General features: G+C 36.5%; 5 protein-coding genes across 6 annotated transcripts in view; 3 read left to right on the forward strand and 2 right to left on the reverse strand.

The window, feature by feature from the left end:
- Positions 1–5,631, forward strand: part of LOC121738367 (locomotion-related protein Hikaru genki-like) — a 9,655-nt gene extending 4,024 nt beyond the window's left edge. The window contains exons 6-10 of the mRNA XM_042130360.1: positions 933–1,103; positions 1,591–1,725; positions 2,855–2,998; positions 3,230–3,439; positions 4,999–5,631. Coding sequence (XP_041986294.1) covers positions 933–1,103; positions 1,591–1,725; positions 2,855–2,998; positions 3,230–3,439; positions 4,999–5,261 — 923 coding nt within the window. The 3' untranslated portion in view covers positions 5,262–5,631. The remainder of the gene's footprint in view (positions 1–932; positions 1,104–1,590; positions 1,726–2,854; positions 2,999–3,229; positions 3,440–4,998) is intronic.
- A 4,591-nt stretch (positions 5,632–10,222) lies between these two features.
- On the forward strand, positions 10,223–15,358 carry LOC121738352 (glycosyltransferase 25 family member). 2 transcript variants are annotated; one of them, XM_042130339.1, is made up of 11 exons: positions 10,223–10,359; positions 10,438–10,716; positions 11,157–11,382; positions 11,526–11,641; positions 12,063–12,289; positions 12,661–12,958; positions 13,369–13,443; positions 13,655–13,712; positions 14,004–14,125; positions 14,288–14,485; positions 14,837–15,358. In XM_042130339.1, the coding sequence occupies exons 2-11, from the start codon at positions 10,526–10,528 to the stop codon at positions 15,009–15,011; spliced, it is 1,686 nt and encodes a 561-aa protein (XP_041986273.1). In that variant the 5' UTR covers positions 10,223–10,359; positions 10,438–10,525; the 3' UTR covers positions 15,012–15,358. The 2 variants fall into 2 exon arrangements, with proteins under 2 accessions (XP_041986273.1, XP_041986272.1); XM_042130338.1 differs by having other exon boundaries at positions 10,525–10,716.
- Positions 15,359–15,853: 495 nt separating this feature from the next.
- Positions 15,854–22,362, reverse strand: LOC121738353 (muscle M-line assembly protein unc-89-like). The gene is made up of 4 exons (XM_042130340.1): positions 22,169–22,362; positions 20,448–21,893; positions 17,949–19,433; positions 15,854–17,543 (listed from the first exon to the last, which is right to left on the reverse strand). Exons 1-4 carry the CDS (start codon positions 22,233–22,235, stop codon positions 15,925–15,927), a joined length of 4,617 nt encoding a protein of 1,538 aa, XP_041986274.1. The 5' UTR covers positions 22,236–22,362; the 3' UTR covers positions 15,854–15,924.
- A 33,330-nt stretch (positions 22,363–55,692) lies between these two features.
- LOC121738440 (titin) lies at positions 55,693–186,140 on the forward strand. The gene is made up of 57 exons (XM_042130481.1): positions 55,693–56,072; positions 73,210–74,863; positions 74,954–75,183; positions 75,380–76,744; positions 76,932–78,788; positions 78,867–79,010; positions 79,359–79,760; positions 79,882–80,280; positions 80,592–80,987; positions 81,073–81,873; positions 82,055–82,306; positions 82,394–84,897; positions 84,982–85,176; positions 85,268–86,675; positions 86,753–87,040; positions 87,273–87,504; positions 88,266–88,437; positions 88,692–88,878; positions 89,220–89,550; positions 89,711–91,034; positions 91,247–91,376; positions 103,712–104,563; positions 105,991–109,656; positions 109,900–110,073; positions 110,259–111,170; positions 112,103–112,152; positions 112,403–112,488; positions 112,775–112,995; positions 113,726–113,800; positions 117,009–117,113; positions 117,232–118,037; positions 118,581–118,641; positions 119,201–125,509; positions 126,732–127,552; positions 131,057–135,653; positions 135,879–156,686; positions 156,900–161,597; positions 161,811–162,049; positions 162,266–163,595; positions 165,048–165,281; positions 167,676–168,122; positions 173,472–175,565; positions 176,366–176,410; positions 176,637–176,747; positions 176,937–177,089; positions 177,694–178,665; positions 178,762–180,138; positions 180,420–180,707; positions 180,788–180,929; positions 181,020–181,732; positions 181,943–181,993; positions 182,799–183,101; positions 183,298–183,594; positions 183,704–183,808; positions 183,923–184,117; positions 184,526–184,831; positions 185,527–186,140. The coding sequence occupies exons 1-57, from the start codon at positions 55,910–55,912 to the stop codon at positions 185,718–185,720; spliced, it is 68,271 nt and encodes a 22,756-aa protein (XP_041986415.1). The 5' UTR covers positions 55,693–55,909; the 3' UTR covers positions 185,721–186,140.
- A 2,154-nt stretch (positions 186,141–188,294) lies between these two features.
- On the reverse strand, positions 188,295–215,121 carry LOC121738555. The gene is made up of 5 exons (XM_042130698.1): positions 215,029–215,121; positions 202,439–202,562; positions 191,287–191,424; positions 190,366–190,527; positions 188,295–188,588 (listed from the first exon to the last, which is right to left on the reverse strand). The coding sequence occupies exons 1-5, from the start codon at positions 215,032–215,034 to the stop codon at positions 188,569–188,571; spliced, it is 450 nt and encodes a 149-aa protein (XP_041986632.1). The 5' UTR covers positions 215,035–215,121; the 3' UTR covers positions 188,295–188,568.
- Positions 215,122–288,358: the final 73,237 nt, after the last annotated feature.

Below are 288,358 nucleotides of genomic sequence, written 5' to 3' on the forward strand. Positions count from 1 at the left end.
GCTTCGGCCTGACCGAGCATGCTATGTTTGTCTGTCACCCTTTCTTTCTTCAAACGGTTTTGATGTATCTAAGTATGGAGCTACTTTTACCTTCTGGGAAGGATATACAACAGTTTTTACAGGAAAAAATTACGGTAAATTTCGTGGGCAATATTTTGTAGGTTCTTATGTAATATTGATTCAGTATTTGTCTAAAATATGTTTGTTGATTTTGCCTATCACGAATCACGATTCACGTACCTAAGTACCATCATAAATATTGATTCACAGGCACTTAGCGGACCGACGTCATTTGGTTGGGTTATATCAAGTCCATATCGGCAGATCACGACTAATAATGACTTCACATAATTCGGCCAAATAAAGTAGGTCCGCCTACGAACTTGATCTGCCGATTGGACTACGAACCAATTTCTATGACGGTACATATTAAAAATGCAAGCTATGATTGCATAGTTCATTTTTCCTGTCATTCTCATAGAAAAATTAAATATTATACTGGGCTAGAGAGACCTTCGTTCACATATTGTCATCCGTTTAACTGGTAAAGAATTGGCGGATGCAATCACGTAGGTATCTATGGTCGTTCTATTTATATCATCTTCTAACGTTAGCGCGTGACTTCGTTCCCGTGTTTTTAAGGGATTCCGTACCTAAACGTAAAAACGGGATGTTATTTTTAAGACTTCGCTGTCTGTCTGTCATCAGGCTGTCGCAAATCGCGATAGCTAGCAACGAATTTTGATGCGTTTTTTTTTTGCAGTATTTTTCCACAAAAAATCCTGTATCCTCTCCCGTTGTCTATACTCTATATCTATGTCAAATTATACAAAAATCGATCCAATAGTTCTCGAGATAAGAGCGTTATGAGTGAGAGACAAACGCTTCAGCTTTATTAACATTATTCTAATAGATGATAACGATTGTTTCAGCCGGAGCCCCTCCTACTATACAATATATTGCTGTAACGGGGTCAGCTATCGTGGAATCGACGGGTGAGCTGTATGTGTACCCTGGGAGCACCGTGTGGTTGGACTGCCTCTGGCCGAGGGCTTTGGGCGAACCAGACTGGAGTTGGACCCAATCTTCTAACCATATCTCTGGTAAATCTACTAATAGTTATAGCACGTTATAGTGAGTGTGACAGAACGCGCCTACCCGGTAAGTGCGCCATATAGCTATTTTTCCATACTGCTGCTGCTGATTGGAGATTTATAATCAGCAGTATGGAAAAATAGCTATGTAGCACATTTGCCGGGTAGGCGCACTTTGCCACACTCACTTTTTCTAACCTTGCTAGAGCGCTTCAGACTGCCATTGGTGAAACACCCGTATTCCTTGTTGTGTCCTTGAGATTTTCTCCACTCGACTCAACCTCAATCCTTAAAAATTATGTCATTTGTTCACGACGGACGCTATTACTGTCATGCGTGTCATTGCCCGCGCGCGGATTTGGTCCACATGCAATTTGCTCGCATCCTATCATTTCAGTGTTGAACGGGAATCGTGAATCGCCCTTCAGGTCCGCACGTGGGTGACATCTCGATATGACTGGAAAAGGGCCTTCATAAAGATTATAATTTTTTTCAGACTGGGCCACCGACGCTGGGGAGGTGGACCTACACTACCGACTGACACTGACCAAGGTGTCAGCCCGCCATAACGACAATTTCACGTGCACCTCTCCTACCGGACACACTAATACTATCACTATTAAAGTTGTTAGTGAGTTGTATAACATTTATAGATTCTAGCATGTACTATAGTTTGTGCGTTTTATGATTATATGCGTGACACATTATAATTGACAATAGTAGGGAAGTTACCTAACAAAAATTAATCGATAGTTTAAAAATATCGAATCACATCGTAAAGGAATTGCAATCGAAATTATCGATTTCGTACTGACATTTCAGTGGTGCCGGCGATTTAAGATGGCCGCCCTTTTTTATCGATTTGATTTCGATTCAACAGAGTCAATCTCTATTGACATAAGTTCCGTTTCATGCATATGACATTTTTCAAATGTTTTCGTAACAATAATTTTATACTCCTATTTCACAGTTAATATTTATAATTTTTATTAATAAGTTAGCATTTAGCATCTTTTCATTTTGATTCATTTACAATTATAGGAAACATTTGTTTTTGTAGTCTATGGAATATAATTTATTACATTTAGATTTTTTTTTGTTTTCTTGTAAAAAAAAACCCGTAGCAAGGAACATGAAAACTGTCACCCATATCATCTTAGAACGCACAAACTATAGCACCTCAAAATTCTATAAGGTGCCAATAGAAGGATATCGATAGTCACCAACGGGTACATCTTATATGTATACAGTGTGTTAGTGTAAATACCGTTATCCTTGAAAGTTGAAACCATCAAATGAGCCCGTCAAAATTAACAACGTTTTCTATGAGAACAATGCTGGGAAATAAAAATATCCGTCTTCATACCCATACAAATTGCCGATCCGGGCATCCGTATGGGTATGAAGACGGCTTTTTTCGGGTTCCCAGCATTGTTCTCATAGAAAACGTTGTTCATTTTGGCGGGCTCATTTGATGGTTTCAACTTTCAAGGATAACGGTGTTTACACTAACCACTTGTATATAATATATTGGCATAGATTGTGGTATTAAAATTGTATGAATGCCAATAGTAGGACTTTCAGGAGTATGCTTATGATTAGGAGTTTTACGTTACAGTTAATCTTTTTAATAACTATATATTTTTTTAACTGTTACTGACTCTTATAAACCTTACTACCTTATTAACATTATCAACGTAAAAGTTTTTCTGTTTTATCTCTTCACACGCTGTAATCTGTACGCACAATGTTGTTCACAGATATAGTGTGTCCTGTGCTAAACGTGTCTTCGTCGCACGTACACCAGTTTGCTCAGGGCACTCGGCTCGGCAACGCGGTGCATTTTAGCTGCCAGCCGGGCTACCATCTGAACGGATCCTCGGTGGTCTACTGTATGGGCGACGGTAAGTACAAACAGGCGAAAATGTTGACCGAGGTGATTAGGCTTCGGACAGACTAACCTTACATACATGCAACCTCGCTCTTTAAAAATACTTTTTTGTTTGTTCGCGAACAACTTCGTTGTTTGTGAGCCGATTTTGATTATTCTTTTTTGTTGGAAAGAGGATACTTCACAGGTGGTCCCATGATGAGGAAATACTGTTGAAGTAGGGTTTTTGTTAAATTCTTCCCAGGTCGGTGGTCGTCGTATCCGCCGACGTGCGTGGAGACGTTCTGTCCGACGCTCCGCTCGCTCGGGCCGCAGCTAAGCGTCGTCGAGTACAACTCGTCGTTCGGCGGGCGAGCGGTGTTCGCGTGCGCGTGGGGCTACCGCCTCGTGGGGACGCCGGGGCTCGAGTGCGAGAACGACGGACGATGGTCTGGCGAGATACCGCATTGTATACGTGAGTATAGCCGAAATTGGTTTGTCGCGCGGGACCTGTAATTTTTTCCGGGATGGAGACTATCTTTTATCTTTTCCCGTCTCAAAGTCCAAAAGTCAAAACTAGCGAATGCATTTTGACTAAGCAATATGGTTTTATTGCAGTCTCTTTGAGAATAAGTGCTATAAGTTATAATTTACCGGGAAGCCATCGCGGCGTCGCCAGTGACGTTACCATGGCATCGTCCAAGCAACGTCTGGCGTTTCTACGTCGCTGTTTTTCTTAAAGTTAACTTTAAAAACACCGCTTTTCGGCGACATAGAGGTGACATGGTAACGTCACTGGTCACGTCGCGATGGCTTCCCGGTGAGTTATAGCACTAGTTGCCAGTGGCGAAGGGTGAATATTTTCGGAAGGGAAGCCGAAGTAAAAAATCTACTTACCAAAACGCTCAGCACTGATGTTTAACAATGTTCGAATTTAAAGTTTAATAATGATGCCTTTGAAAAATGCCTTCTGAGTTAAGTTGTATGCGTGACGGCACATACAGTCATTCAAAACTAAGTTTGGAAAACGAAGTTTCCTTCGACAGCAAATAATCTGTCAGACAACAGTCTCAGCTGTACGAGTCACAATTAACAAATCACAATAAATATAAATCTCATATCTTTAAACGAGCAATTCTTGTATATATATATATATATATATATATATATATATATATATATATATATATATATATATATATATAGGGGGTTTCGGGGGCGATAAATCGATCTAGCTCGGTCAAACAGCTAGTTAATTTAAATTCGCGACACTGCACTCTTCTAACGCTAAAACAAATAACATTCGACATTTAAACACACAACAAACTAGTCCGCCATTTGACTCATAACAATTTTACTTCATGAAGTTCATCTTTCTCGCACGCACTTGTGCGTTGCTAATTAACCTTTCTCCGTAATAACTCGCCGAGTATCGGCTTATTTCAGAGTATATTGGCGCGTGGTAGAACGAGACAGAACATGACGATCAGTTCACAGGAATGAAAAGGACAGAATATGCTTACTATGAAATATCGTTGTATGAAGAAATAACCCGCTAATTTATCGGCTTCTATCGGAGACGGCCTGCACGTTGCATTGCCTATATAAATTTGTAGGCGATTAATTATTAATTCAAATTATTTCAAGTGAGAGAAAAAAAATTTGCATATAAAATTTTGTAGGCGTTTAGTGAATTCAAAGTTTTTTAAGTATGTAAAATATTTATTAGATAGAAATGTATTTGGCCCATAGATTCGATTTTCCAAAAGGGAAGCCGACGGGAATCGGGTTATATGGACTCTTCGCCACTGCTAATTGCCAGTTAATATTGCAATGTTTCACGCTATAGGCAGCACCAGTAGATACAGACAGTAAGCAAAAAGTTTTCTTCGGCGTTCGACAACGTTTTTGTCAATATTCTGATATATGACATATCAACATGTCCGTTTAGGTCGGATTATTTATGTATGTGCTAGGAGCGCCATCTGCACCTTTGCAAAATATTACCTATTGTAAAATGTGTAAATTTTTCAGCGATATACTGTCCGGATCCGCTGATACCAGACAACGGGAGGATTCTGACTCACGCAGCGTCCAAGGACGGGAAATATCCTGTGGGCTTCCTGATTATATACACCTGCGATGAGGGGTACGAAATTAATGGAGAGGCGTCCATCGTGTGCACCGAAAACGGCTTCTGGTCTCATCCACCACCGTTTTGTTTACTGCCGTCTGACATCAAAGAAACTGACATGATATACGTAGACAATACTACCATGGTACATGCTGATGAGTAGATTAATGCTGAAATTGTCTAAATTTTCGTTAATCACGTGTGACTACAGCTAAGTAATTTTGCCGGGTTATCACAAGCTTTTCGACTACCATTAACTTGACGTATCCCGACCGAATAATGTTGGTCCATCATCTGCTTCTGAATCAATTTCTCAGATGGTACAATAACATTGTTATGTGTCTCATTCACTTTATAGTACCTGTGTGGAGTTTTATACAACAAATTGTAACGTGCGCACCTTTGCCATACTAGTAGGGGAGGCCAGGGTACTATTCGAGCGTCATGGAGACCTACTAGGTTTTTTACATTAGGTAAAATATAAAATAAAAATAATAAGAGTGTTTTTTATATTAGCGGTGACTTCAGAAACTGCAGCCATTTTAAAGTTATGAAAAAGAAAATATATTATTCAGAAAATTGCTTATTTAGGTAAATTGAAACAAGATTTTAGACAAGGACTAAATCATTTAGTTTAGTACAACATAAAATATCTGCAAATCTTAGTTAGGAAATATGAAGCTTTATTTTTTTAATTTTAAAATGTCCCTACAGGCTTACCTTACCTTTGAATCGTCAGTGCTTTAGATGGAAGCCTCTTTGGGGTATACTAAACATCCCCTATCTTAATCTGACAGATCCGATGTCTGACACGCTTGAGCATGTCGCGAAATCCCCTCTTGGGCTCCCCAATTATATCTAGTGTTTTCAAACAGTATAATCTAATTTTGGCAATAATGGATGACAATTGACAGATAACAATGGGGTAGTATTCCTGGCTTTTCAAAAATAGTAGTTACAATGAGTACAGTTAGATCTCAAAGCTGCTTCGGGAGGAAAGAGCCTAGATTCTTTGCTTACAACGTAAAAGTAACAAGCACGGTCCGGCGTGGTCGGAATTCGCCTAATAATTATTTAAAGAAACTGTTTTTCCTCTATAAAAACAATCACGGTTCTTGAGAGCCTGGAGACATACAGACGGACAGACAGATATCGAAGTCTTAGTAATAGGATCCCGTTTTTACCCTTTGGGTACGTGACCCTAAAAATTACGTTTGTTGTATGAGAGCCCCCTTAAATATTTGATTTTTTTTTAGTATTTGTTGTTATAGAATATAGCGGAAACAGAAATACATAATCTGTGAAAATTTTAAGTCTCTAGCTTTTACTGTTTTTGAGATATAGCTTGGAGACAGACAGACATCGAAGTCCCGTTTTTACCTTTTGAGTACGGAACCCTAAAAATATGTAAGTTCACTTTTCTTTCAAAGTCGTTCCTCAATCCTCTCCCTTTGAACGCACAACTTTCTCTTTAGAGCCAGTCCACACGGCGCGTTGCGTTGGGTTGTCTTGACGCATAGCCGGCCACACAGGCGCTGCGTCAACGCTGCGTTATTACGAAGGAGTCTTAAAGTCAATAGCCCCACTTCGTTTCGTGGGCTGCTGTCCGTCATGTGTGCGTTGTGACGACACAGCGCGCCGTGTAAACACCTTGGTTATTTGTATGTAAAATAACGCAACGGAAGCGCTGCGTCGACGCAACGCTGACGCAACGCGCTGTGTGGACTGACTCTGACGCACAATTATTGTTAGAAATCTGTCCACGTAACCAAAATTTATGCTTAGTTAAAAAAAATATTACTAGAGATGTGCCGACTAGTCGGATTCTTTGCAACCGACTAATCGGCTTGTCGGCTTGTCGGCCAAATTCATGATCGGCACATCTCTAATTAATATTATTACATGTTATTGTTATTATTGATGTGATCTTTGACTGTTATAATAAGATTTAAAGTATGTATATTATGTACGCGTAGTTTTTAAAATAGTGCTTCCTGTTACAAGTGTAATATTCTTAAATCATGAATGTTATTCCTACTGCCTAGATTCTAGAACATAGTTGCCAATTTTTGTAATGAGTTATGTTCCGAACATAACTTTATACTTACCAAAAATACTTCAGTATGTCCATTAAAGTATTAGGTATTAGATATTCCTATAAAAATACATATTATTTATATTTAATTTATATCTTGAAACCATGAAATGAGCCCGTTAAAATGAACAACTTTTTCTATGAGAACAATGCTAAAGAACAGATTCATCTGCTTATGAATCAATATTATTTTGTTTTGTTACTAAGTAAATACTCATTGTTATAGTAGTTAATGCTATTTTATATAAATAAAATGTGTTAAATGTTCCACTGTTTTTTAAACTACCGCACGTAGAAACCTTTACAGATTAATTAAAATTAAATATACGTAAATTCAAAGTAAATTACATAAAGAACAAGGGGCATTTTTGTATGGAAGCCGTACCCAAGCTGTAGCGTATCCACACATGTCAAATGAAATAGCTTGAAAAACTGAACATTTTATTGTATGACGTTAAATCCCTAAACCGTGGAAGAAAAAAGTTAACGAGGGTAAAAGGTAAAAAAAAAACACAAAAAAACACCCTGTATGATTGCATCAATTTATATTGTTTCTGATAAGAAATCACTTCTGTTAGGTAATAATTGTTTATTGTATACGGCAAACTTGAGGAAAGTGTTATATACATAATATTATATTCTTTCATATTTTAAAGAAATGTATGAGAAAACAATAAGATGTTAAAAGTCGAACCTTTCCTTTATTTTATCGTAATATATTATCACTTTGGAGAAATTGTTTATAATTAGCAATACCATTATTACTCTATGGCAATACTAACGAATCGTGCATTAATACAGAATGTTTTATTTTTCACAAAAAAAATCCTGATTGATAATGTTGCAAGTAAGGAATAACTTCTGGAAAGTAATCGTATATGGCAAACTTAAGGAAAGTGATTTATTTTTTAAATTGTTTCTTAATTAAAAGAAATGTCATGAGAAAACAACAAAATACTGAAAATCGAGCCTTTCCTTGATTTTATCAAATGCTACCTCTTTGGAGATATTGTTAAATACCTATTACCTACACTAGCGAATGGTGCAATAATTAAATACAGGATATTTTTTTTTGTAAAAATAAAACACCTGTATTATTGCGCCATGCACTGGTGTTGCTTATTATAAATAATTTCTACAAGGTAACAACATACGGTAAAATCCAGGAAAGGTTAGATTTTAAGGTTTTATTATTTTCCCATACATTTCTTAAAAATATTAAACTTACTAAAATACAACACTTTCCTCAGATTTGCCTACGATTACTTTCCACAAATGATTCCTTACCAGCAACACTTTAAATTGATGCAATAATACAGGATGTTTTTTGTGATTTTTCTTACCTTCTACCCTCGGTAACTTTTTTCTCCCGTGGTTTAGAGATTTTTCGTCATACAATAAAATCTTTTCAAGCCCTTTCATTTGGTACATGCCTCAAAGTAGTACATTAGTGGGTACGAACTTTCGTTTTGGCGCATTCAATAATTGAATGCGTCAACGAACGCAACGTGCTCCGTGTATTCTAATTATATCCCTCTATGACGCAAAAACAAAAATGGCAAACATTGCCATTTTTGTTTTTTTGGATACGGTCAGAGCCCAGACCCGCCGCGGGCATGCCTCCCGTGCACTGTTTACTGCGCTATGACGCATGCCCTTGATGAACAAAAAAAGGCACATTGTGGACATAACTATTAGATATTCGTTATCGTGCACAAGTGTATGTAGGTAAATGCTGCAACTTGCAGAAACGTGCTTTTTGTGTTCCCTCCAAAACTCCGTCGAAAGTTTTAAGTAAGTACCTATGGTAGGTACAGCGTCTACCACTTCACTGAATTAATTACTTCTAAAATCCGTGGAATTTAGAAGTAATTTACTAAGACTTTGACTAAACTTTAAGGGGATATTAGATTATTATATCATATATATTGGATCCGATATCATGATATTGGATAATGTAATATAGACATAATATGATTCATTTCCATGGAATTAATATGTACTACGTAGTACATATTAATTCCATGTTCATTTCTTCCTTGATCATAGATTTTTGACATTTGCTGAGAGATTGGATCCAATACGGTCATAGAAATAGGTGTTGCCAGTTATTTAATATAAAAAAGAGTTTTTAATTTCTTGTCCGTTAATATGTTTCAAATAATGTAATGTAATTATTTTTCTAATTATATACTTGGATAATCTTGCTGAAATAACAAAAAACAAGCCAGATTAAAAATGACGATGTCTTTTGACAAATCGAATTCTCTGAGATCTAGTAACCCTGACGTACCACCAACCACATATGACGTAAAATAAGATCAATGAAATATGATAATGTAATACGCAGATATGATCAAATGATCATATATATTGGATCCTATATATGATCATAGAAATGATCCAATATATATGATAATGTAATACCCCCCTTAGACTTGAGAATAGTTTTCCAGCCATATTTTAGTTGACACTGGCCAGTGGCCATTTGCCATGTTTAGAAATAAGAAGAAGAAGAAGATTATTATTATTTCTTAAGAGTTTTGCCGGGAATGTGAAAAAGTGAATGTTGTGTTTTTGTATTATTTTCCTAAAATTGTGTTAGATGAGTTTTTAATGTGTAATATTGGTAGAATATTAACCATTAAATATTCGTTATCGTGTACAAGTGATGTAATGTCCAGAAAAGTTCTATTTTGTGTTCCCTCCAAAACTCCATCGGAAGTTTCAGTAAAGCGACCACTTTACTGAATCGACTGACTTGACTTCTTGACTGTATGTTTTGACTTTTACTTGGAGTTATCTAGACTTTAGAACTGACAAGATAGAAAAACAATGCTAAAAATTTTATTAAATAATATTATTTTCCCGCCATATATTTTATACTCGACACTGGCCATGGTTATATAGCCGAAGTGCCATAAGAAAGAAAAAAATATATTGTTATGACAGATGACTTAAGCACAAGAATTTTCAATAAATTTGTATAATTATTTAAATTATTTTATACATTGTTGTATATATATATTACAACGAATAACAAACCTAAAAATTACCTTTTTTCGCAGAAAAGATTGTGCCATTTTTTTTTTTGCCCTAGGAAAACATTACGTTCTAATTAATGGTTCTAACAGAGGTTAACAATCAACAATAATTTATCGATAATGTAAGTACCTAAAATTTGTTATCTTATTAGAAAAACGTGTTTTATTACAGTATGTACAGTACATTATATTCTTTCTAGAATGTCAGATGTCTAACGTGCTGGTATCCATTGGAACATTTAAACTTTAAAGAGAGCAAACTACATTAGTTACTTTCGACTTTTTAGGATGGTGCGGTGGCATTCTTCTTTATTTTTGTGTTTAATTGTGTGCGGGGTACATTCAACGATAAGAGATAAAAAATTGAAATGGCCCACTGTTGGTATCTCTGTGCTTGTCCGTAATAAAGCCCATACACTACCATACTTCTTATCTTGCTTGTGGAATCTGGATTATCCTAAAAATCGTATGTATATATGGTAAGTAAAATTACTTTAAATTGACTCATATATTCTGAACTAAGGCCCTGTAGCTTTCATAATTTTAATCTTATCTCAAGGTATTGAGACAATTTGGATACAAGAATGGGGTAAGTTCAAAATTATTTTAAAATAATGCATGCCACATCAAATCTGAAAAATAATTAATGTGACTAGACATTACTAGTAATAATGTAGTATGTATGCCACCCTCCATTGTGGACATTCTATTTAATATCTCTCTTCTGAGCTGTGGTAAGAAGACAATTTTGTATTTCTCCATGTGTGATAGAAATTATGTGACCAAGTAAAGCTTTATCACAGTTTTTTTGTCATGTATGTTCCAATTTTTATAGCTATATGTAACATAATTTGTAACTGCTGAAATATTAATGATATAATAATTAAAAATATTAATAAACATGACACCTTCATTTCAGGATCTATAGTGATTTAAATGAAGATGATAGTAATGACATTATAGAAGAGTGGACAAAGAATTATGCATCAGAGTACAATAATGTTTTTGCCACTACCAACAACACTAGAGACGAAACTCAAATGGAAAAACTTTCCGATTGGAGCTTAGAACATTTTCAACATGTTATTCAACTAAGAGAAAAAGCTCTTGAATTAGGAAGAAACATGTGGGCTGATTATCTTTTTGTAAGTTGTCATATTTCTTACAAACTAAGTATAATAGCTATTAACTATAATTCAACTGCAATATCAATTCTCCCCAGAGTACCAAGTTATGTTTTTCATATATCAACATTATCAAGATACTAAAATGAAATCATTGTTTACAGATGATAGATGCAGATGTTTTCTTATTAGAGCCATCAACATTAAAAATTTTAGTAAACAAGAATGAGGCCATAGTGGCACCAATGCTGTTTTCCGATGGCCTCTACTCAAACTTCTGGTTAGCATTTGAGGGCATGAGCATGACATTAACAGATAAATCTTTTAATGATGCGAAATATCAGGTGCTTAATAATAATAATAATGCTTTATAATTATTATTAATTAAATTCTTAAGAAAATTATGCCAGAACTAGAATAATGTTTAGTCCTACAATAATGTTTAGTGCTGCCATCTTCCTTAAATGTTATAAATTATAATATTTAGTTTTTCCCACCTTTGCATTTTAACATTATCATAATATCATTTTGGTATTATTTGCATGCATTTTTACAAAGTAAATAATCAGGTATTATTGCTACAATTTTTAAAAATGGTAAATCATTATGCCACCTTCGAACATGCATGCTGTTGAAATACATATATTTATCATAAAAGCTGATGCCGCATACAATTTTGTTATAAAAAAATTTCATTTTAGGTGCGGCATGACAGACTCATATTACTACAAAAGGACAGATGACTACAAGCCAATTCTCGAGCGTAAAAACATTGGGTGCCATGAAGTACCCATGGTACATACCGCAGTACTGATATCAATGAGAGATACTACATCTGATTTACTGACTTATGTTCCACAAAAAATAGACAATTACGACGGACCTGAGGATGACATTATAGCTTTTGCTATGAATGCTAAATATCATGGTAACAACTTTAAGTACATAGTAGTTAACCAAATGACAAGGCACATTATGTATTTCATAGAATATGCCACATATTAGAGCCATTTCTAACATAAAATATCTGAGGATTGTTTATATAAAATACTTATACAATATAATATGAGCACTATTTTTTTTTCTTTAAAATTTTTGGTGCTTTAATAGGGATAGGGATGTTATCTGCTAGTTTTGAGGATGTCCCAACATCTTTGGTTTCTACTATAATGACATGCTATTGAAAAGTAGTTTTGAGGATGTCCCAACATCTTTGGTTTCTACTATAATGACATGCTATTGAAAAGTGGTTGTGCCATGACTATACCAAGTTTATAACCTTGAAATTGTCTTTACCAGGTATCCCTCTGAAAATATGCAATGATCATGTGTATGGATACGTACCTGTACCAGCTGATTTTAAGAGTGATCCTGAACAGATGATCAATATCAAGTTAGAAGCTTTGAGTCATCACACACCAATACCACTCAGTGATGACTTAGAGAAATACATTAACTACCCAATGCCATGGAAGTATGGATGTGACGAAATATTCATGATCAACCTAGAAAGGAGGGCCGAGAGAAGGAAATTAATGGAAATGAGTTTTAAAGAGATTGGGATGGAGGCTACACTCTTCAACGCCGTTGATGGCAGGTAGGCATGTTTTTCTCTTCTTGTTTTACTCCACACTGTGGTATTAAAATGCCTCATCTCTGGCAATAATAGTTATGGTTTACCATTTTGTATAAATTGTTTAGGAAAACAGGTCTCTTTCAGAAAACAAGTCTAAGTATTGTATTTTTTTCTTAGTGTGCACTTATTTTTTGCCGTAATGTTTTTACCAATTTTTCTCACTTCCCTCCCACAAAATATTACTGTGCAACTGAGACAAATAGCGTTAAACACCTTTTTATGGTTTCTATGTAGTTTTATATGGTTTAACCCGTCTATCGTGGAAAAACGAGACACAATAGAATTTCTATTGTCAACGGTGACCATATGGGGCTTGATGAATTAAAACTTATTTTTGCACTCCTTATTTCAGACACAATGTCTTTTTTCAGAAAGCTCGACATGAATGATTTGAGTGAATATTCGATAACACTAATGCCTAATTATGAAGACCCTTATCACAAAAGGTATGTTTTTGAGTGAAGATTTTGCAAACTTTAACCTAAAATTCAAAGAATAAAAACCACTTTTGAAATGTGTTAATAGGATGTATCACGATAGACGGCAGCACCAGCACAGGCAGTAAACAAAAATCTTTATTTTCTGTTTGATAACATTTCTTTGCTGTATGTCCTAGACTCCTAGTACCTGACCTTATATATTTTTTTTTATTTTCAGGCCGATGAAAGCTGGGGAAGTAGGCTGCTTTTTGAGTCACTATTTTATATGGAAAAAGGTATTTTTATTTCATTTTTATTACAATATTAAAATAGAAGTGTGGGTGTTATAAGTTTCACAAGTCTGGCTGTTTGTTTGTAGGTCTGTGGCATCATTGCATTGCCCATTTTGATCTAGTTTTATTTTGTTTAAAAGCTGTCATTATAGAGAGTGTCTTAGCTATTTAGTGCTAAAAAATTTGGATTTGATCTATTTAAATTTTTGAATTGAGAGTTGTTTTTAAATTCCATAATTTATTAATATTAAATTTATTTAACGTAAGTCGAGTTAATAAAGATATTTTTTTCAGATAGTGGAAAATAAATATGCAATCACATTAGTCTTAGAAGATGACATACATTTTGTGCCACACTTTAGATACAAGTTTCATCAGCTTATGGAAGAAATTAAAGAATTAGACTGGGATCTTGTGTAAGTTAGATTTTGTGTAAATTTAAACAACTTGCATAACAAATCAGTTGAAAATAGTAGTCTGTCACCCATATTTATACTAGGACGCATGTTGCATACCTATAACTGCTAACCTAACTTTTTCTTGTATCAACCGTATCCTAACTATTCCAATTTTTTCAGATACATCGGTAGAAAGATTCTACAAAACGACGAGGAGGTATACGCGACTGCTCACACAACTAAACCTCTATATTCCTACTGGACTCTGGGGTATTTGCTGAGCGAAGCCGGAGCGAGGAAACTCCTAGCCATGGAACCCTTGAACAAGATGCTCCCAGTGGACGAATTTCTACCCATCATGTTTGATCAGCATCCCAAGTATGTTTTGTTCATTTCTAATACTTAATGCAGCTCCGTTCCTAGTTGGACCTCGTCAAATTGGACCTATATAATGCAGGGTGTAACAAAACAAAGTAATAATACTTGGGTATGTGTCTCTAGTAAAAGTAGCAGCACTAAAAGAGTTTCTCTTGACTTCTATGTTTCTATGAAAAATGCTCCAACATCATTAATTTACCCGTACAATAAAATTTTAAGTTTTCTGTGAGTGAAGCACCTTTCACAGTAAACTCTATACATGGGATACATAGAAACCCTAAAGTTATCACATTGTCTTGTGACACCCTAGCTTGTGGGACGAACAATATAGCAAACGATTTTTTTTCGCAGTGAAACATGGAAGGCGCATTTTCCCTTGCGCAATTTAAAAGCATACTCGGCGGCACCACTTTTAGTCCATCCGACTCACTATACAGGACAAGAAGGATACATAAGCGATACAGAGGATTCTCAAATACTACAACCCGAAGAAATTGAAGATAATGAAATACGAAATGAACTATAAACTGTAAGTTTAAAGAACAAATTAAGTAGTTAAGTAGATCAAATAGTCAATCAAGTATATAATTGTAATTTAGCATTGTGATAGTCGAAAATTAAACCAAAAATGTTTTAATGCTATAGATGTAATCCTAAAAAATAATTGCATTTACTAAAATTATTACTTATGTACCTATTAAGTTTGTATTAAGATATTGTAGCTTTAGATTGGCCAAATTTTGATTAGCAGGACTAGTATCTAAGACAATTTAGACATTTTCCGTCGAAAAAAAAGAATATGGTTTGGACTAAAGTCCTTTATTTAACTATTTTTTTCTTTCCTCGATAAAAAGAAACATTTTCCAAATTGCCATGCTAAGCCTATTGTAGTCTTTTTTTTATTTTTCTTTTTTAAAATCTTTACTTACTGGATAGCTAATAAAATATAAACACACAAAATTTTGTCCTTGTTTACCATTAAAATTTCTAAAGGTTCTAAGCTAAGCGCAAGACATACTGTAATCTATCCAGTGTGTAAATATTTTTACTACTGAGGAGTAAGTATTTTAACATAATAATGTATCTTAAAAGTACAAAGTAGTATAACTACTATTACAAGTACATGTGTCATTATTTACTCACATAACACGTTCCTAATAAAATATATTATATTAATATATAAAAACTTGTATTATTAGTACCAAATTTTATGGGGTAGCAAATAATTTTCTATCTTTTCTATTTTATCTTATACACTTATTTAGTCAGATTATAAAAATATGCTTGTGATCTGCAGCATAAGCGACAATATATTGTGCAAATGAATAAAAAATCGAGTGTTCAAATGGTGCATAAAAATAAGAGTAGTCATTTTTAAAATGTTTATTTAAATTTATTGTTACATGTTACTGACAGACAAAAATGTACATAATGTGGTTCTAACATTTCTTGGCTTCATTTTGTTCTTTAGGCAGTATATTGTGTAAAAGTTCAATGAGTGACCTAGTGGGGCGGCCGGTCATGCCCCTGCGTAAGTACGCAAAATCTCTGCCCGTAGTATAGGCGACGTTGTATGTGTCCAAATGTAACCATTTACTGTCGCATACGAACTGCTTGAGGAACGCTGCACCGTTCGGGGAATCCCCGAAGTTGTCAACAGCAGTGTTTGCTATATCTGCCGTGTCGGTGTCCTTTATGCGGTCCTCATACTGCCTCCAGAGCGGCAGAGGCCACACTCTGTCCCCCGTCTTGTGACTCGCCTTAAACATGTGATACGCCAGCTCCTTTGAGTTGCTGTAGCAAGCGCAAGCCGCTTCGCCGAACGAGTGACACAGCTCCTTCGATATGGTACCCACGTCGATGATATATTTGGGCCAGTAGCTCCTAGCGTATATCAAACTGTCCGCAATCAGCAATCTACCTTCTCGCGAGGGGTATCTTATCAGAACTGTCTTCCCACCGGCGCTCGGGACCACATCACCGACCTTGGGACTCTTGCCGCTCGGCATCAGCTCGCAAAGTGGGAGGATGCCTCGTATGTTTATGGGCAATTTCATATTAGCCGCTGCCCGTATCGTCGCCAATACGCACGCCGCCCCGGCCATGTCGCCTTTCATGAACCGCAATTCCTCGGGTGGTTTCAAATCTATACTCCCGCTGTTGAATGTCACGCCTTTTCCGATTAGAACCACTGGCCTATCAGAGGCGGATGCTCCGTAGTAGCTCACTTCCACGTACAGCGGTTGTTGTATAGATGACTGCCCGATAGCAACGAACCCACCCATGCCGCGACTCGCTGCCCAGCCCCGCGTTCTAACCTCTACGTTGATGTCGAGTTCGCATAACAAATCGACGGCTATCTTTGCGAAAGCCGTCGGAGTTAATATGTTAGCCGGCATTTCTTGCAAGTATCGAGCTAGATTTTGAGACTCTGCTTTAAGTTGACCCTTTTTCCAGCCGTCGAAATTGCAGTCGTCGTATAGTTCGAGTTTAGGCGCGGGAATGACTTCGCTGGACGAAGCTCGTCTGTATTCTCGAAATTTCCATATAGAGAGTTGGGCACCCTCAGCTGAAACCTCAGCGTCCCCAAACGACTCCAGGTGTATAGTGGAAGGCTTAAATTTTTGCAAAGCCGCCGCTCCTACTGCAGCTGCGGTACGTATCGCTTCTTTCATTTCGTTCATTTGCTCCAACTCGTTACATATGCCCTGCGATCCGAGCCCTGCGACTGCTACGTAAGCAAACGATTCTTCTAAGTCGTAGAAAACTCTATACTTTCCCAATTTAGGTATAGGAGTTAAACTTAACTGCTTCCATAGTTTACCATTACATAGCTTGTCATACTTTTGGGCACTCCGAGTAAGCAGGGGTTTTTCATTATGCAAATCCTCGTTGTCGTATACTCCAAGAACGAGACCTTTATCACGAGATGTGCATGCCGCTGGATCAATTATTTTACGAGGTGCTATAAAGGGTATGCAATCAGTAGGTTGTGCTCTAAATTGTGATATAAATCGAATGCACCTGAATCCTTGTCTAGATTGCAACATATTATTATCTTTTTACACAAATAATTTTCTCATAAATATTTCATTACAAATACATAAGTCTTCAGTAAGTCATTGCCACCTAGTTTAACTTTCTTAACGTCTAAATTTTAAAGTAATGTCATTAAACGAATAAATAATTATGGTTATGTAATATATTTTATATAAAATTAGTCACAAAATCACAATACCATTTAACACAATATTCACATTATAAATAAATTGTCCCAAAATGTCTTTTTATTTTAGTCAAGAACTTTTCTTCTTCAGCCATTGAGGAGTGTAACGGTTCATCCAGTCTGGGACACTTGTTACGATCGTTTCTTGTAATTGACGATATATTATAAGAATTAAAAAAGGGATCGCCAATCGTTCGTCCTTAAATAAATACACCCAAAATGCTAACAACAGTAAACAAACATCCACCGTATAATCTATTGCAGTTCGGACATTCATTTTGGCCTTTTGTTCTAGTTTCTTGTAGTCAATAGGTATTACTATTGTAGCCCTCTCTGTCGTTGTAAGAACAACCTGTGTTTTCTCAGCTAGTTTTAAATCGATAGTATTATTGGCTTTTGGTCTATCTTCTTTTTTAGTTATTTTTGGTTTAGGATTTGTAGTAATTTTATTGTTATCTTTCACATTTACCACCTTTTTAACGTTAGACTTAATGGGTTTGTTTAACGATTGTTTTGAGTCTTCCTTTGAACTGTTTTCTTTTTGTTTTTTGACGACTTTTTTCGGTGACGCTTTGTTCACAACTTTATCATTTCTTTCTTTCACTATATTCATAGTGCTTTCTAGTTCTTGATTTTCAGCTACCTTCTTCAAATCCTCAGTATTTAAATAAAGTGGAGTATTTTGCTTTCTTTGGCCTCCGTATTCCTTAACTATATTACCGTAATAATCAATTACTGTCTTGCCTTCATCATTAATATCTTCCTTTTTGATAATATTTTCTTTAACTACCTTTTTATCGTCTACTTGTTGATTATTGTTTTCTTGACTTTTATTTGATTCTTTCTTTCGTAGTTTTGGCAAGCTAAATGGTTTTTGAACTGGCATCTTAGTAAATTTCTTAAAGAGTGTTAATTTTTCGTCCTTCTTTCCTTTATCGCCTAATCTTTCATTCCTATCGTCTGACGTATTTTTGGACATACTATTTTGCAGTTTTACGTCTATAATGTCTGTTCCTTTCTTCTTTAATATCGGCTTTGGTACGAAATTTGGATCTGGTAATGGTAGAGGCTTTAAAGGTTCTGTTTCTATCTCTTGTTCCTTTTCTAACGACGTCGCAGAAATAGACGTAGGTACTTTGTTTCGTGGGTTATAAGTTTCTTCCTCATCAGCATAGTAGTTCGCTCTTTCTTCGTCTTCGTTTAAGCTGCCTTCTTCTTCTTCTTCAGAGTAATCACCATCAGTTGATACGGTACTTGCTGTATAGTCTTCATCAAATGACATACTCTGCCATCTTGGTCCCAATTTTTGTGGTATGTCTGTATTACTAGTTTTGACTTCAGACGATTTTTGAGAATTGCTGTCTTTGCTTTCAACAGATTCGGTTTTTACAAATATCTCCGGTACTTTTTTCTGTATAACACTGGTCGGTTTTGGAGTTTCTATTTTAGTTTTATTATTTAGGTCGTTGGTATGATTAGGAATGTGATTTTCTTTATTAATTATTACTTTACTGTCTTTGACTTTTGATCTTTCTTCTCTCATTGCGGCGACTTTGTAAAATCGAGCCATTGCCCGCTCGTGGAGCAGCTCGGTGGAACTGACGGCATGTCGCAGTGGTCTGAATGAACCAACTTGTCGGGAACTAAGCTCGGGTGCTGATAATGAAATCGGTGGCGGCGACAGAGCGTCTTCCAAGTCCAGTTGGAAAGATTTTCGTTTTTCTGAAAAAAGAAATAACGACATAAATATTTTTGCAAATATAAATATTTAGCATTTATTACGAATTTAGTTAAAAAATTGATATTTAATCGCCTCGCAAGTAAGTGTAATTTTCGCAATATCATAGGCCTTAAGAAGTAAGAATAAATTAAAAGAATCAGAATAATAATTATGAAAATAATGATGAAATCGTAGAGCGTATTCATAACTTGATATAAACTATAAACCTAATCTAAATAAAAGTCTAAAAAGCGTTACATAATAATAATTAATAAAAATATTAAAATATGTTTTTACGCAGATTACTTCATATAATAAATAGGAAACTTAGTAAAGAGAGGATGAGCATCGCTGTGCTGGACAAACATATACTGGTTTTGAAAATTAATAATAAGTATCACAAGTAAATAGCTATAATAATAAATACCTGAGTAACATAAATACTCACTGATCACTTACTATCAGTTTTTAAAATAATTAATTATTTATAACTAACTACAATTTATTTACCTACATTATAACAAGTCTCACAAACACTGCACAAAGTACTCAGTCTGAAGTCACACTGATCAAAATATTCGTTCTAGTTTTTTGTGTCATGACATTGCATATAACATTAACAAAAGGTCGCAAATTCGCATTCGATCGCATCAATCGTCAAACACATTAGTGATACCCAATTATTACATTACATATAATATACGTCGTTATATTATGTACCTGTGTTTATGTAATGCTACCTGTGACACAGATGCCAATTGTCAACTCAAACGCTTCTAAGAAATCTTCACTCGTCAAGCCAAAAGTACATGTGGATTTTATGTAATAGTTTTAAAATTCGCCGAGCACCCCTGAGATACAAAAGATTCATACTGATGATAAGAAAATCAAGAAAAGACATTCGCGCTGCAGTGGATGTCATTTGAAACTCCCACTAAAAAGGATTGCTACTTAGTACTTACACTCTGGCTCTACTGTACTTAAACCTATGAATATATACTGGATACTCGACTTACCAGCCTTTTCTGCTGCTTTGTTGTTTTCGGGGTAGAGTACCAGCATAAACTCGTTGTTCTCAGATTCCCTCGACGGAGATGAACGCGGTTGTTTACGTGGCACGGGAGAGACAGGGGCCGACTCTAGAGCAGGGGTACTCGAGGCCGATGCCCGCTTCCGTCTCGGCACCGGAGACACGGGCAACTCTTCGCCGTCCTCTCTAGTCAACACGTCGTTGATTATCCTCGACTCGACCTCCAGAAACTCCATGTTCACAGACCGACCGGGGATCTTGATAGGCGCCGACTCGGCACTCGGCGCACTCATACCGTACGGGCTTTCTGCTTTAACTCGAAATCTATATTCACTACCCTCTATCAGATCGAATAGCGTCACGTTTGTTTTTCGGCTCGTCGTAGCCTTGAGCCACACGTTCCAGCCGCTGCGGTAGTACTCGACGATGTAGTTTCCGATTCGACAGCCGCCGTCGTCCTCCGGGGTTTCCCAGTCTAGAGTTACAGATTTGTCTACCTGACGTGTCACGGAGACGTTTCTGGGTGGATCCGGCGGGGCCGTTATAGTGACGAGGAAGGAGGCAGTGTCCTCTCCGATATTATTCTTCGCCAGTATTTGATACTCCCCTCGATCGCTTCTACGAGCCGAATGAATCTTCAGCATCGAGAATTTGCTAGTGTTAGTTACTTGAACTCGTTCATTGACCGTAATCGGTTGACCGTCGTGCCGCCATTCTATAGTCGGAGTGGGTTTGCCGACTATCGAAGTCTTCAGGAATACAGTTTCGTTTATTTCGTATAGCAACCCGTCCTCATACTGTCGCGGGTAGCGGAGTTTCGGGGCCGCCTCCAGAGACAGGCGCGCCTTCGTGACGGCGTGACCCATTCGGTTGGTCGCCGTACATTTTATTTCTCCCTCGTCACTCGGCAGGGTCTGGTGGAAGACGAGTACACTCGTGGATTCGGTCGTCGAAATGGCCGTTCTTCTGCTGCTAAATATTTCGTAGTCGTCTTTGAACCAGGAGATCGTGGGAGTCGGGGAGCCGGTGAAGGTCGCGCGAAATTCAGTTTTATCGTTCTCCAACGTTACGACATCCTCGAGGTGCTGGAGGAAAACCGGGGGCTCGTACGACGAGGGGCGATCGGAGTTGACGGTGAGGACGTCGGAGAGGTCGCTGTACTCGGACCGGCCGACGGCGTTGACGGCGGCGACACGGAACTGATAGCGGTGGGGCGGGTCCAGGCCGCTGAGGACGAGCTCCGGCCGCAGGACTACGGGGGGCGCGGTCCGGACCCACTCCGTCGACCCCAGGCGGTTGCACTCCACCTGGTATCCCCGCAGCGGCGCGCCCCCGTCGTGGGCCGCCGGCGCCCAGCGAAGAGTCACGGCATTGGGCTCGTCGTCGGACAGGATCGGAATTATATCCGGTTTGCCGGGGGGCGACGGCCGGCCTGAAACACGGGACGATTACATCAGTGCGACGACTCCAGTTTGTGTTGTATTTATTTTCAAATAAACACTAGCGAGGATAGTGAGTAGTTTAATCGTGTGTATAAATGTGGCTCGTGCAGTCCGTCTCAATTTGTTTTGGTGTGCCACGCTTAAGAAATCATAGCGAGCGGTCTTTTTATAAATAGACGCGCGGATTGGGGCTTTGGCTAGCGTTTGTGTCCGTGTCCGTTGGTGATCGTGTGTGCGTCGTATGTAGGTCGGGTGTGATATTTACCTGCCGATTTCCAGTGGACATTCTTCCTGGTTCTGCTTGCGTTAGCGGCGGAATGGTGGTTGCCCATGGCGGCGGCGGCGCGCGCCGACACACTGAACTCGGGCGAGCCGCCCCCGCTCCGCCCCGCGCCCGCAGACTCCGCGCTGGGAATAACTCGTCGCTAACGCCCGGCTCAGATCTTGATCTATCTTATTGACGAATATCCAATATTGACATTGAATCGGAACGATCTATAATTAATCGATAAACATTACGAGTAAACATCAATAAAAATAGACCTTTTAGATTCGCAGATTCGTAGCTCTATTCACTTGGTGTTAAGTATCATTATATTTATTATATAATTAGTTCATCCGACCACAATGTAAATTCGTTTCGTCGACTTCAGCGACATCTTTTGAGATTCGCAAATTTAACTTCATACGCCTCTGCCTGAAATAAATCTTGGCGTTAGAATCTCGCGCACTAAATGGTACACATAATACCTCGATAGTTCACAACAAACACAGAAGATGGCGTTGGGTAATTTTTAATATAATTAAAATTTTACCCAAATATTATGTCGGCATGATAATTATTGTGCGAACTTTTGATGATACTGTTGGAGAAAGTGATCATATGCATTGCGTATCATTGATACAATCAAATAAAATGTAAGTATGTACAGAAGGTGCTGCAGTAGTAGGTATATTAAAAGCAAACAATATCGGTAGCATAAGAAATGCTAGCTCAATGGATAGGTACTACCCGGAAAATCACCATTGCTGGTACCAACCAAAATGATGCATTGTAGTAAAAAACATCGTTCGATCCTTGCCAATTTATTCGTGTACCTACTGTCAGAGAAATTGGTTCATAGGCAGATTGTCGACCTACGTTATTTGGTCGGATTGTATCAATTCAATATTAGTCGTGATCTATCGGCCGGGTTTGACATAACGCGACCAAATTACTTAGCTCCGCCAGCTGCCTTTCAATCAACTGTCCATCCGCTATGGGCAAGTTCTTTTGACGTGGTTCTCCATTTTACTGTAAATGTATCTTCATTAGTAGGATCGACCTACATCATCCTGGATCAGCGCCAAAACAGCTCAGATATGAGTCGCATCTCGCCAAGGTGACACCGCATCCGATTTTATTGCATCTACAGGAAATAATAGTATTTTTATGACACTGCATAATCATTAGTAATTCCTATTTACGACGGCTGGGAATATTTTTGACTATGAATCAGGCAATGCGATCATCCTGAGAATCATCATTAGTGATATTCAAAGTGATAATGGATTATGCAGCACCAGGCTCAGCATGTCCACAGGCCACAATAGAAATGCGAAAGAATAGAAACGCTGTCAGTTTTTGCAGACAAACTCTCAGATTTCCTTTTCTATTCCATCACTTTGTCTACTTCACCATAAGAAATAACCTTTCCATGGTGGCTGTGCTAAGTCGTGTCATATTACAGAATGCTGTACCATAGAAAGCAACGGGATGCGAGTTGATACGCGAGTGTTGACTGTTGACGGACACGTCTTGTTGTTGTACGTAGGTTTAATTGTAAAAATCGCGGTAAAAGATATATAAATATATTTTATAAGATACATAATCTACCGCTATGGTAACCATACCTTTTACCACAGCCACAGAACATATAATAGTCACAGCTCCTGTTTATGCCGAAGCGAAGGCAGCGTTTACTTTTAGATCCAGCGAAGTTGTGTATTTTGTAGTTATGTTTAGTAAGTTATGTAGTTTTGTATTTCCAGCTCTTTGCCGATGAATACCTAAGAGATGATAATGCAATATTGTAGAGGCTTAATTGTATATTATGTTACAGTCAAAACTCTTAACCAGTCAAAAGTACTAACAAAATCAGTCAAAACTAATTTTGTCTAAACAGGTTGGTCAAAAGTGATTTTGACTGAAAATTATTGGTCATTAGTACTTTTAACTGAAAATTTGCGGTGAAAAGTACTTTTGACTGACGCTCTTAGACAAAAGTAGTTTTAACTGCAATAAAGCATTAAGTATTCAAAAGCGCTATATTTTTTAACATTAGTGTACTTTTGACATTTCATTCTTACGAGGGCTGTTTGTAAAGTTCTCGGCCTAACATATTTCTGCGTGGCTTAAAAGCGCGCTCGTAAGCCACATAGGGCCCCGTTTTTACTCTTTACTCTACAGAACTTTAAAACTGTCCTTAGAGAAACCAGTGCCATGTTTTCCGACTAAATGAATCCACTCTTCGCTTTTTCGCCCTTTTTAGGAGTTTTGACTGATACAACCAGTCAAAACCGGTTTTGCCTGAATCACTTAGTCAAAAGTACTTTTAACTGTTATTTTAGTCACAAGTATTATTGACTAAAGCATACGGTCAAAAGTAGTTTTGACTGATTTTTCTAGTCAATACTACTTTTGACTGGTTAAAAGTTTTGACTTTTATTTTCAAAAACGTGTTTGTTTTATATTATATACATGACCCTAAAATAACGCTAGGGAGCACTAGCGTTATGGGGTGGTATTAGGTTAGGAGGTGGTTGGTGATAACAGGATTTTGAAACAACTCAACTGATGAATTGAAAGGGAAGCTAACTCTATAAGCATTATTTTAGTGATCGTGGTATACGCTGGCGAAGCGGCGCAGGTCGGTTAGTTTTATCATAAACTATTGATGACTTGGTCGCACCAAGTCATCAATAGTTTATGATAAATTGAGTCAAAAACTAGTTGCAAGTTGCAAGTTGCAACACAATTACCGTCACGCGATTTTTTTATCCAACCAATTATGTAGTGGTGACGTTTCGTGTCGATGAATTAGTATTCGCGTCGTGTAATGAAAATAGCAGATTAAAAAAATATGGAAATCATTAGTGAAAGCCATATAAAAAGCTAGCGAGAGTACGGGCGGTAATAATCGTGCCGTTCTGCATATGCGTGATATTAACCGTACTGGCGTACACTGTGTTTTATCTATGGCAGCCACTTAACTATGTCAGTAATAGGCATGTTAACAAATTACACTAATCTGTATTTTTTATAATTTTTTACCGACTTCCAAAAAGGAGGCGGTTATACGTTCGGCTGTATGTATCTTTTTTTTTTTTTTTTTTTTTTTTTTTATGTTCAACGAAAACTCAGCCGCTTGTGATCCGATTTTCAAAATTATTTTTGTGTTGTATAGGGTTTAACTCGAATTTGGTACCATGTGCACAAAAGTGGTGATCTGATGATGGGATCCTGGAGGAATCGAGGGGACTCCTTGAAATTTGTATGGAAACATATAGTGATTTCAATTTTTTCTGAAGTATTCTAGGTAAATGCTACCAAAAAGTAAGATTTGGCACCAGGTTATACCCTGGATCCGAAGGTACCCAACAGAACTTTTGAATCCTTATAGATACAGGTTCGGGGATTTCGGCGTTGTTTAAACAACTGAAAGCATAAGCCAACACATACATTTATTTGACCATCATCATCAAAATCATAATTATGCCATGGGTCATCACATTATGATCCAATTATTAATGCTTTTCGTGATATTTTGCATCGAAGCAGATGTTTTTGATGATAATTCGCTGTTTGTGGACCGATTTTCAAAATTCTTGTGTTGTTGTATAGGGTATAATCTTTATTTTGTATAATAATTACGAAAGTGGTGAGCTGATGATGGGATCTATGAGCAATCCAGGGAAATCCTTGAAATTTATCAAAAGACTCATAGTGGTTAAAATGTTGTTTCTAGTAACTTAAACATAATATGTTACGAATAAGAGAAAGTTCATACGAAGGTGTCTGCGTATAGTAGCTGCGTAGTGCGTACACGCGTAAACAAAACAACGCTTGCTATATTATGTCAATAAAATTAAAACAAACAAGCAAGGAACAGCGCGGGTGGCGAGAGAGACAAGGAACAAGGAACAGCAGCGCCCGTTCGGTCCGGCATCGCGCTCTGGCGTGTGCGTTGCCATGATTGGACACGCGACGCGCATGCGCAGTGAAATTCCTCATAAATTCCTCCTAAATTTTGAGGAAGCGATAGCGGAAGAGGATTTTTGTATTTTTATTTATGAGGATGCGGTAACGGCTGAGGAACCCAAATTATTGCGGAACTTCCTCATTATGAGGAAGAGGAAGAGGAATCCTCAGCAACCCTAATATGTAATAATTATGAACAAACCTTGTATGACTCGGGCGAATCTAAAACTGTCCGAGCACCTAGAGAAGACGTTTTCAGATTACAAAAATCTATGTCCTAAATTATTACAGAATTGAAATTAAAAACTTACGTTTGTACTTATAACTCACAATTAATATAATATTTTAATAACAGTTAGCACTTTTTATTTTTGTTCATTTACAATATTAAAAAGAAATACTTATTATTTGTTTTTGTCGATTAAACGTAATTTATTTCATTATGTTTTTTTTTGTTTTGTTTTAAAAAAATCCGTAGCAAGAAATATGAGAATACCCATATCATCTTATATCGCATTTAGTATAATGTCAGCCAGACCCTAAAATTTCGTTTATGATTAAATTGTTACATCTTGCATAAATAACACTGTCCATGGCGACTTTGTAAAAATTTTGTAATTATATTATTTTTTGATTATTGCACTTTTAGGATAACATGTAAATTTAATAAGACAAATACAAAGAGACCAGCTTAATTTTATGCAAATACCCTAGCATCCAACTTAAATAAACCATCTTTTTGGGTCGACAAGAATACAAGAAATTTAAGCATAATTTTAAACAATTCACTTACAAATGAAGGGTTATTCCTGTATTAAAAGTCGTATCTGTATGACTTCTACACCACTTCACAGGGCATTTAGGCATATTAATAACAAAAATATTGTAAAAAGCTACGTAAAAAGTAAGTAAACAAACCTATGTAAACAAATTGTAAAATGAGTTTGACAAAATTGTCATGTCAACCTGGTTGAATGTCACTCGAGTGCATGCCCGAATACATGCATATTTATGCACACATTTTTCGTGTAAATATATACACGAAAAATGTGTACCAAACATGCATAAATATGCATGTATTCGGGTCACATTTTGTAGCCTTTTGGTGCACTTTTTTGACGGAGTTACTCTTCCTTAGTTTTTATTATTCGTAGTCTAAATCTCAACTATTTCTGTACATACTACAGTCTTCATTACTTTGAAGTCGGTACCAGTCCCAAAAGCTTCAGATATTCTGACATTGACTGAACTCACGATAAAATTAGTGTAGTATATACAGAAATACTTAGTTGAGATTTAGACGAATTCTGAAAAAGGCACTATTATAGAGTAAGAGTTATTTAATACTTTTTAGTTCATATTATTATTGTTTTTACCTTGGAAGTCGGTTTTAATTTTTTGTTAAAAATAATAATTTCATCAAATCACGATCTTTTTGATATAAAAAAAAATATCGCGATCAAAGCCGTTGCTTTTATTTTATCAATTGAACGGGACACACGCGTCGTAAAGTATCATCACTTTGAGTTTGTTTTGTTACGAGTATACCTTGTTTACCAGAAGAGGAATCGATTCAAAGGCAGATGGCGCACGTAAGAACGAGTTATGGACATAATGCCAATGTTAGGCGTGATCTGTTAGCTAAAAAAAAAAGGCTTGACATTACCCAACCAAATACGTAGCTGTCCACCATGCATATGATTTTTTTTTATAGTATACTAAATACTTTCATTGATACAATTGCATTTGTACTGAAGTAGTAAAACCTAATAGGAGCTTGGCTAGACCAAAGAGGATTTCCGATCGCCTAGGGGGTTGCGAACTCGACACTTGGTTAAAAATCACCGGTTTACAGAACATTCTATGTGCATTAGATACCTATATTGCAATGAATATCTTTATTGTATTCTAGAATAGTCAGTGCAGGCGGAGTACCTGTGATTCCACTTCCCTGCACTGGGATTTTAGACTTAGAGATTAAGAGATTAAACAGCTCCGCAGTTCAGGGTTTCAGATACATCAGGAACCGAGCTTTAGAGACTCGTGCATATTGATTTTAAGGTGTTGGTCCTATTTCATAAATTGAAATGATTTCGTATAAATCTTTTTGAAGTCAATCAAGAATTTTTAAATACTTTTTTTATGTGTGATTACTCATAATTTTAGAATTTCATAGGAATACAGAAACAACGCAAAATAGTTTGAACAATTGCCAAGTGAGAGGGGCAGTATTCCAATAGTGAGGACGATTGTAATCTACAACGAAAAAAATAGACTCCAGCTGCATTAGATATTTTTATTGAGCAATAATAACAAATATTGTGCAATACATGTTTGTTTATAGGGATAGGTACTAAGTAGGGTAGACTGGTTGACAGACGAGAGCCTTGGATCACCGAGTGATCTGATAAAAATAAGGTATATTCCGATTGCCACAAAGTGCCGCTATGCAGCATTAGGGTCTATCGTGTCAACCCGCTGTCATATGTCACGGTATAGCTGTCATAATATGTATATTTGACGCGAAAGACCCTACATAGCTCCATCTAGTTGAAAATGAAATATTGAAAACCCTGATTGGCCAAAACTCATCAACACATCAGAACAAGACAAAACTCATCAGTCATTGGGCAAAGTTATATCAAGTAAACAGCGGAAGAGGCATGTTTGATATCCACGACCAGAAAAATACGGCCTCATAGAAAACTGGCGCAAATAACGCTTTGTGCTTAGCCATAGCCGTTTCCGTTAATTTCACAAATTTGATTTGACATATACCTACAGGCTGTAACAAAAATAAGTGATAATACTTTAGGGTGTGTACGTGTTCCTTGTAGAGAGTTCACTGTGAAACTAGCAGCGCTGAAAGACCAATTTTTTTTTCACTTTTATATGGGGAAACTCGTGACGCTCGAGCCCTTGCCCATACAAAAGTGAAAAAAATATCGTCTTTCAGCGCTGCTACTTTCACAGTGAACTCTCTACAAGGAACACGTACACACCCTAAAGTATTATCACTTATTTTTGTTACACACTGTATATAGGGCCTGGACAATCACTTAGCTATGACGTGCAAGAGAATAGAAATGCAGTTTTGGATAAAACTTTACTTTGACGATGACTTCGCTTATCGTTGGCCCAAGAGCCAGCGGTAGCCAGACTTTTGTCATTTTATAAAAGCTGAAAGCTTTCCTGTATGGACCCCTAGGTACAGAGGTAAGAACGACCAGCAACTATGGAGTTTCGGTCGCGGTTACTTTAGGAGGTATCCAGTTCTGAAGGTCTACCTAACCTAACGTTCGATAAAGTGTAAGGCCCAATTTTATTATCTTATTAACCGACTGACCGAGAACTGTTCAGTATTCGAATATGTTTAGTCTATATTATTAACAGCGTCTGATCACAAAAGTGTATGTATATTGCATATTATGTATGTTTTTATGTTTGTGTTCGCATAATATCTCCGGAACTACAACTACGATTTAAATCGGACTTGTAGTTCCGGAATCACTTAAGTGATAATTTTTTGTTGTACTAAGTATAATGTATTGTTCAACTTAGGTGATGCCGCAAGTTTCATTAAAATCAGTTCAGTAGTTTTTGAGATAGGGCATTTTATTCTCAATTACGTAAAACCTAAGTATGCATTTTTTGATATTAATTATTCCTTGACTCAGTTACTCTTCTGTAGTCTTCGTTATGTAGATGAAGTATATTAACGCGTAAACCTTGTATCTGCAGCTGTGATCAGTTAACACGTACGTTGTCCGCTATGATTGGAATCGCTCCACTTCCAGCCTCGTGATGCTCGAGGAAGTTTCATCCGAATACTAGTTGCTTAGGGCGGCCGAGATTGTGATCGTTTCGATCTATCGCAAATAAACTAGCGTAGTAACAAATAAAAAGATCAGGGTGAGCCAAATCTTTTCGTTATCGCTTCGTTATAGAATCGCCGATCAAAATGTATGGAATTGACATAAGCGTTCGTTAATATGACGTTGACGTTCGACTCGTCTTATGTCAATTCCATACATTTTGATCGGCTCTTCTATAACGAAGCGAAAATAAAAAAGTTTCGGCTAAATGGCCAGAGGCCGTAGCCAAAGTCCCTTTCGTTAAAAACGATGACGAAATTTGTTATCAAAAAGTATGAGATTTGACATTAGTCTTCGCAAGCGAAATGTCATTTAGCGATGACTTTCATGTCAAACTGCATACATTTTGATAACGAAATTCTTCATGGTTTTTAACGAAACATACTTTGTCTAAGGGGGCTGACTTGGTTATGGAAAGCATAGTTTTGCGTTGGGATTAACCCATCAATCCCCTGGCGGCACCCGGCTGTCGCATAACAATTGAAAATCTATTGTGTCTGCGATTCTCACGATCGAGGTATTACGAAGAAAAGAAACTATATCAAAATCAGACCACCCGTTTAGATGTTACGATGCCACGGACAAGCATACTCAATACTCATATAGAGACACACGTACAAGTTATAACGCCTTTTTTTGGTCGGGAAGTTAAAAATGAAAATTCCGCCGCTTAATCTCCGACTGACGTGTTTACTGATATCGAATTATTCACTAGCAAAATAATATTATATTCTCTTTGTAGATTTTATATCCCCCATGTCAAAGCTACAGTTGTTTTTGTCTGCCTCCCGTAATTTTAATGTGCTAGTTAATTTTGAGACACTTGCCAATTGCAATCGTAAACATGCCTGAGAGATGTGAAAACGGCGCGTTTACTAATAAAATGTATAAAAATGTGTGACACTGACGCTGGGTTATTTCGTTAAAGACGGATGCCGCCAAATGAGTGTAAATTACAAAATTGGACCGCCTTGGGGACGGCAGATTAGTCAGAGGTTCATTCATTGTAAATCAAACGTTTAAGCACATATAAAATTAAAGAAAATAATACTTTATAAATTATAATTAAAATTACAAAACCCTTAGAACTCCTAACGAATCGAGGCATAAAACTCCATATAAAATATCTTTTGTATGAAATTCTGCTAATAAAAATCTACAATATAAAAGACAAGCGTTTTCGTTACATTTGATTACTACATTTTGTGTGATATGTTAAGATCGCTTGACAGACAACGAGCAAAACTTTGAATAACTATTACGACTGTGAAAAAGTATAATTTTATTAATTACATTAAATAATGTTTATTTTACTTTGACTGCTACCGCAATTTAAAATAAAGAGACAAGAGTAATTTCAATAGACGCAGACAACATAATAAATAAGTACTTACTTAGCTAAAATGCTAAATTAAAACTTAAAAGTTAAAAGATAATCAAAACCGATCATGTTAACAGATATAATCTAGGCTATATCTCATGATACGATTCCAGAATTTTCAGTGAACCATTTTCAGGGAGCACTGAAAATTTTTCATTATATTAGTCAGCGTAAAAAATACTCTGTCGTCAGACTTAACATTGGGGTGACCTGCATTACTTCACAGCTGAAAACAGATTTATTTCATGTTTAATGAAACATTATATCTGCAGAAGCAGCAAGCAGGACTATTTTCGTCCAGTCCGCAAGGAATTTGCGTGGAATAAGGTTATTCGAGCATTATTTCAGACTTGAATTAATGGTTTCGTCATGAATCATGATTCATGTCTTGGTGCACAATTTTTCACTGCCGCTAAAAGATGGCAAAAAAGAAAACTTCATAGTTCTGCTTAAAAACTTTTTATTCTTTTGCTGTATGCAACAAAAAAATCAATAAGATTATGCCTTTACTATGCACTGCTTAAAACAGTTAATTATGAGTTATCAAAGTTCCATTTATAAAGACTAAAGCATACATTATCTAAAGCATTCTCATATTTTTCATAAATTCCGTTTCAAAAAACGACATAAAAATGCACTCTTGTGCTAGAGGGCAAAAGTTTAAAATTTTGTATTATTTTGGGTAATTTTCTTTAAATTAATTCCATCATCCAATTATCTTATTATGAATTGCACGGTGAAACATTGTAGAATGCAGAATCTGACACAGTACGGGTGCCAGTCTGTAGGTGGCAGGTATTTTGGTCGAAAGACAGAAAAACAAGCATAAGTATCGCCCACCGAGTGAGTAAGAACTTTGCGCAACGCAGGTGTAGTATTTCGGGATTTTTAGTCACACCTGTTTTTCTATTCGAGTTCAAAATGATTTTTACGAGCATTTGGCTCATACATTCCCACAACTGCAATTCCTATGTGATCAACAGTGGTATGTACTTGACGGTGGTCATTTTCAGCTTTGCGTTGAATACATGGCTCCGCTGATTTGGGATGAAATGCAGTTGTAAAACATTGCACGTAACTTAGATCAGTGTAATTTTTTAAGTTTCTATCTATAAGGATTTGCTTTGTGCGTTGATCTAACTGTCAATCAGCATTGCCTTAATATCAAAGGTCTTTTCCGTTGGTTTAGGCCGCGCAAAAAATAAGATCGTCCCGCAAAGAAGGAGGTGGCATAGAGGTGTCAGCTTTGCCTTTATATTAAAGGATTTTTTCGTTGATTATAATAGGCTGGTGCATTCTAAGATCGCTCACTAAAGGTGGAAGGATATGGCACAGTGTTCGTTTTTCAGGTCTCTCTTGTATGCTGAGGTGTAAGTGGCGGGTACGCACACGGAATAATCTGTCAATGGTGAAACTAGGATTAGACGGATCGTTAATAGTTAATACTTTACACATGGGCCAACTGGCCACTCTATTTGTGCAGCGATCTTAAATACGTACGCGGCTTATAACCAACGCAAAAATCCTTTGATATAAGACGTGCTTTGATGAATGTATTAATTACTAATTATGCGGAAAATACCCTTGAATATTTTTACGGCATACATTTTAATAATATACTGTACGATGAGAGGGAAAATATTCTCTCAATATGGTTCTTTTCAGTTGGAAAAATACCTATACTGAGTAGCCGAATTATAGCAATACATGAGGTGAAATAATTGGTATTCATACAATTCAGTTCACCTGAATGATCTCTAAGAGAAGTACTTTCTTCAATTTAGCTTATTTTTATAGAATGTTTGGTATTAAAACATTTGTTGGACATAAACGAGGATATTTTTTTGGTGTTAGTTAGACGCGGACTAGATCAAACAGTAGGAAGCTGCATTCATTTTAACCCGAATAGTAGAATGGAGGTATAAAATACCTAGTTATAATATAAAGCGAGAAAGTAAATGTAATACGATGCTTCGAGTGGTTTTAATATAGACACTTTATTAATACACGCTGGTCGAGTCTACCTGTACTATACAGTACACCCACATCCAGCGAAATATATCTCCACTCTCCAGCAATTTCGCATACCGAACGTTTTAACGATGGTAAACTAGAATGTAAAACTGGTGGTACCAATTAATTGTTATATTTTATTACTAGACGTTCCTGTTCTCCGTCCGCGTAAATTAGGTATTTTAACGGGAGCCGTACTTTTTCCCGCAAAATTAGCTTCCTGTCTCTCAAAGTATTTCTATAGCAAATTTCATCTAAATCGGTTTAGCTGTTGAGGCACAGAAGACAGCAAACCTTAAATAATATGTTGCGTAAATATTGAGGTTTTGCTCGTAGAATCATCGGCGTGCTATTTATTGCATTTCTGGGGATTTCTGTTTCTTTTAAACCGTGTGCGAATTTACAAGCTTCTTTATCTAAATATTGCACCTGTGCAATTTCCTTATTCGTGGGCTTGTTGCGACCTGTGGCACAAAATATATCTTAGTAATTCATAAAAAAATGTGTTTAATTTTTGATGGATTCCTAATTATTGTAAAGCGCAATAAGAATAACTGACCTTCTAACCGCAAGCTTTTATTACTCATACCTATTCATAAGATTGAGATCACTGCTGTAGAAATTAAAGAACACACCTGGCGCGCCAAAGCAAAAATAAACGATGTAATACTTAGTAATAAATATTCGTTTACATGTCAACAGTAATAATTCCAAGTAAAAATTGGTAACAAAATCGTATCATACGACAGGGGTCATTTTGGGACAGAGATTCTATTGGAACAGGGATCCTGTTGGCACAGGACTGCTTTGGATCAGGGCTCCTTTTGGAACAGGGCTCCTTTGGGACAGGGCTCCTTTTATGACAGGGTTCCTTTTGGGACAGGGCTTCTGGACAGAGCTCATGTTGGGACAGGGCTCCTTTGGGACAGGGTGCATTTTGGAACAGGGTTCCTTTTGGGACAGGGGTCCTTTTTGGGCAGACATGGTATCACGGCCTAGACTTGGTTGACGGTTTGGACCATTGCTTATGGGCTCTACCAGCATGTCATAGATATTTTCCGAGTCCAAAGTATTTACCCGGTCAGAGTTATGAAACATGGCTTTGCCACATTTAGTTTGCCATTTGCCATATATCGAACTGATTTTGATCATGAAGAAACAGATCTAGATTCTGCTTATGAGTTATGAGTGATTAATATTATTATAAGATATTATATTTCTCATCAGCCACCTGTTATCGGTCAGGCAGGCGTTGATAATTTGAGTGTAATTGAACTTTATATATAGATCGCCTGTGCCGTTAACAAGTCAGCGCTGAGAATATTATTATTTAATGGAAGTGATGCGAATATTTAGTTTCTGATCTGAAGTTAGTGACGAAACAGCCGAGCCATACATATTTACTGATAAGTATGTAGAATTTATTGGAGTTAGGGTCAGTAGAGTTAGGCCGTGTAGATTCAGAAACTTGGCTCTACGACGACCACATAAGGTTTACCCCGTGAAAAAGACATCAGATCTCATATCTGATGTCTTTTTCACGGGGTAAACCTTATGTGGTCGTCTCGGCAACATTTTACAAGAAATGGTTTTGGTGGGATTTCAATTATTTTTGTAAGTTGGTGTTTGTTAGTTCTTATTAATATGCTTTTTAGTAACTGTCTACAGTTCCGCGTAAACTCTTATGTCCTAATTCATAAAATTGGCGAAAGTCTCATATAAACCTCCACCCCCTGGGGGATGGGGGGCGAACGTTATAAGTTTATGATTTTTTTTGTTGTCTATATACTAAACTTAGATCACATATCGAATTTCAGCTTTCTAGCACTTCAGGAAGTAGCCAAACATTTCGATGATCATCAGTTTGTCAGTGACGAAATTTTTGTATTTTAGATATCAATAAAATCTAAAGTATAAGAGCTAGTCAATTGAGACTTTATATGTTTAATTAGTCTATTATTGACATCATATCCTGAGATTATGAACTATCTGCTGGTACATCGGAAAACAACTCTACTATGTGGTTTCAAAAAAAACAACGAAACACTTTAAGAAAAGGTAGGTAGTGCCCTTGCGCTTCGCTTGGCTCGTCTCGGCGGTGACACTGCCGTGCCCCCAGATTGTATGATAATCGTTACATACATTTGCAGCCGCCGCAAAGTAGCCGCAAATCCGTGCATTTGAGCGGACGCATATAAATCTAGTGTGATGATGATCCATCCGATAGAGAGCATAAAACGCGGTAGTTATTACATAACCGATAAACTAGATTTGTGCCCAATTAGCGTACATTTGCTAAGCTTAATTAGATCTGTTTGGCCGGTTAGCCAAATTGCTGCAATATTTCGGCGATTATTTGATTGGGATCTACATATCGTGCCAATCAACGATTGTAGAGTAGTAGTGCCCAAACGATTATCTTCTTAACTTCCCTTGCACGAAAAAATGATGTTGTACTCTATCAGGGAAATTGATTCAAGGGCAGTTGAACCTACGTTATTTGGATTATGTCAATTCAATATTAGTACGCAACCAAATTATTTAGGGAATCAATTTCTCTGATAGTACTTACATTAAGGTAGAGTTGACACCTCCTGGTTCAGTGGCTCTGCTTTGCGACTCCGGAGGCTGTAAGTTCGATTTCCGAAGCAAGAATAAAATGTGTCGGTTGGTTGGTTTGGTAAAAAAGTTGGTATTTCGCCAGGTTTCAGTGGCATCCGGTACTGAAATTATAAGCGTTACACAGCGCACACACCTAGGCACTTCAAAACACTTTATACGTGGGAGAGCCATGCTTCGGCACGAATGGGCCGGCTCGACCGGAGAAATACCACGTTCTCTCAGAAAACCGGCGTGAAACAGCGCTTGCGCTGTGTTTCGCCGAGTGAGTGAGTTTACCGGAGGCCCAATTCCCTTCCCTATCCTCCCCTATTCCCTTCCCTTCCCATCCCTACCCTCCCCTATTACCCTATTCCCTCTTAAAAGGCCGGCAACGCACCTGCAGCTCTTCTGATGCTGCGAGTGTCCATGGGCGACGGAATTTGCTTTCCATCAGGTGACCCGTTTGCTCGTTTGCCCCTTCTTTCATAAAAAAAAACTACATAGCTTGTCGTTTTATTATCGCCGATATCCATATACCATATCCATTCTTCCATACTGATGAAAGACCGGAAAAGGTCATATTATAATACTTTTTATCCCCGAAAAATGGGCGGTTCCTGCGCGATAGCATAATTTTGGCGCAAGTGATTTGCGGGCGTTATCTAGTAAAGTAATCTAATATATAAAAATAAGTCGGGTTTTCCTTCCTGACGCTATAACTCCTGAACGCGCGAACCAATTTCCACGGTTTTGCATTCATTGGAAAGGTCTCGGGCTCCGTGAGGTCTATAGAAAAAAAAATTCAGAAAAAATTTCAAGAGAAAAGCAAAACAGGGAAAATCATTTTATGGCAAAACAATGTTTGCCAGGACAGCTAGTTAATTATTATAGAACAACTAGCTGTCCCGGGAAACGTTGTTTTGCCATATAATTTTTTTTTGTATGAAAAATAGATGTTGGCCGATTCTCAGACCTACTCAACATGCTCACAAAATTTCATGAGAATCGGTCAAGCCGTTTCGGAGGAGTATGGCAACGAAAACTGTGACACGAGAATTTTATATCCTACTAGTCCTACTAATATTATAAAGGCGAAAGTTTGTTTGGATGTATGGATGTATGGATGTGTGGATGTATGGATGTTTGTTACTCTTTCACGCAAAAACTACTGAACGGATTTTAATGAAACTTTACAATAATATAGCTTATACATCAGAATAACACATAGGCTACAATTTTAACCGACTTTCAAAATGGGGGAGGTGTTATGTTCGTTTGTTAACCGATTTTCAAAATTTTTCTTTTGGTATATAGGGTATCATCCCAATTTGGTATTATATTCACAAAAGTGGTGATCTGTTGAAGGATCCATAAGTAATCGAGGGAACTCCTCAAAACTTATAGGGAAACATGTGGTGACTTCGGTTTCGTGAGAAGTATTCTAAGCAAGCTACCAACAAGTAAGATTTTGCACCGAGTTATACCTGGTATACCGTGGTTCGGAAGGTGCTGAGAGAACTCCTGATTCTTTATAGATACAAGTTTGGGAGTTTCGGCGTTGTTTTAAGAACAGAAAGCATATGCTTCTATGCAAATTACATTCATCATCATCACTACCATATTATACCATTTCATAGTCTTTTAGATCGAGACTCGAGTTTGTCAAGCGATAATTAAAAAAAATCTATACCTACCTAATATTATAAACCTGAAGAGTATGTTTGCTTGAACGCGTCAATCTCAGGAACTACAGGTCCGATTTAAAAACTTATCTCAGTGTTAGATAGATCATTTATACAGTAAGACTAAAGGCTATATTATATTATCACGCTAAGACTAATACGACCGAAGAAACTCAGGAAAATGTGGGAAAAACGGGGGAAATATTTTTTATGAGAAAATGTACGGTTTCTGTAAAATTCCTAATTTACGCGGGCGAAGCCGCGCGGGACATCTAGTATTAGATAAGACAGACAACTGTCAGTAAGTCCGTTCTGTATGTATTGTCTTCACTCACCTATATTTCTCCATAAAAAGATGATCCGTGTGGTATACATTTGAAGCGATATTCCTAACAATTAATGTCTAGTGTGTGCGCGCAATTTATTATCGTGGCTTTCTGTGAACTACTTACTATTTATGTGTACTACATGAAAGATGTTTATCTCGTAGTCGGTATGTGGTACAAATAGTTTTATCCTGTAAAAGTGCTATTGACATCTTTACTAACATACCTAATATAAAATTTCGGGTGGTTTGTTGGCAAATCTTCTATGTAACGTCTGGACAGATTTTGATGAAATTTTGTGTGGATATATTTGAGTTCAAACAAAGGATATAGGATACTTTTTGTCTCGAATGTAGGATTGCCGCGCGATAAACGGATTTTGGCGCAATGGAGTTGCGTGTGTCATCTAGTAATCTTATAAATGCGAAAGTGTGTCTGTCTGTCTGTGCGTCTGTCTGTTACCTCTTCACGTCCAAATCCCTGAACCGATTTTGCTGGGTATGACGTGATACTTTGAGTCCCGGGAAAGGATATATCTTTTTATAAAGTAACCTATAATAGGTTACTTTTCGTCCTGGAAAAATATTGAGTTCCCGCGTGATTAACAGATTTTGGCGCAACGGAGTCGCGGGCATCTAGTAGTGAATAAGCCAGATTCACGCATAGAACTGTATTTTTCGAAACGAAAACAGTTTCATTCCGGAAAATGTACGGCGAAACAAACTGCAGAATCAAAGGAAATGACAGCATTTTCCGAGATTCTAGTGTCTAAAGATCAACGTTCCTATTTTAAGTTTTTTAATAAGCACAACTTTATAGTTTTAGCAATAAATGATTATTCCATTCTAATTACTTCCATTTTCCTTTTCAGCTTCCACTGGCGCCAGTCAGTATCCAAGTATTAGGCAACAGCTAGTTAATAGTTATGCAATGAAATAGCTAATCAATTATTATTGGCGCTTGTCTGTAACCGCTCTATCATGTTGGCCGACGTACAAAATACAGACGGACACGACAATGATTTATATGTAACAAATTACAATAGACTGTTAATTTAACCGACTTATATTAAACCTAGTTTAGCAGTCCTCTTGTTGGCTTTGTTATTATTTAGAACTAGTTAGCACAACTCCGTTACGCAGAAATCTTTTATCGTGCGGATCTTTCTGAGATAAAAACTATAATATTATGACTATTCCCTGGACTCAAAGTACCTACTTTACCAAGCTCGACTTTGACGACCTCTGTGGTTCAGTGGTGGGCTGTTGGTGGCTAAAACCGGGGGTCGCGGGTTCGAATCCCGCCGACGGAATAAAAGTTTTCAAAGTTCCTGGGTCGTGGATGTGTAGGTATTAAATATGTGTATCATAAAATAAAAATCTTAAATATATGTATGGTATAAAAGTATTAAATATATTTCCGTGGTGTGGTACCCTTAACACAAGTGACAAGTCCTTCAGGTACTTAGCGAGGGGTCAGACTGACGTGGTGTGAAGCGTCCATAGATAAAAAAACTTTGTCAAAATCTTTTGAGTTTATATTTATTATGACAAAAGCACTTGCAATTTTTGTGATGTTGGGTCAAGGGTCCATGGGCGACGGTAGTTACTTTCCATCAGGTTACTCGTGTATTCGTTTGCCCCCTAATTTTATAAAAAAAACAATAGGAAATAGTAAGTAGTCTTGGAGCTGCACACTAAGGCACGACAGTCAGAATCTTTTTATTTCTTATTATAAGGTTAACGTTACGTAAATAAAAGGTCTTTAGGTTACCTACGTTAGTTTATACAGGGTATAACAAAAAGTGATAATATTTTAGCGTTCACTGTGAGAGTAGCAGTTTATTATCAGTATCACAGTGAAGTCTATAATATACACACATGCAAACTGTAAAGTATTATCACTTACTACTTTGGTTACATGTACTGTACATTCAGAAACCGTACTTCACGAGATCAATCAATCATTGATAAACAAACAAATGTACCTGGAGCTCGGAATATTTTTACACAGACCGTTTTAACCGACCTTACATAACACTCAAATGTTTCAGAAATAAACTTAGTTAAAAAAAATTATAAATGGATTATAGATCAGATCGTGTCATGTAAGAATTAAAGCAACAATGTTTTATCTGTCTGTGTCTAAAAGTCGTTTTACAAAACATATACTCGTAACTTACTAGATGACGCCCGCAACTCCGTTGCGCCAAAATTCCTTTATCGCGCGGGAACCGTACATTTTTGCGGGATAAAAAGTATCCTATGTATTTTCTAGGGTCTCAACGCAATACCATACCAACAATCCCAGCAAAATCGGTTTAGCGGATCAACAGACAGACAGGCAGACAGACAGACACACTTTCGTATTTAAGTGTAATAATAAGTATGGATTTATTTAAATATGGATACACTATAACGTATGTCAGGACTATTTTATTAGTAAGAGATAAATAATTTCTGTAGCTCCGTACGCGTTTTTAATCTTGCGGGAACCGTACAAAACCGTACATTTCTCCTCAATAAAAAGTTGTCTTCGTCATGTAAGTATTCAATGTTTATATTATATTTCATCAAAATCGTTGTAGTAGTTTTAGTCAATCAAGTAACGTGTTTCTAGTGGTAACCAAAGTTTACTTTGATAAAATAATTTATTTTTAAATATAAATTGTAGTTAACTTTTTATATAAGTAGGCACAAGAACTCGCACTGAGCCCACAGATTAATCAGTAAAAAGTACTATACCTATGCATGTAACAGTAAAGTTAGTCAATCGAAGATATGCTGTGCATGGTTACAATATAAATAAGATAATATTGTAGTAGACCGTCTTAAAACACTATAATTATTATGCAATTAATTTATATACTGTAGGTTCCTGGTTAAAATTATCGTTTGACAATGAAAAACAAAGGTGTTTTGATAACATACCTTGCTTAATCCCTCTATATTATATTAGATTTATCGATAATTATTATTATAATTTAAAGCGTTTACTTGAGAAACGTCAGTCTCAAGACTATTGCTATACAAAAAAACATAATGCACACTTGTTCATTTTGTATTGCTAACATCTAGACTGGAAAAATAAATTTATATCTAGACACGCGGTAGCGTGTCAAGCCAAGTTCAAGTAAAACAGAACTGGCGAGCAGCGCCGTGTGTACACGAACCATTTGGAGCCACTTTTGACCCGCTCATAATTTAAAAATCTATTTAACATAAACGTGTCTAATTTGGCTCATGTAATGAGACTTGCGAGGTAAACATAATATGTACTAATAAACACATCTCAAACTGTTATTTAGATAATCACTTCCGAAAATCGTCATTTTTATCACTGACTTACTGACCTATAGATCAAATTTGAACACACTTCCAAATGACCTAGAAGGATGAAATTTGGAAACCACCGTCGTAATTGTGTGTAAGCTCAGGTAAAAATAAACAAATAAAGAAAATCGGCCAAGTGTGAGTCGGACAGAGTGAAAGTAGGCAAAAATTGTGTTTTTGTATGGGAGCCCCCCTTAAATATTTATTTAATTTTAATTTTATTATAAATTATGGAAGTAAAAATATAATTAAAGATTTTGGGAACATTTTTAGTGTCTACCGGCTGCCATTATTGATTATGAACAAAAAAGACCAAAAAAATTATGTTTGTTGTATGGGAGCCCTCATTAAATATTAATTTCATTTTATTTTTAGTATAATAATATGTTGTTAAAGCGGCAATACAAATACACAATCTGTAAAAGATTTAGAGCTCTAGCTACAGCGGGTATTGATCCATACTATAGTTTGTGCGTTCTAAGATAATATGGGTGACAGTTTTCATGTTCCTTGCTACGGGTTTTTTTACAAGAAAACAAAAAAAAAACAAAATGTAATAAATTATATTCCATCTACAAAAACAAATGTTTCCTATAATTGTAAATGAATAAAAACGAAAAGATGCTAAATGCTAACTTATTAATAAAAATTATAAATATTAACTGTGAAATCTATATTACTAATATTATAATTGGGAAGAGTTTGTTTATTTGTTTGTTTGAACGCGCTAATCTCAGGAACTACTGGTCCGATTTGAAAAATTCTTTTACTGTTGGATAGCCCATTTATCGAGGAAGGCTATAGGCTATATTTTATCACGCTAAGTATAATAGGAGCGAAGAAATAGAGGAAAATGTGGAAAAAACGGGGGGAAATTATTTGAAAGGGCTTATTTGAACGCGCTAATCTCAGGAACTACTGGTCCGATTTGAAAAATTTTTTCAGTGTTAGATATCCCATTGATCGAGAAAGGTTATAAGCTATATTTTATCACGCTAAGACTAATAGGAGCGAAGAAATAGAGGAAAATGTGTAAAAAACGGGGGAAATTATATAAAAGGGCCTATTGGAACGCGCTAATCTCAGGAACTGCTTATCCGATTTGAAAAATTCTATTAATTTTAGATAGCCCATTCCTCGAGGTAGGCTGTAGGCTATATTTTATCACGCTAAGACTAATAGGAGCGAAGAAATAGAAGAAAATGTGGAAAAAACGGGGGAAATTATATGGAATTGCTTATTATATTATTATGAACTACTGGAGCAATTTTTATGTTATTTGACAAACATGAAGAATAGACCACGTGAAGGGACATAGGATATTTTTTGCTGCAAAATGTACGGTTGCGTGAAATTCCTAAATTACGCAAGCGAAGCCGCACGGAACATCTATATATTATAATAAAATCGTAGGAAAGCCAATTATGTATATTGAATATTTTTGTACAATAAATAATTATTAGGGATGTGATCTACTATGCTAACGCGGACGAAGTCGCGCGCACCAGCTAGTAGGAGTATAAAATTATTGTTACGAAAACATTTGAAAAATGTCATTTGCTTGAAACGGAACTTATGTCAATAGAGATTGACTCTGTTGAATCGAAATCAAATCGATAAAAAAGGGTGGCCATCTTAAATCGGCGGCACCACTGAAATGTCAGTACGAAATCGATAATTTCGATTGCGATTCCTTTACGAAGTGATTCGATATTTTTAAACTATCAATTAATTTGTGTTAGGTAACTTCCCTACTATTGTCAATATATAATGTGTCACGCATATAATCATAAAACGCACAAACTATAATTTATGCCGCGCCACGTCGCGTTGCCGTCTGAATTGACCCTTAGTTGTACCGTAGAGTTAATAGTTGGAAATACACTTGTGTTACATCCTATTATTCCAATGCCTCATGAAGGCAGCTGCATATTTCATTCGCTTGGATTTTCTTTGTTTAATTCCACTGATACTCAACAAGCCTTGGGGCTACTTCTCTACATCCTGATACGTTTCGGACAGGCTATCCACAACTTATCTGACAGATGAAGTATGGAGTATCTGCCAGATAAGTTGTGGATAGCATATCCGACACTTATCAGGAAGAGGTGAAATAGAATATCTATAACAATTGCTGTTATTTAAATAATATGAGAGCTTAAAGGAGATTCGATTTGACTTGGCCAGTTTTTATCATTAAACATTTTAGAATTAAAATGTTAAAGACATATACTTTATTATTTGTTCATAATGTTATTACTTATTTGGTTCCTACAAATACATATTTTGATTTTCTATAGAACTTGGCACTAATTTAAATCTCCATTCAGAACTTGGCACTAATTTAGATCTCCATTCTTTATACGGCGAAGTCCGTAGACAAGCATAATGTTTGTATTGAACTTGGCTCTCCTTCTTTTCATTTATGTTTTTGGTGGGATATTATATCTTAAGTGAGCCCTTAAACATGTTTCTGTGTTGCACGAGGAGTGAGGACGGAGATTCGTTTGAAACGGTCGAGTTACTCTACTGTAGTTATACTGTGACTCGGTCGTGCGTAATGGACTACTGTAAGCAAGTATTCCGTTTAATTTATAACTATTCATAGCGTATAAAAACATCATCGATTTAGCATTCATGCTGTAATGTGAGTAATTATAATGTACGATGCCCGCACGCGATTTTGTCTGCGTCTTCATCATCGCTGATGAGGGCTTAGTTAACACTTTTTCTCCTTCTCTTCTTTATAGAAGCGCCAACCAAGATGTATATAATTGACATGACATATTAAGAAATAAGATGAATGTCGACTTCATACTAGCAAACATTAACACATATTTTTGAGAGCCGGTTCGCACTGGGTTTATGTATAGTCAGTCTCGGCCATGGGCCATGGTCCTTGGACGGCAGCGTCCTATGGCGTCCTAGGACTCCTAGGGGAGGCGGCAGCGTCCTAGGATGGCGGCAAAGTTGGTAGGGGCGGTAAAATTAAAGTGGCCTAACTATACTCATAAAAAATATAAATCCGGACCTAGCTGTGGGTATCTTTTGTGTCAAAACTCAAAATACAATCCATAGGCTTTATATCAACCATGTGTCATAATATCCCACTTATCCCTCCTTTCTTTCGGCGGAATATAAAAATCTTAATTTTACAAATCTAATAGTCTCCGTGGCAGTCGCTTACAATCAGGTTAACGCGTGCTCATTTAAACATAACAAGCTGGAACCAAATATGAATCTCTTTGGTCCCTTGGGTACGTAGAGTTATTATTAGCTATCAGCTCCATCTTGCCACCCAAGGTGCCTTGTGTGGTATAATAATACACAAGTTATAAATGCGAATGTTTGTTTGCAACTGTTGGGCCAGTGTTTTCAACCTTTTTTATGACGCGACCCCGGCGTTGATATGAAAAAAAAATTCGCGACCCTCCAGCATTGATTTGTACATTATTTAGATTTGTACCGAGTATTTTAATGAATATATTATTATCCTTCCATCGCGAGTCCAACTCGCACTTGGCCGATTATATGCTTTATCTTTATAGTATTTTTACTTATTGTTTTCTCTACCTACAGAAGCTTCGCGACTTCCCAGGAGGTTGAAAACCACAGGTTGAAAAACTCTGTTAAGCCCAATGACGCAGATCTGGGTTAAAGTTAACCCTGGGCTAGTCAAGCTTTCATGTGTATGAGGTTACGTTTATAGGTGGGACAGAGAAACACACAAAGATTTGTACCTATTTAATTTTATAAAGCGCGGTGCCAACACAAAATTTCCATGAGATTTTATTTGTTACGGATTGTATTAATTACTAGCTGTCCCGACAAACGTTGTTATGCCATATAAAGTACATATTTCGCCCATATTATTTTATTGAAGTTACTAATTACTAAATAAGTATATGGCACCATGGTAACGTCCATCGCTATCCCGTCGCACAAACAATGGTCGCCGCCAGTCTCGAGTTGTAATAATTTACTATTATTATAATATAAAAAAGTAGCCAGTAGCCGATTCTCAGACCTACTGAATATAATTATGTATTATGCTGTATGCATATAAATGGTAAAAATCAGTAATGCCGTTTCGGAGGAGTACGGTAACTAACATTATGACATGAGAATTTTATATATAAGATTATTCATACTATTATCCATACTAATATTATAAACGCGAAAGGGTGTCTATCTGTCTTTCTGTCTGTTACCTCTTCACGCCCAAACCGCTGAACCGATTTTGCTGAAATTTGGCATGGAGATATTTTGAGTCCCGGGAAAGGACATAGGATACTTTTGGTCTCACGATATTTTCCTTCACCCTATGAGTGTCCGTATTATGTACTTGAGATCAGAACAATATGTCTCATTGGTATACGCTTCCACCCGGGGGCCGGGATCGAACCTGCACCCTCTAGGAGTGCGAATCAAAGGTGTAGCCATTAGGCCCCGAACGCTCAGAACAACGCCTCCGTAGTACAGTAGTTTAGAGCGTGGCTCTTGACTTGAAGGTCGTGGGTTCGATTCCCGCGTTTAGGGTATGTTATTCGAATATTCGAATATTCATTTTATTCGAATATTCGACGATTTTATTATTCGAATATTCGCCAAATTATTTTTCGAATAATTCGAATACTAAAAATATTTTTTATTTTTGTTTAAAATGCTATTAAACATAAAATTTATATGGAATAAGAACATAGTTAAGTTTATTTTAGAAAAATAATATTATTTATGAATATTCTACATCTTTAATGATATATACAAATCTGTTTTTAGTCTAACAAATGAGTATACGACCATTCATCATCGCCGTTGACCATGTTTTAGACGTTATTTTACCTAAAGACATGCAAATGAAGATTGATATAAACTCCTTTCAGTCATAATATCATTCAGTATTACGCCATAAGGGTGTATATGTCGTAGGATGATTTGATAAATCCGTGTTTTTGCGAAATCCCTAGAATTTTCGCGAAAATTCGATTTATCAAATCATCCTACGATGTCGTAGGATGATTTGATAAATCGAATTTTCGCGAAAATTCTAGGGATTTCGCGAAAACACGGATTTATCAAATCATCCTACGACATATATAAAACAAACTCGTTTTATAAGAAGGTAATAGATGTAAGTGCATTGCAATGTTGAGAGTTTTAAAATATGTAGTTAAATAAAAACTTCTGGCTTAAAGCTCACGATATGTGATCTATGATTCGACAAGTTGATAAAAATTTGCTATTCAATAGCTTTACTGCAGCAGTCCTCGACTGATAATTGAAACAGTTAGTACAGTATCAAAAAATGTCGATGGCTCCTTAATGAGTAATTCTCCGAGGCCCCTCAAAGTGTGGTGGACCAAACACACGTTATTCCTCATTTATTTAAGTATCTGATTTCAATAAAAAACATCTATAATTATTTATAGTTTTTGTTTAATGGTTAATTCAATGTCGGAATCGGGGGCAAAATCGGTGTTCTCCGCGTGTCACACTCTGTTCGCGCTTACGGAAAGCTTTAATAACTTTTGTATTCTATTCATTAGCATAGAGTATGATACATCAAAATAATGTAGATTAACTGGGCTACCTAATTCCTAAAATAAAATAATGTTATACCTTAAGTTAAAAAAAGTTAATAGGCATAACGTCTGTGTCACACGATTTTGCTAGTTTCACGAGCGCGACGCCGTTCCGACGTTCCAAACGCGACGATTTGTGGTTACACGTTTTAGCTGCACCAACGTTCAGTGTCTTTCCAGCATCAGTACAGGGGACTCAAACCCTCGTTGCTTCAAAACAAAGAAAATATAAGATAAGATATTCCTTAAAAATTATGTGGTCGCTGTAGTCACGTAACTTTTGCGAGCATGTTTTGAATAATAATAATTTATAATTATGACACTCATATCAAATTAAGGAATAAAGTATATGATCGAGATTATTTCCTAGTACTTTGTTTGTTTATTTACCTATTACTTTAATCATGGCACAATTTTCGTGGATTTTCACCAATGAAAGTTACCTAGTGACCTACGAAAGCTACGTAGGCTGTTTTGTACACCATTTACCTATGTGAATTGGCTATAGTATAGTATTTCCAGCTATGGTTTTGGTACCCAGAACGAATTTTTCACTCTAAAAGCTTTTTTTGAAAAACAAAACATATGTGGCTTTATACATCAATCTACCTTCTGATCTTTTCCCCAAATATCGAATCTGCTTCTAATCTAGTGGATTTACCTGAATATCAGTATTTTACATGACCAACTGATATTACATCCTCAATCCGAATGCAATGCGATACGATACTCAGATGAGGGCGAGCGAAGCGAGCCCTCGTATATATCCCACAAACTGAATCGAAGAAAATATTATGATCTTGAGTCCTAAATCTCCATATTTAGTTGAAAACCCCCTTATATGACCTCCTAAATCACTTAAACTTCACGAAATTCAAATAAAATCACCTGAACCTCGAAAAAATCACAGCATTTCAGGACCGATTACTTGACAGATTAAGCAACAAATTAAAGCTCCATGCTCTTTAGTATCGTCGATCTTAATAAAAACTGATTAAATAAATAATAATTTATTTTATTTTTTAAGGAAAAAAAGATTTCAATCCATATTTTGTTCCTAGAAAATTCAATCGTAACTTTCGTGGAGTTTGTCGCAACTTTCGTGGGGACCGAAATTTCAAATTTGATTATCTCAGTAGTTTATGGACCGATTTACATGCCTTTAAGATCGTATTTATTACCTTTAGAGCACCTTAAAGGTATTTGCATTTATTTAAAGATAACTCGAAAATAAAAAATTCCCACGAAAGTGACGCGGAGAATCATTTTTGAAGAATCACTCTAATATTATCATGTTATTGGTGTTACCAAACTTCAAGTTACTAAAGTCACCAGCTTTAGGATTGTTTCACCCTCCCCCAGGGCTTCGTTGCAATTTTTTTCTTGGTTGTGGTGTTTGTTTTCTAGCGGCCCTTTTTTATAATTTCGAACCACGTTGACACAAATGAAGCCAACTAGGTGAACGTAGATCGAAAATATAAAAAGAGACGGGTGAGCTGGCTTAGTGTTAAGGAATAGATATCATAACGTCGAATATAATATTATTATTAAATCTCAACTGCTTAAGAGTTAAGAGTTAAGGCTAAGCATAATCACATGAGAAAAGTAAAAAGTGCTACGATCGAAAACGATTTACACTTTACAGCCTTTCTTTTATTGCCCAGCTGTAACCTTAAAATATACATTTTTAAAGTGTTTAACAATAAAAACTAACTATGTAAGTTTTTTACACAGATTTATGTTGATAAAAGTAAAAATAAGAATTGCTCACTTCATAGTATTAACAAAATAGGTTGTACATGGTTGTAGGAAGCTTCTTGTTACTTTTCGAAGGAGTTTTCAGCATTTTTCAAAATTTTTGAATTATTCGAATAATATTCGAATTATTCGAAAACTTTTGTAAAATATTCGAATTATTCGAATAGTAAATTTGTCGAATAATAACATTCCCTACCCGCGTTGGAAAAATGCTATTTCCAAGTTTGGTTAGTACTCTGGTTCACTAGTGTCATTTTCCTCAAAACCTGAACAAAAACAGCGGGCGTGCATTTCGCAAAAAAGAGATATGATTTTATCTTCTACGCCACGCCGGGTTCTACTCTCCCTCCATCTTACGACTTTTCGATCAGGTCACGTGTCAAGTCCTGACACATGTGACAACTGACACACCGCGAGTATACTATCTTCCCATACCAAACAACGTCGCGTCGTTAAAGTGATTTGTACTTTAAAAACAAGTCCCGAAAGACATTAAGATCGTAGTGTCATGTCATCTTTTTCAGTGTCCCAACATGCGTCAGCTTGATTCATCGTTGAGTCGCGCTGAAATTATAGTCATAAGTAATTCGTTCGGGGTGACGCATTTTCTTGCTATTTTAGACCACAGCCGAGATTAATCCATACTCATAATGCGAAAGCGTTTCTGTCTGTTTTTACGCTTGAACTGCTGAACCGATTTTGATGAAATTTGGTATGGAGATACTTTGAGTCCCGGGATTTTTGATTATAAATGCCGTGTTAAATTTATAATAATTAATATGCTTATTTTAATGATATTTCGATGTATGTGTGGGAATATGTGCGTGGAGGCCAAAGGAAGATCTTCCGACCGAGCGAGGTGTTATGCTCGGTCAGGCCGGAGCCCACGTGATACATTTCAGCTGTCGTATATATACCGACGCGCTCAGAAAACTTCGATAGCGCGATGCAGGAATGTTAGGTGAATTGTGGGTACCGCCACATATGTGCTGTTTGGTGTCCTGATTAAATAAATAAATAAATAAATAAATAAATACGGACATAGGATTCTTTTTAATTTTTATCCCGGAAAAATGTTCGGTTCCCGCGCGATATACTAATGTCTGCACAACGGACATTACGGGCATCAACTAGTACCTACTTTATACAAGTTTTTCACACTAAGGGCCTGTCTCACCATTTCCTGATAAGTGCCGAATAGGCTATCCACCACTTAACTTTACAGATGAAGTATCAGGAGAATCTGTCAAAAAAGTTGTGAATAGCCTATTCGGCACTTTATCTGAAAGCGGTGAAACAGGCCCTAACTTTTGCTTTTAATATAGACCAGGGATTCTCAAACTTTCGGCTCCACGAACCACTATTAAATTTCCAGGTGACAGCGAACCCCTTACTTATACTGAAGTCCCTCCTCCCTTTCCCCTTTAGGAAGGGGAATTCACCGCTTTGCGTGAGAGTTCGAAATACTATGCCTGTCTAGCTGCCCAAAAATTTATCAAAGACATCCGTTTGAAATCAGCTCGAAGAGTTTCATTTATGTCTGTTGCCACAATTACGTAAATCTTGTCGCAAACCCCCTACCGTCGAATGGCGAACCCCTACGGGTTCGCGTACCCCACTTTGAGAAACCCTGATATAGCCTACACAGTGTATGATAAAATATGAGAGTGGTAATACATTAGGGTGTGTACTGTGTAATGTGCATGTGTCCCCTGTGTAGAGTTCGCTGGTGCTGAAAGAGTTACTTTTGACTTTTATGTTTCTATGAAAAACACTCCAATGTCATAAACTAGCGCATACACGAATCTATCTGTCTGTTTCCTCTTCATGATTAAATTACTCAATGATTTAAATTGGTAGACTTAAATTTTGTATGCAGATAATATGAAAACCAGGAAAGGACAAGGGACTTTTGCAGAGTTTACTGTTTCTGAGGGAGAAACGAATTTAAGGAGTTGCGGATTCCGGTTGTTACCTCATACAGAGACATTTAATGATGATTAAACTTCAATTTAATTAAGAGTTTGACAGAAAATGTATGGGCCTTATGTCAAATACTTAATTTTATTACAGCTAATGGGGGGCTTACTCGTACACGGGTGACTGAAGCCCACAACTTTGGCCTCACGGCGCAATGTAATAAATGGCAATAATCGGCATTTTGGTCCGGGTTCTATGAACATTTTTTTTTGAATTAGTAACAAAAAAATTGTTCTTGCTAATTTTTCGTGATCAGCTTCACTATCAAAAACAAAAATTTCGAAAGTGGTAGCTAACAGAGATCTAGAAAGGATTTAATATTTCGATTTGATGGTCCTAAAAATATGGATTGTTCTATTTGGATCTAGGACAATGTTACTCTTAAATTATATAACTATTAAACTATCAATATACAAAAAATCAGCTGGTTAGGGTTTCGTTTTAGGGTTCCGTAGTGAACGAGGACTTATTGATTGCTAGCTATCTCTGTTACCTACCATTTTCGAGAATTATCTTCGCAAGGAAATTGTTTTTCGTCTTATCAAAATGAAGCTACTAACGAAAAATTAGCTTGATAGTAATAAAAAAATGTCCTAGGGAACCTGTACTATTTATACGGCCGATTTTTGTTGTGCGCGGCCAAGTTATGCGGCTTTAGTCACCCGTGTAAACCCCCTCTAAGTAAAATATATTCGTCTGCACTAAATCAAACCAACTCTGATAGCGGATTTATTGATACAGTACCGCTGGATCCCACCGTTGGAACAGTAAACACGGCTGTGGTTTTGCCGTATGTTATGAAGGTCGAATTAAAAACGTGTCTCAAAACATTGATGGCATTTCAAACTGGCTTGATGCCTGAATAATAGTTTTCTTAAATCATGTGAAGAATTAAAAATGTTTTAAATATCTAGAAAGTTCGGCAGATGGTGAACCCGTACGCAGTGGCGGCCGTTGCGAGGCCCCGGGCGGAAGGTCTTTTCGAGGCCCGGGCGGAAGGTCTTTTCGAGGCCCTTTATGTTCACAAAAGAACACTTTGCAAGAGCAAGGCCCCGGGCGATTGCTTTGTTTGACACCCCCTAGGGCCGCCACTACTCGTATAGTAGTTATGCATAAAGAAGTAATAAACTTTTGCCCTTTATTAGTGTGATTATTTCGTGATTTACAATTAATTATGATCCGAACCACTTGAGAGCTGAGTCTCTTAAATTCATATTGAATAATTACCTAAAAAAAACAAAAAATAGCATCAAGTTATTAAAAATAACGTTTGTTGTTTGTGTGAAACGCAGCGCAAATCAAACTAAATGATGTCTACCACTCCATACATGAATAATATGTAGTGTATTTGGCAAAAATACAAAAATAAATTCTGGAATGTATGAAGATTAAACGAATTAATTGAGACAATCATTTGGCACAATCTGAGAATGCGTCATATGTAAGCTCGAAGTGACTGTTATTTCAGTGGTTATTTCACACTTTGTTAGCACGAGGACTTACTCAGAGATATTTAACGGTTACTTAATTTTAATTTAATGAAGATTTTGACATACTTAATATGTTTCATACGTTTTCTAGATAAAGGAGGGTATAAAATGTGTAGGTACTAAGTATCAACTTTAAGAGTGAACTCGGGGAAAATAAATGTTTAAGCATTTTTTTTTTGTTATTAAGGGTGCTCCCATACAAAATACACAATTTTTTGCCAATTTTCGCTTTACAACGGTACGGAACTTCGCTTTACAACGGTGCGCGAGTCCGACTCGCACTTAACCGATTATTTATTTATTAGTAAATTTAGAAAAAATCGAACGTGGGCTATCTCTTAGGGCCGGGACACATTAACACGATACGACGTCGTGTCGTACCACGATACGGCGTCGTTTCACGATGCGACGTCGCGTCGTGGTAATCTACGACGAGTATCGTAAAAAACTACGTCGCGACATCGTAACATGCCGCGATACACGGCTCGACGTCGCGTCGTGGAAACTCACGATGCGTTCCTGTGTATTCAAAATTCAAAGATGACGTACGCTATTGAGGTTGATCATTTAAGTTTCTGTCTTTTCTTTATCCGTCTTCTTAACAAGAGCGGGAGCAGAACGCGTCTAGTGCGGTCCATTTCTCGAAATTATCTGCAACACTTCACCCTGCATTGGATCGACGGCGCGCGGCGTCGTGCCGTGTATCGTGGCACGTTACGATGTTGCGACGTAGTTTTTTACGATGCTCATCGTAGATTCCCGCGACGCGACGTTGCATCGTGAAACGACGCCGCATCGTGGTTTGACACGACGTCGTATCATGTTTATGTGTTCTGGCCCTAACAGATCTCAATATTGTATAAAAAATCATTTTTTGATCGACTATTACTCATTAACTTGTGAAGTCTTCTTAGCCGTGATAGTTTTCCTTTTAAATTCAGCATACTCCCGTAAATTGTCCAGGGAGTAAATTGGGGAATACGTTTGTATGGGAAAACAGTGTTAGCGTACCCTCTTAATTAAATTTCTGAGTGTGGCCGCTAAATATATATACCAACTTTCATAGGAATGTACTTACTCGTAAATTCTTATGATAAACTGTACTCCACTCGGGCTAACTTGTCGCTAGCAGTCATTGTCATTTTCCATATAAACCATGATTGACAATGAAGTGTCAGATATTGTCAATCGTGGTTTTATATGGAAAATGACAAGTTTTTGACAGGGAATCAATGATCGCTAGCGACACGTTAGCCCGAGTGGAGTATAGAGTCCGGTAAATTCGTTGCTCTCAAAATTGTGAAGGTACCGTACCGGTATAACCGTACATTTTTCCGTGATAAAATATTGTATGTCCTTTCCCAGGACTTAAGTATATTTATAGCAAACAGATTTAGATAGAGATACTTTAAGTTCTGGATGTATAATCTACTAATATATATTCTGTGGTATAATATATATGACGTGTTCAGTGGCTTAAACAAACTACAGACAGACACAGAAGCATTTATGAAACTAGTATGGAATGTGATGATCGCACATTATCGGTAAAAAGTCAGGAGGACATTATAAATTGCGTTCAATTAAACTAATATGTTATAAAACTTGGGCCTAACACAAATACTTGGTCTAGATAAGACTGAGACAAGGTTAGTGTTAGACTTCAATTAAATCTAGTACCTTTTTATTATTAATTAGTCAATGGCTCGCTTATTTAAGATATTGATTTAAATTTTATGAAACACTATAGAGACGCCCGCAACTCAGGGCCGTAGCTAGGGGGGGGCATAGTGGGGCAATGCCCTACCTTAAAATCACAATGCCCTACCTTAAAAATACCAATAATCGGCCAAGTGCGAGTCGGACCCGCGCACGAAGGGTTATACCGCGCACGCAACCGACGCTGCCCTACCTTAAATTTGACTCTAGCTACAGCCCTGCCGCAACTCCCTTGCGTCATGATTCGTTTATCGCGCGGGTACCGTACATTTTTTCCGGGTCAAAAAGTATCCTAAGTGTCCCGGGACTCAAAGTCTATCCACACCAAAATTCAGCAAAATCGGTTTTGCATTTATAATATTATGAGTGTGGATAAATATGGAAATGAGAATGAAATACAATACAATGTACTATCAGAGAAGTTGATTCCTAGGCAGATGGGGGACCTACGTAATTTGGTCGCGTTACGTCAAACCCAACCGACTGATCACAATTAATTAACTTTTCTCTATGGTAATTTCCTCTATGGTACATAATTTTTTTAAAGCAAATACAGCAAAGGGCTTACTAATACAATATATAATATAATAAAAAACTCGGTGATAAACACTAACTCTCATGTTAACCCCCCCAAAAATTTGTTTTGTTGTAGCCAATTTTATGATAACCAATTATTTTTATTTCATTTGTTAGGAAGACTTACAGTTCATTAAAATTAAGTAATATTGAGATAAAGTTACAATTTAGAACCAATTACAAGTCTTCACATGTGAATTACAATTTTGAAAAGGAAATATACTCACTTAAGGCTACTTATTAATCTAAAGATTATGCGAACAACAAGATGTAAATTTACAACGGTGGTACTAAGGTGACATTAATTTGGGAAAGATTTGAAATAAATATTCGTAAGATGTTTTCTTGTATTTTTAGCATTGGTGCAAAATATGTTTATTATCGTTATTATTTTTAGTTATTTCATTGAGGGACGCACACGATCTGGGAAAGAAAGAGTTAGCACGGAATCTAGTATGAGATAGTGGGACGTGAAGGGTATATTAACTTTAATTAACAGTAAACGTAAATATTATTTCAACGTATTTTTGTATTTTCAACAATGAAAAATTCTGTTGTTCGACACAGGACTGTCGGCACAACAAACTTTCGCTAATATTTTTTATTATAGTTTTTTGTTCAGTTTTATTTTACCAATTAATTTTCATAGGTATATTAAGTGGGTTGTTTGAGTAATTGAGTAAATTGACTAATTTTAATAAGGTTTTTTATAGAATTTTTGGAGGAATTTGAGGAATATTAAGGAAAATTGTAAAATTGTTGAGGTCATGTATCTTAGTAGTTTTAACTTTTTTCCAAAAAATATCTGAATTAGGTATTGAAGTTGCGTGTAGGCATCGATTCAGAAAAAATGTAATAAAAGATATAAATTTAAATCGCCTGTAATATTATACCAAGAAAAAGGTGATTCCAGCATCGTGAGATCGTACTGAAATAGTTAATAAGACTTTAGAATTTTCACCATGATACTTGAAAAGTAGAGCAGTTTTTTAAATCTTGTAATTGTGACATCTGGTACCGTATTCCTTTGATTCGTAATTGGATTAATGGTCAATGAAATCGATATCGTGGATTTTGGAAAAACATTGTGTATCGACGGTGGGGGCGCGCGCGGCGGGTGGGGTAGAGGCACGCGGGAGTGCGCGCTCGTCTCAAAATAACCCGTCGTATTTCGGTCGCGCTCGACGCCTCTCCGCTCGCCCCCCCGGCGCCCCCCCGCGTGCGCCGGCGCAAACCACCCGCTCTCTCGGCTCGCACTATCCGCTAACTATTCGCAATCGACCGACGTCTTGGTTGTTGGACTTGGGTTATAATGACTTAACTTCTGCTAAATGAACCCGTGCACTAGTATAAGTTTCTCGCAGTGGCGTTATTTTGTTTCGGGCGAGCGCCTCTACAGGACTAGTATTGAGTGAGAGTTTTTTCGTGCGTAGTGCTGCGACAGCGGCAGGATGGAGAAGCAGTCGAGGTGGTCGGAGCAGCGCTCGGAGCAGCGCGTGCAGACGCAGCAGCAGCAGCACTCGGAGCGACGCGAGGTCATGCAGCAGCAGCAGGTGGTGCAGCAGCAGCAGCGAGTGCAGCGCACCGAGCACCACTACACACAGATCTCCCAAGGTCAGTCCGCACCCCGCATTAACTGCACCTAACCCTGCCATCGCGATGTTATTTACTGTTGTCGGAAGTCGATTTTCCATTCGCCTGAAAGAAATGTTCGGTGGGGGGGGGGGGCGATCCGTCCAGGCTGTGCGAGCGGCGATCGGCCGGCGAGTGTCTTGGGTTTCTTTATTTAAACGTGGAAAGGGAACACGATAGGCACTGTGCATTTTCCACCGGGCGGGTTTCTATTCTGGGGAGTGCGTAGGCGCTGCGCCGGGCTCGGGGCGCCTGCCATATTTCCCCGCTTGTTTTTAAGATATGATCTCACTGTCTCCTGCGAATGTAACCATGACTGCGTGTTCCGATGAGCGCGGTGTCGGCGCAGATGTGGTCCCGTTATTGCAGCGTTAGATTATGGAACCAGACTCGCGCTAGCGCTCAGCCCTGCGAATTCATGCGTTAAAACTTGTTTACTTTTATGGCGAGTTCATGCCCTTATACGGCCCATGACAAATATGTTTCTATCCAAGGATTCGTTTACCTTAACTGCACCGAGTGCGTTCCGAATGAGATTTTTTGTTTTGACCTGACACAGAAAAGTAAACAATTTTTACGTGTTCTTACAACTTTAAGTTGTTACATAGTAATTCATATGCATTAAGATTTTGTTATTCAGCTTTGAAGTAGTTGATGACTTTTGTTTTATACACACTAACCATAGGTACACATGACAACATTCGAGACATTAGAAGATGTGCTTCTGCTGATTGAGTACCTCTAACTCAGACGTTTCTCCAGCTAATATTTTGAGTAAAATCATCATTATTTGTAGTCAGTTACAAGCGTACAATTATAACATTATTACAGCTAAGTTATTACACTGCAGCAAAAACGATACATCAGTTAAGTGGAAGATACGCATAAATGAATTTTCAAATTATGTAAGGGCGAGGATACAATACAGGCGTCAACACATACACGATTATTATTTAAAATATACACAAGCTAAATTAACTTAATGACTATTAAATCCAAGTTTATAAATATTCTATTAAAAGTTAATATTACCATTTAAAGTATGTTTTTATACAAAAACATACTTTATAATAATATTATTATGCAAATACCGGCCGATAAAAACTAAAATTATATTTAATTCTATGTTCTACATAAAGTAAACAGTTGCATTGTTATTATTAAAATGTTATTATTCTATTTCATTGTAAATAAAAAAAAACTGTACCTACTTACTTTGTAATCTTTAAAATTTGTTTAAAGTTAACTTACTTTTTTTACAAATAAATAAATAAACCTTGTTTCTTTAATTATTATACCAATGTAATATTAAAAATACATTTTTAGTGACCTACCAAATCTGTATTCTGTTTGCCCGTGGTTTGGACCGTAATAGCATTAGGTAATTTCTTAAAAGTAGGTTATGTTAGAAATTGTATATCAACACAAAAAACTAATTATATTTTTATGCTACATAAATTTGTAATCATTAAAAAGGTCTAAAATTTTGCAACTTTATAAATATAATTTATGCATCTTAAATTTATGGCTAAACAAAACATCAAAATATAGTAAAATCTTGCAATATATACTAGGTGATTAAAAAAATCAACAGTAATTATTAACGGGACATAAACCTATTCCGGGTCTCAAAGAATCTCCATGCCCCTAAAAATCGGCTGGGCGGATCAAGAGAAGAGCAAGTACAAGTAATAGGCAGACAAACTCTACATCTTAAAAATTGAGATAAATGCAGTATGCACCAAGCTTTACTGGAATGCAAAACCAGGTTGCGTGCATTGCCCATCAGGTACAGTCAACAAAAAAACATAAACAGTGGCCTGACATAGAGAAAACTTGCTATTTAATTGGGTGGCCTCCTTGGGGCCATTACTGTCAATAATTTATGTCCAGACCCGGACCGTGAGATTAGGGAGTGGAGAAATTAATATTCTGGCTGTTAATGCCAAATTAATTAAATGAAATGAATGAGTTTGAATGATTGCAGGATTCGAAAGGCTGCAAACCACACGTACTTAAAAAAAAAAAAACCACACGAACTGATTAATTATTTAGTGAAATTGTATGGATTTTTTTGCATTATTGCCTATTTTGGACTTGACTGAGCTGGGGCCCCTTGAACTCACGGTGCCCTGGTCTTAAGCCATATTATGGTAGATTCGGCCCTGCTTATGCTAGACCAGTAGCGTGATTGAATTGACAGCACAATGTAATAAAAAATGACAGTACGTTGATCTTCACTAAAAGTTAAAACAATGAATGAAAAAAGAATGCGTGCTTTTGGAATGCGAATGTCCATTTTCTCTTGAATCTTAAGTAAGTATATGAGAAAGACTCAATATTCAATATCTTATATATAAAATTCTCGTGTCAAAATGTTAGGCCGCGTACTTCTCCGAAACGGCTTTACTGATTTTTACCAAATTTTATAATTTATATGCATATTCAGTAGGTCTGAGAATCGGCTATTTGCTACTTTTTATATTGATATTTGTTGAATAAATAATAGTAAATTATTACAACTCGAGACTGACGGCGACCATTGTTTATGTGACGGGATAGCGTTGGACGTTGCCATTCCTATTCAATAAAATAATATGGGCGAAATACATTATATGGCAAAACAACGTTTGCCGGGTCAGCTAGTTATTTATAATATAAAACTCAAAGGTGACCGACTGACATGGTGATCTATCAACGCACAGCCCAAACCACTGGACGGATCGAGCTGAAAGTTGGTATGCAGGTAGATGTTATGACGTTGACATCTGCTAAGAAAGGATTTTGATCAAGGGAATAAAATAGGGGATGAAAGTTTGTATGAAACTTTATCAATAATTTTAAGGCTGAGACTTTGCACGCATAAAGCTGCTATGACGTAGGTATCTCCTAAGACAGGAATTTAATAAACTCCACCCTGAAGGGGATAAAATAGGGGATGAAAGTTTTCATGAAACTTTGTCAATTTTAAACCAATATTTTTTTTAATAAATCTAGTATGACGTAGGCATCCCCTAAAAGGATATTAATAAATTCCACTCCTAAAAGCATAAATTTGGGAATTAAAGTTTTTATACATTTTCTTCTACTTTCGACTGATCGAACAGAAATTAAAGATTGGAGCTACTATGATGAAGATGTTCGCTTAAATAGGATTTTGATAAATTCAACCCCCATGGGGATAAAATGATCAATGATAGATGATGTAAATGTATTAGTTTGAATCTATTAGTACCTAATGGAACGAATAAATTCAGACGAAGAAAAAATAACTAATTATTTTGTGGTCATAATATTGTCAAGTGCCTACCTGTTGCCATTGTTTATGTCGAGCAAAAAAGGCCAAAGTGGCCTTTGTTGTGTGAGAGCTTCCCTTAAATATTTGCTTTATTTTGTTTTTTGTATATTTTGTTGTTATAGCGACAACAGAAATACATAATTTGTAAAAAAATCAACTATTTAGCTAGCGAAGTCATTGAAATAGGGTCATGTTTTTACCCTTTGTTTTGGAACCACAAAAAGGGGTAAACTATTCATCTTTGTTATTATACTATGTTAACGCGGACGAGGTCGCGGGCAACAGCTATTTATAGTACAAAGCTACTGTATGATAAAAATCTTATAAAATAACAAACATCCTCCTTTTTTTGGAGTCGGTAATAATTTTCGTGTCGCAGTTTTTGTCGCAAATCCTTCGAAGTGGTCTGATAGTGTTGAAATTTGTATTTTTATTTAGATATATTACTAGACGTTCCGCGCGGCTTCGCCCGTGTAATTTAGATATTTCACAGACAAATTATAGTTTGTTGCGTTTTAAGATGATATGGGTGACAGTTTTCATATTCCTTGCGGGTTTTTCGATCGATCGATTTTATCGATTTGATCGAATCGATCGATTCGATCAAATCGATAAAAAAGGGCGGCCATCTTAAATCGCCGGCATCACTGAAATGTCAGTACGAAATCGATAATTTCGATTGCAATTCCTTTACGAAGTGATTCGATATTTTTAAATTATCGATTAATTTTTGTTAGGTTACTTAGGTACGTAGTGTAGGTACTTCCCTACTATTGTCAATTATAATGTGTCACGCATATCATCATAAAACGCACAAACTATAGTCCATAAAAATAGCCTATGATCCTTCACGTGGTCTACTTCTTATTTGTGCCAAATAACAAAAAAATTACTCCAGTAGTCCATGTGATAAGCCGTTTCAAATAATTTCCCTCGTTTTTTCCACATTTTTCTCTATTTCTTCGCTCCTATTAGTTTTAGCTTGATAAAATATAGCTTATAGCCTTCCTCGATAAATGGGCTATCTAACACTGAAATACTTTTTCAAATAGGACCAGTAGTTCCTGAGATTAGCGCGTTCAAACAAACAAACTAACAAACTCTTCTGCTTTATAATATTAGTATAGATTCCGCTTTATAATATTAGTATAGATTAAGTATAAATCCTTTATCGAGGAAGGCTATAAGCTATAGGTATTTTATCACGCTAAGACCTTGTACTATTTGTGTGAAGAAATAGAGGAAAATGTGGAAAAAACGGGGGAAATTATTTGAAGGGCTGATCTCACGAACTTACGGCAGCAATTTTTTTTGTTATTTGGCACAGATAAAAAGTAGATCACGTGAAGGATTCATAGCTTACTTTTAATTCGTCCGTAAAAGAATTACATACATTGAATCTTTGACACGATCCACCTTTTCAATTTTCTCTACCTCCTTATTTTTCCCTTTTCTCCGTACGTTTACCCATTGTAAGTAAGTTTTATATGAGTATCGCGAGACGAGTTCGTACAATGTAAGCTCGTGAGACGTCGTCACCTCAAAGGCAAATATAATCCCGTCTCAGTACCCGGGGATACAGTTTTACACGTAATGACTGAAGAAAAAACGGGGGAAATTATTTGAAAGGGCTTATCTCATAGACTACTGGAGTATTTTATTTGTTATTTGGCACAAATAAGAAGTAGACCATGTGAAGGATCATGGGCTATTTTTTGTAAAATAATTTATCTGTGAAATCTAAAATCTAATTTTCGCGGGCGAAGCCGCGCGAAACGTCTAGTTAGGCATACAAGCATAGTACACAGGAAATAAAATACTTACAATTGATACACTTCACGCTTCAAACCAAATTGTTACTGTTCACAGTTGTTTTGTTATGACCCTAATGCCTACAACATAAGGACCATTTTACCGAAATTCAGAGGTACTGTATTGATTAGGTAACCGAATATCGTTTCCACATTTCGTATGACTCATGCCACAAGTGTTTATTACAATTTCATACAAAAGTTTGTACCACTGGCGCCTGATTCTCATACCTAGAATATCAGCAGGCTATCTTAGTCGCGCACACGTATGAGAGCTCGTAAGGGCCAACCCACATGCACCACAACCGCACGACAACCACAACCACACTACGCGGTCGGGCGTATATTTCGTACTGTAAATGAACTAGACTATGGACACGTACCACATTTTGCAGTCGTTGTCGACCACTTGTGTGATACGGACTACATCGCAACCACAAGCGAACTAGTGGCCGACTACATCGCAACCACAAGCGAACTAGTGGCCGCCCACATCGCAACCCCCCCTGTTTCATTGACTTTCGTACGTAACCACATCGCAACTACTGGCGACAACGCAACCACGTCGACATTTTGTCAGTACCACATCGCAACCACAAAAAGCTGCAGTGACACCATTCACACATAACATTTTGTTGTTGCGACGTGGTGTGGTTGTGGACCGTACGTGTGAGAGCTCGTAAAATTGAAGCGACACTCGAAATATGAGAATCGGACCCCTGGTCTAAAAAATTTTAGGAATCTTAAAAGCTTTTTACTCCACTGAGGTGAAACCAAAAAGGCTGTAGATTTTGGCATATTATAATATGTATAAAAGAGGTTTTACCCATCAATCCCCAAGCGGCAACCGGCTGTCGCATAACAATTGAAAATCTATTGTGTCTGCGATACCCACGATGGAGGTGTTAAAATTATATGACGAGCTGGAGGCATACCAGCCAGGCTGGCTATCGGTGGCGCAGGAGCGAGAACAGTGGAAGATCCTGGCGGAGGCCTTTGCCCAGCAGTGGGACACTATAGGCTAATAAAAAAATTTGAAAAGTAACTGCGATCCATAGACATGGCATATTCATGTCTTAGATAGACAGTCTAAAAGTAACGGTTAATTTTTGACCGATTTAGAAATAAAAATATTCTACATTTTCATTTTAATTTAGCTTAAATTATGTTTCTAAACATAATATTACTTAATAAAAAATCGGCCAAGTGCGAGTCGGGCTCGCTCACGAAGGGATCCGTACCATTACAGAGAGATCAGAAAGTATGCAAAAAATTGTGTTTTTTGTATGGGAAAATATAAATATTTATTTTATTAAAATTTTATTAATTATAAATAATTAAATTACAAATATAATTCAGGGTTTTGTAAAAATTAAAAGCGTTTAACTGTTGCCATGAAAGTAATCAATAATTACGAGCAAAAATAGACAATAAAATCACGTTTGTTGCATGGAAGCCCTCCTTGAATATTAATTTTATTTTGATTTTAGTATTTGTTGTTATAGCGGCACCGGAAATACACAATAGACAGACGGACAGACAGACATCGAAGTCTCATGAATAGGGTCCCGTTTTTACCCTTTGGGTACGGATCCCTAAAAAGTAATTTTTGTTTCGTTTGATAATATCTGGCTGATTAAAATCTGGTTACTTGGCTGTAGATATTACGATAACTCTCTACCTCGTAAAACATTAAATTCCCTCTCTATTAAGTTTAAAAAAATCAATATCATCAAAAACAAAACAAGAAATTTTTTGTCTCTATAGAAAGACATAAACGCGCGTAACTGCATCAAAAAAATAAGATAAAAATATTTTTCTGTTTTATGAATTGTCACACATTTTGCAATTACTTTTCAACAATAATAAATGTTTATCGCAATAAAAATATAAAAAAGTAAATAAAACTTGCTAGTTTTACTGAAATGTGTAACAATTTGAAGCTATAAATTATTTTTTAGGTGATGCCTAGTTTATTCTTAGTTTACAATAATATTATTTCCTTAAAATTGATGTATTAGGGTGATAAATGCTTACTATGCCAGTTAGTTTAAACGCTTTATTAAAATCATGTTTTTGTGTGACTATTATTATAGATACTGTGACTATTATTATGAGTTTTCTACTTTGATTTGCGAATGGGAACCAGATAATAATAGACGCGACAAAAACTTTGAGAAATGCGCATTCAATTTTCACTATCGATCGATTTAACCGATTGCCGAAGGAGGGTTAGGTGACTAACGTCTACATCCAGATTTTTAAATTAACAAAGGGGGTAAAAATATTTTACAATGGATTAATATTTATTATGAGTATACCTTTTGTCTTGACTTGCTATGTCTATAAACTATAAAGTGAATCCTTATTGTCCGTCTGCCTGTTTAGCGTTTGTCACGCCTTACAGCTGAACCGATTTAATTGACATTTGATATAAGTCCCGCGTAGTTTCGTATTATAAATAATAAAAGAAACGGCGATATTATAAACGCATCTTTAGCAATCATTAATTGTTCTTGGAAATGCATCGCGATGCAACTCAAAACGAAAGTGCAACTAAAAACTTTCGACCGCTCTCACAATTTTAATTAAGATTAAATACTTACTTGATTTTACGACAACTTGTTACGCCTGTATGACTGTTAAGCTTAACAGAAAAGAAACAACAGATTAAAAAAAGTAGGTAGTAAGTAGTAGCACCTGCATGTGGTCGAAAAATATTTTTTTCGAGCTTTGAAATAGGGAATATTACGCAAAGTGAGGAGCAGAGGGTGTTTCTAGCACATCTATATATTAATACGTGAGCCAAAAACTTTGTATCCCTTCTGACGAAAAACGGGAAAACGTAGGTGAATAAAATTTTGCACAGTTATATTTTACATGGTGAAGGAGTGCATCGAGCTAATATTATTTTGAAATTATGCTTTTATCATACACTTTTTTAACAAATAAAACATTACACACACTACAACACACACTAGGAAAAATGACAGATTTTTGAGTGACAAGCCTATACATACGAATTATACTCTTTTATTTATGGTTGTACTCTGTTGACAAGGTGACAAATTGAAAATGGATTATAGTTTTTTTTATTAAATCTTAGCTACTATAGACAATGCGTACACGGCTATAGAGCTTAAAGAATACGAATTCTACAGCCGTTGGTACAGCGAACGATGTGACGGCTGCGACATCCATGATAACAGCACAGCCTTAACGTGTTCCTTAGAGAGTAGCCTAGCAGTTGAGTCCCAGAGACAAGAGTTGAAAAAATATGATAAAGTCAATATTTTTTTTACAAAATATAGATAGTAGTTCTAATGTCGTTGAAACTAAGGTCGAATTTCGACCATTGGGCGATCTCTAGTACAGTAAATAATACAACCAAAAACCGACATGTTGTTCATGTCATATCAGAATATTGACAGAAACGTTGTCAAACTTTTGTTCACTGTCTGTCCAGCCCTACTAGACAAGTGACAGGCGATTAGGTATCGTAAACGCCAACAAAATGCATGCGATTTGAAATAAGTCATCGGCTTCGCTAGCAAATACTAATGTCAAATCCCATATATTTTGTTGGCGTTTACGATAATCGCTTGACACTTGTCTTTAGGCCCTGGTGCTGCTTCTAGCGTGAAAACATTGCAGTAATAAATTCTAGTAAAACTTGTTCTTTTGAATCTAAAATACAAAAAATAAAAATGTCGAACGTCGTAACCGAGTGACAAATCCATAGAGCAAAATAATACAGTACCGGACAAATCGTATAAAACGCACGTTAGTGTGAGTAAATCTTTGTTAGTGCGCTATGTTGTAGTTTACATAATTTTATATATTTCCACGCATTATTAAAAAAATATTACGTATATCAGTAAATGTATTAACTCTCCATGAATTAAGTGATCCTTAAAAGTCTTGAGTGCGGTCTCAAGTCAAAATAAACGTTTTTATACTAGTGTGAATCTGTGCCAGACCGCAGACGCCGTTGCTAGATAACATCTTATCAAATGATCAGCTGCCTTTGTTATATCAAATTAAATCTTCATATTCTCATTTCCTATTCATCATGACTATTCCCTTGGGAATATAATGCAGAATCATAATTACAAACACTCATCTTTGTCAGATGTTTCGTGCTAAGAAATTTTTTATATTGGCTGCTTTGTGATTGCAATTATTACGTTATCTGAGTTTCAATTATAAAATGTAAAAATGTATTTATATTTCCCTTGGTCACGCCATCACCACGAACGGCTGGACCGATTTTGATAAGAGGGGCAGACCATAAAGTTAATATACCTAGCCCTAGGTATATTAACTTTATGGGGCATACATAGACCAGACCACTAATAAGGCTACATTTTGATGGTTACAGCGAAAATGCTATTTAAGTGAGTTTTTTTTTTAATTATTGTAACTGTGCTTATAACTTTGCAAATGATGAAACAACTATCTTTGATATATTTGTATATAGAAACATTTTGGTAATTTTAAAGTCTGAACCATTCTAAACTCCACCTAGAGCCTCCAGACATTAGCGATAATATTTTAATCGACGTGCACAAAACACAGAGAAATGATCTTGGTACATACTCTATAGAGTTTTCTTATAGCGTGGTGTTTAGTTAACTTCTGAGTATTACTTATTTGATTATTCTATACTGTACTCGTCGAAACGAGGCGGTAGCGATCATTGACCTTTTCAGTCTAGGTGCTAAATGAAAAATGCTCGCACTGTATTTAAAATATTTAAGATAAGTGACCTCTTATAAAGACACAGATTATTACAGATTCATCGGAAAACCTCTTGGTAACTCTTATCATGATAAACTCCAAGTTTTTTTGAGTTAGAATCCTTTTCTATACAAACCGGTGATTGACAATGAAGTGACAGACCTTTCTAGTCGAAAGCCGATATATCGTACTATTTTTCATAATATTATTAATTTCTTTATTTGCACATACACAAAAAACATAAAATCACATGAAAAAACACAACTCGTTTAGAACTCAGTATGCAATAAAACGCTTTGAACTCATAAAAAGTTAAAGATCATTATCATTCTAAGATTTACCTAGTGGTATTTCGATGTATCATATTTTGTGTCTTTAAGGGAATTTTATTATTGTTTTTAAGTTAACAGTGTGACTGTGAGCATTTTGCACATAGCTCCTAGTCTAGTAAGGTCAACGGCCGCTGGTGCCAACTTAATTCATTTTGGCTTCAGTAAAGTGTAAGCGAGCTTTAAGCGGTATGCTATTGTCATGATGATGTTGATTGAAAACGAGTAACGACGCATTGCACAAGTACTGTTGTGCGACACTCGGCTTTCACCGTTATCCGATTGTGCTGTATCACACCATCTCAGCCACTATGGTAAACAACCCGCCGCTTTCAATATTAGCAACACTAAATACTCATATTATTATAATAATAATTATTTATACACATTGTTTTAAGAACCTAGCTGTTCTCCGCGACCGATCTGTACTTTTTCGCGCGATAGTCTTTGTCTTCACTCGTAGTTTATATCTGCGCCCAATTTCACAAAAATCGGTCAAGTCGTTCACGCGTGATACCGTGACCGATGCAAAAAGGTTTTTTATTTAATAAGACTAGATGTTGCCCGTTAAAGTTTGCATAACGTACGAAAACGGTATATTTGCTGTTGGAATAACAAATTCTGTTCATTTAAAAATGAGATACTTTGAGTCCCAGGAAACCTAATTTCCTGGGACTCAAAGTATCTCATTTTTAAATTTTGTTAAAATTCGTTAAGGCGGGGATCAATCTCAATCCAAAACTATAACTTTGCACACAACCAAAGACCAAGCGTATACGCATCGCAATAAGATTCATTTTAGCTTAGCATAAAACTGAAGTCACTCAAACGGATTTTCTCTATTTTTCATGTTTTTTTTAAATATCTTAGGAAATAAACATTAAGAAACAAAATTGTTCGGTTAAAGAATTCTTAATATAGATTTACTAACAATTTATTCAAATAAAATGTATAATTATCCTAGTTAATACTTATATTTCGATGAAATAGATTTTTATCGGAGGTGAGTTTGTAAATTAATTACAGCCAAAGTATTAAGTTTTATTAAAATGTTTATGGTTTAAGGTATTTTAAATATTGTGCTTTATACCTCATATTTTTTAAAACTTCGTTATTATATTGGAACTAGGTAAACCGGAAGTCGCGGAATAACAAATTGAGGTTTATCCTCGCCTTAAGCGGTTTTAGCATGAAAAGCTAACGGACTCTCAGACACACCCACTTCTGCGTTTTTATTAGTATAAAATAGTGTGATTACCTCGGCCTCCTCACTTCAGGATTCAGTTTTTAAAAAGGATTTACCGAGCCTATACCCCAGTATACATACATACTTTTCATACAAAATAATAATACAGTGTCTAACGTATAAATTATTAATATTATTAAGATTTTTCAAAGTCTCTTGCTGATTTCACATTTAGTGTAATACGTTCCTAGTTAAACATTACACAGTTATCTAGTACTATATACTATATATACTGTGTAAGTGTGTCTGTCTCTTCACGCCCAAACCGCTGAACTGATTTTGCTGAAAATTGGCATCGAGATACTTTGGGTTCCGAGAGACGACATAGGATACTTTTTATGCCTGAAAAATGTACAGTTCCTGCGTCATGAATGAATTTTGGAACAGCGGAGTTGCGGGCGTCATCTAGCAACAGCTTATTTAAACTTAACATACAGTTTTTAAATGTATATTTAATAAAGTTAAGATAACTAAATGTTAACAACCTTTGAATTTAGTTATCGCGTCGAATGGATTTTATCTTACAATTCTATTGTTCGCTTCCATTGATTGTTGCGTCAATGAAATGTTAAATAATCAGTTTAGCCACGATTGTAAAGAATCAAAAAGTTTAAATCACTCTCACTTAGACACGACAGCTTTAAGGCAGTATCTATTGCTATACAAAATACGTCATATACATACACAAAATACGAAATATTACGCTTAGGAGTTAGTTCGAAGCAGAGTTGTGCTCATACAGTAAATAATCCGACCAAAATCCGACGTAGCACACGTCACATCAGAATATAGAGTTCGACAAGGCTGTTTATGAACCTACGAATAATAAAAACTAAGGAAAAGTAACTCCGTCAAAAACCATGCTCCACAATACTTGTCAAAAAAGTGTACCTTAGGTACACATTTCAATACATTTGCAATATTTAGGTGACCTTGAGCGGTACTAGGCTGACGTTACATGACAGATCAAAAGGAACCAAATTTAAAACGGTAATAGTATGGGAGTTACGATTCCTTAGTTTTTATTATTCGTAGTTATGAACGTTAAATTTAGAAAGGAAACTAACGCTTCTATCATACAAAAACGTCATTTTTGACAGTTCTCCTTTACCAGCAGCGCACATTGACTGACATTGACACATTCAATTAAAGCCTTGTCGAACTGTAGACAAAAACGTTGTCAAACGTCGAACATAACTTTTCTTTACTGTCTGTGCTGGTGCTGTCTCTAGCGTGAAAACATTGCAATAATATCATCAATCTTTGGAGTTCTAAGGTCGTTGACCTTACACTGCTACGTAAATAAACAATGTTTTACCAGCTGTTTTTTCGATAATACAAGGTTTTCAGCATTTTGCTTTTAAGATTTAATGCTATTTCATATTTCCATGTCTCCCTACTTACTTTATAATGGTTCCATAGCAGCTACAAGTAATAAGGCACTCTTATAATTTTGTTCTGATCTATCGTCCGTATGTCTGTTCTCCCGAAATAATTTTGGTAATAAATACGCAAAATTTTACACATTTATAAATTAAACAGAGATTTTTTTTTTGTCTTAACTTCATGTGCAAGGAATATGTAAAGGAAATGAAGGAAGAATGTGTAAAGAAAAGCAAGACGCTTACATAAATCGCTACTCTTTTCTTGTTCACTAATCACTAGTGGACAAAATATATTGGGAGACAATATAACTACCCTAATACCACTATTTTAATGAAACATTCACGCTGCTTTGTTTTTTTTCATTGAATACATTTTGAACTACAAAATTGTATTTTCATATTATATAAACTTAAATATCATGGTTGATCAAGAAGCTGTATAAAAGCTGCATTATGATTTACATCAATGCTGATTTTAACCTAGTTACCTTCGCGAAAAAACTCGCACAACAAGCACTGCACCGTTTTAAGTGTATTAAAAGTATAGTCCGTTATGAATCACGTTGAGGCTAAACGTACTACTGACCATATGGTGCTCAATGTTCACTGGGTCAAGCCTGTCAGAGTTGCCACGGTCTAGACTCTAGAAGGTATCATGCGCCACAACAGAATTTTAAATTTTAAACTTTACCTCGATGGTAATAAAGACTTAAAAAAAATTAAAGCAACATTCTGTATAATTCATTGAACATAATATAAATTATGAAAAATCATACAAAATAATCGCTGCTTGTAAATTTTTAATTTCGCCGTCATTCAAAGAGCAATCGTAAAGAGAGCCTATGACCTACGCCTTAAAGAGTGTCTTACGGCGGTTCCCAATATTAGATCTATCTCTGGTTTTGCCCTACTAGAGATAGGAATAGCTCACATTAGACATTAGAGACATATATTTTATGTCAATTGTGAGCTATTACTATCTCTGGTAGGGAAAAACCAGAGATAGATCAAATATTGGGAACCGCCGTTAGCCGTTTTGGTTCTCACACAGATTGTGAAATTGGTGTAAAGCTAAGAATAATAAATACTAGTGAAACCTCTAGTCTAATATCTGTATCTCGTAATAAGCTAAAAACTGAAAATTCAAACAACAATGTTTTGCATAAATTGGAGAGTTTATAAAGTTAGAGTCGACAGTTGGTAGAGCGAAGCTTGGCAGTGCCTAATATACATATATACCATAGGTATATATTTATTTAAATACTGGATAAATAAAAGTATACTAAAATATACTTTTATTTATCCAGATATCCATATCTGCATAAATAAAAGTATATTTTAGTCTGCGCTTCAACTCACTTATTTATTTCATCAGTTAGAAGTTAGATGTTTTTAGCTTTCTTTGCATGAAAACGTAAACTATCAGACTATTTTATAAGAACTAGAGATCGCCCAATGCAATGGTCGAAATTCGACCTTAAACTTAAAAATTATCTTCTTCTTTTGGTTCCCGTTTAAAGTATTGGCTATTTCAGATTGAATAAAAAAACAACAATCTATTTTTAATTTGACAACAGACTTTAACCATGAACAAAGGAGTATAATTCGTGTGTATAGGCTATTGCCAGTAAAAACGTCATGGTAGTGTGTGCGTTGTAGTGTGTGTAATGTTATATTTATTAAAATAATGTATGAGAAAAGCATAATTTTAAAACAATATTAGCTCGATGCGCTCCTTCTCCATATAAATTACAATTGTGCGAAATTTCATGCACCTACGTTTTCGAATTTTTCGTAAAAAGGGTTCCACAGTTTTTCGCTCGCGTATTAAGATGCCAATTCAAAGTAATTTTATCTTGATTCCTAAGTGTTTAAAAATTTAACATTTTCCTTTCATAGTTGGAATAAAGTTCCTAACTTTACACGTATTTTAGATCTGTTAAGTTTCAGTAACACGTAAAAGTAATTATGCACGGTCGTTTAACGCAACGGAACTGAAGAATTCTAATTATTTTAAAATAGACACGGTTTCGTCACCCACGGATCCCGACTGGCCTACTGCTGCTTGGAACGACGCCAGAACATGGGTGCGTTACGATTTTAATATCAAGTGTTTTTTTTATTTTACAAAAATAGGTTTCAACGTTTTTAGCATTTGAAGATTGTGCGATTTTGTCTTTCTGTCCTCTGTCTTTTTTACGTTGTGATTCATTTTATCTAGATCAAAAATGAAATCTTAGTAGTACCTATTTAACTATTCAACTGTTATTTGGTATGTAACAGTAAACAACATTTAGGATGGGTTGCACCAGAAGCGTCGTTACTATAACAACCTTAACTATAATTAAGGTGGTTAATATCGTCAAAATACAGGGTGTAACAAAAATAAGTGATTATACTTTAGGGTGTGTACGTATTCCTTGTAGAGAGTTCACTGTGAAAGTAGCAGCGCTGAAAGACGAAAATTTTTTTTCACTTTTGTATGGGCAAGCGCCCGAGCGTCACGAGATTCCCCATACAAAAGTGAAAAAAAAATTTGGTCTTTCAGCGCTGCTATTTTCACGGTGAATCTGGTACAGATACCAGAAGCACGTACACACCCTAAAGTATTATCACTTATTTTTGTTACACCCTGTATATGGCGACTTTTACTAGAGATTTGACGGTTCGTTTGATTTTGTTATACCACTTATACCTAGTTAAAGCTTAAACTAAGTCGGTGCAACCCACCACAATATGTCAAAATTTTTGTTTACTATTACTATTTTGAAAAAAAATGATTGCAAAGGCCAAAGCGAAAATATTTTATTATTAAAATATTATTTGAATGTCAGCAACAAAAAGTAATTTACGCGAATATTTAATAGTCATATTATTGTAACATTATTGCTAGATAATGTGCAGTTTATTGTTATTAATAATAAAATATAAGATTATTGTACATTATCAATGTAGTCGAAAATTAAATTTTGAACATCTAACGGGTTCTAAAATTATCCAAACTTTTGATATGACAAAGATTGTTACAGAGATCATTCTAGTTGCAAAATAAACGCAAATTAAAATATATTGTGATCAATGGAATGACCTTGCTGTATGGAGTTTTGTGGGAATCATGACTTTGACCTTGACCTAAATAATGATGTAATAGACTGGACATATGGCGTCTGAAGGTGCTCTTATTTTGTATTATGCAACACGTTACACAAATGTTTTTGCCGAGAGTTACAATATAGTTTTCTTCGATTTCTATTGAACAAAAATAGCCTTAGATATTTTTGGTTTTTTTTATGCAGCATGATGTTTAGTATCAACAGCAACTTATGGGTCCCTAAGGTGGTGTTAATAGCGTCTAAAGCAACCTTTGGATATAGATTAAAGCTCGGTAGATATACCACGGTTAAACCTACACCAGTAGATAGGTATTCTTTATTTTTAGAGCAATGTCCTTTGAATTTTCCACCTCATATCGGTGCCTATTTCATGTTTCTCTACATTATAAAGTAAATATTGAGTTATTTATATTTGAGTAGTGGTATTTTGAAAACAACAAGCTACTTCAACGAAAATGGCCGCTGTAATCAGATCTCTGCGCGCGTACCCAAAATAGACTACGAAAGAGCTTGCTATCGTCATGTAGTGACTCATAACACTAAAGAAAATTATAATTCCGAGTGAACCACTTTTCCAGAAACACATTATTTTAATTCCAAAATAAATTTTGAGGTTGTTTGCTAAAACCATCTTGCGGATTTTTGCAAATTCGTCTTTGATTACTTATCACCCTATATTCATTTTGAGTCTGAAATTGCTCTAAATGTTTCTTGTAACTAGAATACCGATCCAATTTTCTTCTATTATATAAGATACTGATATTATTAGACAACATTATTAAAAATATTTGTATTGTACCATCGAGGAAGTTGATTCCTATGCAATTGACATACTAACGTTATTTGGTCGAATATGTCAATTCAATGTTAATTGTGATCTGTCAGCTGGGTTTGACGTAACGCAACCAAACTACTTAGGTCCCCGATTTGCATAGGAATCAACTTCTCTGATAGTACATTGCAACAATATCATTGTGCACTGCGATTGCTGCGAATCTTCTTTATTACAATTCATGCATTGTATTCCATATTTAATGGTACGAAAACCTAATTTAAAAAAATCATGGCATAGTTGCCTTACGATAGTAAAATAGTTTCTTATTAATTGGTAACTATATTATGTTTATTAATTTTACATATATTTTTAACTTTACATAATAAACAACGTATTTATGTATTCTCTTTCTGTTGTTACAGTTGGGGGCGCCGGTGGAGATCGTTTACCTATCACCGCTGGCAGGCCTGGTGACCCATCTCCACCCATATTCGAACAAATATTTAAAAATGCGAGATTCGCCCAAGGAGGCAATGCGAAATTCGAGGGTAAGCTAAGAGGCAATCCCACACCCGTGGTTTCTTGGACCAGAAAGAAGGCACCGCTAGTAGAATGTAATAAATATAGTATGAGTTATAACGAACAGACCGGCGACGTGTCGCTTCTCATCAAGCAAATCGGCCCCGGTGATGAAGGTGAATACACGTGTACGGCGCGCAACCAGTACGGCGAAGCTATCTGCTCAGTGTACATACAACCCGAGGGTGTTCCCGTGCCCGCGCACCAGGCATCCCAGCAGCAGAGCTATAGACATGTCAGCGAAAGCGTCGAACACAAGTCCTACGGAACACAGGAGTTCTCCGACAAATCTAAACAGTCACAAAAATATGTCTACACGAACGGATCCGAGGTTTCCACTGAAGATTTCAAGGTAGACACGTTCGAATATAGATTGCTCCGAGAGGTGTCGTTCAGAGAAACGATCACGAAGAGATATGTTGGAGAGACTGATGTACATATAAACACTGAAATAGATAAATCACTGGGACCAATATCACCGCCGAAAATATCACAGAAACCTAGAAACTCAAAACTTCAGGAGGGCACCGATGCCCAGTTTCAAGTTCAGCTGTCTGGAAATCCAAGACCGCGGGTCACTTGGTTCAAAAACGGCCAAAGGATAGTTAATTCGAACAAACACAACATCATCACTACAAATAATCAAACTATCCTAAGAATAAGAAATACACAAAAATCGGATTCTGCTCACTACACTCTACTGGCAGAAAATCCTAATGGCTGTATCGTTACCTCGGCATATCTCGCTGTGGAATCTCCTCACGAGACGTATGTTCAAGAACAGAAATCACAGCATATCCTAGAATCTCAACAAATAGAGACTGAAAAAGTAGAAATAAGTGAAAAAGCTCTTGCCCCACAATTCGTAAAAGTCTGCCAAGACCGTGATGTTACAGAAGGTAAAATGACGCGATTCGATTGCCGCGTCACCGGCAGACCTTACCCCGAAGTCACGTGGTTCATTAATGATAGACAAATACGAGACGATTATAATCATAAAATTTTAGTTAACGAATCAGGTAATCATGCTCTTATGATTACAAACGTCGATAGACGTGATAGTGGTGTAGTTACTTGCATTGCACGAAACAAGAGTGGTGAAACATCTTTCCAATGCAGATTGAATGTGATAGAGAAGGAGCAAGTCGTCGCTCCAAAGTTTGTCGAACGTTTTAGTACGATAAGTGTAAGAGAGGGTGAACCGGTAGTGTTGAACGCACGAGCGGTCGGTACCCCTACACCACGTATCACATGGCAGAAGGACGGCGTTCCGATTATACCCAATCCAGAACTACGAATTAGTTCCGATGGTGGGGCCTCGACATTAGATATACCGAGAGCCAAGGCGTCGGATGCGGCATGGTACCAGTGTACAGCACAGAATGTCGCAGGCTCCACCGCAACTCGGGCAAGGCTCTATGTGGAAGTTCCCAAAGAGCCTCCGCCCGAGCAGAAGCGTCTGCACTTACCTCGGCCAACTAAAATTATCGAGCCAGAGTAAGTATTACTTCGACTTTATTAAACCACGTCCAAACACTGTTGTAGATTTTTTGAGTAATGAGTTTTCCTTTCTTGCAATTTTTACAGGCCTGCCCCTGGTCCGGAAATTATTTATTTAAGGCACGTGGAAAGAGCACGACCGTATATTCCTCCGGGTGAGGAAGACCGTGTCTATCCTCCACCACAGTTTATTGTGCCACTCAAAAGTGTTACACAGATGGAGGGTGGCAAAATTCACTTTGAAACGAGGATAGAGCCGGTTGGCGACCCATCGATGAGAATCGAATGGTTGAAAAATGGACAAAGTATAGAAGCTAGTAAGTAGTGCTTCTTTAAACATTTTAGGCTTGATTTGTTTTTGCAGTATAATACTACATTCATACTTAACTTGAAAACATGACTTTTGAAGACAGCTTAATTTTGAATTACAAGAAGTATAATATTAAAGATTAAAAAAAATAAGGTATAAATGTGAACATTGGATCTGCGTGATAATACAAATATTTGTTTCAGGTTCTAGATTTACTTCAGTGTTCCGGTTCGGTTACATATCTCTAGACATGCTCAGTCTGAATATGCAAGACAGCGGCGAATACACATGTCGTGCCATCAGCGCGACAGGTGCCGCCGAAACCAAAGCAATGTTGCACGTAACACCGCGAGCAACAATCGAAAGAAGTAGTCAACATCCAGAGAGCTTACAATACATCCAGCAATTGGAAGATTACTCTAAATATCAACATCAGGAATCAGTTGAGGAGCAAGTTTCACAGAAACCTCAATTCATCAGACCACTACAAGATCTCGGTGAACTTCAGGAAGGCAGGAATGCCCACTTTGAAGCACAATTGACTCCAGTCAGCGATCCTACAATGAGAGTGGAATGGTACAAGGATGGCCGACCGATCACAGCCAGCTCGCGAATCACAGCAATCTTCAACTTCGGCTACGTCTCCCTTAACATCATGCACCTACGGGCTGAAGATGCAGGTTCGTACACAGTGAGGGCTATGAACAAACTCGGTGAAGCCATCAGTACTGCCACCATCAGAGTAGCAGCCAGGAGCACCGTCACCGCAGATCTTGGTATTCCTGAACAAAGACGATACATCGAAAAGACTGAGCAGCTAGAGGCTTACCAGCAGCAGCAGCATCAAAAATATTATCAGGAAGTACCTGAAAGTACGCAGAAACCTGAATTCAAAACACCAATCAAAGATCAAATTAATATTAAGGAAGGTGGATTCGCACATTTCGAAGCTCGTTTAGAGCCTATCGGCGACTCTACTCTAAAGGTAGAATGGTTGAAAAATGGCAAGCCCGTTGAGGCAAGCTCAAGAATCACAACATTCTTCAATTTCGGTTATGTAGCACTTACTATCAAATCAGTGACCGTGCACGATGCTGGTCACTACACATGTCGTGCTTATAACAAAGTTGGTCAAGCGACGACAAACGCCAACTTAACTATAGTAACTAAAAAAGACATAATAGCAGAATCGCAACACCCTGGTGGATTAGAAAAGATCCAATTCTTGGAAGATTCAAGCAAATATTCAAAGAGGTCAGACGAAGAAGTCAGAGTTACTCAGAAGCCAAGATTCTTAGGACCATTAAAGGGTACAAATAAAATCGTTGAAGGCCAAAGTGCCCACTTTGAAGCTCGCGTCGAACCGCAGAGTGATTTGACCTTGAACATAGAATGGTATTTCAACGGAAAGCAGATAAAGTCAGCTAACCGTATTCAAACTTACCATGACTTTGGATATGTGGCTCTAGACATATCTAGTGTAAGAGCTGAAGATGCTGGAGTGTACACAGTTGTAGCGCGTAATGCTGCAGGAGAAGCGCAGCTTAGTGCTTCAATGGTCGTTGAAAGTAAGTTAACCTTTTTTAAAATAATCATGATTATTTCAACTGTTTCGAGATAACTGGTTTTGAGCGTTTTTTTTTTCTAGATTTACATTAATTTTCATAAGCAATATGAGCCACTTATAAAGGTCAAGATTTATTACAGTAATTAATTTATTTAACAGTATCTAATTTTCCTATAATTTTATTGCAGCAAGGTCCAGCATAGACACATCAAGCATACACCATGGCTTATATGAGAAGACCAGACAGATGGAAGAATCTAAATTTGTTGAGCCAATGTACCACATTGAAGAGATCTCAAAGTCTAAGCCTGTATTCGTACAGCCACTGTCGGATCCTCAGCCTATTTCAGAAGGCAAAAATATTCATCTCGAATGTCGTCTAGAACCTATGGGAGATCCTACCATGAGGGTCGAATGGTTCCATAATGGACGTGCTGTTACTGTAGGCTCGAGATTCAAAACTTACTACGACTTTGGATTTGTAGCATTGGATATCATTCATGCTACTTCAGCTGATTCTGGTGAGTATACTGTTAGGGCAGTGAATCATCTGGGCAGTGCTCACACGTCAGCTATGGTAAGAGTAATCGAACGATCTGACATTTTAACTGAAACACAAAACGAACAAGCCGTTGAACAAATCCAAATGCTAGAAGACGCGTCTCGTCGCAGCCGACAGGTTCAAGAAGATATAACAGTAATGCAGGCGCCACACTTTTCTCGCGCCTTACATAATATAGAAACTGTCGAAGGAACGAATGTTCACCTCGAATGTCGCTTACAACCTGTAGGCGATCCGACAATGAGAGTAGAGTGGTTCTGCAATGGACGACCAATAAAAACAGGACACAGATTCAGACCTGCGTATGAATTTGACTACGTTGCTTTAGATCTCCTAAGTGTATATCCCGAGGATTCCGGAGTTTACACTTGCCAAGCTACCAATCAGCTGGGTGAAGCCGTGACATCGTGCGCTCTGCGCGTAATGGCCAAGAAAGATTTGATATTGGAATCACAGCACCCAGGGGGCTTAGAGAAGATCCAATATTTAGAAGATGCATCGAGGTACAAGAAGACTGATATAATTGACGAATCTATTAACATTAAACCACGATTCGTGACTAAGCCTAAATCAATTGAAAATGTCAAAGAAGGACAGCACGTTCATTTCGAATGCAAACTGGAACCAGTGACCGATTCAAACCTGAAAGTTGAATGGTTCAAAAACGGAAAACCTGTTACTATTGGACATAGGTTCCGCCCAATCCATGATTTCGGCTACGTAGCCCTTGACATCATTGACTTGATTGCCGAAGATTCCGGAATATACACATGCAGAGCGGTTAACTTGGTTGGAACTGACGAAGTTAGCTGCAGGTTGACTTGCCGAGAAACGGCTGATATTATAAGGGCCACTCAAAACGAGGCCGGCTTAGAACAGATTCATGTCTTGGAAGACAGATCGAGATATCACAGAACAGATTACTCAGATGAAGTGACCACACAGGCACCTATTTTCACGACATCACTGAAGAACGTGGAAATTAAGGAGGGCCAACGAGCTCACTTCGAATGTAGATTGATCCCGGTTTCTGACCCTACGATGAAAGTAGAATGGTATCACAACAACAAACCACTGAAGAGTGGTTCCAGATTCACAGAAACCAATAACTTCGGTTTCGTGGCCCTCGACATTATGTCTTGCCTACCCGAGGATTCGGGCACTTACACTTGCAGAGCAATCAACGCATTGGGTGAAGCGGTAACATCAGGAATTGCTATCGTACACTCCAAGAAATCGATTTACTTGGAATCGCAACACGAGGAAGCGTTGCCAAGATTGAACCAGTTGGAAGATGGTTCAAGGCATCACAAGCCGACTTCTCAAGAGGAAGTAACTACTCAAGCTCCAGTATTTACTATGCCACTGAAAGACATGAGAGTAGCTGAAAATCAAGCTGTTCATTTCGAAGCTAGACTTATTCCCGTTGGGGATCCTAAATTGAAAGTACAGTGGCTGCGCAATGGAGTACCCATTGAAGCTTGTAAGTATTTGTATTTATATCAAACGCTTATATTTTTCAAGGTAATAAATTGGTAAATTGACTCAAAACTTTTTTTAGCCAACCGCATTACCACAATGCATGACTTCGGATACGTTGCTCTCAACATGAAGTATGTAAATCCTGAAGACTCGGGAACTTACACATGCTATGCCATCAATGAGTTAGGCGAGGCAGTAACATCATCTACTCTATTTGTGCAATGTAAGTATCTTGTATACGATACAATATTATTTTGTATTAGTTTCTGATAAAGCAGCACAACTCGTAAAGGGAATGTAAATTATTGTTAATGTTATGTTAAAACAATGTGCAAATAAATAGGTATTAGACACAAATACGTACGAAGTTAGATGTTAATTCATAGGAATAATGCGGACTGACTGAATGCGTTATGTCAAACCCCGACCCAGATCATGATTAACACTGAATTGACATAGCTTGACCTAATGACGTAGGTGCGCCACTTGCCTGTACAGTATACAGCAATTTCTTCGATGACACGTATTTTTGATATAAAGTGCAATAAGTTAAAATAATCCCATATTTCAGCTAAAGCATCACTTCAACTAGAATCTCAGCATGAAACTGCTCTACAAAAGATTCAACAATTGGAGGACACCTCCCGCTATCAACGTAAGGAGGACGTTGAAATTGCTGTCACTCAAGCTCCACGCTTCGTGACACATCTGAATGGACCCACAAAACTGATTGAAGGACAGAGCGCTCACTACGAATGTCGCATTGAGCCCTACCCTGACCCCAACATGAGAGTCGAATGGTACTTCAACGGAAAAGTCCTCCAAAGCGGTCACCGCTACAGAACAGCATTTGACTTTGGCTTCGCAGCTCTCGATATCCTTACCGTATATGGTGAAGATTCGGGAGAATATACCTGCAAGGTTATTAATAACTTGGGACAAGCGACATCATCTATCAAATTAAATGTCCAATGTAAGTTAAAATAACTACCAAACATTTCTGTTACTTTAGGATAATTTAATTTGGAAGAATTTTCTTTTAAATGCTTTTACATTTAGTAGCAGAAAATTTCATGTTACTTTAAACATTTTAGCCAAGGAATCCATCATTCGTGACAGCCAACACGAAAGTGCCCTAGAGAAGATCCAATATCTCGAAGATGACAGCAGATACAAGCGCGTTGTGCGTGATGAAGCATTCATTGCCGAAAAACCACAATTTGGCAAACCTATCAAGAACGCCCATGTTCCTGAAGGCCAACCCGTGCATTTAGAAGCTACGTTAACACCAGTAAATGATCCCACAATGCGAGTCGAATGGTATTGTAACGGTAGACCGATCCAACAAGGCCATCGATTCAAAACTACATACGATTTCGGATATGTCGCGTTAGACGTTTTATACGCGTACGCCGAAGACTCCGGCACTTATATGTGTAAAGCTACTAATGCAGTTGGTGAGGCTGTCACAACAAGCTCAGTCAATGTTGATGGTAAGTGTATAGTGTTATAGTTGGTATTAATGTTGCTTATATCTTAAATTTTATATTGAGTATTTCACAGAAGACGTATTTTAGCAGGATCACTTTGTTTGGACTTTGGTATAATTTGTCAGCTGATTATGACAAAATGTTTTCAATGCTTCTAAGTTATAGCACTACTATTTTTTATATTTCTATCTTCAAATTTCGAAAGGACAAAATGTCGCGCAAACATGCAGCATAAATCTTTATTAGTTTTGTCAAGTATGTACTAATGTTTTAAGCACTCTCCTCTATTTTCTATTTCTTGTTTGTTTTTATAGCTAAAGCTTCACTATACCTAGACACGCTTGATGAACAGCGTCTCAAAAAGATCCAAGAACTTGAACATTACGAAAGACCCAGAGCGGTCGAAGAAGAAAAACCTGGACAACGACCTGTTTTCCTTACGGCTTTAACTAGCCTCGAAAACCTCAAAGAAGGAGACCGGGCTCATTTCGAGTGCAGGGTAGAACCCATCAATGATCCCGACCTTAAAATTGAGTGGTTCCTCAATGGTCAAAAAATTAAGACAGGTCATAGATTCCGTACCACACATGATTTCGGCTACGTCGCTTTAGATATTTTATACACATACACAGAAGATTCTGGAACATACATGTGCAAAGCTACAAACAAATTGGGTGAAGCTGTTAATACATGCACGTTGAAGGTTGCAGGTATGTATTTTGATTATTTTTTACTTTTTTAAACTTTTTAATACAGTCTTTGAAAACTTTGATAACAATTTTATTTCCTTTTAAGGGCACAAGAGTATTATATTAGATACACAACATCCAAATGGTCTCGAAAAAATTAGACAATTAGAAGCTCAAGGACATACCACACGTATGGAGGTCGAAGAACCTAAAATTTCGCCTCCGAGATTTGTTACCGAACTCAGAGGTACAACTCACGTATTCGAAGGAAAAACCGCCCACTTTGAATGCCAAGTGGAGCCCGTACAGGATCCGAACTTACGCATAGAATTTTACCATAACGGTAAAGCCCTGCAATCTGCGTCACGATTCCATATCACTTTTGATTTTGGTTACGTGTCACTGGATATATCACACTGCGTACCTGAGGATGCTGGCGAATACTCCGTTAAGGCAATCAATGCGCTCGGCCAATGCACATCCGCCATATCCATGACAGTAACCGCAAAAGGAAGTATTATTTCGGAATCTCAACGTCCAGAAGGTCTCGAAAAGATTCGCGAACTGGAATCAGCTGAACCATTTAAGCGCCCAGAAATACCAGAACCGGTGACGAGACAACGCCCCGTGTTCACTCAACCTCTTCAAAACATTGACAACATACAAGAAGGCCAGACTGCTCACTTCGATTGCCGACTTATTCCTGTCGGCGATCCGACACTCAAGGTAGAATGGTTCAGAAATGAAAAACTTATAGAAGATAGTTCCAGAATTACCAAGACTCATGACTTTGGTTACGTCTCTATGACTATTACTCACGTCAGAGATGAAGATGAAGGAGTTTACATGTGCCGAGCCTCCAACTTGCTCGGAGAAGCTGTAACAACAGCTGCAATGAAGATAAAAAGTAAGGAAGTTTATCTGTTGACACATTTATCTCATACCTTATATATAATATTTATTAGTATGTTTAAAGAGCATTAATTTATTCCACTGAAGTAGCTGTTGAAACATTCAAGGGTTAGATTAATGAGCAATCGAACTTTCATCAGTACACCACCATAATAATATTATGTTACTTTTTTTAGCCAAAGCTGCAATCCAAATGGAAACTCAGCACCCAGAAGGAATGAAGAAGATTCAGAGGCTAGAAGAGCCACAACAGAGGCGTGCTGATGAACCAGAACGTGAATTTGAGAAACCCATTTTCACTCAAGTATTAACAGGACCATCAGAGTTATGGGAAGGACAACATGCGCATTACGAAGCTCGTGTTGTGCCCGTCGGTGATCCTAGTTTAAGATTTGAATGGTATATCAACGGAGTGGAACTTAAAATGGGTAAGTTTGTTTAGATTTTGTCTTATTAGGAAAACCATTTTAATCTAGTCCTGAACACAGTATTTCACCGATCTATTATAATTCCAGGTTCCAGGTTCCGTACTACACATGACTTTGGTTTTGTAACTTTGGACATTAACTCCGTCGTTGCAAACGATGCTGGCTTATACATGTGTAAAGCTATTAACAAAGCAGGCAGCACTGTCTCATCCACATCCCTCAAGGTGAAGACAAAGTCTACGGTCGTAGATCAAGCTATGAGACCAGAATCATGGGAACAAATACAGCTCAAAGAAGCAGCGATGAACAAAGTTCCTGAAATGTTCGTAGACTCCGGAGTGCAACAAGCTCCCATCTTCACAACACATCTAAAGAGTTACGACAAACTTGTTGAAGGACAACATGTTTACTTAGAGGCTCAAGTGGAGCCTCGCGCTGATCCTAACTTACGCATTGAATGGTTCAAGAACGGAGTCTCTTTAACTACTGGATCGAGAATAAAGAGCACATTCGATTTCGGACTTGTCACCTTGTCCATTAATAGTCTTCGTAACGATGACTCCGGTATATACACTTGCAAAGCCACGAACTTGATGGGTGAAGCAGTTTCTACTGCATCGATCAAGATTGAAGACCGCCACTGGCTACTTGGAGAATCATTACATCCTGAATCTTTGGATCGTATTGGTGCGCTTGAACAACCAAAGCCATCCAAACCAGAATCGCCTGAGGTTGTTTACGAAACACCTGTATTCATTTCACATCTTAACAACATCGTGTGCAAGGAAGGCGATAACATTCATTTCGAATGCAATGTCGAACCGTCACGTGATCCAACTCTAAAGATTGAGTGGTTCTTCAATAACAAGCCACTGCCATCCGGCACTCGCTACAAGAGCATTCATGACTTCAACTACGTATCTCTTGATATCACACATACATACGAAGAGGATTCAGGAATTTATACCTGCAAAGCTACCAACAGCAAAGGATCAGCTACAACTTCCGGCTCTTTAAGATGTACTGGAGACAAAAACATTTACTTAGATACTCAACATCCTCAAGGCAAGGCTGGCTTAGAAGCCGTCGAGCAAGCTGAGGAAGCTCGACTTTCTAAGGGAAGGAGACCTTCAGTTCCTGATGCGGAATATCCCAAGCCCGAATGGGTTGTACCCATCGCGGCAGAACACCAACTGATCGAAGGCCAAGCACTTCACTTAGAAGGTCAAGTAGAACCTAAGAACGACCCTGATCTAAAGATCGAGTGGTATTTCAACGGTAAAGTTTTAGAACAGGGATCGCGGTTCAAGCTTAACAACGATTTTGGTTTCGTAACTTTGGACTTATTCGATGTGTATGAGCGCGACAGCGGTATTTACACATGCAAAGCATGGAACAAACGAGGTGAAGCTTTCACTTCGTCGACCGTTTACTGCACCAGCAAGGAGAACCTCATTGAAAGAACTCAGCATCCTAAAGGTACAGAAGGTTTGGAGAAAATTCAAAACCTTGAAGATTCGCTTCGTAAAGAACCTAGCCAAAGGCCAGATGATGATACTGGCCGTGCTCCTGAATTTGTCACTGTATTCGAAGATATCACTGACATCAGTGAAGGACAAATTGCGCATTATGAAGCTTCATTGATACCAACCGGTGATCAAACTATGGTCATTGAATGGTTCTATAACGGCAAAACAATCGAAGCTAGTCATAGAATCCGTACAGTCTACGCTTTTGGAATGGTCGTACTCGAAATTTTGGGAACCAAGACTACAGATTCTGGTACATACACCTGTAGAGCAACCAACAAGTGGGGACAAGCTGAAATCAGCTGCAGGCTCGGATGTGTCGATAGGAGCAAAGGACAGAAACCGAAGTTCACAACGCACATTCAGAGTATTGAAGGCCTCAAGGACGGACAATCAGCTCACTTTGAATGTACCGTTATACCTGTTGATGACCCTGACATGAAGATAGAATGGTACCACAATGGACAACCGATGCGCCATTCGACAAGAATTAAGACAGTGTCTGACTTCGGTTTTGTTGTGCTCGATATCGCGTACACTCAGAACCATGATACCGGTGAATACGTTTGCCGAGCCTACAATAAATATGGAGAAGATTTCACTAAAGCGACCATTTCTTGTTATGGAAGAAGTGGTGTGTATTCGGACAGCTTGCAGCCTGATTCTCTTGCCAAAATCAGGGAGCTCGAAAGCTTACATGGAGTTCAGAAACAAGCTCCGGCTGCAGCTTCTGCAGAGCCACCCAAGTTCATTACGCAAATACAGGATGTGACCAAACTAGTAGAAGGACAAAGTGCTCATTTCGAAGCTAGACTTATACCGGTAGATGACTCAGATCTCACAGTCGAATGGTTCTATAATGGCAAGAAATTGCCCCATGGACACAGGTACAGAACATTCCACGATTTCGGAATTGTTATCCTCGACATTCTTTACTGCTATGAAGAAAACTCAGGAGAATATGAGTGTGTGGCAACGAATAAGTTAGGTCGTGACTCGACGAAGGCAACATTGAAGTGTACTTCGAAAGAGAATTTGATCCTGGACTCGCAACTACCGCGGGTATGTATTTATTACTATATCCTTTAACACTATACGTATAAATATGTTTATAGCCTTTAAACTTAATTTGGTATAAAATTTCAGGGCATGGAAGGTGGGTTGGAGAAATTGCAGACACTCGAAGATTCTATGGTACGAAGGAAAGATACTGACGTTGAAGAAAAGCGCGGTAAAGCTCCGGTCTTCACAGTTCCTTTGTCTAACATTGACAACCTAAGAGAAGGAGAGAACTCCCACTTTGAGGCTCGTTTGACACCGACTGACGATCCTAACCTCAAGGTACAGTATTATATTTTGTTATATGAATAAATTTTGTTGAATATTCAATTAGAAATATATCTTATTTATGTATATTGTTCTTTTATTTTAGGTGGAATGGTATTGGAACGGAAAGTCATTGAAGACAGGATCAAGATTCAGGACTTTCTGTGACTTCGGATTTGTAATACTTGAAATATCTCCTACTTACCCAGAGGACTCTGGTGAATATTTATGTAGAGCTTACAACGATTACGGCGAAGCTGTCACAACCGCTACAATGAAAGTACAAGGTAAAAGGAATATCATTCTGGAATCACAGTTACCAAAGGGTATGGAAGGTACCATAGATAAAATCGCTGCTCTCGAAGGATACACGGGAACTGTGGACTCGTTAACACCTGAAGCAGAAAGTGGTAACCCACCAGAATTTATTACGACACCATCCGACCTTATTCTCACTGAGAATTCCTCAGCACACTTCGAGTGTCGACTTATACCAATTAACGACTCGAGTATGCGAGTTGAATGGTTCCACAATGGCAAAGCACTCCTTACGGGATCTAGAGTTAAGACCATTAATGACTTTGGCTTTGTCATACTTGAAATTGGAGGAGTATACCAAAGAGATGCAGGTCTCTACACTTGCAAGGCGACCAACCGCCACGGTGAAGCCACAGTGTCATGCAAGCTTCAAGTCAAAGGTAGACAGGGTATCGTTCTCGAACCCCAACTACCTTCACATTTCAAGTCAGGAACCGAAAGCATCCAAAAACTTGAAGAAACTCTTCACAAACGTGAGGAGATAGCTATTGAAGACGAGACACCCAACCCACCGAAGTTTATCGTAGAAATTAAAGATAATATTGATGTACCTGAAGGAGGACCTATTCATTTCGACTGTCGCGTCGAGCCTGTGGGTGATCCGACGATGAGAATCGATTGGTTCCAGAATGGAAGACCGTTCGCGACTGGTTCACGCGTTCATATGCTCAATGACTTCGGATTCATAGCTTTGGATGTGGACTACATCTACGCTCGTGATTCTGGTGAATACGTCTGTCGTGCCACTAACAAATGGGGCTCGGCAACGACCAAAGCTAAAGTGACCTGTAGTGCAAAACGTGACATTGTTTTCGAATCTCAGTTACCGCAAGGCATGAGTGGAGAAAAGATCAAGGAACTAGAAAGAGGTCGTGTGAGCGACGCACCGAAAGAAGAACCAGTGGTTAGCACACCACCAAAGTTCATCACTCAAATCCAATCCCACACTGTGGAAGAATCAGAATCTGTTAGGTTCGAATGCCGTGTGGAGCCCAAGGAAGATCCCAGGCTCAGAATCGAGTGGTACAGAAACGGAAAATTACTTCCATCCGGCCACAGATACAGAACAGTGTATGACATGGGATTCGTTTCTCTGGATATACTTTACGTATATGCTGAGGACTCTGGTGAATATGTTTGCCGTGCTGTCAACGACTTTGGCGAAGACTTCACCAAGGCTACAGTGTCATGTAAAAGTATGTATCTTTTAGATAAAGTTTATAAATTCTGAAACACACGTTACAGCACTAATCAAATGTATATCTTTTTACAGAACTGCCTGATATCATACTCCAGAATCAAGTACCAAAGGGAATGAAGAAATCGGAGGCTCTGATGCAAATGGAGGCTACCATCAAGAAATACACTTCTGAAGTGCATCTGACAGAGGATGATTTGTATGATGCCGACAAAAAGCAACCTCCTCGATTCGTCACACAAATTCAAAGCCAAACCAGCTTAGTCGAAATGGAAACGACTAAATTCGAATGCCAATTGGCTCCTGTTGGAGATCCTAACATGAAAGTGGAATGGTTCTTCAATGGAAAACCATTGTTGCACAGTAAGTATATTTCATAACATAAAAAAAAACTTACAACTTGGCCAAAAAGAGTTGACAATAACGACGTCGCTAGTTTCTTCGTAGCTGTCACATTTTTAACGTAAAATACTTAAGTATGGCAATTTCTAGTTTTATTTAATTTCTACTGTTAATGGTAAATACCATAATTTTTAAGAGCCTATATTGTTTCATTTCTGGGTTAAGGCCCTAACATTTATCCTTTATTTTTTAGAAAATCGTTTCACCCCTATCTATGACTTTGGTTACGTCGCAATGAACTTCGGTTGGGTATACCCCGAAGATAGCGGCGAATATCTATGCCGTGCTACTAACCTCTACGGTATGGATGAAACAAGAGCTGTAATCAAAACGGCCGGCAAACCAGGAATCGTATATGACTCACAACTGCCCAAGCACATGAAGAGTATTGAGAAAATCAGAGAAATGGAAGCTTCATGGCAGGTGTAAGTAGATGATTTTCGTTGATAGATTATTTATTTATTTATTTAGTTACTAGCTGTTGCCCGTGACTTCGTCCGCGTCCACGCCAAATTTCTTAATTTTTTTTTAATAAAATGTATCCTATGTTACTTCTGATACCTCCAAGAGAATGTGTATGTACAAAGTTTCATGATGATTCGTCAAGTAGTTTTTGCGTGAAAGCGTAACAAACATCTACGCTTTCACTTTTATAATTTTATAATAAGGATTGAACACACATAATATATCTATTATCACAGGACAACCTAATAGATAGGAACTTAAATATTCTTTGGTTTGGTTTATTAGATGTGAAATATTATGATGAATTATTATTGCATAAATCAAATAGGTAGCATGTAAAACAAATTCGGAACTGGGTTTTATCATTCAAATAATTTAAATTTTCTTAATATGTGTTTGGCAAAAACAATATTGAAATTAGGATAGGGTATACGAATTTCAATATTGTTTTCTATTTCATGATTAAGTACCGTTTTTCGTACAGCTCTTATGTGACGTATAGCTTATTCGGAAGTTTCTCTGTTGTTCAGTATAAAATATGCATTACAAAAACTTCAGGATTAGCTAAATTTATCAAATCGAAGTCATTTCAAGTGGCTAAATTGAAGTTTAATAAATTTACTTTCTTAATATACAAAAGTAGTATTAACTTACTTCCTTGGTATAATAGTATACTTACAGTCGCTCAAGCACTTTATATTCACACTATAATTTTCTATAGAGCTCCTGAACGACCAGTGGACGAAGCTAAACCAAGGTCAGCACCAGTCTTCGTAAGTCGTCCCGAGCCTGTAACAGTGGAAGAGGGAGAATGGGCCAGATTCTGCTGTCGTGTAACTGGACATCCGAAACCACGAGTCATGTGGATTATGAATGGAAATACCATTGTTAATGTGAGTATTATTATTGCTATGACGTTGGCTACAATTTCACCCAAGTATAATTTAACCTATCATAACGCTCAAACGTTGTAACCATACAGTGTGACAGTGGCTCAATGGTTGAGTTTGTGATACTCAAGCGGGAGCACGGGATCCAATCCCACTGACTTTACAAAAGTTTTTGAAGTTCCTTAGTCATGGATGTGTATTAAAATAATATTATGTATATGTATGATATTAAAATCTTAAATATAAATTTCATACAGGGCTCAAGATATAAGTTAATATACGACGGCATGTACCACTTTGATATTCCGAAAACTAGACAATATGACACTGGAAAGATCGAAGTCATTGCCAGGAGTTCTGTCGGCGAGGCTATGGCAACTACAGAATTGAAGGTTATACCCAGACATGACGATTACAGAGGTGTATTGAAAAATGCACCAAGACGTAAGTATATCACACTATACATTGCACTTACATTTGAATTTTTTGAAATAATGCTTTATAATACATTAATCATAATACGCTGATAAAGTTTTTAAAGTTTGGCAAGGTTATTCAGCTACTTTAACACACACACCTCAGCACATACCAAACAACTGCTTAAGCACACGACCCCTTTTGCTTTCCTGAATCCTTATTCTGAGTCCATGCGATGCAGTGCCGCTAAATACCCCGCTTCTATCGGCTTATCACCGGATGCAATGCAGAGGTATGTTTGAATATTGCATTCATAATGATAGATTTACACAAGATAACTTATATTAACTGTAATTTTTCTCGCGCAGCTTGGTATGACGAAACAAGTCAATATCAACGTTCGGAAACTGAATTAGAAAAGACTTTCGAAGAGAGACAGACTATGCAACGACAAGGTGGAATCGACTACAGGCCCGAGCTTAAGTCTAAAGTTGTCAAGGAAGCGGAAACCGAATGGCAACAAACCGTTAAGAAGAAGAAGAACGAGGAATATTATAACAAACTACAAGAGCTAGAAAACGAGCAAGTTGTGAAAGAGAGTCGTATTAGAGAATCTTCACATCAATATGCGATTCCTGGAGAAAAAGTCACGAGTAGCTCCGTCGCAAGAAGCATGGCGCAAAAATATGAAGACAGTCTGTAAGTTGAAATATAATGAATAATAATATTCTAATATATATAAATGTTATGTAACTATTATATTAAAAATCATACTTGCTAATGACAAGTTAGAATCTGACTTTACGAGTCTTTAAGTCTTAACTCTTAAACTATAATTTTAAATCGTCTATTATTTCAGAGACCAAACTGAGGAAACAATTGAAAAAACAACCCAGGGCAAGATAGTGAAGCCAAGAATACCAGGACCTTCTGAATCTACGGTGCACGGAAAAGAGGTGCATGTAGCCAAACAGAAGCAAACACAGAAGGAGGTGGTGGGTGACACAGAAATAACTCGCAAGATAACTTCAACGGAAACAACTGAAGTAGAACACAAAGCCCAAACTCAAGAAAGGGTTGTAGAAGGACCAGTTAAACCGAGCAACCCACCAGTATTCACAAAGAAAATGCAACCTTGCCGTGTATTAGAACACGAGCAAGCGCGATTCGAGGTAGAATTTGACGGCGATCCGTTGCCCACCATTAAATGGTACCGCGAGAATTTCCCGATCAAGAATTCCGCAGATTTCCAGATTCATACGTTTAGTACCAAGTCAATTCTTATAATAAGACAAGTATTCGTGGAAGATTCAGCTGTATTTGCAGCGGTTGCTGAAAACAGAGGAGGTACTGCCAAATGTAGTGCTAACTTAGTCGTCGAAGAGCGTAGACGCCAAGGCAGAGGTGGTGTCATTCCACCTAGCTTTACACTGACCGCCCAGAATGTCAATGTAACAGCTGGTCAACTAGTGAGATTCGATACTAAAGTGACTGGTACTAAACCCATCGACGTATACTGGTTGAAGAACGGAAAGAAAGTACAACCAGATATCAAGAACAAGATCTTGGAAGAAGACGGTACGTACACGCTTCTTATCTTAGAAGCGTACCCACAGGATTCTGGAAAATATGAGTGCGTTGCAATCAACGGCGCCGGTGAGGCAAGGTGTGACGCTGAATGTTTAGTCAATGCTCCAGCGACAAAGGACAAGCCTAAACCTCAAACGAAAGCCGCAAATTCTCCGCCAGAAATTATCGAACCACTGAAAGATAAAACGGTGACCGAAGGCCAAGCTATCGAATTCGGTTGCAAAATCGTCGGCAAACCGACGCCAACGGTACAGTGGTACAAGGGTGATAAGTTGATCAAACCCTCGAAATACTTCCAAATGTCGCGAACTGCTGATGATTACACTCTTCGTATATCAGAAGCGTTCCCGGAGGACGAAGGAGATTACAAATGCGTCGCTTATAACTCTGCTGGACGAGTGACCGTATCCGCCAAACTGAAAGTAACTCAACCAGACCAGGCCGACAACTTACCATCACTGACGCCATTAAGGGATCTCGTCGTTTATGAAGGCCAACCGGCTCAATTCAAGACGAACATCACAAGCAAAGTCAAGCCTACCATACAATGGCTGAGGGAAGGAGCTTTGATTCCTGAAACACCTGATTTCCAAGTAAGTTTTGCGACTCTATATTTTGTATCTCGTTTGTTTCACTACAGTAAAAATTCAAAATTAAATTCTGTAAGAAGAGTTCACTAAAGGTTCTTTGAACTACAGTCATTTAATATTCGACGGTCAGTAAAGGTGATATTTTGACGATTGTATTTCCTAAGCACACTCACCCTAGTCGAAAGCGAGTACAACAACGTGGTGTAAAATTCCAGATGATCCACGAAGGCAACAACGCCGTTCTGCTCATTGGGAACACTTACGAGGAAGACACGGGCGTCTTCACGTGTCGCGCCACAACGGTCGCCGGCCAGGTCGAGACCTCGGCAAAGCTAGTCGTCAAAAGTAAGACATAGATACAGGCAGCGAGTTCGCGTCGCGCACTTTTAATCCATTAATGTAGTGTTTCTTTGTTTCATCTCTATACCTCAATGAGATCGGGTGAAAACTACTATATTGATACTGTTGACAAGCGAATACAAAAATACATTGACGGCATCTCACTATCGTAGCGGTTCCCGCAGTTCCCGCCCGCATTCACCATTGCGTTTAGAACACGGTCATTAGCAAAACTCGAAGCCATTCCGCAAACGCGACCAAACGACGCGGCTTACGATTCAAAGCGCATCTAACAACTGGATTCGATATAAGTTATTAACGCCGTAGAACATTTTTGCGCGAATTCTGCATCTAACATTGCTGTACATATAAGCTTTTTATGTAAATATCCTAGTGAGGGGAGAGAAGAGGACACCGAGCTACCGTCGACCATATGGGAGGGCATCCTGTATATTTGGGACAGCGTTACATGTGATTAACACGACCACAAAATTCTACTGTTTTGTTTTGCTTTACCGCTACGATGTACTAAACGTTTCTATTTTAGTAAATTGAAATTGGTACACGAATAGGGCCTCTTGTGGCGAAGCGTCAAATGTATTTTTCACCCAATACTCAATGCGCATAATTGAATGATAAAAAGGCCTCATTAACATTGTACACTTCAACAATTCAAGCTTGTGTTGTTTCATTGGGATCCAATGACGTAGTATATTGGGATGAAATCATGTTCACAATTTATCACCTACATCTTCTATAAACATGAGGTTTCAATGGAACTCGAACTTGAATAAATTGTACTACATCTATCATTTTGTCATAAATCAAACGCAACAATGAACTCCTCGCTTCAGCTTTAATATTTCCGCATGAATCATTGTTTGTCTTGTCCAAGTTTCGTTTTCTTTTTCGATTAAATTATTTTGTTTCACCTAACTTGCACGTAGGTCGTGTGACCGCACACGCCATAAACGGTCATCGAATAACAGAAGACTAACAAACTTTTCAGTGTCATAAGCGTTATATTTGAATCTGTAGGGTCGTTAGTTACAATTTTTGGGTGGGTGAGAACGCAATCAATCGAAACGTGGACTTAAACCGCGCTAGTCTTTTTATATTCGATTCCGCTGTCAACGTCCCAACGACAAAGAAACATATTTATCCTCCGAATAGGTATTGAAGTACGCACGCACCACTTGTCTTGCCAGTTTCTATGTTCTGACAAACACTGCCGATGTCGGTCTAATATTTTTTCTGCAAGTACAAATCCAAGTTGAATGACAATTTTTAGTTAACGTTAAAATGATCTTTAACTTTGTTTTAAGTGCACGATGTTGTTAAAATTAAATTGTGTTGTATGTTTCACCTAAATGTATTAAATTATTATTATCGTGTCAGTATTTTATCGCTAAATATTTAAGTTGATATGCATTAATAATATATTTATCAAGTGATTTTTTTTGTATGTTACCTTTTATGTCAAGAATTTTGTTTAATAAATGCTGATAATTAATCACTTCGCATTATTCAACTTTTCAACACAATAATACAGACCATAGAGTACAGTATGAGATTGGGGACAATATCCAGGACCGAGCATCTGACGATTTACTTTATTTACAATACGCACTGACACTAGTACCTCGACCACTCATCAAACTGCTTCAGTATTTGTAACAAAGTTGCGGTTGATCAGTGGTGAGAGTACTCCAGTCGCTTCATATTTTTCATCGATTGGCATTCGACTCTAAACCTCTATTCTATAGTATCATTGAATTAGACATAATACATAGTTTTTTTTCCTTGTAACTTACCAATGAATTAACTTTATCTAATATAGTTTTGATGAATATGACTATGATTCCATGTTTAACCACTTTGTTTTTCGAATCTTGCACTGAGCAGTGTTTACCTTACTATAACTTTAATTTTATACTATAATTTAAATAGAGGTTTCTTAACTTAAATATGTACTTATTTAAATAGTACATCTACCTAAGAATGTGTTTGAATGTTTAAATTCTATAATATCGTAGAATAGTAAATTTTAAAAAGCACTGGTTGATTTCTATAAAACCACATGATTGTGGCAAATTTGGCACACTCTAATTACATTTAAGTCAAAGAAAAGCCTGTAGACGAGCATAATAATATAATTTAAATAAAAAAAAAACAAACTTAATATTAATAAAGTATTAAGTAGAAAAAACCTAACATATCCTAGTAGTAGATGCATAAAAAGATAAAAAAACTACGTATTATTAGTTACTTTGGTACAAAAATAACTAATAACTTTAGTTATTTACTTAATCAAAATAAAAAGGTGGTAAAATACTGTGGATATTTTAGGAGTAGGATCTACTGTCTATTTTTAGGAAAAAAATATTGTCATACTCAAAGTTATTGAGATTTAGGTTTAAAAAGAATAAAATAGAAAAAACTCACCATCATATTGTTATTGGTCCTTACTTGGACATTGCAAAGACGTATTACACGCGCGCGAGCTTCGAGGAATTGTTAAAAATGATGCAAGGGTGACTAATTATAGTTTCCGATATTCTGGCGGGGCATTTCACTCGCTCAATTTCTTGGAGCTTGCGTGCAAGTATAAAATATATCCTTAGATAAATTGAAAGCATTCACAACATTGTACCGAGTAGTAGTAGTTATACTAGAAGTAGTACTAGAAGTAGAATCAACTTTGCAGGTAGATATCGTCATAAGTGTTGAAAAAATGAAGAAATTTTTAAAAAATGAAAAGGAAGAAATAGTTCATGGGTATTACATGAATTAATAGTAATGTTATAGATAAGTAAAATAGTTAAAACTCAATTGAAGTAAGCAGTTGAATTAGAATTGAAAATGCTCGTCTACAGACTTTTAAGGATATCCGGCTACCAAGAAGAAACGATGCAGATGGGGTAAGTTATTCATACAGTTCGTATGCTACAGACATATACAGAAACTGCGATAAGTATAATATCAAATATGGACTTAAACCTGACAAGAAAAAGAAAAGTTAGCTTACACAGCAAGGAAATGACTTTACTTCGCCCAAATCTAATGAAGAAAAAACAATCGTCCCAGAATAAGTAAGACACTTATAATAATATGAGTAATTCATTGCTATTGAGTTACTGTCATTAAAATCAGGCGTTTGAGACAATTTTTCTTTGTCATACCCATACTTCTCCTGTTGTAACTGTCTAGTTAAATTATAAAAAAAACCCTTTGCTAGCCAGGTCTCTATCTGGCTAGCAAAGGGTTTTTGTGGTTAGATACCGCTATCGATCCTGGCGACACAGAAGGGCCAAAGCCCGATTTAAAAAAGCCCTTCCACTTTTGAACGTAGACCCCAATGAGTGCCAAATATCCTGACCTTGAACAGCCCTCACCCGTCTGTTGCCAGCCACCTTCAAATTGGATTCAGCTAGCAACAGGATAACTTATGCCTCGCTTGCCCAATGCTAGTCCCCACTTTAACTCACGTAAATTTATCGATCGTCTGTCCTGCTGGGGCCATGGCCAACGTACTTCCAATTTAGCGTACTAATAAAATATACACGAGTATTACTATTACTGCAAATCAAGCTTGAGTGCAGCACCAGCATAGACAGTGAGCAGTTTTGTTCGATATTTTACAACGTTCCTGTCAATATTCTGATAGGACGTGTGCAACATGATGGATTTTGGTCGGATTACCTTCTTGTAGCTTCTTACCTACCCTATGCTGTCAGAGCAGTAAGATTCGTGTAAGATTCCTTATTCTGCAAACAATGTTAGTAACTTTAGTTCAGTAGTCATGGCGCTCACCCCGGGTGTAGCTGGTTAAAATCTCGCTGGACAACGAGATTTCAATGTTCTTGGGGCATAGATATGTATAATAAATATAATATACATTTAATAAAAAAATCTCAATATTATGTATAGTATAATAATATAATTTCCTGTTGCCTCATGCTTGTTACCCAAACCCTTAGATACGTAGAACTAGCAAGACGGACATGATGCCAAGCGGTAATAGAACATCTGTATGTAATAATGTAATAAATAATATCCCAAGATGTCCCATCTTGAAGTATGGATTAGACTGTTAAACATCTCTTCCAGATTTGGCATAAATTTGTCATTTCCTGCCGCAAACTGCTAGTCTGATTACAATCAGCTTATGTTTAATCTCCGTTCCAAAAAAGCACATTGGAAACGTCATTTCACGCTTTAGTGAACAGTTATGGAGAAAATTCATCCCCCTGCCTCACTCCTCGATGTAATTGGTTCGGGTTTGTGTTTCTCTATTTTTACTTGGACACAATTGTTGTGGCTTTGTATGGCAATCTCAACAGTTTGATATATCGACAGTCAACGAGACAATAATATATCTCCATGGATTCTGCCGAGCCCATATGTCGACCGTTTCCGAACATTAAGCCCTAGGGTAAAAAATCCCTAGCAATTTTACAAATTTAGACTTATAGTTTTATCCCTAATGTTCGGAAACAAGCTTGGTGAGAATTTAGCAAAAAAGCTTTGTTTTTTGCTCCTACATGGGACCTGTCTTCGAATATATAATGGTTAAAAATACATCCTTTAGTAAGTATTAGTCATGCCTATCCCATCAGTGCAGCATTGTTGCACTCATGTCTGATTTTTTAAAATAAGTGGGACACCAAATTGTACTCTAATAGAAATAGAAAATAAAGCCAATGTGCTATTTAGAACACGAGTTATTAAAATTGGTCATCAAATTGCAGGATTGCAATAGGAATAAGTTATAAACAGTAGAGCAATTTCATACCTGATGGCTTGAATGATACACACATGCGTCGTTACCCTGATTTTGGTAACTTGAAATAGCATAACAATGTCTATGACAAACTCGAGTCTTTGTTGAACCATTTTGAATTCGAAGATAATATATATTTTTATCTGCTGTGTAATATTATGCTGTGGCAAGAGTTTGAGCACGGAGACCAAAGTGTAATCTTTGTAATAGAGGAGTCTACGAGCATATTGTCTTAAAGCTAACATAGTAAAGATGTTACTTTAACCACAATAGTTTTAAGCATTAGCCCATGATAATTCAAAATCCAGTAGCGGCGTTAAGAGGGCGCCGGGTAAAAAGGGGCGTCGAAGGCAAACAAAAAGGGCCACCGCAAGCTCCCACACTACTAGCACCCTGGGAGCCAAAGAAATCTCGCCCAGGGCGCTGGTAGTGCTAAAACCATCACTGTCAATATCCAAGGTTTTCGATGTCATAAAAAAACCACTTCAACCTTCTCTATTGAGAGAAGTTACCTCGGGCTTATAATCAGTAGAAGATGTATGCAAGTCCGCATTCTAAAATGGTTTGGTATCGGCCGATAATTAAAGATTGGCTATACGATTGTCTTCAAACTTAAGAGGATACACCAGGGGCTAAGAAATGAAAAAAAAGTACTTGTAATATCTATAGCTGTCTCCCTTACCTCAAGCCTATACCGCAGAACGCGATAGAGACAACTGCAGAAAATCCAGAAAATCAACGATTCGTTGTCCCCTGATTCCTTCTCCAAAACTTAACCGATTTAAGTAGTTTTTTCATTGAAGATTAAAAAAGGATTGAGCTGTGTTTCTATGTTTTGCTTTTTTTGTATAATCTAGCCAAACCTGTTTTCTGGACGTTTGAACACAGTGGAAGATCTGGCCATTTTTTTGGGTTTTTGAACGTTCATATCTTATTTAATAATTAAATTATGAAAAAAAAGAAAACATAGGGACATTGTATTAGTGGCCGTAGATATTCAGGAAAAAAATTATAACTCTACTAGCATTATCCAGGGAGGAAACAGGGGACAACGTTTGTATGGAAAAAAGGGCGGTGTGGACTCCTCTTAACCATCGGCAAACTGTCGGCCGATGCTTAATCAATACAACGTTCTTCCACGCGACGCCGATTGTTTGGTCGGCCGACTCGGCTAAATCTGAATCGTGTAAAATTTTACCACAAAGAAAACACAATATCACTTGCACTTTTTCCACTATATTCATTAATTCCTACCAAAATTTAAACACGACCGGTTGCGATATAAATCATCATCACGTGTAAAATTTTCCATCTATATATATAAAACTCAAAGGTGACTGACTGACTGATTGATATAGTGATCTATCAACGCACAGCCCAAACCACTGGACGGATCGGGCTGAAATTTGACATGGGTAGATGTTATGACGTAGGCATCCGCTAAGAAAGGATTTTGATAAATTCCAACCCCAAGGGGTTCAAATAGGGGATGAAAGTTTGTATGTAATAATACTTCTTAACACGAGCGAAGCGGCGGGCAAAAGCTCGTTCAAAAATATATTGCTGTGAATGGAACGTGGGCGAACAATCGGCCGACTGTTGTCTAGTCTACGCACTCACCACCAACCCAACTGCAACTGTTTAGGCTGGTTTTATCGTTAAGAGGAGTCCACACCGCCGTTTTTCCATACAAACATTGTCCCCAGTTTCCTCCCTCGATAATGCCGGTAGAGTTATGATTTTTTTCTTGAATATCTATGCAGCGACTGATCAAGTGTTCTGACCGCCCTAGGCTAATAATATGAGGACGCGCCCCCGCTAGGTGTGTTACACTTATAACGGACGGCCTAAAACTGACTAACTGAGTAGTAGTGTGAAAATTTTAAGATGGTTTAATAATAATAACTCCCACACCATTTTCGGTGACGGTGGCCAGTTTCATTGAAACCAGGCCAGTTACGCAGGAGTAATTTTATAGTGCCCAAATGTGTGCGCAGTACACAAGAGCACTCTCTATTCCTTTACTCCCATAGCCCAGTGGGACGGACGACCGATACGACTGGCGAGAGATCAGGCGCAGGACCGACTTTTTACATGCCCATTCGACGCATGGGTCATCTTACTTGTCAGACAATCAGGTGATCAGCCTGCATTGTCCTAATCAAACTTGGAGATAACAAGTTTCCAACGCGGGAATTGAACCCACGACCTCCGAGTCAAGAGCCGCGCTCTAAACCACTGGACCACGAAGAAGAAACTACTGGAGCAATTTTTATGTTATTTGGCACTCATGAAGAATAGACCACGTGAAAGGACATAGGTTTCTTTTTTTGCGGAAAAATGTACGGTTTCCGTGACATTCCTGAATTACGCGGGCGAAGCCTATATATATTATCTCCTTTTAGTTTTTGTGTTTTGTCTCGGTCTAGTTGTAGGGTAAATGCAATGATGCTAGATAAGTGCATGCGAAGACACGATTTCAGCGCCCCCCCGATCCTCGCGCCCTAGGCTGCAGCCTAACTAGCCTAAGGGTTAATCAGGCCCTGTATCTATGGCCACTATTAAGGTGGCTTTCGGATCTTTGCCGCGAACGACCGCGACCGGTGAAAATTCAAATAAAATGCTACTTTATGTTCCCTATGTTTTCATTTTTTAATAATTTTATTATTAAAAAAGATAAGAACACCCAAAAAACAAAACTGGCTAGAATATGCAAAAAAAAAAAACATAGGAACACAGCTCAAGCCTGCATTAATTCTTAATGAAAAAAAAGTACTTAAATCGGTTAAGTTTTGGAGAAGGAATCGAAGATATTTTGTTCTTTTATTACAACTTTAATTGTCGTGTTGTCTCTATCGCGCTCCGCGGTGGGAGACTTGAGATTGGTGAGACAGCAATACATTTTCAAATACCTATTTTAAATTTCTCTCGCCCTTGGTGTATCCTCTTAAGAGTTTCGGCAGCGCCGTCGGAGCGCCGCGCGTTCGAAGATGTATGGGGGTAGTACCTAGTAGCGTTTTAGTGTCGCGCGTTTAGCGCCGTTCGTCCATACTTTTGTTACAGCTTCGAAGTTCAAACGCGCGCGCTCCAACGGCTAAAAGCGTTACGATAAAACGAGCTTTAGTTGGCGTAGTGTGTGCGCTAACAGCCCAACCCAACCAAACTTTAGGCCGATAGAAAGTCTGCAGTCTGCAGGGGCTCTAAGTCAAGCCAACCCGAGCCGATATATTGCGAATTAGTGTCTAAACACACTATGCAGAATTTCTACGGCGGAAGTTCCGCTTGATTCCGCCTGCAATGTATTTTAAATTACCGATTAATGCCGTAATTCAGTCGCGTTACAATATATTACATACAATAGTATGCGTTTGACATTGCTGACATAATCATGCGGACAGGGAATTTCCGCCGCGGAACTTCGGCATAGTTAAGTGTGTTTGGACACAAAGTGCCACAAAGTAAGTCTAAACACACCATGCCGAAGTTCCGCGATCGACATAATCCGACCAAATGACGTAGGTCTGTCAGTTGCTTAAGAATCATATTTTACATCGATGACGATCGACGATTCAGACATACTTTTGAAAACGTTTTTGGTAAATGCTAATAGACGTATTTCCGGAATAGGAGGGGTCAGTAGGTAAGTATGTACTACTGTAATTGACCCCTATATCATAATATTTTTGCAAAATTTAACAGTTTTTGAGCTATAACGTTTTTATCATTTTTCGAAATAAGCCAAAAATGCGTCGTAGCATATTTTATTTCCAATAATACCTAGTATTTTAAAAAGGTATAACCGACTTCAAAATTGTAGGTAGTCGAAAAATTCGTTATCTCAAGAACTACTGAACCGATTTTGATAAAACTTGGAGCATTCCCTAAGTTAAACAATACCTAGTAGGTACAACAAAAAATAATTACAGAAATCTGATTAGTAGTTCCGGAGATAATAATATGCGAACACAAACATAAAAACATACATATACGTATACACTTTTGAAATTTGGCACATTTGGTCAGAAGCTGATATAGACTAACATAATATTATATCTGGAAATATTACATACAAAGTGTAAAAACGGGACCCTATTACTAAGACTTCGATGTCTATAATTCGTCTGTCTGTCTCCAGGCTGTATCTCATAGCGACTTCTGAAAGTTTCACAGATTTTGTAAAATCTGTTGCCGCTATAACAACAAATACTAAAAACTAAATATTAGATATCTATATTTAAGGGGGGCTCCCATACAACAAACGTGATTATTTTGGCCTTTTTTGCTCTATATTTAGTATAAAGGGATTTTGGGGGCGATAAATCGATAGCTAGGAATCATTTTTAGAAAATGTCATTTTAATCGTCTTTTATCGAATACCGAGCAAACCACGGTCAAATAGCTAGGCAATAATTATACAAGGCAGGCACTTGAAATATCATATTAGTTAATAGTTATCATATTAATATTTCTTTGATAATTAAATTAAATTAAACTATAAATATATAAATTATAATAATAAATAATAATATCTATGGACGCTTCACACCACGTCAGTCTGGCCCCGAACTAAGTACCTAAAGGATTTGTGTTACAGGTACCAGACAACGGATATATATTTAATACTTTCATACTATACATATATTTAAGATTTTTATTATATCATACACATATTGAAAACTTTTTGTTCCGTCGGCGGGATTCGTACCCGTGACCGACGCTTGAGCTACCAACGCGACGCGCTCACCACTGAGCCACAGAGGTCGTCGATAACGAATAATAATTATAAATGGCATGTATTTAAATCAATATCTGTATATTCCCTTTTCTCGATCAAAATATTTGAAAGTTTCACCAAAAATACTGACTTGCACACTAATTATGCACCCTAAATAATGCGAATTCAGCATACTATTTCAAGTTATTTGCGAGACTGTTTTACTGAACGAATAACTATTATTAAAATAGTATATCTAACAATTCCTTAGTTCAACAAACATACTACAACTTTTTAAAGGAAAACCATCACCTAAATTACTTTTAGGAACATCATTTATTCTAAATAAAACCCAATTTAATCTGTTATGTTCATACGAGTATTATAATTAAGAACACATAAAAATCATCAAGTGCTAACTTAACATGGACTAAACTTTAGCACAGTGAATGGTAACTCAGTTTATAAACAATAATAATAAACAATCGGCAAAGAGCGAGTCGGATTCGCTCACAAAGGGTTCCTTAACTTAAGGGCTCCTTATATTGCAAAATAATTAAGCCTCCGGCTTAGGAATTGCGCTCTAGGGGTTGACAAACTACTAAAGAAAAAAAAAAGAAGAAAAAAACAACTGGCTTCAATTATGAGTCGACGGAGCCCTGCGACGAGGGTGGGAACTTCTGGGTAGTTCACAAAAAAATAACCACGATGGCTAAGGCGAGAGCGCTGCGCAGCGTAGCCTAACCCAATCAAGTCGTATTGGGCCAACATTGCTATTAATTATTTAAGAATCATTAATAAATTTATTAACCCATACAATTACAATACAGTAGTAAATTTTGATAATTTTTCTTAATTTTTATGAAGAAACCTTGAATTATATAGTTTTGGAATGATAAAATCTTTTACCATATCTCCTCATAATTACCAAAAATCTTTGTCGCTAACACAGAAATATATCAAGATATATCAGTGGTTGCTAAAGAGTAAAGAGCGAGCGCAAAGGAGTGAGTGCGGCGTTAGATGAGGAGGCCCCAACATATTTTTTTAGTAAAACAGAGAAAAAAAAGAAAATAAAGTTAGGCTAAAAATATTTTAGTTGCACGATTTGTCAATTTGTAGACTTGTTTTGATAATAGAAATTGATTTTATTGTGGTGTACCTTTCGATATCGTTTTTAGAAATTTCGTTGTAAGATTGTTCAATTTAGAGTGCAAGTTAGTATTTTTGATAAACAATTTAAATTTTAGTTTTACAAATAATATATCCGATGTATGAACCATATTTTTGGTGTGAATTCGGTCTCGTTTTGTATGATGTTTAAGTTTTTTTTGAAGGACATGTTCATTTAATCAATTGTTTTTTTTTAGTCAGCATTAGTTTTTCTGGTATGCATTCAGTTAATTAGCGGAGTTGAGGTAGTGTGCTGAATAATTATTCTGATGTGCATATAATAATATCCCATTATAAATTATAATAAACTAAATTAAATTGAATTGAATTAAATTAAATTAATGTTTGAGGGGGCTTCCATACAAAAAACACAATTTTTGACTTAATTTTGCTCTATAACGGTATGGAACCCTACGTTCGGGAGTCCGACTCGTACTTGGGTCTTGCACGTTTTTTTAGCTAACCGTAAATACTAGGTATACATTATACACTATAAAGGTTGTACCAAAACGATTTGATAATATTTTAGGATATGTATTGTTTCTTATAATATGAAGTTTATTGTAAAATTAGCAGCACTGAAACTTTGAACTCCTGTTTCTATGGGAAACGCCCCAACGTCATGAATTGGCCCGTATAAAAATAAAAATCTAACCAACTTTTTAAGGAACACATAATATATACACCTTAAAGTTTTCGCTTTGTTTTACTACTGTATAATATTAGAAACATAATCAAAAATTAAAACGAGATTTTTTTTAGATTAAAGTGGATTTTTTAAATAAATATATAAAAATAAAATCGGCCGAGTGCGAGTCGAACTCGTAAAGAGCGAAAGTAGGAAAAAATATATTTATTTGTATGGCAGCCCCCCTTAATTAGGTATTTATATATTTATTTTTATTTTAATAACAAATATTAAAGTACATAATAATTGGGTACTTTGTGAAAATTTCAAGCGTCTACATGGTTCCATTATAGATTACGAACCAAAAAGGAAAAAAAACCACGTCCGTTGTATGAGAGCCCCCCCTTAAATATTAACTTTGTTCTGTTTTTAGTATTTGTTGTTATAGCGGCACTAGAAATACACAATCTGTGTTTCAGAAATTATAGCGGTTCTTGAGATACAGCTTGGAGACAAACAGACAGATGGACAGTCAGACGGACAGGCATTGAAGTCTCAGTAATAGGGTCCCGTTTTTACCCTTTGTGTACGGAACCCTAGAAAGAAATTAAAGAATAAGGGCCTGTTTCACTACTTCCTGATAAGTGCCGGATAGTGTGAAGTGTGAGGTGCCGGATCCACCACTTAACTTGACAGATGGAGAATCTGTCATATAAGTTGTGGATAGCCTATCCGGAACTTTATCGGGAAGACACGACAAAATTACGCTCGTCTGGCCTCACCCTAAATTTGTTTATTGTGTGGGAATCAAACATTTCCACACAATACAAAGTATCTTGTGTTTTCTTTCGGGAAACAATGTATTGCTATAGAAAATCCTATTAAAATTATTGTATCTAATGTAAAACATTTTTATTATCTTCCAAAAAATCTTTTGTATATCCAAATAAAATAGTTTCTTCTTTTTGCTATATTTATTTTGAAGATTGTAACACATAATATTAAAATATATTTTTTAATATTCTAACTTTTAAACTTTTCAGAAACACGGAAGCAGATTTACAAGCAAAGTCATAAACATAAAGCCGATGAGATATCTGAACAAGTAGAGGAACAAGATGCATCAGTTTATAGAACTTCACATCAAATAACTGAGGAAAGTAATATACTCAAAGTAAAAAACGTCCAGGATGTGCAAGCTCGACAGGTTCCATGGCGTAGAAAAGTCGTCAAGGATGAGGAGCAAGAAGAACAAATTGAAGTAAGAAATTGGAGGAAATCTCGCAAAACTGATACAGTTATCCAAAAGTCTCAAGAATTAGAAGACTCAAATCTTCTTGTGCTAGAAGATACAGAAATTTCCGATACCAAGCAAGTATCAAGGCAAAAATTAGAACCTAAACCATGGACAGAAGAAACAATAACATTAAAACCAACCAAAGTAGAAAAATCTCCTATTATAAAAGAAAAAATTGAAGAAGTTAATTTAAGACAAGTACGTAAAGATTCAGTTACAAAAAGTGAAGTTCTTGCAGAAGAACAATTTGTTTCGACTGAAGATAGTGCAATACTTAAAGTACAGGAATCTATTCAAGAAGACAAAAAATTGCCCGAAGAAAGCAAAATCGAACAAACCCACGCGTGGCGTCGAAAGACACGTGTGGCAAAATCCAACATTGTGGATGAAGTTAAAACCGATATTGAAATTGCTGATAGTAAAAAGCCTTCTAGTGAAGTCACAGAATCGAGCAAAATATTAAAAAAAGAAGTTGAAATTGATGAAAAACAAAACGACCAGCCTTCTTTGAAAAGAACTATTAAGAAATCAACTATTGATAAAACAGCAGAAGAGTCAAAACAGGTTTCCGAAGCACAACAAATAAAATCGGATACTGGTAAGTATCTAATCTAAAAAGTAAACATATATACAATGTGGCTCTACTTCGATCCTTTAATGTTCTGATATATGGCATACTTTATCGACAAAATATTGGGTCACTTTTTTTTCTCTAGGTTGTAAAATGGCAGGCATTATTTTTTTCTCGAGCTCTTATACTAATCTGACCAATACTTATCATGCATCCTATGCATTAAATCCAATGAGCATAAAATTACATCCTATAAACATAAAAAAAGAAACATAATAACATAAAGCTGGCTTCTCACAGCGAGTAATAACCACGAGCCGCGCCGCGCCAGCTCGAACCAAGCGCAGTGTGAAGGTAGTAGCTCGAGGTGGCGCGGTCTGGATCCGATTGAAGTCGATAACTTCAAATGCGCCGCTCGGCGCGGCTCGTGTCAATATTACGCGCCGTGAGAACGGGTGGCGCACTCGGCTGTTGGCTCGTTCTCGCTCGTACAAATCGACTCGACGCCGCGCCGCGCGGCTCGTGATATCACGTACCGTGAGAATCATTACATAAAAAGCTCGGACAAAGTCGCGACACTTTGTATATTATGTTTCTAGTGTAAAAGTAAAAGTAAATATCGTATATCTTAATTGTAATAATTGCTTAAATAATAGCTCAGACACAGCCAGTTTCATTTAGATGGACTACTCATTTCATAATAAAATATTAATAATAATTTTTGAATTGAGACCATCAGGCTTCAGTCTCGAAATCAGCGAGTAGCGGGGCGGGAATAGCGGCGGTGCGAGAGCGGCACGTTGCAATGTATTATAGATTAATTTTAATATGGAACTGGCCTCGAAAGTAGCGGCGCGGCGAGCGGCGCGCGGCGTACTAGACGGCCGCCGCCACTGCTCCCGCCCAGCTGCCCGCTAATTTCAAGACTGAAGCCATCTTGAATGTCATGTCATGTCATGAACTAAAATTACACATTGATTGAGTAATATAATAATGAAAGTATGATTTTCATATTAATAAAAAATAAGGTATAGGCAAATCTCACATATAAAATTTTCGTCTCGCAGCATTTGTATCAAAGTTCTCCGCAACGGTACCGTTAATTTTGACAAAACTTTCGTTGCTTATCCTGAAGGTCGGAGTATTAGTCAACATATTATATTTTTCATAGGCTTAACGTGGTAAATATAATATGAAACCACTTTTACTTAGATTTGTATAAAAAAAATAAAAATAAGAGTCTCTCTTGCGCGTCCGCGACTTATAATTCACGTCGCATTTACAGTGATGTCATTGCGCGATCGCGACGTATTCGCTGCGTGTCCTGCTCCAAATATTATGATAATGTGATAATTCCTTAGGTGCTTCATTAGAAACTTATGTTATTCAACATTTATAAACTAGCTACTGTACATGAAAAACTTTTGTAACTAAAATATTCTTTCTCTTCATAGTGACTGCAAAAAAAATTCATGAACGATCACAAAAGGTGGAACCGAAGCCTTGGACGGAAGAAATAATTAAATTGAAACCAGCAAAAGCTGAAAAAACTCCAGTAACTAAAGAAAAAATAGAAGAAGTGACTTTAAGAGGTGTTAGAAAAGAATCTCTACCTAAAGCAGATACATTGGTAATTGAAGAATCTATTACTTCTGTGGAAGATACTATTATTTTACGTTTAGAAGACGCTATTGAAAAACATGAAAAACCAGTTCCAGCAGCAGCAATATTACCAAAAGAAGGAACACGAGAAAGTCAACTGTCTGAAGCCACATGGCGTAAGGGTAAGAGAAAACCAAAAGCAGACGAACCTGCAGAGGAGGTTGTTCTTAAACCCGTTCCAAAAGAAAAACCAGTAGAAGAAGAATCCAAAGATGAAATTCATCTTATACCTGTCGAAAAAAGAAAACCAGAGCATGAGAAAGTCGATGAAGTGCCAAAGTGGCCAGTTGGTAAGAGAAAACCCAAAGAAGTTGAAGTTCCTGAAGAAGTTGTACTCAAACCAGTTCCTAAGGAAAGAGTACTGGAAGAAGAAGAAACACCAGATAAGGTTGAGCTTAAGCCTAGTAAGAAAAAAGAAATTCCACAGGAAGAAATAACACCTGAGGTCACATGGCGTACTGGTAAGAGAAAACCAAAGCTGGAAGAACCTGCAGAGGAGGTTGTTCTCAAACCTATTCCAAAACAAAAACCTGTGGAAGAAGAAATCAAGGATGAAATTCATCTTAAACCTGTCGAAAGAAGAAAACCAGAGCAAGAGAAAGTTGAAGAAGTGCCGAAGTGGCCAGTTGGTAAGAGAAAACCGAAAGAAGTCGAAGTTCCTGAAGAAGTTGTGCTCAAACCAATTCCTAAGAAAGGAGTAACGGAAGAAGAAGAAACACCAGAAAAAGTGGAACTTAAACCTAGTAAGAAGGAAGAAATTCCACAGGAAGAAAAAACGCCTGAAGTCACATGGCGTACGGGTAAGAGAAAACCAAAACCAGAAGAACCAGCAGAAGAAGTTGTTCTCAAACCTATTCCAAAACAAAAATCTGTGGAAGAAGAAAGCAAGGATGAAGTCCATCTTAAACCTGTCGAAAAAAGAGAACTAGAGCAAGAAAAAGTTGAAGAAGTGCTGAAGTGGCCAGTTGGTAAGAGGAAACCAAAAGAAATCGAAGTTCCTGAAGAAGTTGTGCTTAAACCAATTCCTAAAGAAAGAGTACCGGAAGAAAAAGAAACACCAGAAAAAGTTGAACTCAAGCCTAGTAAGAAGGAAGAAATTCCACAGGAAGAAACAACACCTGAGGTCACGTGGCGTACTGGTAAGAGAAAACCAAAGGTGGAAGAACGTGCAGAGGAGGTTGTTCTTAAACCTATTCCAAAACAAAAACCTGTGGAAGAAGAAATCAAGGATGAAATTCATCTTAAACCTGTCGAAAGAAGAAAACCAGAGCAAGAGAAAGTTGAAGAAGTGCCGAAGTGGCCAGTTGGTAAGAGAAAACCGAAAGAAGTCGAAGTTCCTGAAGAAGTTGTGCTCAAACCAATTCCTAAGAAAGGAGTAACGGAAGAAGAAGAAACACCAGAAAAAGTGGAACTTAAACCTAGTAAGAAGGAAGAAATTCCACAGGAAGAAAAAACGCCTGAAGTCACATGGCGTACGGGTAAGAGAAAACCAAAACCAGAAGAACCAGCAGAAGAAGTTGTTCTCAAACCTATTCCAAAACAAAAATCTGTGGAAGAAGAAAGCAAGGATGAAGTCCATCTTAAACCTGTCGAAAAAAGAGAACTAGAGCAAGAAAAAGTTGAAGTGTCGAAGTGGCCAGTTGGTAGGAGGAAACGAAAAGAAATCGAAGTTCCTGAAGAAGTTGTGCTTAAACCAATTCCTAAAGAAAGAGTACCGGAAGAAAAAGAAACACCAGAAAAAGTTGAACTCAAGCCTAGTAAGGAGGAAGAAATTCCACAGGAAGTAAAATCACCTGAAGTCACATGGCGTACTGGTAAAAGGAAACCAAAGCCGGAAGAACCCACAGAGGAGGTTGTTCTCAAACCCATTCCAAAACAAAAGCCTGTAGAGGAAGAAACCAAAGATGAAATTCATCTGAAGCCTGTCGAAAGAAAAGAACCCAAGCAAGAGAAAGATGAAGCAGAAAAAACACCAGAAAAAGTGGAGCTTAAGCCTAGTAAGAAGGAAGAAATTTTACAAGAAGAAAAGACACCTGAAGTCATATGGCGTACGGGTAAGAGAAAACCAAAGCATGAAGAACCTGCAGAGGAGATTGTCCTTAAACCGGTTCCAAAACAAAAGTCTGAGGAAGTAGAAACCAAGGATGAAATTAATCTTAAACCTGTCGAAAGAAAAGTACCAGAGCAAGGCAAGGTCGAAGAAATGCCGAAGTGGCCAGTTGGTAAGAGAAAACCCAAAGAAGTCGAAGTTCCTGAAGAAGTTGTGCTCAAACCAATTCCTAAGAAAGGAGTACCGGAAGAAGAAGAGACACCAGAAAAAGTGGAACTTAAGCCTAGTAAGAAAGAAGAAATTCCACAGGAAGATAAGACACCTGAAGTCACATGGCGTACGGGTAAGAGAAAACCAAAGACGGAAGAACCTGCAGAGGAGGTTGTTCTCAAACCCGTTCCAAAACAAAAGCCTTTGGAAGAAGAAACCAAAGATGAAATTCATATAAAACCTGTCGAAAGAAAGGAACCAAAGGAAGAGAAAGCCGAAGAAGTGCCAAAATGGCCAGTTGGTAAAAGAAAACCGAAAGAAGTAGAAGTTCCTGAAGAAGTTGTGCTCAAATCAGTTCTTAAGGAAAATGTCCTAGAAGAAGAAGAAACACCAGAAAAAGGGAAACTAAAGCCTAGTAAGAAGGAAGAAATTCCACAGGAAGAAAAGACACCTGAAGTCACATGGCGTACGGGTAAGAGAAAACCGAAGCCAGAAGAACCTGCAGAGGAGGTTGTTCTTAAGCCCGTTCCAAAACAAAAGCCTTTGGAAGAAGAAACCAAAGATGAAATTCATATAAAACCTGTCGAAAGAAAGGAACCAAAGGAAGAGAAAGCCGAAGAAGTGCCAAAATGGCCAGTTGGTAAAAGAAAACCGAAAGAAGAAGAAGCTCCTGAAGAAGTTGTGCTCAAACCAGTTCCTAAGGAAAGAGTTCTGGAAAAAGAAGAAACACCAGAAAAAGGAGAACTAAAGCCTAGTAAGAAGGAAGAAATTTCACAGGACAAAAAAACACCTGAGGTCACATGGCGTACGGGTAAGAGAAAACCAAAACCAGAAGAACCCTCAGAGGAAGTTGTTCTTAAACCTATTCCAAAACAAAAACCTGTGGAAGAAGAAAGCAAGGATGAAATTTATCTTAAACCTGTCGAAAGAAGAAAACCAGAGCAAGAGAAAGTTCAAGAAGTGCCAAAATGGCCAGTTGGTAAGAGAAAACCGAAAGAAGTTGAAACTCCTGAAGAAGTTGTGCTTAAACCAGTTCCTAAAGAAAAAGTACCCAAAGAAGAAGAAACGCTAGAAAAGCCGAGAGTTGCGGCTGTTCCTAAGAAAATTGTACCTCATGAAGAAGTTTTACCGGAAACAGAAGAACTGAAGCCTAGTACAGAAGAGGTTAAAATTGAAGAAGAAGAAAATGCGGTGATTGGTTAGTATTATCATAATATAATAATTATACTAGATTGTTAAAGTATTGCATAATTTAATCATTCGTTTTTTATACAATGGCATTAGTTTTTTCGTTAAACAAATATTTTTTAGTTATTTTATTTATAATATTAAAATATTATCATCATTGTTAAAATTTATGTTAGGTAATATTAAATTATTTAATTTACATTCATTTTTTATATATTATAGTGATTATTTATATAATATAATTGATTAACAGAGACACGGAAAATTAAAGAGAATGGAAGACAAAAATCAGAAGAAGCTATTAAAAATGAAGATTTGAAAAAAACGGTAGATGAAGAAGTTACAACTTTGCATCGTAAAGTAAAAGTTTCGAAGAAGAAAACCAAGAAAGATCAAATTACCGTCGAGGAAGAAACGGAAGTAAAAGGTAAGAATTAAATTTTATATTTTATGTTACAGTCTTAACGAATATAATATTATAATACCTGTATATAGAACCTTAATTAACAAGTATATTTTCGTACATTAATGTATTTTTCTCGTTGTATTTATGTGTTAATACATCGTGTTAACAATTTAAAAATGTCTTTAATATAAACAAAACGTTTTCAGACTTTGGACCGAAAATAATTCAACCAATAAAATCATTGACATTAAATGAAAATACTTCCTTTGAGCTCACGGTTACGTTTGTACCAGATAAGCAAAATGAAATATTATGGTACTTTAATAACCACTTACTTGAACAGACGCTCACTTGTTCCATTGACACTGATAGTAATAAATCCACTTTGAAAGTTGATAAAGTCAATAAGCAGACCGTCGGAAAGTACGAAGTAGTGTTACGAAAAAACAATGTTTTTGTGAAGTCTGGGGCTTCCGTACAGATCAATAATTCGTTAGAAGAAAATTTGATACAGCCCCCTGAATTTGTTAGACCATTGGAACCTGTTGAAGCTGAGATAGGACAGGTGCTGTTATTGGAGACAGAAGTCATATCAAGTCCATATGCATCATTCCAATGGTTTATAGGAAATAAAGATATTTCGTCGTATATCAAAGACAAAAAACTGCAAAGTAATATACATATAACAAATAAAAATAACATTTCGTGTCTTGCTATAGATTGTCTAACTTCAGATTTAATTGAAACAGTAACGTGTAGAGCTGAAAACTTTGGAGGCTCGGTCTCATGTTCTGCGCCTTTGGTTGTTAAACGCGGAAAAGGTTTTGAATTGGGAGATTCACCAAAATTCATAGAATTCTTAAAACCCTTAAACGTAATGGATGGTGAACCAATTGTATTAAAATGTACAGTTTCGGGTAAGCCTTGGCCGAAGGTTACGTGGAGTCGTAACGGAAAGCCTATTGAATGGGCGCGAGACATAACTATTGGTAGACAAGAGTCAGGACTATGTGAACTGATTATCAAAGAAGCGTTTCCGGAAATGTCTGGCACATATACTTGTGAAGCTACAAATGAATTTGGCAGTTGTAGCTGTGAATGTTTTGTAAATGTAGAAGGTAGAATCAAATAATAGTTTTGAGTCGACTAATAGATCTGCTTATTGCATGATTAACCAGAGATCTGATAAAAACGAGCCTTAGTATTTAACAGCTTAGAATAAATAACATTGATTAAATTTACGTAACTTTTTAAGAGTAGGTACATAATATCTAAATGATTTAAGTACCTCTAATTACATTAGGAATAACTATCAGTAATTATACGACATTGCTCTATAATTATAATTATGCCTACTACATAATAATTATAATTATTATGATCTAGGCGTGACACGAGTGTACTGTGTACAGAGAAACATTTAATATAAGTAATATATATTATTAAAATATTATGTTAAAGTACGTATACGTTTTGAAATTTGATGATTTACTGATTTTATTTATACTAATTTGCTGTGAGCTCAAACTCAAATAAAATAATATATATTTTTTTACACTACAATATTGTTGTATTAGGAAAGAAAACTTTAAATTATGTAGGTTTTGCTTTATTGTTCTCCAAACAAAATTACACATAATATTAAGTTGATTTTTTTAGTTACAATCTATACTGGCCGGTCCATCCAACCATCTCTTGAAATGTATATTAAAAAGTAATGATGAATAGTCAATAATCATTTAACCAATGTACGCTATTTGGATAATATAACTTACAAGTTATGCTATCTTCCATAATGATTTGACCTCAGTTATGTTTCTAAAAATATAGTCAAGTTATTGTTGATTGGATAGCATAATTATTACTAGTTTTGAATTGCTACTATATTGATCATTAATTCTTTTGCTTTTGGCAAGGAATTAAGAAAAAACTACTAACTATACTTAGTTACATATAGAAAACATTTTTTTTTATTATTTTAACAAGGTTTTTTTTAGAATATAATTATAAAAATTATGTATATTATATTTAATCTAATTTTATGTTTCAGCTTTCGAATATGCTCCGAATATACCAGAGGAGGAATATTTAAGTGACGAAGTAAGTCTTGTTTTATAAGTGTATGTTTTAAGTGCATTATCTTAGAGATAAGTTAGTAGTATCCAAATACTTCTATTTAAATTTCAGTTTATATAGAATTCTTTGGTAGTATCCTACTATAAAGACAAATCTTAGCAAATTAGTTTACACGAGTAGACACGCATTATAATTAATAATTTATATTTATGTCTATCTTCGATGTTTTTTTATTCCATTTCTGTTACCAATAATCTTTTTCCTATGCCTTCAGAAAATAAACGATGTCGAAGAATTTTCTCCGAGAATTGTTATAGCTTTGCCTACAGTGATTTCGACAACAGAGGGCGAATTGACAAGGTTCGTATTTTTACTGCTACTAACTATTTTTTAGACTTAAAATAAAATACTTTTTATACGCCAGATTGATGGCTAAAAAGATTACTATAAAAAAATGATCAGTCGCTCAATCCGTGAGTTCGACGTTCAGTTTCGCGTCAATCTTTATCAGGTTGATGTATCAGATTGATGAGAAACTGAACGTGTAACCTACGTCCTTAAAAATACTTCGAGAAAGAAATTCAATTTACTTTAAGATACGAAACATAATTTCCAAATAAATTTAATTTAATATTTGATTGGCCAGATTGGAAGCAAAAGCTATTGGAGTACCAAAACCAGAAATAAGATGGCTTAAACAGGGTGTAGAAATCAAACATTCACAAGAATATCAAATAGAAGAATTGGAAGATGGCACGTCAATCTTGATATTACCAGAAGTATACCAAGATGATACAGGGGAAATTGTGTTTGAAGCATTTAATCCTCTGGGAGTTACCTCCACAATAGCAGCTCTGTCTGTAGAGGGTAAGTTATAAACTGAAAAATTCTTACTGAGAATGAAAACATTTTTCAATTTCAATATTATGTTAATTTTAATATTATTTTTATTTCAGTTATTCAGGTTGTAAAAATTGTTAGCGTATCTAAAGAAGCGGTAAAATAACCCATTCCCTATCCCCAACAAATATACATTATACAATAATTTGGTTTTTAAGTATATATACTTATACAATATGACACACGCAATTTTTTATTGTTTTTGATCATGTAAATTCAAATATGAATTATTATATTTGAAAACACTTGATATTTTTAATATTAAACAATAGGCATATATGGTATTATCATTCGTATAAGGGAATATGCACTGTACAATACAAAACACACTATAACATATTTTTTAAAACAATTAAATACAAGTATTCGAGTCAAATGCAGTACAGTACAGTATCATAATACTACGAAAAGGTATCTTACTTTATCTTCAAATTAACCTCTCGAATACCGGGATGTCAAAATTCTATTGAGATTGAGATTTCAAAATTTTTTTTTAAGATTTACCAAATTGTGCCAATCAGGAACTGATTTAGGGCATTCTTTTTGTAGCCAACTTCATACTCTTAAAAATAATGCATAGAACAAACGAAATTAAATCAGTCGAATTTCGACCATTGGGCGATCTCTAGTATTAATAATAAGTTCTTAAAATTATTAAATGTACTTGTAGATCTAATGGTATTTCTAATATTTACAGGAATTATTGGCACTAAGGAATATAGAAAACCAGCGTGGGTAACACACATGGAAGAACTACAAGCTGCCCTTAAAGGTATACAATTACTGTCATTTTAAGTTCCTCAAAACCTGATCTCATGCACCGAAAATTATGATTTTGGTCTCATTCTATTCGGAATACCATCTAAAATATTCTATCAAAATTCCAAGAGGGGCTGAAAAAATGCAAAAGTTATAAACAATCAAGTAAACAAAAAAAGAAGGGGGGAGATAATCAAAATTGGATAATAGATCCTTAAAGAGCAGGAAATTTCTTAAAAAATTAGGATTTTTTAAGAAAGCGCGGCCAACTAGTTCCGCGAGCACTATAAATAGTCTGATCCACAAGTGCCATTTTCCTCAAAACCTGATCTCATGCACCGAAAATTATGATTTTTGGTCTCATTCGATTCGAAATACCATCTAGAACATTCCATCAAAATTACAAGAGGGGCTGAAAAAAATGCAAAAGTTATAAACAATAAGTAAACAAAAAAAGAAGGATTTGGTTTTTTTTTATATTACGAAAATTATTTGAGATAATCAAAATTGGAAAATAGAACCTTAAAGAGCAGGAAATTTCCTAAAAAATATCTCATGGAACCTTATCAACAATCCTCATAACTTTCATTAAGCGGCAAAAGTAACAGTAAATACGCGTGGTTCGGGTTTCGCGTGATTTACCGCAATCTGCTACGTGAAGTAAAAAAAATATTTTAAGTGATTAAATATTAATATTAAGGAATAAAAAAATTGTGTAAGTACTAAGTACACATATCAATTAACAATAATCCGTAAACAAAAATAAATTATAAAAATTTGTTTAATTGTTATGCTTTTGTTAATTTGTTAATAGTCACCATTTTAATGTTAACATAAAACGCTGATTATTTCAAAACAAGAAATCCAGATTTCTTATATTATTCTTTTGAGCAAATTTTAAAAGGGTTTATATGAGATGAGATGTCCGTTGAAAAAATTCAAAAATTTTGATTTTTCACTTTTTTATTAACATTCAAAAGCATTAAAAAATATTCATGTAAATAAAGCAATTACGGTATTTTTATGTTCAATTATTGTTACTTAAAAGGGCTTAAAAAGGATCTCCGTTGAAAAAATTCAACAATTATGGTTTTTTACTTTTCTATGAACAATCAAAGGCATCCAAGAATTTTTCATGTAAATAAAGCAATTATTAGGATGAATAAAAATTATTATTTAAATTTTATTACTAATATAAAATCTGGCTTTTAACAATAACAAAACAAAACAAAATGTTTTGTTATTGTTAAAAGCCAGATTTTATATTTTTTATTTATTTTAAGTAATAAAATTCATTATAGATAATGAAGGGGCATACATACGACAACGGCTCTCCTTTGAACATTTCCATATCCCTATAAACTGTTTTCTTGTTTCATAATTTTTAGAGCATGTTTTAGTAGTCGGGTTTTAGTTTTTTTTTTAACTTTATTTTTATTACACACAGATGAAACCAATTTCGGTTTCGTTTGACAGCTCGAGATTGTTGCTCTATTCCGCTAGGTATATTAACTTTATGGTTTAGTTAGACAGAACGCACCAGAGATTGCATTATAGCAAGATGAGTCAGCCCATAAAAAGATAATCTAAGGAAATAATATTCAAAGTGCGTACGTTTTTTAAAAAACCGGCCAAGTGCGAGTCAGACTCGCCCATGAAGGGTTCTGCAGCAGCAATAAAGTTTATTTCTATGAAATGAAAATGTTTTCGATTTATTTTTATATTTCAGTTCATTTAATGAAAGTTAAGTAAATTAATGTTTACTATTTATGACCTATAAAAAACTACTTGTTAGATCTCGTTCAAACCAATTTTCGTTGGTAGTTTTTATAGTAATGTACATCATATATCTTTTTTAGAATTATCATGCCCCTACTTTAGAAGTTAGAGTGGGGGGGACACACATTTTACCACTTTGGAAGACTCTCTCACAAACTATTCAGGTTAGAAAAAAATGATCTTAGAAACCTCAATATGATTTTTAAAGACCTATCCATAAATGCCCCATACGCATAAGTTAGATGAAAAAATATTTTTTTGTTTCAGTTGTACCTATGGGGACCCCTAAAATTTATAATATTTTTTCCATTTTGTATCAAAATCTTAATGCGGTTCACAGACTACATCTACTTACCAAGTTTCATTAGTATAGCTCTTATTGTTTCGGAGAAAAGTGGCTGTGACATACGGACGGACAGACAGACAGACAGACATGACGAATCTATAAGAGTTCCGTTTTTTGCCATTTGGCTACGGAACCCTAAAAACGGAAAGCCGATGTCAATAGTATATAATATAAAAGTAATAAATTGTCTTTAATTTATTGTTTTCAATACTTGAATAATTATTGTTCACGATGTGGGAATAATGGCGTGGAGGCTCCAAAGGAAGATCTTCCGACCGAGCGAGGTGGTATGCCCGGTCAGGCCGAAGCCCACGTGATACATTTCAGCTGTCGTATATATACCGACTCAGAAAACTTCGATAGCGCGATACAGGAATGTTAGGCGAATTGTGGGTACCGCCACAACGATATCTCGAGATTGGTGGTCACTATCTAATCTCATGTACGTTGCGAGCAGCAAGCAACCCGCCCCCTCACTCTGTCCGTCCCTACCGAAGGCGCGGCCAACTAGTTCCGCGCGCACTATAATAATAATTAATGTGAATATTAATTTAAGTAGAATTTCATTAGAAAAATCGTCAAATTATGTAAAAAATATTCAGAAAAAGATTTAAGCTGAATAATATGAAATGAAAAAAGTGCGAGTCGAACTCGTGCACGAAGGGTTCCGTACCGTTATTATAGAGCAAAAATAGGCCAAAATTTTTGTTTTTTGTATTGAAGCCCTCCTTAAATTTTCAATTTCGTGAAATTTTCAAATGCTTACTGTTACTATTATCGACATAGAGCGAAAAAGGCCAAAAAAATCACGTTTCTTGTATGGGAGCCCCCCTTGAATATAAATTTTATTTTGTTTTTATTATTTGTTGTTATAGCGGCAACAGATATACACAATCTGTGAAAATTTCAGAACTCTAGGTATAGCTGTTCTTGAGATACAGCCAGGAGATAGACAGACGGACAGACAATGAAGTCTCAGTAATTGGGCCCCGTTTTACGCTTTGGATACGGAACCCTAAAAACTACATAAATGTTTTTTAAAATTTTCTTTGCTTTTTTAATGTTATTGAGAAACACTTTTTTATGTTTCACCTAGCATCTCAATCAGTTCCAACATTTGTTCAACACATTTTGGGGGAGCGTGTAGAGGAAGAAGAAGCTGTAACATTTGAGGCTATGTATAGTGGAAATCCTAAGCCAGGTAAAAATTAAACATTTGTTTCGATATCAAAAAATAATATTACACTATTGTTAATAATTGTAACTGAATATCGCTTGAAGCTATGTATGTATTATACAAATGATATGCATTGTTGCAGAAATCATATGGTACAAAGATGACAAAGCTATAATGAGTGACACAAGATTCATTATTGAAAATGTTAATAATAGAACCACTTGTCATATTAAGAAAGCAAGTAAAGATTTAGAAGGTACTTACACATGTAAAGCTGTCAGTGATATTGGAATGGCAATAACAAAGGCAAAATTACAAGTATTCGAAGCCGATGATAAACAAACAGTTTTACAAATTAAAGAAGAAGAGACAAAGATACATCAAAAAATTAAGAAAAAAGTAAAAAAGACAGACTTACAGGTAGTACAACCACAAACTGAAACTTTAGCTCAAGAGCGGATCGACGTAACAGAAACTCTAGAAACACTTCCTTATGAAACACATAGAGGTATTTTGAAGAGAGTTGAAGAAGATTCTAAAATCGCAGCTGAAATAAATGAATTATTAGAAGTAATAAACGCAAAGGAATTTGGGCCAGGAGAATCACCTTTAAGGGAATTAGCTAAAATTGGATATATGTTGCGAAACGGAATCAGCGTGGATGAAATTGAAAGTTTTTACGATGCTGAATATTTTCCTTCTCTTCGAATGCCTTCATCTCAATCGGCTCTTGTGCAGCTTGTTGAAAGGCAAGGTCATGGTGCAATTATAACAGAAATACTTACTGAAGAAACTGTAGACAATGAAGACACTATTGCAGCAAAAGTTGGGTTCCGAGCATTTATGAAGATGGTCGAATTGAAGCATTCATCTGTTGAGGAAGTTATTGCTCACTTTTATCCAGAGGACTTCAAGCCGAGGATCTGGGAACACAAAGAAGTACAAGAGGTATTTTATTTATTTAACTAGCTGTTGCCCGCGACTTCGTCCGCGTTAACAAAGTATAATAACAAAGATGGATAGTCCGCTAACAAATATGAAAAAAGTAAAATATAACCTCCTCCTTATTGAAAGTCGGTTAAAAAGTAGCCTAAGTTACACCTTACTACATCAGCTTACCAAAAAAGGTCCCGGCAAAATAGCTCCAGCCATTTCAGAGATTAGCCGGAACAAACACAGACAGACATACAGACAAAAATTGTAAAAAATGTTGTTTTGGTGTATGTATCGTATATAGATTTATATGCACGTAGCAAAAAACGGTTCTTTCAATATTACAAATAGACACACCAATTTTATTTATAAATAAATATGTATAGATGTATAGATTACCCGCCTATAAACTAAAGTTTAATAAAATCCATGTTGAAGTCATCTTGTGAAGTTACAAAATATACAATAAATTAATATAAATACAAAAAAAAACTTTTTTAGATATATAACCATTAATGTAGTAAAAGTAATGTGTCTACAAACCACATAATGTTACAGGTCATTGCAGAATCAGCAACTCAAGAAATAGCAATATCTTCTGAATCGATTGTCAAAAAAGGTAGAAATAGTATTAAGAAACTAAAGTTGTTTGTTTACTTTATAGCAATAATATTTTTGAATAGTCGGGTATCATATTATTATATTTTAATGTAAACTTTTCATCAAGTGCTTTTATCTTTAAAAAACAATTTATGGATATAACTCAAATTTTAGATTTTTTAATAACTTTTTATAATATATTTTTACTCATGCTTCTTAAAAATAATATATTTATTTATATACTAATTTAATGCCTTACAAGTATACTAACTTAAAAATAAAACTTTAGCTTAATTATTATTTTAATGCTTTTTCATATTAGATACAGCTTTCGTTTTTAATTATTAATGGGCTTCAAGATTGTGCATCTTTTGGGCGATGTAGCAATAACCTTCATTTATGTAAGTATTACTGCTGCTTTTAACATTCATAATAATATGTAAAACACGAAACTTAATTCATGATACTTAACAATATTGACAAACACATTTTAAATATACTGTAAAAGTTAAGTTATGTATTCTCGTTTTAACATTTTATCATTAGAAGACAATATTGACTCTACCGACATTTCACAGATGCGACAGAGAAAAAGCAACTTAAACAGAAAAGGCAAAGAAAGCTTAAAGAAGAAATTAAAAAAATAGACAACGATGAAATTAAATTAAACTCAGAACAAGAGCTGAAATATATTGAAGAAGTTACAACAGAGCTGGATATTGAAACAGATAAACGTATTTTTGCACAAACCACGAATATACATGACAGTAAAATTGAAGTTGTTTCTGAAAGTCAAGTTACACACATACAAGAAGAGGCACATAAGCATATTGTAAAAGCTAACCTTAAAGTTGACACACTTTATCCTATTGTTAATGAAAACCAAGAGACACAAGAAAAAGAAGTTATCGTTCAACTAAAAAAAGATGTATCTCCAGTCGAAGTTAAGCAGTCTTTAACAGAAATTGAACCAATACAAGTTACAGCAGTTGATGCTGAAAATAGTCTCGATTTATGTGATGTGCCAAAAATGCCACTCATTTATAAAGCTAATAGAAATATTCAGCAATCTGAAAGTATCACAACTTCTGAAGCACTTATTAACTTTACAACCGAAGAAATTAAAGAACAACAAAATGTTGAAGAGAATGCCAAACCAACATTAATATGTCAAGATGCTCTTAATATATTAGATTATGAAGCTAACATAAAAGAAGCTCCATTAGATACACAAGCCATAACAAAGTCTAATGCGTCAGTAACAGTTTCTCCTCTATTGGGATTAAATGTTACGGAAGTACAAGAAAACATACAAGAAAAGGAAATAATTGATCTTTGTTTAGAAAAATTAGTGAATCCTGTTATTAATTACAATTTATTAGAATCAGTTGAAGTAGGAGAAGTTTTTGTAGAAGATAAGTCTGGTAAATATTACCCTGAGTTAATCGTTCCTACTGAAATGGCTAGAAAAGACGTTATCGTGTCAAATCAGCTGTTAACGGAAGTTCTCAATATTCAAGAAAAGGAAGGATCTTTAGGTGCATTGAAATTGCCTCCTGCCCAAGCCGCTAACGTGGAAATATCTTCTAAAGACAGTGTTATCGTTTCTGTTAATCAGCCACAAGAAACAGAAAGTGCACTTGTAATGGCCGAGCTACCGTTACAATCCAATATACAAGAGGATTTAATATTGCTTACTAGTCTTAACAATTTGATTACTACGTCAAATATTAAAGAAGAAGAATTATATACAGAAAAAGTTTGTGAAAAGAAAGCTTCTATAAGTTTCACAGAACATCAGCATAAAATTAGCTCTGAAACTGAGATTCATGACACTGAAACAGGTTTTGATAAACAGCATGTACCTGCTGGTAGTAACGCTAAAGTAGGTGTATCAACGTTGATAAAAAATATTACTGAAGAAACAAATATACATGAAAGAGAAGAAGATTTCCCATTAGACAATGGTGGAATGGAAAACAAGGCTAAAATAACAATAACACCAATGGAATCAATAATTACTTCAGAAAATTTGCAATTGAATTCAATGAAAAACCTTTCGGAACCGAAAAGTTTTTCTCATGAAATTGCTACAGAAGCTGTGATAACTGAAAGTGCGAAGATAATTTCTAATCCGTATATTCATGATCAAGAAACTCCTCAAAATTACTTAAGTAAAAAACCAGAAACTGTGATTATGAGTGTTATACCTAATACACCATTGTCTGTGATAGAAGTAAGACCTTCTGACTCAGAGGACAAGTTTTTAAATAATAACATGCCTAATATAACGCATGCTAAATTTGACACTACACATAATTTAACTGCTCCTATATCACAGGAAATTTTAATATCAGACCAAGTTGATTACCTGGAATCTGAAAAAAATATAACGGAATTACCTAAATCTCGTCAAGACCTGTTTGAAGAAATCACAGTTTCACAAAATGTACCTCAAGAACAGACAGAAATTCTAAATGAAATTGAGACCAGATCATCAAGGGCTGTAACGAATTTTATTTCAAATGAAAGCGTGAATGTAAGTGAAGTTATGGCGAACATAACAGAAATAGAACTTAATACAAAAGATTTGTCGACAGTCCTAAATGAAAACGCGAAAATGAAAATGGATGTTAACAAAAAAATTCCTTTGGTTACCGAACTAACACTTCCGGAATCCTTCGGTGAGCTAAGTCAAGTGCAACCCTTCTCAGAAAAGGCAAAAATAAATTCAGAGTTATTAAAGTCTGTAGTTATATTAGAAAACGAAAGTCTGGAAACTCAAGATGTAATAGAAAATGTAGTGCAACCGCAACATAGGTTTATAGAGCCGAACGTAGTTATACAAAATAATACCATTGATGTTTTGCAAACCGAACACCATGAACGAGAAGAGGTGTTGAGCAAACAAGTAGAGCCAGATATGGTTAGAGCTCAGCCAGAAGTTTCGGGATCAAGACCTGTGGCAACAGCAAGTGAGATAGTTACAGATTTTAGTGTTGCACCGAAGGAGGAACAAGCTGCGCCGGTTATCCAAAATGCTTTTGTCGGGAACATAGCACATACAGAAATAACGGTTTCGACAACAGAGTGTAATGAAAAGGAAAATGTGTTAAAAGTGGATGAACCAGATTTCGTCCATAGCTCTTTAAAATATGAACCTATTGAGGCATTAGTTGTTGAAAAAGTTTACTCTGAACACATGCCCTCACTTTTTGAATCTCAAAGTACTGGTAGTAAGCGAGAAGCAACTGTATCTTCAGTAACTTCCGAAGCCATGATCCAAGAAGAGACTATATCTGATTCTTCTATTGGAATATTAGACATTAAACAAGAAGAAACATCCAAGAAACCTTCAGTCTCCTTTAGTAGTCTTCTAGTTCCAGAATATCAAGAAGATTTGTCACAAGAAAAAGAAAATATATTACAAATTAAAGAACCAAACAAACAAATTGTAAATGTATCTGTAACGCCTAAACATGCTGTACAAACATCAGAAACTTTACCGCAGATTGATAATTTGCAAGAAAAAACAGGGTTTTCTTTACCAACAATGAAAAATGCATTCAGCAGGGTTGATGAAATTTATAAGAAGGTTCCTAACTTAGAAGAAGTTATTGTTAGTCAAAATGCGGATGATATTAAACAACAAATATTTTTAGAAGAACAATCTAAAGTTATCCCGGTAGAAAATACATCTATAGAATTGACCGAAACAATTTTTGGCGAAAAAGAATCATATTTTTCTGAAAAACTAAGTAAGGAATTTACTGCGATACCTAATATTACTCCTATGGATGCTATAACAAAAATGTCTGTGGACATAGTAGAAAAAGCAAATACTTTTGAAGGAACTCCATCAATAGAACAATACGATGCGAATATTTCATTTGTGCCGTATAGAAGCACATTAGGATCAGAAGTCACACTGTCTCATGAAACAGAAAACCTAAGAATCGACAAGGAAAAAACAACTATAGCTAAATTAAAAGTAGATGAAAATCAAGCATACGTCGATGGCTTTGAATTAATTTGTGGCGAAAGAGAGGAACCTTATGTTGCTCCACATCAACACATAAAATTAGAAGCAAATGAAACTCTTGTGGAAGCGAGTACTTCAGCTCAAGTGCTACAAGTTCAAGCTAATGAAAAAGAAGGTGATTCAATAATAAAATCGTTTGAGTCGTTAGCAACTAAGGCAACACCAAGTATTGGTCATCAAAACACAATTTTAAAAACCGAGCAAGTGTTTACTCAACAAAACACAGATGATTTTATTGTTCCAAATGAATCTCTTGTGCACGCGCATACAACTCAAAACTCTCAAGAAGCGGTCCAAGAAACACAAATTTATATTTGTGAAAAGGAAGACAATTTAAGTCAAACCACAATGAATATCAAAACTCCACATCTTACAATAAGTGATCAAAAATCTTTAAATATAGTTGAAATGGTGGTTTCAGACTCGGAAATGCCTTTAGTGTTGACTCAATCAGAGCAACCACAAAAACTAAAAGAGTTGTCGAACATACAGCTACATTCACCTATACAAACCAGCGAGGTAAATGTTCATGAAAAGGAAGATAACGTACATGTTAGTGACACACATAAGCCTCAAACAGCAGATCAGCATATTCGAGGACTAGAATTCATAAACGTAATGGAAGCAATAGTATCAGAAAAAGAAGGCGAATTAAATAAATATTTAACACCAAACGTGGTTACAAACAGTATAAGCCTTGAAACACACAAGCATATTAATATCGAGGAGAATTACTTTCAAGAGTGTGATGAACCATTAAAAAGCGATACATTAAATGCTAAAGAAATAGTAGGAACTTTCACAGAACCATTAAAGCCTCTATTTATTCAACAAACAGACAGCGAGGAGAGGCAAGAAGACTTACAAGTAGACAAAATTGAATTTAAGCAATCTAAAATAGATTTTCAAGTTGATGGTCATCTTAATGTAACAGAAATAAATACTATGGAAAATGACACTGTTTTAGAAACAGTTTTACCAAGTAAATTCGATATCGTAGAGCCGAATATAGAATTAGCTTATTCCATTACTGTTGATGATATTAAGACAGGAGAAAAGGAAGAACCACTAAAAGATATAACGGAAACAAAAAGATTAAATTTACAACCATCTTTAAATGAAAATACATGTATCCAAGTTCAAGAGATTTTACCATCGGAAGTTGATACTGCTATTCAAGCAATTTCCAAAAAAAGGGAAGAAATACCATCACTAACATATGACTTAAGCTATCCTCTTAATGTCACAGATACTGTTCCTGACGATTCAGAGCAGGAAATAACTACCAATTTCAAAGCAAAGCCTGAAGCTCAAACTATGGAAATAAGTACTGTTAAACACATTACTACCGAAGAAACCATTTTATTGGAAGATATTAATGAAGTTAAAAAGGATATACATCAACATAAGACGGCTTCTGAAGGTATAATTATAGCTGAAGGTGTAAATAAAATTCAGCAGCAAGTAATTGAAGCTATTGGAAATATCGCAGAAGAAAATATAATCAAAGCGCACGAAGCTAAAATAATTCAGGATTTTAATATTAATCAAACTTTACTAATGTCAGAGGTACAAGCTGATGAAAACCTTGACATTGTTGAAGAAAACAAATTAAAATTATCACAAGCATTATCTAAAGAATCTGTGCCTTCTGAATCGGTGTTCACAACAGAGCAACAAATTTTTGAAAACTCGATTGATATAAGTGATCGTTTTGGTCATGAAAAGACAGAAGTAAGAAGCACATGGCAAACTCAAAGTAACTACACAACTCAGGAAAATGTGATTCAAGAGAATGTCACAGAAATAACTAGTAAAATCAGAGAAGAGCCGAAAAAAGCAGGACAAGAAATTGATTTATATATTCCTTTAAAACAAATGGAAATGCATACACAGGAAATGGTTGAAAATTTGGTCGACAGTGAAGCTGCTTCAACTAAAAAAGCAAGTACAAGTCATGTAAATATACAGACGGCTTTGTCAACAAGTACTCAAGTTTTAGAGAATGTTAATGATCTAAACGACACTCCAAGCGCTGAATCAGGTAAAGCATTTATGGATTTAACATACCATACGAGTTTTTCTGTTTCTGAAAATATTTGTCCCGAATCAGAAAGTTATTTTAAATCAGTGAAAGAATCAGGATATAAGCCTGAAGAAAAAATTTCCCTAAATGAATCAATACAACACACCGAAATTATTATAAGTGATAATATAGAATCGCTCGAAACACTATCATGTGACAACGAAAAAACTGTCAATACTGAAACAATTCCTTTCCAATCTTTACATCAAACAAGTTATATTATTCATGATAAAGAAGATGATTTGAATATTCCTTCACATGTCGAACCCAGAAATGCTTCATCCTCTCTAATAACACTAGAAAGCGTAAAAGTTCAAGAAGTATGTCATGAAATAACGCCTGAAGAAATAAAAGCTATTGATACAAAGTTATACTTTGCGGACAAAGACATAAAACCAGTGACACAGTATCTTATATGCACTGAGAGTAATCCAGAAACAAGCGCAGAAATCTTAAATACACAAAGGGCACAACAACAAAATATAATATCACCCACGTCTACAGAAAATCTTACATCTTTGATTGTTACTAATAATATAAGCTTACATAAAGAATTAGATGCAAGTTTTGCCATACCCAAGCCACAAATATCGCACACAAATATAACTTTATCGAACGAATTAGAAACTATTTACACAGTTACAGAAGAGCATTCTTTACCATACGATATCGAGAGGGTAAAACTTGAAAGTCCTTCTCATTCCATCGAAGAAATTCAAGATCAAGTTTTCAGTTTTCAACCTGAAATAAAAAGAGAAGGTAAATATGTTGTTAATCATATTATATTATATATTTGTAATATACGCAAGTAGTGGTGTAATTGCATACCGTCGGGCGTCGGGACAAAAGTTGGGTAACATAGGTCTACTAAATGGGGTTCTATGGCGTAATTACTTTACTATTATATGAAAAAAAAAAACTGCTTATCCTAATCAGAGTATCTTGATGTAGGTATTGAAAAAAGTGAATTCAGAACGCCATAGTTGCTATGTTGTCATATCCATTAGTTTTTACCACAGTGTACCTGGGGCCGTACCATGAAACCGTTTTGAGACTCAAACAATCGTACGAGAATACCTCGTCCTACTCTAACAAACGTGAAATGACGTTGTTAGAGCAGGACGCGGCATTCTCATCCGATTGTTTGAGTCTCAAAACGGTTTCGTAGTAGGCCTACTGCTGCCTCCCGACACGATGACTTGCAATTAAACCCAGTGTATTGGATAATTTTGATTTCGTTGGACCAAATCTATGTCGTACTCAGTTAACTTATAAATATATTATATTTCTTAAGACATCTAACAAAGTAGGAATCGGTGAGAGCTAGACTTTCGTCACTCTATAAAACAGAAAATTCTCCTGTATACGACCCCTATAGAGGTAAGGACGACCATCATCTTTGGAGTTTCGGTGGTTTCTTTTAGAGGTATGCAGTTCTGAAGGTCTACCTTTTTTATCTTATTTTCTTCGTGGTGACTGTAGGTGACTTCTCACTGCTAAATCATCGTAAAGTCTAAGTCTTTCATATTTGGAGGTCGTTCTTAGCTCTATAAGGGTCAAATAGATAAGAACTTATAGCTTGCAGGAAATACATTTGAGAGCCAATTTGTCAATAAAATATGTCATACATCATTACATCAGAGGATCGAGCACTGGTGCTGGGAAACATTGTATTTTTTACAAAAAAACAATTTTTTACAAAAAGTTACCTATAATGAGGGTATAATAAGTAGCATATAATTTGTTCGCAAAATAAAAGATTCGTCACTTGAATTGTAACACCACCATTCTATTTAATTAAAAAACAAGAAGATATCACTTTCAAGACTTTTTTATGTAACCAAAACTTTACAATCCAATGAAACCTAAAACAATACGAATGTTACTTATTTAACACCCGTATTTGGAAGGCATCTTATACTTTTACTCATATCAATATAATTATTTCATAACAGACTGTACAAATTATGTGATTTTTCAGATACAATTCATGAATACACGTCACCAAAATCTTCAGACATCGAAGAATCAGAAGAAATAATAACCAAATTCGTGAGCGGACCTGGACAAAGTGAACCAATTAAAATAAAAACAAAACGGACGGTAATAAAAAAGAAAAAAAAATCGATTTCTGATAATACTGAAATTGGTAATATAGTTATAGAAGAAGTTATTGATAATGAAGAAGACTGTACTAACAAGGGTGTCACTAATCACGATGTTAAAATATCTGAATACGAAGAGGAAAATTCACAAAAAAATATAGACATTAGCAAAAAAGGGGATGATCAAAAATCTGATACAATTGATTTGCAAGAACCCATTATTGAAGAAATAGATGATGAAATTAAAGAAAATAAGGAGAAATTTGATGTCCTGCTAGACGAAACAATAAGACCTTTAAAAGACGAAAAACAATCGGAAGTTGTTGATGAAGAAACTGAAGAGGTTCCTGAAGATACTATTGAAGAGGAAATTTTGATACCTGACAGTAAGATGAAAATAACAAAGACTACTAAGCGTACAGTCAAAAAGAAAATGGTCACTTCAAAACAAGATACACTTTCACCTACAGAACAACAGCCATCCATGGATGAAACAGTGGAAGAGACATCCACAACTCAAGAAGAGATCAATACACAAAAGGCACAAGAAATCACTGAAGTTCTGAACACTGGTCAAACTATCATTCCTCGAGTTGCTCCTGCAGATACGTCCGAAACGACAAAACCTTTGAACGAAAAAGAAATGCCCGAAGAAACCGTTGTCGAAGAAATCGTGTCTCCAGATGGCAAGACTAAGGTCACAAAGAAAACTAAGCGTGTTATCAAAAAGAAAACGGTTAGAAATGTACCTGAAAATATAAATTTTGAACTTCAAGAAACAAAGTCAGAAATGGAAGAAACACAACCTGATGAGGTAGAGGAGTTGCCAGAGGAATCTGTGATCAAGGAGACGAGCCCCGATGGAAGTATCAAAATAACGAAACGAACCAAACGTGTAAGCAAGAAGAAGACCGTCGCTACGGCAGCAGAATTAACGGAAAAGGAACCCAAGGAACAGCAACCGATTGTGAAAGAACTTGATGACACAGAAAACTTGGATGATCTGCAAGAGCAAGAGACACCTGAAGATACAAAGGAGGCTCCTGAGGTGACAGAAGAAATTCTGATGCCTGATGGGAAGACCGAAAAAACAAAGACCACAAAACGTACAGTTAAAAAGAAAAAATCCATAATACAACAAGATACACTTACTCCTACGGAACAACAGCCATCCATAGATGAAACTGTAGAAGAGACATACACGACTCAAGAACAGATCACTACACAGGAAGCACTAGAAATCGCTGACGTTCTTGAAACTGCCAAGACCACCATTCCTCAAGTGTTGGAAGCTCTCTCAGATACTTCTGAAACGACGAAACCTTTGGACGAAGAAGAAATGCCTGAAGAAATCGTGATAGAGGAAATCGTGTCTCCAGATGGCAAGACTAAGATCACAAAGAAAACTAAGCGTGTTGTCAAAAAGAAGGTGGTTAGAGATATTCCTGAAACTAAAGATCTTGAACTGAAAGAACCGAAGTCAGAAGTGGATGAAACACAACCTGATGAGGTAAATGATTTACCAGAAGAAATTGTTATCGAAGAGGTTGCCCCAGATGGTAGCATCAAAATCACAAAACGTACAAAACGTGTTACCAAGAAGAAGACCATCAGCGTGACCCCGGAATTATCAGAAAAGGAGCCCAAGGAACGGCAACCTATTGTGGAAGAACCTGACGACACAGAAAAGTTGGATGATCTGCAAGAGCAAAAGAAACCTCAAGAATCTGAAGAGGGTCCTGAGGAAACTCTGATAGAAGAAACCATGATGCCTGACGGTAAGACCAAACAAACAAAGATCACAAAACGTACAGTCAAAAAGAAAAAGGTCATTAAACAACAGGATACACTTACACCGTCAGAACAACAGCCATCCACGGATGAAACCGTGGAAGATACTTATACGACACAAGAAAAGATCACTACACATGAAGCACAAGAAATCACTGACGTTCTCGACACTGCCCAGACCACCACTCCTCATGTGTTGGAAGCTCCCGCAGATATTTCTGATACGACGAAACCTTTGGACGAAGAAGAAATGCCTGAAGAAACAGTAGTAGAGGAAATTGTGTCTCCAGATGGCAAAACTAAGATGACAAAGAAAACTAAGCGAGTTGTCAAAAAGAAGACGGTTAGAGATATTCCTGAATCTATAGATCTTGAAGTGAAAGAACCGAAGTCAGAATTGGAAGAAACACAGCCTGATCAGGTGGATGATTTACCTGAAGTAACGGTTATCGAAGAGGTTGCCCCAGATAGTAGCATCAAAATCACAAAACGAACAAAACGTGTAACCAAAAAGAAGGCCATCAATGTGACTCCAGAATTATCAGAAAAGGAGCCTAAGGAACAGGAACCTATTGCGGAAGAACCCAACGACACAGAAAAGTTGGATTATCTGCAAGAGCAAAAGAAACCTGAAGAATCTGAAGAGGGTCCTGAGGAAACGGTGACAGAAGAGATTATGATGCCTGACGGTAAGACCAAACAAACAAAGATCACAAAACGTACAGTCAAAAAGAAAAAAGTCATAATGCAACAAGATACACTTACACCTATGGAACAACAGCCATCCATGGATGAAACTGTAGAAGAGACATACACGACTCAAGAACAGATCACCACACAGGAAGCACGAGAAATCACTGACGCTCTCGACACTGCCCAGACAACCACTCCTCAAGTGTTGGAAGCTCCCGCAGAAACTTCTGCAACGACGAAACCTTTGGACGAAGAAGAAATGCCTGAAGAAATCGTGGTAGAAGAAATCGTGTCTCCAGATGGCAAGACTAAGATCACAAAGAAAACTAAGCGTGTTGTCAAAAAGAAGGTGGTTAGAGATATTCCTGAAATTATAGACCTTGAACTGAAAGAACCGAAGTCAGAAGTGGAAGAAACACAGCCTGATCAAGTGGATGATTTACCTGAAGTAACGGTTATCGAAGAGGTTGCTCCAGATGGTAGCATCAAAATCACAAAACGAACAAAACGTGTAACCAAAAAGAAGGCCATCAGCGTGACTCCGGAATTATCAGAAGAGGAGCCCAAGGAACGGCAACCTATTGTGGAAGAACCTGACGACACAGAAAAGTTGGATGATCTGCAAGAGCAAAAGAAACCTCAAGAATCTGAAGAGGGTCCTGAGGAAACTCTGATAGAAGAAACCATGATGCCTGATGGTAAGACCAAACAAACAAAGATCACAAAACGTACAGTCAAAAAGAAAAAGGTCATTAAACAACAGGATACACTTACACCGTCAGAACAACAGCTATCCACGGATGAAACCGTGGAAGATACTTATACGACACAAGAACAGATCACTACACATGAAGCACAAGAAATCACTGACGTTCTCGACACTGCCCAGACCACCACTCCTCAAGTGTTGGAAGCTCCCGCAGATATTTCTGAAACGACGAAACCTTTAGACGAAGAAGAAATGCCTGAAGAAACAGTAGTAGAGGAAATTGTGTCTCCAGATGGCAAAACTAAGATGACAAAGAAAACTAAGCGAGTTGTCAAAAAGAAGACGGTTAGAGATATTCCTGAAACTATAGATCTTGAACTGAAAGAACCGAAGTCAGAATTGGAAGAAACACAGCCTGATCAGGTGGATGATTTACCTGAAGTAACGGTTATCGAAGAGGTTGCCCCAGATGGTAGCATAAAAATCACAAAACGAACAAAACGTGTAACCAAAAAGAAGGCCATCAATGTGACTCCAGAATTATCAGAAAAGGAGCCTAAGGAACAGGAACCTATTGCGGAAGAACCCAACGACACAGAAAAGTTGGATTATCTGCAAGAGCAAAAGAAACCTGAAGAATCTGAAGAGGGTCCTGAGGAAACGGTGACAGAAGAGATTATGATGCCTGACGGTAAGACCAAACAAACAAAGATCACAAAACGTACAGTCAAAAAGAAAAAAGTCATAATGCAACAAGATACACTTACACCTATGGAACAACAGCCATCCATGGATGAAACTGTAGAAGAGACATACACGACTCAAGAACAGATCACCACACAGGAAGCACTAGAAATCACTGACGCTCTCGACACTGCCCAGACCACCACTCCTCAAGTGTTGGAAGCTCCCGCAGATACTTCTGAAACGACGAAACCTTTGGACGAAGAAGAAATGCCTGAAGAAATCGTGGTAGAAGAAATCGTGTCTCCAGATGGAGAGACTAAGATCACAAAGAAAACTAAGCGTGTTGTCAAAAAGAAGGCGGTTAGAGATATTCCTGAAACTAAAGATCTTGAACTGAAAGAACCGAAGTCAGAAGTCGAAGAAACACAGCCTGATCAGGTGGATGATTTACCTGAAGTAACGGTTATCGAAGAGGTTGCCCCAGATGGTAGCATCAAAATCACAAAACGAACAAAACGTGTTACCAAGAAGAAGATCATCAATGTGACTCCAGAATTATCAGAAAAGGAGCCTAAGGAACAGGAACCTATTGCGGAAGAACCCAACGACACAGAAAAGTTGGATTATCTGCAAGAGCATAAGAAACCTGAAGAATCTGAAGAGGGTCCTGAGGAAACGGTGACAGAAGAGATTATGATGCCTGACGGTAAGACCAAACAAACAAAGATCACAAAACGTACAGTCAAAAAGAAAAAAGTCATAATGCAACAAGATACACTTACACCTATGGAACAACAGCCATCCATGGATGAAACTGTAGAAGAGACATACACGACTCAAGAACAGATCACCACACAGGAAGCACTAGAAATCACTGACGCTCTCGACACTGCCCAGACCACCACTCCTCAAGTGTTCGAAGCTCCCGCAGATACTTCTGAAACGACGAAACCTTTGTACGAAGAAGAAATGCCTGAAGAAATCGTGGTAGAAGAAATCGTGTCTCCAGATGGCAAGACTAAGATCACAAAGAAAACTAAGCGTGTTGTCAAAAAGAAGGTGGTTAGAGATATTCCTGAAACTAAAGATCTTGAACTGAAAGAACCGAAGTCAGAAGTGGAAGAAACACAACCTGATGAGGTAAATGATTTACCAGAAGAAACTGTTATCGAAGAGGTTGCCCCAAATGGTAGCATTAAAATCACAAAACGTACAAAACGTGTTACCAAGAAGAAGACCATCAGCGTGACTCCGGAATTATCAGAAAAGGAGCCGAAGGAACGGCAACCTATTGTGGAAGAACCTGACGACACAGAAAAGTTGGATGATCTGCAAGAGCAAAAGAAACCTCAAGAATCTGAAGAGGGTCCTGAGGAAACTCTGATAGAAGAAACCATGATGCCTGACGGTAAGACCAAACAAACAAAGATCACAAAACGTACAGTCAAAAAGAAAAAGGTCACTAAACAACAGGATACACTTACACCGTCAGAACAACAGCCATCCACGGATGAAACTGTGGAAGATACTTATACGACACAAGAACAGATCACTACACATGAAGCACAAGAAATCACTGACGTTCTCGACAATGCCCAGACCACCACTCCTCAAGTGTTGGAAGCTCCTGCAGATATTTCTGAAACGACGAAACCTTTGGACGAAGAAGAAATGCCTGAAGAAACAGTAGTAGAGGAAATCGTGTCACAAGATGGCAAAACTAAGATGACAAAGAAAACTAAGCGAGTTGTCAAAAAGAAGACGGTTAGAGATATTCCTGAAACTATAGATCTTGAACTGAAAGAACCGAAGTCAGAAGTGGAAGAAACACAGCCTGATCAGGTGGATGATTTACCTGAAGTAACGGTTATCGAAGAGGTTGCCCCAGATGGTAGCATCAAAATCACAAAACGAACAAAACGTGTAACCAAAAAGAAGGCCATCAATGTGACTTCAGAATTATCAGAAAAGGAGCCTAAGGAACAGGAACCTATTGCGGAAGAACCCAACGACACAGAAAAGTTGGATTATCTGCAAGAGCAAAAGAAACCTGAAGAATCTGAAGAGGGTCCTGAGGAAACGGTGACAGAAGAGATTATGATGCCTGACGGTAAGACCAAACAAACAAAGATCACAAAACGTACAGTCAAAAAGAAAAAAGTCATAATTGAACAAGATACACTTACACCTATGGAACAACAGCCATCCATGGATGAAACTGTAGAAGAGACATACACGACTCAAGAACAGATCACCACACAGGAAGCACTAGAAATCACTGACGCTCTCGACACTGCCCAGACCACCACTCCTCAAGTGTTGGAAGCTCCCGCAGATACTTCTGAAACGACGAAACCTTTGGACGAAGAAGAAATGCCTGAAGAAATCGTGGTAGAAGAAATCGTGTCTCCAGATGGCAAGACTAAGATCACAAAGAAAACTAAGCGTGTTGTCAAAAAGAAGGTGGTTAGAGATATTCCTGAAACTAAAGATCTTGAACTGAAAGAACCGAAGTCAGAAGTGGAAGAAACACAACCTGATGAGGTAAATGATTTACCAGAAGAAACTATTATCGAAGAGGTTGCCCCAGATGGTAGCATCAAAATCACAAAACGTACAAAACGTGTTACCAAGAAGAAGACCATCAGCGTGACTCCGGAATTATCAGAAGAGGAGCCCAAGGAACGGCAACCTATTGTGGAAGAACCTGACGACACAGAAAAGTTGGATGATCTGCAAGAGCAAAAGAAACCTCAAGAATCTGAAGAGGGTCCTGAGGAAACTCTGATAGAAGAAACCATGATGCCTGACGGTAAGACCAAACAAACAAAGATCACAAAACGTACAGTCAAAAAGAAAAAGGTCATTAAACAACAAGATAAACTTACACCGTCAGAACAACAGCCATCCACGGATGAAACCGTGGAAGATACTTATACGACACAAGAACAGATCACTACACATGAAGCACAAGAAATCACTGACGTTCTCGACACTGCCCAGACCACCACTCCTCAAGTGTTGGAAGCTCCCGCAGATATTTCTGAAACGACGAAACCTTTGGACGAAGAAGAAATGCCTGAAGAAACCGTTATCGAGGAAATCGTGTCTCCAGATGGCAAAACTAAGATCACAAAGAAAACTAAGCGTGTTGTCAAAAAGAAGATGGCTAAAGATATTCCTGAAACAATGGTTCTTGAACTGAAAGAACCGAAGTCAGAAGTGGAAGAAACACAGCCTGATGAGGTAGATGATTTACCTGAAGTAACGGTTATCGAAGAGGTTGCCCCAGATGGTAGCATCAAAATCACAAAACGAACAAAACGTGTAACCAAGAAGAAGACCATCGGTGTGACTCCAGAATTATCAGAAAAGGAGCCAAAGGAACAGCAACCTATTGTGGAAGAACCTGACGAAACGGAAAAGTTGGATGATGTACAAGAGCAAAAAAAACCCGAAGAAATTGAAGAAGGTCCCGAGGAAACTGTGACAGAAGAAATCGTGATGCCTGACGGTAAGACCAAACAAACAAGGATCACAAAACGTACAGTCAAAAAGAAAAAAGTCATAAAACAACAAGACACACTGACACCTTCAGAACAACAGCCATCCACGGGTGAAACCGTGGAAATGACGTACACGACACAAGAACAAATCACTACACAGAAAGCACAAGAAATCATTGACGTTCTGGACACTGCCCAGACCACCACTCCTCAAGTGTTGGAAGCTCCCGCAGATACTTCTGAAACGACGAAACCTTTAGACGAAGAAGAAATGCCTGAAGAAACAGTAGTAGAGGAAATCGTGTCACAAGATGGCAAAACTAAGATAACAAAGAAAACTAAGCGAAATGTCAAAAAGAAGACGGTTAGAGATATTCCTGAAATTATAGACCTTGAACTGAAAGAACCGAAGTCAGAAGTGGAAGAAACACAGCCTGATCAGGTGGATGATTTACCTGAAGTAACGGTTATCGAAGAGGTTGCTCCAGATGGTAGCATCAAAATCACAAAACGAACAAAACGTGTAACCAAAAAGAAGGCCATCAGCGTGACTCCGGAATTATCAGAAGAGGAGCCCAAGGAACGGCAACCTATTGTGGAAGAACCTGACGACACAGAAAAGTTGGATGATCTGCAAGAGCAAAAGAAACCTCAAGAATCTGAAGAGGGTCCTGAGGAAACTCTGATAGAAGAAACCATGATGCCTGACGGTAAGACCAAACAAACAAAGATCACAAAACGTACAGTCAAAAAGAAAAAGGTCATTAAACAACAGGATACACTTACACCGTCAGAACAACAGCCATCCACGGATGAAACCGTGGAAGATACTTATACGACACAAAAACAGATCACTACACATGAAGCACAAGAAATCACTGACGTTCTCGATACTGCCCAGACCACCACTCCTCAAGTGTTGGAAGCTCCCGCAGATATTTCTGAAACGACGAAACCTTTGGACGAAGAAGAAATGCCTGAAGAAACCGTTATCGAGGAAATCGTGTCTCCAGATGGCAAGACTAAGATCACAAAGAAAACTAAGCGTGTTGTCAAAAAGAAGACGGCTAAAGATATTCCTGAAACAATGGTTCTTGAACTGAAAGAACCGAAGTCAGAAGTGGAAGAAACACAGCCTGATGAGGTAGATGATTTACCTGAAGTAACGGTTATCGAAGAGGTTGCCCCAGATGGTAGCATCAAAATCACAAAACGAACAAAACGTGTAACCAAGAAGAAGACCATCGGTGTGACTCCAGAATTATCAGAAAAGGAGCCAAAGGAACAGCAACCTATTGTGGAAGAACCGGACGAAACGGAAAAGTTGGATGATGTACAAGAGCAAAAGAAACCCGAAGAAATTGAAGAAGGTCCCGAGGAAACTGTGACAGAAGAAATCATGATGCCTGACGGTAAGACCAAACAAACAAGGATCACAAAACGTACAGTTAAAAAGAAAAAAGTCATAAAACAACAAGACACACTAACACCTTCAGAACAACAGCCATCCACGGATGAAACCGTGGAAATGACGTACACGACACAAGAACAAATCACTAAACAGAAAGCACAAGAAATCGTTGACGTTCTGGACACTGCCCAGACCACCACTCCTCAAGTGTTGGAAGCTCCCGCAGATACTTCTGAAACGACGAAACCTTTGGACGAAGAAGAAATGCCTGAAGAAACAGTAGTAGAGGAAATCGTGTCTCCAGATGGCAAAACTAAGATCACAAAGAAAACTAAGCGTGTTGTCAAAAAGAAGACGGCTAAAGATATTCCTGAAATAATGGATCTTGAACTGAAAGAACCGAAGTCAGAAGTGGAAGAAACACAGCCTGATGAGGTAGATGATTTACCTGAAGTAACGGTTATCGAAGAGGTTGCCCCAGATGGTAGCATCAAAATCACAAAACGAACAAAACGTGTAACCAAGAAGAAGACCATCGGTGTGACTCCAGAATTATCAGAAAAGGAGCCAAAGGAACAGCAACCTATTGTGGAAGAACCTGACGAAACAGAAAAGTTGGACGATGTACAAGAGCAAAAGAAACCCGGAGAAATTGAAGAAGGTCCTGAGGAAACTGTGACAGAAGAAATCATGATGCCTGACGGTAAGACCAAACAAACAAGGATCACAAAACGTACAGTCAAAAAGAAAAAAGTCATAAAACAACAAGACACACTAACACCTTCAGAACAACAGCCATCCACGGATGAAACCGTGGAAGTGACGTACACGACACAAGAACAAATCACTACACAGAAAGCACAAGAAATCACTGACGTTCTCGACACTGCCCAGACCACCACTCCTCAAGTGTTGGAAGCTCCCGCAGATACTTCTGAAACGAAGAAACCTTTGGACGAAGAAGAAATGCCTGAAGAAACAGTAGTAGAGGAAATCGTGTCTCCAGATGGCAAAACTAAGATCACAAAGAAAACTAAGCGTGTTGTCAAAAAGAAGACGGCTAAAGATATTCCTGAAATAATGGATCTTGAACTGAAAGAACCGAAGTCAGAAGTGGAAGAAACACAGCCTGATGAGGTAGATGATTTACCTGAAGTAACGGTTATCGAAGAGGTTGCCCCAGATGGTAGCATCAAAATCACAAAACGAACAAAACGTGTAACCAAGAAGAAGACCATCGGTGTGACTCCAGAATTATCAGAAAAGGAGCCAAAGGAACAGCAACCTATTGTGGAAGAACCTGACGAAACAGAAAAGTTGGACGATGTACAAGAGCAAAAGAAACCCGGAGAAATTGAAGAAGGTCCTGAGGAAACTGTGACAGAAGAAATCATGATGCCTGACGGTAAGACCAAACAAACAAGGATCACAAAACGTACAGTCAAAAAGAAAAAAGTCATAAAACAACAAGACACACTAACACCTTCAGAACAACAGCCATCCACGGATGAAACCGTGGAAGTGACGTACACGACACAAGAACAAATCACTACACAGAAAGCACAAGAAATCACTGACGTTCTCGACACTGCCCAGACCACCACTCCTCAAGTGTTGGAAGCTCCCGCAGATACTTCTGAAACGAAGAAACCTTTGGACGAAGAAGACATGCCTGAAGAAACCATGGTAGAGGAAATTGTGTCTCCTGATGGTAAGACTAAGATCACAAAGAAAACTAAGCGTGTTGTTAAAAAGAAAACGATTAGAGATATTCCTGAAACTAAAGATCTTGAACTGAAAGAACCGAAGTCAGAAGTGGAAGAAACACAGCCTGATGAGGTAGATGATTTACCTGAAGTAACGGTTATCGAAGAGGTTGCCCCCGATGGTAGCATCAAAATCACAAAACGAACAAAACGTGTAACCAAGAAGAAGACCATCGGTGTGACTCCAGAATTATCAGAAAAGGAGCCAAAGGAACAGCAACCTATTGTGGAAGAACCTGACGAAACAGAAAAGTTGGACGATGTACAAGAGCAAAAGAAACCCGGAGAAATTGAAGAAGGTCCTGAGGAAACTGTGACAGAAGAAATCATGATGCCTGACGGTAAGACCAAACAAACAAGGATCACAAAACGTACAGTCAAAAAGAAAAAAGTCATGAAACAACAAGACACACTAACACATTCAGAACAACAGCCATCCACGGATGAAACCGTGGAAGTGACACAAGAACAAATCACTACACAGAAAGAACAAGAAATTACTGACGTTCTCGACACTGCCCAGACCACCACTCCTCAAGTGTTGGAAGCTCCCGCAGATACTTCTGAAACTACGAAACCTTTGGACGAAGAAGAAATGCCTGAAGAAACAGTAGTAGAGGAAATCGTGTCTCCAGATGGCAAAACTAAGATGACAAAGAAAACTAAGCGAGTTGTGAAAAAGAAAACGATTAGAGATATTCCTGAAACTAAAGATCTTGAACTGAAAGAACCGAAGTCAGAAGTGGAAGAAACACAGCCTGATGAGGTAGATGATTTACCTGAAGTAACGGTTATCGAAGAGGTTGCCCCAGATGGTAGCATCAAAATCACAAAACGAACAAAACGTGTAACCAAGAAGAAGACCATCGGTGTGACTCCAGAATTATCAGAAAAGGAGCCAAAGGAACAGCAACCTATTGTGGAAGAACCTGACGAAACAGAAAAGTTGAACGATGTACAAGAGCAAAAGAAACCCGAAGAAATTGAAGAAGGTCCTGAGGAAACTGTGACAGAAGAAGTCATGATGCCTGACGGTAAGACCAAACAAACAAGGATCACAAAACGTACAGTCAAAAAGAAAAAAGTCATAAAACAACAAGACACACTAACACATTCAGAACAACAGCCATCCACGGATGAAACCCTGGAAGTGACACAAGAACAAATCACTACACAGAAAGAACAAGAAATCACTGACGTTCTTGACACTGCCCAGACCACCACTCCTCAAGTGTTGGAAGCTCCCGCAGATACTTCTGAAACTACGATACCTTTGGACGACGAAGAAATGCCTGAAGAAACAGTAGTAGAGGAAATCGTGTCTCCAGATGGCAAAACTAAGATGACAAAGAAAACTAAGCGAGTTGTCAAAAAGAAGACGGTTAGAGATATTCCTGAAACTAAAGATCTTGAACTGAAAGAACCGAAGTCAGAAGTGGAAGAAACACAGCCTGATGAGGTAGATGATTTACCTGAAGTAACGGTTATCGAAGAGGTTGCCCCAGATGGTAGCATCAAAATCACAAAACGAACAAAACGTGTAACCAAGAAGAAGACCATCGGTGTGACTCCAGAATTATCAGAAAAGGAGCCAAAGGAACAGCAACCTATTGTGGAAGAACCTGACGAAACGGAAAAGTTGGATGATGTACAAGAGCAAAAGAAACCCGAAGAAATTGAAGAAGGTCCTGAGGAAACTGTGACAGAAGAAATCATGATGCCTGACGGTAAGACCAAACAAACAAGGATCACAAAACGTACAGTCAAAAAGAAAAAAGTCATAAAACAACAAGACACACTAACACATTCAGAACAACAGCCATCCACGGATGAAACCGTGGAAATGACGTACACGACACAAGAACAAATCACTACACAGAAAGCACAAGAAATCATTGACGTTCTGGACACTGCCCAGACCACCACTCCTCAAGTGTTGGAAGCTCCCGCAGATACTTCTGAAACGACGAAACCTTTGGACGAAGAAGAAATGCCTGAAGAAACAGTAGTAGAGGAAATCGTGTCTCCAGATGGCAAAACTAAGATCACAAAGAAAACTATGCGTGTTGTCAAAAAGAAGACGGTTAAAGATATTCCTGAAACTATGGATCTTGAACTGAAAGAACCGAAGTCAGAAGTGGAAGAAACACAGCCTGATGAGGTACATGATTTACCTGAAGTAGCGGTTATCGAAGAGGTTGCCCCAGATGGTAGCATCAAAATCACAAAACGAACAAAACGTGTAACTAAGAAGAAGACCATCGGTGTGACTCCAGAATTATCAGAAAAGGAGCCAAAGGAACAGCAACCTATTGTGGAAGAACCTGACGAAACGGAAAAGTTGGATGATGTACAAGAGCAAAAGAAACCCGAAGAAATTGAAGAAGGTCCCGAGGAAACTGTGACAGAAGAAATCATGATGCCTGACGGTAAGACCCAACAAACAAGGATCACAAAACGTACAGTTAAAAAGAAAAAAGTCATAAAACAACAAGACACACTAACACCTTCAGAACAACAGCCATCCACGGATGAAACCGTGGAAGTCTCGTACACGACACAAGAACAAATCACTACACAGAAAGCACAAGAAATCACTGACTTTCTCGACACTGCCCAGACCACCACTCCTCAAGTGTTGGAAGCTCCCGCAGATACTTCTGAAACGACGAAACCTTTGGACGAAGAAGAAATGCCTGAAGAAACAGTAGTAGAGGAAATCGTGTCTCCTGATGGCAAAACTAAGATCACAAAGAAAACTAAGCGTGTTGTCAAAAAGAAGACGGCTAAAGATATTCCTGAAACAATGGATCTTGAACTTAAAGAACCGAAGTCAGAAGTGGAAGAAACACAGCCTGATGAGGTAGATGATTTACCTGAAGTAACGGTTATCGAAGAGGTTGCCCCAGATGGTAGCATCAAAATCACAAAACGAACAAAACGTGTAACCAAGAAGAAGACCATCGGTGTGACTCCAGAATTATCAGAAAAGGAGCCAAAGGAACAGCAACCTATTGTGGAAGAACCTGACGAAACGGAAAAGTTGGATGATGTACAAGAGCAAAATAAACCCGAAGAAATTGAAGAAGGTCCCGAGGAAACTGTGACAGAAGAAATCATGATGCCTGACGGTAAGACCCAACAAACAAGGATCACAAAACGTACAGTCAAAAAGAAAAAAGTCATAAAACAACAAGACACACTAACACCTTCAGAACAACAGCCATCCACGGATGAAACCGTGGAAGTCTCGTACACGACACAAGAACAAATCACTACACAGAAAGCACAAGAAATCACTGACGTTCTCGACACTGCCCAGACCACCACTCCTCAAGTGTTGGAAGCTCCCGCAGATACTTCTGATACGACGAAACCTTTGGACGAAGAAGAAATGCCTGAAGAAACAGTATTAGAGGAAATCGTGTCTCCAGATGGCAAAACTAAGATCACAAAGAAAACTAAGCGTGTTGTCAAAAAGAAGACGGCTAAAGATATTACTGAAGCAATGGATCTTGAACTGAAAGAACCGAAGTCAGAAGTGGAAGAAACACAGCCTGATGAGGTAGATGATTTACCTGAAGTAACGGTTATCGAAGAGGTTGCCCCAGATGGTAGCATCAAAATCACAAAACGAACAAAACGTGTAACCAAGAAGAAGACCATCGGTGTGACTCCAGAATTATCAGAAAAGGAGCCAAAGGAACAGCAACCTATTGTGGAAGAACCTGACGAAACGGAAAAGTTGGATGATGTACAAGAGCAAAAGAAACCCGAAGAAATTGAAGAAGGTCCCGAGGAAACTGTGACAGAAGAAATCATGATGCCTGACGGTAAGACCCAACAAACAAGGATCACAAAACGTACAGTTAAAAAGAAAAAAGTCATAAAACAACAAGACACACTAACACCTTCAGAACAACAGCCATCCACGGATGAAACCGTGGAAGTCTCGTACACGACACAAGAACAAATCACTACACAGAAAGCACAAGAAATCACTGACTTTCTCGACACTGCCCAGACCACCACTCCTCAAGTGTTGGAAGCTCCCGCAGATACTTCTGAAACGACGAAACCTTTGGACGAAGAAGAAATGCCTGAAGAAACAGTAGTAGAGGAAATCGTGTCTCCTGATGGCAAAACTAAGATCACAAAGAAAACTAAGCGTGTTGTCAAAAAGAAGACGGCTAAAGATATTCCTGAAACAATGGATCTTGAACTGAAAGAACCGAAGTCAGAAGTGGAAGAAACACAGCCTGATGAGGTAGATGATTTACCTGAAGTAACGGTTATCGAAGAGGTTGCCCCAGATGGTAGCATCAAAATCACAAAACGAACAAAACGTGTAACCAAGAAGAAGACCATCGGTGTGACTCCAGAATTATCAGAAAAGGAGCCAAAGGAACAGCAACCTATTGTGGAAGAACCTGACGAAACGGAAAAGTTGGATGATGTACAAGAGCAAAATAAACCCGAAGAAATTGAAGAAGGTCCCGAGGAAACTGTGACAGAAGAAATCATGATGCCTGACGGTAAGACCAAACAAACAAGGATCACAAAACGTACAGTCAAAAAGAAAAAAGTCATAAAACAACAAGACACACTAACACCTTCAGAACAACAGCCATCCACGGATGAAACCGTGGAAGTCTCGTACACGACACAAGAACAAATCACTACACAGAAAGCACAAGAAATCACTGACGTTCTCGACACTGCCCAGACCACCACTCCTCAAGTGTTGGAAGCTCCCGCAGATACTTCTGAAACGACGAAACCTTTGGACGAAGAAGAAATGCCTGAAGAAACAGTAGTAGAGGAAATCGTGTCTCCAGATGGCAAAACTAAGATCACAAAGAAAACTAAGCGTGTTGTCAAAAAGAAGACGGCTAAAGATATTACTGAAGCAATGGATCTTGAACTGAAAGAACCGAAGTCAGAAGTGGAAGAAACACAGCCTGATGAGGTAGATGATTTACCTGAAGTAACGGTTATCGAAGAGGTTGCCCCAGATGGTAGCATCAAAATCACGAAACGAACAAAACGTGTAACCAAGAAGAAGACCATCGGTGTGACTCCAGAATTATCAGAAAAGGAGCCAAAGGAACAGCAACCTATTGTGGAAGAACCTGACGAAACGGAAAAGTTGGATGATGTACAAGAGCAAAAGAAACCCGAAGAAATTGAAGAAGGTCCTGAGGAAACTGTGACAGAAGAAATCATGATGCCTGACGGTAAGACCAAACAAACAAGGATCACAAAACGTACAGTCAAAAAGAAAAAAGTCATAAAACAACAAGACACACTAAAACCTTCAGAACAACAGCCATCCATGGATGAAACCGTGGAAGTCTCGTACACGACACAAGAACAAATCACTACACAGAAAGCACAAGAAATCACTGACGTTCTCGACACTGCCCAGACCACCACTCCTCAAGTGTTGGAAGCTCCCGCAGATACTTCTGAAACGACGAAACCTTTGGACGAAGAAGAAATGCCTGAAGAAACAGTAGTAGAGGAAATCGTGTCTCCTGATGGCAAAACTAAGATCACAAAGAAAACTAAGCGTGTTGTAAAAAAGAAAACGATTAGAGATATTCCTGAAACTAAAGATCTTGAACTGAAAGAACCGAAGTCAGAAGTGGAAGAAACACAGCCTGATGAGGTAGATGATTTACCTGAAGTAACGGTTATCGAAGAGGTTGCCCCAGATGGTAGCATCAAAATCACAAAACGAACAAAACGTTTAACCAAGAAGAAGACCATCGGTGTGACTCCAGAATTATTAGAAAAGGAGCCAAAGGAACAGCAACCTATTGTGGAAGAACCTGACGAAACGGAAAAGTTGGATGATGTACAAGAGCAAAAGAAACCCGAAGAAATTGAAGAAGGCCCCGAGGAAACTGTGACAGAAGAAATCATGATGCCTGACGGTAAGACCAAACAAACAAGGATCACAAAACGTACAGTCAAAAAGAAAAAAGTCATAAAACAACAAGACACACTAACACCTTCAGAACAACAGCCATCCACGGATGAAACCGTGGAAGTGACGTACACGACACAAGAACAAATCACTACACAGAAAGCACAAGAAATCACTGACATTCTCGACACTGCCCAGACCACCACTCCTCAAGTGTCGGAAGCTCCCGCAGATACTTCTGAAACGAAGAAACCTTTGGACGAAGAAGACATGCCTGAAGAAACCATGGTAGAGGAAATTGTGTCTCCTGATGGTAAGACTAAGATCACAAAGAAAACTAAGCGTGTTGTTAAAAAGAAAACGATTAGAGATATTCCTGAAACTAAAGATCTTGAACTGAAAGAACCGAAGTCAGAAGTGGAAGAAACACAGCCTGATGAGGTAGATGATTTACCTGAAGTAACGGTTATCGAAGAGGTTGCCCCCGATGGTAGCATCAAAATCACAAAACGAACAAAACGTGTAACCAAGAAGAAGACCATCGGTGTGACTCCAGAATTATCAGAAAAGGAGCCAAAGGAACAGCAACCTATTGTGGAAGAACCTGACGAAACGGAAAAGTTGGATGATGTACAAGAGCAAAAGAAACCCGAAGAAATTGAAGAAGGTCCCGAGGAAACTGTGACAGAAGAAATCATGATGCCTGACGGTAAGACCAAACAAACAAGGATCACAAAACGTACAGTCAAAAAGAAAAAAGTCATAAAACAACAAGACACACTAACACCTTCAGAACAACAGCCATCCACGGATGAAACCGTGGAAGTCTCGTACACGACACAAGAACAAATCACTACACAGAAAGCACAAGAAATCACTGACGTTCTCGACACTGCCCAGACCACCACTCCTCAAGTGTTGGAAGCTCCCGCAGATACTTCTGAAACGACGAAACCTTTGGACGAAGAAGAAATGCCTGAAGAAACAGTAGTAGAGGAAATCGTGTCTCCAGATGGCAAAACTAAGATCACAAAGAAAACTAAGCGTGTTGTCAAAAAGAAGACGGCTAAAGATATTCCTGAAGCAATGGATCTTGAACTGAAAGAACCGAAGTCAGAAGTGGAAGAAACACAGCCTGATGAGGTAGATGATTTACCTGAAGTAACGGTTATCGAAGAGGTTGCCCCAGATGGTAGCATCAAAATCACAAAACGAACAAAACGTGTAACCAAGAAGAAGACCATCGGTGTGACTCCAGAATTATCAGAAAAGGAGCCAAACGAACAGCAACTTATTGTGGAAGAACCTGACGAAACGGAAAAGTTGGATGATGTACAAGAGCAAAAGAAACCCGAAGAAATTGAAGAAGGTCCTGAGGAAACTGTGACAGAAGAAATCATGATGCCTGACGGTAAGACCAAACAAACAAGGATCACAAAACGTACAGTCAAAAAGAAAAAAGTCATAAAACAACAAGACACACTAAAACCTTCAGAACAACAGCCATCCACGGATGAAACCGTGGAAGTCTCGTACACGACACAAGAACAAATAACTACACAGAAAGCACAAGAAATCACTGACGTTCTCGACACTGCCCAGACCACCACTCCTCAAGTGTTGGAAGCTCCCGCAGATACTTCTGAAACGACGAAACCTTTGGACGAAGAAGAAATGCCTGAAGAAACAGTAGTAGAGGAAATCGTGTCTCCTGATGGCAAAACTAAGATCACAAAGAAAACTAAGCGTGTTGTAAAAAAGAAAACGATTAGAGATATTCCTGAAACTAAAGATCTTGAACTGAAAGAACCGAAGTCAGAAGTGGAAGAAACACAGCCTGATGAGGTAGATGATTTACCTGAAGTAACGGTTATCGAAGAGGTTGCCCCAGATGGTAGCATCAAAATCACAAAACGAACAAAACGTGTAACCAAGAAGAAGACCATCGGTGTGACTCCAGAATTATTAGAAAAGGAGCCAAAGGAACAGCAACCTATTGTGGAAGAACCTGACGAAACGGAAAAGTTGGATGATGTACAAGAGCAAAAGAAACCCGAAGAAATTGAAGAAGGACCCGAGGAAACTGTGACAGAAGAAATCATGATGCCTGACGGTAAGACCAAACAAACAAGGATCACAAAACGTACAGTCAAAAAGAAAAAAGTCATAAAACAACAAGACACACTAACACCTTCAGAACAACAGCCATCCACGGATGAAACCGTGGAAGTGACGTACACGACACAAGAACAAATCACTACACAGAAAGCACAAGAAATCACTGACGTTCTCGACACTGCCCAGACCACCACTCCTCAAGTGTTGGAAGCTCCCGCAGATACTTCTGAAACGAAGAAACCTTTGGACGAAGAAGACATGCCTGAAGAAGCCATGGTAGAGGAAATTGTGTCTCCTGATGGTAAGACTAAGATCACAAAGAAAACTAAGCGTGTTGTCAAAAAGAAGACGGTTAAAGATATTCCTGAAACTATGGATCTTGGACTGAAAGAACCGAAGTCAGAAGTGGAAGAAACACAGCCTGATGAGGTAGATGATTTACCTGAAGTAACGGTTATCGAAGAGGTTGCCCCAGATGGTAGCATCAAAATCACAAAACGAACAAAACGTGTAACCAAGAAGAAGACCATCGGTGTGACTCCAGAATTATTAGAAAAGGAGCCAAAGGAACAGCAACCTATTGTGGAAGAACCTGACGAAACGGAAAAGTTGGATGATGTACAAGAGCAAAAGAAACCCGAAGAAATTGAAGAAGGACCCGAGGAAACTGTGACAGAAGAAATCATGATGCCTGACGGTAAGACCAAACAAACAAGGATCACAAAACGTACAGTCAAAAAGAAAAAAGTCATAAAACAACAAGACACACTAACACCTTCAGAACAACAGCCATCCACGGATGAAACCGTGGAAGTGACGTACACGACACAAGAACAAATCACTACACAGAAAGCACAAGAAATCACTGACGTTCTCGACACTGCCCAGACCACCACTCCTCAAGTGTTGGAAGCTCCCGCAGATACTTCTGAAACGAAGAAACCTTTGGACGAAGAAGACATGCCTGAAGAAGCCATGGTAGAGGAAATTGTGTCTCCTGATGGTAAGACTAAGATCACAAAGAAAACTAAGCGTGTTGTCAAAAAGAAGACGGTTAAAGATATTCCTGAAACTATGGATCTTGGACTGAAAGAACCGAAGTCAGAAGTGGAAGAAACACAGCCTGATGAGGTAGATGATTTACCTGAAGTAACGGTTATCGAAGAGGTTGCCCCAGATGGTAGCATCAAAATCACAAAACGAACAAAACGTGTAACCAAGAAGAAGACCATCGGTGTGACTCCAGAATTATTAGAAAAGGAGCCAAAGGAACAGCAACCTATTGTGGAAGAACCTGACGAAACGGAAAAGTTGGATGATGTACAAGAGCAAAAGAAACCCGAAGAAATTGAAGAAGGACCCGAGGAAACTGTGACAGAAGAAATCATGATGCCTGACGGTAAGACCAAACAAACAAGGATCACAAAACGTACAGTCAAAAAGAAAAAAGTCATAAAACAACAAGACACACTAACACCTTCAAAACAACAGCCATCCACGGATGAAACCGTGGAAGTCTCGTACACGACACAAGAACAAATCACTACACAGAAAGCAAAAGAAATCATTGACGTTCTGGACACTGCCCAGACCACCACTCCTCAAGTGTTGGAAGCTCCCGCAGATACTTCTGAAACGACGAAACCTTTGGACGAAGAAGAAATGCCGGAAGAAACAGTAGTAGAGGAAATCGTGTCTCCAGATGGCAAAACTAAGATCACAAAGAAAACTAAGCGTGTTGTCAAAAAGAAGACGGCTAAAGATATTCCTGAAGCAATGGATCTTGAACTGAAAGAACCGAAGTCAGAAGTGGAAGAAACACAGCCTGATGAGGTAGATGATTTACCTGAAGTAACGGTTATCGAAGAGGTTGCCCCAGATGGTAGCATCAAAATCACAAAACGAACAAAACGTGTAACCAAGAAGAAGACCATCGGTGTGACTCCAGAATTATCAGAAAAGGAGCCAAAGGAACAGCAACCTATTGTGGAAGAACCTGATGAAACGGAAAAGTTGGATGATGTACAAGAGCAAAAGAAACCCGAAGAAATTGAAGAAGGTCCCGAGGAAACTGTGACAGAAGAAATCATGATGCCTGACGGTAAGACCAAACAAACAAGGATCACAAAACGTACAGTCAAAAAGAAAAAAGTCATAAAACAACAAGACACACTAACACCTTCAGAACAACAGCCATCCACGGATGAAACCGTGGAAGTGACGTACACGACACAAGAACAAATCACTACACAGAAAGCACAAGAAATCACTAACGTTCTCGACACTGCCCAGACCACCACTCCTCAAGTGTTGGAAGCTCCCGCAGATACTTCTGAAATGACGAAGCCTTTGGACGAAGAAGAAATGCCTGAAGAAACAGTAGTAGAGGAAATCGTGTCTCCAGATGGCAAAACTAAGATCACAAAGAAAACTAAGCGTGTTGTCAAAAAGAAGACGGTTAAAGATATTCCTGAAATTATGGATCTTGGACTGAAAGAACCGAAGTCAGAAGTGGAAGAAACACAGCCTGATGAGGTAGATGATTTACCTGAAGTAATGGTTATCGAAGAGGTTGCCCCAGATGGTAGCATCAAAATCACAAAACGAACAAAACGTGTAACCGAGAAGAAGACCATCGATGTGACTCCAGAATTATCAGAGAAGGAGCCCAAGAAACAGCAACCTGTTGTGGAAGAACCTGACGACACAGAAAAGTTGGATGATCTGCAAGACCAAAAGAAACCTGAAGAAACTGAAGAGGGTCCTGAGGAAACGGTGATAGAAGAAATCATGATACCTGACGGTAAGACCAAACAAACAAAGATCACAAAACGTATAGTCAAAAAGAAAAAAGTCATAAAACAACAAGACACACTTACACCTTCAGAACAACAGCCATCCATGGATGAAACCGTGGAAGTGACACAAGTACAAATCACTACACAGAAAGCACAAGAAATCACTGACGTTCTCGACACTGCCCAGACCACCACTCCTCAAGTGTTGGAAGCTCCCGCTGATACTTCTGAAACGAAGAAACCTTTGGACGAAGAAGAAATGCCTGAAGAAACCGTGGTAGAGGAAATTGTGTCTCCTGATGGTAAGACTTCTAAGATCACAAAGAAAACTAAGCGTATTGTAAAAAAGAAAACGATTAGAGATATTCCTGAAACTAAAGATCTTGAACTGAAAGAACCGAAGTCAGAAGTGGAAGAAACACAGCCTGATGAGGTAGATGATTTACCTGAAGTAACGGTTATCGAAGAGGTTGCCCCAGATGGTAGCATCAAAATCACAAAACGAACAAAACGTGTAACCAAGAAGAAGACCATCGGTGTGACTCCAGAATTATCAGAAAAGGAGCCAAAGGAACAGCAACTTATTGTGGAAGAACCTGATGAAACGGAAAACTTGGATGATGTACAACAGCAAAAGAAACCTGAAGAAATTGAAGAAGGTCCTGAGGAAACTGTGACAGAAGAAATCATGATGCCTGACGGTAAGACCAAACAAACAAGGATCACAAAACGTACAAACAAAAAGAAAAAACTCATAACACAACAAGACACACTTTCACCTACAGAACATCAGCCATCCACGGATGAAACCGTGGAAGAGACGTACACGACACTCGAACAAATCACTACACAGAAAACACAAGAAATCGCTGACGTTTTCGACACTGCCCAAACAATCATTCCTGAAATTTTAGAAGCTCCTGCAGATACTTCTGAAACGACACAACCTTTGGACGAAGAAGCAATGCCCGAAGAAACCGTGGTAGAGGAAATTGTGTCTCCTGATGATAAGACTAAGATCACAAAGAAAACTAAGCGTGTTGTCAAAAAAAAGACGATTAAAGATATTCCTGAAACTAAAGATCTTGAACTGAAAGAACCGAAGTCAGAAGTAGAAGAAACACGGCTTGATGAGGTACGTGATTTACCAGAAGAATCTGTTATCAAAGAGGTTGTCCCAGATGGTAGCATCAAAACAAAACGAACAAAACGTGTTACCAAGAAGAAGACCATCGGTGTGACTCGCGAATTATCAGAAATGGAGCCCAAGGAACAGCAACCTATTGTGGAAGAACCTGATGACACAGCAATGTTGGATGACCTTCAAGAGCAAAAGAAACCTGAAGAAACTGAAGAGGGTCCTGAAGAAACGGTCACAGAAGAAATCATGATGCCTGACGGTAAGACCAAACAAACAAGGATCACAAAACGTACAAACAAAAAGAAAAAACTCATAACACAACAAGACACACTTTCACCTACAGAACATCAGCCATCTACGGATGAAACCGTGGAAGAGACGTACACGACACACGAACAAATCACTTCACAGAAAGCACAAGAAATCACTGACGTTTTCAATACTGCTCAAACAACCATTCCTCAAATTTTAGAAGCTCCTGCAGATACTTCTGAAACGACGCAACCTTTGGACGAAGAAGCAATGCCCGAAGAAACCGTGGTAGAGGAAATTGTGTCTCCTGATGGTAAGACTAAGATCACAAAGAAAACTAAGCGTGTTGTCAAAAAGAAGACGATTAGAGATATTCCTGAAACTAAAGATCTTGAACTGAAAGAACCGAAGTCAGAAGTGGAAGAAACACAGCCTGATGAGGTAGATGATTTACCTGAAGTAACGGTTATCGAAGAGGTTGCTCCAGATGGTAGCATCAAAATCACAAAACGAACGAAACGAGTAACCAAGAAGAAGACCATCGGTGTGACTCCAGAATTATCAGAAAAGGAGCCAAAGGAACAGCAACCTATTGTGGAAGAACCTGACGACGCAGAAAAGTTGGATGACCTTCAAGAGCAAAAGAAACCTGAAGAAACTGAAGAGGGTCCTGAAGAAACGGTCACAGAAGAAATCATGATGCCTGATGGTAAGAACAAACAAACAAAGATCACAAAACGTACAGTCAAAAAGAAAAAAGTCATAACACAACAAGACACACTTTCACCTACAGAACATCAGCCATCTACGGATGAAACTGTGGAAGAGACGTACACGACACACGAACAAATCACTACACAGAAAGCACAAGAAATCACTGACGTTTTCGACACAGCTCAAACAACCATTCCTCAAATTTTAGAAGCTCCTGCAGATACTTCTGAAACGACGCAACCTTTGGACAAAGAAGCAATGCCCGAAGAAACCGTGGTAGAGGAAATTGTGTCTCCTGATGGTAAGACTAAGATCACAAAGAAAACTAAGCGTGTTGTCAAAAAGAAGACGATTAGAGATATTCCTGAAACTAAAGATCTTGAACTGAAAGAACCGAAGTCAGAAGTGGAAGAAACACAGCCTGATGAGGTAGATGATTTACCTGAAGTAACGGTTATCGAAGAGGTTGCTCCAGATGGTAGCATAAAAATCACAAAACGAACGAAACGAGTAACCAAGAAGAAGACCATCGGTGTGACTCCAGAATTATCAGAAAAGGAGCCAAAGGAACAGCAACCTATTGTGGAAGAACCTGACGACACAGAAAAGTTGGATGACCTTCAAGAGCAAAAGAAACCTGAAGAAACTGAAGAGGGTCCTGAAGAAACGGTCACAGAAGAAATCATGATGCCTGATGGTAAGACCAAACAAACAAAGATCACAAAACGTACAGTCAAAAAGAAAAAAGTCATAACACAACAAGACACACTTTCACCTACAGAACATCAGCCATCTACGGATGAAACCGTGGAAGAGACGTACACGACACACGAACAAATCACTACACAGAAAGCACAAGAAATCACTGACGTTTTCGACACAGCTCAAACAACCATTCCTCAAATTTTAGAAGCTCCTGCAGATACTTCTGAAACGACGCAACCTTTGGACGAAGAAGCAATGCCCGAAGAAACCGTGGTAGAGGAAATTGTGTCTCCTGATGGTAAGACTAAGATCACAAAGAAAACTAAGCGTGTTGTCAAAAAGAAGACGATTAGAGATATTCCTGAAACTAAAGATCTTGAACTGAAAGAACCGAAGTCAGAAGTGGAAGAAACACAGCCTGATGAGGTAGATGATTTACCTGAAGTAACGGTTATCGAAGAGGTTGCTCCAGATGGTAGCATAAAAATCACAAAACGAACGAAACGAGTAACCAAGAAGAAGACCATCGGTGTGACTCCAGAATTATCAGAAAAGGAGCTAAAGGAACAGCAACCTATTGTGGAAGAACCTGACGACACAGAAAAGTTGGATGACCTTCAAGAGCAAAAGAAACCTGAAGAAACTGAAGAGGGTCCTGAAGAAACGGTCACAGAAGAAATCATGATGCCTGATGGTAAGACCAAACAAACAAAGATCACAAAACGTACAGTCAAAAAGAAAAAAGTCATAACACAACAAGACACACTTTCACCTACAGAAAATCAGCCATCTACGGATGAAACCGTGGAAGAGACGTACACGACACACGAACAAATCACTACACAGAAAGCACAAGAAATCACTGACGTTTTCAATACTGCTCAAACAACCATTCCTCAAATTTTAGAAGCTCCTGCAGATACTTCTGAAACGACGCAACCTTTGGACGAAGAAGCAATGCCCGAAGAAACCGTGGTAGAGGAAATTGTGTCTCCTGATGGTAAGACTAAGATCACAAAGAAAACTAAGCGTGTTGTCAAAAAGAAGACGATTAGAGATATTCCTGAAACTAAAGATCTTGAACTGAAAGAACCGAAGTCAGAAGTGGAAGAAACACAGCCTGATGAGGTAGATGATTTACCTGAAGTAACGGTTATCGAAGAGGTTGCTCCAGATGGTAGCATAAAAATCACAAAACGAACGAAACGAGTAACCAAGAAGAAGACCATCGGTGTGACTCCAGAATTATCAGAAAAGGAGCCAAAGGAACAGCAACCTATTGTGGAAGAACCTGACGACACAGAAAAGTTGGATGACCTTCAAGAGCAAAAGAAACCTGAAGAAACTGAAGAGGGTCCTGAAGAAACGGTCACAGAAGAAATCATGATGCCTGATGGTAAGACCAAACAAACAAAGATCACAAAACGTACAGTCAAAAAGAAAAAAGTCATAACACAACAAGACACACTTTCACCTACAGAACATCAGCCATCTACGGATGAAACTGTGGAAGAGACGTACACGACACACGAACAAATCACTACACAGAAAGCACAAGAAATCACTGACGTTTTCGACACAGCTCAAACAACCATTCCTCAAATTTTAGAAGCTCCTGCAGATACTTCTGAAACGACGCAACCTTTGGACGAAGAAGCAATGCCCGAAGAAACCGTGGTAGAGGAAATTGTGTCTCCTGATGGTAAGACTAAGATCACAAAGAAAACTAAGCGTGTTGTCAAAAAGAAGACGATTAGAGATATTCCTGAAACTAAAGATCTTGAACTGAAAGAACCGAAGTCAGAAGTGGAAGAAACACAGCCTGATGAGGTAGATGATTTACCTGAAGTAACGGTTATCGAAGAGGTTGCTCCAGATGGTAGCATAAAAATCACAAAACGAACGAAACGAGTAACCAAGAAGAAGACCATCGGTGTGACTCCAGAATTATCAGAAAAGGAGCCAAAGGAACAGCAACCTATTGTGGAAGAACCTGACGACACAGAAAAGTTGGATGACCTTCAAGAGCAAAAGAAACCTGAAGAAACTGAAGAGGGTCCTGAAGAAACGGTCACAGAAGAAATCATGATGCCTGATGGTAAGACCAAACAAACAAAGATCACAAAACGTACAGTCAAAAAGAAAAAAGTCATAACACAACAAGACACACTTTCACCTACAGAACATCTGCCATCTACGGATGAAACTGTGGAAGAGACGTACACGACACACGAACAAATCACTACACAGAAAGCACAAGAAATCACTGACGTTTTCGACACAGCTCAAACAACCATTCCTCAAATTTTAGAAGCTCCTGCAGATACTTCTGAAACGACGCAACCTTTGGACGAAGAAGCAATGCCCGAAGAAACCCTGGTAGAGGAAATTGTGTCTCCTGATGGTAAGACTAAGATCACAAAGAAAACTAAGCGTGTTGTCAAAAAGAAGACGATTAGAGATATTCCTGAAACTAAAGATCTTGAACTGAAAGAACCGAAGTCAGAAGTGGAAGAAACACAGCCTGATGAGGTAGATGATTTACCTGAAGTAACGGTTATCGAAGAGGTTGCTCCAGATGGTAGCATAAAAATCACAAAACGAACGAAACGAGTAACCAAGAAGAAGACCATCGGTGTGACTCCAGAATTATCAGAAAAGGAGCCAAAGGAACAGCAACCTATTGTGGAAGAACCTGACGACACAGAAAAGTTGGATGACCTTCAAGAGCAAAAGAAACCTGAAGAAACTGAAGAGGGTCCTGAAGAAACGGTCACAGAAGAAATCATGATGCCTGATGGTAAGACCAAACAAACAAAGATCACAAAACGTACAGTCAAAAAGAAAAAAGTCATAACACAACAAGACACACTTTCACCTACAGAACATCAGCCATCTACGGATGAAACTGTGGAAGAGACGTACACGACACACGAACAAATCACTACACAGAAAGCACAAGAAATCACTGACGTTTTCGACACAGCTCAAACAACCATTCCTCAAATTTTAGAAGCTCCTGCAGATACTTCTGAAACGACGCAACCTTTGGACGAAGAAGCAATGCCCGAAGAAACCCTGGTAGAGGAAATTGTGTCTCCTGATGGTAAGACTAAGATCACAAAGAAAACTAAGCGTGTTGTCAAAAAGAAGACGATTAGAGATATTCCTGAAACTAAAGATCTTGAACTGAAAGAACCGAAGTCAGAAGTGGAAGAAACACAGCCTGATGAGGTAGATGATTTACCTGAAGTAACGGTTATCGAAGAGGTTGCTCCAGATGGTAGCATAAAAATCACAAAACGAACGAAACGAGTCACCAAGAAGAAGACCATCGGTGTGACTCCAGAATTATCAGAAAAGGAGCCAAAGGAACAGCAACCTATTGTGGAAGAACCTGACGACACAGAAAAGTTGGATGACCTTCAAGAGCAAAAGAAACCTGAAGAAACTGAAAAAGGTCCTGAGGAAACGGTGACAGAAGAAATCATGATGCCTGATGGTAAGTCCAAACAAACAAAGATCACAAAACGTACAGTCAAAAAGAAAAAAGTCATAACACAACAAGACACACTTTCACCTACAGAAAATCAGCCATCTACGGATGAAACCGTGGAAGAGACGTACACGACACACGAACAAATCACTACACAGAAAGCACAAGAAATCACTGACGTTTTCAATACTGCTCAAACAACCATTCCTCAAATTTTAGAAGCTCCTGCAGATACTTCTGAAACGACGCAACCTTTGGACGAAGAAGCAATGCCCGAAGAAACCGTGGTAGAGGAAATTGTGTCTCCTGATGGTAAGACTAAGATCACAAAGAAAACTAAGCGTGTTATCAAAAAGAAGACGATTAGAGATATTCCTGAAACTAAAGATCTTGAACTGAAAGAACCGAAGTCAGAAGTGGAAGAAACACAGCCTGATGAGGTAGATGATTTACCTGAAGTAACGGTTATCGAAGAGGTTGCTCCAGATGGTAGCATAAAAATCACAAAACGAACGAAACGAGTAACCAAGAAGAAGACCATCGGTGTGACTCCAGAATTATCAGAAAAGGAGCCAAAGGAACAGCAACCTATTGTGGAAGAACCTGACGACACAGAAAAGTTGGATAACCTTCAAGAGCAAAAGAAACCTGAAGAAACTGAAGAGGGACCTGAAGAAACGGTCACAGAAGAAATCATGATGCCTTCAGGTAAGACCAAACAAACAAAGATCACAAAACGTACAGTCAAAACGAAAAAAGTCATAACACAACAAGACACACTTTCACCTACAGAACATCTGCCATCTACGGATGAAACCGTGGAAGAGACGTACACGACACACGAACAATTCACTACACAGAAAGCACAAGAAATCACTGACGTTTTCGACACAGCTCAAACAACCATTCCTCAAATTTTAGAAGCTCCTGCAGATATTTCTGAAACGACGCAACCTTTGGACGAAGAAGCAATGCCCGAAGAAACCCTGGTAGAGGAAATTGTGTCTCCTGATGGTAAGACTAAGATCACAAAGAAAACTAAGCGTGTTGTCAAAAAGAAGACGATTAGAGATATTCCTGAAACTAAAGATCTTGAACTGAAAGAACCGAAGTCAGAAGTGGAAGAAACACAGCCTGATGAGGTAGATGATTTACCTGAAGTAACGGTTATCGAAGAGGTTGCTCCAGATGGTAGCATAAAAATAACAAAACGAACGAAACGAGTAACCAAGAAGAAGACCATCGGTGTGACTCCAAAATTATCAGAAAAGGAGCCAAAGGAACAGCAACCTATTGTGGAAGAACCCGACGACACAGACAAGTTGGATGATCTGCAAGAGCAAAATAAACCCGGAGAAACTGAAGAGGGTCCTGAGGAAACGGTGATAGAAGAAATCATGATGCCTGACGGTAAGACCAAACAAACAAAGATCACAAAACGTACAGTCAAAAAGAAAAAAGTCATAACACAACAAGACACACTTTCACCTACAGAACATCAGCCATCCACGGATGAAACCGTGGAAGAGACATACACGACACACGAACAAATCACTACACAGAAAGCACAAGAAATCACTGACGTTTTCGACACTGCTAAAACAACAATTCCTCATATTTTAGAAGCTCCTGCAGATACTTTTGAAACGACGCAACCTTTGGACGTAGAAGCACTGCCCGAAGAAACCGTGGTAGAGGAAATTGTGTCTCCTGATGGTAAGACTAAGATCACAAAGAAAACTAGGCGTGTTGTCAAAAAGAAGACGATTGGAGATATTTCTGAAACTAAAGATCTTGAACTGAAAGAACCGAAGTCAGAAGTGGAAAAAACACAGCCTGATGAGGTAGATGATATACCTGAAGTAACGGTTATCGAAGAGGTTGCTCCAGATGGTAGCATCAAAATCACAAAACGAACAAAACGAGTAACCAAGAAGAAGACCATCGGTGTGACTCCAGAATTACCTGAAATGGAGCCCAAGGAACAGCAACCTTTTGTGGAAGAACCTGACGACACAGAAAAGTTGGATGACCTTCAAGAGCAAAAGAAACCTGAAGAAACTGAAGAGGGTCCTGAAGAAACGGTCACAGAAGAAATCATGATGCCTGATGGTAAGACCAAACAAACAAAGATCACAAAACGTACAGTCAAAAAGAAAAAAGTCATAACACAACAAGACACACTTTCACCTAAAGAACATCAGCCATCTACGGATGAAACTGTGGAAGAGACGTACACGACACACGAAAAAATCACTACACAGAAAGCACAAGAAATCACTGACGTTTTCGACACTGCTAAAACAACAATTCCTCATATTTTAGAAGCTCCTGCAGATACTTTTGAAACGACGCAACCTTTGGACGAAGAAGCACTGCCCGAAGAATCCGTGGTAGAGGAAATTGTGTCTCCTGATGGTAAGACTAAGATCACAAAGAAAACTAAGCGTGTTGTCAAAAAGAAGACGATTGGAGATATTTCTGAAACTAAAGATCTTGAACTGAAAGAACCGAAGTCAGAAGTGGAAAAAACACAGCCTGATGAGGTAGATGATTTACCTGAAGTAACGGTTATCGAAGAGGTTGCTCCAGATGGTAGCATCAAAATCACAAAACGAACAAAACGAGTAACCAAGAAGACCATCGGTGTGACTCCAGAATTACCTGAAATGGAGCCCAAGGAACAGCAACCTATTGTGGAAGAACTTGACGACACAGAAAAGTTGGATGACCTTCAAGAGCAAAAGAAACCTGAAGAAACTGAAGAGGGTCCTGAAGAAACGGTCACAGAAGAAATCATGATGCCTGATGGTAAGACCAAACAAACAAAGATCACAAAACGTACAGTCAAAAAGAAAAAAGTCATAACACAACAAGACACACTTTCACCTACAGAACATCAGCCATCTACGGATGAAACCGTGGAAGAGACGTACACGACACACGAACAAATCACTACACAGAAAGCACAAGAAATCACTGACGTTTTCGACACTGCTCAAAAAACCATTCCTCAAATTTTAGAAGCTCCTGCAGATACTTCTGAAACGACGCAACCTTTGGACGAAGAAGCAATGCCCGAAGAAACCGTGGTAGAGGAAATTGTGTCTCCTGATGGTAAGACTAAGATCACAAAGAAAACTAAGCGTGTTGTCAAAAAGAAGTCGGCTAAAGATATTCCTGAAACAATGGTTCTTGAACTGAAAGAACGGAAGTCAGAAGTGGAAGCAACACAGCCTGATGAGGTAGATGATTTACCAGAAGTGACGGTTATCGAAGAGGTTGCTCCAGATGGTAGCATCAAAATCACAAAACGAACAAAACGAGTAACCAAGAAGAAGACCATCGGTGTGACTCCAGAATTACCTGAAATGGAGCCCAAGGAAAAGCAACCTATTGTGGAAGAACCTGACGACACAGAAAAGTTGGATGACCTTCAAGAGCAAAAGAAACCTGAAGAAACTGAAGAGGGTCCTGAAGAAACGGTCACAGAAGAAATCATGATGCCTGATGGTAAGACCAAACAAACAAAGATCACAAAACGTACAGTCAAAACGAAAAAAGTCATAACACAACAAGACACACTTTCACCTACAGAACATCAGCCATCTACGGATGAAACCGTGGATGAGACGTACACGACACACGAACAATTCACTACACAGAAAGCACAAGAAATCACTGACGTTTTCGACACTGCTCAAACAACCATTCCTCAAATTTTAGAAGCTCCTGCAGATACTTCTGAAATGAAGCAAAATTTGGACGAAGAAGCAATGCCCGAAGAAACCGTGGTAGAGGAAATTGTGTCTCCTGATGGTAAGACTAAGATCACAAAGAAAACTAAGCGTGTTATCAAAAAGAAGACGATTGGAGATATTCCTGAAACTAAAGATCTTGAACTGAAAGAACCGAAGTCAGAAGTGGAAAAAACACAGCCTGATGAGGTAGATGATTTACCTGAAGTAACGGTTATCGAAGAGGTTGCTCCAGATGGTAGCATCAAAATCACAAAACGAACAAAACGAGTAACCAAGAAGAAGACCATCGGTGTGACTCCAGAATTACCTGAAATGGAGCCCAAGGAACAGCAACCTATTGTGGAAGAACCTGACGACACAGACAAGTTGGATGACCTTCAAGAGCAAAAGAAACCTGAAGAAACCGAAGAGGGTCCTGAAGAAACGGTCACAGAAGAAATCATGATGCCTGATGGTAAGACCAAACAAACAAAGATCACAAAACGTACAGTCAAAACGAAAAAAGTCATAACACAACAAGACACACTTTCACCTACAGAACATCAGCCATCTACGGATGAAACCGTGGAAGAGACGTACACGACACACGAACAATTCACTACACAGAAAGCACAAGAAATCACTGACGCTTTCGACACTGCTCAAACAACCATTCCTCAAATTTTAGAAGCTCCTGCAAATACTTCTAAAACGACGCAACCTTTGGACGAAGAAGCACTGCCCGAAGAAACCGTGGTAGAGGAAATTGTGTCTCCTGATGGTAAGACTAAGATCACAAAGAAAACTGAGCGTCTTATCAAAAAGAAGACGATTGGAGATATTCCTGCAACTAAAGATCTTGAACTGAAAGAACCGAAGTCAGAAGTGGAAGAAACACAGCCTGATGAGGTAGATGATTTACCTGAAGTAACGGTTATCGAAGAGGTTTCTCCAGATGGTAGCATCAAAATCACAAAACGAACAAAACGAGTAACCAAGACGAAGACCATCGGTGTGGCTCCGGAATTATTAGATAAGGAGCCCAAGGAACAGCAACCTATTGTGGAAGAACCTGACGACACAGAAAAGTTGGATGACCTTCAAGAGCAAAAGAAACCTGAAGAAACTGATGAGGGTCCTGAAGAAACGGTAACAGAAGAAATCATGATGCCTGATGGTAAGACCAAACAAACAAAGATCACAAAACGTACAGTCAAAAAGAAAAAAGTCATAACACAACAAGACACACTTTCACCTAAAGAACATCAGCCATCTACGGATGAAACTGTGGAAGAGACGTACACGACACACGAACAAATCACTACACAGAAAGCACAAGAAATCACTGACGTTTTCGACACAGCTCAAACAACCATTCCTCAAATTTTAGAAGCTCCTGCAGATACTTCTGAAACGAAGCAACCTTTGGACGAAGAAGCAATGCCCGAAGAAACCGTGGTAGAGGAAATTTTGTCTCCCGATGGTAATACTAAGATCACAAAGAAAACTAAGCGTGTTATCAAAAAGAAGACGATTGGAGATATTCCTGAAACTAAAGAACTTGAACTGCAAGAACCGAAGTCAGAAGTGGAAGAAACACAGCCTGATGAGGTAGATGATTTACCTGAAGTAACGGTTATCGAAGAAGTTGCTCCAGAGGGTAGCATCAAAATCACAAAACGAACGAAACGAGTAACCAAGAAGAAGACCATCGGTGTGACTCCAGAATTACTTGAAATTGAGCCCAAGGAACAGCAACCTATTGTGGAAGAACTTGACGACACAGAAAAGTCAGACGATCTGCAAGAGCAAAAGAAACCTGAAGAAACTGAAAAAGGTCCTGAGGAAACGGTGACAGAAGAAATCATGATGCCTGACGGTAAGACCAAACAAACAAAGATGCCAAAACGTACAGTCAAAAAGAAAAAAGTCATAACACAACAAGACACACTTTCACCTACAGAACATCAGCCATCCACGGATGAAACCGTGGAAGAGACATACACGACACACGAACAAATTACTACACAGAAAGCACAAGAAATCACTGACGTTTTCGACACTGCCCAAACAACCATTCTTCAAATTTTAGATGCTCCTGCAGATACTTCTGAAACGACGCAACCTTTGGACGAAGAAGCAATGCCCGAAGAAACCGTGGTAGAGGAAATTATGTCTCCAGATGGTAAGAATAGGATCACAAAGGAAACTAAGCGTGTTGTCAAAAAGAAGACGATTGGAGATATTCTTGAAACTAAAGCTCTTGAACTGAAAGAACCGAAATCAAAAGTGGAAGAAACACAGCCTGATGAGGTACGTGATTTACCAGAAGAAACTGTAATCGAAGAGGTTTCCCCAGGTGGTAGCATCAAAACAACAAAACGAATAAAACGTGTAACTAAGAAGAATACCATCGGTGTGACTCCAGAATTGTCAGAAATGGAGCCCAAGGAACAGCGACCTATTGTGGAAGAACCTGACGACACAGAAAAGTTGGATGATCTGCAAGAGCAGAAGAACCCTGAAGAAACTGAAGAGGGTCCTGAGGAAACGGTGACAGAAGAAATGATGATGCCCGACGGTAAGACCAAACAAACAAAGATCACAAAACGTACAGTCAAAAAGAAAAAAGCCATAACACAACAAGACACACTTTCACCTACAGAACATCAGCCATCCACGGATGTAACCGTGGAAGAGACGTACACGACACAAGAACAAATCACTACACAGAAAGCACAAGAAATCACTGACGTTTTTGACACTGCCAAAACAACCATTCCTCAAATTTTAGAAGCTCCTGCAGATACTTCTGAAACGACGCAACCTTTGGACGAAGAAGCAATGCCTGTAGAAACCGTGGTGGAGGAAATTGTGTCTCCAGATGGTAAGACTAAGATCACAAAGAAAACTAAGCGTGTTGTCAAAAAGAAGACGATTGGAGATATTCCTGAAACTAAAGATCTTGAACTGAAAGAACCGAAGTCAGAAGTGGAAGAAACACAGCCTGATGAGGTAGATGATTTACCTGAAGTAACGGTTATCGAAGAGGTTGCTCCAGATGGTAGCATCAAAATCACAAAACGAACAAAACGAGTAACCAAGAAGAAGACCATCGGTGTGACTCCAGAATTACCTGAAATGGAGCCCAAGGAACAGCGACCTATTGTGGAAGAACCTGACGACACAGAAAAGTTAGATGATCTGCAAGAGCAGAAGAAACCTGAAGAAACTGAAGAGGGTCGTGAGGAAACGGTGACAGAAGAAATCATGATGCCTGACGGTAAGACCAAACAAACAAAGATCACAAAACGTACAGACAAAAAGAAAAAACTCATAGCACAACAAGACACACTTTCACCTAAAGAACATCAGCCATCCACGGATGAAACCGTGGAAGAGACGTACACGACACACGAACAAATCACTTCACAGAAAACACAAGAAATCACTGACGTTTTCGACACTGCCCAAACAACCATTCCTCAAATTTTAGATGTTCCTGCAGATACTTTTGAAACGACGCAACCTTTGGACGAAGAAGCAATGCCCGAAGAAACCGTGGTAGAGGAAATTGTGTCTCCAGATGGTAAGACAAAGATCACAAAGAAAACTAAGCGTGTTGTCAAAAAGAAGACGATTAGTGATATTCCTGAAACTAAAGATCTTGAACTGAAAGAACCGAAGTCAGAAGTGGAAGAAACACAGCCTGATGTGGTAGATGATTTACCTGAAGTAACGGTTATCAAAGATGTTGCCCCAGATGGTAGCATCAAAATCACAAAACGAACAAAACGTGTAACCAAGAAGAAGACCATCGGTGTGACTCCAGAATTATCAGAAAAGGAACCCAACGAACAGCAACCTGTTGTGGAAGAACCTGACGACACAGAAATGTTGGATGATGTGCAAGAGCCAAAGAAATTTGAAGAAACTAAAAAGGGTCCTGAGGAGTCTGTGATAGAAGAAATTATGATGCCTGACGGTAAGATCAAACAAACAAAGATCACGAAACAAACATTCGAAAATAGAAAAGTAATTACACCACAAGATACACATACACCTACAGAACAACAGCCTTCCACGGATGAATACGTGGAGGAGACTTACACCACACAAGAACAGATCACTTCACAGAAAGTACAACTTATCACTGACATTTTCGACACTACCCAAACAACCATTCCTCAAATTTTAGAAGCTCCTGCAGATACTTCCGAAATGACATACATGACTCAAGAACAAATCACTACACAGAAAGCACAAGAAATCACTGACGTTTTTGACACTGCCAAAAAACCGAAGTCAGAAGTAGAAGAAACACAGCCGGATGAGGTACGTGATTTACCAGAAAAAACTGTAATCGAAGAGGTTTCCCCAGATGTTAGCATCAAAACAACAAAACGAACAAAACGTGTAACCAAGAAGAAGACCATCGGTGTGACTCCAGAATTATCAGAAATGGAGCCCAAGGAACAGCGACCTATTGTGGAAGAACCTGACGACAAAGAAAAGTTGGATGATCTGCCAGAGCAGAAGAAACCTGAAGAAACTGAAGAGGGTCCTGAGGAAACGGTGACAGAAGAAATCATGATTCCTGACGGTAAGACCAAACAAACAAAGATCACAAAACGTACAGTCACAAAGAAAAAAGTCATAACACAACAAGACACACTTACACCTACAGAAGAACAGCCTTCCACGGATGAAATCGTGGAACAACTCACTACACAGAAAGCACAAGACGTCACTGACATTCTCGACACTGCCCAGACCGCCATTCCTCAAGTATTAGAATCTCTCGCAGATACTTTTAATACGACGAAACTTTGGGACGATAAAGAAATGCCTGAAGATACTGTTGTCGAGGAAATCGTGTCTCCAGATGGCAAAACTAAGATCACAAAGAAAACTAAGAGTGTTGTCAAAAAGAAGACGGTTAAAGATATTCCTGAATCTTTATATCTTGAACTGAAAGAGCCGAAGTCAGAAGTGGAAGAAACGCTACCTGATGATGTAGAAGACCTGCCAGAGGAGTCTGTAATCCAAGAGACAACCCCGGATGGAAGCATCAAAATTACACGAACAAAACGTGTAACCAAGAAAAAGACCATCGGTGTGACTCCGGAATTATCAGAAAAGGAGGCCACGGAAGAGCAACCAATTATAGAAGAACCTGACGACACAAAAAAGTTGGATGATCTGCAAGAGCAACAGAAACCAGAAGAAATCGAAGAGGCTCCTGAGGAAACGGTGACAGAAGAAATCATGATGCCTGATGGTAAGACCAAACAAATAAAGATCACAAAACGTACAGTCAAAAAGAAAAAAGTCCTTACACCATTAGATAAACTAACACCTACAGAACAACAGCCATCCACGGATGAAACCGTGGAGGAGACTTACACGAGACAAGAACAGATCACTTCACAGAAAGCACAACAAATCACTGACGTTTTCGACACTGTTCAAACAACCACTCCTAAAATTTTAGAAGCTCCCGCAGATACTTCCGAAATGACGATACCTTTGGACGACGAAGAAATCGTGATAGAGGAAATCGTGTCCCCAGACGGCAAGACTAAGACTACAAAGAAAACTAAGCGTGTTGTCAAAAAGAAGATGGTTAAAGATATTCCTGAAACTATAGATCTTGAACTGAAAGAACTGAAGTCAGAAATGGAAGAAACACAGCCTGATGAGGTAGAAGACCTGCCAGAGGAGTCTGTGATCGATGAGGCAACCCCCGATGGAATCCTCAAAATCACACGTACAAAACGTGTAATCAAGAAAAAGACCATTGGTGTGACTCCAGAATTATCAGAAAACAAGCCCAAGAAACAGCAACCTGTTGTGGAAGAACCTGACAAAGCAGATAAATTGGATGATGTACAAAAGCAAAAGGAACCTGAAGAAACTGAAGATTTTCCTGAGGAAACGGTTACAGGAGAAATTCTTATGCCTGACGGTAAGACCAAACAAACAAAGATCACAAAACGTACACCCAAAAAGGAAAAAGTAGTTACACAACAAGATACACTTATACCTACGCACCTACACAAAGCACAACACACATCCACGGATGAAACCGTGGAACAGACATACACAACTCAAGAACAGATCACCACACAAAAGGCACAACTAATCACTGACGAACTTAACGCTGTTAAATCCACCATTCCTCAAGTTTTAGAAGCACCCTCAGATACTTTTGCAACGTCGAAACCCTTGGACGAAGAAGAAATGCCCCAAGTAACTCTTGTCAAGGAAAGCGTGTCGCCTGATAGCAAGAACAAAATCACAAAGAAAACTAAGCGTATGGTCAAAAAGAAGATTGTCATGGATATTCCGGAAATAAAAGATCTTGAATTCAAACACCTCAATTCACAAGTGCAAGAAGGAAAACCTGAAGAGGTTAATGAATTGCTGAGAGGGTCTGCAATTGAAGAGATAACCCAGGATGTGCCTAAAAATGATATATATAAGAAAGTTTTTGTGCCTGATGGTAAGATTAAACTAACAGAAACTGTTAAACATTTTATCGAACACAACAAACTTATTTTCAAAAAACATGACATTCAATTTACTAACGTAAATGATTCAACCCCGAATAAAATCGTACAAGATGCTTACACCACACACGAGGAAATCACAACATTACTTTCACAAAAAAAAACTGAAAATATTTTCACAGCTCTATCTAATATTTCTTGTCTATTGCATAATGTTACAGATGTTTCTGAAACCCCAAAACCCAGTGAAGATAATAAGAAGTCAGAAGATTCACAAAAAGAGACCATTGTTGGGAAAACTGTAACTAAAGTGAAAAAAGGTGTCGTCAAAAAGAAAGGTGATGAATCAGCGAATTTGGAAGTGGATAATGAAGAAATTAAACCAGTGTCGTACGAATTGAGACCAGAAGAAAACGATGAGCTAGTGATGAACGAAGAAATTTTCAGGCCCGAAGGTAAGTGTAAGTAATATTATTTTTAAAAGCTTTTGTTAAAAATAAACTTTATCTATAATATTGCTTCAAAATTGTTCTTATAAACTATAACTAGCTGTTTGACCGAGCTTTGCTCGGTATTCGATAAAACACGAATAAAATGACATTTTCTAAAAATGATTCGTAGCTGGATCGATTTATCGCCCCCGAAACCCCCTATATACTAAATTTTATGAAAATCGTTGGGGCGGATTCCGAGATTCCAATTATATAATACTAGCTATTTGACCGAGCGTTGCTCGGTATTCGATAAAACACGAATAAAATGACATTTTCTAAAAATTATTCCTAGCTAGATCGATTTATCGCCCCCGAAACTCCCTATATATTAAACTAGCTGTTGCCCGTGACTTCGTCCGCGTTAGCATAGTAGATCACATGACACATCTATTGTACAAAAATATTCAATGTACAGAATTGAATTTCCTACGATTTTATTACATAAAGATGTTGCGCGCGGCTTCGCTTGCGTAATTTAGGAATTTCACGCAACCGTACATTGTTCCGCAAAAAATAGCCTATGTCCCTTCACGTGGTCTATTCTTCATGTTTGCCAAATAACATAAAAATTGCTCCAGTAGTTCTTAAGATTTCAAATAATTCATAAAATTTCATATAATTTCCCCCGTTTTTCTCACATTTTCCTCTATTTCTTCGTTCCTTTTAGTCTTAGCGTGATAAAAAGTAGCCTATGGTCTTCCTCAATAAATGAGCTATCTAACATTGAAATAATTTTTCAAATCGGACCAGTAGTTTCTGAGATTAGCGCGTTCAAATAAGCCCTTTCATATAATTTCCCCCGTTTTTTTCACTATTTCCTCTATTTCCTCGCTCCTATTAGACTTAGCGTGATAAAATATAACCTATAGCCTTCCTCGATAAATGGGCTATTTAACACTGAAAGAATTTTTCAAATCGGATTAGTCGTTCCTGAGATTAGCGCGTTCAAATAAGCCCTTTTATATAATTTCCCCCGTTTTTTCCACATTTTCCTCTATTTCTCCGCTCCTATTAGTCTTAGCGTGATAAAATATAGCCTATAGCCTTCCTCGATAAATGGGCTATCTAACAGTGAAAGAATTTTTCAAATCGGACCAGTACTTTCTGAGATTAGCGCGTTCAAACAAACAAACTCTGCAGAATTATAATATTAGTATAGATATATATACAAGAAATGCTCGTTTAAATATATAAGATAGGTCTAGTATATGAATCGTTCAGTAAAGAAAAGAGAATTAGGTACCGCGTGATTCGATAAATTCACTGACGCGTTTCTCATCAAACAATATACTTAAAGTAGAAAGGTTCTTCAAATAAATCCTTTCTTAAAAAAGGCTAACCTAAAAAGAAAAATGGACTAAACAAAACTTCTAGAAGTTACCGTATATAAAAAATCTTAACAAGACAGTCAAAAATATTCAAAACTTTTATCCCTAACATTAAAACTTTTAAACAATAGCGGCCGTTATCAAAAAATGGAAGTTAGCGTGTATAAGTAAATAAGCATGAATAAATATTATATAAATAGATCGATATATGACTCAAAGTTGAGTATAAAATCCCGAAGGATTTTAAGTTTTTTAGCAATCTCAAATAGCTTATTCGCTTATTTCGATCAATAAAATTAATAAAACAAACAAACAGTACACAATATACATGTCCCGGGACTTACAGTATCTCCATATTAACAAAATCAGTTTCGCAATTTGAGCGTGAAAAGGTAACAAAAAGAAAGACAGGAACACTATCGCATTTATAATATTAAGCAAATATGAATTTATTGCACGCAGGACACTTATAATATAACCACATACTCATTATACAATGTGTCCCGACACCAGTTAAGAGCCAATCTGCCGTCGATAAAAATGACATATTTTATAACATCAAATGATCGGACCCTGCTGTCGGGACACCTTGTAAAATAAAACAAAAACACATTCTTATTTTGAAAATATTAAAAGTATGTGTGTTAAATTCAGTTTAAAGGCTAGTTTTTACCTTTCCCTTCAACTTGCAATACACATCACATATATAGACTACTGTATAATATCTTAAAAAGGTCTAATAAATGTTTCGAAGCCTACACAATTTAAACGAACTTATTTCCTCTCGAGAATCAAAGCAACTTTTAGTATGACAGCAACTTTCCTACTTGATAAAAGAGATCTTGTTTTCGTGCATAAAACCTCTTTTATATTTTTTTAGTAGCTGCTTCTGTTTTCTTAAAATGATCCTTGAGAAAATCTGAGGGCCGATGATGACTTAAGCCTTTTGTAAAATAAGGTTTTAACCACATAAATTATAATAATATATCAATACATAATTTTAAGCTACATACAAAAACATTTCCAGATATTACTGTCAACTACACATCTCCAAAATCATCTGATACAGAAATTTGTGAAGAAATAATTACTAAGTTCGTTAAGGGTCCTGGTGACATGGAACCTAAACAAGTGAAAACGAAGCGAACTATACTGAAAAAGAAAAAGAAACCCAAACATGAATATGATGACATGGGTGATATTGTTATAGAGGAAAATATAGACAACGAAAACGAAATTCCTAAGAATGCAGCTATTAGTCATGATGTAAATATTGTTGAGTATGAAGGTGAGGACACAATTGAGTATCCCAATGTATATCAAACGACTATCGAATTGCCCGATGACACAATGGAAATACCTGAACACCCGAGACAAGTACAAATCGAAGAAATGGTTGACAGTGATAATGAGAAGCCCATTGAAATTTCAAGCGATAAACCTTATAAGCAGGCCGAATCTCTTAAACCCCGAGGTAAGTCATACACACATGCTGTAAAACATTTATACAACCTTAAATGCATAATTCTCTCGATCGTAAAATTGCTTTATACAATTAAAGGATCAACGCTCATACTATACAATTAAAATATGATTTACATACAACCTTTCAGTTCTTTCTATCTTTACCACTGACCTCCAATGTACAAGTTGTAATGGAGGTCAGTGACTTTTACTCATACAAACATGACATTACACGATACATAACACGATGTGGTTAAAACCCCTAAATCTCAATATTTTAATTATTATTTTGATATTTTATCCGCATCTTTCAACAGTAATAAAATCATCATCGACTTATTTATAGTTGTAATGACAAAATCTTTTTTTAATTGAATGACGCTTATAGTACGGTACGACTTTTATTATTCGTAGGGTACGACAATACCTGCCCGTTCAATATTCTACCTACACTAAGTAATAACTAGTTTAATATAAAAATGGATAAAATACACGTATGTAAGAATAAAAGTATGCATCGATTATTATGCCCGGCCGCACATTATCCGAATTTCTGATCAGAAAAATTCGGACGCACATACATTTTGACACGTCAAAATTCTGATAGTATGCGGGGTCCACAACCATAAAGTTAATATACCTAGCGGAATACAGCAACAATCTCGAACTGTCAAACGAAACAGAAATTGGTTTACATCTGTGTGTAAAAATATGTGTACGTATACACTTACACAAGCATGATTGAACATGAATTCTATGAGATTAAATTGTCAACCATTTGCTTGACAAAGTCAACATTGCCGACTGAACGTCAAAAAACCAGCCAAGTGCGTGTCGGGCCACGCGCAATACAGGGTTACGTAGTATCGCTAGTTTTTTTTTCAAATTTTTGTATATGTCGTAGGATAATTTGATAAATCGAATTATCGCGAAAATTCTAGGGATTTTGCGAAAATACGGATAATTAAATAATGCTGTTTATATTTTTCAATTTTTCTAAAAAAAGTTAGGTTTTTTGGGAAAACCCGAGTTGCCTTAGTGACATTGCACATTCCTAACGCTGATTGGCTTGATTTTTGCTAACTGCCCAACTCTTATTCTGATTGGTTACTATCTTTTCCTATGTATCTTTATAATTCTACACCATAGAATTATAAAGGGTAAGAAATGACAATGCCTCTTCATAGGAACTTTACTTTTTATTTAACTTTTTTCCATTTTAACCACAACCTCGTTGAACTTTCAGCACTAATTTCACTTGAATCAGTCATTTTGTATCTACAGACACACTTTTAGATAACACTTCGCACTATTTTTCAAGTCCGACTACAATTTTAAACACATTAAAATTTATCAAAAACTGCTAGCTGGCTTACATAAACAACCACAAACAAAACAACGCGTGACAATGAATTGACATTTAAAACGTCAAGTCTTCAACCAATCGGAGAAGATGTTGTTGTGGGGCGCTTAAACCAACCAATCAGTGATTTTTTCGATAATATCTAACGATTCCTTTCTCAATCTTAAGTAATCTTATGTCAGTAAGGTTGAAAAATGTAATCACCATTGTCTAATTATCCGTGTTTTCGCGAAGTCCCTAGAATTTTCGCGATTATTTTTCCGACCCAAATATCGACCAAAAAAATCGCACCATACGACGTCACGTGGTACAACCTACATGGTATTATACTGATAATTTTTTGAAAATTTTCTCTGGTAGTTGCTATATATAAAAAACAAATTCTGATTCTATTGGCCGACATTTGGGACGGAAAAATAATCCCCCGAATACCACACGAGCTTCAAAATTATCTGGCATTTCCCTCAAGGTTCCCTGCAAACAAATAAAGTCGTCAAGTTTTGCAACGAACCTATCGGGAAATACCCGATAATTTTGAAGCTCTTGTGGTATTATAAGTGATAATTCGATTTATCAAATCATCAAGCGGGCCTTAGAATTTGTTCCTGTACGACATATATATATATATATATATATATATATATATATATATATATATATATATATATATATATATATATATATATATATATATATATCTACCTCTGGTATATCTATAAATTACAACAATGTATGCGACAGATAATACGTTACGAATGATAATTATAGAAAAGGATTGCTATATACTTTGAGTTGCACATCGGCACGCATGCGCGATTATTCTGTCACACCATTATCTGTCCTTATCACGCTGAAGTTGTCGTCCGTATTTTTCTATCCTTTTTTAGTTTAATATTTTGCATTAAATAATAATTTGTCTATAATGTTGGAAAATATCCAAATAAAAATTAATTACTAGATGTTTTCATGTACTTACTTGTGGTACGTAACTTTTTCATCCTTTTTTACCTTATAACTATAATTTTTGCATTTCCTAAAAACGCAGTTTGGCATTTTAAGTCAAAAACGTGACACAATGATATTCTTACGTGACACCTCATCGCTCACTTGCTGCCAACATGCACTAATTCAAAAGAAGGCACTTACCTTGATTTGGCCGTATCAGAGTGTACGCGCTAGTGCGATATCTGCCTTTTTATAATAGAATATCATAGCTGATTTATTTAACGTGTTTTATACTACTAACATCAAGTCTGTCATGTTCTGTCAAGTTCTGTCAGTTCTGTCAAGTCAACATCTCAGTTACTTTCAAAGGAATTTGACCAAAAAGTTCCTTTATACTTCGCCGAATACATTTTTTTAGTTCATCGACTATTACTCAATAAATTATGAAGTCTTCTTAGCCGTGTTAGTTTTCCTTTTAAATTCAGTATCTTTCCTACTCCCGTCAATTTTTTCACATTTCCAGAAGCAACCTCTAGCAAGCAATCTTTACCCTCTATTCCCTTCCCATCCCTACCCTATCCTATTACCCTATTCCCTCTTAAAAGGCCGGCAACGCACCTGCAGCTCTTCTGATGATGCGAGTGTCCATGGGCGACCGAAGTTGCTTTCCATCAGGTGACTTGTTTCCTCGTTTGCCCCCTTATTTAATTAAAAAATCGTTTAGCTGGTAAAAGGGGGGATACTGGACTCTAACGATTTTTTCCACTTTAAAACTTAATATTTCACAAACTTATCCCTGAATCGGAAAATGATCTACGAATACTCATAATATTTTTAAAAAACCTATCCAAAGACATCCCACACGATCCACGCGTCCACCCCGCGAAAAAAAATTCATACCCACTTACATGTAGGGAATGTACCATAAAAATATATTTTTTAAGATTTCATGTACCATTTTGTCGGCATCATCAATATGTGCATTCATGCCAAATTACAGCTTTGTAGGTCTAATAGTCTCTGAGCAAAACCGCGGACAGATACAGACATACAGACGGACAGACCGAAATTATAAGGGTTCTTTGTTGACTACGGAACTCTAAAAAGAGTTCTGCTGTCAGGTATCACAGGTCTCTTTTTACCACGCAGTGTCACTGATAGTGACATCTCGCTTGCTCAGGCTTTTGTTTCTCTATTCTGTATATTAACTTTATGGTATGAACAGAGTGCGTTCCGGCGGGGCGTCCGAATTTTTGTGATCAGAAATTCAGATAATGTGCGGCCGGGAAAAGTTCGTAAGTCAAACACGGCATTTGTGGGACACAAATACAACTTATACTTAATGGTAGATACAGAAAGAGTCTACTTTGACGGCTTCGTCGTAGTGAACTTCCGACACTGACTCCGCGGCAGCTATATTTTATTTCATTTCAATTTCATTTTATTTCATTCACCTTCTTAGGGAGTAATAATATTTTATTCATAAATCGTTATTAGAGATTGCCAATATCATATTAACACGGACGTAAAAATTTTTTACGTCCGTGCATATTAAGAGAAACACGTGATTTTTTTTTCATGAGTTTCGGTAACCTGATACTCGGCGGACAAAGGCCTTTAAATGTAACTTTACAGTTTACACCACGGAGCAAAAACAATTTTGCTCCGTGGTTTACACCCTCTAGAGTCTATTTTTTAATATTCAAGACAATTATGATATTATACTACTAGCTGACCCGGCAAGTGTCGTTTTGCCATATAAATTATTTCTAGTAACTATATAAAAATAGATAAAAACCTATTCTCAGGCCTACTGAATGTACCATCGAGGAAGTTGATTCCTAAGCAATTAACAGACCAACGTTATTAATTTGGTGGAATATTATGTCAATTCAATGTTAATTGTGATGTGTCAGCTGGGTTTGACGTAACGCAACCAAACTACCAGAGTAGACAGAATTATAGAGTATGCCGACTTACGGCCGTTCCCAATATTTGATCTATCACTGGTTTTGCCCTACTGGAGATAGCTCACAATTGACATAAAATATATGTCCCTAATATCTAATGTGAGCTGTTCCTATCTCTAGTAGGGCAAAACCAGAGATAGATCAAATATTGGGAACGGCCGTTAGAACTGATGTTGAAATTTTTAAATTTGACGAATTATGACGAAAATCGTCGCTAGGGTTGTTAGCTTGTTACCTACGAATTTAAAACTTTGACATATTCGCTGGACGTGTTCCTCTTTGGTCGTATTTTTGTCTGTGTTTTGGCACATGCGATTAAAATTGTCAGAATCCAATTTTGAAATCTTTATTTTAAATATTTAAAAATAAATTATATCAGCCAGCGCGAGGCACATTCCGTTAATAATCCTAGTGAAACCCGACGAATTTGACAGATATCGAAACCTGTCCGTCTCTTTGCAGTCGAACTACTGGTAGTTATGTCTATTGTGAAACTACTTAGGTCCCCGAATTGTATAGGAATCAACTTCTCTGATAGTACATACAACAATTCATTAAAATTAGTTGATCAATTTTGGCTACACTAAAACGGCTCAACCGATTTTAATAAATTCGGGCACAAACACTGTGTGTAATTTAATTTAAAAGATGATTGATTAATGATTTTTTCGAAAATATTCAAAAAGGGCGAAGTGCTATGCAAACTTAGAAGCAACACTTTACTCCCTTTTAATTTAATTTGAAGTTTCTGCCGGTTCAATATTATCTCCCGTACAATGAACAAGTTCAAATTATTTTAATTTTAAAATGTCTGCTACTGTTTAGCGGATATCGTCAGAAGTCTGGTATTCGCTACTTTGAATTTCAGCAGTAAATAGCAGTAGCGATACGCACAGGCAAACACCATAGCTTAGCGTAAACAGGCAGCGGCGCCTTATTTGTGTTGTCTCCATAATTTCCTGCACATTCCTTGAATATTGCCATTAATTTTTAAACATTTTAGATCTTTGTTTAACAAATATTAATGCTCATAAATCTTTATAGATTTTTACCGCAAGTTTAATACCCATTATTTTTTTAGGTGACGAGAAAGATGAAGACTCACCTGAAAAGAAAGATGAACCTGAAAAGAAATTTACCAAAAAATTGAAGCTAACTCCTCAAAATATTGAACATGTGTCTATGAAGTTGAGTGAACCACAGCATGCGGAGCCACAGTTTGCTAAATTGAAGTTAAAGAAACCAACTGTTAGAGAACCAAAACCAGAAACAAAAACAACTACTTTCCCAAAAATTCAATTGAAAAGTCGTATAAAATTAATAACCGATTGGCCACCAGAAGAAATGAAACCTATTATTACATTTATGGGAAGTGTTAGACAAAATGGTGAATTATCTAGAAATATCAAAGAAGCAGCCAAAATAAAGAAAAAGCCCATAAAAGTAAAGGAGCCCGAAGCAATACACACAGATTTAGAAAAACCAGAACAATTCGAATTCACAAAAGAAATAGTGGAACCTGAACCTGTGGGTCAACTTGTAGAAGAAAAAGAACCTGAAAATGAGTATGTAGAGATTCCAAAAATAGATAAAACAAAGTCTTCTGATACAAAAGACGCCGAAAGTACTCCTAGTGATAAAAAGAAAAAACTTAAACCCTTAAAAATTGAACGTAAAACAATGGATATTGATAAACCTCAATACATAGAAGAAGTTAGTGGCCCAGAATTTTTAAAACCAAAGTTAAAGAAACCTGTCGTCAAGCCTAAACAAGATACAACGCCTGTTTCAATACCGAAAATTCAACTAAAAAGTCGCATTAACTATGTGACTGATTGGCCATCAAATATAATAATGCCACAAATAACAATACTTAATAGTGTAAGGCAAAATGGTGAGCTATCCCGAAATATAACAGAGGCAAGAAAAATAAAGAAAAAGAAACTTGTTCTAGAAAAGTTACCCGATATAGAAAAAACTGAGCTAGAAAAACCAATGTTTACATCTGAAGACATACTTCAATCCAAAGTGCCCTCTAAAGCTGAAACAGAGGAAGAACCTTCGCATCCCGAAGAGGAAAAACCTGTTGTTAAAGAAACAAGGAAGAGAGAAAGAAAGCAGAAGCAAAGCGAAGAAGTTGATGTAATTGAATCAAAAACAACTTTGAAAGAAGAACAACCAACCCAGTTAGATGAAAAAGAAGAAGAAATTCCAAAACAAGAAGAGATTCCGGAACCAGAAGAAGTTCCAGAACAAGAAGAAATTCTAGAACAATTTACTATAACTCCACGGCGACCGAGTGTTAAGAAAATAAACGAAGAAGTTGAAGTTGATGAAGTTACTATTAAGAAAAAGCTAAAACCAATTCGAAAATCGTCAATTACGCTCCCAGAAGTGACTGAACCAGAGAATGTAATTTTCAGACCAAAACGAACTAAAACAAAAGAAGATGTTGAACAAGAATTTAATATTCAACTTGATTCCTATGCGGAGGAAGAGATCTCGATGTCAAGTAAGGTCAAATTAAAACCTCAGAGACAACCAACCTTTAACGAAGAAAATGATGAAACTTCTATAAAATTCTTTGAAGAAAAAGAAGATGAAAATAATGTAATTGAAATAATAGACAGTGACGTAGATGTTGATGAAAATATTAATGTATCCATCAAAAAACCTATCAAAAAGAAAAAGCCCGTTGAAGATATAACCACCGACATAACGATGCGTAAACCAACGGACAAAAAAGAAGAAATGATTGAGAATGTTAATTTAATTTTGAATGAAAAGAAAGTTAATGAAGAACAAGAAATAAGCTTTGACGTCAAGGCTCGCATTGAAACATCTAGTCAAGAAAATACATTATTATCTAGCAAAATTAAACTAAAACCAAAGAAAAAGTTCATTACGTCTGAAGATGGCGATGAAACATCAATAACAGTAGAAAAGATAGTTGAAGATGACTCTCAAGCTGAAGAGATAGTGATAAGTGAAGCTGAGTCTGAAGAAAATGTTCAAATGGTTATTAAAAGAAAACCCAAAACATCTAACTACGAAATAAGTGACATTGAAGAGTTTAGCTATGAAGTAAAACCCAAGAAGAAAGACAGCGACATTTATGAAGAAGAAAAAGTAACTATATCAACTAAACCGCAAAAGAAACCGACACAACTTCTAGGTATTTTAATTATAATTATTGTTTTATCAAGATTCTGCCATGAATATTGCTTTACTAAAATAATAAACTAATGGCTTTTTCAAGTTTCAGCTTATTTTTTCATAATTTAGTGCGTATAAATGTTATAAAAGTGCAAATAGAGGTAATACTTCTTGTAGACATTAATATTACAATATATTAAGTAGTATATATAAATAATTTATATTATTTTATTAAAATAGTTCTTTTGGTTGTCTGTAGTTTTTAATTACAACATAACGTGTTTAATTTTATATTATTTCATATAATAAGAAGCATGAGTAAGTAAAAATATATTATTGTGGAAGATACTAACTTAATGCCTTTTTCTAATTGAGGACATAGATGTCGTAAATATCTTGAAAATTATTCAATACTTTCATACAATATAAATAAATATATTTATTGTATGAAAATATTTGACCGCTATGTTCTTATCTACAGAAAGGCAGCCAAGTTAAACTAAATAATAGTAAGCTACGAAAAAACAACGATGGCATGCTATTCTAACCACTATTATACTAGTAGGTAGTTTTGTACTGTAACGCCTAAAGTCTAATATTTTGTAATATTATAATGTAAAACACGTAAGTTATACATATTGCTTGTAATAAGAAACCCATGAAGGGATTAAAGGAAAAACAAAATTTTTATGAAAATGTCAGAATTGTTATTCCTTTAAAATATTATAGTAATGGATTTAACCGGCCGTATATAATTAATATTAATCTCCAAAATGTACAAAATATCTTATTCTAATTTTGCTTCAAATGTATTTGCAGAAGCCGAGGCTTCCATGAGTATATCAAAAGAGCACGAATTCCCAGGTAAGAATAATTATTTCCGAGTTTTCCTTATTTTTTATTAGCAACAATTTAAGTATTTTAAAATATTAACCCTTTAGCCACCAAGGTCGGATAGTAAGTAGGAAAGAAAAAAGAAAATACATTACTTTCGGGATTACGATATTTTAAGTATTTTAAATTCCAGCCACGTTTAAATTGTTCATTACAATAATAATAATTATTGTTAAATTTATAATTGTTTTAACAGATACACCAGTAAGCGTTCGCTGTGGAGATACTGTATTTGCGGTCTACTCGTACGTCGCTGAAACAGACGAAGCCATTAACTTGGTAGAGGGTGAACGTCTGTACATTCTAGGTAATGACATTAGTTTTTGTATTATTGCATCATATTGGTGATACTACGATTAACACTGTTTTGCCAACCGGATTTACAGTACAATTATACAAACAACAATGTTAATTTTATATCAATCTAATTGCAAAGAGTATTTGGCAATTGTATAAATTGAGATTTTTCAATAATATTAAATTTTTAAACTTTTAGAAACAACAAATCAGGACTGGTGGTTTGTGCGGAAACACCTCACGGAAGAAAAAGGCTGGGTGCCTGCGCAGTATCTGATGGATGAAGCTAATTACACTCTTTATCTTCAGAAGAAATTAAATGAAAAAATTGACAAGCTTCCTGTCTTTGAAAGTGCGTATCTCAAAATATTAGGCACATTGTTACATACGTTTACGTTGGTACATACTGTTTATAAAAATAGTGCGAGTTGGACTCGCGCAATAATGATTCTGTACCGGTATAGAGCGAAAAAATAGTGTTTTTGCATGTGAGCTCTAAATTTTATTATTTAATATTTAAGCACGAATATAATTTTGTGAATACTTCAAGTGCATACCTGTAGGCCGGCTTAATCTTAATGATGTATGGCCTTTATAAAATAAAGATTGAAAAAAAAAAAGTGCCTACCTGTTGCCATTATGGATAACGAGCAAAAAACCCAATAAAATCACGTTTGTTGTATGGGAGCCCCCCTTAAATATTAACTTTATTTTGTTTTTAGTATTTTTTAATATAGGGGTAACAGATATACACAATCTGTGAAAATTTCAGAAGTCTTGCTGTAGAGTATAGCGGTTCTTGAAATACAGTCTAGAGACAGACGGACAGACATCAAAGTCTCAATAATAGGGTCCCGTTTTTCGGGTACGGAACACTATTAAAAACAAATTTTAAGTTCAAACGGAGAAGTAAAAACTATGTTGTTTATAACCTTCAAATTTTCTTTAAATTACAGAACCGACGCCAGAAGAGCAAGCAATCGCTCCTATATTTACTGAAAAATTAAGACCCAAGCATACTCCGGATGGTTCCACAGTACAATTCGAGTGTCAAGTAGAGGGCTATCCTAGGCCACAGATAACTTGGTTCAGGCAAACTGCTATAATAAAACCTTCACAAGATTTCCAAATGTATTACGACGACGATAATGTGGCTACCTTAATCATACGAGAAGTGTTTCCAGAAGATGCTGGAACTTTCACTTGTGTAGCCAAGAACGCTGCAGGCTTCGCTTCAAGTACAACTGAACTTATTGTGGAGGCCCCCCTTTCTGATCACGGTTCTGAAATGACTTACCTTTCAAGAAAGAGTTTATCGAGAGAATCATCTTTAGCTGACATATTAGAAGGCATTCCACCTACATTTTCCAAACGTCCTAAAGCACAGTACGTTGATGAAGGTTCTGAAATATTCTTGGAATGTAGATTAGTTGCTATTCCGGAACCTGATATTGTATGGTTCTTCAAGGGTGAAGAAATTGTAACGAATGAAAATGTTACAGTTATCACTGAATCAGATATGCACATGTATTGTAGCGTTCTTAAAATATCAGATGTCAAAAAGTTACAGGAAGGTACGTACACAGTGTTAGCCGTCAACAGAGAAGGTGAAGCTAGTTTACCGATTGTGCTAAAGATCAAAACAGGTGAAAAGGAAAAACCTCAAGTAATAGAGCCTTTAAAGAATCTTACGGTAAGAGAGGGAGAAAGTTTTGTTCTTACAACGCAAGTCGTTGGAAATCCTGTGCCAGAAGTTTCTTGGTTTAAAAATAATAAGCCCATCAAATCTTTACCTCAAAAATCTGATGGTGATACACATTCTATAACTATCCTCAAACCAAAGAAAGGTAAAGATGATGGTGTGTACACTCTTAAAGCTATTAATAGTGAAGGGACAACTGAGACCAGAGCTGTTATTACGATTGAAGGTAAAAATAAAATTATTACAAAATTATGTTAACATATATTTTATTCAATTTTTAAGGCATACTCAATTTATTAAATGTTTATCTATTTTGTTGCAGAACCAACTGAAGAAAATGCTGAGCCACCATTATTTATTAACAGATTCCAAGAAATTACAGTGAAAGAAAAGGGAACAGTAACATTAAGAGCAAAAGTTACTGGAAATCCAGTTCCAATTATTACTTGGTATAGGAACAATGAAATAATTTCCCCTTCGGAAACGGTGATACAAATGTTTGACGGTGAAAATATAACTCTTACCATTGCCAACGTTGATTCCGAAATAGATTCGGGAGACTACAAATGTGTTGCTTCGAATAGTGCCGGTAAAGCTTCACACGGTGCACGAGTAACCATTGACGTAGATAAGGTGACATTTGTTAAGCAATTGAAAAAGAAATATGAAGCTGAAGAGGGGCAAGTCGTTGTTCTTGAATGTGAAACCTCCCATACTGTATCTACTAAATGGTACCACAACAACAAAGAACTGAGTGGCATGGATCACAGAGAGATAATTCAAGAGGGACGTGTTCATAAACTCAGAGTAAAGAAATCAAAATTAACAGATAATGGTACTGTTAAATGTGTAGTCAAAGATCAAGAAACTAGTAGCAGCTTGATAGTGTACGAAACTACTCCAGAATTTGTGAGAAAACTACAAGATTGCGAGGTAAAGGAAAAAGACATTGCTATATTAGAAGTTGAAGTTAATTCTGAAACTGCTGACGTGGTTTGGAAAAAAGATGGTGAAATAATTAAACCTAAGAAAAATAAGTATGAGCTTGAAAAACGCGGCAATGTCAGGAAACTATTTATTCGCAATACATCGGTTCATGATGAAGGTGAATACGCATGCAAGTTACGTGATGACGAATGTACTGCTGAAGTAACAGTTGTGGAGCTTCCACCAGAAATTATATCAAGACTGCAGGATCAACGGGTTAGTAAAGGAAATAAGGCAACATTTGAAATTGAGTTAACTAAGGGTGACGCTTTAGTGCGATGGTTTAAAGATAATACGGAAATTCAGTTCTCAAATCATATCCAATTAACTATAGATGGTAAAAAACAAAAGTTGAAGATTTATGATTGTGATGAAAAAGATGCAGGTGAATATGCTTGTGAAGTCGGTAGTGAAAGATGCACGGCCAAACTTACTGTCGATGAACCATCTATAGATTTTGCACTACGACTACCAGAAGTTATCACTGTATTAGCCAGCAACGATGCATACTTAACTGTTGAGGTACCTGACGAAAGTCTCGATGTAATTTGGTTCAAAAAGAAGACAAGCATTACTGAAACAGAAAAGTATACCTTGATAACCGATGGTTGCAAACGTACACTTATAATACGCAAGTGTTCTGAAGAAGACCAATGTGATTATTCTTGCGTGTTACTCGATGCCAAGACGTCAACTAAATTAAAAGTAAACGGTAAGCTTCGATAAATTATTTTAATTTTATTGAAACCTAAGTAAATAACGTAATTATTATTATAATAAAATATTTGAATTCTCTAGTAATACGGCTCATATATTGATCTATCACCATCAAAATTTTTTTAGATAGCCTCAAAAACTTTTCCTGACATACAAAATTTATTTCTATAATTTTGTGCAGTTGATATGTATTTATTTAGTTTCTTCAACAATATTATTTTTAATTTTATTTTTAAAATTTATTTGGCTTTTTTTTTAAAAATACTTTGTTTTTAGTGATAGAGTTTGCACCTAGGATACTGGACCACCAAAAGGACTATAAGGTAGCAAGAGGTAATGACGTGACTATAACTGTCCATTATGAAGCTAATCCGCAGCCAAATGATGAATGGGTGGTTAATTCCAAAATTATTAAAAGAAGTAAACACACAAAACCTTCAATTGATTCAAAGCATGCCAGTTTAACTATCAAGAAAATTGAACATTCTGATGTAGGATCATATAAATTAAAACTTGAAAATAACTGCGGAAGTGCCGAAGTAGAAATCAATGTTATTATTATGGGTACGTTACATACAAACTATTTTAAGTGCTTATGATGTAGTTGTTAAGACAATGCAATGAAACTATTTTATTTCTTGCAGACATTCCTTCGCCACCAGGAAAACCAAACGTCCTTGAAACTAATGATACATCTGTCAACATATTCTGGTCAGAACCTGTTAACGATGGAAATTCAAAGATTCTTAGTTATATCGTTGAATATCAAGAACAAAATATGACAGAGTAAGTATTCGTATCTTGTGTCCCTTTTATTGATTGATATCAAAAAATTAAATTATATTAATAAAAACAATGAAATATTTCGTGTTTTAGATGGATCTCGATTGAAAATGTTACTAAAGCCCAACATTCAGTCGAAAAATTGAAAACAAAGTCCTTATATAGATTCCGCGTCTTTGCTGTTAATGAGATTGGCGTAAGTGAGGCATCAGAATTAACAGAATATATTTTAGTCAAAAAAATAACTGAAGGTCATGCACCCACTATTGAAAAACCCCTCAAAGATGTAATTGGCGAACCAAATGAAAATATTGAGTTGAATTGTATATTTGGAGGTATACCTGAACCTAAGGTGTCATGGTTTAAGAATAACAAACAATTAAAGACAGCTAAGGCTGTATATATTAATAGAGTAGCCACTTTAGTTGTATCTGTGAGTGAAACTGCTGAAGGTACTTACACTTGTAAAGCTACGAATGAACATGGTGAAATTGAAACCTCTTGTACATTAGAAATTCGCCAGAAGCCTATTATAACTGTATCTCCAGATGAAATTGATCAAAGGCATAAAATTAATGAAGATTGGCAAGTTACTGCTAGTGTAGTAGGAATACCGAAACCAGATATAGTATGGTATAAAAATGGAGTTGTTGTTAAAGATGAGCAAAATGTAGAAATAAGATCGGAAGAAAATGTAAGCATAATAAGGATAAAGCTTTTAGAGAGATCTCATAGTGGAAAGTACTCTATTGAAGCCAGCAATAAAGCAGGGACAACTTCACAAGAAGTAACCCTCAGAGTTTACGGTAAGATAAACAAAATCTAATGGAATTGTATAATGATAGCTTTTGTTATAATGAGCCTAATAATCATAAAAGCTTCGTAAAACTTGTTAATATTAATAAACCGATTTAAAAGCCAAAACATAAAAAGTACATTATTTTATTCATTTCATAACATTTACTAAATAATAAATAATACTTTAACCAATAATTACTATCTAACACATTTTATAGATGACACTATACGGCGGCGAAAGTCTAAATCTCCGGGCGAAGAGTTTCTGGGTAAAACTCCTTAAACCCTATCCCCTTATAGTTTGAATGAAACCTTCTTTACTTTTCGCGATAACAATATTTGAAGAATGGTTAATTTAAAACCGGATGTATTTTTCACCTTTTTTGTATTTAAAAAAAAATCAGATCAATGTTTATACGTGTGCTTCCTAGAATGTACGTGACATTCCTACAACAATATTAAGGCATCATCTTAATATGCTCTGTTGTATGTCAAATTCGCAAATATGCTTGAGAACTTGAAGCAAACGGTTCTAAAATAATATGCACCTTTTAAGTTGTCTTTCTGTAATAGTCCGGGTTCCGTAGAACATTTTTTTTTATTACTATCAAGCAATTTTTGGAGAGAGAGAGAGATAGAAAGAATTTAATACTTCGATTTGAAGGTCCTAAATATATGGATTGTTCTATTTGTACGACAATGTTACTATTAAATTATGTAATTATTAACCTACCAATATACAAAAAATCTGCTGGTGAGGGTTTTAGGGTTCTGTAATCGACGATAGTTTCGTTGATTACAGAACCCTAAAACCCTGGTTGACGAATATTTTTCGCAAATAAAATTGTTGTTCGTCTCATCAAAATGAAGTTACTCACAAAAATTTTGCTTGATGTAATAAAAAAAATGTTCTACGGGACCCGGACTATAAAGTATGATTCATTACAGAATATTTTGGATTTTTTACAATTTACTAATACTTATTGTACTGTTGGTTCTGTCCTTCTTTATTTTTAAATGTATTTTTTTACCAAAACTTTAGACTGTGTTACAATTTCCTTATGACTTTTTCAGATAAACCTAGTAAGCCTGAAGGTCCAGTAATAATGAAAGAAATCACAAAAGATTCCGTTACAATTGAGTGGAAACCACCAATAGATGATGGTGGTTTGGAATTAACGAAATATGCAATTGAAAAACATGAACCTGATACGAATAAGTGGGTTAAAGTGGCTGATGTCGACAAAGATGTCGAATCATATTCTATTCAGAAACTAAATGAACACAACGAATACATGTTTAGAATTATGGCTCAAAATCCTGTTGGAATATCTGAGCCTTTAGAAAGTGAACCAATTATAATTAAGACTGCTTTAGGTGAGGAATAAGTATAGTCTATATAATATCCGTTCAAAAATAATAAAAAGAAAATTATTTCATTATGTTATGAAAATATACATCAATTTCAAAGTGTTGTAATAAAAAAATATAACATTTTACTTTTTAAATGTTAGCTCTAGCATTTTACGGATCCCGCAATTTTAAGAAAATATTGATTGCAACCTTTTTTCAGACGTACCATCACCACCGTTGGGACCTTTAGGCTTGTATGGCATTAACAACGACTCCCTTACAATCACTTGGTTCCCATCAGAAAGGAATGGAGGATCAGCTATTTTGGACTACTCCGTATATATCAACAAAGATAATACAAAATGGGTGCATGCGACAACAGTATCTGACACTTCTGCGAGGATCGATGCGCTTATTGCTAAGTCTATATATCAGTTCAGAATATACGCTAGAAACGAAATCGGCACAAGTTCGCCGTACGAGTCAGATGAGAAAGTCACTATTGGAAAGACGCTAAGTAATTATTTCATATTTTTTATTACCTTTATAAAGAATTTTTTGTTTCTCGTCATCTATATTACTTAGAATGTTCTAGAATCTTTACTTACTGTACTTACTTTTCGCAGCACCTCCATCGCAGCCAAGACAATTTAAGGTAAAGGAAATGACGTCCCGATCAGTCACTTTACAATGGACTGCGCCAGAAAGTGACGGTGGAAGCGTCATCACAAGTAAGTTTCATTATCACGATCATTTCAATAAATTATATTGACCCTAATTATATACCATTAATATATAATTATTCTAAAATAAGCATAGCCACTAATGAAAAATATTTTTTGCAGATTACATTATAGAGTACAAGACTGTTAAAGGAAAGACTTGGTCGAAGATGATTACCGTTGGTGGATCAACCTTCGAACATTGTATTGAGAATATTAAGGAGAAGGATGAAATAATATTTAGGATATCAGCAGAAAACGCAATTGGCGTTAGTCTGCCGACCGAATCACAAACTGTGCGATTAGAGAAGCATGCAAGTAAGTACATTTGCTAATTTTAACTAGGTAAAAGCATTTTCGTTTCGACAGTAGCGCATAAAAAGTTTTAGTACATGTTATTCATTTAAAAAAATATATTGCTTCACAACTTCTTCCGTGAACATAGAAATACGAGTAAAAAGTCGGCTTTCTTTAATGTATTTTACTTAGAGATATATAAAATAGTTTTATGTACCAATTATTATTGTTAAAATCGTATAGTAGGTCCAGGTTAAGGTGCGAAAACCTTTTCAATGGAATAAACATAACATACATCTTAATCAATCTTCATAATTCTCGTATAAACTAGAGATTCTATAGTACAAACTTTTATTCTCTAGCAGAGCTAACTTTAAGAAGGTAATTCTTAAGTATACGAAGTTCAATAATTATGTGTAATCTTTTCAGCCGTTCCATCCCCGCCAACCGGTCCATTAGAAGTGAGAATGGTCGGTAATAATATAGTGACCACATCGTGGGGAACACCAGAATGGGACGGTGGTGCACCGCTCCTAGGTTATAACATCGCCATTCGTGATGTCACCAAAACGATGTGGATGGAAGTCGGAAAGGTCGACGTCCACAATCTCAAATTCAACATCCGAGATCTGAATGAGAACCACACGTATATGATAAGAATATTCGCGAGGAACGAAATTGGTATGAGTGAGCCGCTCGAGTCCGATGAACCATTCAAGGTCATACCGAGCACAGGTGAGGATTTAATTTAATACTATCAGCTTCTTCTTTTACCGAAAGTCGAAACTGATTTAACTAAGCAAAAGAGTATCCAAAAGTATCCACCAGATAAACTGATTTATAGGCAAATGGCGGTTGATTTAGTCGGTTTGTCAAGCCCAGTCGAAAAAACACAACCGTTGATTTAATATTACCTATGAATCTATTTCTCTGATGGTACAAATCTAAAGCCCGTAAATATATATAAAGTACACAATGGCCCACGATGGCCCACTGCAGGTCATTGTAAATAATTATGGACCAAGACCACTTGGTGTGAAAGACAATCGTCCGCATTATACACCATTACCCTGTCTACACAATGGCGATAGCTTGTAGTGGGTCAGCACTCAGCACGGACCATTGTGAAGAGACACCTTAATTGTGTTCAATTCCTAGGCAGATGGGGCACCTACGTAGTTTGGTCTCGTTACGTCAAACTCAGCCGACAGATCACAATTAACTTTAAATTGATATGATCCGACCAAATGACGTTGGTCTGTCAACTGCCTAGAAATCAATTTCCTCGATGGTACATAATATTCGTAATAAAACAGAATTACGTATCGCTTAGTCTGATTTTTTCTGTTGCTTAAGTTTTTGGAATCTACTTTTGTAGAATTTTCCTATGGTATGGGCGTTTTCTGAATATTATGATGCTCGTTTGCCAGATTCACAAGCAGACGAGGAGCCCGGTGAGCACACGGAGCTGACAGAGCCCACGTCGTTCTCACAAACGACCACCTCCTGGCTGAGGGAACACAACATGGATGCGGACATTCGATCCTACGCCAGAGGCTCCCTGCTGCGACGAGACGAATACTTCTTTAGAATATGGCTTTACGCGAAGCAACTGTTCAAGTGATCGTGAACGATACCAAAAAACTGACCTGTGATATTACTAAAAAGTGAAAATAGAAACTCCATAATCCTAGTCGATAAATCCTACCATGTTACGGAGTTTCCCAATTGATCGATTCCAAAAATAGTTTGCGGATAGTAATTATAGTTACCGTTTACGACAGAGTTATGCTTTGTCTCTTTTTTATATTCGATTTTATTTAAATATCCTAGTTGAAAATATTTATTTTAGATAAGAGAAACCTATTTATTTAATTTATTACAATAGAACCAAAACTGATCATCATATTTTTGCCTCATTCAATGTTTTTTGGGAGACGTTTTAAATATAGGTGCAAATATTTATACGACAAATTGAATGAGACCTAAATATATTTGATCAGCTTTTGTTTGTACGAATGTTTATAATAAAACAATAATTTAATGCAAATTGTTTTTCTTTCTCTCATATTTTACATTAAGTATTCTGTTTATTCAGTAAAGTTACACGTTTAGCAGCTAGTTATAAAACATTTGAAATGATACTGTTGGCATCATTCTTAGGTCTACTTTACGATACTGTTTATCCTTTATCAAGTTAAATCAAAGCATAATATATATATTTTTTATTTATTAATTGACGACCTCTGTATCTCAGTGGCTAAGGTCGTGGTCGTTCGAATCCCGCTGACGGAACGCAAAGTTGTTTGCGGGCCATTCACAATTTAATACCTAAGCTTTACACATGTTTAATGTTATCTATACTAATATTATAAAGCGGAAGAGTTTGTTAGTTTGTATGTTTGTTTTGTTTGTTTGTTTGAACGCGCTAATCTCAGTAACTACTGGTCCGATTTGAAAAATTCTTTCAGTGTTAGATATTCCATTTATCGAGGAAGGCTATAGGCTACATTTTATCACGCTTAGACTAATAAGAGCGAAGAAATAGAGGAAAATGTGGAAAAAACGGGGGAAATTATTTGAAAGGGCTTATTTGAACGCGCTAATCTCAGGAACTACTGGTCCGATTTGAAAATTTCTTTCAATGTTAGATAGCCCATTTATCGAGAAAGGCTATAGGCTATATTTTATTACCTAAGACTAATAGTGGCGAAGAAGTAGAGGAAAATGTGGAAAAAACGGGGGAAATTATTTGAAAGGGCTTATTTGAACGCGCTAATCTCAGGCACTTCTAATCTAATTTTAAAAATTCTTTCAGTGTTAGGTAGCCCATTTATCGAGGAAGGCTATAGGTTATATTTATCACGCTAAGACTAATAGGAGCGAAGAAATAGAAACATGTGAAAAAAACGGGGGAAATTATTTGAAAGGGCTCATCTCACGAACTACTGTAGCAATTTTTCTGTTATTTTTCACAGACTTATCTGTAAGTAAGTAGACCACGTGAAGGATCATAGGCTATTTTTGTGGACTAATTTGTCTGTGAAATATCTAATTTACGCGGGCGAAGCCACGCGGTCACGACATCACGCGTAAATGGCTGGATCCATTTTGCTGGGTATAAATATACTTTGAGTCCCGAAAAAGAACAAAGGATACATTTTGTCCCGGAAAAATGTACGGTTACTGCACAATATACTTTTATGATTTGTGCGTAAACTATTCAATCTATTTTGATGGAATTTGGTATGGAGGTGGGAGATACTTGAGTCTCGGGAAAGGACAAGGAATACTAATTTTGTCCCGGAAAATGTGCGGTTCCCGCACAATAAACTTTTATGATTATCGCCTAAACTAATTAATCTATTTTGATGAAATTTGTCATGGAGATTGGAGATACTAATTTGAATCTGGGACAAGGAATGTTTTTGTCCCGGGAAAATGTGCAGTTCCCACACAATATACTTTTCTGATTTGCGCGTAAACGATTCAATCGATGTACGGGAACAACTATTAAAACTAAAGTCCACGCGGACGAAGTCGCGGGCAACAGCAAGTAACTTATAATATTTGCCGTTGCCTTGTCTCCGTAATATACCTAAGTCCTACGGGTGCATGGGGCCAGACGGACGGGATGTGAAGTGTTCATAGATGAGAGAGTGACAATTTTAAAACTGATCAATAGTGATAACATGATCCATGATGGTAATGATTAACTTTAAAAAGAATGGCGTCAAAAGACGTTTACATTACGTCGTTAAGGCAATCAAATGCCCTTGGATTTGTACATAGAGAAATGTAATACACGGGGCAGATTTGTAGTTGCAGCTTTACTGAACATTCAAACTTCTTTGTGTAAGCAGTAGGTGTATGCTTTTGTTAAGCAAAAAGCGAATAAACCACTTAGTAATTTAATACACGGTCTAAATAGTAAAAATAATAGCCATTATGACGCCACGTTATTGTTTAAATAATAGATTTTCAGTACCTATATACATATTCCGCCTTACTAATAAACGTTGTATAAGCTTTGAATAGTTATACAGTGTTTTGTTCCTCTCACACAAGTGACATTTTTAATTGGATTGAAGAAGACAAAACACTGTATAACTATTCAAAGCTTATACAGCATTTATTAGTAAGGGGGCTAATGTACTTCTTATGTCAATGGTACAGGGGAAAGGTGAATAAAAAATCATTTAAGTACTCAATTATATTTTAATATTATCAAAGATTCTTACAGATAGTAAAAAGAAATTGTAGCTAGATCTTAATTAGAATACATTTCAAAGACAAATTGTACTGTTAACATCGTTTGCTAATATTTCTATATATTAGAGTATCAGTATCAATGTAAAATCAAAATACCATTGACTATTTTGACACTATTACATAAATAAGAACCATTGAACAAACACTTATAATTATAATTAAACGTGATCATTATCTATAAGTAGATCATCAGTGATGATTTACTGACGATTTCGGCGACCTGAAACAAAAAGATGGAAGTAAGTACCTTAATATAAATACATAATATTAACTAGATGACGCCCGCAACTCCGTTGCTCCAAAATTCATTTTTCGGGATAAAAAGTATCTTATTGTCCTTTCCCGGGACTCAAAGTATCTCCATACCAAATTTCAGCAAAATCGGTTCAGTGGCTTGAGCGTGAAGAGGTAACTGATAGACGGACCGACAGACAGACACACTTTCACAATTAGTATGGATTTCAATAAAAATCCGACTTCAAATAACTAGTATTTGCTTATTATAGGACCTTTGAAACGTCCTTTTTTGAAGCTGGTTGACATTAATCTTAGAAGCAATTAAATAAGACATAATGATACATAATATAATAAGAAAAGTAGCATCAGCAGAAAACTTTAATATAATATCAAAAGAGATATAAAAAGTATGTCGAGTGTAACGAAAGTTGACATGAAATTCTCAAACGACTTTTTTATTTCCAAGGGAAAACGTTGAAGGAGTGTAATTAAGTGCAATTTTACAACTGCGGAAATTTTAAAATGCATTGCTGGAGAAAATTCTAATTTTTCAGAAGTTACTGAGATCTTGTGAAGGTTAGAGCTTGTAAGTTGGTACGGCCCAAAATGAATGTAACTTCATTGTATTTTTTGTTTCAGGCCTAGAATGTAGGTAAACAGCTGTTAAACAACTACACTCTTTCTTTTCAGAAACTTACGCCTATTTAATCTGACAAAAGCCTAGATAATATCAGTTGCAAAATTAGTTGCATTGTTGAAAATTCTCTCAGTGGAAAAAGAGACTTTCAGATATTTGAGAATTTTAGCGGAGCTTTAGGCTGCGTTTTCACCGGAGATGCGTTGCTGAATGTGTTTTGATAAGCAATAGAATCGCTACACATTCCTAGTAAGTGCCAACCCACACGTACCACAACCACACGACATCGCAACGAAAAAATGTCGTCGAGCAGTGGTTAGTGGTTACGTCTGAATGGTGTCGCTGCAGCATTTTGTGGTTGCGTTGTGGTACCGACAAAATGCCGACGTGGTGGCGTTGTCGTCAGTGGTTGCGATGTGGTTACGTACGAAAGGAAAACCACATCAACAATGTAACGGGGGGGGGGGGGGGGGGGGAGCGCTCATGGTGTGCGCGCACTGTCGTTGCATCGACGCAACGCTGTGGTTGCGATTTGGTTGCGATGTGGTCGGCCGTGGTTGCTTCTGACAAGTTTTCTGACAAGTAGTCGACAATGACTGCTTAATGTGGTACTTCTAAACTTCATTTACAATACGAAATATACGCCCGACCACGTCGTGTGGTTGTCGTGTGGTTGTGGTACGTGTGGGTTGGCACTTACTAGGAATGTGTAGCGATTCTATTATTTTGGGCCGTACCAACTTACAACCTCTAACCTTCACAAGGTCTCAGTAACTTCTGAAAAATTAGAATTTTCTCCTAACGCAGATCCGATGGAAACGTGTCTAAGCACATTATGCCGAAATTCTGCGGCGGAAATTCCGCATGATTAGGTACGTCAGAAATGTCAAACGCATACAATATAACGCGACGGAATTTCGGCATGATGTGTCATCGCTAATTTAAAAATTTAAATATATTGCAGGCGGAATCAAGTCAAACTTCCGCCGCGGAAATTCGGTATTGTGTGTTTTAAAGACACTTAGACTGGAAATAGATTTAGATTTATGAAATACCATTAGGCCATGTGAACGCGTAAAAATTCCTACACCCATAAGTTTTTATCCAAAAATCAACTGCTCACCCTTTTCTTTGCTGGCTTTGACCTGTTTGTTCTTGTTGCACTTCTTTGTGATGCGCCTACTCTGGTCACAAGTGGGGTCGCTATTAGCCTTCAGCATGTCAGTCCTGGACATTTCACCGTTGGGGCTGCATTCGCTCCAAGACGACTTCTCATAGCGGCAGGCTGCGGGAAAAATATTTTTGGAAATGTACTTGGTTCATCACTGCAAGCTCCAAGGAATCAGCGGATGAGGATTCATTCTCAGGAAAATCAGGAAATTCAAGAAAATGTAGAATGATTTTGAATATCGCAAAATACATCGCCCTCCCCCGCAACGTTTCTACTTCCTTAAAGCTCTTGCGTTTAGTATAAATTTATAAATAATGGCGTGAATCATAAATCAACAGTTTTTGAGATGATTGATGCTTCGTAATTAGGGATTACTTTATTGCATGTCATAGCGCGAGAGTGTTGGCATCCAACTTCAAAGTATTATCCTTAGGGATTACTTCTGTTGCATGTCATAGCGGGAGAGTGTTGGCATCCAACTTCAAAGTATTATCCTTCCTTATTTATTACGCATCATAAAAAGTAAACAACGAAAACTTTTATACTAAATGGAGACTGGAATGTGACAAAACGAATAAGATTTTTGAGAGAATACAGTGCTTGTAACTGTTGATTCTTCAAATAAAATGTAGTTTTGCAATAAACTGTAATAGAGCCTGGTTTCGATGAAACCGACTAACCGACAACCAACACGGTGAAGCCATATTACATAAAGCAAAACTCAACTTTACTTAGTTCTTGCCACTATAGAATAGACTCTCCAAAAAAATTACGTGATTCTCGGGAATCTCTTAAGTTTCTGATGTTTACGTAATACAACATTAATAACCAAATATCTATAGCAATTTTAATCTTTGAAAGTAGGTAGTATACCTTTTTTGCATTTCTTCTGGATGGTCTTAGTACGTTCGCAGCTGGCAGGGTCACCTTTCTTCAAAGTCAGAGTCCGTGAACGAATGTTCGTCTTGGCGTCACAATCTGACCAAGAGCCTCTGACATAGCGACACGTCTCTGTAACAATATAAGTTTGTTGAAATATTACGTTTTTGTAAATATAAATATCTCTCTATATTTGGTCTCTATGTTTGGTCAGATTGTCAAATAAAATTCAGTATCTCCATTATCGTTATTCCTTCTCAATCGGTAGATGATGAAACTACCTAGTCATATTAGCAGTGCCGTAAATAGGGCGGTGCCACCGGTGCCCAGGCACAGGGCGTAGACTCTGGGGGGCGCAAGAATGGCCAGACCAGGCAGACATTCTTTCGAATTGCTCCCGATAAGTACTTCCCGCTGCGCCCCAGAGACGTTTTTCAATGTAGTAAAAAAAAATCTACAGCCGAACATATCGCCCATGACTATTAACAATGTCGGATGTGCAAAATCGTCATTTTTGTTTTATTTCATAAAATATGTCCTTATAACCAAGGCTATCATGAGCTGAAAAGAAAAAATCTATATTATGCGTAGTTTCTGAAATAGCCACATTAAAAATGTCGTATATTACTAAGATAGCCCGCTAACAATGTCGGATAGTCACTACCTACGTTATTAACGGAACGCGGAAGCGAGTAAGAGCGCACGATGTGCCACATCCGACTATGTTAACGGAGGGAATGGATGTCGCGCTGTCACTTGTTTTTTTGCTACCGTAGTTATATTTTTTTACTTTTCGACATCATTTTGGCCAATTAAAACTTGGTACTCAACGAAATGAAGAAATATATAGTAAAAAGCAAAAAATGCTGATTGTAATATTATGTCCAAAGCTAACGCTAGTGCGGAAAATGGTATTTACTATTCTTTATAACATTTTTTAAATATTTTAACAGTATAGCTTATGTTTTATTGCTTTAGATTTGATTATGAGATGAATTCTTAACTTCATCAACATTAATTTATCGTAGGTAACTTAAAATTGTAGGATATACCACATCCAACGTCCTTAACCGGCTTTTCAAATGTGTAAAATGTCGGTAGTACCACATACGACATTTTTAATCGGTTTTATAAATGGTTAAATTGTCGGTAGTGCCACTTCTGACATTGTTATGTGGATTTATAAATTGGTAAAATGTCGGTAGTACTAAATCATAATCATTTCATTTACTTTTCTTATTGATTAAATGGCGCTTGTAGTTTGTACCATATCTGTCGTTGCTTACTGACTTTTAAGAAATTTCAGACATAAAATGGGTAATTTTGGTGCGAAAATTCGGTTTTTGTTGGCACATGTCATACATAATGAATTGATATAATTATTTATTAATAATCGTATTTTTCATGGTTTTGCGATTTGGTGACTAGTAGCCGCAATAAAGCCAGACTTTCTTGGCATTTTGCTATTAAGAAGGTAGGCAACAAACATAAATATTTACTCAAATTATGTAAAAGTGATATAATTCCCAAAAATAATATCTAAAATGCTATTTAAAATACCACAATGGATCAGAGAAAATCTCGGATGAAGAAGACTGCTATTGAATAATTAATATAATAAATACTAATCTCAATTTTTCATATAAACAAAGGCCGTGGTGGTACGTAAGTGTCCTAAAATGTAGAAATTTTTAAGAACTACTTGACTCCGCGAACTTCGTTTCAAGGGCCTGCAAAACAGTCAGTCCTTCGTCAGTACTTTCTGTATTCCCCACACATTTAGGCACTATCATCTCTCCAGCATATTTGGAAGATCTAGATGAGATTGATAGCCGGTCGTTCGACTTGCAAATATAATATTTTCCGCCGCCGTTGCCGCGTCGGCGCGGGCGCCTTATTTTAAGCTTTAATCAAACTGTCCTTACTTCTAAAATATTTGGCCCATGGTAATAATTTAAAGGACAATTCTATTTTTCACATAATTCCAATGAATATTTTGATATTTATGTAGGTAAGGATTGATAACGAATATGCAAAAAAGTCAGGCTAGAAGGAGATGATTTGAAGTAAATTTTTTAATGAAAGTATAATGGTTATTATTCGTTAACCATAAAAGATAAATATAAGCTGCCCTGGGCTTTTTTGTAGATAATAATGAGTACTATAAACATGAATTACATTATTTTGATGTATCATCAGTATTTTTCGTAGCGGAAGCGAAATAATGAAATTTTTGGCAATTTTTTACCACTTTGGGTTATATTTTTGCTATTTTCGGTAGGATCTCTAATATTTTTCAGAATAATACATAGCCTGTGTTCTTTGCAAATGATGTAGCTTTCCAAAAATAAAAGACTTTTTAAAATTAGTTCAGTAGTTATTGAACCCATTCATTACGAATAAAACAAACTTTTTCTCTTTATAATTAATATAAATATATTGTTTTTATTTTGTTTAGTTAATTTAAGTTATGCTATCAAAAAGCCAACAAAATAGTGTTGGTAATAATTTTTAATTTCAATGTTTTAAGTAAGTTTTCATTTCGGATGAAAATTTGATTTTCCGAATTATTTAAATCATAAGAAATGTTTCGTATTTTCATACGTACATTGTTTTTACGTTTTATTTGACAGAAGTCCATAAAACTATTTTTTTTCTTTAAATTGTTTTCGTTTTGTTGGTAATTTCTACATGCGACATATTTTTAAATTAACAGTTATCACTTAACAATGACGTAAATGCCACTTCCGACAAGCTATCATCGATTTTCTACAAGCAACAATGTCGGTTCTGGCACTTCCGACAAATCTGCATTACTCGTACCCCGTTAAAAAGGTCAGAAGTGACTTTTCTCATATTTAGGCATAAAATACGAGATACTCATAATAACATATCAAACGTAAATAACTTTTATAGTATTACCCTGAAATTTCATGATCCTACTTGAAATAAGTAAAAAGTTATGCACAATTTAGACTTTGAATCGCTCTCATGTAAAGTTGTCGTTTTTCACATCCGACATTGTTAATAGTCATGGGCGATATTATAACCTCCTTTTTGGAAGCCAGTTGAAAAACAAGGGTGCAGTTATAAGTTCGTACAGGGCGCAAAAAATACTATTTACGGCACTGCATATATATATATATATATATATATATATATATATATATATATATATATATATATATACATATATATTATATATAATATATAGGCTTTAACTGTATAAGACGCTTCCACTGGAATGTTCTAAATTTAGTCTGACACATATGAAGTTAAATGTGAGTCAACGGCTAGACATATATTAGTTACGTTAGTAACATAGAATATCATTGTATATTATATCTTATAGGTATAGATTGGGAATTTCTGTAGTTGTTTCACAGCATTTTATTTAAAATTAACTAAAGTATATTATAGATTAAAGTTCGATTCGTAAAGTTATCGAACAAAGTAATAAGTATATTATAGATATTATTTTGTTCGATAACTTTTTACCATCAGCTTGTTGGTAGGGACTTGATCCCATTGCTATAAAAATTTAGGGGCTTCTGATGAAAACTTCGATAAGTGGTTTTGGCAGTCCTCTTGTGATGTCAAACTGACACTGCCTAAGGAATTCTGCAGCGACCGAAACAGGTGGAAATCTGAAGGTGCAAGGTCAGGACTATACGGCGGATGCATTAACACCTCCCAGCCAAACTCCCGCAATTTTTGCTAAGTGGTTAAAGATGTGTGAAGTCTAGCATAATCATGGTGAAAAACCACACCCCTTCTGTTGATTAATTTCGGCCACTTTCTCTAAACTTCTTGCTTTAATCTCATCAGCTGTTCGCAGTACAGTTCAGAATCGATGGTCCTGCCTGGCGGTAACAGCTCATAATCAATAATGCCCTTCCAATCCCAACACACACACAGCATCACCTTGTTGCGAGTACACCCGGGTTTCGCCACAGCCTGACCAGCCTATGACCACGATCTTTTTCGCACGTTCTTGTCGTACGTGATCCACTTTTCATCGCCAGTTATCAGCTTCTTCAAAAATGGTTCGGTTTCATTACGTCGTAATAAAGAATCACAAATGAGTACACGGTTCATTAGGTTTCTTTCAGTGAGGTCATGAGGTACCCAAATATCGAGCTCTTTGTGTACCCAGCTTTTTCAAATGCGCCAAAACCACTTTGTGGTCAATCCCCAGTTCTTCAGCTACATCGTAACTACTAATATGCCGATCTTGCTCTACTTTTTCAAAAATGGCATCAGTTTTGTCCGTAACAGCACTAACAGAGCGACCAGAGCGACGTGTATCTTTGATATCAAAATTTCCGGATTGAAAACGCTTAAACCAAATTTGCGCTGCTCTCACAAATACTGCATTTAGGTCGATAAACATCACAAACTTTTTTCGCGGCGTGTGTTGCATTTTACCTTTTTTGTAATAAAATTTTAAAATGTATCGAATTTCTTCACTAGAATCACTCATTTTAACAATAACAAAAACAAATGAAAATCTCACATTTACCTAATTTTAATTTGGAATTGTCTTCTGTAAAATTAAAACTTTTTAATTATACCAAAATCAGCCAGATACAATTGGTATAGCCCAATAGATTGTATGACAAGTTCATACATACGAAACGACATATACGACATATACAAAAAGACTTTTTCCCCAACCTATTATTATATTCATAGCCCAAAAATATAAATAACCTCCTCTGTTTTGGAAGTCGGTTAAAATAATGTCATATTGTCACAATCTTCAGATGCATCTTTAGTGTGTAACAAAAATAAGTGATTAGGGTGTGTACGTGTTCCTTGTAGAGAGTTCACTGTGAAAGTAGAAGCGCTGAAAGACGAAAAATTTTTTTCACTCTTCTATGGGCAAGGGCCGAGCGTCACGAGTTTCCCCATACAAAAGTGAAAAAAAATTTTGGTCTTTCAGCGCTGCTACTTTCACAGTGAACTCTCTACAAGGAACACTAAAGTATTATCACTTATTTTTGTTACACCCTGTAGATGCAGGTGAAAATCCTAAGCTAAAGGTACGAGTTACGACTTATTTAAGCTGATGTTATATTTAGTTAACTAAATTCAACGCTAGTTAAACGACCGCGATGCTCAAATTAATCTATGAATATTGAATTTGCTAGATGACAACTGATGATTGATATATTATTAAGCCTAAATTGTTATAATGGCTAGAGTTTATCATTTTATTTAAATAGCATCACATCATCAATATCACATTATGTGTTAAATTAATACGCTAAGGCTTAAACAAAATGTAAGGAAGTAATTTATAAACTATTAATAGTTAAAAAAATATAATGCACCCAGAGACATTAAAATATGATGATTAAAGCTTAATAGAATGAAGAGTTTGACAGGTGCCTTACTCCCGAAACTGATATCGATTTCGATTTTCGATTTCAACGGTTTTTGACACTTTAGACATGCTTTAGACATCTAAAATAGCGCTATTCTAGATGTCTAAAGTGTCAAAAACCGTTGAAATCAAAAATCGAAATCGATATCAGGGGCCTTACTCCCGAAACTGGTGCCTTACTCCCGAAACTGATATCGATTTCGATTTTTGATTTCAACGGTTTTTGACACTTTAGACATGCTTTAGACATCTAAAATAGCGCTATTCTAGATGTCTAAAGTGTCAAAAACCGTTGAAATCAAAAATCGAAATCGATATCAGGGGCCTTACTCCCGAAACTGGTGCCTTACTCCCGAAACTGATATCGATTTCGATTTTTGATTTCAACGGTTTTTGACACTTTAGACATGCTTTAGACATCTAAAATAGCGCTATTCTAGATGTCTAAAGTGTCAAAAACCGTTGAAATCAAAAATCGAAATCGATATCAGGGGCCTTACTCCCGAAACTGGTGCCTTACTCCCGAAACTGATATCGATTTCGATTTTTGATTTCAACGGTTTTTGACACTTTAGACATGCTTTAGACATCTAAAATAGCGCTATTCTAGATGTCTAAAGTGTCAAAAACCGTTGAAATCTAAAATCGAAATCGATATCAGGGGCCTTACTCCCGAAACTGGTGCCTTACTCCCGAAACTGATATCGATTTCGATTTTTGATTTCAACGGTTTTTGACACTTTAGACATGCTTTAGACATCTAAAATAGCGCTATTCTAGATGTCTAAAGTGTCAAAAACCGTTGAAATCAAAAATCGAAATCGATATCAGGGGCCTTACTCCCGAAACTGGTGCCTTACTCCCGAAACTGATATCGATTTCGATTTTTGATTTCAACGGTTTTTGACACTTTAGACATGCTTTAGACATCTAAAATAGCGCTATTCTAGATGTCTAAAGTGTCAAAAACCGTTGAAATCTAAAATCGAAATCGATATCAGGGGCCTTACTCCCGAAACTGGTGCCTTACTTCCGAAACTGATATCGATTTCGATTTTCGATTTCAACGGTTTTTTGACATTTTTTAGACATATTTTAGATGTGTGACGACAATGTTAAGTGTAACTACAAAAGAGAATTTAAGTACATATTTGTTTAATGTCAAGATGTTCCTTAACGAAAATAACAATTTTAAACCCACTTAAGTAGAAAATAGGCACATCCATCTAAAGTTTCAGGAATGTATTTTTATCGTATGACGAAAAAACACAAACATTGTTTCATATTTTTCGTAATCTTCTACTACTTTTAAATAACAAGGACGTTGCTATAACGACGTTGACAAGACGCCATGTCAACATCTCGATTTTGAAACGATTTTGTTCCGGAATTCCTACGCATACAAAAACGAAATCGAAATCAGACTCGTATCCAGTTGATATCAGGTGCCTTACTCCCGAAACTGATATCAACTTATGAGCCCATATGGCCCTAACTTGACTATATACATTAACCTAGATCTCAAAATCTGTAAGGTCTAGAAAACTGATTTTTTGACACAAGTAACTTCAGTTCATAAAGATTAAATGCTCAAGACGAAAACACGATTACTCAAAAAATGCTCGATAGTTTCTTTTTTACAAAAAACCTTGTTTTAGACACATTTTTGCTTGGATCTTCGAAGTTTGTTGTCTTTTCTTTAATATTTTTAATATCTAAAAAGGTATTGATAAAACCTAAATTTTCTCAAAACAATTTTTTCATAATCATTATAGTTCGTCTTTTATTCAAGTAAAACTAACTCGGCGATCATTCCGCACCGTCCTTTTTCACCTGGCATATGAAAGACGGGCGTGAGTGTGAAGAGAGAAGGACGATGTTTGATTTTTAGAGTCAGGTGAGCTCTTAATACGAGTCTGATTTCGATTTCGTTTTTGATGTCATTGTAACGCATAGGAATTCCGGACCAAAATCGTATCAAAATCGAGATGTTGCCATGGCGTCTTGTCAACGTCGTTATGGCAACGTTGTATTGTTATTTAAAATTATTAGAAGGTTACGAAAAATATGAAATACTAGCTGTTGCCCGCGACTTCGTCCGCGTCAACATAGTATAATAACAATGTAAAATATAACCTCCCCCTTTTTGGAAGTCGGTTAAAAAGTAGCCTAAGTTACACCTTACTACATCAGCTATCTACCAAAAAAAGTCCCGGCAAAATAGCTCCAACTGTTTCAGAGATTAGCCGGAACAAACAGACATACAGACAAAAATTGTAAAAAATATTGTTTTGGTGTACCCTACATACATTCATGCATGTAGTAAAAAACGGTTCTTTCAATATTACAAACAGACACTCCAATTTTATTTATATGTATAGAATAGATGTATAAATGTATAGATTATGTAATGTTTGTGGTTTTTCGTCATACCATAAAAATACATTTCTTTAGAAACTTTAGATGGATGTGCCCATTTTCTACTTTAGTGGGCTTAAAATGGTTATTTTCGTTATGGAACATCTTGACATTAAACAAATATGTAAATTCTCTTTTGTAGTTACACTTTAAACATTGTCATAAGTACCTAACATATTCTAGTATTTTAAAATTTGTATCCCTGCATGCCGACATCAAAAGTTAGTTTTTATTTGGAAAATAATGGTCCGTCCGACGCACCTTACTTATTTATACGTGGGAGAGCCATGCTTTGGCACGAATGGGCCGGCTCGACCGGAGAAATACCACGTTCTCACAGAAAACCGGCGTGAAACAGCGCTTGCGCTGTGTTTCGCCGAGTGAGTGAGTTTACCGGAGGCCCAATTCCCTTCCCTATCCTCCCCTATTCCCTTCCCTTCCCATCCCTACCCTCCCATATTACCCTATTCCCTCTTAAAAGGCCGCCAACGCACCTGCAGCTCTTCTGATGCTGCGAGTGTCCATGGGCGACGAAAGTTGCTTTTCATCAGGTGACCCGTTTGCTCGTTTGTCCCCTTCTTTCATAAAAAAAAAACCTATAAAATATGAATGTTGTTGAGATTCCTGGAAGAAAATCCAGGAATCGCAAAAGGGTACATGCGGGCGAGCCAAGCTAAGCACGATACCAAACTTAAATGGGACCGTATAGCTGTAGAGCTTAACTCCATTGGAGGTGCCATCAATCACATTAAAAAAGCTTGCAGGCGAGCTATATTATTATGTTAGAATAATAATGAATTAATATTTATTATCAACAAAAAATGAAACGACACCATACCAATCGATACCACAGTGACCCTAAAAACGTTTACAATACCTAACTCGGCTTACTCGGCAACAATCGATCTCAATTGATGTCGATGCCTCTGTTGCTACCGTGAAATTTGACGTTTGTAAACGATCTGAAAGCCGATTCTCAGACAATTTTGTTTGTCGTGAGCCTCTAAGATTTCGATTTGGCGAATGTTTCGATGCTGATTAGTTCCAAATTGAGCCACATTAATCTCAGGAATAGCAAAATCCATTGAGGTCGATTAGTTTCAAATAGATCCGCAGCACGATCATTCGCTATTTTAGATGTCTAAAGCATGTCTAAAGTGTCAAACACCGTTGAAATCGAAAATCAAAATGGATATCAGTTTCGGAAGTGAGGCACCAGTTTCGGGAGTAAGGCCCCAGGTCTTAAGGGGCTTATGTTAAAATCTTCATATAAGGTGACGTCTTGATAATTTGGCTGCAGCGATATCGATTTTTCTCAACAATGACTAAAGCTAAGAAATTAAAGTTCATTGTCAGTATTTATTATATTTTTATCTTTAAATTACCCATAGCATAACACGATTGGTCAACTTTTATAACACAGAATGATTAATCAAAAAGACCTCTATAAAAACAGGAATTCTAATTTTGTTAAAAATGTTTTTTTTAATATGTTTAACTTTTTTATAGAATCCTGTATTAGCTGTTAATTGGTACTTAAATAAATAAATGAGTATTGTACTGAGTTACTGACAAATGACATCATAATATTTATATTATGTCACGCATAGGGAATGCAATCCCGACTCGAGCAAATTCGAGATCCTTAGAAATATCAATCCCGTGGGATCCCGGAATTTTCAGGATCCCATCTAGTTTAAAAAAAAAAGTTAAATTCGGATGACTGAAAAAGCTAATAACTGCTTGTTTGTTACGTAGTATATGACATTCTCTTTGGTTTGTGATAGTGAGGTGAACTAAAATAACATATTACTCGAAAGAAAATAAAAACTTTATTCTTTAATCTTACCAACTAAATAATAATCAGGTTTTAAGGAAATTAACATAGGTAAATTATAGGTAATCAAAACAATAAGCATATTTCAAGTGAATTAGGACGTGGTTACCTACCACTGATTTTAAAAATTACTCCTTAAAAAACAAAGGGTATTATTAGTGTCATCTACTAAACTGTTGTGAATGCCCTCTCCGACTCAACACTAGTTGGCAACAGCGTGGCGAAGCAAATATAATTATGATACAAACTACAAAAATCGCCCCCTTGTTCCTCCACACTTAAATAAATCCATTTTTTATGGTAGACTCTAATTATGGTCCATTTTTTATGGTAAATTCTTAGCCCGTGGACGTGGATACGTGCAAAAGAACTTTTAGACGCTCGCAGAGTTTCTTCTAATTCCTCTTGAAGCGATTTATTACTTCCGCCCAATCCCGTCAATCTCGAACGGGATCTCGTCATATGATGCGTCGGGATTGATCCTGAAAAATTACACGAGATCTCGCGAGATTGGAATCCCGCGGGATCGGGATTGCTTTCCCTAGACTCACGCAACAATCTCAGTGATTCACCTTGTAACCGCGTGTCCCGTGTCTAGTCACTGTCACTGCCACGCTAATTTGGATTCTGGACGTAACCTAAAGCGCACATTTTGACGGACGAAACGGAGCCTTTTTTTATAGGTGACCCATTGCGCACTCATAAATGAGGTATTTTCTTATTTTTTTAATTTGATTGTCAAACAATTTTCATTTTAATAACTAGATGGCGTATGGGTAGACAACTATCGGTAATACCTTATGGTAATACCATCATTAATTGCTACAAAACTAGGCAAAATAATGTAAAACTTGATGCATTTCGATTTGAAAAAGACGCAATAATATTCCTATGAATAGGATAATAAAGTTATTATAACGATGTTTTAGATAAAACTCATTTGTAAGAAATAGCCCTATTTACCGTTATTCACACCCAATGTCACAGGAATTATAAATTTTGGTTTTGACAACATCTTACCTGCACTTATGCACGATAACGAAAATTAAAGGCTAAAATTTTACCAATAATGAACATCAAAAACCCAAATAACACAATTTGGGAAAAAATAATAAAAACCACACCAACAATAAAAATTAGAAGAAGTGTCACAGTGTCATGCCCGCCAAAACTGTTTCAGTTATCAGTTTTCAGTTTGACAAGTATTATAATATGTCAGCGTGTTCCTAAACTGTAACCAGTTGACAGTAGACTGATATTTTTTAGAAACACAACCAATATAAGTCAATGATGCCAACCTGCAGATAATTTCAGATCAGTGGGGAACCAATAGAAAATCTAGAAGTGTCTATCGTCGCGCCGTTAGGTGGAGATTTGAAATAAGAAAACAACCCATTGTATTAAAAAGGTGCCCCACCCACATCGTCAAAATGTGCGAGATTCTCAAGGATCTTGTCATGCAATTTCATTTAATGTTACCAGGAAATAATCTCGATACTTGCCTCTATTTTTAGCTCCCCTCTCGTTCCTTACGAGGATGTCTTTGTCCTCCTCCCACACCTCGCCGTCAGCTACCACCATGCTGCAGGCCACCACCAGTACCACCAGGGACCACCACCAACGGCTCTGAAAATAAAACTCTTTTAAGTGGTATTTTTGAGATAGGACTTGGGAGAATTGTTGCCGCTAGTTAGGCTTTGTGTTCTGTTAAGTTTCTTGAATCAGCAGTCTTGAAATGCCAACTACTACTATGCAGGTTGTAACAAAATAAAGTGATAATTAGAGATGTTCCGATCATGATTTTGGCCGACTAGCCGACGAGTCGATTAGTCGGTTGCATTGCAAAGACGCCGACTACTTTACTAATAATTTAGGGTGTGTATAGTATTTACTGTGAAAGTAGCAGTGCTGAAGAAGCAAGTTTTTTAATTATTTGTAAAGAAAAGTTTTGGGTCCTAGGACAAAAAGTATAAGACCCACAATGGTTTTGTTTATTGCTCATACTCATGGCCCAATGCCCATGGGATACGCAAAGCAAGCAACAAGAGAGAGCAGAGTTTGGGTGGACTCAAATAATTAGTTTTGTATTTATAAATAAAACATGTCTATGAGGATGTTGCTTACTAGAATATTATATATTGTATATTACCGCAATCTAGAAGGCAGCACCAGCACAGTACCTACACAAAAAGTTATGTTCGACTTTAGGCAACGCTTCTGTCAATCTTCTGATATGACGTGTCACGTGTGCAACATAAGGGATTTTGGTCGAATTATTTTTAGAGATGTTCAGATCATGACTTTGGCCGTCTAGCCGACTAGCCGATTGGTCGGCTGCAAAGAAGCCGACTAATCGGCCGACTAGTCGGCCAAGCCGATCATAGTCTCGGATGTAACCGTAACGCTACGTTTACTGCTGATTCGCGGGTAATTCGCATATGCCGCCTGTGAGCGTGTCGGATCGAGTTTTGGTTATGTAAACGTCATGATACACTTGATGGCATTCAGGATATATTTTTTACTGTACATCATATTGTGTAACATAATTACCCAATTTGTTAATACAAAATCCGAGTATTTTATTTAAATAACAATAAATTTGAAGCTATTGTATAGCTTTTATCGCGAACTTTGAGCGCTGCGGCCTGCGACCGAATCTAGAAATTATGTCAATTTTTAGGAAGAGCGCAAATTGGCGGTCTTACCGCTTTAAGCGGTCTCTTCCAGAATACCATAAGTCACGTCATAGATATTTCTTAACAAGCAAGTAATTTCAGAAACAATTCACTTAATTTAAAAATAATCAAGGTTTTTTTAAAATACCTATCCCAGTAATATCAATAATAGTAAAAATGAAAAGGCCGGATAGTCGGCGCTTTTTGCCGACTATTCGCCGACTAGCCGCCGACTACGAAAGTGGCCGGATAGTCGGCTTTACCGACTAGTCGGCACATCCCTAATTATTTTATAAACTAGTAGCGCTCCGATCTTTGCGTAATATTCCCTACTCGTATTACCGAATACACGGGATAAACCCATGGGGACCTTGTTTTATTTTAACTCATGTCTTATGGCAACTCACGCTTCAGAGCTCACCTGACTCTAAAAATCAAACATCGTCCTTCTCTCTTCACACTCACGCCCGTCTTTCATATGCCAGGTGAAAAAGGACGGCGCGGAATCATCGCCGAGTTAGTTTTACTTGAATAAAAGACGAACTATAATGATTATGAAAAACGTGTTTTGAGAAAATTTAGGTTTTATCAATACCTTTTTAGATATTAAAAAATATTAAAGAAAACTTCGAAGATCCAAGCAAAAATGTGTCTAAAACAAGGTTCTTTGTAAAAAAAAAACTATCGAGCATTTTTTTAATTATCGTGTTTTCGTCTTGAGAATTTAATCTTTATGAACTGAAGTTACTTGTGTCAAAAAATCAGTTTTCTAGACCTTACAGATTTTGAGATCTAGGTTAAAGTGTGTAGTCAAGTTAGGGTCATATGGGCTCTTAAGACACAAAGCATCTTTCATTTTCATTTTCATTCTTTTACACTTGAAACAAACCATACTTACACTTTTATGAAAGCATTCGGTGTGTTATCTTTTTTAATACTCTTATGGCTTTTATAATTTATAATAATTATGTTACTAATTCATTAAGCGCTAGCAAGTAGTAAGTTACAAAATATCTATTACAAGTACTAAGCTACATTTCTTCACCAGAATGATCTTCGATGATGAATATAATATACAGAATATTAAATACTGTTTAAACACATAGTAACAGAATTCGCTATGCAAGCATTAATAAATTCGCACAGAAAATCTAGACTACGACCTATGCCGAATATTAGGTATTCTGTGACCTAGTCTGTAGAGAAGGCTTAACAAGAGCTGTTTTAACATACCTACATAATGAAAATACAATGCTAAAAGAGGCGGATGTACCCATGGGAATATGTAAATTCGGGTAGGCTCACGATTCATGCGACCGATTCGTGCGACTGTGATTGAATTGCGCGACTGCAACTGAGGCTGGGTCGCGTGACCTGCTGCCTAAACTGTTGAAAAGACAGGCGAACCAAACAAATGTCTCAACCTACTCCCCTCTGACCACTCCTGACTATCGCGAGTCGCGACACAACTTTTATTGGAACGAAGTTCCTTATCGCGCGTTCGGCGTAAATCTGAAGGCTAGACAGAACGATATTTGACCTTGATTTGACCTCGACACTTTTTTAATAGTACCTGCATGTTAGGGGCAGAGGGCGTTGATAGTAAGTATTCCTGTGCGTTAACTAGATGGCGTTTTTTTTCAATAAACAGCGCGCGTCGTTAGTATTCCAGGGTGTCAATAGATGACTTTTTTAATATTTTTTTTGAGTATATGTACATTATGTATACAGTTTTTTTAACATAAGAAACAACTTCGTTCCATTCGGGTGTCCCTTGACACCTCTTAAGATTTTTTTAAATCAATAAGTATTTTTTTACAGTACAGAGTCGCGCGATCGATGGGCGTGGTCATAGATCATGGTAGAATGCCGTAGTGTGATTGTGTATATTGCAGCAATACAATAGTCGATTGACAGCGGATACAATCGCCTCTTGCATTGTTATCGCAAAATACAAAATCACCCCGTCCGCGTCGTGTCGCAGTACCATTGCATTCGCGCGTCGCGGTCGCATAGATCGTGAAGCTACCAAGTACCATTACATTCAAATGCTGCCAGTTATTTTGCCAATGGTACATAATTAACGTTGGACTATTGCAAATAGTTAATATCAAGTGTATTATATACGGTTTTAATATTTGCTAACTAGTTTCTGTAATATTTGGAGCATTAATGAACTATTATTAATAATGTAGCTGTAATTACTGTTTCTTGTTTATGTTTATTGTATTGTATGTTTATTGGAAAGTAACGTTGTTTCGGCAATGCACCGGAAAAGTGAAATATGTGCACAACCTAACTTTATACCGTTCAAAACAATTGCGACCTTTTTTAAAGTTAAAATTGACGTCGTTTGTCGTTAGTCACAGTTTAGTACTCGGATTTAGCGAGACGAATTAAGTAGCGGAATAAATGCCAACGCCCACCACCCTTGTTAAAGTTGTATACATATCCTTCCCATGACATAGAAAGAAAAAAAGGGAAAGAGGGAAAAAGTCAAATAGAAAAAATTGGGCAACCCAAAAAATCGTAATAATCTCATTGCTAGTCTATATACAAAATAAATGAATCTATATTAATATTAATATAATCTACATTTTTTTAATATTATAATTGGGAAGAGTTTGTTTGTTTGAACGCGCTAATCTCAGGAACTGCTGGTCCGATTGAAAAATTCTTCCAGTGTTAAATAGCCCATTTGTCAAGGAAGGCTTTAGGCTATATTTTATCACGCTAATACTAATAGGAGCGAAGAAATAGAGGAAAGTGTGGAAAAACGGGGGAAATTATTTGAAAGGGCTTATTTGAACGCGCTAATCTCAGGAACTACTGGTCCTATTTGAAAAATCATTTCAGTGTTAAATAGCCTATTTATCGAGGAAGGCTATAGATTATATTTTATCGTGCTAAGACTAATAGGAGCGAAGAAATAGAGGAAAATGTGGAAAAAAACGTGGGAAATTATTTGAAAGGGCTTATCTCAGGAAATACTGGAGCAATTTTTCTGTTATCTGGCACAGATAAGAAGTCATCTCTTAGTATGCTGGGTTTCATTAAGCGAAACACAATAGGTTTCAAACCAGCTACAAAAATACTGCTCTTTAACTAGTTAGTACGCAGTCACGTCGAGTACGCAAGCTCTGTATGGAGTCCTTCCTATTCTCAACCATCTCAGAGAATAGAAAAAATTCAAAGACACTTCACCAGACACTTGGCCTTTTCAGACAGAGGCATTTCACATAGGAGTCCATACGAGCAGCGCCTAAATTTCTACAAGATTATACCACTGAGTGTTCGGAGAAAAATCCACGATCTTGCCATGCTCTACAAAATTATGAATGGAAAGGTGTTTTGCTGTGATTTTCTGGAACTGTTTTCACTGTCTGTCCCTTATAATCGACCACGACACCCTATAACTAAAATCTTGCGTGGGCCTCCTTGGAGAACAAACGTGGGGAAGCATGCCCCACCACAGCGTATGTGTGATTTATACAGCTACACATGTGCAAAGGACAATAGTGTCGACATTTTTCATGACAACTTTAATGTTTTCATAAAAAAAGTCCTAAAGTGCTTTGAGTTACCCACCAATAATTAATCCAATATCCCGTACATAAGAGATATTCTTAAATCAATTAAACAATTAATCAATGTAATATAATATAAAATTGTTGTTGTATATTTGAATAATTTGTATACATAATATTATTACCTGAGTCAATTTTGTGTTGCTCTTAAAATGTTATTAATAATATGTAATTCGATCAGATTTTAAATTGTAATTTATTTCTAATTTATGTTCATAATATAATTTATAATTGTTTTTAAATACTACTTAATGTAATTTTGCATGTTGTTGTTAACACTTTACTAATGAATGTTGTGTTGCCTATAAAGGTGTGTGCATCAGGTATTGAAGACTCTAGTACTACATTATCAACTGTAATTTTTTAAATGCATATGCTGTTGGTAACCATAATAAATAAATAAAATAAATAAATAGACCACGTGAAGGATCATAGGCATATTCATTTTATGGACTACGCGGGCGAAGCTGCACGGAACGTTATATTTCGCGTAGTCACGGCATCACGATTCACGCGTAAACGGCTGGACCCATTTTGCTGAAATTTGGTATAAAGATACTTTGAGTCCCGAAAAAGAACATATTATGATACATTTTGTCCCGGAAAAATGTACGGATACTGCACAATATACTTTTATGATTTGCGCGTGAACTATTCAATCCATTTTGATGGAATTAGGTATGGAGATACTTTGAGTCTCGGGAAAGGACAATGAATACTAATTTTGTCCCGGAAAATGTATGGTTCCCGCACAATAAACTTTTATGATTATCGCCTAAACTATTCAATCTATTTTGATGAAATTTGGTATGGCAATACTTTCAGTCTCGGGAATGGACAAGCGATACTTTTTATCCCGGAAAATATACGGTTCCCGCACAATAAACTTTTCTGATTCTCGCCTAAACTATTTAATCTATTTTGATGAAATTTGGCATGGAGATTGGAGATACTAATTTGAATCTGGGACAAGGAATATTTTTTGTCCCGGAAAAATGTGCGGTTCCCACACAATATACTTTTCTGATGCGCGTAAACGACTCAATCGATGTACGGGAACAACTATAAACTAAAGTCGCGGACGAATTCGTGGGCAACAGCTAGTATTTAATATAAGTACAAAACAATAAATATTATTACAATTTACAGTCGAACAAAGAACCTATTTCTAAATGTCGGTGTTAAAGCTGGTTATAGCATGTTATAGGTATTTCTATTATTGTAACTTCACCGCGCTTTATCTATGGCTTCTATTTCTGATTGTTGGGAAGTTCATTCACTGGAGAATATCACGAGTCACAACTTAAAAAGGAATAAGTTGTTTGAAATTTCTTATTTTTCTTTCAAGTTTTCCACGTTTCTAAAAACGTGTACAGTGTTTCTATATTTGTGTAATTGTAAAAATAACGATAACCAAATAAGTAAACATTTTGTGAGACATTAATTCTTAGTACTTTTTAACCCCCGACGCAAAAATAGGGGAGTTATAAATTTGTAGTAAAGTGATTGTCTGTATGTATGTGGCATATTAGCTCCCGAGCGGATGAACCGATTTCAATTTATTTATTTTTTTCTATTAAAAGTGACTTACGTGCGAGTGTTCTTAGACATGTTTGATTAAAATCAGTTGACCCGTTTAAAAGTTGTGGGGGGTGAAAGAAAAGTTCTTCCCCAACAGTGGGCCTCCTACGGAGATGCCGTAATTTCCATTCTTAGAGCCTTATAATTGGTTATAATAACTCATAATTTGAAAGCTACAAACTTATAATAAAACGAGCTTTTGCCCGCGGCTTCGCTCGCGTTAAGAAGTATTATTATATATACAAACTTTCATCCCCTATTTGAACCCCTTGGGGTTGGAATTTATCAAAATCCTTTCTTAGCGGATGCCTACGTCATAACATCTACCTGCATGAAAAATTTCAGCCCGATCCATCCAGTGGTTTGGGCTGTGCGTTGAAAGATCACTATGTCAATCAGTCAGTCACCTTTGAGTTTTATATAATACTATATGTCCCGCGCGGCTTCGCCCGCGTAAATTAGAAATTTTACAGAATCCGTAGGTACATTTTCCCATAAAAAATATTTCCCCCGTTTTTCCCACATTTTCCTGAGTTTCTTCTGTCGTATTAGTCTTAGAGTAATAATATAATATAACCTTCTCGATAAATGATGAGTCTTACTCGATAAATGATCTATCTAACACTGAGATAAGTTTTTAAATCGGACCTGTAGTTTCTGATTGACGCGTTCAAGCAAACATACTCTTCAGGTTTATAATATTAGGTAGATATAGATTTTTTTTAATTATCGCTTGACAAACTCGAGTCTCGATCTAAAAGACTATGAAATGGTATAATATGGTAGTGATGATGATGATGATGAAGAATGTAATTTGCATAGTAGCATATGCTTTCTGTTCTTAAAACAACGCCGAAACTCCCAAACTTGTATCTATAAAGAATCAGGAATTCTCTCAGCACCTTCCGAACCACGGTATACCAGGTATATCTCGGTGCAAAATCTTACTTGTTGGTAGCATATGCTTAGAATACTTCTCACGAAACCGAAGTCACCATATGTTTCCCTATAAGTTTTGAGGAGTTCCCTCGATTACTTATAGATCCTTCATCAGATCACCACTTTTCTGAATATAATACCAAATTGGGATGATACCCTATATACCAAAAGAAAAATTTTGAAAATCGGTTAATAAACGGCGGAGTAATCGTTGAATATAAAAAAACGAACATAACACCTCCCCCATTTTGAAAGTCGGTTAAAATTGTAGCCTATGTGTTATTTATTTAATATTTTAATCAGCACATGAATTGAATAACAAAATTTTTTTCAAATTAATCGTAGCACCATCTGTCAGTACAAACTAAAATTGAAATAGAATAATATTGAATGCGATGATAGCGCCGTCCGCCGGATCTAATGTAAAACATTCCAAAATCAACAACTCCTTATAAATAAGAAATTAATTGAAAAAACATTTTCCAGTAGACCAAACTGTAAATCTAAACCATTCTCGAATCTCCACGAACACACACAAAAAATTTCATCAAAATTGGTCCAGTCGTTTAGGAGGAGTTCAGTCACATACACACGCACACAAGAAATATATATATTAAGATACAGCAATAATTTTCAGTATATTATGAACAATATTCCTTTCCCGGTTATTAATTTCCTATTTTCACACGAGAACCTTTTTATTCGGGATAAAAATATCCTATGTATCTACTTTCCTGGAAGTTAAAAAATTTTGTATGGAGATATCCATACAAAATTTCATCAAAATCGGTTTAGTGGTAGCAGGCAAATAAACACCCTTTCGCTGTACTTATTATAATAATAGTAGGATGCAAAGGCATGTCAGTTAATCATTACTTAGTACTTTTTTATCCATACTAATTACTAAGTAATTACTAATATTTTAAATGCGAAAGTGTGTCTGTCTGTTTGTCTGTCACGCTCAAACCGCTGAACCGATTTTGCTGAAATTTGGCATGGAGATACTTTAAGTCCCAAGAAAGGACATGGGATAGTTTTTATCCTGGAAAAATTTACGGTTCCTGCACGATAAATGAATTTTGGCGCAACGGGTGTCATCAGCTAGTTTATTATAATAGTGGCTTTTATGTGTAGCCAGACGACGAAGTTCCAACTTACAAGTTATAAGGGAAAAGTGACTCAATAATTTGTGTTGATTTTATAAAATGTTAATTATCTGGTTCTTCCATTCACGCCTTTAATCTATACTAATATTATAATTCTGCAGTTTGTTAGTTTGTTTGTTTGTTTGTTTGAACGCGCTAATATCAGGAACTACTGGTCCGATTTAAAAAATTATTTCAGTGTTAGATAGCCTTTTTATCGAGGAAAGCTATAGGCTATATTTTATTGCGCTAAGACTAATAGGAGCGAAGAAATAAAGGAAAGTGTGGAAAAAACGGGAGAAATTATTTGAAATGGCTTATTTGAACACGCTAATCTCAGGAACTACTGGTCCGATTTGAAAAATTCTTTTAGTGTTAGATAGCCCATTTATCGAGAAAGGCTATAGGCTATATTTTATCATGATAAGACTAATAGGAGTGAAGAAATAGAGTAAAATGTGGAAAAAACGGGGGAAATTATTTGAAAGGGCTTATCTCACGAACTACTGGAGCAATTTTTCTGTTATTTGGCAGAGATAAGAAGTAGACCACGAGAAGGATCATAGGCTATTTTTGTGGACTAATTCGTCTGTCAAATATCTAATTTACGCGGGCGAAGCTTCGCGGAACGTTATATTTCGCGTGGTCATGACATCACGCGTAAACGGCTGGACCCATTTTGCTGAAATTTGGTATAAAGATACTTTGAGTCCCGAAAAAGAACATACTATACATTTTGTCCCGGAAAAATGTACGGTTACTGCACAATATACTTTTATGATTTGCGCGTAAAATATTCAATCTATTTTGATGGAATTTGGTATGGAGATACTTTGAGTCTCGGGAAAGGACAAGAAATACTAATTTTGTCCCGGAAAATGTACGCTTCCCGCAGAATAAACTTTTATGATTATCGCCTAAACTGTTCAATCTATTTAGATGAAATTTGGTATGGCAATACTTTCAGTCTCGGGAAAGGACAAGGGATACTTTTTAATTTTATCCCGGAAAATATACGGTTCCTGCACAATAAACTGTTATGATTCTCGTCTAAACTATTTAATCTATTTTGATGAAATTTGGCATGGAGATTGAAGATACTAATTTGAATCTGGGACAAGGAATATTTTTTGTCCCGGAAAAATGTGCGGTTTCCACACAATATACTTTTCTGATTTGCGCGTAAACGACTCAATCGATGTACGGGAACAACTTTACTATAAACTAAAGTCTACCCGGACGAAGTCGCGGGCAACAGCTAGTTATATTATATTATTTAAGTTGGTGCTCTCAATACCTAATTAATAGTATGCAACAATATCAGTGCCTGTTGCATACTAATTACGCAATCTGATTGACACGAGACCCTCAATATCAAGACATATTGATTTCATTACTATGAACTAATTTAGTTAAGGGCCGTCCACAAATTACGCAAGGTAGAATCTCATGTGGGAGAGAAGGTGTAAGGGTTTCGAGAAAAAGGTACGCATTTTTTAATTAGTTTTTTTAGCTTTTTATTAATTATTGTTGAGATAGTTTTTCTTTTAAACGCTATCAGTTATCACCATCCATACTTCCATATTAATATTATAAATGCGAAAGTATGTCTGTCTGTCTGTCAGTTTGTCTGTCTGTCTGTCTGTCTGTCTGTCTGTTACCTCTTCACGCCCAAACCGCTAAACCGATTTGGCTGAAATTTGGCATGGAGATACTTTGAGTCCCGGGAAAGGACATAGGATACTTTATGTCCCAGAAAAATGCACGGTCCCCGCACGATAAACGAGTTTTGGCACAACGGAGTTGCGGGCGTCATCTAGTATTATTATAAAACAAAGTCGCATTGTTCCCTCATGTCCCTTTGTTCCCTTTAATCTTTAAAACTACGCAACGGATTTTGATGCGGTTTTCTTATTCATTAAATAGTGGAGAAATACTGTTATTGTTGGGGTTTCTAATGTGAAATATAATGTAAATAATTACATTTTTTTCCGCTTATAAATCGCAAACGCAGGCTGAACCCTACGAGATTTATCAAAATAATGTACCAAGTATTATATACATTGAAATGATCTACAGAAAACTCCGCGATGGTATAATATGTCTATCGCTTATGGATATCCCACATGGTCATGTCCCTTTGTTCCCTTTAATCTTTAAAACTACGCAACGGATTTTGATGCGGTTTTCTTTAATAGATAGAACGATTAAAGAGGAAGGTTATAGGTATAATAACATTAATTAAATAGTGGAAAAATACTAATATTGATGGGGTTTCTAATGTGATGTCGTAAATAATTACTTTTTTTCCGCTTCCCACAATAAATTTTTTTTTCATTTACTTTTTACGACAAATAATGGCTCATTTTCGAAGCAATTTTAATAAATAAAGCATTAATCCTTATCCAATTAAATACCTTAAATACATTGTTGATTTAATGTACATATATATGGCCCTTATTATAGACTAACTACATAGAATTATAGAATAACTGAAAATAGTTATTGTGATTATAATAATATTATGTAGTGATACTAGCAAATAAAACTTGTCATATCAAGATTTTGTAAGTAGGTATATAAATGTACTTATATAAAATATCATGTTGTAATTAAAAATATAAAAATATGGAATAACTATTTAGAAATATGAATGTTGTGTCTATAAAAATTTATAAATATTTAATAGAAAAGAAATTACTCACTATCATTATTTTATAGCATAATGCAAACTGTAAATAAATATTGTGATGATAATATTGTATAGTACCAAAATAATATATTAAGCAATTGAAAATATTATAATAGTAGTAAAAATGACTATCTAGAAATGTAAATATTGTAAGTATCTATAAGAATTATAAATAAAATATATTGTGGTACTTAATAATAATAATGACATAAGAAATAAAAACTAAGATCTTAGATGCAAATATTTTAAACAATACCGTAATATTATATTATTTTATATATTAATATATAAAATATCTGTGATGTATGCGAGCTATCATACATAATATGATTTAAATTAATGTTTTCGAAGATATTACATAATATATACTTAATTATTTCAAAATTGACGTAGCTTTTTCGGCGGTGCCGACCAATGCGTTCCACGGGTAGTAATAATGAATATTAAACTAAAACTGCTGAATCGATTTTAATAATTTTTTCAGTGGCTATTATATTTTATACCCGTGCGAAGCCAGGGCGGGTCGCTAGTATAATATACAATATTATTTTCAAACTCAAACAAAATCCAGAATTCGAGAAAAAAAAGAACACGATCTTAAAAAAAATTGCTATCAAAATGTCGATAATATCGATAATAAAAAAAAGAAAAACTTTAAATCCTGAGAAAGAGTTCACAACAAGCTCTTTGTTTTCCTATCAATGAGTCTCGTGCAGGCGGCGATACTAAAATAGCTTTTGCGGGGTCAATATAGCTTGATAACAAACCGACTACCTACCTAAACAAACATTAACGCATGTCAACATTAATAATTACTGAACTTAATTTAATTATTGAAAACTGACAGAAAATAAAAAATATTCATTCAAATAGGGATTATTAAATATCTCAGAGTGCGGCTCTTACTCACAGTACTTTACATAATGTTATGACCGGACAAATATTATAAATATAAGCTGCTCATAATATTATTGACCCAATAAACGATGACTTACAAGTTTTTGCGTGAGCAGAGTTATCAACATAAGTTTTAATAACCGTAGTATTGATTATGTGCAGAGTAAAACAAAAAACGAGCGAAGACGCTGCACACAAAAAGTCCCATAAAACCCATATGGCTTTGGAACACATTCCAGTAGATGGAACAGGATCAAATTGCATACATTATAGATAATAGCTACCGAGAATAGCTGTATACGGACGCGATATTTTTGTTACACTTGAATATTTAAAAATTTCAAAAAAATATTGCTCCATAAAATAATGACAAATAAAAAATCATTAGCTTCATAAAATAATGACAAATAAAATCAAAATAAAAAGTGAATTAGAAAAAATAAAATAAACGCGCGCCAATACAACAATGCATTGCAGAGTATTGATTTTTTTCGAAACGCACATTTTGGATGATTGCACAGTGAATTCGCTTGGATATATTATTTTATGGTGTACACAATAATAGTAGAAACTTACCTCCATGTTTCGTGCGGCGGGAGACGTGGTGTCAGCTCGACGGTCGAAGCGCGAATGACGCGGCAAGGGGCGAGTGCCGAGTCGCAGGACGTATTGATCTGTCTGAACCCGGGACTCTTCCAGACCGAGATATCTCTATCCGAGGCTAGGAGATATATTGCTTTTCAGGAAATGATCAGATTTCCTACGCGATTTTTTGCTCGCTGAAGATTTAAGCCGCGGTTACACTTAGTTTGTTAAATGTTAGTCATGGTTATTTTAAGTCGTTAATTACTTACCTTTAGATTTTAACATTTATTGACAAAACTGAGATAAATTTATGCTTTTCCAAAATAATATTATGTAAGTATGTTTAATGTGTATTATTTTAACAAAAAAAAATATTCGGTACCATTCCCCAAAAGTTTCAGATATTCTGACAGATTAAATTAGCTGGTACCGACTTCAAAATATTGAAGATTTGTAGTATGTACAGAAATAGTTAAGATTTAGTCGAATTCTGAAAAAGTCAATATTAAATAGTAAGAGTTATTTAAGTAATACTTTTTAGTTCATATTATTATTGTTTTTACCTTGGAAGTCGGTTTAAATTTTTTGTTAAAAATAATAATTTCACTCTTTTTAGTTAGGTATCTACAAGATAAGGCTTTATGCGTAAATAACACTACGAATGTTAACTATTCACATTATGTTACTGTAAGCGAAATTGTGGTAAATGCTTGCAGTTATCTAAGCGATGCTGACATTTCCAAACTTTTATCTTTAAAGGTTCAGGAGTTCTGTCCAGTGTCTTTGGGACCAGGGACACTTTCGTATGAAATTTCACTTATTTGTAGCATAATAATATGTTTATGTTACTAGAAACAACTTCCTAACCACTATATTGTGTGTTTTAATAAATTTCGAGGATTTACCTCGACCGCTCATAGATCCCATCATCAGATCACCACTTTCGTAATTGTTATACAAAATTTAGATAATTTCCTATACAACAACACAAGAATTTTAAAAATCAGTCTACAAACAGCGAAACAATCATCAAAAACATCAGCTTCGATGCAAAATATCACGAACAATACCACTAATTGGGTCATAATGTGATGACTCATGGTATAATTATAATTGTGATGATGATGATTAATCAAATTGATATATTGGCTTATGCTTTCAGTGGTTTAAACAACGCCAAAATCCCCGAACCTATATCTTTAAGGATTCAAAAGTTCTGTTGGGTACCTTCAGATCCAGGGTATAACCTGGTGTGAAGTCTTATTTTTGGTAGCATGTGCCTTAAATACTTTGGAAAAAATTGAAATCACTATATATTTCCATACAAATTACAAGGAGTCCCCTCGATTCCTTAAGGATCCCGTGCTCAGATCACCACTTTTGTGAACATGGTACCAAATTCGAGTTAAACCCTATACAATACAAAAAGAGTTTTGAAAATCAGACCACAAACGGCTGAGTAATCGTTGAACATACAAAAAAAAAGATACACACAGCCGAACGTATTACCTCGTCCTTTTTGGAAGTCGGTCAAAAATATTATGATAGTTTGGCAACTTTTGCATCGCGTTATATACCATCGAGGAAATATATTCCTAGGCAGTTGACAGACCAACGTCATTTGGTCGGATCATGTCAATTCAATGTTAATTATTGTGATCTGTACAGTTTTTTTTATTTAAAATCCTTTTTCCGGCCCTAAAGCCTCCATTTATGCAAAAATAAGTTTGACGTGTCTGTCCGTCTGTCCGTAGCATTCTAATGTGTGGTGTGTGGACCAATTTTGAGCTAGTTTTTAGGGTTCTGTACCCAAAGGGTAAAACTGGCCAAGTGCGTGTCGGGCCAAGCGCGTGGGGTTCCGTAGTACAGCGGTACTACGGAACCCCATATTGCGCTTGGCCCGACGCACTTGGCCGGTTTTTCCCTTTAAAAAACTAGCGAGTTTTTGAAATTTTTTGTATGGTCAACGAATGTAACATTCATAACGTGTTTTACACTACTAACTTTATCTCAGTCCCGTTCAAAGGAATTTGAACAAAATTTTCCTTTACTTCGCCGAATTCCTTTTTTTAGTTGTGCGACTTACGACGACTCAATAACTTTTTTAAGTCTTCTTAGAAGTGATAGTTTTTCTTTTAAATTCAGCATATTTCCTACTCCCGTTAATTTTTTCACATTTCCAGAAACAACCGTTGCTGGTATAAGAAATTAGAGGGGGACACGGAATTCTTAGGATTTTTTCCACTTTAAAACTTAAATTTTTCACAAACGGGTCCCTAAATTGGAAAATTACCTATGAATGCTCATAATATTTTTAAAAAACCTATCCAACGACACCCCACGGTGGGGTGGACGCGAGAAAAAAAATCGGCCAAGTGAGAGTCTGACTCGCACATGAAGGACGAAAAATAGGCAAAAAATTGTGTTGTTGTATGGAAGCCCCCCTTAAATTTTTATTTTATTTTAATATTATTATTAAATATTAAAGAAGAAATATAATGCCTTTATGAAAATTTTGAGTGCGTAGCTGTTGCCATTATTGATTACGAGCCAAAAAGGCCAAAAAATTATGTTTGTTGTATGGGAGCCCCCTTAAATATTAATATTATTTTGTTTTTAGTATTTGTTGTTATAGCGGCAACGGAAATACACAATCTGTGAAAATTTCAGAAGTCTAGCTATAGCGGTTATTGAGGTACAGCCTGGAGACAGACAGACAGACGGACAGATAGAGGGACAGACAGACGGACAGACGTCGAAGTCTCAGTAATCGGGTCCCAGTTTTACCCTTTGGGTACGGAACCCTAAAAATCACCCCCCATGATGTGTAGGGGCAGTGCCATAAATTTTTTTATTTAAAGATTTTAAGTAAGTAAGTATTTTGTCGGCATCATTAATAGGTATTATGTGCATTCGTGCCAAATTACAGCTTTGTAGGTCATATAGTCTCTGAGCAAAAGCGCGGACAGACAAACGGACAGACGGACATACAGTTAGCAGACGCGGTCGCAGCCTGAAATTTAGGGGTTAGGTTAGGTTAGGTTAGTAGTCACCACACTTTTTTTTTTATCTGCGCCCTCGGACGGTTCTGGGTTCACAACCGTTGTCTAAGGTCGGACGAAGTGGTGGTTAGGGGATAGCTAGAAATTTCCTTATAATATTTAGCAAGATTTTGAGATTTTTCAAATTTACCTTAGATTTTGGGAGGGGGTCATGTCCCCTGTGACCCCCCCCCCCCCCCCTTTGGACCGCGCCTGACAGACAGATAGACGGACAGACGGACGGACAGATCGAAACTTTAAGGTTTCCTTGTTGAGTACGGAACCCTAAAAACGTCTTCAATTGTAAGCATACGAATGTGATCACAAGACACCCTTTTAGATCTTCTAGAGCAGTGTTCCGCAAACTTTTTGTGTTCAATGTACAGCTAGAAAAATGAAAATTTTTGGAAGTACACCCTTCGAACACATATACATATATTATATAATTATTATGTGATCGAAAGATTAATTAATCAGCGTGTACAGGCCACAGGGTGCTTGTTCCCAATTAACATTCCTTTAGTCGATCGTCCTGAGATGTTGCCTTTTTTGGTTCTTACTTCTTATAAACAAGGAATATACATAGGCAAAATGAAACTTTTTATGGCACACGTCCAAGTACTAACTATCTACTGGCCACGGACCACGGTACACCAGTATTACACGGAACTCTTTTGCGGAACACTGCTCTAGCGCACTATTATCGCAAAAGGCAGGCTGTGGCTGAAAGATCTGGGATATCAATCTTTTATTGCCAGTTACTTCATCCGTAAATTCAATCTCATTGAAAGATCTCGAACTTATAATATCGTGTCAATGTAAAGCTGGTTCCCGTTCATCCCGTTGTGGATGTGTCAATATGTCGGTTAAAAATGTTTTAATCGGTATAATTATTCAGAAGATCAGATTTAGGACATTAAGGGCCTGTTTCACCATTTCCTGATAAGGCTATCCACCAATTAACTTGACAGATCAAGTATGGCGAATCTGTCAAAAAAGTTGTGAATAGCCTATTAGGCACTTTATCAGAAAGTGGTAAAACAGGCCCTAATTAGATATATTTTTTTAATATTTTTTAATAATTTTATCAGTAAGTTTAGTAGGTGACTGGATTTTCCAAACAGTTAGAACGGGGAGGGTTCTAACTTCTAAAGTAGGGGCATAATAAGTCTAAAAAATATATATATGATGTACACAGTACACATTACTATAAAAACTACCAACGAAAATTGGTTTGAACGAGATCTAGCCACTTAGTCTATAAATCCACTGAAACATAAAAATAAATCAAAAACCTCTTAATTTCATAAAAAATACCTTATTGCTGCTGCGGAACCACTCATAGGCGAGTCCAACTCGCACTTGGCCGGTTTTTTTATTATTTAAAAAAAGTAAACATTTAATTAATAAAGAAAATATTCATTTAATTGCTTATGATTTTTAACCCCCGACAAAAAAGAGGGGTGTTATAAGTTTGACGTGTCTGTCTGTCTGTCTGTTATTTAAAAAATATTATTAAGAATTTGAAAAAAATGGTCTGAGTAAGTTTCATATTAATAGACGAATTTCATAATACGTTTGCATCTGCTGCCTCAAGAGCAGAACTAAACATAACTATTAATAATTACTCATGTGATAAACCAAATACCTACACATACTCGATTGATTGTTAACTGAATTAATGCAGTAGGAACACACATCAGTGAGCAATAGCATTTATAACCGGATTAATACTCAATTAATACCTGCCCTAATAATACATAATTTATATATTGGAATTCGAGGCTTATCACTACGAATTGTACCCTGATTCTGTGATTTTAAATCAACATTAATACAGCTTCTGCACACTTGATAGGATATAATATTCGAGAAATTTACTTCGAAGATTGTGAAAAATTCTGAAAACTCTGAATAAAAGTAATACAAAGCTTCGTACAACCTTTTTTGTTAATAGTATGAAGTAAATAATTCTTATTTTTAATACTATAATAACTCTTAGTTAATGACATAACTAGTTAATGTGTTGTTAAAGCAAAATCCACAAAAAAGAAAAAATTGCAACTATAAGGTTTATTTTTTATGAAATTAAAAGGTTTTTGATTTATTTTTATGTTTCAGTTGATTAAATAATGAAAGTTAACTTAAGGTTTACCATTTATGACGTATAAAAAAAACTACTAGCTAGATCTCGTTCAAACCAATTTTCGTTGGTATTTTTTATAATAATTTACCTATTATCATATATTTTTTTAGACTTATCAAACCCCTACTTTAGAAGTTAAGAGGCGGGGGGGGGGCACACATTTTACCACTTTGGAAGAGTCTCTCTCGCAAACTGTTCAGGTTAGAAAAAAATTATATTAGAATGCTATATATGATTTTTTAAGACCTATCCATAGATACCCCCACACGCATAGCTTAGATGAAAAAAATATTATTTCAATTGTACATATGGGGACCCCTAAAATTTTTAATAATTTTTACATTTTTGTATCAAAATCTTAATGCGGGTCACAGACTACATCTACTTACCAAGTTTCAATAGTATAGCTCTTATAGTTTCAGAGAAAAGTGGCTGTGAGATACGGACGGACAGACAGACATGACGAATCTATAAGGGTTCCGTTTTTTTAACCCCTGACAAAAAAGAGGGGTGTTATAAGTTGGACGTGTCTGTCTGTCTGTCTGTCTGTTTGTCTGTGTGTGGATCCGTCCGTGGCATCGTAGCATCCAAACGGATGGACCGATTTTGATCTAGTTTTTTTTGTTTGAAAGCTGACATGATCGAGAGTGTTCTTAGTTCATCATCATCAGCCTGCTCAGTGCTGGACAATCAGGGTTTATCTGGTTCATGAAAGGTCGTTAGCAACTTGTAGTCTTTTGATGGGTTTTATATTTCATTCTAGTTCGTGACATTTGTGAATATACAATATACGTATACAGTATACGAGTACACATACCTAATAATGGAAAGTTGACCTGGTGCTGCAGCATCACCTGGTAATCAATAGGATATCCAATTCCTCGCCAACTTAGAGCATAGGTTTCGTGTTTGGGCTCATTTTAATTGCGACAACCAGTAAGAAGTAGATAAAGTTTATACAGTAAATATTTACATGCTGCTGCCGCAGCATCACCTGGATTCTATAGGAACCGAGCTTCTTATGAACCCTGTCTGAATCGAGATAGGTAATCAGCGACTTGGCGCTTGTAGGTTGTAGTTCACTTGGCGGTCCCCCGACATACCGTGACAACAATAATTATGGACTAAAATATTACTTTACACAAGTTAGGAAATATTTGAACTTGAATGCAGTAAATATTATTTCATTACTTTTTAAAGTTGTTTTGTTGGTATTTGGCCACGGAACCCTAAAAACACTAACACGTCTGTCCGACTATACAGGGTGTAACAAAACTTAGTGATAATACTTTAGGGCGTGTATGTGTTCCTTGTAGAGAGTCCACTGTGAAAGTAGCAGCGCTGAAAAACCAATATTTTTTTTCAGTTTTGTATGGGGAAACTCGTGAGTCGTGACGCTCGGGCCTATAATATCAACTCTACACGTATCCTGTAATTCACAAATTAATATCCAACTTCAATCGAATATTCAAGTGCTCCGGAATCCATCGTTGCCAGCCTACATCGAAATTCTGTCCAAGCTCCAAATGCGTTCGAATTTTGAAAATTCCTCCGACCGGGAATATGTGGCAGCAGGAATGTAAACCGAATTCGCCTATTACCAAAAATGTGGAAATCAGGCTTGTTAGTTCGCATAGCATTTACACTGAGAAATTGTAACGTTAAATTGTAATGTATCGACGAATTTATGAAAATATAGAACACAACTCGAGCTTATTGGTAAACTGAAAAGTTCGACACCATACTTGTTTGTTACTTATAGTCTGAGCTATAAGTTGAGAATGGCGAAATATAGAGATAAGGGTCTTAAAAATACGAGCGATAGCTCATTAAATTCGGGAAGACGTCTAGAAAAATGTATCGGAAGCGTGTATTAGCACACAAAAAATTGCAAAAGTTATATGCAAATTAGGTTGCAAAAAAGGTATTACGTTTTTTGTTAAAAACTTCGAAACTATTAACATTTAAGAAATTTTAAAAAAAGATTCTTAAAGAGGAGGAAATTTCCGTAAAAAAAACTCCCAACTCCCGGAACTCTATATCTATTATTTATAATTTTAATTTAACGGTGAAAGTAGGCCTCCGCGCGACATTTTTAGGTAGCGCGCGCGGCTTCAAAACCGAGCACGTCACAATAATTATTTTTTTATGGAATTAAATATTAATTTAAAAAATTAAAAAAACTTATGGTGTATTACGAACACTTCAAAGAATTTGCTCCCGTTGGAAATTTAACTTAAAGTAAATTTTTCAACAAAAATTAGACAAAATATGTTAACGAACGAAATTTTTTCGAACTTCCGTCCTCATTACTACATTAACAAAAATGTTTAAAAATATTTTCGTAAAAATTTTTCACTTCGTTGAGCCCTTGATATAAAAAGTTAAAAAAAAAAATACTTTGTTTATAATTTTTTTTTACTTTCTCTGAACAAAAAACTAGAAATCTAAGTAATATTGTCAAAAAAAAAACACGAAATCATCTAGGACGAGAATTTTTTAAATGACATAATATTATTTATTGTTTCTAGTAACATTCTCTACATACACCGTGTTAGCGCCTTTTTACTGAACTGTAGCAAACTAACAACTCTGCTTCAACAACTCTGTCTCTGATCGTTGTAAACATGCCAGTAACTCGTATACTCAATTTTATAAACTAGATCAAAGTTCAAAATCAGATGTGATGAGTATTTTCTTATGCTTAGTTTTAATTTAGAAACTATTGTAGAGATAAATAGGATAATACAATTTAAGCAAAAGGCAAACATTTAGTAAAAACTGAATATTTTGTAACTACATTGACTAATAAAGATGATTATAAATAATTCTCTAATATTTTTATTTATTCTTTTATTTTGTAATAGGCGAACGCACCGCACGCGCCCGTGTCTTCCATACTCGCAACGGAATATGTTATTTAGTTTCATGCCAGTAGAATATTTTGAGTTACTGGCGTTTGTAAACCGCATCAAAGAGGCCAGAGTACGAAGACCTTTAGACATAATACCGATATGTGTTAATTGGCACACGCATCATGTATTAAACATTTTAAACGTTGTATAAACTGTTTCCTGCACTAGTTTCCTGCAAAAAAATATTAGGAACGTTCCATTATTCAATCACGGTATCGGGAGACATGCCAGTTGGATGTGACAGTAGTTTGTTAATGTCAAGGGGCATTGTAGTTTGGTAGTTTGGTGGGTTTGATGGTTTTTATGAAAAAGGGCGAAAAGATTATATCAGCGATATATATACATAACTACATATTCGCAATACTGGTCCTAGAGGATTATAAAAATATCGGAAGCTAAATAATGAAAACATAATTCTCTTTTTGAATGTCGCGGTCGGTTAGAAACCGTTACCGATATATAATATAGTCTACATATAGTACAATAATAATTAACTTAATATTACTAGCGCCCCGCCCCGGCTTCGCACGGGTATAAATATAGATATAAGATGCTTAGATGTCACTCACTAAAAAAATATTAAGGCGCTGTGGTTGTTGCAACTACGTAAAATGTTTTTTTTTAAACACGGTTTTAGTAAAGGAAATGTCATTATTTAAATATAAAATAAGTACCGTTTTAAAATTGAGAAAATTTCCTATACGCAAAGGTATATCAGTACACAATTTGAATAATTCTGCTCGCTAGAAAAAAATCTCAAAGATGACTGTTAAAACGCTGTTTTTCATTCATAATTAAATCATTTTATGGCTAAATTACACACTTTCTAGAAAAAAATAAAAAATGTAGTATGTGTCGTAACCTAACGTAAACGATTTGATATATTTGATTTGTGTAATACTATATAAAAACAAAAGGTTTTTACACCGATTTTTTATTATCAAGGCACGCGGCGAGCGCGTAACAGCCACTGTACAAGGCGCGCTGATATGAATGTTATATATTCGTACTGACAGACATCGACCTGCTTATTTTAGGGACTACTGAGCCTTAAAATCGATTCAGTAGTTTTGATTTATTCATTACTGCCCGTGGTCCGCATTGGTCGGTACCGCCGCAAACACTACGTCTCGCAATTTTTAAATCTGTAATACATATTATCTTTACTTCAAAATTATTCATTGAACTAAATTATATGCTGTAGAGGGCTATAGATCTATATTAAATCAACAATGCATTTAAGGTATTTAATTGGATAAGGATTAAAATATATTAAGTATGCTGTATTGGTTAAAATCGCTTCGAAAATTAGCCATTATTTGTCGTAAAAGGTAAATGACAAAATAATGTTACTGTGGGACATCCATCGCGGAGTTTTCTGTACAGACCTTTTCAATGTGTACTTATTACTTACATCATTTTGATAAAATATCTCGTCGGTTTCAACTTTCAGCCTGCGTTCGCAATGAAAACGGAAAAAATGTACTTAATTATAAATAATTACATTTTTCCGTTATTTTTCCACTCTTTAATGGATGTAATTATACGTATATAATACCTTGCTCTTTTAATCTCTATATCTATTTAAAAAAACGCATCAAAATCCGTTACGTAGTTTTCGCAACTTATTAGTCGATATTAATGTTATCTTTTCCTACGTAGCTCTAGAAATTTTTTTGCCAACCGATATGTAAAAATTTAAGAAATATTGATGATGAACTCCGATATTTTCAAGTTATTACCTCTTAAAAGACATCTTTAAATCTTGTCATGTTTACGTAATGTAGAGTTAAACGACAAACGACAGAGTCGCTTTAAAAATACAAAGCCTTTTACGAAAAATATCTCTTTGAAGAATTTGATAGTATTAAATCTGAGGACCTAGCCTTTGTGAGGTAAACTAGAATAACACAAATGGCCTGCATTGTTATTCTTACAGGATTTATTTTACATACGGGGCCATGTTCTGCCGGTGCGGTGCGCTGTCGGAACGGAACGCTGAAACGCATTATATGCTACGCTGCGTTGCGATTTGCGATGACGTAAGGGAATACAAGAAGGCGCCAATTTAGGGAGATCGCAGACGGCACACTCTTTGTGTGATCGAGTCTGCGGCGCACGTACGTGCGACTGTAATACGTGGCGAAGCGATTTGTCATAAATCATAATGTTATGAATTATGATGTATCATGTATAAGTTACGCTCAAAGACCGAAAACGCTCAGTGAGCGAAAAAATGGCTCACAAGTCACAACGCGTTGTGGTCATAGTGAAACGGCGACGACGCGAAATTCACGTCGTGGCCCTCGTGGAAACGGCCACGACGCGTTCTGGTAATCAAAGAAATACCACATAGCGAAATTCGTGTCGTGGCTGACGTGCTATTCGACCACAACGCGTTGTGGTAATCGAGAAAAGCCATGACGCGTTCTGAGCATTTAAAAACAGCCACGACGCGAATCCGTGTTGTGGCCCTAATGAATATGGCTACGACGCGTTCTGAAACCAGGTTAGTTACTCAGGAGTAATTTTATAGCGCCCAAGTGTGTGCGCAATACACAAAGAGCACTCTGGTTTCAATGAAATTAGGCCAGTTACGCAGGAGTAATTTTATAGTGCCCAAGTGTGTGCGCAATACACAAGAGCACGTTACGCAGAAGTAATTTTAAAGTGCCCAAGTGTGTGCGCAATACACAAGAGCACGCTGGTTTCAATGAAACCAGGCCAGTTGAGCAGAAGTCATTTCATAGTGCCCAAGTGTGTGTGCAATACACAAGAGCACTCTGGTTTCAATGAAACCAGGCCAGGTACGCATGAGTTATTTTATAGTGCCCAAGTGTGTGCGCAATACACAAGAGCACTCTGGTTGTTACGCAGGAGTTATGTTATAGTCCCCAAGTGTGTGCGCAATATACAAGAGCACTCTGATTTCAATGAAACCAGGAGAGTTAAGCAGGAGTAATTTTATAGTGCCCAAGTGTGTGTGCGATACACAAGAGCACTCTGGTTCCAATGAAACCAGGCCAGTTACGCAGGGGTAATTTTTATAGTGCCCAAGTGTGTGCGCAATACACAAGAGCACTCTGGTTTTAATGAAACCAGGCCAGTAAAACAGGAGTAATTTTATAGTGCTCAAGTGTGTGCGCAATACACAAGAGCACTATTCTTTACTCTCATAACCCAATGGAGCGCTGGCGAGAGATCAGGTGCAGGACCGACTTTTACACAGCACACACGTGGGCACTATAAAATTACTTCTTCGTAATTGGCCTGGTTTCGTTGAAACCAGAGTGCTCTTGTGTATTGCGCACACACTTAGGCGCTATGAAATTACTCCTGCGTAACTGGCCTGGTTTCATTGAAACCAGAGCCTCTTGTGTATTGCGCACACAATTGGGCACTATAAAACTACAACTGCGTAACGTGCTCTTGTGTATTGCGCACACACTTGGGCACTTTAAAATTACCCCTGCGTAACTGGCCTAGTTTCATTGAAACCAGAGTGCTCTTGTGTATTGCGCACACACTTGGGCGCTATAAAAATACTCCTGCGTAACACGGCCTGGTTTCAGAACGCGTCGTGGCCGTTTTCATTAGGGCCACAAGTCACAACACGAATTCGCGTCGTGGCTGTTTTTAAATGCTCAGAACGCGTCATTGTTTTACTCGATTACCACAACGCGTTGTGGTCGAATAGCACGTCAGTCACGACACGAATTTCGCTTTGTGGTATTTCTGTGATTACCAGAATGCGTCGTGGCCGTTTTCACTAGAGCCACGACGCGAATTTCGCGTCGTGGCCGTTTCACTATTACCACATCTCGTTGTGAGCCATTTTTTCGCTCACTGAGCGTTTTCGGTCTTTGAGCGTAACATATACAACAAAAGAAATTAATGGCTCATGCCATTGAGCGTTTTTCCATTAGCCAGCACGGCAGCGGCACACGCGGCAGCGGCAAGGCAGTGCACCGGAATGGGCGCTGTGGTTTCGTTTTTCCATTACGTGGTATCGGTGCCGGTTTGCGTCGGGTGTAAACCGGTCTCTCTCCCGCCGCTCCGCATCTTCTACCCCGCACATACACGCACACGGCTACTATTCATACATCACATACAGTTTTACCGGTCCGGCAATCGGAACCGAGTGGGAAGCCCGTTACCCCGGTGATGACGGCGCACAGCGGGACTTATTTGCCGGGCGGGTGCCGGCGCCGGTAAGTGAAAAAGCGAGCCATACATTTTCATAAAATATTTTTTCTTCCCAGTTACCCGGCACCGACGCCAGCGCCGGCGTCGTGCCGGTGCCCGTGCCGGACCGACCAATCGAAAATAGCCCATCCTCCTGCTTCATGTTTTGTGCGTTGTTCGGTCAAAACTAATATTAGGTCCTTACCGATGGTCCAAGAACTACATAATATGAAATTGGCGTTTTGTATGGGAGGAATATAAAGACTTTTTTTTTGGATAATTTATTTAATTAATCAAAGTATGTACCATTGTTATCGATGCATTTTTGCCATCTTAAGGGTAGTTCGTTGATCCCTTTACTAAAAAAACGGAGGGACGAGAGTCAATAAATTCTTTGAATGCGGTTTGGACTGCCACATCAGAGTTGAACTTTTTTCCTTGTAGGAAGTTATCCAAATTCCGAATAAAATGGTAATCTGTCGGAGCTAGGTCCGGGGAGTGCGGTGGATGTCGCAGACATTCCAATTGCAGCTCCGCCAGTTTTACGGCCGTCTGTTGTGCAGTGTGCGTTGTCCTGAACCAGCAGCAGTGGCCAAGAGCGATTGAACAGGCAATGTTTAGCAGCTCGTTCTTCCATCATGTTTTGCAGTTGCTAACAATAGATAATATCTGCTGTAACCGTTTGGCCAGATTTTAGAAAGCTGTAATGAACGACACCGGCACTAGTCCACCAAACACTCACAAGTAACTTTTTCTGAGTCAATTTTCGCTTAGGGCAGGGTTTGGCTGATTCTCCAGGGAACAGCCATTACGTAAAGGATGTATTTTTCGTCACAAGTAATGATCCGATTTAAAATCCCTTCATTATTGTGTCGGTTGAGCAATGTAACGCAGCAGTACACGCGTGTTTTCTGGTTTCTTCACTCAATTCATGAGGTACCCACCTTTCAAATTTTTTATCTTCCCAATTTGCTTTAAGTGGATTAAAGCAGTTTTATCACTTACACCGAAGCCTGCTGCTAACTCTGAAGTGGTTTGCGATGGATCCGCTTCCACAATAGCCTTTAATTCTTCATTATTCATTTTGGTCTCGGGTCGTCCACGGGGCTTGTTCTGAAGGTCGAAATTTCCAGAACGAAAACGTTGGAACCAAAACCGTACCGTGTTTTCTTTTCCGACACCTGCAGTACAGGGCCATATACATTATTAATTCTTCGAGCTGTTTCTGCAGACTCGTGCCATGGTAGAACTCATATTCGTAATTAAAGCGATATCGCATTAAGTATATTATGTTAAAATTGTTTGGTCAATAAATATTTATATTAGTATTTCAATTTTGCCATAGTGCGATATCAACGACTCCAAAGAAAAAATAATCAAGAAAAAAACAAATGAATGACTGTCTTGGAAACTCAAATGAATTGAAATTTGAATTTGGAATTCTTAACCAAAGTGGAGAATATATTTGGGATCAAAGTGACCTGTACAACAAAACGCCAATTTCATATGTAACGACCTACGAATAATAAAAACTAAGGAATCGTAACTCCCATACTATTACCACAGTATAGCAATATTAGATATGTCATATTGCTATACTGTGCTATTACCGTTTTAAATTTGGTTCCTTTTGATCTGTCATGTAACGTCAGCCTAGTACCGCTCAAGGTCACCTAAATATTGCAAATGTATTGAAATGTGTACCTAAGGTACACTTTTTTGACAAGTATTGTGGAGCATGTTTTTAGACGGAGTTACTTTTCCTTAGTTTTTATTATTCGTAGCTAACGACCTAATCTTCTAAATCGCATTTCGTATCTTTTGTTTCACTTATCTGTCTTTGTCAATGTTTGCAATTTTGAATTTGAAAATTGTTTGGAAGAGATTTAAGCCGGAAAATAGTATGAACGTAACAGATCTGTATATGTAGAATATCATTGATTAATCCTTATCCAATTAAATAACTTAAATACATTGTTGATTTAATATAGATCTGTGAATTGTGATTAAAATGAATATTTTCGAAGATATTACAGATCAAAGAGAATAATATACCTAATCACTAGTTACAGATTTAATAAATTAAGAAATTAAAAAAAAACCCCGCCAAAAAACTTTAAAAAGTAATAAAATAATATTTACTGACTTTAAGTTTCAATAATTCCTAAGTGCTAAGTAATATTTTAGTTCATAACTAGCTGTTGCCCGCGACTTCGTCCGCGTGGACTTCAGTTTATAGCGCGCGATGTCAACAAAATTGGTGTCAAAAGCTTTTATAAAAAACCCTGGTACCCCTTAAATCAAAACAGCTATGCAGTGTGCACGTAATATTTCATTTTTTAAAATTAAACTTTATATATTATGCCAAATTTTTAAAGCTTATTTAGCCCCCCAATTACACAACTTTACTCATAAACTATTTATCATTGATAGGTTTAAGGTTACGTCACTGTTTAAAGTACTGACTTATTCAATCTATACTAATATTATAAATGCGAAAGTATCTCTGTCTGTCTGTCTGTCTGTCTGTCTGTCTGTCTGTCTCGCTTTCACGCCAAAACTACTGAACCGATTGCAATGAAATTTTGTACACAGTTATTCTAGAGTCTGAGAAAGGACATAGGCTACATTTTGATGTGGGAAAATATCTTATTTCCATGAAAATATCGATGAAAATTACTTCGCATTGCGCGTGGCCAGCGCTCATCCCGGGGGTCCTGGGTTCGAGTCCCGCAGGCGGAACAAAAAGTTTTCAAATGTTCCTGGGTCTTGGATGTGTATTAAAACAATATTTCAAAAGTCTTAAATATATTTTATGTATAATATTATAAAAAATCCAGAAATATATCGACGCGATGCAATGAACATTTTAGTTCTAATACGATTCAACAGATGGCGCTTTTTTTTACTTCGTTGTAACATAGAACTAATCATACTTATTAGTTATTATGTTTTTGTTTATAGTTTTTAATACGTTAGAATATTATGTTTAATAATATTATCACTTGCTATAATAATAATCAATCTATCTTATCTTATAGAACTATACTATACTATATACTATATATACTATATACTATTACTATATTACTATAATATTATAAATGCGAAAGTATCTCTGTCTGTCTGTCTGTCTGTCTGTCTGTCTGTCTCGCTTTCACGCCAAAACTACTGAACCGATTGCAATGAAATTTTGTACACAGTTATTCTAGAGTCTGAGAAAGGACATAGGCTACATTTTGATGTGGGAAAATATCTTATTTCCATGAAAATATCGATGAAAATTACTTCGCATTGCGCGTGGCCAGCGCTCATCCCGGGGGTCCTGGGTTCGAGTCCCGCAGGCGGAACAAAAAGTTTTCAATGTTCCTGGGTCTTGGATGTGTATTAAAATAATATTTCAAAAATCTTAAATATATTTTATGTATAATATTATAAAAAATCCAGAAATATATCGACGCGATGCAATGAACATTTTAGTTCTAATACGATTCAACAGATGGCGCTTTTCTTTTTAACTTCGTTCTAACATAGAACTAATCATACTTATTAGTTATTATGTTTTTGTTTATAGTTTTTAATACGTTAGAATATTATCTACACTACTATTATAAAGAGGAAAGATTTGATTTTTTGTTTGTTTGTTTGTTTGAGTCGAATAGGCTCCGAAACTACTGGACCGATTTGAAAAATTCTTTTACCATTGGAATCCTGCATTATTTCTGCTGAACATAGGCTAATTTTTATTTTGGAAAAATATAAGGTTCCGTAAGATATTTGGGATTTTCGGACGCAAGGTTTAAAAAATCAACCAGAAAAGTTACTTATTTTGCGTACGCTGCCTAAACTATAAAAGATAGAGGCATAAAATGTTCTAAGTAATTATAGATCTTTTAAATATCTACAAAAAAGTCCGCGACACACTATACCTATCTATGTTGAGTGAGGCACAATAACCATTTTTTTATTAAAAAATCTAGAATTTTTTTTGGACTATATTTAAATGCGTTTATTTAAATCATGCTATTGACCCTTATCAAAATAAATTATTTCATCACTAAGTACAGTTAATGTAGATAATATTCGGTCTTTGAATGATTAAAATTGGACGTTTGGTTTTAATGTTATGGCGAAATTAAAATATTACGATTTCTGCTGCACGTTGCGAATTGGGCGTCAAGGCGCGATGCGCGGGTGTGCGTGCGGTAGGGGAGAGATTTAATTATCAGTGCCACAGACTCGCCCGGAGAGTCCACGTAAATATTACCTCGATCGTGGGAATCGCAGACACAATAGATTTTCAATAGTTATGCGACAGCCGGGTGCTGCTTTATTGATTTGATATAGACTATCGTGCTTCATTATTATAATCCTAATTTCAAAAAAGCTTTAAAAGTTATGACTACGAAAGTAATATTTTTAGAACTTTTTAAAATAAGTTTTGAATGACTATTATTTTTGATTGCTATTATAATTAATTAATTTCTTTAACTATAAATCTCTAATAGCGGCAGCCGGCTGCCAGCATAACAATTGAAGATCTATTGTGTCTGCGATACCCACGATGCCGATGCACGATGGAAGTATTAATGCATATTTTTTAATCCACACTATTTCTGCTGAATATAGGCTATATTTAATGGGAGAAAAAAGGGAACCGTATTAAGTGTTAATAATTGTGTGAAAAATCTACCAAAATATTCCTTCTTGCTTATCCATACTAATATTATAAATGCGAAAGTATCTCTGTCTGTCTGTCTGTCTGTCTGTCTTGCTTTCACGCCAAAACTACTGAACCGATTGCAATGAAATTTTGTATACAGTTATTCTAGAGTCTGAGAAAGGACATAGGCTACATTTTGATGTGGGAAAATATCTTATTTCCATGAAAATATCGATGAAAATGAATTCGCATTGCGCGTGGCCAGCGCTCATCCCGGGGGTCCTGGGTTCGAGTCCCGCACGCGGAACAAAAAGTTTTCAATGTTCCTGGGTCTTGGATGTGTATTAAAATAAAATTTCAAAAATCTTAAACATATTTTATGTATAATACTAGCTGTTGCCCGCGACTTCGTTCGCGTGGACTTTAGTTTATAGCGCGCGGTGTCAACAAAATTTGTGTCAAATTTAAAAACTTTTTAATACCCTGTAGGTGTAGCGCGGCCCTTAATTAATCAAAATACCCAAAAACAGCTATGCAGTGTGCACATAATCTATACTAATATTATAAATGCGAAAGTATCTCTGTCTGTCTGTCTGTCTGTCAGTCTCGCTTTCACGCCAAACGCCAAAAGTATCTCTGTCTGTCTGTCTGTCTGTCAGTCTCGCTTTCACGCCAAACGCCAAAACTTCCGAACCGATTGTAATGAAATTTTGTATACAGATAGTCTAAAGCCTGAGAAAGGACATAGGCTACTTTTTTACTGGAAAAAAGGGTTGTAAATGCGTAAATTTGTTCAAATTAAGTTAGTTCCAACAATTCATAATAGATGGCGCCGTGCGTCTTCTACATCGCGCTGACGCTTGCTCAAAAGTCTTTCTATAAGACGTGGTATTATCTTTTTAAGTTTCGATTTTTTTCGATTGTTATATCTATTCTACGGTATTAAATAACTCAGTACTTTATCTGCAGTGACGTAACCTTAAATCTATCAATGATAAATAGTTTATGGGTAAAGTTGTGTAATTGGAGGGCTAAATAAGCTTTAAAATTTGGCATAAAGTATAAAGTTTAATATAAAAAAATGAAATACTTATTGTGTGCACACTGCACAGCTGTATTGATTTAAGGGGTACCAGGGTTTTTTTATAAAAGCTTTTGACACCAATTTTGTTGACATCGCGCGCTATAAACTGAAGTCCACGCGGACGAAGTCGCGGGCAACAGCTAGTGTTTAATAATATTATCACTTGCTATAATAATAATCAATCTATCTTATCTTATAGAACTCCTACTGCATTTCTAAGGAGTTCGAGTGTGTTGTGTTGGCCTATATTCCATCCAGAAAATATATCAATGCAATCAACATTTTAATTCTAATATATGAAAACAGATGGCGCTTTATTTTTTACTTCATTATTATAACAGAACTAATCATACCTACTTTATTATATATTATTGTTTTTATTCATAACTAGCTGTTGCCCGCGACTTCGTCCGCGTGGACTTTAGTTTATAGCGCGCGGTGTCAACAAAATTTGTGTCAAATTTAAAAACTTTTTAAAACCCTGGTAAGTGGTACCCCTCTTAGGGCCGCGCAGCGCGCTACACCGGAATGGCAGCGCTGAAAGTGCTCGCCTCGCCGCTGCCATTCCGGTGTAGCACGGCCCTTAATTAATCAAAATACCCAAAAACAGCTGTGCAGTGTGCACATCATCTGTACTAATATTATGAATGCGAAAGTATCTCTGTCTGTCTGTCTGTCTGTCAGTCTCACTTTCACGCCAAACGCCAAAACTACCGAACCGATTGTAATGAAATTTTGTATACTGATAGTCTAAAGCCTGAGAAAGGACATAGGCTACTTTTTTACTGGAAAAAAGGGTTGTAAGGGTCGTAAATTTGTTCAAAAAATTCATAATAGATGGCGCCGTGCGTCTTCTACATCGCGCTGACGCTTGCTCAAAAGTCTTTCTATAAGAGGTGGTATCATCTTACATTTAAGTCTCGATTTTTTTCGATTGTTATATCTATTCTACGATATTAAATAACTCAGTACTTTATCTGTGCAGGCAGTGACGTAATCTTAAGACCAAATTTCACCAACGACTGTTAAAGTTAATGCTCGAATTAGTATCACGTTAGCTGTTTCGTTTTTCATATGAATGAAAGAGAAGACAGGATATTACATTCTTACATTTAAGTCTCGATTTTTTTCGATTGTTATATCTATTCTACGATATTAAATAACTCAGTACTTTATCTGTGCAGGCAGTGACGTAACCTTAAGACCAAATTTCACCAACGACTGTTAAAGTTAATGCTCGAATTAGTATCACGTTAGCTGTTTCGTTTTTCATATGAATGAAAGAGAAGACAGGATATTACATTCTTACATTTAAGTCTCGATTTTTTTCGATTGTTATATCTATTCTACGATATTAAATAACTCAGTACTTTATCTGTGCAGGCAGTGACGTAACCTTAAGACCAAATTTCACCAACGACTGTTAAAGTTAATGCTCGAATTAGTATCACGTTAGCTGTTCATCACGTCATGTGTTTTTCATATGAATGAAAGAGAAGACAGGATATTTTAACAAGCTGTTAACACTAACAGACGTTGGTGAAATTGGGGCTAAACCTATCAATGATAAATAGTTTATGGGTAAAGTTGTGTAATTGGGGGGCTAAATAAGCTTTAAAATTTGACATAATATATAAAGTTTAACATACAAAAATGAAGTACTTATTGTTTGCACACTGCACAGCTGTATTGATTTAAGGGGTACCAGGGTTTTTTTATAAAAGCTTTTGACACCAATTTTGTTGACATCGCGCGCTATAAACTGAAGTCCACGCGGACGAAGTCGCGGGCAACAGCTAGTAACGTAATAAAGAAATAACAATCGAAAAAAATCGAAACCCGAATATATGATAATACCACCACTTATAGAAAGATGTTGGGCAAGCGTTAGCGCGATGTAAAAGACGCACGGCGCCATCTAGTATGAATTTTTGGAACTAACTTAATTTGAACAAATTTTCGTATTTTCACCCCCTTTCAACCCTTTTTCCAGTAAAAAAGTAGCCTATGTCCTTTCTCAGGCTTTAGACTATCTGTATACAAAATTTCATTACAATCGGTTCGGTAGTTTTGGCGTGAAAGCGAGACAGACAGACAGACAGACAGAGATACTTTCGCATTTATAATATTAGTATAGATTGTTGTCACGGTGTGTCGGGGGACCGCCAACGCCAAGTAAACTCGCTGATTGTCTCGATTCGGTTCGCTGTGAAGGGACCCTTAAACTACAATGTTATGTGAAATCAAACATATATATTAGCGGTCCCCCGACACACCTTGACACCAATTATGAACTAAAATATTACTTTACACTTAGGAATTATTGAAACTTAAAGTCAGTAAATATTATTTTATTACTTTTTAAAGTTTTTTGGCGGGGGTTTTTTTAAATTTCTTAATTTAATTTTATTTCATGCTTTTTAAACTTTTGTTGGTTATAGCGCAGAATAATATGCGAGAATACCATGTATGAATGTCCTCTTGGATGAGCCCGTCAATATGAGCCCAAACATGAAACCTTCACTTTATATACGGAGCTCGGTTCCTATAGAATCCAGGTAATGCTGCAGCAGCAGCATGCGAATATTTACTGTTTATCTATGTTTTACTGATTGTCGCAATTAAAATGAGCCCAAACATGAAACCTCTGCTCTAAGTTGGTGAGGAGTTGGTTATCCTATTGTTTACCAGGTGATGCTGCAGTACCAGGTCAACTTTAGTGTGTATGACGTATGTTATTCATAAATATCACGAACCAGAATGCAAAATATAAAACTCATGTCAACACAACGACTGCAAATTGCTAACGGCCTTTCACGAACCAGATAAACCGTGATTTTCCAGCACTGAGCAGGCTGATGATGATGTCTGTGTGTGGCATCCAAACGGGTGGACCGATTTTGATCTAGTTTTTTTTGTTTGAAAGCTGACATGATCGAGAGTGTTCTTAGCTATAATTCATCATCATCAGCCTGCTGTGTGCTGGACAATCAGGGTTTATCTGGTTCATGAAAGGCCGTTAGCAACTTGCAGTCGTTTGATGGGTTTTATATTTCATTGTAGTTCGTGACATTTGTGAATATACAATAAACGTATACACAATAATGGAAAGTTGACCTGGTGCTGCAGCATCACCTGGTAATCAATAAGATATCCAACAACTCGCCAACTTAGAGCAGAGGCTTCGTGTTTGGGCTCATTTTAATAGCGACAACCAGTAAGAAGTAGATAGACAGTAAATATTTACATGCTGCTGCTGCAGCATCACCTGGATTCTATAGGAACCGAGCTCCGTATATAAAGTTCTCATATTATCGGCCTCATCGAAAAGGACATTGATAGATGGTAATCATGAGAATATGATTCTGGATATAGGAATTATTCTGCACTATAACCAACACAAGTTTAAAAAGTATGAAATAAAATTAAATTAAGAAATTTAAAAAAAACCCCGCCAAACAACTTTAAAAGTAATGAAATAATATTTACTGCCTGTAAGTTCAAATAATTCCTAACTTGTGTAAAGTAATATTTTAGTCCATAATTATTGTTGTCAAGGTGTGTTGGGGGACCGCTAATGTAGATGTTTGATTTTACATAACATTATAGTTTAAGGATCAGTTCACACTAATTCACAGCGAACCGAATGGAGATAATCAGCGACTTGTCGGTTCTAGGTTGTAGCTCACTTGGCGGTCCCCCGACACACCGTGACAACAATTAAGGACTAAAATATTACTTTACACAAGTTAGGAATTATTTGAACTTACAGGCAGTAAATATTATTTCATTACTTTTTAAAGTTGTTTGGCGGGATTTTTTTTTAATTTCTTAATTTATTCAGTGGCTATAATTATATTTTATACCCGATGCGAAGCCGGGGCGGGTCGCTAGTATAATATTATATTATTTAATTATTAATAATATTATGTATATAAAATGTCGTCAATGCGTCGAATAATGAACGTTCCGCAACGCAAGGAAGCAATGTGGCTTCGCTCTATAAGACCTTGTGTTCTAGACATGTTCTAGAATATTTTAACGACATATTAGAGGACATATAAGGCGAAAACTGAAATAAAGCCAAATAAAGGATATATAATATCTAATAATAATATCTATGGGCGCTTCACACCACGTCAGTCTGGCCCCGTGATAAGTACCTGAAGGACTTGTGTTACTGGTACTTAAAAAAACACCGTATTTTTTTTGCATTGTCATTGGCTCTTAAGTCTTAATAAGTACCTACGTACCTATTATATCGACCCCTCTGGGTAGAAACGTCGTAAAAGCCATTTTGGCCAAAATGAGTTTTTAACGGTTTCTTACTCAGAATCGCGAGGTCTATCGATCTATATATTCGAAATGTTCAAATTAGCAAAAAAATGGCTTTTATAGCATTTTTCAACTCATTATAAATCCAGTTTTCTTCTTTGAAAATGTTGTAAAGCGCAATTTATTCAATTAATTTATGAAATTTATGTAGTAATCGACATAATATTTTTAATTTCGTGGTTAATACTACATAATAAATACTATATTGAAGATAATACTATCAAACTTTTTGTAGTAAAAGACACGTCACGAAATATGGCTTTTACAACATTTTCTCGACTTCAAACATTTTTTTATTCTTTGAAGTTATAATAAACCACTATAGCTCAGTTAGCCTAGATTTTCGGATAATTTATTAAATAGAAACACCAAATATTCTACATTTAATAGTTTCAGAGATCGCATGGCTTTTAGTACAAAAAATGTAGTTGTGAATGGCATTTACAACATTTTTTTTTTGCTTCGCGACTTTAACCATTTATTCATTTGGTTGTATAGTTTTTCATTATTTTAACGTAAAATTGTACTTTTCCGATAAACTTTAATAAAATTATCGAAATAAAATAAACTTTACCTCTAAATAATGCAAAACTAGGTAAGTATTTAACAATAATAGCTTTACAGAATCAGTCCTTCGTATTGTTACTCTTGGTAATAAGTCTTTTGGTGGAAAACTTCCTTAAAACATTTTCTCAACTTACACATTATACAATCTTAGATAGTAAAACAAAAAAACATGAACAAAAAATAATATACAAACTTTCCAACAAAAAATAAACGACATACGTAATTTGTTATTCAGTCAACTCACTCGTCACTGCAGTAACATTATCAAAATAAAACTATTAACACAATTATAATGTGCCATTTACTATTATTCTAAAGATGAAAAAATCTCTAATGTTCACTTTAGTTTAAAAAACTAAGTTTGTATTGTTTCATATTATATCAAGTTGAGCACAATGTACCTGAGCAGTTTTCCTCAAAAAGATAATACCGTAGACATTACGAATATATTACAAAGAACTGATTTTATTAAGATAATGTTATTATTGTTAAATGCTTACTATTTCGGCATAGTTAAGAGATTGAACACAATATAAGATCAACAGATCTTATATTGATAATGTTACTGCAGTGATGAGTGAGTTGACTGAATAACAAATTACGTATGTCATTTATTTTTTGTTGGTAAGTTTGTATACAATAGCCTGTTATTTCCAAAGATATATTTAATAACTTTCATGTTTTTAGGGTTCCGTACCCAAGGGTAAGAACGGGACCCTATTACTATAGGACTTCGCTATCTGGTCGCCTGTCTGTCTCCAGGCTTTATCTTAAGAACCGCTCTTGCTGGACTTCTGAAATTTTTACAAATTATGTGTATCTGTTGCCGTTATAACAAAAAATACTAAAAACAAAATACAATTAATATTAAAGAGGGGCTCTCATACAACAAACGTGATTTTTTTGGCATTTTTTGCTCGATATCAATAATGGCCACAGGTAGGCACTTGAAATTTTCAAAAATGCTCTATTTATATGTGTAATTTAATAATTAATAATAATTTTGTAATAAAATGAACATCGAAGGGGGGCTCCTATACAAAAAAACACAATTTTCGCTCTATAACAGTACGGAACTCTTTGTGCGGGAGTCTGACTTATATTTGGCCGATTATTTTGATAATTTTATTAAAGTTTGTCGGAAAAGTACAATTATACATTAAAATAATGAAAAACTATAAAATAATTTGATATTCGTCACTAATGTTTGTCGCATTTAATACACAAATTACACTTTCTTATTATTACAATTGTCTTTTAATTAAAAAAATACCTTCAATAAAACGTTGTTTTAAGTCTTATACAACCAAATGAATAAATGGTTATAGTCATGAAGCAAAAAAAAATGTTGTAAAAGCCATTAACAACCAGATGTTTTGTAGTAAAAGCCATGCGATCTCTGAAACTATTGAATGTAGAATATTTTGAGTTTCTATATAGTAAACTAAACGAAAATCTAAGCTTAATGAGCTATAGTGTATACAATTTTCGTTTTTTGGCCGTACTGTAAAATGGCTATTTGGCTTTTACGACGTTTCTACCCAGAGGGATCGATATATGCAAAGTTTCAAATTAATACGACTGCTGGAGATAAAGCTATTGAAATTTTACAATTTTAGGAGTTAGCTGGACCGAATATTGCATATTTAGTAGAGGGCGAAATTTTATTTTTGGGACATGTAGGGGGGGGGTGAATAGAAGCTTAACCTCAAATTTGTGGTTTCGTTTATTAATTGTAGTGTTTTTTAGGATAACTTTCGGAAGCTAATTCTCAACATTTTAGTTACTGAGTGATTATAGAAGAAAAAATACGTGTATTTTTATTTTTAACAAAGATTAATGTATCAAAATTTGGCAGGAAGGTTTAATTGTACCCTGTATGTTTATATTACTTTTTAGTCACTAAAAGTTATATACCTAAACATATTTGTAGGCAAAATAATTTGCAACAAATTAGGATTTTACAATTTTTAAGACGTATATAGTTTCCGAGATATAGCGAAAATAGTGTTGTCACCACTTTTTTCAAGATGGCGGCCGGGGGACCAGGGTGGCGATCCCACAAACTTGAGGTTAAGCTTCTATTGACCCCCTCCACGTAACATTTCAATGGACTAATAGGTATAAACTAAGAGCCGTGCTCAAAGATTCCGTTACTTATATCGACGGGTGCAAAGTAAAAAGAGTCATCTACAAAACAGCTACTTTTCAGGAGAGCGCATAATAGGAAAAAATGCTCCCATTTTGTCAATTTCCAATCAAATTTATTGAAATTTTCATCGTTGTTTCATTATTTATAAATTAATCCACATGTATATTTAATTTCTTCTGTTTCTGTTTAATTTACGAGATATTGTAGTTGTCTGCATCTACATTGCGCTTGAAAATATGACAACTGAGTTAACTACCACTTGGTCGTTTCTACGTGGGAATTAAAAATTATATTTATTAAAGTATTTTTACCGATTACTAGTGCGATTATCAGCACCTACGTAAAGTGTAACACTTTATATTATTAAAATATGTAGCTAATTTCCGTTTTACACCTTAAAAACACCAAGTTCAGAACATAATTGCGTAGATATCTTTTCTACGTTGTCGATTCGGTGGAAGGTGCACGATTTAGAAGGAAGTTAAAATATGAAATACTAGCTTTTGCTCGCGGCTTCGCTCGCGTGGAATTTGAAAATCGCGTAAAATGCAAATATTCCTGTAAGCTCCCTTAGAAACATGATGTTATTCCAAGACCAAAAGTAGCCTAGTAACATAGGCGGTTTCATCTTTTCAAATAAGTTTATGCCAAAAAACAATACGATTAGTTTCTTAGTTAGAGCGTGAAGGAAGGACAAACAAACAAATAAATAAATAAACAAACATACTTTCCCATTTTAACATTAGTTTGGATATACTTAGGAATCATTCATTTACTTTCGTACAAATCGTAATTTCTCACAACAAAAATGAAATTCTGTGTCAATACTTTAATTACTTTAAAAATAATTTAAAAAGTATTCAGTATCATTATCAGTACAGGAACTATGTTGTAAATTATTATAATTTAGGCAGAGGCTTATTACGAGTAGGTAAGTCTTTGTACTTGGCACTTGTGAATTGTGATCATGATGGGTTCATTATAACATCATAAGCATCGCCGGACGTTTTACACCATCGGAGGGATGTATACGATTCTTCAGAACACAAAATGAAATTTTATTTCAACGATTTCTCAATTGCTTTTCATGATCACAGAGATCCTAAAACCGGTCAAAGACAAGTTAAAAGGAAAACTTCGCGAGATATTTTTGCGCTACAGTTAAACTTGCAAATGCCGGAATATGATGTTTTGCATATTTTGTTTACCTAAATTTTGTCGTAATTTACGTCACGTATCAATACACGTGTCTTTATTTCTCAATCGCCTTTTCTTTAGATCAATACTGAACTGACGTCTTTTTCTACCGTTTAACGAGGTAGGCGTAGAACATTTACTTGATGCCTCCACTGCCGAAGAAGTATCAATGGTGTTGTCTTTAGAAGATTCACAGTTTGAGAGGGATAATATACTCGATGGCTCGATATATGAGTTAATAAACTCAAGCAGGTCATAGATTATATGAGATCAAACTATCTGTTTAATAAAAATGACATAATATTTTGATCTAATACTGATAATGGACGCGGCGGACTTGAAGTGATGAATTGTATTCTGAGGGCGTTGGCGTATTTAATAATTTGCTTAGATCGACATCCAAATTTTCAAAATCATTTTATATTTTAGACTGAGAGTGAACTGGTGTGACTGGCCCAGAGTATTCAGATCATGGGGACTTATCTTACGAAGTTAACTTATATTTATTTGTATTCATCGCTGATACATCAAGGTTTTCTATAGAAGTTCAATAATTCTTCATCGGGCATCACAGTATTTTGCTCGATAAATCTATCGTTTATGTTCTGGAAACTTTCAACTTCTTTAAAAAGTTGTTTTGGACTTTCTGAACATGAAACAACAGTAAAAAATAACAGAAAGAAATTAGAAGTCAATTAATATAATAACAATAAGAATTAACATAGAAAGGTACTCATAAACATAACAAACAATACTAATTTACAAAAGTAAATTGAGACATCTAAATCACAATCGCAACGTAGAAAAAGCTATATGGCAGATAGCCGCTTATGCCGCATAACATTAACCCCGCGCGTCCCGCGTATAGACGACCAGCGGTAGTTATCCGCATCTACGTCGTGCAATTTCACAAAACAGGAGTAGATGTCTTCTTTTACGTGACAAAAGTACCAGAAATAAGGTGATATTTGAATTTTTGTTTTTGTTATGTTGTAGAACATGATATTTTAAGCTAGTTTCTACAAAAAAACTAAAAACTCAAAATTGCAGATGACTTTTTTTACTTTGCACCCGTCGATATGTAAACAGTCCAAGGTAATAAAAGCGTGTTAAAAATAATAATACTACATTATTTAGAAAACAAAAATCTATTTTTAATCACTCCGCCGTCAACAAGCTATATCCATGACATTATAATAAGTCTCATAATTAGAAAAACATAATATATTACATCGGTTCTTAATTAAGTCCCGGGAGTCAGTTTTCTGCTCGACTGTATAGTAAATAAAACAAAAAGCCGCGCTTCGTCGACTTAAGACCCTGATTTACCGACGACTTTTTGTTGTGATGAAGAATTGTATTATTGATTTTCTCTTCAGTTCTAAAGCTCTGGGCATAATATTTTTCAGAGAAATGGCCTAAATAAAGTAGGTCATGCTTAATAATACGTTTTGTAGATATGTATTATATTATGTTTAGTCTTAATTTGACCAGTGCCGGTTTTAGCACTACCAGCGCCCTGGTGCCCTACTCCCGAAACTGATATCGATTTCGATTTGCAATTTAGGCCGGCCGCAAATTGTCCGAAATTTCTGATCAGAACATATGAACTGCCATCCGATCGAGTACTCTGGTGTTTCGTCCCAACCAAGGTTTTTGGGCCCAGTGGGCCCAATCACCAGATATGAATTTTTAACATTTTTTTCATCTGGCAATTGATCCAAGGAATTATTTTTTATGACTTTTGGGCTTATGTCCGTAGGGCTAGCAAAAAAGTTGTAGATTTGAATAAAAAACAAAATGATTGCTTTGTATGAAAGCATTTATTATACACTGAATGAATATAATATGATATTTAAAGAAAAATAATACAATGTACATGTATATATTAAAATCTCTTATGACATAAATAATAACAAAAGTACTTATTTTCTAAATAATCTAATTATTATTGTATAGTATTATTATTGACTAGCTGTCCCGGTGAACTTCGTGTCACTTAAAATCCTTCCCTGGACTTCTACGAATATTTTAAGACTAAAATTAGCCAAATCCGTTTAGCCGTTCTCGAGTTTTGCGCTTAGCAACACATTCAGCGACTAATTTTTATATTATAGATTATTATTTTTATATAATGCTTATATATTTCTTTAATTGGCAAATTATAGGTATATTTTTTAATAGAGAATAATATAATTGGCAAATTATAGGTATATTTTTTTAATAGAGAACGACTAATTAATTAATTTAATATAAGTAAGTTTAATTCAATTACGCGCCATTGTTGTGGCAGAATGTTAAAACTATAAGTATTTAATAAAACCTTTATATCAACAGCATTCTGGCAATAAAGACATTTGAATTTGAAAATGAAAAATATTTTGTATCACGTAGGTGCTATGGCAACTTTATGCCGATAGGCGCGAGCGGCTATAGCCCGGCTGAATTTTATTTATGATTTGAATACAAAAAAAAAAGTCTATCGTACAACTAAGATAGAATCATTTTACTATGGGGAAACAACCATTAAAATTTCACGCAGTACCTATAATTAGAGCAGGTATTTTTTAAAAACTTGATTCAACGCAGTGTGTTTAGGTTTAATAATAATAATAATAATATAAGTTTGAAGGTGTTAGATATTTTTTAGTGTTAGATATGTTTCGGATCAGAAATTTCGGACAATGTGCGGCTGGGCTTAATCTTCTAACAATTATTATATCTGACTTAAATAAATATTAAATAAGTTATTATTTATGTAATTAACTATTATTATTTTGAATATTAAATATTTCTTGTTAATGCGGTGTTGCAATAATAAGTAAAATAAAAACTAGTATATCCAATACGTGACCTATATATTATGTTAGATATTTTTTTTACAAAACAATTATAACTGATTATTTTTGTGTGTGTTTTTGTGCCTACTTCAAAATTTCTTGCCAGAAAATAATGAATCATAAAAGTGGGACCAATCGCCATATGATAAAATGTTAAAAATTCATATCTGGTCATTGGGCCCACTGGGCCTAAAAACCTTGGGACGAAACACCAGAGTACTCATCCGATCGACGTCATCTGACACATAATGTCAGATACCTGCCGGAACGCACTCTGCTCATATTTTGCATATTTTGTATCTGACGTCCGGTCCGGATGAGTTGTCAGATGCCGTCTATCGGATGGCAGAAATTTTTAATGGCGTTCCGGCGGGCGTCTGACATTATGTGTCAGATGACTCAGATGACGTCGATCGGATGTCAGTTCAAATGTTTCTGACGGATCGCGCTCTCTCTTACATTTTGTACTGAGCCGAGTGAGCTCGAACTCGCTGGAAGGAAATTTCGGATAGTGTGCGGTGTGGCGGTCCGGCCGACGTTCAAATGTTTCGTATCAGAAATTTCGGATAATGTGCGGCCGGGCTTAAACGGTTTTTGACACTTTAGCCATCTAAAATATGTCTAAAAAATGACAAAAAACCGTTGAAATCGAAAATCGAAATCGATATCATTTTCGGAAGTAAGGCACCTGGGCGAGATTTCTTCGGTGCGCCCTGTCGATTTTTCGAAGCTTTATAAAGTCTTTTTGTTTGCCCACGGCGTCCGGTCCGTTTGCATACGTCCGGTGAATCTTGTTGTTTATTCTTAAAAACGCCATCTAGTTGACGCCCAGGAATACTATCAACGCCTTCTGCCCCTAATTCGCAGCTACTAAAAAAGTGTCGGCCGACACTTTTGTGTCGTGTCGTCACAACTTTTTCCGCCTAGCCCCCTTTCACAACACGCGATAAGGTACTTCGTTCCAATAAACAAAACATAAGCTAACTTTTGAGTGAACGAACGAATGCTTGAACGAATGTCTAGCTTCAATTAGTGCGAAATGCGACGCTTCCCCTCTCCCCTGGCGCATGCGGGGGATTAATAATATAATGGTTAATACCATTTGTATCACATTCGGCAAATACTATATACTTATTATGTGTTTTGTGCGTTTTTCTAATAAAACTGTTAGGCCGCTAATCTGTTGATCAATTAATTATGTTTGCAAAACAGAAAAGGTCGTGGCCTAAAGCCGGGTCTGGTGCGCCATATTTTCGTGTTTACATCACAACATGTTTACAAAACAGAATAGGGCGTGGCCTAACAGTTTTGTTAGCAAAAACTCAAAAACATGTTTACTGACACAAATTAATAACATCCCCCGCATTCGTCTACGGGGAGGGGAAGCGTCGCATTTTGTGTTCGCGCTTATTGAAGCAAGAATATATTCGTTCAAGCATTCGTTGACTCAAAATTTAGGTTATGTTTTGTTTATTCGTGTACTAATAAGAGAAAGACCTCATTTTTTAAATTAATTGCACTGAAACCAAAATGAAACAAAACTGAATGCACCGGATGGGCTGTTATCAAAACGTCATGCTTAAGGGGGCGACTAACCCTAAAGTGTCGATTTTATAATTCATTTTTATACTTGACAATAAGCCCCGAATTGTTTCATTTTCTAAAATTAGATACTACATTATATTTCCAAGAATTCGATTTGAGCAAAAGAAAAAAAATCACAAAAGAAAAAAATCACAAAGATGCATCTAATAACAACGGTGATCGGTCGTTCGTCGCTAAAATTAACTATATGGTTGGGGAAAAGTTTCTTCGCATTTTATATAAAAATTCAAAAGGTTTTTTTTATAAAGTTTATTTACAATTGACTAAAGTACTTATATAATATCTAGGGGCGTTCCACGCCAAGCGGACAGGAAATAATAGTCGATGTCTCCGATTTTGATAATATTTGGGTATGTTATACCTACACGTGTTATTAATACGTGTGCCAAGTATTTTTGTAATATATTGGCTAGATTCAAAATGATGGGACTTTGAAACGTGACTTTTCTATTCGGCACTCGGTGCTTCAAAGCAGATTATACATTAAAAAAATTATATATTAGAATAATTAAACTACTGAACTCTTTGAAAAAAATGCAAATCAATTTTTTTCTTGTTTTTCTCAATCTTTGAGAAAATCAAGAAAAAAACCCTTTTGAATTTTTTTGTATTTTTTGTGTAAATAGCTAATATTCTATAGAACATTCCTGCACCTTTTAGTTCATAATTAAGGATGTTATGTGTTATTGTTTTTACCTTGGAAGTCGGTTTTAATTTTTTGTTAAACATAATAATGCGTAGAACGGTGAACGAACTCGAGAACTTGTCTCTCGTCTGCGCAGCGCACGTCATCAGCGCACATAATCAGGCTATCTGGACTGCGATAATGACAGGCCACAGGCTTAGGGGCTTGCAGTTATTCTGCCTCCAACATCGCCTTTAAGACAACGACAGAAGGTTCATTTTACAAGTTCCGGGGTAAAATAAAAGTGAACGGACTGTACCCGCGGGCAGGACGCATTTCATTGGATTAGCGCAGCCATGCGCAGCTGATGAGATTGGATGGCGAATTAGAAAATTAAAGAATTTTGCGTGCGGTTTGGGCAAGTCATGTTGCGTTCGATGTTTTTAACTGCAGAATTAAGGTCACAGCACACATTCATATCAACTCGGAAAGGGATCGGTACCGTATGGCCTCGACGTGTTCAATATTGTTTGTATGAAACTCCCTACTGCAACGCACACTAAGCGGAACCGTAACGTAATCGCCTCGCTTCGGAAGGGGATAGCCGACAGCGATCGGCGAGCCGTAAGCGAGGCGTCGCCTAGCCGTAAGCGAGGCGTCGCCTAGCCGTAGACGAGTTGACGTACAGGCACTACAGGCGCTGCTGATACGGTTTGGTAATACATGCATATTCGTTAGGTTGACACCTGGTTGACGGCGAGGCGAAAGACGAATACGGTGACGATCCTATTCCGAGTTGATATGACGTGTGCAGTGTGTTCTGTGACCTAGCCCGGTACGGGTGGAATTTGACATAATAATATCGCATTCACAAGCGACATATCTATTTGTGAGTAAGTAAGAGTCCGGGTGCCATCGCAGTTCTCATACAAACGTAATATGAAATAATTTCCCCTACGAGAATATTTACCATAATTTTGTATATAAATACACATTGTAATTTGTAGTCGTTCATATATTTGGTGTGTAAATATTTTGCAGTGAATCTTTGTACAGGAACCTAGGTAATTAATACTACTTTGAGCTGAATTATAACTCAAATATAGTAAATATTCTCGAATGGGAAATGATCTTGGTATTACGTTTGTATGAGAATTGCGATGGCACCCGAACTCTTAAGTACTTATGCTTACACTTTCTTATTTTTTTAAATTCGTTATCGAAATTATCGCTTATTAAGAGGATTCCACACCGCCCTTTTTTCCATACAAACGTTGTCCCCTGTTTCCTCCCTGGATAATGCTAGTAGAGTTATAATTTTTTTCCTGAATATCTACGGCCACTAATACAATGTCTCTATGTTTTCTTTTTTTTCATAATTTAATTATTAAATAAGATATTATGAACGTTCAAAAACCCAAAAAAATGGCCAGATTTTCCACTGTGTTCAAACGTCCAGAAAACAGATTTGGCTAGATTATACAAAAAAAGCAAAAAATAGGAACACAGTTCAAGCCTATTTAAATCTTTAATGAAAAAGGTACTTAAATCGGTTAAGTTTTGGAGAAGGAATCAGGGGACAACGAATCGTTGATTTTCTGGATTTTCTGCAGTTGTCTCTATCGCGTTCTGCGGTATAGGCTTGAGGTAAGGGAGACAGCTATAGATATTACACGTACTTTTTTTTCATTTCTCTAGCCCCTGTTGTATCCTCTTAAGGTCACGTTGAATAGGTTTTCGTTCACTACCACGTTGAATAAAAATAATTATTTTATTTTATTGAACCATCAAATTACATTTAGGTACCTAGAGTCGCAGTCACTCATTTTTATCCGAGTTTAATTTAATGATTGTATTGATAAAAGCTCCATACGTATTATTCGTCAAACCCTTCAACCATGGGAGAGCCGTGTTTCGGCATGAATGGGCCAGCTCGACCGGAGAAATACCACGAGCCCACAGAAAACCGGCGTGAAACAGCGCTAGCGCTGTGTTTCACTAAGTGAGTGAAATTAGAGGAGGCCCAATCCCCTACCCTATTCCCTTCCCTACCCTCCCCTACCCTATCACCCTATTCCCTCTTAAAAGGCTGGCAACGCACCTGCAGCAGCTCTTCTGATACGAGTGTCCATGGGCGACGGAAGTTGCTTTCCATCAGGTGACCTGTTGTTCGTTTGCCCCCTTATTTTATAAAAAAAATGTCGCTACTTTGTAATTGCAGCCGATATAGTGATTTTCAAAGTTATGAAGTCGAGAAAAAACAGCTCCAAACTCCGTATTTATTTAAAAATTAAATAAACCTGATATTTTCTGAAAGCGTAATATCAAAATTATTGAAAACACGACAATATATCGCCGTACCTGAGCTCACATTTCAAAAAGATATTGAATCTGTTTCGGAACGAATATTTTTCAAATCAAAAATGGCAGCTCAAAATACGCTGTGAAATGTGGCGCTGGCAAGCCACAACTTAAAGCCAATATTGACAGCCCGAAGACCGCGGGCGGCGGGCGCCATATTAAACAATCCGTGACATTTTTTATTTATTTGGTCTACCGCCGTTTCGCACTTCTGTCTGTTTCAATTAAATCAGTGTTTGAGTTTCAATATTCCAGCTAGGGGCAATGCTGTGATTGCTTTATATTATGGTTTATTAATTATTATACAATATTTACTATTTACTGATTTTAGAAAAAAGATGACTATAAAGTCCTCCTTTTTCCTCATTAATAAATTATTTTTTATCCCCCTATTATGGACTCCCACACATAACTGCGAATTCGTGGGAATTCGCATCGCAATGTCATTGTTATTATGAGTTTTGTCACAGATATTTGCGATGCGATCCGAATTCGTAGTTTTGTGTGGGAGCCTTAAACCAAGAACCCTAAAAAAATTAAGTAACTTAATTCATAACTACTGTAGACTGTTAAATTTGTTACCATGCTATCTCTCATCGTCTTCGTATTAGTGAAAGAGAAGGCAATATTCAAAAAACCATAAAACTAACAAGCATTTTAGCCCGGGGCCGCACATTGTCTGAAATTTCTGATACGAAACATTTGAACGTCGACCGGACCGCCGCGCCGGACCGCCACACCGCACACTATCCGAAATTTCCTTCCGGCGTGTTCGAGCTCATTCGGCTCAGTACAAAATCTAAGAGAGAGCGCGATCCGATTTTCTGATCAGAAACATTTGATCTGCCATCCGATTGACGTCATCTGACACATAATATCAGACGCCCGCCGGAACGCAATTAAATTTTAAAAATTTGACGGCATCTGACAACTCATCTGGACCGCACGTCAGACACAAAATATAATAAGAGCGTGATATGAGCAGATATGCCTCAGTAGGCTTGAATACTCATTTATGTGTATAGCTACCTGGCAAGCCGATGTGAACAGGTAAGTCAATATGAGGTGACTCCATCGTTCTGCTAACTTATCGAAAGTTATATCAAATTTTAGATTATTTTATTACAAAATCAGTCATATAGATTTTCCTGCAAAAAATCATACTTAAAGTACTGTTGTTTAGATAAAAAATAGCCATGAGCACTTTTAGATAGGCAAGTAAGTATAGGCATATTTGTTTATAAATTATATTTGATAAAAAATGTCTCATCTGGTTATCAGATCGGTGAAGGTCGATCTCCCACCGGCTCTTAGACCATCAGCATATCGGGAATTTGCCAAGAGTCAGTAGAAAATATGTCGTGCAAATGACATCTATCAATGTTATCACAATATTATCACCTTTTCCACTGTTTATACTTAATCGAACTACTTGTGATAAACTTTAAATACTAAAATAAATTAAATAAAATGACCGGCATTGACTTGGCGCCATCTTATCTTATCAGTAAAAGCTATTAATATCATGTAGAACGCAATAAAAACGAGTACTCGGGCGAATGGGCCCAAAAAAATCGGGCCCAATGGGCCCAATTACCAGATATAAATTTTAACATTTTTTCATCTAGCGATCATTTTGAAGTAGGGTTGGCACAAAAATATAATCAGTTATAATCATATTGTTTTGTACTATCAGAGAAGTTGATTCCTAGGCAGGTGTATTTATTTCCTATTGTTTTTACTAATTGTACTTTGAAGTTTAAATTTGTCTTGAGCCTTGACCAATCTCAATAAATATTTCCATAAAAAGCAATTTTTTTTTTAATTCAAATCTACAACTTTTTTGCTGGTCCTACGGACATAAACCCGAAATTCATAAAAAATAATTACTTGGGACCAATCGCTGGATTAAAAAATGTTAATAATTCATATCTGGTAATTGGGCCCATTGGACCCAATTTTATTGGGCCCAATCGCCCAAGTAGTCATAAAAACGTAGATGACATTGATCGACTTTAGAAAATTGTATGGTGATAGGCTACGATTGATAAAAACTATTTATTATTCGTAGATGATAGGATATATTATATTACGACTTACGAGTATAACCAAAAGTTTTGTTCGACGTTTGACAACATTCTGTCAAAGTTCTGATAATAATATTATTATGACGTATGCAACATGTCAGATTTTGGTCGGATTATTTATTTACTTACTGTATGTGTCCTTTCAAATAATTTCCCCCGTTTTTTCCACATTCTCCTATTAGTCTTAGCGGGATAAAATATATAATAGCCTATAGCAGCGGTAGGCAACAGGCGGACCGCGGTCCGTATGCGGACCGTGTAAGGTCGAAATATTGTAATGTATTTTAAACCAAGTACCAATTATTATTAATACATAGATAAGGTACACGTAATACCTTTATTAATTAAAATGATATTTTTAAACTACACAAGACGTGTGTTTTTTTCTGGACCTCGTAAAAAATTTCCCACAGTATCCGGACCCCACTTAAAATATGTACTTGCCGACCCCTGGCCTATAGCCTTCCTCAATAATGGTAAAAACGGCCAACATTGAAAGTACTATATTTTATTATAACATAATATGAACATTATAGACATACAGACATTAATAATTACCTCGCCATAAACTCTTGTCAGTCTGATTTATAAGTTTATGGCGAGGTAACTGATTTCGGAGTTGGTGACAAATCCATTTTAAAATCCGGAAAAATTTAAAAACTAACTAACCAAAAAACAGTACCTTATAATTTAATTTTCAATATCGCACAGGATAGAACTGATTTAATTATGGAAAATTGATTTAAAATGTGGCTTTCAGGTTTTAATATTTTATGTGCATTGAAGGCTGCGGGTTAAATAAAAGCTTTTATACAAATAGGCCTTAATTGGTGCTGTGGTGCATTATGTAATATTATTCTACTCTATTAAGGGGTTAAATGCATAAATACATCTAAATAATATAATATAACTCTTGAGTGATGACCATTAGACCAAAATTCGTTTAACGCTTTGGACCGTACATTTCTTCGGGATAATTTAAGTATCATATGTCCTTTTGCGGGACCCAAAGTATCTCTTTACTAAGAAAAATCGGTTTAGCCGTTTGGGCGTGAAGAGGTAACAGACAGACTGACAGACATACCTTCGCATTTATATTATTGGTATGGATATACGGACCCTGAGCCATGTAAGGCCACTCTAACGGGAAAATGCTTGTTATTCGTTAATTAACTAAATAAATTAAGAAAACAAATCATCAAGTAAGTAATGCTCTTTTTAATAAGGTATCATATTATAAATCTCTTTTTAACCTAGCTTCAATAGCCATTTAATAAACTTAAGTTTTGTTAACCTCTTCCAAATGGCCTTGTAAGGAACACAGCTCCAAACAAGGCCAATATTATATCAGTCGTTTAACTTGAAAATAGAGTTACAAGTATTTATTTATCTGCTTTTACTAAAACGACATTATAATTTCTTTCAATTAAGCAACACATTAAATGCTCAATATATTTATATCATCTAAAAAAACTTTAACGAACATTGCTTGAACATCATCTTATAACTAAGAATATATTAATGGAAATTCTTTAAAAATAGTAGTAATGAGTATCACATTGACACCTTATAACTAATTGCCAATGCGTTTTATAATGCAATCAAAAATGTTTTAAATCTAAAATTGCCTTCTTATGGGCCCGTTCTTTATAAGGCCAAAATGTTCAATATGTGTGTATAAATTTAATAATCCTAATAAGTAAAGATGTTATAAAAAACAATATTATTTTAATTGATACGGTACGCATTTATAACTAAAAATAACTCTTTATGTGTTAATTATGTTTAGATGTTCCTTGTAAAGTTCATGTTCCCTAGCAAGGCCAACTATCAAATCTTTGGTTGAGCCTTATAAGGAACCACTGGCCTTCCTAGGAACATATTTTAACTTAAATCGAGGCATAAGTAGATTTTCTCTTATTAGTACCATACATATATCCCTATACGAAAATGCTCTGTAATAAAATTTGAGATAGATATAGGTTATGTTACTAAAAAACAAAGTTTTTCAAGATGCGGAAATTACAATTGTAGCCTCGACAACCAAAGTCTACAAACAGTGAGATCTCACTGCCACAATAGGCTACTTGACCTAATTTTTTTCTTCATGCCAATCGCTTCATAATCATTCATTATTACAAAAAAAACTAATATTTCAATATTTTACACAGTAGAAACCCATAAAAATGTATATTGAAAAATATGCCTTATAAATGGCGCCGAAAACACTGTCCGCCATAGTGTGACGTCATACGTTTTGTATTTTAAGCTCTCTTTATTAAACATTTTTTTTATATGCTAAATGTACGCGTCTAAAAGTGCCCAAAAATTATAAAAGAATTAAATAAGAAATTAGAAATCATTTGTAATGTTGAAAACTTTTGGAGAAAAGTTTTGGCCATTTCATTTCCTGCCTACAATAAATGGAGATAATTTATAAAACTGATGTTTTATTTGAATTATTCAAGAAAATTTATTTTACAAATCTTTCTAGGCTTATTTTTACTATTTATGTACAAATAAACTTACATATTATAACGAGCGCGATAAATAAAAGATATTAAATACGAATAGAATGACGTCACATCAAATTCGGAAGTACCGCAAAAGCGTTTTCGTCAGTACAAATCCTATTTTCATAAAATCATATTTTCAAATCGACTTTATTTATCAATCATAAGCTTTTATTTGATGATAAGGGTGAAATACGTTTTCCTAGGCCAAGTTCTACTAGAAATATGTATTTGTTCAATGAAATTGAATATAGGTCAAGTAGCCTATTGCGGCGCGATCGACTCGCCGCCGCGTTTGTGGCCTTAAGTTTCATGGATCTATCATCTAAGTGTGTAGTAGAAAGAGTCTTACCATGACGATAACTACGACTTTTTAACAGTTGGCCTTCAAAGGAATATGGCCTTACATGGCTCAGGGTCCTTAGAACAATAACTTTCATAATTTTCACTGTTTAAATATGCTTGCAGTTACTATAAAAACCTAGCTGGGGCATTTTAAATTGTATGACCGATCCGATTCCCAACCAACTGTAAACTACGAAAGTCCTAGTGTAAGTGCGCACATACTTAGGTAGAATTTACATTTTGTGGAACCATTTCCTTGGCTTAGTTCTCTCTTCTATCATCCCTCTAAAGTATTTATATAATAAAAAATCGTAGTTACTATAGAATACTTAGGGATTATACGTTTACAATATATTTATTATACATTATATTCTCTCCGGACCATTATTTAAAATTATTTCTTACCTATTGCGTCTTTCTGGACCTATTTTTAACTTTTCTGTGCCCGGTTTTTTTTACAAGAGTTTATATCCACTTACTGGCGTTTTTGTTTGGCTTACGTCAAAACATCGACCAATCGACTTCGCTGTTGAAAAGATAAACTTTCAAAAAACTTTACGAACCAGGCAATAATGTTGCAATATCTATCTTTAACTGTTCATGCACATTGGTCTATACAGGCCCTGTATACAGTATAGACCAATTATAATATGTATTATAATATCATAGGTATAGACCACGTATAGACCATGTGCATCAACAGTTAAATACCCTGTATAATGTATTAGAGGGTATATCAAAACATAGTGATAACTGATAATACTATAAAAGCCTGTCCACAGGTTGGTACAACTAATATTATATATCCTGTGGCACAGGGCGCGTTGCGTCAGCGTTGCGTCGACGCAGCGCTGACATTTGACACATAGCCAGTCATACGGGCGCTGCGTCATCGCAGCGTTATTACGAAGCAGTCTTACAGCACGCCGTGTGAACACATTGGTTATTTGTTTGTAAAACGCGACGGACTCGAGCTCCTCCAATACTGTATGTATGTATACCCCTCCCCGCCTCGTCTCGATTCCGGTGCGCGTGCGGTGCAGCGCCGGAGCGCACCGGACGGCACCGTGTGCCATACCATAGATTGGTTGGTTGATTGTGGCATGGTACTGACGCAACGCGCCGTGTGGACAGGCTCGGGTTAATTCAGACCGCAACGCGACGCGTAGATGCATAATCTGTATTGAAGTGACAGACATCAATTCCGTGAGGGTGATGAGACGTCATTCAAGTCTGTCAATTAATTATTATTTCAGAAATGCATCTACGCGTCGCACTGCGGTCTGAATTAGCCCTAAGGCACAGAATATATATTAGTAGTACCAACATAAGGTGTGTATGAGCACCGAAACTTTGTCAGTTGCCCGCGCCGCGGGAAGTGGCAGAAGGCAAAATAATACAACTAGTCATCGTGAAAGTCGTGAAATTTTTTCCACTTTTAAATCACGAAGAACGTTATTATTTTAACCTTTTGTTGCGGCCCACGACACAAAGATCAAAATGTGTTTGTGGCCCGTATAAAAAAGTTGAGTACCACTGCTCTAAAGTATAGGTATTGTATATTATAATTTATTTATTACAAATTAAATAGTATTAACCATTTTATTATCATCGTAAGTGTGTAACTTCTCCTAACAATTTTATTGTTAGGAGAAGTTACATATAAATATTAATTAAAACTTCCTTAATATAAACTGCGGCTCGAAAGTGGTTTTTGTTCAGTTTTAATAGAAGCATGACCTATTTAAAGAGTAGTTCTCAAACTCAAACTCATCAGAAATCTCGCCTTTCAAAGTCCTCCTGCGAATCTGAATAGTTAACTATGTACTTAACTCTTATAAGGTGGACTTGTCTAGGTGGTTTAATTGCAATAATTGCTAATGTTTTTTTTTTCAAAATGTCATGTTTTTAAAGTTCCGTAGCCAACTAGCAAAAAACGGAACTAGCAGCTAGCGGCTAGCAAAAAAGAGCTATAGGTAGGTACTATTGAAACTTAGCAAGTAGATGTAGTCTGTGAACCGCATTAAGATTTCTATACAAAAAAGGAAAAATTATTAAAAATTTTAGGGATAGGTAGGTACAACTGAAACAAAAAAAATATCATCCAATATCATAGTCATCGCTTTGCTAGCGAATACTAATGTCAAATCCTATACATTTTGTTGGCGTATTACGATAATTGCTTGCAAAAAGTAAGATGTTGCCGTAAAAGTTAAATTTTTGATCCGGAATTGTATTAAAGATTGGAAATCCGCCACGCTTGAGGCATCCGTCGTTAAATTGACGACGACATAAGCAAAGCGTGATTTTACGCTGGTTTTAAAGGTTCTGTAGCCAAATTATGGCAAAAAAGGAACCCTTACTGATTCACAGTGATGTTTATCCGTCTGTGTGTCACAAGTTCATCACAAGTCACCACTCACAGCCGCTTTTTCAACTCGCCGTGCAATGGCTTGATTAAAACGCCGATTAGGAACAGCATAATTATCGAGCAAAAAGGCGACGCTAACTAGTTGGAAATTGATTAAGAAACTTTCAAATGCACACTTTGGCCGTTTGTCCACCGCAACAGACTTCACGTCACCGACAAAAATTTAAATAAAATGCCACTTTATGACTTAGACTATAGGTATCATTTTGATATACGCCACTACAAAGCAGCGGCGGCATGGGTAGCTGGACCAATGTCGGTAGAAAATGAAACCTATAGATCAAGGGTCATGAAATGGCGGACCGCGGTCAGGACTGCCGACCCATTGTGTGCGTACTAAGCATTTTCGAAGATGAACTTCGTTAAAAAACTAGCTAAAAGCCGAGCTTCATAAATTGTGAGGGCTCGCGTTGTCACACCTTGACTGACTGATGATAACACATCTACATGTTAATAAAAATTACTATGTTAATTAAAGCCAAAATTAATATAAGTGATAGTTTTTCCGAAAAGTGTACCACAAAATGTAAAGACTGTGGGATATATTACTAGGTCTCGCTTAGCTCGCCCTGATAAATAATTTCGGCCTTGGCTTACTGATGAACATTTCCAGGATTTAATTAAAGCTTGCACCAATTTCGCTCCAAATTTCAGACAGTTAATTAGCAACAAAAATTTACACTCTTCTCATGGATATGTCAATAATTTCCGTAAATAAAGGTATTTACGTTGTTTAATAAGTATTATGTATTTTAACCGACTTATAAAAAGAGGTTTTAAGTTATAAAATGTGTGGACTGTAATTAAGGTCATTTCATTTCTTAAAATGGACCCCGAGCGAAACTAATTGGTCACCTCTGGACTTGGTCATAAGGTGGCATTTCTTGAATTTTTGTCGGTGACCGCGACAGTGGACAAACGGCCTTTGTATTCACATCGAGTTTGTCGTTAGTTTTAATTAATTTTTCAACCGCGTTGTTTATTTAGTTCGTTCCTGACGCTGACAGCATATGCCGTGCCCCAGCCAAGCTTTTTAGCAAAGGCACGGCGCGAGGCCGTACCATACTTTTCTCGAAGCGGTTCGCGGCTATTTTAGACCCCCTCTATCTTCCGTGTCAACAAAGCTAGGGATTTACAATTTCGGTGACTAGGAGCAAGTATTAAAACTAGCTTAACCTCCAAGTTACATGAAATTTCGATAAATAGTTTAATAGTTACGGATGGTCAAAGTTACTACATTTTGTCACTCACTGACTGACAGATCATCCAAATTCCAAGGTACTTCTAGCAGACTTAGAAAGTTAGAACCTTGGAATTTGGCAATAAGGTAGATCATTATCCACAATGAAAGGAAAATTATGAAACCGGCCAAATGCGAGTCGGACTGGCGTACATAGGGTTCTATACCGTAAATTTGTATGGAAGCCCCCCTTAAACAATAAGTTTATTTACTTTTTATATTTATAATTATAGTAGAAATACAATTGAGTTTTTTCTGAAATTTTCGAAAACCTTACTGTTACCATTATGGATATAGAGCAAAAAAGGGCAAAAAAATCGTGTTTATATGAAACCCCCTATTAATAATTATTTATTTTATTTTAATTGAACTATTAGCTTTTAAAACGACAACAGAAATACATAATTTGTGAAAATTTCAATTATCTAGCTATTGTGGTTCTAGAGATCCAGCCTGGTGACAGACGGACGGACGACATTTTTTACATCCGTGCTGCCATGTATTCAACAGCATTGCTGAAAATGACCACCTTCAAGTATTAAAGCTTAAGAGCCATATTATAGCTGAAATAATCGACTCAGAACTTCTGAGTCAGAAGTATTTACCGTTAAGACTTGTCCACAGTAGAACGAACCGAGAATGGTTGCTAAGCTAAGTACAGAAAAGTTTTAAAGTGACATTAAAAGAAAAGTAACCTAAAAAAAGAAATGAAATCCCACCAAAAACAAGAATTATAAAATACTAGCTGTTGCCCGCGACTTCGTCCGCGTGGACTTCAGTTTATAGCGCGCGATGTCAACAAAATTGGTGTCAAAAGCTTTTATAAAAAAACCCTGGTACCCCTTAAATCAATACAGCTGTGCAGTGTGCAAACAATAAGTACTTCATTTTTGTATGTTAAACTTTATATATTATGCCAAATTTTAAAGCTTATTTAGCCCCCAATTACACAACTTTACCCATAAACTATTTATCATTGATAGGTTTAGCCCCAATTTCACCAACGTCTGTTAGTGTTAAAAGATTGTTAAAATATCCTGTCTTCTCTTTCATTCATATGAAAAACGAAACAGCTAACGTGATACTAATTCGAGCATTAACTTTAACAGTCGTTGGTGAAATTTGGTCTTAAGGTTACGTCACTGCCTGCACAGATAAAGTACTGAGTTATTTAATACCGTAGAATAGATATAACAATCGAAAAAAATCGAGACTTAAATGTAAGATGATACCACCTCTTATAGAAAGACTTTTGAGCAAGCGTCAGCGCGATGTAGAAGACGCACGGCGCCATCTATTATGAATTTTTTGAACAAATTTACGACCCTTACAACCCTTTTTTCCAGTAAAAAAGTAGCCTATGTCCTTTCTCAGGCTTTAGACTATCAGTATACAAAATTTCATTACAATCGGTTCGGTAGTTTTGGCGTTTGGCGTGAAAGCGAGACTGACAGACAGACAGACAGACAGAGATACTTTCGCATTCATAATATTAGTACAGATTATGTGCACACTGCACAGCTGTTTTTGGGTATTTTGATTAATTAAGGGCCGCGCTACACCGGAATGGCAGCGGCGAGGCGAGCACTTTCAGCGCTGCCATTCCGGTGTAGCGCGCTGCGCGGCCCTAAGAGGGGTACCACTTACCAGGGTTTTAAAAAGTTTTTAAATTTGACACAAATTTTGTTGACACCGCTCGCTATAAACTAAAGTCCACGCGGACGAAGTCGCGGGCAACAGCTAGTTATGAATAAAAACAATAATATATAATAAAGTAGGCATGATTAGTTCTGTTATAATAATGAAGTAAAAATAAAGCGCCATCTGTTTTCATATATTAGAATTAAAATGTAAAAATATTTTCTGGATGGAATATAGGCCAACACAACACACTCGAACTCCTTAGAAATGCAGTAGGAGTTCTATAAGATCAGATAGATTGATTATTATTATAGCAAGTGATAATATTATTAAACATAATATTCTAACGTATTAAAAACTATAAACAAAAACATAATAACTAATAAGTATGATTAGTTCTATGTTACAACGAAGTAAAAAAAAGCGCCATCTGTTGAATCGTATTAGAACTAAAATGTTCATTGCATCGCGTCGATATATTTCTGGATTTTTTATAATATTATACATAAAATATATTTAAGATTTTTGAAATATTATTTTAATACACATCCAAGACCCAGGAACATTGAAAACTTTTTGTTCCGCCTGCGGGACTCGAACCCAGGACCCCCGGGATGAGCGCTGGCCACGCGCAATGCGAAGTAATTTTCATCGATATTTTCATGGAAATAAGATATTTTCCCACATCAAAATGTAGCCTATGTCCTTTCTCAGACTCTAGAATAACTGTGTACAAAATTTCATTGCAATCGGTTCAGTAGTTTTGGCGTGAAAGCGAGACAGACAGACAGACAGACAGACAGACAGACAGACAGACAGACAGACAGACAGAGATACTTTCGCATTTATAATATTAGTATAGATTGCATAGCTATGCAAATGTATCTATCGTAAAAAGTTTTCAGATCACATTCAAGCCAAGTCTTCGCCTTATTTTGTAATTTAAATCAACATTCAGTGAAGGTATCAATAATTTTCTTTATTTTATAATTATTCTAGTGGCTTTAATTAAGTATAATCAAAAAGCACCGGCACTACAGAACCCTATATTGCGCGTGGCCCGACACGCACTTGACCGGTTTTATTACCCTTTGGATACGGAACCCTGAAAGGTTTTAATATTATGTTATTACCTTTTTATTCACACTTAGGTATTATACATGTATATTGTATGATGTATGATATTACTTTTGCCTAGATTTTACCTACATAACTTTCAAACTAAAACAACCAACGATTACATTACTTTGAAAATTCGTATAACCGTGCTGTGAGAGTATACAAACAATTAAGTACCAGTATCAAATCCCCAACTTTAACTTATGTTAATTTAAACTGTAATTGCATTAAGTTTTCGCAGTTAACTGGCTTATGAAATTCTGAGGTGTATTAGGGTTACCAAGAGTCCGATTAAAGTTGAACACTTTTTTCATAATATTGTCTTGCAGCACGCTAGACGTCCTAATTTATCCTATACGGCGGCACGTTGCGGTTTGGCCGCTACACCGCAAGATTACAAACAAATATAATATGTAACAAATTATGTAACGATTTATGTCAAGCGCGGCGGAGTCGCTGTGTTTTAAGTATTTACATATTTGCATTTTCATCTCGAGGTGTAGGGCCACCAAATCATCCGTTTGGGCCGTAGCATATAAATCCAGCCTTATTGCGCCGGCATGACGCTATCAGACGGGTTCAGCGCGTGCTGCGCACGTATTTTCCCATCCGCCACACTAGAACACGAGCAGAAAACGCGTACGTCTGATCGCGCCCTTATAGTGTGTGAAGAAAAGGACGAAAAATGACCTCCTTTTTTGAAGTCGGTTAAAAATAGACATAACACGATTCGTATCAAAATAGTTGGTATTGTAAAGTCGAAACCCCGTTTTTTAGGGTTCCGTACCCAAAGGACGAAGAAGAAGGAAGGAAATTTTCACAAATTGTGTATTTTTGTTGCCGCTATAACTAATACTAAAAACAAAACAAAATTAATATTTATGGGGGGCTCCCATACAAAGAACGTTACTTTTTGGCCTTTTTTGCTCGTAATCAATAATAGCAACAGCTAGGCACTTGAAATTTTGTAAAGGCCTTAGTTATAAATCCACTTTCATAATAAATAATAATATTTAAATAAAATAAAAGTTTAAGGGGGGCTCCCATACAAAAGCACAATTTTTGGCCTATTTTTCCTCTATAACGGTACAGAACCCTTCGTGCGCGAGTCTGACTCGCACTTCTCTTCTTTTCGAGAATAATATTATGTCAACTAACAAAATGGCCACTTTTTAATTCCAATAAAAACAGTCACATTAAGGAGAAATATCTAATAAGGCTTGAGTAGATATAAGTATATTCAAAAAATGTTTTCGTGCAATAATTTTAAACTTCAAATGTTCTATTTTTGATGACCCTACATGCATGAGACCGAAACTTGGGCTCGATAGTTAATAGTTGCGAGACACTTTCGAGTTCAGACTCCGATATTATAACTCGCAACTAACTATAAGTTATCATACTTGCCAACTACGAAGGTCTTTGTTTGCTGCAATAGAATAGCGAAGTATATATTGTGATATTATTTAAAATTTCATAGGTCGTTTGGTTTATCAAGGTTCCTTTCATATGAATATACTTTAGCTATTTTAAAACGGAACGTGCCAAAAACACTCCACTATCTGGGTGCACGGTAGTGCCCCCGCCAAGGCGAGCCAAGCGAAGCGCAAGGGTACCTACCTTTTCTCGAAACGTTTCGTCGTATTTTTGAACCTTCGTAACTGTGGTTTGGATTATCTTAGATACTTCAAATTTTTAAAATATAATGACATGAGTGTAATAATAAAATGTACAAAGTTTGAATATAGTAGCTATTATACTTTAGATTTTATAGGTGTCCAATACCCACGATTTTGGCACTGACTCACCGATCATCAAAATCGATAGGGTACTTCCTGAAGTCTTAGAAAGCTGAAATTTAGTATGTAATACAATATTAGTACAGAAACAACAAGAAAATTATCTAACCCAACCTAACCTATCCCATCTCCTTGATACAGAGGGTTGATGTTAGTATGAGATACCCCCGTTTCTTGTGCTAGATACAAAATTTAAAATAGTATAAAATACTTCTTGAGACAAATTAGAAATACGTGTTAGTAGCCATGAGAGACCACAGACTCACAGAAAACCGGCGTGAAACAGCGCTTGCGCTGTGTCTAGTGAGTGAGTTTAGCGGAGGACCAACTGCAGTCTGCACCATACCTTATTCCCTACCCCTATTCTCTTCTGCTTATTCCTTTAGCCAATTTTCCAGGAATTTTAGGATCATTAAAAGGTATAATAATTATTCTAAATCTCCTTATATGTACGTAAACAACATCGGCTATTTTACTGTTTACAGTCACAAGTACAATCGGTGGCCTGGCCATTTTTGATTTGTTACGGTTAATATAAAAGTTATTAAGTGCAACAGAAAGTAATATATTTCGTTCAAAGCCCATAGCAAATAACAAAATGGCCAAGCCACCTATTTTGACGAATGTGTAGAGTTTTTAGATTCTTCTCGTGCAGCTGACACATTATAATATCAAGTATATTATGTAAAATTAGGGTTTTTAGATTTGGGACTGACTATATAAGGTTAGAAACTTGGCTCTACATGAGATCTCAGTTCTCACTACTTTATTGACACCACGAACTATATGTTCTCGTCTTGGCAACATTTTTACATGAAAATGTTTTTGGTGGGATCCAAATATCTGTTTATCTTTTATCAAGCGTGGACAAGAAACCCCTACAGTAGAAGGAGTACAGTTCAGTTTTTTTTACTAGCTTTTTCCTGAACCTTTGCCCACCTTTCTTACAAACCCTCGTTAATTATTAACCTCAAACGAGGACTAATTTCTAAAGATGCCTTATCGTAGAAAATAATATTATAATAGATTATAATATTATGTCCAACGTTTATTCACTCATCTATCTAGCTTTTATAAAAACAAAGGAGAAAAAAGAACAGAATACTTATTATCACTTAAGTCAAAGACCTCATCAAATAAGATTTTAACTTGAGAGCGTTCATTGTTTAAAAGAATAATAGTAATATCTATAGACATTGGACGCTTCACACCACGTCTGTCTGGCCCCGTGCTAAGCACCTGAAGGACTTGTGTTACAGGTACCTGCAGACAACGGAAATATATTTAACTAGATGATGCCCGCAACTCCGTTGCGTCAAAATTAGTTTATCGCGCGGGAACCGTACATTTTTCCGGGAAAAAAAGTATCCTAATTCCTTTCCCGGTACTCAAAGTATCTCCATGCCAAATTTCAGCAAAATCGGTTCAGCGGTTTGAGCGTGAAGAAGTAATAGACAGACAGACACACTTTCGCATTTATAATATTAGTAAGGAAGTAAGGATACACATAATATAAATTAATACACATCCATGACCCAGGAACTTTTGAAAACTTTATTGTTGCGTCGGCGGGATTCGAATCCGTCACCCCCGGCTTGAGCTACCAACACGCCCACCAATTGAGCCACAGAGGTCGTCAAAATGTCACCATACTTTTTAATCGTTTTTTTCACATTCTCCAATTAGTCTTAGCGTAATAAAATATAGCCTACTGCCTTCCTCAATAAAATATGGACTATCTAACTAACACTAAGAATTTTTCAAATCGGACCAGCCTGAGATTAGCACGTTCAAGTTAGCCCTTTCAAATAATTTTCCCCGTTTTTCCACATTTTCCTCTATTTCTTCGCTCCTATTCTTAGCGTGATAAAATATAGCCTATAGCCTTCCTCGATAAATGGGCTATCTAACACTGAAATAATCATCAAAATCCGTTGCGTAGTTTTAAAAGTTAAAGCGAACTGAGGGACATGAGGGAAAAAAGCCACTTTGTTTTATATTTATAATTATTTATAGATAGATTGAACGTGTAAGTTTTGTACTAAATGTTTTTTATCTAAAAGGGCCGAAGAAGAAAGCCGAAGCTGAAACTAATGTCAGACACTACAAAAGTAGTGTTAAAGCGATCCTTATGCGCTTAAAGGGTTTTTTAAATTACATCAAGTATTACTTACCTTTGAAACGGCGTTAAATCGCTTCTCTAAAAGTCTTTTAGAGCTTAGAGGTTGCTAAGCATCCTTAAAGTTCCATGTTTCCATCCGGAGCACTCAGCTTAAAGCTTTTAGCAGCTTTGCGTTTAGCTTACAAAGGTTTCAGGTGTTTTACTGAACTAAAAATATATTTTAATGCATTTTCCGTTCGCCTTTGTACCGATGTTGTTACAGATTTAATCAGACTAGAGATCGTCCAATGGTCGAAATTCGACGATTCTATTAAATTTAATTATCTTCTTCTTTTGGCCCTTCGTTTAAAGTGTTGACTATTTCAGATTTAATAAAAAAAACAACAACCCATTTTTAATACGCGAGCGAAAATCTTTGGATCCCTCCTGACGAAAAATGCGGAAACGTAGGTGAATGAAATTTAGCACAGTTACAGTTTATTATGGTGAAGGAGTGCATTGAGCTAATATTATTTTGAAATTATGCTTTCATGCATCATTTTAACAAATAAAACAATACACACACTACAATGTGCACACTACCATCTTGTTTAATAACAAGCCTATGCATACGAATTATAATTATTTATAGGCCTCTTGGATATCGTTGCTAAGCTACGGCAACGCCGCGGGTCGGTTGACGGCGGAAACTCACGGGCGCTTTTCTCATATGATTCTCATACAAGTCACTACTAAAACTAATAAGCACAATAAAAAGTGATGAGCCAAATTATTATTGATTGTGGACTTCATAATATTTCCGCATACATTTTCCGCGGAAAATCAGTACTTATCGAAAGCTAGTATATTTACTTAAATATACACGATCATGAAATATTCTTTCAAATTCATTGAATATGATTTTTACTTTGTATTTATTTATTTGTAAGATCATCTTCTTAGTTATTACTTATTACTAAAAACAGGTTGTTTACCTAATTAAAAATTATAGAGCACAAACTAATTCGAAAGCAATCATGTTCATGAAGTCTTCGAAATCCATGGTGATAGAGACAAGGCCCGATCTAAGGGGGGGGCGAGCCGGGCATTTGCCCAGAGCGGCAAAAATTAGGGGCGGCGAAATTGACTTATTCCTATCTTCCAACCTGGCCATCCATCACTTAAGTTTGAGAATTTTACCAGCTAACCTACCTTAAGTTTGCTAGTGGAAATATTTGGGTATTTTACTTAAATGTTCCTCCCATTTTCCCCCAACAAATATGTTTCCTGTATATGTAAAGGGCGGCGAAAATGATCTTTGCCTGGAGCGGCTAAATGGCTAGATCGGGTCCTAGATGGAGAACGAATCATCCGTGTAAAAGTAATACCACAGACCAGAGTAGGTAATCGACTGTACGACGTGAAAGTGGAGCTATGTATTGAATAATCTAAACAAATATATTTTCAGCAACTTTTCAACCATACATGCAAAATAAAAATGGAAAATGCAGATGTATTTCATTATCAAAGAAATTTTTCTTTGATTTTTATGATTAATATGTAATATAAGTAATAAATTTACTAGGTGACGCCTGAAACTCCGTTGTGCCATAACTCTTGCACAACGGAGTAACCGCGCGGGATTCGGGAACCGTACATTTTCCCGAGACAAAAAGTATCCTATGTCCAGTGGCGTAAATATAGGGCTGGCAAAATGCCACGGGCCCCCGACCCAAATGGGCAAAAAAATTTAAGTACATAATATTGTTTATTATAAACGTGACGATTTTTACTGATAGAGCCCCATCAATTTGCCATGGGCCCCGGATCTTATAGTTACGCCACTGTCTATGTCCTTTTCGGGACACTTAAGATTATATTATGGAGTTATCCATGCCAAATTTCAGCAAAATCTATTAGTTAAGAGGTAACAGACAGACACACTTTCGCACTTATAATATTATTAGTAAATTAGTAATATCAGTAATTAGTATGATAATGTTATAAATGCGAAAGTGAATATTGAAGGAATTAGTAATAAATATTGAACCGACAATAATTTTATTTATATAGTTTTTTCAATTACAATATATTATTATACATAAAACAATGATATTAAAAATAACTTGCACGTGATATTTTATAAATATTCATGCGAGATTTAGATTTAAGCATGATTAATAATCGGCATGTTGATTTCGATACGTTTCCCAATTCCGTCTCAGAAACGAATAAAACGTTAATTCACGAATCCGAGATTGGGAATTTTTGCACCCTACAACACAGCAGTACCAGTACCTCGTACCGCCCATATTTTCCTTATTCAGAGCACTTTTTAACGTTTTCAACGTGTTTTCATTTTTAACTAGTAAACCGTATTTCACAGCTGATCGCACTCTGACACCCACGTGTTGCCTGAATCTGCCACTCGCCGCGCCACTAGAGATATCCAAGAGCCCTATACTCTTTTTTTTATGGTTGCAGTCTGTTGTCAAATTAATATAACTATATGAATGATGTTGATGTAAATCGTAGATAAACATGTTCACTATCATCACTGGATATATTAGGTATTATACGCTTCTGTCACATGACAGGTATCTCATAATAAAGAGATATAGGTACTTTAGTTAGAGTGACAAGTCCGAAAAGGCTCTCTCTTCTAAATGTAACTTTTGAAACTGAGCCATGTAGGGCAGATGCTCCGGTTTTGGCCACTGACCCCTTTTTGGCCATTTTGGACTTCCGAGCGGTGTTATTAAGGCATAGACAATAACGTTACTTTATGATGTACGGTTTTTAAAATATTGAAATATGGCAACACTTTTACCGATGACAGTGGTGATATATCAAATTTCACTTTGACGTAATACACCATTTTTTGTAGACGGTCGTGAAATGTGGTTATTCTTAGCAAAAACAATAAGGCGAGCGGGTGAGTAATCAGTTGTAATTTTCGGAATCTTTGTTTATTTTTTGGACGTATATGTTAATATTACATAAGAAACATACTGTCTCAGTAGAAATAAAGTTATTTTACCGCCACACTTTTAAGAAGTGAGGTTATTCGTAGGTGGCCACTAATGGTACCTAAATTATAAGATTCACCATCTTTGGCCACACAGCTGGCCAAAGATGGTGCCCATAGGAACCCCAATTCTGGCCACATGTTTTTGTTATTGACTTTTTAATATGTGTTCTGATAGTTTTCGCTATTTTCAGAAAAACAAAATGTCGAGGCTTCCGAAGAAAAATAAAGTAGATGATGTGAAAAGAAAATTATTTCAATATTCTCCGCACAAAGTGACACAAGCATTGAACGCAATCAGAAAGGGGATGCCGGTTGCCACTGCTAGTAGAGCCTTTAATGTACCTCGAACTACTTTGCGGCATAAACTTTCTGGAAAAGCCCCAGAAACATCTGGACATGTGGGACCCCAGGCCGTTCTTGGAAGTGACATAGAAAGAGAAATTGTCTTATGGATTAAAGATTGTGCTCGTGCTGGATTTCCAATCAATAAGGAAGGTCTATTAGATTCGGTCAAAAAAGTAGTCATAAAAGGACAACTTAAGACACCTTTTATTAATAATAGACCTTCCAGGTCTTGGTTCGACGGGTTTATGACAAGGCATCCTGACCTTAGCCAAAAACATGCTGAATATATCAATAAAGCTCGTGCCTTGATAACTGAGGAAAAAATTCGGAACTGGTTTAAAGAAGTTTCATCGTTATTGGGTGAAGAAAACCTCAAAATTCTAGAAGATCCTTTGCGAGTATGGAACTGTGACAAAACTGCTTTCTTTCTGGCACCAAAAGGAAGTCTTGTCTTAGCTGAAAAAGGACAACATGTTTATGACACGTCAAAAAATAGCGACAAAGATAATATAACGACCCTTTTCACAGTTAATGCTGCTGGTCAATATGCCCCTCCGTTAACTGTGTACAAATACAAGAGAATGAGTTCTGATGTTATTGATAATGCACCAGATGGATGGGGAGCTGGAAAAACCGACAAAGGTTGGATGACTGGGGAATCATTTTATGAGTATATAGCAAATGTATTCATTCCATACCTAAAAGAAAAATCTCTTTAATTTTTAAGATGAATAATAAATAAATCTAGATTAATATGCATATATTTGTGTTTTATTTTTTGGTGGCCAAAACTGGCACGGAATGTGGCCATAAATGGAGTAAATCTGGCCACAAGTGGCACAAAGTGACATTTTTTTTTCTTTTTCAAATTTTTCTTTACGTATTTGAATTTCTTAAAAAACATGTTTTGCAAAGCAAGAACAACATATTTTTAAATACTTTTTTTTAAACAATCATGCTCTTTACAACTAAAACTATAGATTATGAAGGGATCAAAGTCGACGAATCTCTTAAAATGGCCAAAACCGGGTCATCTGCCCTAAAGTGTCACTTGGTATCTAAATCTGTTATATACAAAGTTTAGACACCTCCATGATAATGTCATCCAGGTGCCACAAGGTATCCTTGTAAGATATTCCGATGTTGCATAAAAACCGCGTCTTTCGAATTTTGGGCGTGCTACCAAAACCAATGAACCAAAGGACGGGTTCCAGATTCCAGGCCTTGTTTATTAGACCTAGAGATATCGTGACGGGAAGCTCTTACCGGGGCTGCTATTATGCTATTACTACTTTATTGTCGGAAATCTGTCTTTTAAGCTTCAGTCTTAACGCACATTGTGACGGGTGGGCTGCAGGGCAGGCCGCATTATTCATGCAAGTTTTATTCAGAGTTATGAATTCTAGGGGTCTATCCACAAAGTATGTCACACCTAAAAGGTGTCGACGAAGTGTGACATGGTGTGACAAGGAGGCGAGAGGGGTCCCAACTCCCAAGTTTTGAGACATTACATTTTAAATCGATTAAATTGAATAGCGGAGTTAAGTATGTTGAGGTAGTTTAGATTGTAAAGTGTCGTCACACTAGGGAGGTCTCATAAATGTGACCACCTTTGACACGGGGTGAGGGAAGAGGGGTCTCAAAATCATGACAATCGTGTAACGTACTTTATGGTCCCTTATCTCGGTCATACAGTATAAAAAGTGCTCCGCTGCGCTTCTCACAATGTGCGCGAAGTTCACGGGTCAATTCAGACCGCAACCTGTCGCGTTACATATGCATTTCTAAATTTGTATGGGTTTGAGACATCTCACGCAGCTGAAAACTGTCAAATCCATACTTTAAATGCATAAATTACGCGTCGCGTTGCGGTATTAATTAACCCTAACGGTTAACGCGGCGTTTTAATATCGCAATGCGGCTGATAGAACTGAATATTGGCTATCGATCTTCTGTCTAGCATACCGAGTTGACAGATAGATTTATTGTCTATTCCAAATGCTTGTGAATGTAAATAAATCCCAGCTGGTGCGTAATTTGGTTTATAGACCTACAACTACAAATAGTAGATACTACGGAAGACAAACAGAGCCAAAAACCGGTTTAACGATATGCACATAAGTATTTTTTTAAGTTTTTTTTTTCTTCCTTTCCTTTCACTTGGTTTTCCAGTCTTTCGTCGTGTATACAAACTTCGTTGCCGTACTCTACGTGTTTATAATGCCACATGGAGCCATATTTGAGTGATTAAGAGAGAGACTTTAATATTCTTCTATACTGTATTCCACAGTCCACTTCAGTGAACTTCAAGGATGACAAATGGGGTGGGCAAAATAGCTGTGACCCAAAATGTCGCCAGCAATAAGGGACCATTCACAAAGTACGTCACACTATTTTCATAATGTTTAAACCCTAGTCCTTGTCACGAAATTGCAATTTTACATCTAATATCAGATCTACTTAATCTTTATTTAAAATAAAAAAATTGAACTCGAGAACGGCTGAACGATTTGGCAAATTTTAGTCTTGAAATATTTGTGGAAGACCAGGGAAGGTTTATATTAGTAGAAAGGAAGTGATACGACGTTCACCTGGTGATCTAGTATTTTAATAATTTCCCGGAACTCGCGCGCGAAACAGATTGCTAAAACTCAATATTCTCTACTGTAAAGTCTTGTCTACTCTATGGAATCTTATTAAATAATAATTATCAATACCGACTTACCAAATCCGTATAGATTTTTATTAATATTATTACACTCAAAAAGAATGCAAGTAATAAGTAATATTATTAAGTATACAGTAATTATTTGACCTGGATTACTGATACAAAATAATTAGTGCTTTTCCACTGAATTCTCATTATTCGGTAATCCGTCCCGCACACTGTATGAATCGCTTTATGAAAAATAATTAATTGCAAATAATATCTTATAAATATAAAATTCTTTTTTGTGTGCGTTGTTGTGTATGTTTAACCTGGGAAAATTAAGGAATTCAGACCGAATAATTCGTGTAATTTTGAAAGTTGATACAGTTGTTCCTAAAGGTGTCCAGATGAATATACTAAAAGTCTCCGAGGGTGGGACAAGAGCCGGCGGTGTTGGAGGGGTGGAAGGCTCTTCCTGAAAATAATAAAAAATAAATAAAATTAGATAGACTCTATTTTGAAGGAGGAATCAGGGGACTACGTTACGCCGATTTACTGTATGTACAATTAATCGAGGTAACGTATTCCCGTGATTCCTCCTTCAAAGTTAATCCTATCTAAATTTATTCTTTTTAAATATCTTTAGGGAGAATGAGTCTTTACCACTACGTTTTTATGTTATCGTAAACATCTTTCAAATTTATTTTATGGTCGGTCGATTGGCGGGGTACGGGGCATTCATTTTTTGCAATTTTTAAGGGTCATATTATTTTTTATTTATTAGTAAATTTAGAAAAAAATCTAACGTAGCCTTAACAGATCATAGTATTGTATAAAAATCATTTGTCTAAACGCGTTGTCCAGGAAGTAAATTGGGAATACGTTTGAATGGAAAAACAGTGCGAGCGTACCCTTTTAATACTATGTATTTCCTAAAGTAATGACCGTACAGTAAAAATGTTTGGACGTAATTTATAGTAAATTTAATGTAGATAATTAATGTAGAAGTCACTAAAGAGATATTTTAAATAATTTTCGAGTCACAAGCAAAAACCTTGAAAAAGAGACCTTTTCCCCCCTCCCCCACCGCCGGCTCTTGTCCCACCCTCGGGGACTTTTAGTATATATTCATCTGGACACCTTTAGGAACAACTGTACCAACTTTCAAAACTACTCGAATTATTCGGTCTGATCGTCGATTTTGAAACTAATTTTCTTAGACTAGTTACTGAACTCCTCCCTAATTGCTGCACCAATTATGATGATTCTTTATAGTGTGTGTTTTGAGAATGGCTTAGATTCATAGTTTCGTCTTTTAATTAATTTTTGTGTAATGTATGTACCTAGTTATGTACAGACAGAACAAAGACTTTTGGGTTGGGTCCGCTAGTATTTATAATTTCCTATCATCCTCTTCCTCATCCGCTTCCTCATCCGCATCCTCTTCCTCAAAAAATATCCTCTTCCTCATCCGCATCCTCTAAATTTGCTCGTGAAAATTCCTCTTCCTCCTCCTCTTCCTTATAATCACTTCCTCAACAACCCTAGTTTGTGCAACGGGACAGCGATGAACGTACGTTCATCGCTGTCCCGTCACAAATTTTTTAATATATGTATTTAAATATGTATAACTCTATAATATTTTAAATAATAGGTTCTACATTATACTTTTCGTCTTTTTAATTTCCTAAATTATATTCGGCTAAAAATGAAATATCCGTAACAGTTGAGGCACATCGGGTATTCTGAGCTCTTCAATTTCGACACTAAAACGACGCGGTCTATCTATTGTAGTGCAGAAGCTCGATCTAGAGCTATTCAGGGGCGGATTAACCATATTAGGGCGCGTCCAGACGTGCGCGTATTCTGTGTGAACGCAGTGTTTGTGGAAATGTATGAGCTATATGTAATTAGTTAGTAGACATCGGATTATATGCATTTGCATATGCAATTGCATATAATGGCACTTCTTATGCGATATATATTCTATATTCTTCTTATATTTTGGCAATTTTTCATTGATAGTGCATATTTTAGTCATATTATGTCCTCGTAATCTCCAAACTAGCTATCATGATAAACACCGAGGCCACGAAATAGAGGTAAGTGGTGACCCAGCCCTATTTATAGACTTCCACAATATACCCGATGCCGGATACAACATATATTTCTAGAAATAAAATTTTTCTAATTGCAACACTGGAAAACTCCTAAAAATACATTTTACCTAATAATGATTAATCGTCTGAACGCGCCCTTACACTTGTAGCATGAGCTACGGGCACAGATTAGATACTAAATAGTCAACTTAACTACGGGCCCCACGCAATGAGGTAATAATTGCTCTCCTGCGACTTATTTTCCTCTTTCTTTGAATTGCTACTGCTACGGGAGCATAAAATTGTATAATGTAAGAACAGAGCATTTACTTTCTTATTTTTTTTTTGTTACGTTTCTGCAACCAGAAAAAAAATAAAGGTTTCTAATTTCTATGTTTTGTAACTTAACTGATAAAAATCGAAAGCAGGTTGAGCATGGCCGAAGTAGAGATGCGAAAAAATTAAAAATATAATTACGAATTTCAGAGACAAGAAGACATAATATTTCCTTTGTCAATCTGTCACTTTGTCTTCTGTAGAAAAAGCCCGTATAATATACAAGGTGTCCCGATACCAGTATCTGAAGTTTTAATGTCATGATGTGGTCATGATATATGGCTTTTTTGACAAGATATAAAACCCTTTAAGTACTAAACCAAATGAAACAAAACATTACCGAAGTTAGAAATGAAATTAACGAGTTAAAAAAATCGGAAGAGCAAACTAGAAACTTAATTAGCGTAAATGCGACGGAAATGAGCTCCAAAATCGAAAATATTAAGTCAATAACTGCAAAAATTACTTCTGAGCAAGGCGAAATCAAATCCCAGCTATCACAGCTCGAAATACAAGTTCAGGAGAGTGAAAAAAAGTTTTGCATGCTTGAATCTGATTATAATGAATTCAAACTGAATCCCACAACCTGCCAAAAAATTCAACTGCCTCTCAACGAGCAGATTATACGCGAAATCCAAGATCGCAGGAACCGTGAACATAATATTATTCTCGTTGGTTTATCGGAGCAAACCTCATTAAATACCAAAGCAGGGGAGTCGGTAGACGAACTGGAAGTTCTGAAAATTTTATCTTCTGTTAGTCAAGAATTACCTAAACCGACAAACATTTTTAGAATTGGAAAATATCTTCCTGGTAAGCCTAGAAATATTAAAATTTGCTACAATAACAGTGAATCTCCCTTAGTACTGCTTCGCAACAGAAACAAATTACCTCAAACTATTAAAATCTTTTCTGATCAAACACCGTTGCAACGAAAATATTTTTTGAAAATTAAAGAGGAGCTGGCTCAACGCACCGCTAATGGAGAACGAGATTTATCTATCAAGTATATAAAAGGAACTCCGAGCATCGTTAAATCTGGCCCAAAAAACCCGAAACAATAAAAAACACTCAATCTGATTCCGTAACATATCAAGTAATTAGCGATCACAGCCATATTCAGCCTATAAATTTCCGATTATCTTTTCTGTACTTAAATGCTCGAAGTATTAGAAAAAAAGGAAAACTTGATGAATTAAAATGCATCTTAAAATCTATACCTACCACTATTCAAGCTATCCTTATAACGGAAACATGGATTGCCTCAGAAAATCAAGCCCAAGAATTATTTATTGAAAATTATACACACTATTACAATTACAGAACTGATATAAAAGGAGGAGGAGTATCGGCATATATACACAATGATGTCCAACATAATTTAGTCGAATCAACATACAAAGATGGTAACAATTATCTCTGGATACAAATACAAAAACTTTCTCTTAGTATAGGAGTGATTTACAATCCAGGGGATACAAACCTAGGAAGCTTTCTTGAAGAATATGAGGCACAACTCCTAAAAAGAAATAGAGCCATTATCTTTGGAGATTTTAACTTACATTTACTAACAAAAAGTAAGAAGCTTACTATGTACAAACAAACACTTAATGAAGCCGGGTATAGGATAATAAATAAACTCAACAAAACATATTGCACGCGGGATTCTATTACAAAGAAATCAATATTGGATCATGTCAGTACAAACTTAAAAGAAAATAACTTTAATTTTACCATTATCAATTCTGCTATGTCGGACCATAAACAAATCTACGTACAGCTAAAAAAATTAAAGCCGCCACAAAAAACTCGTTTAAGCTATGAATCCATTGATTACGCCAAATTAAAGGAATCTGTAGAAACGGATGTACTCATAAAACATTGTGATAATTTTACCCTATTCGAAAATCAGCTGAAATTACATGTAAAAAGTAGCAAAGTGATAAAAACTAAAATAATGAACTCTCCACAAGGTGATTGGATAAATCAGGACATAATCAATGGAATCAGCCTCAGGAATCATTTATGGACACAGTTCAAGAACAATTCCGAGGATAAAACTTTAGAACAAAAATTTAAAAGACAAAGAGTCTTTGTTGCTAATCTGATCCAGGACACAAAAAATTCCTATTATTTAAATTTATTTAAAAATTGTGCATCTAAACCTAAAAAAATGTGGTCACTTATTAATAGTTTAGCTCGTAATAAAGTAATGCATGGAAGTGAACCTTCAAAGCTCATTATAGATTCCAAATCATTTACGGATACTTATGAGATTTGTGAAATCTTTAATAATTATTTCTCGACAATAGGACTTGAATTGGCAAAAAAAATACCAAATACACATCATGATGCGGACAAGTACCTAAGATATACACTAAACACTCAACCTAACTCTGAATTATGCTCATTACAGCCCTGCGACGCAAGTGAAGTCAGCAAAATTATAGGCTCTCTTGACTCAAACTCGAGTTCTGGTTTAGACGGCATTAGCGTAAAAATTGTCAAAAGCCTACAGCCTCTTATATCTAATTCTTTGGCACAGACTTTTAACAAACTTATACTAGATGGAGTCCAAACTCCCTAAAAATCGCCAAAGTTACACCTATCTTTAAATCTGGTGATAAAAGTGATCCTGGTAATTACCGGCCGATCTCAGTGTTGCCCACAATAACTAAGATCTTAGAAAAAATACTTCACGTTAGACTAACAAATTACTTAAATTCATTCGATTTCCTATCCAAACAGCAGTATGGTTTCAGAGCTAAAAGTAATACTACAGTTGCTGCAATAGATATTATAAATGAAATTAAAACTAACCTGGATAATAAACGCATTGCATTAGGGATTTTTATTGACCTAAGGAAGGCCTTTGATACCGTTAGCCACAAACTTCTGATCCATAAGCTAAAAAGCATAGGTATCAAAGGCAATGCCCTAAAAATGTTCAAGTCATATTTACAAAATCGTTTTCAGGTTGTTAAGATTGGAAACAAAGTGAGCTCCCCGGAGCCAATTTCATGTGGAGTCCCCCAGGGATCAGTTTTGGGGCCACTATTGTTTCTAATCTACATAAACAATATTACAAAACAAGGTCTTAAGGGTCACATAACCCTATACGCTGACGACACATGCTTATTCTATTTTGGATTAAATATAAACGACTTAATTGCGCAAGCACAAGCAGACTTGAACATACTAACAGAATGGTTCCAATGCAATTTACTAAGTATTAATATAGATAAAACCAGCTACATAATTTTCAAAGCAAAGAATAAAATAATCCATTCACATGCACCTTTAACCATCAACAATATAGCCATAGAACAAAAAGCAAAAGAAAAATATTTAGGCCTAAGATTAAAAAATAATTTAACATGGGATGACCAAATAGATCATATAAAAAATAAACTCTCGTCACTAGTTGGTTCCTTGCGAAATTTAAAAAGCTGTATTCCCCAACAGACACGTTATATGATATATAATTCCTTAGTAAAATCACACCTTTTATATTTAATAGAGATCTGGGGTAGTGCTACAAAAACAAAGCTAAATGAATTACAGCGAGCACAAAATAAAATAATAAAACTTCTTTTCAACTTCCCATATATGACATCAACAAAAACAATTTACAATGAAATTAAAATCCTTAATATTAATCAACTATACATATATAACACATGTATAATTATAAGAAAAATTCTCGATAAAAAAGTAAATATTAACCTAAATTTTATAAAGAAATCACAAATCTCTAGTCGCAGTAATCGCCGACCAGGCTTACTTGTATTACCCAAAGTTCGTACTAATTATGGCAAGAAAACCATGAGTTTTGAGGGAGCACAACTGTACAACAAATTGCCTGTAGATGTTAAAAATGCTAGCTCATTTAACATATATAAGAAAAAACTATTACAACACATTCACTCAATTCTATAAAACTTTAACCATAGAGTGAATCTGCTAAACGTAATAATATTGTGTAAGAAAATGTAATATAATCAGCCTCAATATAATGGTACACCTGAACAGATTTTATTAATTCTATTTGTAAATAACACAATAGATCTGACGGGACGATGCCATCGCGTCGAGCCCGCTAGTTTAATGTTTTTATAAAATAATAGTAATTAAACTGACTTAAAGCAAATATGAAATATATTGTTGGCGGAACACAAAATATTATTAAAACAACTTATACTACTGCGTATCTACATATTACTGTAATATGACCATTGTAAACAAAAATGTAACTTTAATTTTAAGTTCTCATATAAGTGACTGTATGTCTTCTGAGAATAAATTCTTTAAACCTAAACCTTTAAGTTGCATTTATCAGCAAGGGCAATAGGAAAAATGTTCTTTTTCGCTTTCACCATCATTACTTCCGACGGCAATTAGAATTGCTACCTGACCCTTGCATTTCCTGGAATTTTGCATTTCTTCCTACTGCCCACAGAGGGTCAGAGGCACAATATCTACAGACATATGCAATGAAAAGGGTCTTATTGATGAGATCATATTATAAATGAGAGTAAAGAAGTTGAAGAATTGATTCTAGCTACAAGCCTCCTCTATCTTTTTTATATAAAAAAGGACCAGTGTAATACGCTAGATTTATCACAAAAAGCCAATAACCCAACCCTAACTTTTTTTACTTTAACTTTTATTTTTCTATATTTATTCCACAAAAATTAAAACATAATGCCGCGGCCGGTGTAATTGTAGCTAACGTGTTTGAGAAGCATTGGTCTAATTAATAATTAAGTATAAGAGCCCGAGCAAAAAATTAAATGGCTGCCATTTTATTAAAAGCTTTTATTTAACTTGCTCTGTATGTATGTAAGTATGTATGTTCGGGTGAAATCTTGGAACTCAACTTTGGTGTAGATATATTTAACCGATCGAGCTGAAATTTTGCAGGCACGTTTAGTTTGGATGACAATACGTGTCGTGTCGTGTCGTGTCGTGTCGTGTCGTGTCGTGTCGTGTCGTGTCGTGTCGTGTCGTGTCGTGTCGTGTCGTGTCGTGTCGTGTCGTGTCGTGTCGTGTCGTGTCGTGTCGTGTCGTGTCGTGTCGTGTCGTGTCGTGTCGTGTCGTGTAGAAAATGCCTGGTTGGGTGAATCCGGTCTTTTTTGTTAAGTGATATTTAATTTTTTTGTCGTAAAATTAACTACGATTTCTTAAAGATATAAATGAAGTTAATCAGATTTTAACAAATTCTTGAAACAAAACAAACTACAATCAAGCAGACTTAATAAATCTAGTCAGATATTTAACTAAAAAATAAAAAATAAATTAAGTATAAGCAAAAAACTTTTTGAAAAAAACTTTTATTTAAGTAAATACTTTAAAAAGAAGAAAATAATTTTCCCCTTAAAAATTCTAACTACTAAGTTATAACCTCAATACTTATATTATACAATTTGCATTATAATAAAAGCTTGTCGCGAGACTTAACAATCTGTCAATATTTAATTACTCTAATAAAATAAAAAAATATAATATCAGTTTACTGAGTTAAATTGGCACTTACTAGTTTATTATTAACAAATCTCGCGACAAGCTTTTATTATCATGCAAATTGTATATTATATTCAGGTTATAACTTAATAGTTAGAATTTTTAAGTGGAAATTTATTTTCTTCTTTTTAAATTATTTACTTAAATAAAAGCTTTTTTCAAAAAGTTTTTTGCTTATAATTTATTACAACTAAGGGGAAAAAAATTGATTCGTCGATAAAAAAATCTATATACACGTTAAATTCTCGGACACTGGACACATTGTAATATGTTACATACGGTATCTAGATTCTAGCGACATCTGTTTCACAGTAGACATTGTAATTATTTTTCTCCCATAGCTGTCGCAAGATACAAAATCACCTTGGCGCGTGCCGAAGCATATTGTGCTTTGGGCTCCGCGTTAGCTGAATACGCCACTGAACCTATTGTGCGGCAGAATCTGGATATAGATTTAATCCATTACGTTCTCCGGATGTATCTGCATTTTCACATGACGTGACGGCTTATTTTCAGAGATAATATTTTTTGGTCTCCATTTCATGTGTGGAGACCATTTGAAGCTAAAACGTGCATTTACTAATTAACTGCGTACAGTCACAGGAATATACCTAATTATTATAGTCCCTGAATGTTAGGTGCCCTTTTGAATGTTAGGTGTTTAAATGACAATATAATTAGGATAAATGGTGATAGTTATATAAAAATAACAATGATTGGATAATATTTTAAAACTTACTTACTACTTCACATACCCGTACGTATTTAAAACGTGGGAGAGCCATGCTTCGGCACGAATGGGCTGGCTCGACCGGAGAAATACCACGTTCTCACAGAAAACCGGCGTGAAACAGCGCTTGCGCTGTGTTTCGCCGAGTGAGTAAGTTTACCGGAGGCCCAATCCCCTACCCTATTTCCTTCCCTACCCTCCCCTATTCCCTTCCCTTCCCATCCCTACCCTCCCCTATTACCCTATTCCCTCTTAAAAGGCCGGCAACGCAATCGCAGTTCTTCTGATGCGAGTGTCCATGGGCGACGGAAGTTGCTTTCCATCAGGTGACCCGTTTGCTCGTTTGCCCCCTTATTTCATAAAAAAACCACTACTACACATAGTTACGTCTTATCACTGATTTTGTGAAAATTTCAAGTGCCATGAAAGTGTTTCCATTATTATAATTATTTATATCGAGCAAAAAATGCCGAAAAAGTTACGTTTGTTGTAAGGGAGATTAGATTTTGATTTTATTTTGTTTTTAGTATTTGTTGTTATAGTGGCAACAGAAATACAAAATTTCAGAAGTCTTCTATAATAGCGGCTCTTGAGTAGTCTAAGGGCCTGTTTCACCTCTTCCTGATAAGGCTATCCACCAATTAACTTGACAGATCAAGTATGGAGAATCTGTCAAAAAAGTTGAAGTATACATTCTGGAGACAGACAGACGGACAGACAACGAAGTCTTAGCAGTAGGGTCCAATTTTTACCCTTTGGGTACGAAACCCTAAAAAGACATTAAGTTATTAAACAGATGGACATAATATAACTACAGGAAATGAGTGTCTATTTGGGTACATAATTTATGCGACGAATACGAATGCTGTCGAAAAAGACCCCCCAGGACTCAGGACCCCCCTATTTATTTGTTTTTTTTTAATCTAGTAAGTATGATCATTTTCATTTACTTACATTCTCAATGGAATATTCCTTTCTCAAAGTAAATTTCATGCAAAATATTACTTCGTCATAACTCTAGACGTTCCGAAATCTTTGAGTGATTGTACTTATCCTTGCAAAATCCGCAGTAACGTACCTACTGAGTTCATATAAAAAAGATTTTATGCTACATAAATATATAAAAAATAGAAAAAAAAAACAGAAAAAGTTAGCAGGTGGCGCCCAGATGTGCGCACGCTGCACTCCCGCGAACAAACAAATTAAATATTAAAAAATCGGCCAAGTGCGTGTCGGGCCACGCGCACTATAGGGTTCCGTAGTACCGCTAATTTTTTATTGCTCAATGACAGGACGTTTATAACAACTAACAAGTAACAACATAATCTCAGTTACCGTATTTTTTTATTTTTTTATTTAACTCTTTATTGTACACAAGAAACACATACACTATACAGATATAATTAGCACGGAAAGACGACACAAATGAACTGCTTATTTCTAAAAGAAATCTCTTACAGCAGCCCTACGAAGAGATACAATTTAAAAGACTACGTACGTACTAATACGTTCAAAGTTTGAACGAAAAGTTCCTTTATACTTCGCCGAATATATTTTTTTTAGTTGATCGACTATTACTTAATACCTTATGAAGTCTTCTTAGCCGTGATAGTTTTCCTTTTAAATTCAGCAAATTTCCTACTCTCGTGATTTTTTTCACATTTCTAGAAGCAACCGTTTAGCTGGTAGAAGGGGGGGAGGGGGGGCACTGGACTCTAACGATTTTTTCCACTTAAAAACTACATATTTTACAAATGGATCCCATAGAAAAATATTTTTTTAAGATTTTATATACCATTTTGTCGGCACCATTAATATGTGCATTCATCCTGAATTATAGCTTTGTAGGTCCTATAGTCTCTGAGCAAAACCGCAGAAAGACAGACAGACAGACGGACGGACAGACCGAAACTATAAGGTTTCCTTCTTGACTACGGAACCCTAAAATATACGGATTCAAAATTCGAGATTATTTCACAGTTGCTACAGCTGTAATCTTATTGCAATCAGGGCCGGTTTTAGTACCACCAGCGCCCTGGGCGAGATTTCTTCGGCGCCCAGGGTGCTGATAGTGCTGAAAAAATTGGAGCCCCTTTTGTTTACCTTCAGCGCCTACGAATAGTGTATAATATGTAATAGTGTAGAATAGTATATATTGCAACGTTAGAGAGAGAGGGGGGCGGGGCTATCTAACGTTGCAATATACAAAGTTATACTTCCGGGGTACCTACTTAGATATTGCACTCGATTGACAGCGACGTTTTCCTTGTCGTTCCTTCATAGAATCGCCGAGCAAAATGTATGGAATTATTGATATAACATGAGTCAAATGTCGACTTTATTTTATCGAAATAGTTATACATCTGGGGTACCTACTTAGATATTGCACTCGATTGACAGCGACGTTTTCCTTGTCGTTTCTTCATAGAATCGCCGAGCAAAATGTATGGGATTATTGATATAACATGAGTCAAATGTCGACTTTATTTTATCGAACACTTATGGTCAATTTCATTCGTTTCGATCGGTGATTGGGCGCTTTAGGACCCTTAGATTTTCACGTTGGGCTACGCTGGACCTGATTGTCAACAATAATGATTGATGAAGCTGTCTATGCACAACGATGCGACGGATGATGATGGACAAACAGACGAATACCTCTTGTACACGTTCGTAATTTGCAGTAGGTTTAGGCAAACATAGGATACCCTTCTGGCTGCAGCTCGATGATTGGCAGACAACCGATGGATGAGGGCTGCCCAAGGTAGGGTTAATAGCTTTGTCCACACTGTGCCTTTTTCTGTTCGTCAAGGGCATGCGTTATAGCGCAGTCAACAGCGAACGTGAGGCATGCCCGCGACTCATACCTTCTGACCGTATCCAAAACATCAAAAATGACAATATCGGCGTTACGTTTACGCAGTCAATTATTGAATGCGCCAATATGAAAGTTGATGACGAAAATTGAAGATGAAAGTGCACAGTGTGGACATAGGAAAGAAGCCAGCAGCGAACACAGGCTGATTATGATGATGAAATCGATAACTATAATAATTCGGACACTTCCTCCTTTGGAAAATATTACAAATGAACCACAATGACGTCAAAAGGAGCGGTCAAATGTAGGTTATCATTATTAATTTTCGACTAGATACTAATTTAGTGGGTGAATATATTTTGACAAACTCATTAGTGGAGGTAATTAAAATGAGTGTTTTGTTCCGTTTGTAGAGCAATTGCTGTCCTTTGTATAGCTTTATACAGATTACAGTGTATGATAAAAATACTCTTGCAGCGCTGCCACTTTCACAATTAACTCTATACAAGGGACTCATACATACGCTGAAGTATAATTATCATTTATAGTGATACTTTTGTATACGATTTTTTTACAACTTTATAAAATATATATATAAATCAATTAAACAAGGTGCAATATAATTAAACCAACCGGCCAAAATTTTTTGGGGCTTAGTATTTAACCAAACAAAAGGGTGTTATTTTTTTACAAAATATTTAACATATCGCACCAAAAATTTTACATTATCATGTAAAATGTTACCTCGTCGACCACAAAAGTTTGCCCTATTAAAATACATCAAATATAATGTAGAGCCAAGCTTCTGAATCTACGCGGCCTTAGGCCTAACTCTATCGCTAGTCGCTACCGTCGTGGAGGTGAGGCGAATATTTAGTTTCTGATTAGTCGATTCTTGAACTTGTCACAAAGGCCTTAGATATAATATTATGTGTTCTTTAATAATAAATAATAATATTTAAATAAAATTCAAATTTAAGGGGGGCACCCATACAAAAAACAATGTTTGGCCTATTTTTGCTCTATACGGTACGGAACCCTTCGTGCGCGAGTCCTACTCGTACTTGGCCGATTATTGTGAGTTGCTACTTGCTAGACAGTCTTTTGAGTGTTTATTTTTTTTTAATTAATAGGTTTTTAGTTACTGTCTACAGTCCCGCGTAAACTTTCATGACCTAATTCATAAAATTGATGAAAGTTTCATATTTAAACTTCCATTACCTACTAAACTTAGATTAGATACCTCAGCTTTCTAGCACCACAGGTAGTAGCCATACATTTTGATGACCATCAGTGTCTGTATCAGTGATTAAATCGGAGTCTTTTAGAGATATTAGAAGTTAATATTGTTTAAAAAATATTTCAAACCCCGCGATAAAAGCAATGCAATAGCTTAAAAATAGCCATTCTTTTCTCTGTCATACGAAAGGTGTGGTTTATAAGGTGTGCTTTGTAAAAAAAAGTACAAAATACAAACTCTATTTTTATTACGTACAATTATAACATATTTAAATAATAACAACATAATTTACAATTAAAAATTAAATACTTTACAAAGTAAAATTATAGCTATTAAACATATGAAAGGAGTTTTACATTTATAATGGAAGATATATGATAGCTGTTAAGACTTAGGCCAACTTTACACAGTCCATGTCAGACCGACATCGAGACATTGCCGTATAAATTTTCCTACGACGGAAAAAAGAACGTGTCCAAAACTACAAACATTATCGAAGGCATCAATTGTTACTCCTTAAATTATTAACACTGATTTTCTTATGGACTGCATACACGTCGACACTAGTGTCAAAAGCGGTTATTCGTGCTTACAATTTGCCACTAACACGCGACAGTTACGACTGAGTATTAAAACTAAAGTACTTTTATAAATTAGGCTTCTCTATACCCACGATGGCACAGATGCGGTGTGCACAATCGACGTCGATCGTCGATGGCAAGTAAATATCGTCGAAGGCAAGTAAAATATGTCCTCTGCTCATTAGTAAGATTTTTTTCAGGCAACTGACGTCACTGCGACCCTTGATGATCTTTTGTGACTAACGGAGTCACGCATGAGAACTCTTATATTTTTCCATCATGCATTATTTCGATGATAGATCTACGCGAGAAAAAATGTTTGTCATGCTGGGTCAATAGAGATGAAGATTCAAACCATCAAACATCGAGAAAAGATGTAGAATGAGATATCTCGTTGGCGTATGCTAGGCAGGCAGATCAAATGTAGAGAAAACGCATAACTCGATACTCATATTCTTGTAATTTCTCAAAGCAACCTGTGACAGGGCAGGCTTTTAATGCACATTTCTCATTAATTCAATTCTTTAGTTAGTTATCACAATATTTTAATTGTTATTCCGCTAAGCAATGACAGAGCAGACTTCTTACCTTAACCTATCCGTTTCCGTAATAATATGAATGTCCTATTTGTAACTAGCATGTCAATATTTACAAATCAGCCGTTAATGGCAAAACGATGTAACGTGCAGCACACTAGCGACACTAGTTTCGAGAGTTCAAGTGTCTACGTCAGGGCTGTAGCTAGAGTCAAATTTGAGGTAGGGCAGCGTCGGTTACAGGTAGGGCGGAAGCAAAAAAATCGGTCAAGTGCGAGTCGGATTCGTGCACGAAGGGTTTCGTACCGTTATAGATAAAAAATAGGCCAAAATTGTGTTTTTTGTAATTGAGCCCCCTTTAAATATAAATGTTATTTTAATTGTATTATTAATTAATTACTTAAGTGATTTCGCAAAAATGTCCAGTGCCATTAATATCAATATGCAGCAAAAAAGGCCAAAAAACACGAATCCTTAAATATTGATTTTATTTTGTTTTTAGTATTTGTTGTTTTGATTTATCTCTAGGTCAATGATGTATTCAATTCATTCAATAGTTATTCTTAGATACTTAAAAAAATTCTGTGACAAAGCATGAGCACTATATCTAAGAACTACATATTATTAAATCCTCAATTACGAAGAACAAGCGAACAATATGGTTAAACTTCTGGATGTAGCGATCCACGTGTGAGTGAGAGTGAGGAAATAATAATTAATTGTTGGGTTGGGTGATACGAGTCAATAGATACGACTAAAAATATATTTAGATTACTTATTATTGTTTCTGCAAACTTATTAAAATAATAATTAATAATAAAATAACATAAAATATTTAAAACAGCTGAATTCTACGATTCGCCATATTATTAAAAATGCGAAGAACTTCGTTCAGATCAACTTTTTTTGTTCTTTTTTTTTCAAAGGCCCAGAAATAACATACCAGCCATTCTTTCGTGACCCATTGACAGTCTTTGAGGCCTATTAATTGCAGTTAAAGTTGAAAACGTGGACTCGCACACTGCAGTACTACATCTTTTATATTTATTTTTCATTAAGATTATAATTAAATGGACGCATCGCTTCATGTAATCGTGATTCAAATGCCATCTATACACAGAATAAAGAATTATTATCGACGACTTCTGTGGCCCAATGGTTGGGCGTGTGGCAGCTTAATCCGGGGGACGCGGGTTCGAATCTTGCCAACGGAACAAAAAGTTTTTAAAGGTATAATAAAAATCTTAACTATGTAATGTATAGTTTATAAAAGAATAAAGTACTTATATTTCTGTTGTCTAATACCTGTAATGCAAGTCCTTTAGGTCTTCCTTTTTAGGGTTCCGTACCCAAAGGGTAAAAACGGGACCCTATTACTGAGGCTTCGATGTCTGTCCGTCTGTCCGTCTGTTTCCAGGCTGTAACTCAAGAACGGTAATAGCTAGAGAAATAAAATTTTCACACATTATGTATTTCTGTTACGCTATAACAACAAATACTAAAAACAAAATAAATTAAATATTTAAGGAGGGCTCCCATACAACAAACGTGATTTTTCTAACATTTTTTGCTTAACTATCAATGATGACAACAGGTAGGCACTTGAAATTTTCACAAAGGCCTTAATAATATATGTAATTTAATAAATAATAAAAAAAAAATTAAGGGTTAGGTAGGTAGGTCCCATACTATTTTTGCTCTATAACGGTACGTGCGCGGTATAACCCTTCGTGCGCGGGTCCGACTCGCACTTGGCCGATTATTGGTATTTTTAAGGTAGGGCATTGTGATTTTAAGGTAGGGCATTGCCCCACTATGCCCCCCCCTAGCTACGGCCCTGGTCTACGTAAGTATACTTATCTAATATCATGGACATTACAATGTAATGTAGATGAGACATTTTACTTACAATTCTATTGTATATTCAGAGATGTTGATTCACAGGCAGTTGGCAGACCTACATAATCTGGTCGCGTTACGTCTGAGTGAATACGTTCTTTGGAATTGTACGATTGTGGTTCGGGTAAACCAAAAATCAGTATATTTTTTCGTCTTATGCTCTGCTCATTTAATTCAGATAATACTGCACAAAATTCTGATTTCGTATTTGTACTCGTATCCTTGTCAAACAGACGTCAAACGTACGTCAAACCTAGCCGTCAGATCATAATATTGAATTGACATAACTCGACCAAATGACGTAGGTCCGTCAACTGCCTAGGAATCAATTTCCTCGATGGTACCTTTACAACCTAGGCAGGCAGCGGGTAAGTGAGCAAGTACCTACTTTATCAGCTTGCTTAGATGCTTGCCTGGCGTACCCACATCAAGGTACAGTCACAAGATGAAATGTGAATGTATATAGAGGCCGCGGTTGATATGTAAACAAAAGTAAGTACTACATCTTTGTCAATAGAAAGGCATTGAATCGGTGATCACATTTTGATGGTCTTATAATTGATAATTACTGTAAGTTATTAAAGGGTTAAAAGCTCAGTCTGATGTCAGCATAAAGTAAGATCATTTTATCAACTGACTGAATCTATATTAATATTATAAATCGGAAGAGATTGTTTGTTTGTTTGAACGCGCTAATCTCAGGAACTACAAGTCCGATTTGAAAAATTCTTTCAGTGTTAAATAGCCCATTTATCGAGGAAGGCTATAGGCTATATTTTATCACGCTAAGACTAATAGAAGCGAGGAAATAGAGGAAATTGTGGAAAAACCCGGGGGTAAATTATTTGAAAGGGCTTATTTAAACCCGCTAATCTCAGGAACTACTGGTCGGATTTGAAAGATTATTTCAAGTTTTAGATAGCCCAATTATCGAGGAAGGCTAAAGGCTATATTTTATTACGCTAAGACTGATAAGAGCGAAGGAATAGAGGAAAATATGGAAAAAAAGGGAGAAATTATTTGAAAGGGCTTATCTCACGAAGTACTAGAGCAATTTTTCTGTTAATTGGCACAGATAAGAAGTAGACCACGTGAAGGATCATAGGCTATTTTTGTAGACATATTTTTCTGCGAAATTATATCTAATTTACACGGGCGAAGCCGCGCGGAACGTCTAGTACCATGATAAACTGAACTGACGTCAGAACAAGCGTCTAACCCTACCTTAAAACCTTGCAGGTCTACAGTAATGTTTCAGTCACGCACGACTTTGCATTCCGACTCTAGGGGACGCAAAATAGAGTCCACTTTTCTTTAAAACCCATGTAGACAGAGCTTTATTAAAAAATAGACTTTATTAAGAGTGAGCTAGTGTTTATGATCAAAATGCAAATTAGAGAAATTTCTGTCGAACGTGGGCTCTCTCTTATCCTTTGCCTTAAACGTCTAGCAGAGCATATGAGTACACTGTATCCTACTCTACGTGGTGGAATCATAAGAATATTGTATGTTATATTTATGGTTATTTAGAATTTTAACATTTTTAAGGCGTGGATCGGTTAATAAGTACCTCTGGGCTAGCTAATAATATTCTAGATTCATCAATACAATAACTTTGAACTTGACGCAAGATGGTTATAAGAAATAGAGAAGAAGAGCTGGCCATTTTTTGCCAAACCTCTGGAGCTAAATATTTGTCAACATGAATAACCATTATACGCGTGTAATATTAGTGGTCCCGGAATATTTTATAAGCTTGTAGAGTACATTAAAGCGTAGGCTCAAATAGAGAATCTCTCGTGGTTGTGTATTCCACGCATCCCGTGGCTCTGCCTAAAGCGAAGGAACACCGTTGGGGTTTTAGTGGAGTACTTTACCAATACCTGGACGCGGCCTCCGTCGCCCCGGGGAGTCTCACATACCCCGGAGGCCCTCCCCAGACTGCCGGGGTACGCGGAATTTCCCCAACGGAAAATTGAGAAAAAGTGCCTAGAGTGACGACGCCAACTTGCCCCGCGTTGCACTTCACGTTAAAAACGAGCAAAACGCTCAAAATAGGAGGCATTTTGGGCGTTTTGATCGTTTTTAACGTCAAGTGGAACGCGGCATTATAAAAACCCCTCCTGTCAATGTCACTTAAGAATCATAAATTCACAATGCATGTGCCAAAGAAGAATCAGAGCTACTTATAGTTTTTTATTGATGTCGTTAAGTCACATCTGCATGTCATCCAAGTACGAAAATACACATGTAGCAAAATTCTTTATTTGGTACACGAAGATTTTGACATATGTGTCATACATTATCTGTCAAAATTTTCATTGTATTACAAAAAGACAATTATTAATAATCGTCTCTGAGTGCGGCAGTTAGTGATTGTTTATGACTTAACTAGAGCGTAAAGAATTTCAATTTTGATTAAAAGTTAATTTCATTTTAATAAATTAAATTTAACTAAATTAGTTTAAATTTAATTTATTAAATCAGAATTGAAATCATGGACATAATTATCTCAAATTAGTATGAAGTTACTAAATTACA

The sequence above is a fragment of the Aricia agestis genome, chromosome Z (assembly GCF_905147365.1).
Source record: "Aricia agestis chromosome Z, ilAriAges1.1, whole genome shotgun sequence".
Classification (NCBI taxonomy): Eukaryota; Metazoa; Arthropoda; class Insecta; order Lepidoptera; family Lycaenidae; genus Aricia; species Aricia agestis.

Excerpts from the sequence above, each read along its gene's own strand:
- LOC121738352 (XM_042130338.1), top strand. Across the intron at positions 10,717-11,156 it reads AAAAATCGTATGTATATATG|GATCTATAGTGATTTAAATG; the intron begins GTAAGTAAAATT and ends CCTTCATTTCAG. Across the intron at positions 12,959-13,368 it reads TTCAACGCCGTTGATGGCAG|AAAGCTCGACATGAATGATT; the intron begins GTAGGCATGTTT and ends GTCTTTTTTCAG.
- LOC121738555 (XM_042130698.1), bottom strand. Across the intron at positions 191,425-202,438 it reads GAGGGGAGCTAAAAATAGAG|AGACGTGTCGCTATGTCAGA; the intron begins GCAAGTATCGAG and ends ATATTGTTACAG. Across the intron at positions 190,528-191,286 it reads CCAGAAGAAATGCAAAAAAG|CCTGCCGCTATGAGAAGTCG; the intron begins GTATACTACCTA and ends TTTTTCCCGCAG.
- LOC121738440 (XM_042130481.1), top strand. The coding sequence starts at position 55,910 with ATGGAGAAGCAGTCGAGGTGGTCGGAGCAGCGCTCGGAGCAGCGCGTG. Across the intron at positions 74,864-74,953 it reads ACTAAAATTATCGAGCCAGA|GCCTGCCCCTGGTCCGGAAA; the intron begins GTAAGTATTACT and ends CAATTTTTACAG. Across the intron at positions 176,411-176,636 it reads AAAAGAGCACGAATTCCCAG|ATACACCAGTAAGCGTTCGC; the intron begins GTAAGAATAATT and ends TTGTTTTAACAG.
- LOC121738353 (XM_042130340.1), bottom strand. The coding sequence starts at position 22,235 with ATGGGCAACCACCATTCCGCCGCTAACGCAAGCAGAACCAGGAAGAAT. Across the intron at positions 21,894-22,168 it reads TGTCCACTGGAAATCGGCAG|GCCGGCCGTCGCCCCCCGGC; the intron begins GTAAATATCACA and ends CCCGTGTTTCAG. Across the intron at positions 17,544-17,948 it reads AGATTATACGGTGGATGTTT|ATAATAATATGTTGCAATCT; the intron begins GTTTACTGTTGT and ends TTGTGTAAAAAG.